This window comes from Mustela putorius, unplaced genomic scaffold, assembly GCF_011764305.1.
Source record: "Mustela putorius furo isolate JIRA1106 unplaced genomic scaffold, ASM1176430v1.1 tig00003836_pilon_pilon_pilon, whole genome shotgun sequence".
Classification (NCBI taxonomy): domain Eukaryota; kingdom Metazoa; phylum Chordata; class Mammalia; order Carnivora; family Mustelidae; genus Mustela; species Mustela putorius.
Window position 1 is genome coordinate 17,502,118 of NW_025421989.1, and position 288,358 is coordinate 17,790,475.

General features: G+C 41.9%; 1 protein-coding gene and 1 pseudogene across 2 annotated transcripts; both read left to right on the plus strand.

Moving 5' to 3' along the window:
• Positions 1–15,869: 15,869 nt before the first annotated feature.
• Positions 15,870–217,762, plus strand: PHEX (phosphate regulating endopeptidase homolog X-linked). 2 transcript variants are annotated; one of them, XM_013064900.2, is made up of 22 exons: positions 15,870–16,802; positions 22,079–22,147; positions 29,226–29,387; positions 54,210–54,296; positions 55,361–55,587; positions 63,897–63,965; positions 66,652–66,768; positions 69,462–69,545; positions 70,702–70,847; positions 79,395–79,488; positions 81,907–82,035; positions 114,368–114,469; positions 147,386–147,463; positions 156,397–156,500; positions 166,159–166,217; positions 190,290–190,344; positions 195,545–195,612; positions 199,217–199,347; positions 205,855–205,920; positions 206,920–207,024; positions 211,418–211,494; positions 211,634–211,749. In XM_013064900.2, exons 1-22 carry the CDS (start codon positions 16,685–16,687, stop codon positions 211,641–211,643), a joined length of 2,157 nt encoding a protein of 718 aa, XP_012920354.1. In that variant the 5' UTR covers positions 15,870–16,684; the 3' UTR covers positions 211,644–211,749. The 2 variants fall into 2 exon arrangements, with proteins under 2 accessions (XP_012920354.1, XP_004769240.1); XM_004769183.3 differs by lacking the exon at positions 211,634–211,749 and adding an exon at positions 214,412–217,762 and having other exon boundaries at positions 15,878–16,802.
• Positions 217,763–243,381: 25,619 nt separating this feature from the next.
• LOC106007475 lies at positions 243,382–245,568 on the plus strand (annotated as a pseudogene).
• Positions 245,569–288,358: the final 42,790 nt, after the last annotated feature.

Consider the following 288,358-nt stretch of genomic DNA (forward strand, 5'->3'; position numbering starts at 1 on the left):
ATTCTTCCAGGGAAATGAATACAGGTGGTCTTAGAGATAATTCGATGGCAAACAGAGGAGGCTTTATTATGTATCAGTCAGCTGTTCTTGCAGTAATACTGCCTAACAAGCAAACTTCAGATTCAACAGCTTCTAGGAGCAAGTGTTGGTTTCTCTCTCGCCCACCTGTGGGTTAGCTGGCGTTCAGCTGATCGGCGCTGGGCTCTGCTGAGCTCTGAGCTGTATGTTGGGTCTAGGTCTGCTCCACACGCCTCTCATCCTCCTTGGGCCAGTGGATGCCTGAAACATGTTCTCCTGGTGGAAGACAGGAGGGCAAGCACGGTGATGAGGTACGTCTCTAGCCTCTGTTTCCTGTCTGTTTCCAGTTAGTCAAAGCACATTGCACAGAGGCAAGGAAGTGCAGTCCGGTAGCATGAAGCCTGAGCAAATGCGTGGATGACAGGGGAGGGAGGAATTGAGAACAATTCAGATTTTTGAAGTCAAATGAAGACATTTGTCTTCAGAATTTAATGTAAAACCCAAGGAGTACCTAATACCCCTGTTTGCAATTCATGGTGCTTTTATTTTGTTTCTTGTTTTTTGTGGGTTTTTTTTTTTTGGTTGTTGTTGTTTGTTTGTTGTTTGTTTGTTTGCTTGTTTTAAAGTAGGTGCCAAGCCCACTGTGGAGCACAACGCGGGGCTTGAACTGACCATCCTTAGATCCAGACCTGAGCTGAGATCGAGTCAGGATGCCCAGGCCACTGAGTCACCCAGGTGCGCTAGAACCCATGGTGTTTAAAGAAATAGGAAAAATGTCTTTTTCAGAGATAGTAGCACAGACTGTCCATCTTAACTGACAAATATGTGATGACGGAATCTTAAAACCCTGTATTTCACGGAGTGAAGCAGTCAACAGATGACCTCTTAGTAGCAAAGAGATGGTAAAACCTTGGAGAAAAGCGAAGTGCTAACAGGTGCCTCATAAGGTAAAATAGTACTGTGGATTGTAAAGATCCACTTCATTGCTAAGAGAGGCCAAAGTCTGTGGCTCCCTGGAAGGAACGTCGTCCAGGAAACTCAGGAAAGGGGCCGTTTGGCAAACATACTCTTGGTAATTAGGGAGCGTGAAACACAAGCCTGAGTCCTTGCACATGGAAGTCAAGGCAGCGTTGTTACTTCCCTACTTGCTTTTAGTAGTAGGATCAAGACCTGGCTTGAGAAACCACTATAGATTTCCAGACCTAGAAGTCGGTAGTGCTTCATACATACTTAGTGATGTTCACTCATCACGTTCACACCAAGCAGAGCTGACTCCTGCAAATACAATTTACTTAAGGGGTATAGAATGTAAAGTTGATTTTGAGCAGAGGCTCCGGGCCCAGACCGCTGGCTTCAAATCCTGGCTGTGCCACTTCCTGGTTCTGGTATGTTGGCCCTCTTTAGGGCATCTGGAAAATAGGAATAATAATGGCGACTCTGGCTTGATCCATTAGAGCTGCTAGAAGAGAATACGGGAGATGGGTGGCTTATAAACAAGTTTATTTCTCACAGTTCTGACGCTGGAAAGTCCAAGATCAAGGTGCTGGCAGATTCAGTGCCTGGCGAAAGCCAGCTTCCTGGTTCATAGATAGCTCTCTTCTCTCTGTGTCCATGTGTGGGAAGGTCAAGGAACTCTCTGTGATCTGTTTTATAAGGGTACTAATCCTGTTCATGAGGGCTGCACCTCCCAAGGGCACCCTCTCCTAATACTATCACTTTGAGGGTTAGGATTTTAACATAGGAACTTGGAGGGACACAAAGCATTCAATCCATAGCAACTTTCTTGTGGGTCATTGTGAGGCTTAGATGGGTGCCTGGCACAGAGTAAGGGCTCAAATGTTAGCTTTTATTATTTACCAGGAAGAATCAAGTTTCAAAAAAGTTATGCAAAATCATAATTTATACCATTGCGGCCAAACTCAAGTATTTTGGACCACTGCTGCCTTTAACAGAAATTGTGTGGTGGAATCTTAAGGAATTCTAAGTGCCATGCCCTCTTCAGTCTTTATACTCACCAAGAAGAGTTACCCAGATTTGGTTTTACTTAATTTTTATTTATTTATTAGTTTATTATTATTATTATTATTATTATTATTTTATTTATTTGACAGAGAGAGACACAGGGAGAGAGGGAGCACAAGCAGGAGGAGTGGGAGAGGGAGAAGCAGGCTCCCCGCTGAGCAGGAAGCCTGACCTGGGGCTCCATCCCAGGACCCTGGGATCATGACCTGAGCCAGAGGCAGATGCTTAACGACTGAGCCACCCAGGTGCCCCTTAATTTTTAAAAACCTACAATAATTCTCCCACATGCTCATTCTTTTTCTCTCCCAATTTCTCCACATGTCTTCAAAATAACTGACTATATTAGATGATAATTAAGTGGGAGGCAGTACGGAGGTTGAGTATTTCTGATGGGGCCCAGAAAGACTCATTTAAGGCAGGTTTGGGTGATCTACGTGTGAGTTAAAATCGGTTAAGGTTAGATAGTTATTATACAAGTCCCTGGAGAGTAGGAACCGTGCACTAAGGAGCTTCACATCCCCAGAGTTGAGCAAGTGCACGGTACCCAATAAAGAGAATGAAAATGTAAATTATCAAAGAAGATTCTATCCAATGTAAATCATCAAAAAGATAGTGTATCTGGTAGTTTGGGTACAAAAGACCCAGTATACAAAACACTTAGCAAGTGAGTCAATGTAACAGGAAGATTAGTAACTGGTTTATGTTTTTTGGCACTGACATATAAAGAAATTAACAGCCAAAAAACTGAGATGACCAGCTTGCTCTTTCACAGAACAAATGCAAAATCTACAGGCCATCAAAATCTGGAGGGCTAATGTCAACATCCTCGTGGAAGGATCAGAATGCTACATTGATGTTACTAGGAAAAAAGCAATGGAGAAATTGGAAAATAACATTATTGGGGGTTTCTGTTATGCACCAAAGAGCTCCTTTAAAAACATCACCCCTTTAAAACAACACTGCGTTTGAAGGGCTAATAAAATCATCAAAGTTAGAAAAGTACTTGGCAACGTTTATCCCTTAGTTATCTGCTACCCCCTACTGCTTGGCTCCTAGCCTTGAAATTTACAATTCTTTTAGAAAATAGCACCTCATGGTAGACTTATTTAAAAACAAACAAACCACTCTTCCAGTACCTTCTCACATGTTTGCTTCTTCAGGCTTCAACTTATTAGATGTTGTTAAATTGCTTTCCAGAGTGGAAATTTACACAGAGTACCAATGTACACACTTAACAATCAGGACATCAGAGCTGAGGTTGCTCCATTGCCAATACCTGGTATTTTCGCCGGTCTGCAGCTGTGAGTAGTAATGGTACAGGTTTTTATTTGCCTGGTTACTAATGAAGTCAGGCCCATTTTTATAAGTTAATTGGCTAGCCAGTGTTCCTCCTTGGAAAAATGCCTTGTCTTCTGTCCATTTGGCTATTGGGCTTTTATTTTCTTGTTGATCTCTTATATTTATATCTTCAGGAAAATAATCCTGTGTTACTTGTATGGTTACGAGTATCTACTCCCAGTCTGCTCTTGTGAAATCATTTTAAACTGCACTTTGTTTTTAATTACATTTTGTAATCATCAGGAGACCAGCTTTGGCCATGCTTTATCTTTTCATTTATTCATGGTATTTTTTTTGATGAACATGAGTTTTTCATTGTAGTCTTATTTTTTGGTCTGTTTTCTTTATGGTTTATGTTTATTGGTCTTGTTTGAGAAACTTTTCCCTAGCCCGATCTTATGTATATATACATATTTTTTCCCTCCTCCAGTGTTTTAAATGTTTGCTTTTCATACTTAATTCTTTCATTTATATGGCATACTTGTCTTTTGGGGATTTTTTTGTTTTGTTATTGGTATGCCAGGAGTTGTGAGTGTGTTTTGTTCCATTGTGATGACTACTTGTCCCGATACCCTTGATTAAATTGTCCATTCATTCTCCAATGATTTGAAATGCCTTTGTTGTCCTACATTAAGTTATTCATTTATTCATGGGTCTGTTTCTGAGTCCAACAGTTTTTTTGGACTTTGAGAAAGTGATATTTGACGGGGGTTTGCCAAAAATGTACTTTAAAAAAGATATACAGATGGCCACAGAATGCCAATGAATTGTATTTTATTCTAGAGTATTAAAAAAAGGAAAAGATGTTGATCACAGTCTAGATGAAATTCTTTTCTCCGATGGCCCACTATATTATTTTTTAAAGATTTATTTCTTTATTTTAGTGAGAGAGAGAGTGCATGCGCAAGTCAGGTTGAGGGGCAGAGAGAGAAAATCCCAAGCTGACTCCCTGCTGAGCGCAGAGCCCAGAGGACTCGATCTCATGACCCATGAGATCATGACCTGAGCGTAACATTTAACTGACTGAGGCACCCAGGGGTCCCTATAATTTATTTTTAAACATCAAATTTAAACACCTAAGTTGTATGGCACCAGTTATCGTAGGCTAAACAACCACATTACGACACATTACTGAAGATGCTGTGCATAAAATATGTTCTCAAATGTGGTAGTTATATCTAAGTTTATTACATTTGTGGACAGAACAGTTCAGCATGTGAAATTGACCAAAAAAAAAAAAAAAAAACAACTGTATCTTGGGAAGAATTCAAAGTCTAGTAAATCTGTTCAGCCAGGCTCCCTGTACCACCTTAAAAAAGAAACATTACTTACTTGGGGTTTTTGATGGCCACAAAATTGTGCTTAGGTAAGCAGTGAAACCTATGTAGTTATCTGTCTTCATACTATTCCCAGGAGTGGTCAAAGGCAGCTCACAGGGTGAAAACACATTTAAAAGAGGAAAAAAGCTGGGGGTAACAGAAAGCCTGTGTATTTCTCACGTATTCCAACCACCTGCAGAATGATTCCCTCCTAAGCTTTTCCAGGATCTGATCTTTTTAATTTCACCTCTAAAAAACAACCTTGTATTAAGTACAGTGTTGTATGATTACTCAAAGCATGGTCAGACCTAGTCCCCTGATGATAATAAAATGTAATTAAAATGAAGCGTGTAGTGTGCCTGGGTGGCTCAGTGGGTTAAAGCCTCTGCCTTCAGCTCAGGTCATGATCCCAGGATCCTGGGATCGAGCCCCGCATCGGGCTCTCTGCTCAGCAGGGAGCCTGCTTCCTCCTCTCTCTCTCTGCCTGCCTCTCTGCCTACTTGTCATCTCTTTCTGTCAAATAAATAAATAAAATCTTTAAAAAAAAATGAAGTGTGTATTAGAAAAGATTTTGCAAGGGCATGCCTTGTCAGTCTCATCTTTGCCACCAAATTCTGGGAGTTCTCTGTCGGTCTCTGTCCAGTGAGATTTGAATGGAATCATCCAGGATCCTATGTCTAGACGTTCTAAGTCTCCGATTCTAACCCTTGTGGTAGTGGTAGTGCACTGGGTTAATTCGCTTCCACGGGGATCAGAGTCAGACATTCTTTATGCTGGGATAACTCTCAGTGCCGCGTACATAATCATTTGTGTCTTCAGTAACACTCTGCGTACTTGCACATGTCAGCCGCTGGTGGGGATGCCGAACATACCAAGATGACCCCGGCCCCCAGAAACATCCCCCAGTCTACTTGGGGAGACGAACTCACAGACATAAAATAGCAGGCTGGGGCCTCATGATGCTGCATGTGTGCCCCGTGGACATCTGAAACAGTGCAGGTAACAATCTAAAACAGCCAAAAATGGACAGAGGAAGGAGGGAGGGACTGTTTTTCAGTACTCGAACGGAAACGCTGATGGTTAGGTGGAAGATACAGGAAGGGATAGCCGTGTATTTTCCAGGTTTCTTTTTTCTTTTTTTATTCATCATCATTTCAGATAGAAATGTTTAAGGGAAACCAGGGAAGGGCTGCCAGGAACATAGCAATTTGGTTTTCCAAGATCATTATATTTAGTACTTTAATGTCTAGCTTTTGAGGTCGGGGTGAAGGGTGTTGAATTTAAGAAAAAGTAAACAGTTGTTCTTAATTATACCATACTATGGGACTTGCTATGCTAACTTCATACAAAAATAATCCAGCCTTTTCCCCATTACAGAAACATCAGTGATTAAGCAGCATCGATTGCCTGAGTGGTTTTGATTGGGGCTTACTATGGTTAAATAATGCTGAGCCTTTAAGATGCGCAGTATACTGTGGGTGGAATTCGTGGCTAATAATACCAGTGAGGCAGTGTGTTGTGTAATGTAATATTTAGCACCTCCTCAGGAAGACAAATGATCTTTCCTATTTGTGCAATGTGTTACACTTTTTGGATATTCATATATCACCTGATGAATTTCATACAGTACTAACACAATGAAATGTTCCTGGAATTGGACATGTTGAAAAACATTGTCTCCTTCAACAAATGAACTTGCATAAATGACTACATTTAAGAATGCCGAACTGAGATCTTTTCCTTTGTGCTTAAGCTGTCAAGGCCCTCAGTTGCCATCAGTAGCACCTCTATTTCTCTTTTAAAAAATTCTTGTAGTTTAGATCCGTCTGGGGCAGGCTGGATGTGAAAGCTTGGAAATGGTGAGCTGTGTGGTAAGGGCTACAGTTTTGTCCTTAGAACTGGGCAACAGGAGCCCTGCCCTGAGTCCTGGTTTCAAGAAGCCTTTCACGCAGGCTCTCTGAACAGTCCTGCCCCCTACCCCTGGGTGGGCGGTCGGCTGGACTAAGGGGATATGTGCCTGCATCTCCTTCTAGAACACAGTTGGTAGCCCCAAGACTGGAAATTTCCTGCCCAGACTGCACAGAGCACTTCCGGAGCCCCTGGGGGGTCTCTTTCTCTGTTTATTGTCCCATTATCCTGATGGAAGACTCTGCCCGGGCTCTGGTGGGTGGTCAGGGTGCTGCTGCTGGTGGGGGTATGAGTAGAGAGAAGAGGGCAGCAGAGGGTCCTGGCGTGCCAACGTGTTTTTGCCTGGAACTTCACAAAGTCTGAGCATTCTGAATGGGAACCTGGCCTGTGAGGTGGGTAAGTGAGACATTTACAAGTTAGGAGGATAGACTGTACTTAACAGTTTGTAGCCCGATTTATAGATTTAAGTAGTATGTGGATGGCCGCCTTCGTACTCTGATCTCAGATCCTGCAATGTAGGTCTGAGCCTAGGGAACTATGTAAAAAAAAAAAAAGTGTCTAAAAATATGGACAGGGAGTTCTCATTAAGCTGTGTTTAGAAGAATAATGGCAAATATTATATTGTGTCAAACAGGTTCTTTTTATTGTTATTTATTTAAAAAAAAAGATTTCTTTATTTTAGGCAGAGAGTGAGTACACGCATCAGTGTGGGGAGGGACAGAGCGGGAGAGAGAGAGAGAATCCCAAGCAGGCTGTGTGGAGCCCAACGTCAGGCTCCATCTCACGACCCTGAGATCAGGACCTGAACCACAGTCAAGAGTTGGACACTGAACCGGCTGAGCCACCCAGGTGCCCCAAACAAGCTCTCTTGGGAGTCAGAAACTTTCAAGAGCTTTATGAAACTGAAAACAACCGGTTGAAATTGGAAAATCTTATCTTTGTTCCCTTTCCCCATTTGTAGACGATGCCCTATGTAAAATGGGCATCCATCCTTTTTCTTTTCCACTGAGTGTTCTATTGGCAGAAAGTTCTACAGAACAAAAATGGGTGTTCGTTTGATGAAAACCTGGTTCAGTGCACCTAGAGAGCACTTGACATTAAAGAACCCAATGGTGAGTTCTTACGGCAGAGGAGACATGAACTAGAAACGATTTCCCTCTTGCCCTTGATGTCTAGTCACTTCAGAGAAGAGGTCGGTCACCGCTACTCTCTTTATCCCTTTCTTTTCATCCCAATGGCAAAATCACATCCCGAACCTCGCCTTTGCTGGCTGCCTTCTAGCATCTCTTGGGGATTTCAGGTACATTCATCCTGCAAAGTCACGTGCCTTCTCTGTAAGGTGCCAGGGGTGTAAAGATGTCCAGAGCATGAGGAAGCCCTCAGGTGGCTCAAAGACAGGAGGAAGCAGACGGTGTATGTTCTCACTTGGGCTATTCTTACTGCCAGTAGGAACACAACCAGCTAGGATTGGATGATGACCATGGTCTGAGCAAGAGAAAGGACCAGAGAAGAAGGCACATCGTGGTTTTAAGTTGCATTTCCTTCGCGACTAAGGAAGTTGAGCTGCTTTTCCAATGGTTTTTTTTTTTAAAGATTTTATTTATTTATTTGCAGACAGAGATCACAAGTAGGCAGAGAGGCAGGCAGAGAGAGAGGAGGAAGCAGGCTCCCTGCCAAGCACAGAGCCCGATGCGGGACTCGATCCCAGGACCCTGAGATCATGACCTGAGCCGAAGGCAGAGGCTTTAACCCACTGAGCCACCCAGGTGGCTGGTTGTGCTGATTCTTAATACTGAAATAATTTTATGCTTCATGGAAAGCATATTTTTAATTTAAGCATTATTATTATTATTATTACCTCTTCCCTCCTTCCTCCAGTAGATCGTCACTGAATACTTCCCATAGGCATAGGTAGCCCTAAATAAAAATTAAACACACACACACACACACACACACACACACACACACACAAGGGGTCCATCTGTAGGTATCTGTATGTGTGACAGAACATATGAACTATTAAGCACAGTAATAGTGATGCCTAACATTTCTTCAGACACCATTTTGAGGACTTTGTCTTATAATAACTCTGTAAGGTGAAGATTATTGTTATCCCCATCTGTTCGATGAGGAAACTGAGACCCTGAGAGATGAGTTTTCTCAAGGTCACATAGAAGTTAGTGGCAGTGACTGCTAGGAAGCCAACCCAGGAAGTTCAGTCACGGGTACCCCCTGGCAGCGTGGACCATGCATCAGCCTCAATGGCCATTTCCAGTCACAGAAGGCCAGGGAAGGGGACTGTAGCTGTCCGTGTTCAGCCGGGAAAGCACAAACAGCTCTACTTATCTTAAAGACAGTGTATTTAATGCAGAGAATTGGTTCTAAAGGCATTGAAACCAGTTGGCACAAGGAGTAAAGAGGGGATGATGGTGCTCAGAGTTCTGTACCTTCTGGAAGCTGCTACTGCTACCAAAAGAGGAAAGGTGTTGACTCCCAAGGCCACAAAAACACTCCCTCCTGTGGCTGCCGCTGACTGGGACTCCGGGGGCCATGGTGCCACAGAAGCTTCTGGAGTCTATACATACCAGCAGCCATACGGCCTCTGCTGCTGTCACCTCTGCTACCACTCTTGTAGGAGCCCACCGTCATCTGCTGGAGCCATGGGGAGAACCAGAAGCAGCAAACAAAAATCCAAAATAGACTTGTATGTGCCTCCTGCCCATGAAAGCCTCCCATTGACAGAATCCAGAACTTACCTGGTAAGGGAACCTGGAAAAGGTAGTTTGTGGGCTTGACACCGAACATGCTAGAAGGTCAAAGTGAGGCTGAGACCCAAAGCATATCCTACATGCTCAGTACTGCACAAGGAAATGTGGGGACAGGGAAGAAAAAATCCTTGTTTTGTTGAATCTAAGATACAATTGATTGTAAGATGTACCACAATTGAGGTACCATTAAGAAAGACAAATCCTGTCAAGTTAAGAAATACCTCCTAACCCCTTCTTCTAGAGATGTTAAAGCTTGGAAAAAAAAAAAAAGTCCCTCTTAGAACTGATGCAGTATGGTAAATCCCTGCCCTCAGCTTGCCTATAGTCTAATGGGGTAGAGTCCCACACAGATCATTGTCACACAACTGAAGTGATATGACAGGTCACCCCCTGACCTTGATAAGAAGAGGGCTTTAGTGCGCTTTCTAAAGGAGTCTGAACTGAGTTTCAAAAGATGAATCTGAGTTTCTAAGGAAATGGTTTTCCAGGCAAAAACATGTTTCTCCTGAGAACAAAAAGGCTGGGTGAAGTTCAGTGTGTCTGGGAGCTTTAAGAGGGTTTAGAATGGCTGGTGTGTAGTGTGTAAATTGAAGGCCAACCAGAATGAGCCTGGAGGAGTGCAGGGGTTCAGTCACCCAGGACGTCTGTGTGAAACATTTTGACATTTTCCCCAGAGGTGACAGCAGCTCTTAAAGGGTTTTAAGCACCATCATGGGTCCATTTGAAATTTGACTCAGGATTACAATTCAGTTGGCTCTCGGTGGTGTGGCTGTAGCTGTTGTTAACTACTGAAATACCTCCTTCCTTTCAGTGGCTGCTTCTCCAGGCCCTACTCACGGCCTCATCTGTCCCAACCCCTCTCCTGGGACCTTCCAGATCCAGCAGCTAAGAAGTCGTGCCTGTGTGGCGCTTTTAGCCAAGCCATTCCGTGGTGCCGCTGCCTTGACGTCCATGTTGTTTGGCCAAGGCACCTGAAACCGACCCTCGGCCTCATGCAGGTACGTGCCCTGGCTAACAGCGGGCAGAGTCACAGGAAAATGGAAGCCTCTGACAGGATTTTCCCAGCAGCCCTCAGGATCCAGGAGTCTCTCCCTTGCCTCCCAGCGTGCCCCTCAGCTAAGAGCTCCACGGAGCTTACCACGACTCTGCTGTTTTGGGTTTGAAGTGACCAATTTGGCCTTAGCCTGGGAACCCCAAAGCACTGCCCCCACTCCCGGGATGTAATGAAACCCCGAGCCCAGGTCCTGCCTCCTGCTCTGTGTGCTCCGCCTTGACCTCCCACGCTGTCCATTGAGGCCCGTTGTGCACCTGCTTCGGGACCCGCAAGGAGGAGCCTTCTCTCTTTCCATTTCTCCTGCAGTCTTTGGTTGAGCCACACAGCTTGCGCGCCCCCTGCTCCACTTCACAAATGTTATTTTAACCAAGTCGTAGCAGCCTGGTGCTTTCATTACTGAAATATTTTTAAATATTTTGAATGTCATCCCTGGGTTCTCTGTAGAAGTTTAACGTTTAGCTTTGTTAGTTCTTCGGTTTGCCTTACTGAAAGAGATCTGATGGTTTCTCTAAGCCAGCGGTCCTCCAGATGTGGTCTCCAGACCAGCAACATTAGCATCACCTGGGAGCACGTGAGAAAGAAATGTCTCAGACCATCCAAGAGCTACTGAGTCCCGCACTTGAAAACAGCGCCCAGTAATCGGTGTTTAAATCAGGTTTCTGGGAGATTCTGGTGCCTGACCACACCAACTTGAAAAATCACTCCTCTGAGCCTCTTGCCTTCATTAAACATCTGAGTAAGCCAGCCTTGAGCAGTTGGCTCTAATCATCACAGGCATAGAACCTTCTGTATGTTAGTCATCTAACTGAGGGGTCGAGGTGGATCTGATCGGTTTGAGACTATGGCTCGTAAGCACTGGTGGGATGAATAGTTATTACCTTTTAATAGAATGCTGTGCGGAGGGATGCTTTGGGGAAGGTCTGAAGGGTTTTGGAGCTGGGTTACTTATGTTTTTAATTTTCTGTATTTTATAACTCTTTGACATCTCTGGGCCTTGTGGACCCAGGGAGGGCCTGCCCCTCCCAGGGCTAGACAATTCCTAGAGATAGTAAATGACTTGCCTCGTAGCATACCTTTGAAATGCAACCCAACCAATCCCGAGTCCCTGTCTTCTCAGGCTCCTGCAGTCCAGGAACCCACTCACCCAGAACCCACAGCACCCCAAGGGCCAGATGGCGGACAACTAGAGAGCACTTCCATAGACCAGACCTGCTGAAATTATTCGCTCTCCCTTCCTCAGCGTGTCTCAGATGCTTAGCCTGCTTGCCCGTTTCTTTTCTGAAAACCATACTAAAAGGCTTTTGTGTGTACTTTTCCCTCGTTCTTCCTTTTTTTTTTTTAGCCCCCTTGCTCATCCTGCAGCCTGAACAGCCCCAATGCTTCCCCATGTGGCCCTGTGTGACATGGTGTGCCCCTTCCTCTTGAAAACTGTGAGTAATAAACCTTTCTATCAAAGCCCTTCTCTGGGTCTGTCAACTGCCTGTACCTGTGTTTAAAACAAATCTTGGGTACATTTCACAAGAGGTCGACAGATTTGAGTTCCATCTGTAAAACAGATGATTCCTCTACCACAGGACTGACAATAGCACACATGAAGCGAGTGCACACAGAAGAGATCGTAGCTGTATGGCCAGGAATGTGAGAAAGTCAAGAAATGAAATCCCCTTTTAGGCTCAGACGTGAACAAACAGCACAATACATGGTTGAGAGGCCTTTCAAAGGTGGCTATCTTTCCTTGTGTTCGATGATGAGCAGCAGTAAATCAGGAGATAGTCTTGTTGCCCAACCAAAAAAAGATTTTCCCCATATTTAATGATGGCTGCTGTTCCTGCGAAAGAAATGAAACCTGATAATTAGTCTTTTCGACCAGAGAATTAGAGGAGGCATAGTTTATCGCTTTCCCTAGGTCTCAAGTGTCATTTTGACACGATGTACCTCCCTTCACTAATTACCTGAGGAAGATAAGCAAATTTATCAAGTAGGGGCAGAGAGAAAAGAGGTTGGAATTTGAAACCTCTCAGGCTTGAAGACAAATGCCTGCTGTGTGACCTTGGGCAAATCGCTTAATGGCTCCAAACTTCAGTTTCCTCATCTGTAAAAGGAGACAGAACGTCCAGCTAAGAAAGATGTTAAAAAAGATCAGATATAATGTAAGTAATGAGTCTCATTAGTGGGAGGCCTGGGACTTGAACCCTCCCTAGTCTGAAGGGCCTGCCGACAAGTAATAGAGCGCCGGCACAGCCGGTTCGCGTCTGCGTCCTCGAGCTCTTCTTTCCCTTTCCTCCCTCCTCCTTCTTCCAGGGGATGGATGAATACATTTTTCAGGTTTTGAATCATTTCCTTCTTTCTCACTGAAATTGTAGCTCACATGGGATTTTGCTGCCTAAAACAGAAGGCCCGGCGCCTCCGAGTAATGACCAGATGCACTCGTGTAGCATAAAGACTCCACTTTGCTTGTCATCCTGGCCACTGAGGCTGGGCCACGGTTGCAGGATTCCATTAACTCTGGATAAATAATCTTACGTGGGAGTCCTACAGGGAGAGATGTCAATGTCCAGGGGAGTCCCAGGCCGGCTGGGGTTTGGCCTATGCCCTCAAGCTGTCCATTCTAGTAGGTCCCCCTGGAAGTCTGCCCAGTGGATCTGTCATTCAGGGATGTGTATTTCTCTGGACACATGTTGGACTTCAGTGCTCTGTAACTTGGTGGCCAAGGGCTTTGTCTGCTGTGATGACTGCCCAGTTTACCGAACCCCGGGCATGGCTTCTTCGTCTGCCACCTGAGAAATGCCCAAGAAATTTCTCTGGATGCCATTGACTGATTCCAGTTAAAGCTCAGGACAGTCCTGGAAGTTCTGAATGGAAACAATCAAGCGGGGGCAGACCAGATGATTAAGCAGACTTACCTGTGTAGTGACTTCTCAGTTAACTGATTTTATGGCTCGTGAGAAATTATAACATTATTTGACATCCCCCCTTTTCATCCCAGAATAACACTTCACCCCAAAACACACTAAATAATATGCCATAGTTTTAATATTACAGTTTCAAAGACGCATTGACCAATTTCCCTGACACAACAGTTGGCGTTCAGAGAACGTTTAATAGAAGAATTCTGTGAAGCTGGTCAAGTTCAGGTGAACATTTTGCTTTGTGTTAGTGCGCAGTGTAGGTGAGGATAAGAGGCAGCATCTTCTACTACCCTTTAGTTCAGGGTTTCTGTGAAGGGCCGGGGAGTAAATCCATTCCATGGGCCATATCTGGGTCACGGAACTACTCAACGCTGACCTTGTAGCATGAAAGCAATCATAGACAATATGTAAACGAATGGGGGTGACTTTGTTCCAATAACATTTATTTATAAAAATAGGTGGTGGCCCAGATTTGGCCCACATGCCCGAGTTTGCAGACCCTTGCTTTTGTCTCCTGTAAGCATTCATTATTTTTCTATACTTTGAACTTCTTTATTTTGCTCTATTTTTTTCCTGTGCTACAACCTTTTTCTCTTTTTCAAAGATTTCATTTTTAAGTAATTTCTACTCCCAGTGTAGGGCTGGAACCCATAACCCCAAGATCAAGAGTCACACCCTTCACCGACTGAGACAGCCAGGTGACCCTTCGGTGCTACAAGTTTATTTTTAAATGCAGTTTGAGTGCAAGATAATCAACATTTCCCAAAAGGTTGAAAACTTAATGCAGAAAATGGCACAGAACAAAGAATGCACCTTCTAATGAACAATTCACCAGCCCCCTTTCTCCTGCTCTCAAGTCCTCCTTTGGTGAGGAAAATAAAACTTCATTACTGGCATTACGTGAACAAACTGCATTTATTTTCAATACCTTGAAAGTTATTACTTTTCTAGGCTTGTTTTCATTGTTCAATTAATGTAGTTTCTTCTCTGCATTTGCGTATCTTTGTTTGGGATGGAATGCATTGTAGTTTTCCTATTAGGATTCATGGACGTCTTCTTTAGTTTACTGGCTTTTCACTTTGCAGTTGAGTGTTCCAGAACGAATTTACGTGTTTCAATGAGGAATAGCACGTCAGGATAAGTCCTAATCGCCAACCCGCAGCCACCATGGCCTGTCAGTTTGGTTCCGAAAAGTGTGGGGAGACTTGGAGAAGAAAGGGAAGCAGGAAGAAGTGGTGTAACACTTGTGTCGGTGGCCGGTCCCTCGTGCACAGGGAGCTCTGTCAAGCTGCAGACCGACGGTGTATGGCAGCGGTCCCTCAGCGACTTTCCCTTTCCCGAGTTGCTGTACTGCTTGAGGCTAGTCCTTGGGCCTCAGTGTTCTCATGGCAAACCAGACTTAAAAAGACGTTTGCTATCAAGCATATACTTTTACCATGAGGCTAAACTGGGAAATAAACGTGCTGTCCCTCTGTGATATATCATTATCCTTTGAGCATTTAGCAAAGGATTGGGAGGCTGCGAGACACCCAGACACCAGCATCTGAGCGTCCTAAAGCTGCTTTTTAAGAGTGAGTACCTGGGAGCTCACTTGCCTGATTTTCATTGTTCTTCTTACTGCCTTCACTGTTGTGGGCCATGAACTGTAGATGCTGGGGCTATAGCATTGAACTTGATGGATGTGATTCCTGACTTCACAGAGCTCACAGTCTAAGAAGTACTATGGATTCAAGTCTAAAATCTCTTGGGAGAATCCCGTCCTAAGAGCCAAAGGCCTGCTAAGATGTGTTATGGAATAACAACAACAAAATAACATCAATAGGTAATAAGCACATCTATAGCATACTATGGTGTCATAATTTGGACAAAGGCTTGTGCTCTTTTGCCTTTGGGGCAACATGAAACGAGCAGAAAGTGAGGTAGGATGTGTTTTGGAATAAGTCTAAAACCTTGAAAGAACCCCATGCCAGGGGTATAAGGCCTGACCCAGACCAGCCAGATAGGACCATGAACACGTGGCCATGTAATGCGGGGCTCAACAGCCTCTGCAGAGCTCCGGTGGGACCCACAAGGCCATGGGCACAAGTTCTGCATGAAAACTGTGCTCTACTGGTTTTCAGACGAATTCTCCACCCCCATGCCCGCTGTCCTATGAGCATCAGCAAAACAAAAACAGTTAAGTAGTAGCATTGGTTCACAACACTGTTATCTGTATCATTGGCTAATAAAACCCATAGCAATGGACTCTCAGTTGCCTTTCCCCACAAATAAAGCAGATTTTCATAATTTAAATCGTTCGCATAGTTGAACAAATCAAACACCCAGTCATTCACTCTGTCTTTCCAGTGAAACCAATCACCTTTGATTTTTATCCTGGAGAATCTGCTGAAATGGGCGTATCACAGAAACACAAAACTGTACTAACCAAAGGCTGCTTTGGTGGGCCTGGAGGGCAAAATACACGAGGGCACTTTCCATCAAAAGATGCAGGAGGGAAAAAAAAATCTTGTACCATTTCTTCTGTGGTTGTTAATAAGCTTAATTCGAATGCTCACCACAGAGAGGAAGTGCTTTTTCTTTCTCCTTAAAAAAAAAAAAAAAGTTCCCGTCCAAACCATCAGCCTCTGTAGGTTGCCTTAATTGCTGCTTTGCACTGCACTGGACTATGACTCTGATTTTTGGCACATGCCGTCATACACCAAGTTCCTAAAATAAAATGCTCCAGGATATCCCAGGAACTCTTAGAGGGCTTTAAAAAGGGACTTGCACACCGAAACAATAGCTTGGATGGAGACAGTTGAGGCGAGCAGAATGATGAGTGCACAAGACTTACGTGATTCACTGAGACCTTAGAGCAGGGCCGCAGAATCCTCGCCACCTAACTTATCACGGTTTGGGGGAGTTTGATGAGAATCCAGTTTTGATAAAGACAATTGTTTTTTCCTCCCTAAGTGACTATACATTTAAATAGCTAAAACATCTGTTCAGCCACATAGTAAAACATGTACACTCAGAACGCCTGAGAGAAGAGCCTGCCAAATCATCGGTTGCAAGCGACTTTGCTGGGGGGGTGGGGTGGGGAGAGCACCAAGATAAAGCAACCACTGTTTGTTTTGTCTGGTCAGGGGGAAAGCCAAGGCAACCAATATTTGGGGTTTCTTTTATTTCATTTGTGGAGAAATATTTGAGAAAGGGTGGCGAGGGAAGATTTCCTGGCGGGACTTCTTCAGCTGTCTATTAGTAGAAGAACAAGAGGACCTTGGATGTCAACGCCTAACAGACTCTTGAGACCAGCCACCAGACCACAAAAAGTGACTTTCTCTTTGCGTGGCCTCTGCGTCCCTCCTGATGGAGGCAGAAATGGGGAGCAGCACGGAGACTGGAAAGTCCGCCAACAGAGGCACTCGAATTGCTCTGGCTGTGTTCATTGGCGGCACCCTGGTGCTCGGTATGATCCTCTTTCTAGGTAAGTGGGGCGCTGGAGGCCAGGGAATGAGGCAAGTGCAGTTACGTTTCCTTGTGCTTTATTCTGGCAGACCTGGTCAGGAGGCAGGTGGAGGGCTGTTTGAATGTGTGAGTAGGTGGTGTATCCTTAGCTTCTGTTAAATATGCAGAAGGAAAAGGAGCCCTTTCTTTAGGAAGTCGAAGAAATAAATACGTGCCACCAGATGTATAGTCCAGAAATGCCAAGTGGGTTTCAAGTGGCTTCCAGCGGCTGGAGGACTCAGTTGCACTGTGCAAACGGTTTTTTTTTTCTTTACACATTGCATTTTACATTTAGCAAAATGAGGGTTTATGAATTCATAGTCAGATACCTTCATTTATTTTGCGAGGAAAGACTTTATGTTGTGATCAAAACCATGCTGGAATTTTTTTTTTTTTCCATTTGAGTTTTGCTAATGTTTGCCTGAATGAATCATGAACTTTAACTTAAAAAAAAAAAATACAGGGACGCTTCGGTGGCTCAGTGGGTTAAAGCCTCCACCTTTGGCTCAGGTCATGGTTCCAGGGTCCTGGGATCGAGCCCTGCATCCGGCTCTCTGCTCAGCAGGGAGCCTGCTTCTTCCTCTCTCTCTGTCTGCTTCTCTGCCTACTTGTGATCTCTCTCTGTTAAATACATTTAAAAAAAAATGCAAAGCAGTCTTTAAATGTGCCCCTTAGGGGCGCCTGAGTGGCTCAGTGGGTTAAGCCTCTGCCTTCGGCTCAGGTCACGATCTCAGGGTCCTGGGATCGAGCCCTGCATCGGACCCTCTGCTCAGCAGGGAGCCTGCTTCCTCCTCTCTGCCTGCCTCTCTGCCTACTTGTGATCTGTGTCAAATAAATAAAATCTTTAAAAAATAATAAATGTGCACCTTAAGGATATTCCTCAATGCCTTTCTAATCCAGTGACTCTGGTGGGATAAAATTTTAACTCTGTTTTTCTAGATTTAAAAATTAATATGAAGGAAAACAGAGGTTGTCCTTCCAACATTGGAAAGGTATTGTGATTCAATTATTTTAATGACCCTTGGTGACAATGATGTACCCAGAGAGTATGATGATGAAAGCATATTCCTATGAATAAGAATGAAATGTCATGAAAAGTGGAGATGGATTTTCTAAAATTGCCGGCATTCTGGACCCTTGATTATTAGCCTTTGTATTTTCCTCATACAGCCCATACTATTTCATGAGCTTGAAAGCTATATGGGAACAAGCCTCTATCCTTAGGGGATTTGAGGTGCAGTCTGAAATGCAGCGAGCCTGGAAATGTTCTTTGGCTCGCACAGGTTGTAGGAGGCCATGTTTATCCTGGCAAGGGAAAACCAGTGATTCGACTTGAAAAGAGTTAGGGTTGTGTTGCTGAAAACTCTGCTAAAACCAGCAAACCATCTTTCCATGTTCTCTGTGGCTGCAGACTTCGGAGATTAGATAGGTTTATTACTTTCTGCTACAGCTAAACCTCCTACTCCTGCAGCTGAATTTGTGGATCTCAAAAACTTTTCCGAGATTTCTCGGCACTTGGGGTTTAGACATGTGTCCTCTCCTGAAATTCAAAGGAGAGGAAAATGATATGGTCATGCCCATATGGGAACTGCATACAATGTGGGAAGTGAGTACAAAGTTAGACTATTTGTGTTTCACGAACGCTCCCAAACTTCAAAATCCAAAGGATGATCGTTTATGTAAAAATCCGCACTCTTCTCAATGTTCCTGCAGCTTGAAGCATTTGAAATTCCACGGTTTAAGAACGACTATGTATTCTGAGGCTGTTATGTATTAGTTGAAATATTCTCTCTCTCTCTTTTTTTATGATTTTATTTATTCATTTGGAAGAGAAACAGAGACAAGAGAGAGCACCAGCAGGGGGAGAGGCGGAGGCAGGAGAAGCAGACTCCACACTGCGCTGGGAGGTAGAAGCTGAGCTTGATCCCAGGACCTGGAGATCATGGCCTGAGCTGAAGGCAGATGCTTAACCATCTGAGTCCCCCAGGCACCGCTAGCTGGAATATTCTCAATGGGAGCAAATCTTTGTTCCTTGAGAGGAGATGATTATTCAGAAACAGCTCTAAAGTTTTTAGAGCACAGTAAAATTCATGAAACCAGGCAATGCTATGGGTAAGGAGGCCTGCCTAGAGCAGAAAAAAATAATTTGCAGTATGCCCAGTTACCTGGCTCTCACTGCAGATTTCTAAGAGGAGCTCTAATGATGTCAGAGAATAGAAATATAGCCTCTTTACACCTGCGCTACTACTCGGTGTTGCCCTTGGACTGGCAGCATGCGCCCCACTTGGAATCCCGAGGCGCACCCCCCCCCAGGAACTACTGATTCAGAATCTACATTTCCATAAGATCCCCAGGTGATTCATTTGCAAACTAAGTCTGAGAAGCCTTGCTCTAGCTGACAACATCCCCTTGGATGTCTATATTTGGGGATATTTGCTTTCAGATAAATGCACAGTCTTCAGGAGGTTTTTGTCAAACATCTCTGCACTATTTCAGACCTTTTCCCCCAGCCTTCTCCACTGCCTAGTCCCCCAGGCTTTGCCACCCACCTCCACCGTGCACTTAGTGAAAAGTCCTTGTCTGAAAATCTCCAGGGACCTGCAAGGCAATGCTCTTCGTGACAATCTTCTGGTTAAGTCCTCTTCTCTTCAAGGAGCTTCCTGGTTGGTATTTTTCTGTCTGTCCAAATTTAGGCACATGCCTGCAATTTCTAGCATCCCTCCTTACTTCTTTGTATTTTCGACTCTGGGCTAATCTCTTTCCTAAACCTTAGTCCTTCTACAGTAAGAGTGACTGCCACTGGCCTTGGGGTGGGTCTCAGAGAAGCTAGAAAACTAGAATTTAAAATGACAGGTAGAAGCATAACCAGTTTATTTTAAGGGGTCCTTTCTTCTCTACCTCCTCCCCCCCTTCTTCCTCCCCACAGTCTATTCCTCAAATGTAATGGTTGGCAAACTTTTTCTGTGCAGGACCAGAGTGTAAATATTTTCAGCTTTCTGGGCCATCCAGTGTCTGTGCTGCTACTCGACTCTCTTATAGCAAGAAGGCAACCACAGACGAATATGTCCACAAATAGGCGTGACTGTATTCTGATATAATTTGATTTCCGAACACTGAAATTTGAATTTCAGATCAGTTTTATGAAATATTATTCTTCTTGTGGTTTTTTCCAACCATTAAAAAATGTAAAAATCATTTTTAGCTCACGGGCTGTATAGAAACCGGCAGAAGACTGCATTTGGCTCATGAACCATAGTTTGCTGACCCCCCCACTTTATGGTCATTCTCACACTGTTGGTCTGAGGATGACTCCACTGCATTCTGCGTCATTTCTGCTAGTTAGAGAAAAATCTAAAATGAGAAACCAAACTGTTCCTTAAGTTCCTTAAGTGTTTTTTAAAGCACCTAATCAGTGAAAAGTTAACATTTTCTTTTTCTATATTAAAAATATTATTGTTTCTGGGGTGCCTGAGTGGCTCAGTGGGTTAAGCCTCTGCCTTTGGCTCAGGTCATGGTCTCAGGGTCCTGGGATCGAGCCCCGCATCGGGCTCCCTGCTCAGTGGGGAGCCAGCTTCTCCCTCGCCCTCTGCCACTCTCTCGTACTCGCTCACTCAAATAAATAAAATCTTTTTAAAAAGATTTATTTATTCCCTTTAGAGAGAGAAAGAGAGAGAGAGCGCGCAACCCGGGAGGGGAGGTCAGGGATGGAAACCACACTCCCCACTGAGTGTGGAGCCTGATGCAGGGCTTGATCCCAGGACCCAAGATCAGAACCCGAGCTAAAATCAAGAGTTGGACACCCAACCGACTGAGAAACCCAGGCACCCCTAAGATACTTCTTTTCTTAAAAATAGACCTGAGATGTTCCATAGGCAATTTTCTTTTTTTTAATTAAAAAAAAAATTTAATATATTTTTAATTTATTTTTTTATTATATGTATAATGTAACACAAGTAAAATGGCTGTTTGAGGATGGCAGCAGAGAAAAGAACAAAGAAAAAGCAGGCTCCTCTTAGAATGTGGGTTAATAACAAATACAAATCACGCACTGGCAAGAGATATACACAGGCCTTCCGTCTCTATCGGAAACACGGGTACCGCCATGCTTTCTTATCCTGCTTCTCAGCTGAGATGCCACAAAAGGCCTCGGCTCCCCTTCACCCCCCACCACTCATCTCCCCGCAGCCACATCTCCGAGGATTCCTTATTTCTGCTCACAGAGTACAGCAGTCATGAATTTCCATGAACTTCCTTGGCTACCAAAAATATTTTTGAAATCTAAACTCACATCTGCTAATGCCCAGGTGCTGCCTGGAGTTTACAAATAGGGCGCCCTTCTGTACTTCTGCAGAAATCCATTTAGATAATACTGTCAGCCAGATGGGGAAAATGAAGCCATTGGCGAAAAGCTAATTCTATCTCACAGGGTTTTTGTTTTGTTTTGTTCTGGTGGGAGTAGGTGGAAGCTTGGTCCACGAGCCGCAGGTCTGGTGGCTAGGCTGAGTTTGGTGGGAGGAGGGTGTGTGGGGTACATGGCATATCATGACTCTCTTGCTAGATGACTGAATAATATACGGTGTACCCCCCCCCCCCCGTAACACACACGCCATCAGAACTGATTCTGAATCTTATCTAAACATTAAATGCCACGCATACTCTTTTTCTCCTTCCAGTCTGGATTTGCTCCCAACGACATAGTTGTAAATTTCATTTTTTTCCCCCATCTCTAAAACAGGAATGTAGTTGTAAACAGAAAGAGTGAAATTATGAGACTTAAATCATAGATAACTTGAGATGGAAGACACTTGAGAGATCATCTAGCCCAGTGGCTCTCAAACTTGAGTGTGTATCAGAGTCACCTGGAGGGCTTTGCCAAAAAGCACATGGCTGGGCCCCACCCCCAGACTTGCTGATTCAGGTCAGCGGTAGGGCTCAGTAGGTCTTTGTAAAGAGCTGCCAGAGGATGCTGCTCCGGAGGCTTGGGGACCCCATTCTGAGAAGCACTGATCTGATTGTATCCACTCCTCTTATATTCTAGAGAACCCAATTTCAGAGCAGCCGAGTCTCACCAAGGTTACTTAGCTTGTGACCAGAATCTGGTTCGGTGATACCGAGCCCCCTGGATTTTTGAACTCCGGGTCAATGCTGAGAAAGACGAACTGATATCAGATGTCTAGCATATGTGCCTGACTGTGGGTTACCTGACGGGGGTCTGCTACAAGACAGTCATTTCTTTATTTTGGTCTGTTTTTCCAGTGAGTCAAGGTTTCTTAAGTCTCCAAGATAAACAGGAGTACTGCCTGAAGCCAGAATGCATCGAAGCTGGTAAGTCCGTTTTCCTTCCTGTGTCAAGTTATCATTATGGTACCTTGGGGAAAGGAAGAGGAAACAGGTGGTATTTTTAGTGTTCTGTTTGTTTGAGGTTTACCAAGTACAAAATGCAATTTTGATGAACCTTTCAGTTTACCTTCGATGGGAAACGCTCAGTGTGAAATTGTGGAGTATTGGTTTCCTGTTTTTCCCTTCCTTGCAAAAAAACAAATGTGTGGTATTCCAAGTCATTATAAGAAAATCTAGAAGGGGCTTGGAAGGCCAAATGGCTTTTCTTAAGACCCGAACAGAGAGACCATCAGCCTTCCTATGGTCTCAGCTGGATATAGGTCCCTGTTTACCCTAAGCAGTCTCTCTGTATCATTTGGTCAGTGGGTCTGACCTTTCTGCCTCTGAGCAGGGATCCTCCATCAATCATCACTTCCACTATCACCTGAAGTCACTTTGGGTCATTACAAGTCAAGCTTGTCTTGAGGTTAAAGGGCCATGCATCAGTGGGTACTCCACAGTGGATATGAGTGTTTAAACTCACCTCCGTTTTGGCATAGCTTATATTCCCTCTATAGGGAAGAGGGACTAGGGCTAGGGCCTAGATTTGCAGGACCCAGATTCCAGCGGCCCACCCCTCTTCTTTAAGTGGGCACGTGGGCACGAACACTAGTGCATTTTCCAAGGGGAGAGTCATAAGGATTAGTTAAGCACATGGCCCTTTCACTTTCCTCTTAATTTCATTAAGAGATTAATGAAATAATCTGCCAAATATTTATTTCAAGTCAGGCACTGAGTTAGCAGTGAACTTGAATGACCAGGTAGGGGAAGAAAGACCATCAATAAGCACAAGGTGATCAATGTGGAAGAAAAAGATTGGCTGGTGGTAATGTTGTGCAGAAAATTAAAATATTCAAGTACAGTAATGTGATAGCAAGGACAGGATGGCTAGATTGGGAAGTCTGAGGAAATGATGTTGAAATGACCCTGAATGATGAGAAGGGACATGTGTGAAGATCAAGGAAAGGGCTTTCCAGGTACAGAAGAGCTGAGGCAAAGGTCCCAGAGTGGAAGAACTTAAGTGCATAGGGGACAGAGTGCAGGTGATGAGAGGCTTAGTGGGGAACTGGGGTGTCAGCGAGTGTGGGTTTTTCCTAAGTGTGCTGAAAAGCCTCCAAAAGATTTCAGTAAAGACAGAGACATGATCTTATAAGCATTTAAACGATCTCTCCGTGCACACCTGGGCTCGGAGAGTCTTCTTGGGTGGGGAACAGACCACAGGGAGCAAGATGGAAGCAGGTCGTCAGGAGGGAGGTTATTTCGGTGAGCTGGAAGAGACTCGATGCTTTCTTGAATTCCAGAGATGGAAAGGCAGAGTGTAGAGGGTTTAGGAGCCAGAGGGCTGCCAAAGGATTTGAAGTGGGCTGTGAGAAAAAGCAGAGAATCAAGGTGATGCTTAGATTTTTGGCAGTGGCATTAGCTGAGTTAGAAAAGACTTGGGTAAAAGAGCTTTTAAATTCAGAGGCCTTATACAGAGGTAATGGATTAGACAGTATGTTATTTTTTGTCCCTTTTTAAAGTGATCTATCTATATATTTTTAACCAGTCATTGTGTTAAGTGACTTACATATGCTGCTATCTCATAAAATCTTCATAAGAACCCCATGATGTCCGTGCCTTCACCAGACCCAACTACAGATGAGGATATGGAGGCTTCTGGAAGCTAAATAATTTGCTCAGGATCACATCCTGAGTTTGGTGCTGCACTGGGCTTCAAGTTCATGTCTGTTTGCTCTCCATCAGTGCTTTTGTGCGATAAGGCCATACCTGGTAACTCTTCAGCCTTGGTCCTGTCTTGCCTTTTTCATAAGGATAGACCTACCAGAGTCTGGTGACTGGATAACAGTTTCAGCTTCTCGATCTCATCCCGGAAAGGGTGAGAATAATTTGGGAATTCCCATACCCTTTCCTGTTTGCAGCTTGAGCCGCTGACCTAGGGGATTTCAATGGAAAGGGATGACTTGAAGTAGAGTGGACCACCAGGCAGAACTGTCAGAGGTCACATTTTCGACTTCATGTCACCTTGTGATTTTGCTGTGGTTGGGTCCTTGCAGATGTATGAAAATGAGATTTTCTGAACTGAAAAATTTTCAATTTGAGAAGGCAACTTTTGGTACGGAGAGCCACATACCGTATGAGTTTTCTCTTGATTACAAATTGTAATAACGCAAGAGTAAACCTTACAGAATGCCGTTTGCTATGTCGTCTCCTGGCAGCTAGTCTGTTTTGCCTTGCTGTTCTGTTTTTAATTTTCACGTTGGTGAACAGCTTTCTAATACTGAAAAAAAATACTGATTTTTCTGTCTCTGTGACAAAAGGCTCACCAAGGATATATCCTCTTCAGTGTAACATGAACCTCACTGTGATTAGGGACCTGCAGAACAGCTGTTAGGTACACACTGCATAAATGGGCCCCTGGGAAGGTTTCAAATGAGAAGCAGCACAAAGGCATGCACGGGAGGTGGGGGAGGTGGAGGGGGTGGGGGTGCGCGTGCGTGGTGGGGGTGCGTGCGTGGTGGGGGTGCATGCGTGGTGGGGGCACGTGTGCATGCGTGTCTAGTCGTGCAGGATGAAAGCTCAGAAGTTGGAAGCGTTTGATGACCTCTGGACCATTTCTGAGCAGGTGCCACCCGTTTCTGAAAGTCTCTCCATAGCCTTTTTTCCTTCCTCTTGTCCATTTCCTCTTCTCCGAATCCCTCTTTCAAAATAAAGGTGGAAAAAATTACAAGGAAAGGGCGTGCCAAATACAGTTAAGGGCAGACAAGCTGATTTGGGTTTGAAGCATGATCTGGCCACTTAAAAGCCATATGATCCTGGGTTGATTAAATAACCATCCAGAGCCTCTTGTTTACCATCTATAAAATGGGAATGCTGTTTTAACTTAGCATATTAGGTGTGAGATTGGGAGAAAATAGTGCTGGTTGTAGTAGTAATCCAGGTCTACAGTGTGTGATTCTTAACCCCAGACCCAGAGAACATTGTAACCGTCAGTTGGCAAGACTGGACCTGATTTCAGTTCTTGTGGTGGCAAAACTAACTCTTAACTTCTGTGAGACTGTTGTAGACTTTGTTTATACCACCTAGGAAAATATCCGTATATTTCCTATGTAATTATTAAGGTGCTTGTTTCAGGAGTGCCACTCCAGACATTGCTAGAGGTAGTATATTAGCTGTGTTCTATTCACTATATTAGTTTTCTAAAACCTGAAAGCCTATAAGCTCTGAAAAGTAACTCAAGAGTTTCGAATGAGTGTTTATGGAATTATAATAGCAAAAATTTGTATGTAAGGTTGCCAGCTTTAGCTACGTGCATACGTGGATGCTCAGTTACATTTGGATTGCAGATAGACAACAAGGCTGCTATTTTTTTGTATATGTCCCCTACAATATTTGGTACATTCTTAAACTGTAAAAGCTATAATTGATAAGAAATTCAAATTTCATTAGGCATTCTCTATTTTATCTGGCAACCATATTTGTCGTGTGCCTGAGACTGTTCTGGACATTTCATGTGTATTGATTCATTTAATTCTCATGAAGATCCCGTGGGTTATGGTTATTATGTCTTTTTATAGATGAGGAAACTGAGAGGTTAAATAACCTGCGCAAGGTTACATACATAGCTTTGCACGGTGGTGTTGGCATTTAAACCCAGGCTGTCTGGCTCCAGATGATGCTGAACTTTCTGAAAAGGGCTTAGCATGGTTCCTGGTACACAGGAAATGCTCAGTATTAATGATTTTACTGTTAGCACCACCCTCTCCCTTGAGCCCTGATTAAACTTAAAGGCTCAGGCTGGTACATGGGGTGTGGTGCCTCTACCTCGGCATAAGCACTAGTAAGAGACCCAGTAATCCCTGACCTTATATGCAGTAACTTGAGAGAACACATAGTTGGGCCTTTCACAGGTTTCTTTGATCCTCATATTTCTTTATTAAAACAAGTCTCTTTGAGTTTTCTCCATGGAACTGAGCAGGGGAAAAGGAGTTGTGGTGTCTTGACAACTGTGGTCCCTTGAAATTTGAAGTCACCGTTCTCCTCCAGAAAGTGCAGCCCTGTGCCCAGCTGTGAATTATGAATGATGAATTGGGAGGTTGAAACTGGAGTTTTCCCACTTAGCGGGCTGACTTCCAAATTCTGTGTGAGTGATGTATTTCCCCGCTCTGTGTCAAGGCTGAGGTCAGAGCTGATCTTGCAGATTTTGTAGGTACCTACAAGAACACTGGATATGTTTTAGGCTGGGGGCAGGGGGAGGTTTGGGAAGGCTGCCAAAAAACAATGTGCTTATGTGAATAAAAATGTGTGTGAAGGTTCTTCTGTGTGACTGTAAATATTTTTCAAAAATATTTTATTTTATTTATTTGACAGAGAGATCACAAGCAGGCAGAGAGGCAGGCAAAGAGAAAGAGAGGGAAGCAGGCTCCCTGCTTAGCAGAGAGCCCGATGTGGGGCTCCATCCCAGGACTCTGAGATCATGACCCAGGCTGAAGGCAGAGGCTTAACCCTCTGAGCCACCCAAGCGCCCCTGTGTGACTGTAAATATTGTATGGCAGGGAAACTTGAATAATCTCTGCACCTGGGGTGTCACATAGTAGATTCATTCTGTGGTGGCACAGCCAGAATTATTATAAATACAAACTGAAATAAAGATTTGGTATGTCCTAGCTTATTTGCATAGTAATTAATAATAAAATAGTAGCAGTAAGTAAAAATATAATTGGAGACCATTGAACTAATTCTCAAAGATGAAAATATTAAGCCAATTTTAAATTTATCAAACTTCTAAAACCAGTTTTTTATTTTACTTTTTTTTTTTTTTTGAGAGAGCACAAGCAGAGGGGTTGGGGAGAGGGAGAGAGAGAATCTCAATACTCAGTGCAGAGCCTGACTCGGGGCTCCGTCTCACAATGCTGAGATCATGACCTGGCCAAAATCAAGAGTTGGATACTTAACTGACAGCCGTCCAGGTGCCCCTCTAAACCAGTTTTTTTTTTTTTTTTTTGCTTTGATTTTTTGGGGGAGGGGGAAAGTTCTGGGGATTTTGAAGTCCTGTAGAAACTGAGGATATGTCTATATCATTCACTGTATCAAGGACAAAAAGCTCTTGAAAATTTTCATAGCAAATCTAGGCTGGAAAAATAGCCTTAGTTTTAAACCTGGAGGTCACATGTAACCAAACTGATAACCAGCATATATACATATATGCTGATGATCCTTTTTTTTTGGCAATTCCTTCATATTTAGCTGACAACTCATTGGGTTTTCATTACTTCAAATAAATATATCCTGGCATTAATTAAAGTATGAAAATTACCCAGAATGTCATCTTTCCAATGTCATTAAAATACTGGCTGCCCTCTACTTTTTAAAAAATTGGTGCATATCTTTGCGTTAGAGAGGTAGCCAGCAGTTGTATGACAGTTGGCAGGGAGTTGGAGTTGAATATTAGGAATTTTGGAACCTTCTCATTTTTTTTTTTTAAAAGATGTTATGATTTGAGAGAAGGAGCATGTGCATGCGGGAGATAGATCATGAGTGAGCACAAGGCGGGGAGAGAGGCAGAGGGACAAGCAGACTCTCTGCTGAGCGTAGAGCCTGATGTGGGGCTCGAACTCAGGGTCCTGAGATCATGACCTGAGCTGAAGTCATACACTCAACCAATTGAGCCACCCAGATGCCATAAGAACCTTTTCATTTTTTAAAAAAGATTTTATTTATTTATTTGACAGACAGAGATCACAAGTAGGCAGAGAGGCAGGCAGAGAGACAGAGGGGGAAGCAGGCTCCCCGCTGAGCAGAGAGCCCGACGTGGGGCTCGATCCCAGGACCCTGAGATCGTGACCTGAGCCGAAGGCAGAGGCTTAAGCCACTGAGCCACCTAAGCGCCCCTACCTTCTCATTTTTTAGTGAAAGATTTTTTAAATGCTCATGGATACTTCCTCCCTGTTGACTGTGTTACATATGTAATTGTGTGTGGGCTTATGAAAGAGGAAGAAATGGTAAATCAGTCTGTTGTGTCTTTCTGTTAACTTACACACATACTCCCCTCCTCTGGCCAGGTCCAGGGGCCAGGTCAGCAGCTGTATCGTTTTATGGGGCTGGATTCCCTGCTAAATGGCCCTGAGCCTCCCTGCAGGGCCTGTGGGGGTTTCTTCCAGGGGTTCATTCCTCTGAGAGCTACACTGAACGTCCAGGGGCTCAGGAATTCATAGGTGGCTTTCCAGGTCTTTATGGAGGTATATTGTACATACCTCTTTTAAATGTTTCAATATGACTTATGGGCCTCGCTTTCACCTTCAGCTTATGCTGTGGAACAAACTACCTTTGAGGCTTGAAACACGAGTGATTGAGTATTTCTTCTGATTCTGTGGGTTAATTGGGGGTTCCTCTGCAGCTCTTGCCTAGCCTCATTCATACAGCTGCGTTCAGCTTGAGGGTCCTCTGGCCTGGAACGTCCATGATGGCTTCAGTCACAGGTCTGGCACTTGGTGCTGATGGGTTATTTTCCATGTTGCTTCACCTCCTCCGGGAGGCTTCTTCAAAGGGCCATAACAAGGCCCTTCTAAGGCCTAGTTTTGAAACTCCAGCAGTCACTCAGCTGTATACTGTTGGTCACAGCAAGTCACAAGGCCAACCCAGATTCAAGGCAGGGAAAATAGATCCTGTCGCTGGATGGGATGAGTTGCGAGTGACCCCGGAGAAGGTTGAGAGGGATGGAAGGAAACACTGCACACGTCCTTGCAAACAATTTACCGTAAACTCCATCTGCATTCCTATCCCATGCTGCGCAGATGTCCGGGGCGGTCCTGCAAAAACCATTAACACCAATACCACCAAGCTTTTACCCACTCAATCTGAATACAGTAATTTAATAGAGTGAAGTTGATTCAAGGAGTCATTTGAGAGGCAAAGTAAAAGCCAAGGCTGGGGAACTGGTTGATAGGAAACGGTTGTTTAATTTGGAAGGGAACAGTACACAGCGTTCACTGCTTCTCATTAATCCTATGATTTTCTTTTTAAATAGCTGCTGCCATCTTGAGCAAAGTAAATTTCTCTGTGGACCCCTGTGATAATTTCTTCCGGTTTGCTTGTGATGGCTGGATAAACAGTAATCCGATTCCTGAAGATATGCCAAGCTATGGGGTTTACCCTTGGCTGAGACATAACGTTGACCTCAAGTTGAAGGGTAAGTTTCTACGGGGGTTTGGTGACGCACTTTACAGAGAGCAGTACTTGACAGGAAAAACACAGTTTTGGATTTGAAGCATGCCTGCTTGCTTTTTAACTATATTAAATTTCATTTCTAAGATTTTTTAAAATGGAGGGTTAAAAGGAAAATTGTGGAATTTCAGTCTCCCAGATCTCAAATACAAGCCTAGCAGAGGCTTCATTTTGTTTGCATTCACTAATGTTAAATTCTGCTGAAGGATAACTAGCATTTCCTTGAGATTGGGAACAAAGGAATAGTTAATGAAAGTTGTTTTATATAATACACTTATTGGTTGTGTTCAGAGCAAACGGTCACATGTTTATTTATGTCCTGGATTTTCATGGCTACAAAATGTACTTAACACCTCATTGTCTTTTGAGAACTCAGGATGACCTTGTGTTTGTCATATTGTTCCTGTTAACTTCTGACTTGGCTCTGGGGGAACTTTCTTTTCTCCCGTGGCCTCTGTGGTAATGACAGGCTCACACACACATACTCACATATGCCTAAGGACACATATACATGTGTGCGTGCGTACACGCACACTTCAAAACTTGGAAAAGTCTTTCACTAGAGGCACTTCTGTTCGCATTACATTTATTTTTTTATGCTGAGCTATTGGAGGAAGGCACTTCAGGATGGAAGTAGGGAAATTTTAAGGCCAGATAAGGTAACTGTTTCAGGAAAACAATAATGTGTATATTTTAGGGTGCCCGAGTGGCTCAGTTGGTGACACGTCTGCCTTCAGCTCAGGTCCTAATCCCCGGGTCCTGGGATGGAGCCCTGCATTGGGGGGGGGGGTCCCCACTCAGTGGGGAGTCTGCTTCTCTCTCTCCTTCTGTTGCTCCTAGAATAACACCTAGAATTTTATTTATTTATTATTTCATTTATTTTTATTTTTTTACTTTTTGGTTGTCCACAACACAAGTTTATCATCCTAAAATTCTCGAGGTTGGAAGTCTGAATGAGTTGGCAGGGCTTCCGGAGGCTCGAGGGGTGACTGAATGCTGTGCCTTTTCTGGCTTGTGCAAGCCACCTTCGCTCCTTGGCTTGTGGCCCCTGCTGCATCTTTACAGCCAGCACTGTCGCATCTTCAGCTCTCTCTCCAAGCTGACCTCTGACTTCCTTCCTCACATCTCTTTCTCTCTCTCTGATGAAAAAAGTCTCTTCTATTTAGAGAGGTAAGGCCCCATCAGTGACCTGATCACTCTACCTCACGATCCTTAACTGAATCCCACCTGCAAGGTGCCTTTGCCATATAGGGTGGCACAGTCACAGGTCTGGGCACAGGGGTGAAGACATCCTTGAGCAGGGAGGGAGCGCCATTCTAGTGCCAGAAGCTTCCCGCGCTCTCTCTGGTAGCCTGAGGTAGTCCTGTGCTGTAGCCTGAGGTTTAGAGCATTGCATTTGATTAACTGGGCCCCCTAAAGCTTTTGTTTTTCATCCATTATGTAAAATAATAGGATCTAGAGCTTTTAGAAAAGATCTTTTGGAGAAACTTCCAGATCAAATGTGAAGTGAAAAGGTATGTTTTCTCTTTTCCATTATTGAAATTTTTTCCCTTGTTTTGGATATTTGAGACTTTAGAACTCCAGAAGGAATTTCTGAGAAGCTGGAAGAATCATCATTTTTCTTTCTACTCCATCTCCATTTCCCCAAGATTTTAAGTACATGAAAATTAAATGTCTCAATTTACATATGTTTTAATAACTGTAACTATTGGCATATAGTAATTAGATACCTATTGTCAATTGTAAGGAAAATGTACTTAAGCTTCACAGCTTATCCACAATATAAATTGTATGGACCTAAACTCTCGAGGAGGACTTAAAAGTTTCATAAGTTAGAATAAGTATGTGCTATAATGTCGGTTTCCCCCTAACCCAACAGGACAGGTTCCCATACTATAGAACGATAAGACATTGAGAAATGAATTTGCTAATAATGATTTCCCTGTATGATATTAACACACATTTATCCTTCACCTACCATTCTTGCCTATTTCCTGTTTACCTTCTTTGGCTTTTCTTCCTAGACAGAGAGAAGTGTACACAGGTGTCACTGAAGGATAAGAAAAAGATTTGCAGATAGATGCTCCTTACATGTTAGTTAGAGTCAGAAGATTTCTATCTTCAGGGCATCGAAGCAGAGCAGTTAGAATAATTTAAAGCTCTTCCTAGGGATGTCTTAATGTGAAAATGAAAATCAGTACCAATGTGCTTTTTCTTTGAGGACACTGTGTATGAGTTCCTTGAGCATTCATAGAACTATGACTTAATTGTTGAGAGGCACACAGAGGTTTTTTTGTTCACTTCCTTCTTTTAAAAATGGAAAACTTTACTTCTAAGCTAAGTTGGGAAAGTACAAAGAACCAAAAATTAAATGCAAAAAAAGTAACAAGAAAGTTGCTCATAAATCCACCCATGGGAATAACTGCTAATGGAGCAGTTGGGTATACATCTTTCTAGTTTTTCTTTTTTTTTTTCCATTTGTGGGTATATATGCAAACCTTCATGTGCACACCCATCTATTTAAAAACCTAGCTAAAATTAGGCGTACTACCCTGTCATGGACTTTAAAAATGGTGTCTTTCTCATAAACACAGTTAATGTCAATAGATATATTTTCTTATTCTATATAGCACTGTCATAAAGATCCATGTGTATTCCAGAAGTGGAGTTGTTGTATTGAAAGAGTTGTCACAGTTTAATTTTTGATGTGTACGTACAGCTGAATAGCCCTTCAGAAAGTTATTTCTAGGTCTTTATATATTTTCTTGCTGCTTTAAATGGTAAGTCGTCTCCATCAACTGGTTTTCTTTGGAGGGGGGTGGTTTGGTGTGTAAAGTAGGGGTCAGCAAAGCATGGCCTGTGGGCCCAATCTAGTTCACTGCCTATTCTTGGAACTAAAGTTTCATTGGGAGGCTCTACATCCGTTCAGGTAGGCATTGTCGATGGCTGCTTTTGTGTTACAGCAGCAGAAATGGGAAGTTGCTACGGAGACCACATGGCCCACAAGCCTACAGTATTGACCCTCTGACCTGTAAGGAAAAAATTTGCCAACTCCTGGTGCCCATTGTAAAGCTTTGATATATCTATATTGGATCACGTTAGAACTGTCTTTTTTTTTGTTTTTTTTTTTTTAAAGATTATCTTTATTTGAGAGAGCGAGTGAGAGGGAGAGAGCACAAGCAGGCAGAGGGAGAGGGAGAAGCAGGCTCCCCATTGAGCAGGGAGCCTGATGTGGGACTGGATCCCAGGACCCTGGGATCATGACCTGAGCCAAAGGCAGGTGCTTAACTGACTGAGCCACCCAGGCACCCATGGAATGGTCTTATTAAATAATAGCTTTTTGGTGGCTTCTTTAGAATTTTTTAGATAGGTAATCTTAAAGTTAAGAACTAGAGTTTTTGTCTCACCCTTTCTTTTTACTGTATTGGCTGGATCCTCCAGAACAGTGTTGAACAGTAGCAATAACCATGGATGTAATTTTTTTATGCCTATCTTGGTTGGTGATGCCTCCAGTATTTTCCCTTGGCCCCCAAACATATTTTTTTTGTTTTGAGTAAGTATTCTTTATTGTATTCTGTTACTCCTAGTTTGCAAAAAGAACTTCAATAATAAAAACACAAAAAAAGTAAAAACAAGTCACGAAGAACCTAATTTGGTCCTGCCATCCAGTGATAACCCCCCCTTTTTAAAAAAGATGTTATGTATTTGACAGAGAGAGGGAGATCACAAGTAGGCAGAGAGGCAGGAAGAGAGTTGGGGCGGGGGGAGAAGGCTTCCTACAAAGCAGAGAGCCCGACGCGGGGCGCGATCCCAGGACCCCAAGATCATGACCTGAGCCGAGGGCAGAGGTTTAACCCACTGAGTCACCCAGGCACCCCCAGTGATAACCTTTTAAATGCAAATATACATACAAAGTTATATGTATATGTCAAAAGGATCATATATTCTCTGTTTATAATCTTTTATTTGACATGATAACATATTTTTGTGTCAATAAAAGTAGATCTTTACTATCCGTTGCCATGACTGCTTTGTATGGATACACTCTAGCTGATTCAGTCAATTCCCATGTTGCCATTTAGATTATTTCCAGAATTTTTTTCCTCATTGTAAGCGCTCAGAGCATGAGTGTTGAAGCTGTAGACCTACATTTGAATCCTGGTTTCCTTACATTTCTCCTCTGTGCCACTTTTGACCACTCCTTTCCCCTAGCTCAGTTTTCTTACCTTTCAAAAGGGGTTAAGAGAACCCATTTCTTAGGGCTTGTGGGGCTAGAGGAGATGACGCTTATAAATGACACTTTCCTGGCATACAGCAGGCCCTCAGTAAATATTTGTTGTCTCTGCCTCTGTTTTGTCTCACAGCTAGTTCTGAGGCTCATGAAATAGTGTCTACCAAATGCCTGAGGTTTTATTCTGGTCTTATCGTTTGTAAATATCATGTGCTTTCAAAAATATTGAATACCGTCTAGATATTTTTCCTCACCCTTGATAAAAAGCGAGAACATCCAAAAATAAAACCCAATACCACCAATCAAAAGAATACCATTTTCTTATGGCTGATAGAGAACACACAGATACGGCTGTCCAATTTGTGAAATAAAATGGATTTGACAGATCGGGCTGATGAAAAATTGCCCTCTATTGAAGTCAGCAGCCTGGCTTCGTGAATTTTTTCTTTAAGTGGCATATAAGACTCAGATTCCCAGTTGGAAGATAAAATTATTTCTTAGTCTCTCCAAGAAGCAAGTTTTTTTTTTTTTTTAAAGCAGGACGAATATAGTCATGTGTTTGAATGTCTCAAAATTTCCTTCCTACAAAACCTCCCAAATTTGTCTTCATGTGACCGTGAAGATGACACAGCATGTGTTGCTTATGAACGAGCAGATGAAAATTTTGCAAATGAGCACTTATGAAACATGAGGCAATAAGTGAGATAGAACACTTGTGTCAAACAGAAGACAGATGACTCAAGGTAGGGCCAGCTCATCTCTATTATGAAGTAGCAATCTTTGCCAATATTTTGTAAAGAAATGCAGTGTATTATTATATTCAAGCACAGATAGCACCAGCAGAACAGTAAGAGGAAGTAGGATTTATACACTAATGAGCAAAGAAAGGTGGTTATGATTCATAGATGGGTTATTTATTTGTAAATATTTGCTGGCTAAGATTCAAATGGTTCTCATAATTAAATATCCCCCCCCCCAATCTTGTTTTTGCTCTAATGATCCTAGCCAAATCGTCTTTTGCAGATAGTGGAAAGCTGAAAATTTCAGATCTTGTAACGTCATTTGATAATTAAGAAGTTGAGACGATTGAAGACTGTGAATTGTGTCATTTTCCTCAAACCTTGAACATAGTATGATATACCACACTGAGCTTCGACATCATTAAATTCTTTGAAACAGACCTCAGATTAGAAAAAAAAAATGGGGACACAGTGGAGAAATGCTATGAAGCAGCCAGCCACTGGGGTGGGCTTTTTATTCTTGGTGAAACTCAGCCCCGGTAAATCTCAGTGAATCTGCTGTATAAATAGGGTAGAAGGGTTGCTATTAATAGATTCCTGTTTTTGTGACCATGGTGGCTCTTTTTCATGTGGCCACACATGGAGTAGTAAATTGCCAAATTATACATGTGTCATCATTAAGTCCCACATGCATAGAGAGGTGCCGTGTGAAGATTTGGGCCTGTATAGAAGACATTTCTTTATTTATTTACAAAGATTTTATTCATTTATTTGACAGCACAAGCAAAGGGTACAGCAGAGGGAGAGGGAGAAGCAGGCTCCCCGCTGAGCAGGGAGCCCAACATGGGGCTTGATCCCAGGACCCTGGGATCATTACCTGAGCGGAAGGCAGACACTTAACTGACCGAGCCACCCACGCGCCCCTAGAAGACATTCAGAATGTGAAATGAAATGATTTTACTTGAAAACTATTTTGTTGTTGTTTGCATTTTTCCTAATCTTGGGATACCATTTGAGCATGGGGTGTGTGTGTGTGTAGAGTGTAAGGAAAGGGAAAGAAGCTGTAAGATTTAAAAAGTTAAGCAATTTCTTGTTAGGAAACACCCCCTTGAAATATACACATGAATTTCTCCCTGAAGCCTCTTTGAAAAATCTATATGTAGATCCAGAATGTATTTTTCTAAATAGCCGAAGGACGTGAAGAGGCCATGAGAACAGCCATCCTGTGTGAAAGCTTGTGTTCCCGTAGTTCTGATCGTTAGAATTTCAGGTTTTCTTCTTGTGTCTTCTTTTCTACCCCTAGTGCATGTCCTTGTCTTTTTAACTCTTTTCTACTCCAAGCATTTGATTTTAAGATCTGATCTTTCTCCCTGTGGCTTTCACGTAGCTCTTCTTTCATAGGGGTTAATATTACAAGTAAGTTGGGTACACTTGACAAGAACCAGATATGTTCATTAGATTCATTCTGGGTTGTGTGCTCTTTAATTTGGGGAAAATATATTCACTTCAAAGAGATTGAAATGCATAGTGTTTTGACTGAATTAATCTGTGAACTCCAGACTGTTGACTTGGCGTTTATTTTTTTCTTGGTACCAGTTGCTTTCAGTCACAAGTAACAGAAATCCCAATTCCACCTGTCTTAAAAATAGAGAAAATTTTCTGGTCCATGTAACCAAAATGTTTAGTAATAATTCAGACTTCAGGTAAGGATTGATCCAGCAGCTGAATGTCATTAAAGATCATATTTCTTGATTTCCCTGTGCTTTGACATTCACTGTCTCATAATTTGTTTCTAAGTCTCTTTGGTCCTAAGATCCTTGTCAATAGCAACCAAAATTTATACTTCCTCATTCACATCTAGCAAGAGGCATTGTATTAGACATAGGAAGATACAGAAGTGCAGAGATTTAATAAGGCCCCCAAGACTACCCATGTGGAACTTAAAAATCTGCACATCACAAAGCGTTTCAGTAAGTACTGTAATCAGAAGTGTAGAGCTGCACTGTTCAATATGGTAGTCACTAGCCACTTGTGGCTTTTTTAAAAATAAGATTTATATATTTATTTGAGAGATAAAGAGCATGCAAGTGGTGGGGAGGGGCAGAGGCAGATGAAGAGGGAGAGAAAAATTCAAGCAGACTCTGTGCTGAGCTCAGAGCCTGATGTGGGACTCAGTCTCACAGCCCTGAGATCAGACCTGAGCCAAAGCCAAGAGTTCAATGCTTTACCCAACTATGCCATCCAGGTGCCCCCCACTTGGGGCTCTTGAGTACTTGAAGTATGGCTAGCTGGAATTGAAATGTGGTATAAATAAAAAATACCACCAAATTTCAAAGACTTCATTTTTAAAAACATATAAAATATCTCACCAAGAAATTATTTCCTCAATTACATATTGAAATGATAATATTTTAAGATCTATTTGGTTAAAGTATATTACTAAACAACTTCACCTCTTTCATTTTTCTAATTTTTAAATGTACAAGGAAATGAATAATGACCTGTATGGCTCAGATAATGTTTCTATCAGTGCTGTTCTAGAGCCCTGAATAGGCTGTTGGATAGGTGAGCTCTCTGAATCAGTTCAAGTTTACGTTAGTTTATAGAGTTGAGCAATAGAGAAGGGGCAGACAGCACCTTTAGTAAAAATAGTTCTCTACTCCCATCTCCAGTCCCTTTCTATCCTATTACTCTATTAGTGTTCTTTGTGGCACTTATAACCGTTAGAATTAGCTTGTGTATATTTTGCCTGCCATTTTGGGCTTCACTGTGACTCAGCACCCAGCATCGTGCCTGGCACGTAGTTGGTGCTTACTAACACTTGTTAAAGAGAAGAGAAAGACTGTGCCCTCTGTGAGTGGCTGGGGGCAGTGGTGAGGGTGGCTGGCTGACTCAGTGGAGAGGGGTGGCTTTCTCGTCTCTTCTTTCTCCCCTTCCACCTGTGCCGAGGGCCCAGCATGCTGTTCCAGAAGCGTCCCGAGATGCAGCCAGAGCTTGCCCCTGATGGAAGGGGAAGAATAATCATCAGTTATTCTTCAGGACAGGAGAATGGAAGTGAGACAGGCTAGAGCCCTTCCTGGGGCTCCAAGACTCTCTGGGGATGTGATCTTGTGTAAGATACAGTAAGGAAAAGGAAAACTCCCAAGACAGCATTTACATTTGGGCTCTGAAAAGCAGTTGGGATTCTGCCACTTATTGGCTCTGTGACTGCTGGCAAACCACTTTCCTCTGAGGCGGAGTTTCTTATCTGGTGATACTGTTGGATTAATTCAATGAGGTGCATCAAATGTCTTCTACACAGAATTCAATAAATAACATCTGCTGTTATTGTTAATTTCATGAGGATTAAATTAACATTTTGAAAGCACTTGGCATGTAGTAGATGCTTGAGAAATGTTAGATTCCTAGCCAAATAAAAATTACAAATTGATAAGAAAACCTTACCAGCATCATTAAAGTAAAACTGTAGGATGTAGTTTTTTTCTGAAAGTCTCACCATGCCTATAAATAAGGCAGCTGATCCTGAAAGGGACAAGTCTGGAGGTGGAAATAGTAGGTTAGGACATTTGTGTGTATTCCGAGCTTTTATTGGCAGACCTTGGTCATGACCTCAAACCTGGAAGGTTTTGATAATCTGTTTGTTGGACAACACATGGGTTGGGGGAAAAGCATTTTAAATCCCTCCTGCAGGAAAAGAGAGAAGAGGAAAGGAGAATTGGTGAAAACGAGGAGAAGTGTCATCTTAGGCTGTTCTAGATCTTCTAGATGCCACTTTTTGTTGCTTACACTGGTTTGCTTTTCTTCTCTCATTCTTTCACGTCTCCCTCCGGGATTCTTAACTCAAGAGGGCTGTCTATAGAATTCCAGGGACTTGAAGGGGAAAAGATGCACGTTTATTTTTGCTAACCTCGGATGGAACTTCAGCATTTTCTTTAATTATGAAAGTAGGCAAAACCCTGGTATTATGGGCTGTGACCCTGCTAGCAATGGAAAGCATTATTTTTCTGTCTTGTTATAAACGTTCCAAGTATCTTGAAATATTATCTACGTACGTCCCCACTTCGAAATCCTAGCAATGTTTAGACCTAATGCTAGATCTTCATATTTAATGACTTAATAAAGTAGCACACATATTATGGTGACAAACAGTAAAACAACTATTTGATTAATTGTATTTCAGAATAATTGGTTTCTTTGTAAACCCGTGTTTCTTATGCACTTGTAAACATTAGTTTGAGAGTGGTCCTTAGGTTTTAAGAGCCTGCCCAGGAAATGTATGGTGCAAAAAAGATGAAGAACCCCTGCCTGTGTGAAGGTTGCTGGGGCAGGCCTCAAGAAGGTACAGTTTCATTGAACTCCAGTCTTTTGATGCATCCTAATCTAGGTGTTTCAAGCAGAGTTGGCTATTACAGGACCCCATGGGTCCACTCAATGCCCAGGTCTTTGAACAGTCCATAGTCTTGAATCCCTGGGTAATGAACACATTACCAACAGTTCATGTATGTTTATAAGGATATTAGATGAAACCAGAGATTTGTGTTTGGAGATTTGTGCCAGTGCCAGACGTTGAACTGATTATGATGTGATTACCTATGCCATGGAATAAATATATTTATAGATGAAATGACTGAGTGTTGTCACAAGCCTCTTATGAGAGCAGAGAGTTAAAAGTCAGTGCCCAGCTGGAGATGATACAGCTTTTACTGTGGTACAGTTACAAATACTTAGAAGCAATGCCAAATGATTGAAGATAGTAACACAAAGTAGAGTCTTCTTTCACAGGTACACAATACGTGTTGCATGAAAGAGTTTGCTTGTCATCTGATCCTTGAAGACAGGGACTGTTGGTACAACTTGAAAGGGTAGAGGTAGAGGGGACCGTAGATCCGGAGGCTGTGAATGAAGTTCCAAGGAAAAGACCGAATCCATGAAACTTGGCGTTGTTGGGAGGATGACACGGACATGCCTAGGTGAGAGGTGACAGGAGTGAAATGGGCCAATGAAAGATGTGAGATTTTTGACCAACAGAGAACGCTGCGGTTTCTGAGCAGTGAAGCTATAGCTTGGGAATGCTGTGCCTAGGAATAACGACTGAAAAAAAGGAGCGGGGAAGCAGACGAGGGGGCATTTTTATAGTATAAATATTGCAACACGTTATAAAAAGTTTCCTGCTAGTTAGCTTGAATGTTGTAGGAAGAAACATTTTTACTTTAGAAGAGTGCTGACTAAATTTAGGTTCTTTTGACTAAATGCAAGTTCTTTGGCCTGACTGATGACACAGGATATGGGCATCCTGAGAGAGACACAAGAATACTTCTCAGCTTGCCCACACCCAGGCCCCGTTTTGCATGGTTGGTGCGTATAAGTGTATTTTGCTTGGCAGTTGTTCAGGAGGGTTGTATATTTTTGAAAAGCCACTTCCTGAAAGATGGTGACTGTTTGGACAGGAAAGAAAAATCCTAGCTGGTTTTGGTCGTAACAGTCCCGAGGTGTGCCCACGTGAGCTGCGGTCATGATTCCAGGAGCTCCTCCGGGTCCCCACGTGTTCTTGCTCTTGGTCGCCACAGGCTGGCATGATAACGGAGCTGAGAATGTGGGCGTTTGGCAGGAGCTTCCCAGGCTCATCCCGCTCTCACAACAGAAGCAGATGACTCAGATCTCCTGGACCGTGAAACCTGCATCTTCAGAGAAATGAGCCAGTCACTTACCTTTACTGTACTTCTGATTGGTCAGTGGCAAAACTTAGGCACCAGAAAACTGAAAAAGTTGCTTGCACATAAAAATATGTGGCCAAACAGGGTTGAAAATTCTACCCTTGGATTTCCAATCTCCCTGATGAGATGGCCTCAGCTGTACTCTCACTTTCAACTCTGGGAGTATTTCAACTGCAACTGCAATTCAATTTCAACTGCAACTTGACAGTGTGGAATGGGTTGAGCATCTTTAAGATGTGGCAAAATCCCCATTTCTCCCCCAGTGTATTACAAATGGGCAGGATTTCTACTCCTTACTGTGTAGTGAACTTTTAACGATTAAAAGAAAAAAATCCTAGGAATACACATGGAGAAGGGCCTAGCAAGCCTGGCACTGTGTAGGGATAACCTGCTTTATTTTTTTTAAACTTTTTTTAAAAGATTTTATTTATTTATTTGACAGACAGAGATCACAGTAGGCAGAGAGGCAGGCAGAGAGAGAGAGAGAGGGAAGCAGGCTCCCCGCTGAGCAGAGAGCCCGATGTGGGGCTCGATCCCAGGATCCTGAGATCATGACTTGAGCTGAAGGCAGAGGCTTTAACCTTCTGAGCCACCCAGAGCTAAGGTGGTGACGCTAAGATGAGCTAAGAAGGTGGCGCTGTTCCATTTTGCAGTCGAGAAAGCTGAGGCTTGGAGAGGTTAAGTATTTCATATTCACACAGCTAGTAACCTATAAAGTCACTGTTGTCCAGAAGAAATGTTACGTGAGTCAAACATGCAAGTCACATGTAATTTTCCATTTTTAAATAGCCATGTTAGGAAAAGAAAAAGGAAACAGGTAAAATCCCATGATTCTGTCTAACCTAACATACCCAAAGAATTGCCATTTCATGTAATCAATATAAAAACATATTCACAAGGCAGTTCACATTCTTTCTTTCCTAAGTCTTGGAATTGGTATGCTTCTTATACTTGTAACTCATCTCCATGTGGATGGGCCACATTTCCATTACTCAGTAGCCCCACGTGACTCCCGGTTCTGCAGTGGACAGGGCCGTTCTAGACCCGTGCTTCTCACTGATGGCAGCATGCTGAATTCACGAGGGAGCACAGATGCCCAGGGCCCAGCCTTAGAGGTTTTGATGTAATTGGTCTGGGATGGAGCCTGGCCTTCTGGATTTCTTAACCACTCCTCCCCCACCAGGTGACTTTATCATGGGGCCCAATTTGAGAACCTACTCAAGGGTGAAAAACCAAACCAACTGAGTCAAGAACTATAGGCACCGTCCGTTGGAGAAAGTTCTCTGAGTTTTATGAACTGAGACCCATTCAAAACTACTGCTCTGGCAATATGCTTTGCTAGTTGACATTAAAGAATGCCAGGCAATGCCCGAATTCATGAATTTCTTTCAATTTACATTTCCCAACCTTTTGGCCAAGTCCCAGAATAATGCAGGAAAAGACAAGGGAGTTCTTCCCCCCCCTTGATCTGCACACTGGTCTCGATACACACCAGTACAAGTAAATGAAGACCTGAAGGTCTATTATTTTAATTGAGGTCTGAGGTGTCACCGTCTGTCTGGAAACTTTAAGCTGTGGAAAAGAGGAAGTTAGGGTTTGCCGGCTTCAGGTCATTGCCAGAATGAAACAAGTCTGGTGGAGAACATGTGGGAAGTGCTGGGTGAGGAAAGCAGGCAATTGTGGCTCCAGCTGAGGTCTGAAGGCTGCACAGCCCATGGTGCGGCGGGACGTCCAAGGAACTGCTCTTGCCAGGGCCCGTGTGCCTGCCCGCGCCCTCAGCCAAAGCCGCCATGTGCCTGTGGCACCCGCCATGCGGGACTCAGAATGTCTCCCCTCGCCACAGCTTCAAGTGTCCTTCGAATGCTTTTGGAGTCATTTGGAAACATTTTTACATTGCCTTCTTTTATTTAAATTCCATACTGCCTTCCATCTCCGGACACACTGATTATTTTTCAGAAGGAAAAATGCTGGGTCTTCTGGGATGACAGTGCTCTAGTTATATGCAAATTTGTTATGTTCATTTGACTTGTAATTAAGCAGGAGAACTCGCACCCATGGCTGAGTCTTTCATAGCCTTAACTAAATCAATACCTTTCTAGTTCATTGAATTAGAAATACCGTCACCTGTAAGAGGCGCCATTACTTCATGTTCGCCAACAAAGATGGCGCTCCTACCCTGGGCCATCTTTTCCCCTGACATTTTTACTTTATGTTCATTGAAAGAGTTCTTGCAGACATTACTTTTTATCTTAGGACTCTTTTGCATGAAATGCAAGCAGGAGAGATTGGTTCGAGTCATCCTAAAACTTCCTCCCAGTTCTTTTGATTTCAAGTCATCAGCGCTTTTGTTTTCTCACAAGACATTGTCTTCTTTCTGTCCATAGCGGCCGTGATTCAGCATTCCTTAAAAAAGTGCTCCCCGATTGCCTCTTTGGAGATGCAATAAGTTTTCATTTCATGCCCAAATCATATTGAAATCTTTCTGAGGACCTTTTAAGTGACAGTTTACTGGCCATGCAGCCAACTCATTTCCAGGGCCTACTATGGGAACTGCTCAATCGCGTTCCCACACAGGCGGGCAGTGACTGTGCCCAGCTGACAGTTTTCAGATGGATTCCAGTTTCAGAGATGTGAAGACGTGGAAAGGAATGTGCTTCGTAGAACAGATGAATTATGCTATGTAAATTGTATTTCCACTAAACCAGGCTCCCCAACTGCTTAGTCCATCCACCTTGTTTATGTGCTTTATTTTTTAAAAATATTTTATTTATTTATTTGACAGACAGAGATCACAAGCAGACAGAGAGGCAGGCAGAGAGAGGGGGAAGCAGGCTCCCTGCTGAGCAGAGAGCCTGATGCAGGCCTCGATCCCAGGACCCTGAAATCATGACCTGAGCTGAAGGCAGAGGCTTAACCCACTGAGCCACCCAGGTGCCTCTGTTTATGTGCTTTAAACAATACTCAGTGAGATTTGCATGATGTTCCCTCCTCTGTATTCTAGGTTTTCATGTGCACTGGTGTATAAGCAAACTCCCCCACTTCCTTCTTCGCCTCTAATGAGTAGCTACAAAGCCAGACTGTAATGCTGGACTTTCCATCCTTGAGCATGTACATAAATCACCTGGGAATCTTGTTAAAGTGAAGATTCTGATTCAGTGGGTCTGAGAAAGGACCCAAGGGTCTGCATTTCTGACAGGCTCTCAGGTGATGCCCACACTGAGGGTCTAGGGACCACGTGATGAGTGACCAGGCTTTACTACAACTGAGGACCCAGTATGTCACTGAGGAAACTCACCTCTCCTGGGGGCATGAGTGGTTTTGTTTTTCCTCCATTCACAGTATGATTCTGATGAAAATCTGTGACTTACAAATGTCAAGTTGGGTAAAAACAAAGGTTTCTTAGGATAAAAAGAAAACAGGAAGTCTGTGTCTAATGTTTTATGATTCAGGGAGAGATATTTCTTCCCCTTAATTTGTTTTCTGAAAGATTTGTTCATTTTGTTTTCCCTTGCCTTCCTCCTCAAAAAACTTGGGCAACTTGAATTTATTAGGAAATCTGCATGTAATTGCAGATTAATAACCTACCCATTAATACCACATTAGTTCATTGTGATTAATAGCATCTCTTTGAATGCTTAATGAATTAGTAATGATGGACTATTTGCTTTAAATTGTCAAGAGAACATTCTGTGTAAAAAGGCACCACGCATAACAGGAAAATTAATTATATGCCGGTTGGAGAATAGCTTGTCACAAATAAGAAATGTTTGTTTGGAACAGCTCACTGGTGTTTATATTTATACAATGAGAGGTATTTTTAAAACATGGATGGACCTTTTAATTTAGAAAATGAGAAGGGGATTTTGTTTTCATCAATAGCTGAGTTCAGTGTGGGAACCGATATTTCGGAAACACACACGAGTACGTGCCGGTCGGTATGCTCATAGGTCTGCTTCCTCCAGTGGTCAGGTCGGTTACGTTCCAAATGGAGCAACTGCTACCTGCTGTCTGCTCTGAATTCTTAAGTTCATTTCCCCAAGGCCCAAACATTTCTTGTTACTAATTTTATTCCTTTGGCCTATCATTTGTTTTCTCTCTGGTTCCTCACTCTAATTTGGTGCTGTTGGCCATCATTGTTTATTTCTGTCTTTGCCCTACATCCGAGGAAGCGAAGGTCAAGGAAATTATGTGACTTGCCCAAACCAATCCAGCCATATAATTTGTCCCCCACAGATTATGGGTCTAACATTTCAAATGTCTCCAATTTTAACCCAGGCGGAAAGAGCTGCATGAGCAGAGGCTTTGTCTAGCTGGTGCCTTTGAGGAAACCCAAGAAGCCCAGTGTGATTGGAGCTCAGAGTCAGAAGGGAAAAGGGACAAAAGACAAGACTGAAGAGAAAGGAGGGGCCAGAGCCTTCAGGCCCTATAGGCGGTGTAAAGGTTTTCTCCTCTGTCCTCAGGCACTGGGAGCCCATTTGTAAATGTCACACTGAGGGGCATGATGGGTTTTGCCAGAGCACATTGGCCACTTGTAGAGAATGGCCTGGAGAGGCGAGCTGGTATATGGAGACCCGTTGTCAAGGCCCTGCCATGCTGTTCTGTTTTCTAGCTTGGGATCCAGATGAAGATAGAGTCGGTCTTCCTTGTTACAGAAAACCCCAAGCGTTACTGGATATTCTTTTCTCTGTGTTCTCCTCAGGGCAGCATAAAGGGTCATTGTTTCTTCTCTGTAGCCCCCAGTTTCTTTGACCCGAGGAGCGTACTTCTCCAAGCACGTCCTGTTCCCCAGAATCTGCTGGGGAAGCCCCGGCAGCAGGCAGCGGGCAGGGAAGTTTGCTGTCTCCCTGCCAGCCCTTTCGCTGCTTTGACTTATGCTGAAGGTGCTGTTGCTTCCCCTCTTTGGGATAAAGAAGGGAAGGAAGAGATCCCAGTTCCTAATCCCTCACTGTTAGAAACCCCAGTTAAAAAGGATAGCCTGGGTGGCTCAGTTAAGAGTCCAATTCAGCTCAGGTCACGATCTCAGGGTCTCGTGGGGTCGAGCCCTGCCTCGGGCTCTGAGCTCAGTGCAGAGTCTGCTTGTCTCTCTCCCTCTGCTCCTCCACCTCTCTCTCTCTCAAATAAATAAAGTCTTTTTTTTTTTTTTTTTTTTAAAGGACAGCCTTCCTTGACCACACACTGTAGTTTGAACAGCCAGGAATAGAACCACTGCTACTCTTACCTCCTCAAGGAAGGTGGGAGTGAAAACAGGGGTTAGTTGGGAAGTGGGTTTTTAAACCTATGTTTACAGTGTTTTGATGCCACTTTCACAGATGAGGGAGGAATTGTGAAGTCTAGAGCTCAGATTTTTTAGGATTTGTGGGATGCAGTATTTATCTCACTCTTCTTTGCCGTGGGGCGTGGTATTAGCTGGAGTTGAAAATAGCTGTCCTGTTTTGTTTTTTTTTTTTTCACTTTGGAAGTATTCCTGACATTGTGTAGTTTTTTGTTTTGTTTTGTTTTGTTTTCGCTCTTGAGCGAGTGAATCAACCCTTGCCTTAAACCCCCATCGCATTTCACCTTTGAGAAAGGAACTTTTTAAAGGTGGACTTTGCAGAACTGAGGAACTAACTTAGACTTAAATGGGCCAGTATGATGAGAGCTCTCCAGAACAAAACAAAGTAGTGCTTTCCTTGAAGAATGTTGACATTTAATGAAAACGAAGCTGTGGAGTGAGGAAATCAGCAATCAACCTTGACTTTGAGTGGGACGGGGAATGGGGGAGGAGGAAATCTGGGCTGGTGATGTTCTGGGATCACAGGCATCAAGAAGGACTGGAGAAAATTGTCAACTATACCTCGTTTAAAGTTGGGGGAGGTAAGGAGTGCGGGCGACTGCTGTTGGTTCTCAGAGTGTGTTCCCTCTACCTATAAGCATTGGCATTAGCTGGGAATTTGTTAGAAATGCAAATTTCTGGATCACACCCTAGACCCACTGAGGTAGATACTCTCGGGGAAGACCCAGAACTCGGTGTTTTATGATTCTGATACCTGTTCAAGTTTGGACACCACTGGTTTAGACTAGACATAACATGAAGAAAAGCCTTTGGGACCAGCTAACTATGTCCTGCCCTACCTAACCTCACCATGGCCTCCAATCCCTGGCTAGGTTCCTCAGGAGTGAGTCTCCCTGGTCATAATAGCATGACCGGGCTTTATGGGGGACTAATTGAGGTCGTGTACCATACACCTGGTACAGAGCAGATGTTTAATAAAGGAATGATATCACCTTGGATCCTTGGATGTTTAGGACTACTGAGGAAGGACCCCTGCAGGGGGAATATAACCACACATGGTCTTTCCTTTATAACAGTAAGATGGTAGAAATAGGTAGGACAAAGTAAATAATTAGGGTTTTTACTCAAGGAAAAAAAAATGTGAAGATGGATTATAGTGACTTTAAATTCACCACAGGCCTTTCATTGAATTATCTGCTAAGATCCAAATTATCTAACTAGGAAAGCTATTTTTATGAGTTAAAATATCATATTGGGGGGTGCCTGGGTGGCCCAGTGGGATAAGTTTCTGCCTTCAGCTCAGGTCCTGGTCTCAGGGTCCCGGGGTCGAGCCCCACATCAGGTTCTCTGCTCAGCGGGGAGCCTGCTTCCCCCTCTCTCTCTGCCTGCCTCTCTGCCTACTTGTGATCTCTATCTGTCAAATAAATAAGTAAAATCTTTTAAAAATATCATATTGGTAGATTCATTGCAATTCTATGCTGTCAAAGAGTAATATGAAAATTTAGTTTAAATTATTTTGAAGTGTAACCCTGATAAGTGTAATCCTTATAAATTTGCTTGCAAGTGGGCATAATAAAAGAGTTACCTTCTATTAGACTTTTGTAGTGTCTGGCAGTTTTATAAAATTGATTTCATTATGGGCAAAGAGGTCTTTTGTGTTAAATGGGGGGTATTTTTATGTTATTTGGTAACCCATGATTTAGATCGATGACATAGAGGATTTTTAGTGCCCCTAAAATAATCTCTGTCCCCTTTTCTGAAGCTGATGCCAGCCAACAACGATCATTTATAAGATGATCATAAAAAATGAACAAAGAAAAGGATTTTGACAGGGTCTCTCTCTGTATGGAGGTGGGAGTTTCCCAGAAGAATGAGAAATAGCAGTTTGTCCTGTCTTTTCTGTGTGTCAGAAAGACTCCAGTGACGCCATGCTTGCCCGGCTCTGGGCAGAGTTGAGCGCACCAGTCGTGTGAAAACACCAGGGCTATGGGATCCACAGACCGTGACTTAGTTAACTTGAATTTTATTTTTTAATGAGAATAACAACGGGCTTTGCAAGCTGATTTAGAGTCTCCAGGTCCAGCTGCCTAAGAGTTTAATACCCGTGCAGTGTGAGTTAGAAAAATGAAATTTTTTTGTATGGTAAATAAACTGAGGAGCCTGGAAACCAAATTGAAGTCTGTAGCCTGGAAAATCACCAAGGACTAAAAATAGCAAGATTAGAGGTGACAGTCTGCCATGGACCATCCGAAGATGGTTTTTAAGTACCACCAAAGGAGAAACCAGGCCATAAGATAGGCTAAAAAAAAAAATATATATATATATAAATTCTATGGGTGCCTGGGTAGCTCAGTCGTTAGGTGTCTGCCTTCGGCTCAGGTCATGATTCCAGGGTCCTGGGATCGAGCCCTGCATTGGGCTTCCTGCTCCGTGGGGAGTCCGCTTCTCCCTCTCCTTGTGCCCCTGCTTGTGTTCCCTCTCTCGCTGTCTTTCTCTCTGTGAAATAAATAAATAAAATTGTTTAAAAAAATATATATATATACATAATTTCTGGAGAACATTGTGCTTGTTACATAGGTATGGAAGGACATAACTTCCCTTAGAATGTGGATTCGACTTGTCAGTGTTTTGATTTTTCCTGTTTTTTTTTTCCTTGTATCTAGACTTAGAAGATACTCTCCCCCTTCCTTCTAAGGGAGAAGTGTTGGCATAATCTACGGTGAGGTCGAGAATTCACATTGATGACATGTGATGGGAAGGTTTTAGGATGCAGTTGCTGTTTGCATTAAGCACATCAGGTCCCCAGCTTCAGCATCCCTCGGCCTCCTAGTAGGTAGCCGGAGGATTCCCTGTAGCCCAGACACATAGCAGGGTTGCGGGGTGGGGAGAGAGAACACAAAGGAACAGGTTTTGATAGAGTCTCTGAGCTCTGAGGCCATCTCCTTCAAACGGCATCAGCTCAGCCCCGAGATTCTTGGGAGGTGTTTGCTCATTGGCCTCATTTGTGCACGTGAAATGTTTGAAAACGGTTTTAGGTGAAAAGGTCTTAAATATAGTAGAAACTTCAAATGACTGGCCTGAGCTGCGTTTGACTATTGTGAGCTCTTGACTTACTAGGGGCCTTCCGAGTCTTCAGGAGTCTGGCCTTTCTTTGGAACGCTCTTCTCCTGTTCCAGAGCCCCCAATAAAGGCCCTGTCTCAGCAGGAGAAGTGAAACGAATGAGAACGATTGGTGGTCCTGTCTCAGCTTCTGAACTTAAAGGAAGTTGAATGCCAACTAAGTATTTACCCCCAAATGGAAGACCAGGATGCAGATAGTTGAACTGAGACCACTGGTAAGATGAAACCTAGGAATCCCAAAACCTGGTGTTCATGAAAACCAATGAAGTCTTGGATTTCGTTGTATGATACAGAGACTAGGATGTGAGAAAAGCAGATTGTGGATGTTTGTGTAATCGGGACATTGCTGATTATAACAAGCAATAATAAAAGAAGTGCAACTTCTTACAGTTCCTTTTCTGTTGGGTGAAAAACTCTTAGACTTAACCTTTTCAGGAATTCAGCTCTGCAGTTGTGGACTGAGCACCAGCCACGCCAAGCAGTAGGCCGTGGGTGCTTAAGATGAATGGGCCCCAGCCCCTGCCCCTCAGACTACTCAGTTTAATGGAGACTAGTCATTGTGGATGCCAATTTTATGTACCGAGATTACTTTTTGTCTCACAGGACTTGACTCAATGACCAAAAGTACCTTCTTCATTAAAATTCTCCCTCTAGGTGTACCCTATAAAGCCAGGGTTGTGTTACAAAGGCATGACTGTCACACCATGGGCAGAAACTAATTCTATGTGGACTGTAGATCCAAATGTGAAACAATAAGGATTCTGTAAAAAACATAGATTATGAGTGGGACAGGCAAAGGTTTCTTAAATGGGACGCAAAATACACTAACCATACACAGAAAAATGGGGAACTTGGATTATATTGAAGAATTTGATGATTTTATTTGATTAAGATTAATGAGAAAAAAATACATAATATTTTTGTGCTCTGTTCGAATTTGATGATCAGAAGCACTTTGAATCCAGCTTTATAGTCTCAGGTTTGGTGCATGATACGTTTTTATGAACTGGAGTTTTCCTTTTCTGTTGTAATATGGTTAAGAATACCTGGAAGAGGGTGAAGATTGAGAAATGGTCCAAGAAACAACACAGAGGATGATGGGAATGCCCTTGTGTGGGTGACCCAGGAGCCCTTCTCGGTGCTTTAGGGACATTTTAATAACTTGCGTAATTGCCTTTGATAGGCAGCCTTTGTTTTCTGCTCATTAATTACTCTCCAGGCTTTATTGCTCTTACCACTAATTCAAATACAGAGATAAAGAAAACGGATGCCGCCAGCTGATTGCCAGGACACTGTCTGCATATCAATGCTCTCCCGCCTGCTTGGGCATGAGGAGGTGAGGAGAAGGGAAAGGGTACAGAAGACAGAATTTTGACATAGACAGGGGTTACCTCACTTTATGGGACTTCCCTTTCTTGGGGGTGGCAGGTACTGCATTTTTTTTACAAAGTAACGGTTTATGGTGACCCTGCATGGAGCAAATCTATGTGGTGCCATTTTCTCCAATAGCGTTTGCTCACATTATGCCTCCATGTCATGTTTTGGTAATTCTTAGAATATTTCAAACCTGTTCATTACTCTTATATTTGTTACGGTGATCTGCTATCAGTGAGCTTTGATGTTATCATTGTAATTGTTTTGGGGCCTCACGAATCACAGAAGATGTCAGACTTAATTGATAAATGTTGTGTGCGTTCTGGCTGCTCTTCCAACTGGCTCTTTGCCCATCTTGCTCCCTCTCCTCAGGCTTCCCTGTTCTGAGATGCAACAATATTGAAATCAGGCCAGTTAATAACCCTACAGTGGCCTGTAAGTGTTCAAGTGAAATGAAGATTCACACATCTCTTACTTTAAATCAAAGCTAGAAATGATTAAGCCTAGTGAGGAAGATAATGTTGAGACCTCGGACTCTGGCACTGAATGGTCACCAAGTTGTGAATGCAAAGGAAACATTGTTGAAGGAAATTAAAAGTGTTCCTCCAGTGAACACATGAATGATAAGAGAGCAAAACGGACTTCTTGCTGATCTGGAGGAAGTTGCAGTGGTCTGGACAGAAGATGACAAGCCAGCCATCGTATACATCCCCATAGGTCAGAGCCTAATGCAGAGCAAGGCCCTAACTCTCTTGGATTATGTGGAGGCTGAGAAAGGTGAGGAAGCTGCAGGAGCAAAGTTGGAAACTGGCAGAAGTGGATGCATGAAGTTTAAGGAAAGAAGCTCTCTCCCTGATATAAGGTGAAGCAGTGTTTCCCAGTTACCCAGGTATCCAAGTTCTCCAGAAGATCTAGCTGAGATGATTCACAAAGATGACTACACTCTACACAATGCATTTTTGGTGTAGATGGAACAGCCTTATATAGAGGAAGAAACCATGTAGGACTTTAATAGCTAGAGAGGAGAAGCCAGTGCCTGGCTTCAAGGCTTCAAAGGACAGGGTCTCTTGTTATTAGGGGGCTGAGGCAGCCCCGGTGACTTTTTAAGTTGAAGCCAGCACTTACTGACTATTCTGACCATTCACAGCCCTTAAGGTTTATGCTAAGTCTACCCTGCTTGTGCTCTCAATGAACAGCAGAGCCTGGATGATAGCACATCTGTTCACACGTAGTTTAGTGAGTATTTTAAGTGCACTATTGAGTTCTGGTAGCTCAGAAAAAACTTAGAACTGCTCAATGGCAGTGTACCTGATCACCCAGGGCTCTGATGGAAATGGGCAGTGAGATTCATGTTGCCTTCATGCCTGCTAACACAACATCCACTCTGCAGCCCGTGGATCAAGGCATCATTTTCACTTTCAAGTTTTATTATTTGAGAAATAGGTTTCACAAGACTATAGCTGCCAAAGGTAGTGATTTCTGTGATGGCTCTGGGGACAGCAAATAGAAAACCTCCTGGAAAGGATTCACTGTTCTAGATGACATTAAGAACATGTGTGATCCTTGTGAACAAGTCAAGATACCAACACTCACAGGAGTCTGGAAGAAGCTGATTCCATCCCTCATGAGTGCCTTCGAGGGGTTCAAGACTTGAGGAGAGGAAGTAATTTCAAATGTGGTAGAAATATCAAGAGAACTAGAACCAGAAGTAGAAACTGAAGGTGTGACTGAATTGACATAATGCCATGATCAAACTTGAATGGATGGGGAGTTTTTTCTTATAGATGAACAGAGAAAGTAGTTTTGTCTTTTTAAAAAATTAATTAATTGATTTGAGAGAGAGAGAGCATGAGTGGGAGAGGACGAGGGAGAGGGAGGAAAAATCTCAAGCAGACTCCCTGCTGAGTGCAGAGCTCAATGTGGGGCTCGATCTCATGACACTGAGATCATGTCCTGAGCTGAAAACAAGAGTCAGATGCTTAACTGACTGTGCCACCCATGCGCCCTGAGAAAGTGGCTTCTTGAGATGGAATCTACTCCTGGCAAAGACACTGTGAAGGTCTGAAATGACAACCAAGGATTTAGAAAATTACATAAACTTAGTTAATAATGTGGTGACAGGGTTTTAGAGGATTGACTTCTAGTTTTGAGAGAGCGCCAAATCCTAACCACTAGACCACCAGGGAGCATCTTGACTCTAGTTTTGAAAGAAGTTGTTCTGTGGATAAAATGCCATCAAGCAGCATCTCATACTACAGAGAAATAGTTTGTGAGAGGAAGTGCCAATCTATGTGGCAAACTTCACTGTTGTTTTATTTTAAGAAATTACCACAGCAACCGCAACCTTCAGCAAGCTCCAGTCTGATCGGTCATCAGCCATCCACATCTAGGCAAAACCCTCCACCAGCGAAAAAGAATGTAACGAGTTGAACACTCAGATGATGGTTAGCATTTTGTAGCAATGAAGTATTTTTTAAAATTAAGGTATTACATTGTTTCTTAGACACGGTGCTATTGCACATTTAATCATCTGCTGTTACAGTGTAAACATGACTTCTGTATGCACTGGGAAGCCAGAAAATTAATTTGACTCGCTTTATTGCAATATGCACTTTTTTGCAGTAATCTGAAACTGAACCCATGGTATCCCTGGGATGTGCCTTAACAAATTATTGATATTTGTGCGCTGTTAGGGTTTTGGGAGTGCCCTACTTAGTATTGCATGTCCTCTTTTTACCTTCTTGTCATACACAGAATGCCTTGGGTGCACACTCAGGTACATACGTACTACTTTGAGTTCTTTCGCTCCCAAGGCTTGTTTGGGTCCTCAGGGCATTGTTGTTTACAATCTGTGGAGTGTTTATAGCATCAGAAGAACATCACATCCCTAAATGGAATTTGGATTATTTACTTCCAAATGTGTCTCCCCAACAGTCCAGCGACTGTGGAAGTAATACAGTGGAAAGGCACCTGATCTGATTTGAATAGAAATGTATGTGAGTATGGTTTTAGAGCTTTGTGTTTATTAAAAAAAGAAAACAATCTTCCTTCTCGATCCTTGGGGCTAGTTATCCTGCTTTTATTGCTGTGATAATACATAAGAAACACCAAACAAGTCAAAACAATTGAAAACACCCACATCCAACTCAATTTATTTTATTTGAATCTGTGGAGTTCGTTGGACTTGTTTGATATACAAGTGTGGATAAAAAACTGGTCAGGAGCTCTGGATTGCCTTTTTTTTTGGTTTTGTTTTGAAAGGTAGAACTTCTAGTTTAGAAGTGGAGATTCCTCTTCAGGGAATATGTAATTATTAATTGGATCAGCACTCTCCGTTGTATGTATCTTGAAGCTCTTCAGAATACAATGGGGGCATCTGTTGTGCCGTCATTGGGAGGCAGCTGGGTTGTTTCAGAAATAAAATCCACATGCCTTGACAGCAGGAGGCTGCCACAGCTCCATGTCGGCTGTGGTACTGCTCGGGGATGCTTCCTCTTGGCTCCATGTAGGTAAATGAGCACTCGCCAGTACATCCAAGGTGTGTTTTGGCGGGGAGGGGGAGCAGTTTTTATTGAGTCTTGCCTTTCCCTCCTTCTCCCCTTAATCATGACAGCTGCCAGTTTCCACCTTCAAGCAAGAGCATCAGTGATGTTGCAAAGTGCACATCACTTTCTGGGTGGGCTCATGTCTACGCTGACAGCCATTTTATACACATGACCTCATTTCAATGGCCAGGACTCCGCATGGGGAATTGGACAAGTTTTCAGGCAATTTGGGTAGGCTTTCCAATCTCGCCTCTCCATTTCCTGTCTAAACAACTTCTCCCATGTCCACAGCATGTTTATGCAACATCGAATAAAACTTCTAATGGGCAATTTCCTCCAGGTGACCTCCTGGAGAGGCTGGGCGGTGAGGAAATCTTAAGAAACCCGACCCTGATGAAATTGCGTCCTTTGAGAATATTACTCCGTGCAGAAACAAAGAACAGAATTCAGTTATTTTTGGTTCTTGAATAAATGAATTCTGTTTCTTTTTATGTAGGTGGCAAAAACATTAACCCCTGCAGCAGGTCCAGTCTGAGTTGGAAATTGAACTTCAGGTTTCTCTGAATTAAGAGAACCTGGGAAAAGAGAAGGTTAATTTTTTTTTTTTAATTTGAACCTCAAGCAACTTGGACTTGGTCGTGCTGTCTGTATATCTTTTATAGATGTATCTTTTCCAGGGTTGTCTGTCTTTACATTTAATTATCCGGAGGCCGGGACTGTGGTTATGGAATGACCTCTAAGTTGCACCTTGTATGGGTGGATACTAATGAATCCTTTCTTAACCTTCCCAGCCCTTTTGGAGAAATCTATCAGTAGAAGGCGGGACACCGAAGCCATACAGAAAGCCAAAATCCTTTATTCATCTTGCATGAATGAGAGTGAGTAATAAAGGAAATAACTGAAATATTTAACACCCTATCCTTCAGAGAGTCTATTAATGTTTAAAGATGTTCTTTAAGGAAAACGAGAACTACTAAGATTCCGATTAATGTTTAAAAGTGTTGTTTGAGAAAGGGAACAATTCTCAAGGACTGAATCTTGACTCTCCCTGTCTTAATGTTCTGTTGCTGGCTTGATAGAGAAAATAAGAATATAATTTTATTTCTTTGGCTTGGATTCCTTACGTAGCAGTTCCTCCATGAGAAACTTGCGTAGGGTCAGGAGGGCAAACCCCACCATATGTGGTGTGGAAATGAGAATCCAGAGGCCCTGTCCGGTGTGAGAAGGAGCCTGGGAGAGGGGGCATTTGGGAGTGTTGCTGTATCCCACAGAAGCTCACCCAGGCCTAGGACAATCCTGATTCCCAGGTGGGCCAGGCTCCTTCTGCTTCTCCATCAGCCTAACAGATATCTTAGGTGGGTGTCTTGGGCCTGTCTTGGTGTCTTGGGTCTGATTGGAGTTAAGGTTAACACTTGCCATTTGATCTGGTGTGTTTCCTCAAGACCACTGTAGGAAGAGAAGCCAGTGCCTGTGGGAAGTGTGTTACCTTGTTTAGAATTTGGGGTATTATTTGGTGAGCTGGAAGAGTGTGATAATAGATGGTCAAGGAATCTGGAAGCATTAATTCACGTGTATTGGGGAGTGGTTGGTTTTACTGAATGGTTTCTTTTACTTAGGATTGTTCCTACATCTTGCAGGGTATGCTCAGCCTAATATCACTCATTGGGCTGTAACAAGCCCATCTTTTCTTGTCGGGAATATCCAGCAGCTTCTGTAGTCCACTCTCCTGACAAGAATACCTGGTTCAGGCAGTCACATTAAAGTGTGAGCCATAGCTAGTTCTGTCTCTGTGGTCCTGCTCAGTCCACTGCATCTCTCTCTAACAGGTGAAATGTGAAGTTGGGGTCTTATAGGGAATGTTCTTTAAGAAGATGTACTTGAATTCTAGTTTGGTGATCCGATCTGCAATTCTAACTCTTTCTTTGTATTTGCTCCCTTTCAGAAGCGATCGAAAAAGCAGATGCCAAACCATTGCTACACATCCTGCGACATTCCCCTTTCCGCTGGCCTGTGCTCGAATCTAACATTGGTCCTGAAGGTATTTGGTCGGAGAGGAAGTTCAGTCTCTTGCATACCCTTGCAACGTTTCGTGGTCAATACAGCAATTCTGTGTTCATCCGGTTGTATGTGTCCCCTGATGACAAGGTGTCCAACGAGCACATTTTGAAGGTATAGTGAGGATTTGTTCATTCTGTTTATTCAGTCCAAGGTCAGCCTTTTGGGTTGTCTTTCCAGGGAGAGAGACTCATCCTACCTTAGTGAAATAAGAGGATAAAAATTCTGTTGAACTTCGGGATCTAGAATATTCCTTCCTACCGATTTGCATAGTGTAAATCATGAACAAGCCAATTTTGTCAGCCTTTCAGGAAGCTGGTGGGTAAATTTAAGTCATCTCTGACCTGGTCCTCAAATATCTACTCTGAGCATGTGTGGGGTCCCTAAATTCCAGTGGGGAGCAAGCTACAAAGACTTTCTGAGCTCTGCTCTTCCCCACACCTCCTCATTCCCCTGACAGAGAAATAATACTGAAAGATTCATCAATGACACAGCTTGGCAAGGATTCAAATACATTTCTTAAAATTGTTTTGTGTCTTGATCCTACTCTTTTTTTTTTTTTTTTTGCTTCCATAGTTACTTTTTCCTCTTAAGATTTTTAAAAACTTAATTATTCGAGAGAATGAGTGAAAGAGAGCAGGAGTGAAGGGAGGGCCAGAGGCAGAGGGAGAATCAGACACCTTGTTGAGCAGGGAGCCTGATGTGGGTCTTGATCCTGGGACTCCAGGATCATGACCTTATCCAAAGGCAGATGCTCAACCAGCTGAGCCACCCAGGCACCTCACTTCCATAATTTCTTTGACTAATAATGAAAACTTTATTGAATCACTAATTTTTTCCTCCCAGTTCTGTCCTTTGACAAACCATCAAATATTAGTGATATATTGATGATCAAGTCGTAGAAGTAGAACAGCTATTAAGAGTATATTACTCTCTTCTGCTGTAAGTCAACTTTTTAAAATTTTTTAGTTGAGATCTACTTTGTGAGCCAGGATGTGATCTATTCTGGAGAATGTTCCATTTGCACTAGAGAGGAATGTGTATTTTGTTGCTTTGAGATAGAATGTTCTGAATGTATCTGTGATGTCCATCTGGTCCAATGTATCATTGAAAGCCTTTATTTTCTTGTTGATCTTCTGCTTAGATTATCTGTCCTTTGTTGTGAGTAGGGTGTTGAAGTCCCATACTATTATTGTATGATTGTCGATGTGTTTCTTTGATTTTGTTATTAATTGGTTTATAGATACTAGTATATATTATTATATATTAATATAATGAGGCTCCCATGTTAGGGGCATAGATATTTAAAATTGTTAGATCTTTTTGTTAGACAGACCCTTTAAGTGTGATATAGTGTCCTTCCTCACCTCTTATTATAGTCTTTGGCTTAAAATCTAATTTGTCTATTTTAAGGATTGCCACCCCAGCTTTCTTTTGATGTCCATTAGCATGGTAAATTGTTTTCCACCCCCTCACTTTAAATCTGGAGGTGTCTTCAGGTCTAAAATGAGTTTCTTGCAGAAGGATGTCAATGGGTCTTGTTTTTGTTTGTTTGTTTGTTTTTAGAGATTTTATTTATTTATTTGACAGACAGAGATCACAAGTAGAGAGGCGGGCAGAGAGAGAGGGGGAAGCAGGCTCCCTGCTGAGCAGAGAGCCTGATGCAGGGCTCGATCCCAGGACCCTGGGGTCAAGACCTGAGCAAAAGGCGGAGGCTTTAACCCACTGAGCCACCTAGGTGCTCTGGTCTAATTTTGTTTTTTGTTTTTTTGTTAATCCATTTTAATACCCTGTGTCTTTTGATTGGGGCATGTAGCCCATTTACATTCAGACTAACTATTGAAAGAGATGAATTTAGTGCCATTGTATTGCCTCTAAGGTGACTGTTCATTGTCTCTGCTCCTTTCTGGTCTGTTACTTTTAGGCTCCCTCTTTGCTTAGAGGACCCCTTTCAATATTTCCTGTAGGGCTGGTTTGGCGCTTGCAAAATTGTTTTAGTTTTTGTTTGTCCTGGAAGCTTTTTATTTCTCCTTCTATTTTCAGTGACAGCCTAGCTGGATATAGAACTCTTGGCTGCATATTTTTTTCCTCGTTTAGTGCTCTAAATATATGATTTCAGTCCTTTCTGGCCTGCCAGGTCTCTGTGGATAGATCTGCTGCCAATCAGTATTTCTACTTTTGTAGTTTATAGTCTTCTTGTCCTGAGCTGCTTTTAGGATTTTCTTTTTGACTCTGAGCCTTTAAGTTTTACTCTTAGATGATGGAGTATTGACCTATTTTTATTGATTTTGAGGGGGATTCTCTGTACCTCCTGGATTTTGATGCTTGTTCCCTTCACCAAATTAGGGAAATTCTCTACTATAATTTGCTCCAATATACCTTCTGTCCCCTTTCTCTTTCTTCTTCTGGGATACCAATTATTTAATATTATTTTATCTTATGGTATCACTTATCTCTTGAATTTTCTCCTCATGGTCCAGTAGTTGTTTGTCTCTCTTTTTCTCAGCTTCTTTATTGTCCATCATTTGGTCTTCTATATCACTAATTATCTCTTATGCCTCTTTTAGCCTAGCAGCAAGAGTCTCCATTTTTTATTGCATCTCATTAATAGCTTTTTTTTTTTAATTTCAACTTGGTTAGATTTTAGTTCTTTTATTTCTCCAGAAAGGAGTTTTTATTTTTCCAGAAAGGGATTCTCTAGTAACTTCTATACTTTTTTCAAGCCTGGCTTGCATCTTTACAGTCATCATTCTGAACTCTAGTTCTGACATCTTACTAATGTCCATATTGATTAGGTCCCCAGCAGTCTATACTGCTTTTTTTTTCTTTTTTTTTTTTTAGGTTTTTTTTCTGTCTTGTTATTTTGTCCAGAGAAGAACAGATGAATGACATAACAAAATGCTAAAAGGGTAACAACGACCCCAGAAAAATATACACTAACCAAATTGGAAGAAACCTGAAACCAGGGGGAGAAGAAAGGGGAAAAAATATATGATTAGGCTGGTGAATAGAACAGAGTCACACACTTGATTTTGGGTGTATTTTGGTCTGTTAGAAGAAACTGCCTCCTGGGGTGCCTGGGTGGCTTGGTGGGTTAAAGCCTCTGCCTTCAGTTCGGGTCGTGATCCCAGGGTCCTGGGATCGAGCCCCGCATTGGGCTCTTTGCTCATCAGGGAGCCTGCTTCATCCTCTCTCTCTGCCTGCCTCTCTGCCTACTTGTGATCTCTGTCTGTCAAATAAATAAATAAAATCTTAAAAAAAGAAACTGCCTCCCCAAATTTTAAAGAATAAAAAACATAAATGTTTATAAGTAAGGATAAACATGATGAAGGGATAGCATATGACTATAAGGATGAAAATTAGAAAAGATTTTAGCAAAGGAATTGATAAGATAAGCACTTGGTTGAAAAAAAAAAGGAGAAAGTATGATCTGGCTGGAGACTACAACAAAGCCATATGCTATATTTATGTTATATTTTAGTATGTTAGAGGAAATTGTATCCCAAAATTTTAAAGAAAGAAAAATTTACATGTCTATAAAAAATAGGGTTAAATACAATAAAGGGATAGGATATGACTATAAAAATGGAAATTAAAAAGGATTTTTTAAAAAAGGTATTGATAAGATAAAATAGTTAAGATAGGTTGAAATAGGAAAGAGGAAAAATTTCAAAATATAGAAAAAGAAAAAAACAAAAATTAAAAAAATTAAAAATTTAATTTTGAAAGACTAAAGAATCATGGGAAAAAAGGGCAAGAATTCTGTGTTGTTGTATTCCCCTGGCTCTTTGTTCCTCCCTCTTAAGAGAAAGGACTCTCTTTGGGAAGGCACAGCACTGTGGTGATTCCTTTGGGTGAGCAGGTGGTACTTTTGGGTAAAGAAAAAAGGCACCTCTCCAGTGGGCAGAAGCATCACCATGCCAAGGCCAGGCAGTTTGGTGAGCAGGGGTTGCCGAGACCCACCCAGGGTCTTCTGTCAAGCTGCCCTGTGGGGAGATGGCATAGGACTTGTCACAGGCTGAAATGGGAGAAAGGAAATTAAACAAATATAGGAAACAACAGAAGTGAAAGCCCCCAAACATACCTTGCCATGTGGGTTTGGGTTTATTTTATGTAAGGAGATAATAAGAATGAGGACTTTAGGGACAACAACGGACTTGAATATGTGGGATCCTGAAAAAACATTTGGAAGACCAGGTTGTCTAAGTATGTGTTACTGAAACTGACTTTAAGTCATCATTAGTGGCCTGCTTTTTGTCTGACTTTTTAGCAAAATCTGTAAGAATGACAAGGAGAGACCCTCTTGGAAATAAAGTTTCCAAGTTTGCTTTGCCTTTTTTCCCCCCTAAATCTTAATTTGGCAGATGTTTCTTTTTGCGTTAGTGCTTTGTTTCCTAACCTGAGGTTTGTTGTAGTTAGAGAAAAAAAAATCATCTTTGAGTTCAATATGTTGGATTTCCTAAACACATACTTTATTTTCTACTTGGGATGTTCAGATCATTTGTAAACACAAGGATTCAAAAACCTGCAATAACGCGGTGTCCTAATGTTGGTCTCTTGAGAAAGTCTTTTGCCTCAAGAGTTTGTATGTTTCTAAAGAGATTTAGTTGTCAGACCTTATTCTGTTTGGTGTATTTAAAATGTTTCCTGGAAACCATAATAATGTAGAGGTTGAAAAAAGGTCCAGTAACTTCTCTTGAGTCATCCAAACTTTTACAACAAGTGAATTTAACTTCATTTCTTCAGAGGGAAGCTTTGGCTTTCTTGATGTTGTCTATTTAGTTTCCTTTCCTATGAGACTGAATCTCCAAAGACTGCTCCAAGTTGTCCAGATCTAATTGAAATCCAAAGCATCTTAATCATAATATTGTGTTTCACGATTCTGGCTTACTTAATTTTTGGAAGAAATGGTGGTAGATTGGGAGTTTTAGTAGGATGAAGCCAGGCTGGCTTATGATGTGGTTGTGTGGGGCCAATTAGAGAAGATGGTTGAACACACAATTTAAAGATTTTAGTAATACATGCAGGCAAGATAGATGTTATGAAAATTTCTTTTTTTTTCTCTTTGAAAGAAGAGCAGTGTTTTTCTTTGAATTTTCATAACATCACTAACTCTTTTTTTAACCCTATTTATTTATTTATTTGGAATTTCTTTTCAGTGTTCCAGAATTCACTGTTTATGCACCACACCCAGTGCTCCATGCAATATGCCCTCCTTAATACCCACCACCAGGCTCACCCAACCCTCACCCCCCCCAAAACCCTCAGTTTGTTCCCCAGAGTCCACAGTTTCTCATGCTTCATCTCCCTCCTCCGATTTCTCCCAAATTCCTTCTACTTTCCATCTCCCCATGCCTTCCGTGTTCTTAACTTGGTCTTTGTAGTATTTGTTGCATATGAAGGAGTTCCTCATGGAAAACTGTGATCCTATACCAATCTTACGTATTAAAGAAAAAAAGAAAATAGTTGAGATACAGTAAAATAAAGAACTAGAATACATAGATAAAAATAATGTAGAGTTACATAAATTAATGATACAGGCATGTAGGATCCAGTTTCTATTCAGTTGCTACTAATTTTTGAGGTGTTACTTAGATTTTGTATGTTCTTAATTTGACTTAACTTTTTTCTGTGTGAATCAGATTTAAATTTAGAAAATCTGCTGTTGGGATTTGTTTTATTCAGTCTCTAGGCAGTTGCTGAAACTCAAGAAAGAACAGCCATAGATTTAGAGAAGATTCTGGAACTTAAAAAATAATACTTATTTTTAAATTTACGTACAATGAAATTAACTTTTTGTGATGCATGTGTCTATAAGGGTTTTTTTTTTAAAGAATTTTTATTCATTTGAGAAAGTGTGCATGCGTGTGTGTGAGAGCACAGTTTGGGGGAGGGGCCGAGGGAGAAGGAGAAGCAGCCTTCCCGCTTAGGAGGGAGCCCAAAGAGAGGGCTGTGTCCCAGGATGCCAGGATCATAACCCGAGCTGAAGGCAGACACTTCACCGACTGAGCCACCCAGGTGCCTCTAGAAGTTTAGACAAGTGCATAGAGTCACACAGCAGTTCCATCACCCCCCCACAAAATTCCCTCATGTTGCCCCTTTGTAGTTAACCACTTTCCCCATCCTTAAACACTGTTCTCTGTCCCTGTAGTTTTGCCTTTCTCAGAATGTGAGTAAAACTTGCCTGTGTTGTTCCATGTATCAGTAGTTCATTCCTTCTTGTGGCTGAAGACTGCTCCGGAGTGTGTCACAGTTTCTCCTTTCACCAGTTGAAGAGCTTTTGGATTGTTTCCAGTCTTTGGCGATGATGAGTAGAGTTACATGTGGGTTTTTGTGGGAGCATGAAGTTTTTATTTCTCTTAGATAACTCCCTGGGAGTGGGATTGCTAGGTCATATGTAAGTGTATGTTTAACTTTTTAAGAAACTGTCAAATTGGGACGCCTGGGTGGCTCAGTTGGTTAAGTGGCTGCCTTCGGCTCAGGTCATGATCCCAGAGTCCTGGGATCGAGTCCCACATTGGGCTCCTTGCTTGGCGGGGAGCCTGCTTCTCCCTCTGCCTCTGCCTGCCTCTCTGTCTGCCTGTGCTTGCTCTCACTTCTCTCTCTATGACCAAAAAAAAAAAAAAAAAAAAAAAAAACTGTCAAATTGGTTTCTCTCTCTCTCTCTCTCTCTCTCTTTTTAAAAGATTTTATTTATTTTGTTGACAGAGAGAGACACAGCGAGAGAGGGAACACAAGCAGGGGGAGTGGGAGAGGGAGAAGCAGGCTTCCCACTGAGCAGGGAGCCCGATGCAGAGCCTGATCCCAGGACCCCAGGATCATGACCTGAGCTGAAGGCAGATGCTTAATGACTGAGCCACCCAGGTGCCCCTCAAACTGGTTTCTGAAGTGGCTTTGCCCTTTTGCGTTCCCACCAGCAGTGTGCGACTGATGCAGTTTTTCTACCTCCTAGACAGCTTTTACATTGTCAGGTTTTGCTTGTTTGTTTGTTTTTGCCATTGTAATGACAGGTAGTGGTATTATCTTGTTTGTGACTTACATTTTCCCAATTATTAGTGCTGTGAACTTACTTTCCATCTTCATATCTTGGGTGAATTGTCTCTTCAGATCTTTTGCTTGCTTTTAAAAAGGGTTGTTTTCTTACTGTTGCATGTTGAGGGCTCTTTATATATAAATCCTTTTTCATATATGTAGTTTTTAAATATTTTGTCTCTGTCTATAACTCTTTTTATTTTGACAGTGTCATTCACAGAGCAAAATTTTTTTAATGATGATGCAGTCCAATTTCTCTTTTCTTCTATGGACTGTGATTTTGGTACTATGTCTAATAACTCTGTCTAGGGTCACCTGGGTGGCTCAGTTGGTTAAGTGTCTGGCCTTGGCTTCTTAGGTCGTGATTTCAGGGTCCTGAGAGCAAGTCCTGTATTGGGCTCCCTGCTAAGTGGGAAGTCATCTTCTTCTCCCTCTGTGTTCTCTCTCTCTCTCAAGTAAATAAATAAAATCTTTAAAAAAAATCTTTGTCTAACCCTAGGTCACAAGAGCTCCCCCTGTATTTTCTTCTAGATGTTTCATAGTTTTAAGTTTTACATTTAGGTCTATGATCCATTTTGAGTTATTTTTTGTGTAAGATGTGAGGTATGGGTCAAGGTCCATTTTTTCTTTTTTTCTGAAAATGGATGTCCAGTTGTTTTAACACATTCTTCAAAAAGACTGTCTTTTCCCCTTTGGTTGCCTTTAAGGTGTGAAATTGTTTAATTTGAGAAATTATGCTTTACTTTTCCATAATAACTCCAATTATTTTATTGTCTGATTATTATTTGTATTTTTATCACCTATCCTAAACTTTCCAGAGAGAGTTTTAAATTTTGCAGAGATTTCTCAAAGCGGAATTATTTGATTCCTTTAAAATTAAAAAAAAATCAATCAATGCAGAACAATATTTTAGGGGTATGGAGGTAGAAAATCTGGATAATCAACTCCTTCTGGATTGGCAATTTTGTAAAATACTGCAGTGTGGAGAATACTGGATCTGGTGACAGGAGACAGTGATTCTCCTCTGAGCTCTGCCCGGCCATGTTACCTTGGAAAAGTCACCTATTTCTTTGGCTTTTGTTTCTCCACAAGCAGGGGGAAAACCAAAGCATCTCTAAGACCTATTTCAGTTCAGATAACTTTGATGCTATTCAGTATTGGTAGAGCCTCAAAAGGGTTAGAATCCATGAAGTAGGGGCCAGTCTCTGATACTTTCTGATTTCTGTCTTTGCTGAACTATGTTTTGCCTGTCGCTCTGAGTGCAGGGAACTGTTTCTGTACTGGTGACAGAGACTCAGACTCTCCCTGGGATGCAGATTCCATGATTACTGTTAAAGTGGTTGGTAAGAATTTCTATTATAAGCAGAATGCTTTCTGCTTTGTTTCAACAGCTGGACCAAGCAACTCTCTCCCTAGCCGTGAGGGAAGACTACTTGGATAATACCACAGAAGCCAAGTCTGTAAGTTTTCCTCATATTCGACACTGTGCCCTGTCAGACTGTTGTTGGGTTCATAAATTGTTCTAAAATCCCTGACTCTTTATTGGAAATGAACAGCGTGACTGTTTAATGACCATGTTGCTAATGCAGGAAGCAGAGGCTTTTTATTCACTCAAACAAATGGCACTCCCTCTCTTTGGGAAGTCTGGACATCAAGGCTCCCTGCCCTCATGATGGAGCCGGGGAGACAGCACACCCAAAAGAAGCAACCAAGAAATGAGCCTGCAACCTTTCCTTAGAACTGTAGAGAGCTCACTGTACATTGCAGAAGTAAACTGTGGGATTTTCCTGGGTTCACATAGTCAGTGAGTGGCTCTCAAATCGTATGGCTTAAGAATCACTGGGAACATCCTGTTAAATGTCGATTCTTGGGCTGCAGCCCAGGAGAGGCCCATGTAGGAGCCTTGAAGTGGGACCCCGGAATCTGTTTTCTTAACAGATGCCATGGGTTAATCCAAGGTTAATGAGAGCCAGATGGGGGGCGCCTGGGTAGCTGGGAAACCTACTAGTTTCCTGGAGATTGGAGTAGAGCTGCTTCATTCCTGACACTTTAAATTCATTTTGGAAACATGGTTGAATTTCCAAAGGAGTCCCAGACCCAGGGGATCCTTGACTAGGGAGTTCACTGGTTTCTGGGCCAGCCTAAGAATATAAGAACTTAGACTGGGAAGTGTTGGATCCCAAGGAAAGTCCCTGCCCCTTTGCTGATACTAAACCTTGTAGCTAGAAGGTTCTAGAGGGCAGGAAGCTAGGTAAGATCTTAGGCAACTTCCTCGGTGAGGACACTCATCAAAGAAGATTGGCATGTTTGTATTGTTCAACAGTGGATAGAAGGAACTTTTGCCAGTCTGCGGGCACCTACCTTTTTTTTGGAGTCACCACTCTATCAGCAACCAGGCTTGAAACCGTGTAACCAATCAGTCAAGTCCTGTGGATTCTACTTCCAAAATCTCTGTTCCCTCTGGTCCCCGCTCTGTCTTTACTGCTCTAGGTACTCGATGTTAACTCTCGTCTTGACTACAAGTAGCTTTTAACCGTTACCTCCTCCCCTTTGTTTCACTGCCTCCTTAGCCCCAATGGACAAATTCTCTTCTTAGAGCGTAGCTCCCAGCATGCTTTTTGCTCACATGCTAGGCTCCGAATTCCTTAGAGGGAATCCAAGGCCTCTTCATGACGTGATCCCAGAGCATGTTTGCAGCCTCATTTACTTTGGTTTTTCTCCCAATAAAAGCAGCTTGTGCACCGCACAGGAGGGCTCCTCACTGCTCCTTCCAGTGCTCTGTGCTCATTTCTCCAGTCTGCAATTCTTCTCTACTCTTTGAGTTCCCAAACGCTTAGCAGCTTTGTTAAGGAACTGATTTTGGTGTCTCTAACGCTGCAGTTAGTAATTTCATGTTTATTGCCATCACTGGATTACACACTGAGAACCAGACACATGCAGTATGTAATTTTTTCATCTGTGCCCCCCATAAGCACAGAATGCCTAGCAAGACATCCTCTACATGTGTTAATAGAATAAATAATTTCTTAACTTGAGTTGAGAATTAGAAAGCATTGTTTCTGATTAAGATTATTTGAAGGGCACCTGGGTGGCTCAGTGGGTTAAGCTGCTGCCTTCGGCTCAGGTCATGATCTCAGGGTCCCGGGATCGAGTCCCGCATGGGCCTCTCTGCTCAGCAGGGAGCCTGCTTCTCTCTCTCTCTCTCTCTCTCTCTCTGCCTCTCCATCTACTTGTGATCTCTTTCAAAAAAATAAAATCTTAAAAAAAAAAAGATTATTTGCAAAGCTTGCTTACTGATTAGCAAATATTTATTAAGACCCTGCTATATGCCAAGGACTATATAAGTCTCGAGGTCATAAGCATAGCAAGAATAGCATATAGAATCAAGATGTAAGGAAATCGTAGTCCCATAGCACAACTGTGCAATAGTTTATGATGTGGTGTATTGAGTTCTCACAAATATGTCTGAAAGGAGAGGTTACCCTCAACAAGATTCTACAGTTTCCACAGAGAAAGTTGCCTCTCCAGTGCCATATGAATAGCCTGAAAATAGGTTTACAAACACTGTATTTGATATTTGCTGGGTTTCTCTTTATCATTCCTCTCTTCTTTCTTTTTTCCCTGAGTAGTGAGGAGAACTTTCTAAAATCCATACAAAACTGAAGAGACATAGGGCTGCAATCACTGGTCCTTTATTGCTTAGTGTGAAGTTGGATACATTGAGCTGGAAGAGAATCAATCAGTTTCCACTAGTCTTCATGGATAATTCCTCCTGCTTTTAGCACCTCTTCTTTCCCATTATTTTATTAAAACCTCATTGCCTGGAAAGAGGAGTCTGACCTTTAACTTTCCATTCTGGGCTTATTTGGAGATGTTTCATGTATCTATAATATCACTGGTTGCCAGAAAACTAGTTCCCTTGATCCTTGGTGGCTGGTGTCTTTGTCTCTCATGGAAGCAGCCCCCCCGTAGCTGCCACTCTTCTTTGTCCCAAAGTGGTTGGTGGATGGTTCGTTTTGCCTCATGCCTGAGTGTAGAGTGATATTGAAGAACATTTACTTCCACCTGCTGTTTTTGCTCTTCTCTGTCCCTGAAACATACTTTCTAATAGGCTGTCATGGTCACTTGCTTCTTTATCTCTTACAGTATCGGGATGCCCTTTACAAGTTCATGGTGGACACGGCTGTGCTTTTGGGAGCTAATAGCTCCCGAGCGGAGCATGACATGAAGTCAGTGCTTAGACTGGAAATTAAGATAGCCGAGGTAAGTCTTAAACTCTTTTTTTTCCTTCTCATTTTAAAAGAAGTATACCATAAGTGAAAATATATATAAAAATGACATTCTGTGGCATTGTCCTTTGGGTCCAATGTAGAGCTCATAGCATCCCCTCTGGAAAGGAACAGGAAGAAGAACCATGACAGAAAGAAGAGCTCTTCTTTCCTTCTGCCTCCCTGCTTTAAGTCCAAGGGCCATATACCCCCCAGCCATGGCCAAAGAACAGCATCTGGGAGATCCTCTGACTACCTTTTCCTGAAAGACTTCTGTGTGGTTCCTAGAGAAGAATAGTTAGTTCAGAAATTCATATTGATTTGGCCTGAGTGAAGGTTATTTTTCATTTACCTTTTATACCAGTTCCACTCAGGCTCAGTCTGACCTAAAATCGGGGCTTTGGGAAGTCTGTTCACCCTTCCTAATTCTGGATATACAGTTGGATGAAGAAAGTGTAGAGGACATGCTCATAAGCATTGTTTAGCGACCATTCTGGTGCTTCCTTGTACCTAACCCTGTTTTTTATTCTTTTCTTGCCCCACTTAAATGTCATTATGGCACATGCTCAGTTCTTTGTAAGTTGCCTTAAGTTCAGGCTCAGGGTAGAGACCCAAGAACAAACTTGAGGGCAAATAATGAGAAATTCTCACAGGTTTAACTTTGTTCAGAACGTAACTTCTTTGGTAGAAGAACCAAAGTGCAAAATCCCTGTCTATTCTTAGGACCAGAGGGAACAAATGAAACCCTTAGTTGGATGTGAGTCCAGGTGTTGCTTGGTTTTGTGCTTGATGAGGTGGTGGGAGGGTGTTGAGGTATGAAGTAGGGATGATTGATAAGGGTCAGGAGGAAGTAGTTTCTCTCAGCTGCAGTGATGTACATGCATACATTGCTCTAAACTCTTACTTGCGGAGCAGAAAGTTCGTTCATGCATGTCACCTTTGAAGGCTGTTTGAACACTGCTGCAGATGTTCTGGAGTCAAAGACCGGGCCTCTGAGCCATGTCTAGAGGCCATCTGGATTCCCTTCCCAGGCAAATAGGAGACCCAGAGCTCTAATTTGGACTGAAGCTCTGGTGTAGCGGGGGGAGGCCTTGCCCTGAGCCAGGGATTTGGACCAAAAAGGGAACTAAAAACAGCTGGGCTGAGGCAAGACTGGGAATTGTTGAGAGGCTAAATGAAGTGACAAATCCATGCGGTGGTGGTGGGGGGGAACGTAGTTGGCAGGGAACTGAAAACAGCTCTGAGGCCAAAGGGCTTCAATCTGGGGCTGTGAGCCCTAGTGGGGGAGGGAGGAGTATGGATATTCTCTGAGGCAATGATTCAGATAGAGCCAGGAAGCTTTTTGAAAGATTCATGAACTCTCTCCTGTGGAGGGTGAGGGGGGAGAAGCCGAGGGCACTGAAGCATAGAAAAGAGGGGGCAGATGTCCGTCACTCAGCCCTGTGGGACTTCTGTCTTCAAGAATCTGTGGTGCACGGATTTTTGGCCAGCCGGTAACTCCTACTTCCATGTTTTATACCCCTAGGCCATTCAAAATCAGTGGAACACGTAGTACTAGGGAAACTTCTGAAGCTAGAGAGACAGGACAGCCTAGCCAAGCACAAAAACGTCCTTGGAAATATAGCCATGTAAGTGTGCATTTAACCAATACCAGCTAGAGAGAAGTGTTCACAAAGGGAGGGCACACTGATCGAGTGGCCCTTGTGATTGGAGCCAAGTAGAGTTTAATTGGAAAGGCTTGACTGAGAAAATGAATTTGGGCCAAGTCTTGAATCTTAGTTCAAACTGTGGGAGTAGTGATGGTGGATGGGGGTGCCCGGGTAGGAGAGTCCTGTGTGAGGTGTGAGGTAGAAGGCGGCAAGTTTAATGCAAGGGAGCCAGAGGATGGAGGACCTTAAGAGCACGGTGTGGTTTAGGACTATGAGGAGCTCCTTCCTGTCCACAGAAGTGATTAAGATGGCCCTTGAGGAAGATAATCATTGCTACTTTTCTTTGATTCAACACAGCTTAGATTTGGTGTTGGCACAGTGGCCAGGAGCACGAGTATTAGGAATAGAAAGTGTCAAGAGTGAAGGTTGGAGATACAGACTTGCAAATATGTGTTTGAGTGGTAACTGAACTCATTCCTCGAGCAGTGGTGACAGGGGTGGGTCTCAAGGTCGGAGAAAGCAGAGGGAAGTGGGAAGGGGAGGTAATGTGATGAGCTGTTAACAGAATGATCACAGGTGGCGGCGGTATCCAGGTAGTCTAGTGCTCTTTAGTAAAAATGTGTCCCAAGGGATGAGGGATGGCCTGTGGTTCATGAGCGCTTTGGGTCCTTTTCTGGATCCCACAGGTGGAGGTGGAGTGTTTGTCTCAGTTGCGTAATCTCGGTTTGGCTGTCAGACCTGCGCCAGGAATAGACTTTTATCCATCCACATTAGAGGTGAGGAATGGATTTAGGAAGTTATTTTTGGATTGAGGGCAGTGTTTCACACTGAACGGGACAGGAAAGATTCTTTTTATTATCTTCATGTTAATTTTGCCTGAAGTGATGGCTTTTTTTTCCCTCTCTCTCCCAAGTGGAGCACTGCACCAAAATCTTGAAAAGCTTTATGATACTCGGCAGATGTTTTGGCACATGTAGAACGTGGTCATGCATCAAGAAATGGTTCATTTGAAAAAATAACCGAAGTCTCTTTCCAACAGATAATGATTCCACATGAAAACCGAACCAGCGAGGCCATGTACAACAAAATGAACATTTCCCAGCTGAGTGCTATGATTCCCCAGGTTGGTGAAAATGATCTAGGAAATGTTATCTTAACTGGTCATTTTACAAGCGATTGTACATCCTCTGTGTATGAGTTTTTGCCTTTGTGAAACCTACCATCAGTCTTAGTGGTTATCATCATGTTCGTGAGTCACCACCTAAAATATCCCCTGCCGGTGCATTAGGGTGCTTCCTCCTGTGGGGAACAGAAAACCTTTCCAAGAGTGGCTTAAAAACTTAAAGCCCATTTTCTTACATGACCGAGGTCTAGACGGAGGTGGTTGTTGGTGTTGCTTTTGCTGTTGCACAGTGTTGTCAAAGAACCACATTTGTTCTTTCCACTCCGCTCTCCTTAGTGTGCCGGCTTCTTGACCTCCCGTTTGATGACTCAGGCTTGCGAGGTGGCTACGGTAGCTCCGCATATCACGTCTGCCATCAGCCAGCAAGAAAGGGGAAGGGCCAGTGATAGGTTTCTCTGTTTTACCAGGAAAAAAATACCAAAGCCTTTCCAGCATATTCCCAGATGTCTTCCCTTTGTGTCTTAAGTAGGACTGGGGCCTGTGGCCATCCCTGCTTACAGGGGAGGCTGCGACTGAGTAACTGGTTTTCCAGTTCAGTAGTGGATGCAGGCAAGGGAGGTTAAAAAAAAAAAAAAAAAAGGCTGGAAATGACTTTTGGGGTAGCCAGCTACAAATGCCAAGAGAGTGATGCTCTGGAGGGGACACATATTGTTTTCCTAGTTCCCCCCTGCATAAGTAAAGCTGCCCCAGAGGGGAGACCAGTAGCGTAGCCTGGCCTGAAGCATCCGTGTGTATCCTTGAGTGAAGAGTGCTGTGGGCTGGCCTGGCGGGGTGTGAGGGCCAGCGCGAGAGGGAGAGGAGTGGGGGTGGGGAGCGTGGGGGGGGCGGGGAGGAGCGTGGGGGGAAGGGAAAGGGCGGGAATGTGCTGTCTTCGGGCGGATGGTACAGAACGCATGGGAAGTCTGTGATACAGGCGGTAGGTCTGGGTAGCCTGTGACCAGAAGTTTCTTTTCTAGAGCTGAGCAGTTACATCTCTAACTATTTGGTCAGAAATGACAGGCCGTGGAGCATGTTCAGTCAGCTGTCTTTGCCCTTCTCCTTGCTTACTGCCCGGCAGATGTCCCCTCACTCTGTGTTTTTCTGTCTCTCTCCTCAGTTTGACTGGCTGGGCTACATCAAGAAGGTCATCGATGTGAAACTCTACCCCGGCCTAAAAGACATTGGCCCCTCAGAGAACGTGGTCGTCCGTGTCCCGCAGTACTTTAAGGATTTGTTTAGGATATTGGGCTCTGAGAGGAAGAAGTAAGAGCTTTCTTGTGTATTTTACCATGACTTCTGTTTTTCCTTTTAAATTATCAGGCCGTCCGTCTCCCATCCTTGGAGTCCTGTTGTTAAAGAAAGTTACCTCAAAAGAGTTTTAGGGAAAATGGTGGTGCCCTTTGTGACAAATTGGCCCCAAACATTGTCTGGTGTCATTTATTTGCTATGATAGCAGCAGATACACAATGTTTCTGCCCCTTATTTTTGGCCTTTCTCCGTATTTTTCTCTCTGAAAGCCTCAATTGTTTCCTACTTTTAGGAACTACTTATGTAATGATGTTATTTTCTGAGATTTCTATACGAGCATCTCTTTTTTTCCCAGTTCATTCTTGGCCCTTGGCTGCTTTTTTTCCTGCTTTCTTTTCAGCAGTAAGTCACTTTGTTGCAATATAGGGAAGGACCTGTGTTGAATAAGAGTACTCTGAGAGCTGTAGAAAAATTGCACTGATGAAATAACTTCAGGAACTGTCTGGTTTTTCTTATTTCATATGTATTTTAAAGGTTTTATCTATTTATTTGAGAGAGAGAGAGCACGCGTGTGTGGCATGGGGGCGCGGTGGTGAGGAGCAGAGGGAGGGGGACAAGCAGACTCTGCGCAGAACATGACCACACGGCAGGGCTCAATCCCACGACCCTGAGATCAGGACCTGAGCCAGAATCAAGAGTGGGACACAGTGGACAATTAACTGCTTAACCTTAACTGGCTGAGCCACCCAGGCACCTTGGTTATTCTTATTTTACTTATTTATTATTATTTTGTAAAGATTTTATTTATTTATTTGATATATATAGAGAGAGAATGAGAGAGAGAAATAGAGCAGGAGCAGGGGGAGAGACAGAGGGAGAAGCAGACTCCCCGCTGAGCAGGGAGCCCCAGTGCAGGGCGCAATCCTGGGTCTCTGGGATCATGACCTGAGCCAAACAGCAGACGCTTAATTGACTGAGCCACCCAGGTGCCCCGTGGTTTTTCATATTTTAAAGAATGTTTTAGAATTGGTTGTTTTGCTACTTTAGCGCTATAGACAAGAAGATCCTTAACATGTCCATGAAAGAGAATTTTACATCTTCCTGAAGCTCTTCAGATTTGACTACAGAAGATGAAGCACAGCAAGGTCAAGTAGATTTGCAAAGGCAGTTTCCTAAGCTAGTTGCCAGACCACAATTAAAAATCGTATTTTCTTATTTGGACTTAGGGCTGTCTTACCAGGAATTATGTAAAAAGAAAAAAAAAAAGATGCCTGCAGAAGTCCTAGGAATAAAATTTAGCTTCCATCCCTACCTAAGGAAACACTTAAACACCTTTGAAGAGCTCCTTTTCCTTTTAAGATGATATTTTATGATAAAAGCAGTATGTGTTCATTGAGGAAAGCATACAGAAAAGGGAGAGAAGAAATGATAAATTTACTTAAAATTCTACCATTTAGAGATAAGCAGCGATTCGATACAAATTTTCTAAGTGAAAATTGAATCTAGAGGTAGGTTAGTGGATGTGTGGGGGAGAGCCTTGCCCTTCAAAGTGTGCTCTGTGCCAGTATTACACTATGTGGTAACTAACTAGAATTTAAATTAAAAAAAAAACACACACGAAAAAAACAAAGTGTGCTCTGTAGACCAGTAACGCCAGCAGCATCACCTCAGACCCTTGGTGGAAATATTGAATCCAAGGCCCCTCCTCCACAGAGGCGGGAACAGCAGTTCTGGGGTGAGGCCCTGGAATCTGAATTTTAACAAGCACCCCTGGAGAATCTTTCATTTAGTGCTTTCGGGGGGAATCACTGGGTTTGAAGACCGATTCATGTTAAACACCATTATGCCTAACAGTTTCCTTTGATCTTTTAAAAATATTGTTGTTCCCACTTTATAGATGAGGAAACTGAGGTAAAGTGACTTCTGCAGGACAGACTTTGAAGAGGGGGTAGAACTGAGAGTCTAAATTGGTCGCCCTCATTTCTACATCCTGCCTCTGGCACACAAGTCGCTGTATTGAAAAGAGACCCTTTGCAGACAGTTCGCTGCTAGTTTTGCCGATAGTCGGTTCCCCTAGCGTTGCCTGGGTTCCAGGGTTCCAACCCATCCAGGGTTGGTCTCAGTAGGTCACGGCCTGACTGTGGCTTCCCCTCTTGTGTCGCGCCCCCTGCTGACCTGGCCGTGTTAGGCTTTTCTTTCGGAAGGAGTGGCTGTGGGGGTGGTGATACTGCCCCCCCCCCCCCCCCCCCCCCCCGCAGGCTGTGGTGCCAGGCACACACACAAAAACGGGAGCAACAAGACCCCCCCCCCCCGCCCCGAGGTGGCGCCAGAGGCTGCACTGGCCCTTGCAGTTCAAGGGAGTAGGCGGTCGGGCCAGGGCCGTTTGGAGGGCTAAGCTGGAGGCTGCCTGTGGGGACAAGGAGTTGGTGTTCAAGGTGGAAAGGGCCTGAAGATGCTGTGATGTGCTGGGTCCTTCACGTTATGCCCGTCTCTTCCTAACTCTGTGTTGAGTGAGCTCATGTGAACAGTTGGAAATGGGAATATTCACACCACGGAAATTGGCAAATGCTACAAATCAAGTTTTGTTTTGTTTTTTTCTTGGAAAGCCATTTGTGAAACATTTACTAGCACATCACTGTTTGAGAGGTGCTGCAGAGGTCCCTTCCTTTCTGTCCTTCCCTCAGCTCTCCCCCGACTCCTGACTTGCAGATGCCTCAGACAGTTGACCATCTCATTCGGTCTGAGGAGCAAAGTGGGAGGAGGGGAGAGGCTGAGGAAGGATGGGGTTAGAGAGATTTTGCTTGGGGTCTTCCTCTGGGCAAGGCCTGGCCTCATGGAGATCGTCTGCATCAGTACTCTCTCTCTCTCTCTCTTTCTTTTCTTTCTTTCTTTTTTTCAGCAGGCTGGCTGAAAGCAAACCGTTGGAGATTTATCCAAGCCTCTGATCTTTTCTGTCTTCAGTTTTATTTTAATACAAAGCAAGCACAATGTACATTAAAGTGAGATGATTCTCGTTGGACATATGCTTGCAGAGGCTTGCGTGGAAAATGTGCTGTTATGTGGACCTCTTACAGGGCTCAGTGCTGCTGAGGGTCATCTGGGGCCTTGTTGTTCAAAGTAGGACCCATGGAGACCAGTACAGGCCTGGCCTGGCAGCTTGTTAGAAATGCAGAAATCAGGCTCCACTCCAGACCTACTGAATCATCATCTGTCATTTAGTCAGCTCCTCGGGGGGTTCATATACACACTAAAGTTTAAGAAGCACTGATCTGGGATTTAGAAATTCCTGGTTCAGCTGCGTGTGCAGAAAGAGGAGAAGATAGACTTTTCCTGGACCGGTGGTTCTCAAACCTGACAAGCATCAGCACTTCCTGAAGGGCTTGTTAACATAGACTGCTCGGTCCCATCCCGCAGCTGCGATTGATGAGATCTGGGGTGAAGCCTAGGGATTTTCTAGCAAGTTCTCGGCAATGCTGAAGCTGCTGGTCCGGGGACACACTTTGAGGACCTCTGCCTTAGGTGTACGTTTGAGCAGTCTCTAGGTTTTAAGAAGATCCCTTTGGCTTTTGAGAACCTTTAAGAAGAACCTGTTTGGCATTCCTCAGGTAGTTTGACTTAGAGGAGCATACGCCAGCTCTGGAATCTGAAGACCAGATATTAGTTCTGTGTTTGCCACAGACTTGCAAGTCCCTCGAACTCTGACCTTTGTTTTCTTCATCTGATAATGAGGATAATAATAACCGGCTCATCACAGTGCCATGAGGATCAGAAAAGGCACTTAATGAATGCAAACACAGGCAAGCTGTCACTAATTGACAAGGGGCAGCAAGAGCCTCTGTAAACAACAACAACAACAACAACAACAACAACAAAACAACAAAACTCTTCCCAGTCAGAGGCTTTGGGAAATGAATTCATGTTGCTCCTTTAATGGTGGGTTCTCTCCTGGGTTTTGCTTTCCTCCGCTTTATTTATTGCCATTTGGGGAAATTACCATACTGCTGAAAATGCTTTTTGGAAAAAAAAAAAAAGATATTATGTGTTATTTTCAAGGACTGTTGCTGAATATGATGTTTATTTATTTATTTATTTATTTATTTATTTTTGATATATCTGAGCATTAAGTGGCAGTGATTCAGTCATTACTGTTGGATCTGTTTCTGGCCTGGTGATATTAGCACTCTGAAGCATGGCTCCCCAGCGTTCTGTTGGCGTATTTATAACCCACCGGAGCAGCTCATCAGCGCCATTGTCTTGCTGTGCGAGCTTCCCTGCATTCCATCTTCCAGCTCTCAGAGGGCTTGTTTTGCTATCCTCTTAGCAATGCCTTGCCCATGAAGGCCTCACACACTGTTCTTTCTTCGGACAAAGCATTTGGGGTCTTTTGACTGGCCGGGAAATATGTGCTGAATTAGAGGCATTAATTTATCACCGTGTGGCCTGGGGAAAAGCACAGAGCCCTTGGGGTTAGACCCACTTCCGTCTGGTGTAGACTCCATCGCTTATTACGCCGGGTCTCCAACTTGTTTGCATACTGAACTTAGCTGGGAGAAATTTAAACACAGTGTTTATGCTGGATCCTACCCTAGAGATTCTGATGTTGTTGCTCTGGAGTGGCCTGGGCATTTATCTGGACTTCTTAAACACCTCATGTGATCCTAGCAAGTTGGAGGTGCACTGACTATGCGGTCACGAGGAGTTCCTTAATGGTTTGGGGCCTCGAGTTTCTTTGTGTGTGAGACGGGCCCAGTAACACCTCCCCTGTAGTGGGGGCGCCCACACTCCTCCAACCCCAGCATACGTGCCCCGCACTGCCTCTTCCGCCACCCACTGTCGGCCACTGCCGTCGGGCCCATCCTACCAGCATCCCCAGGGAGCCTGGCTTATCACTGTGCCCTTGAAGAAATAGCTTCTGAACCCCTGGAAGTGTGTCTCCTGGCCATAGACCGTTTTCTAATCTGCACCCGTGGTCCCACCACACCTTTCAAACCCGGGAGGCCATATTTTAAGGTGGAAGAACATACTGACCTTGTGTCCCAGGCTCGCCTCCTTTGGCACTCCAGACACTGGGCTCTGTTAGCTACCTGCATTGTCTTCTCTGGGGCAGAACTTTCTGCGTATCTCTGTGAGTGATGACCCTGCTCGCCATCTTCTCCAGTAAATAAGCTATTGCTGATTAGCTTGTCCGGAGTTCATATTCCTGCCTCACACTCCTAAACCTTCCATTCTTTAGGCCTGGCTCCAATCTTGTTCCTCTCATGAGGCTGAATCTTATACCTCAGTCTGGGGTATGCTTCTTCTGGTGAAGTGTCCGGCATGTGCGTCTGGGTGCTAGGGTCCGCCACGTCGTTAAGTATGCACTTAACCTTGTTTCTCCTGTTCAGCTCAAAGCTCCAAGGAGATCAAGGACTGTATCTTTCTCACCTTTCCATCTCCCCAGCACCTAGAACTAGTAGCACATATCTAGGTGGTCAAGATGTGCTGAATGAGTGAAAGAAAGTACTTATACTTCCTTTCGCGCACCTAAAATATATTTCTTCAAGTAAAAAACCCAATTATATGAGCAAATGGAAATCTGAAGTTCTGTGTGCCCCAGCGAGCCCCTTCACTCTCTGAATGTAGGTGCCGGATTCCTATTTCTTTATTGTATTCAGGGCATCTGGAATGATGGTTGGCCAACGGGAAGTGCTCAGCAAGCACTTCTTGCTCAAGAATACAAATGTGAACTGAGAAGATCCAGAGGAGTGAACTGCAACTACATATTTACCATAGTAGGCTGAAACGTAGTAGGCTGGATGTCGCTGCTGAGAGTGTTGTCTCTGAGGGGGAAGTATGCATACCTCAGCGTGGTCCACTGGGTCTGAGAAGAAAATTAGAGAATTTTTGTGTATCTTCATTTTTTTTTCCACTGAAAAGAGAATTAGGCTCAGTTGAGTCCTATATAGATGGTCATGGATCCTTCATTTGATCTGTATGGCGCACATGAGAGGGAGAACACCATCACCCTCACGGGTTTGTCTTCTGTTGGTACATTGAGAAAATAATCTCAAGCCTTTTACTTTATACCTGTATATTAATGAATTGTTTCAAGTGGTTTAACCCCCACAGAATGGACAATCAGCTTAAAAAATTCTTGTAGAGAATCAGGAATCAAAGCTATTACTCATAATGTAAGAACAAAGTGAACATCAGGAAAATGGCAGGAGTGAGCCTTCTGCCAGTCTAGTGCGCTATCTTGGTTAGCCAGATGACAAGGTAAGAAACAATGGTGGTTTGGGACGCTTGGGTGGCTCAGTTGGTTAAGCAGCTGCCTTCAGCTCAGGTCATGATCCCAGCGTCCTGGAATCGAGTCCCACATCGGCTCCTTGCTTGGCAGGGAGCCTGCTTCTCCCTCTGCCTCTACCTGCCACTCTGTCTGCCTGTGCTCACTCTTGCTCCTCTCTCTCTGACAAATAAATAAATAAAATATTTAAAAAAAAAAACAACAATGGTGGTCTAACCAGATCTGACCAGGATATGTTCAAAATGTTTTGAAATAATCAGGAACATTCTATGAAATAGGATTTGTATCCACTGTTACTGTTGTAGTAACCCAATCCTATGTGGATAATGTGTCTTGAAGAATTAACTAATAGTGTTTGGGCTTTTAAAAATATCTTTGTTTCATTTTATCTTTTGAAACTCCTATTTCCGTATTTGTTAAAAGCATTCCTGATATGTTAGTACATTAGTATATCTCTATATAAGTTAAAATAGCTGTACAAATACTGGGTGAATACACTGGAATGTATTTAATTGCCGAGAGTGTACATTCACTGGGTTAGAGTACCATGCAAACGAGAATTGGTTGTTCTGTCTTATTTGATTTTTTTTTTAAAGATTTTATTTATTCATTTGACACAGAGAGCGAGGGGACGCACAAGAGAGAGAGCAGAGTGAGAGGGAGAAGCAGGCTCCCCACCAAGCAGGGAGCCCAGTGTGGGACTCGATCCCAGGATCCTGGGACCATGACCCAAGCTGAAGGCAGCCAGCCGCCCAACCAATTGAGCCACCCAGGAGCCCCTCCCCCCTTTAAAAAATTAACATACAGTGTATTATTTGTTTCAGGGGTATAGGTCTATGAATCATCAGTCTTACACAGTTCACAGCACTCACCATAGCACACACCCTCCCGAATGTCCATCACCCAGCCACCCTATCCCCTTCCACGCCCCCAGCAGCCCTCAGTTCCTTTCATGAGATTAAGAGTCTTTTATGGTTTGTCTCCCTCCCCAGTCCCATCTTGTTTCATTTTTTTCCCATCCCTGCCCCGCCACGACCCACCTCCCTGCCTCTCAAATTTCTTATATCAGAGAGATCATATGATAATAGTCCTTTTCTGATTGACTTATTTTGCTTAGCATACCTTCTAGTTCCATCCATGTTGTTACAAAGGCAAGATTTCATTTCTTTTAATGGCTGCATAGTATTCCGTCACATATATATTTTATCACCTATCACATGTATCTTTATCCATTCATCTGTTGATGGACATCTAGATTCTTTCCATAGTTTAGAAATTGTGGACATTGGTGCTATAAACATTCGGGTGCCAATGCCCCTTTGGATCACTATATTTGTATCTTCAGGTTAAATACCCAGTAGTGCGATTGCTGGGTTTTAGGGTAAGAGAGTTGATTTTTCTTAATGGGCCAGATGCCATCTTCATGTCACATGGATCTAACATGGCTGGATGACCCAAGAGCCATCACAGGAATGTGTATTATTAGCCACCATGGTAATGGCGCAACTGTGAGGGGATGGGTCATTAAAAATTCATCGTTACTATTGGATTAGAAATTAGATCACACATCCTTCTGAGGTCAGGACATCTTTTGCTTATAGAAAAAGGCAACAGTTAACAAAAGTTAATGGGTTTTTAAAAATAACTGTTATGGGCACTACATGAGTATATGGGCTTGTTCATATGTTTGGAAATAATGACAATAAAAAATCTGGAGTTTACTCTTTATTAAGGGTTTTTTACTTACTTGAACCTCACAGTTAACCTATAAGTTAGTGATCATCCTCGTTGTATGATAAGAAACCGTAAAATCAGCAAGTTTAAGTGACAAACTCAAGCACATATAAGTATAGAATCAGGGTGCAAATCTAGATAATTGGTATTGGCCAATATATTAATGTTTGTTCCCAAAAGTAAGAATTCATCTGTATTTTTGAGGTCACCTAATAATTCCAGTGTATGGACAGTTTCTAGATAGAAAAGTCTAGGCTCAACAATGGATTCCATGCCCTGAGAGGGAAAGCAAAACGTTGACGCTTAAGGCCTCGGGCTGGAATCTTCATTTCATCTCCCTGTTTTAAGTGGTGAAAAGCAAGCCAGTTTTGGTTGAGCTTATTGACACTGTATCATCTTATATCATTTCTCAAGTGCAAGTTCTACAGTTTTCTATGAGCAGAGGTCCCTCCGTGGAGCTTGGCAAGCAGTTTTCCCCAGGGTGTTCTGTGGAGTATCAGGTATCAACCTAATTGTAATAAATGCACATTTCTCTCTGCTAACAGGACCATTGCCAACTATTTGGTGTGGAGGATGGTTTATTCCAGAATTCCAAACCTTAGCAGGCGCTTTCAGTATAGGTGGCTTGAATTCTCACGGGTAAGTTTGAAGAAGATTGCAATGTTACATCACTGGATAACTTTACATGCTGGAACAGTCTGTATATTGACTAATCCAATAAAAATCATCTTTAGGGATGGGACAGAGGGAATTTTGCAGCCCAAACTCTACTCTTTTTTTTTTTATTTATTTCTTTTTATTAAGTGAAACCTTATGTACTGTAAACTACACCCAAGCTGTACTTTGATGAGGCCATATAAAGATATTTGGGGCAATATTTGGGACTGACATCTTGTTTTCACTCTCTCTTATCGACCTATTCCCGTTTTTTCCCAGTGTTTTTAACTGGGTCACTGTAATTATAGTTCAAATGTATCTTAGTGATATATTTGTAACTATTTTTCATTTTCGGTATTATAAATATTCAAAATGAGCATAATACACATATTAGATAATAAAGTTTCATCTTAATTTAGGGGTAGAATTTTGTCTTTATCTTGACTTTCATTCAGTCTTTGAATTTATCCTAATTCTGCTAGGCCAAAGAGGCCTAAATCTAGTCTCCCCGGGGAACCCAGCTCAGCTGCCTCAAACACTTTGCTTCTTTCCCCCCTCACTTGGTTCTTTGATTTTCGCTTCACTCCCTCACTTACATAGGTATTATTTTGCCTTTGTTTCACAAACTTTTGTCTGAGTAATTTTCCCATTACTAAGGACCTAATGGTTTTCTGTTTGTTTGTTTGTTTTGCATTTTAAATATTGTGTGACTTTTAAAAGGTATTTTAAATTTATTTTTCTCTCAACTAGAAGTGAATGACATTTTATAACAGTGCTTTCATTTAACAGATGTTTCGGTTATTAGAGAAACAGGTAAATACAGGAATTTTTGGAGGGTCATTACTATTGAGCAGTAGCACAGTTATTTTGGACACATTTTGGCTCTCAAAGTCACTAGATTATTGAGTTTTATAGAGAACATCATAAAACAGCTATATTTATTGAGGTCATATCAAAAGGTCAAGTTACAAAACAAGTAGATTTTATTTAAATATATAAATATATATTTTTATATGTGCCTATATATACATGTTCTATATATATATTTGTGTATATATATATATATATATATTTATGTTTATATATATGCATGTGTATTTTTAACTCCTGTGGATCACGTAAAAGATAGTACCCACCTGCTTTTCAGCCCTACTGTGAAGCGAATAAGAGAGAAAGGTGTAAGAAGTAGTGTGTGAAAATGGGCGGGTTGGGTATGAGGAGGAGATGTTTCTTCAGTGTAAAGAGCTAAATATAACATGGAGTTGCCAAAGACAGTTGTAGGATCTCCCTCTCTAGAGATTTAAAGAATACATCGATTTCTTCTGTCTGTGAGGGGTTGTGTTGCCACAAAGCGGGGGGAAGGACGGAGCGATGGTTCTAAGCATTAAGCCCGCGTCAGCCGCAGCCTGGGGCTAGCGTGGTGCAGGCCACGCGGCCACCGTGCTCAGGGCCTCCCTGCCTTGCCGCTTGCCTTCAGTTTGCGTTTTGAGTGCTGAACTTCCATCCTCCAAGGTCATTTTAAACACTATTTATTTCTTTGCTTTCATCACCAAGAGTAAACCTTTGTGCCTTCCAAGTCCTGCTTTGGAACCCCCTCGCTTGTTTGTAAATGTTTTCCTATAATGACTTATTTGGGACAGATGGGAAGAACATTTTCATCCTTTTTTTTTTTTTGACTTTGTTACGGGTGTGTCCTTTGCTAAATAAGCCTCTTGGGTTGTTCACATGGGCCATGTTGTCCTTGGACTTGTGAGTGTACTACCCAGAGGAAAGAAACCCTTGCCGGGCAGGAACTTTGATCACCCATTGATAGTAGACCTTTCCTAGTGGAACTTCAGTTACCAATAGCTATTTTTTTAAAAAGATTTTATTTATTTGTTTGACAGACAGAGATCACAAGTAGGCAGAGAGGCAGGCCGCGAGGGGCAGGCTCCCTGCTGAGCAGAGAGCCCGATGCAGGGCTCCATCCCAGGACCCTGAGATCATGACCCGAGCTGAAGACAGAGGATCTAACCCACTGAGCCACCCAGGTGCCTCTACCAATAGCTTTTAAAGGCTGTCTAGACACTTGGATGGGCCAGCATCCACTCATTTCCCTGCTAACTGAAAAAAAACTGTGCCATTCTCCTAATCCTTCATTTAATGGGGAAAATTGAAAGGAAAGAATAAATACATTATTTTCTACCATCAAAATATTTTCATTCAGTTTTAAGTCTAACTAGGAACAAGCAGAATTTATTTCTTCGTCTGATTTCATTGTCTGCTCTACCATGAGACCATGTATATGGGTTGGGGTGTGTGATATTTTGTAGCCTGTTTTCTTCAGGTTGTGTGAATTTTTTTTTTCAGCCATAGGTTTTATCCAAGTGAACCTCAATCCGGATCAATTGTCTCCCACAGGTAATTCAGGGAACCACAACTCTATTGCCTCAATGGGACAAATGTGTAAACTTTATCGAAAGTGCCCTCCCTTATGTTGTTGGGAAAATGTTTGTGGATGTGCACTTCCAGGAAGACAAAAAGGAGATGGTAAGTTCTGCTCCCCCACTGGTAAGAGCCATGGCAGTCTGCCGGGTCCAACGTGGACATGGCCAGCAGGCCCATAGTAGCTCTGAGAGTGATGAACCTAGATAGAATAATAGTTCAACTTCAAACCTAGAATATAGTATTGAAAGTTCAGGCAACTTAGAAGTGAGAAAAGAAGCATGATGTTATGTCACCCAGTGTCTGAATTTCTCCTGTAGAAGTTAAATGTGTGAAGTCGATGCTTAGGAACAAAGAGGGCCTAGAAAATTTTATGAATAGATATTGGACTTTGTAATTACAGAAGGTAGAGCCTCTTTGTTTTAGAGATGAGGAAGCTGCAGACCCTGAGACAAAGAGATTTGTAATGTATTTAATAACTATTAAATGGTTTAGAAATAGAAATAAAATGCAAGTTTTTTTTTCTACTTATGCTGTGTTCTGGAATCTTCAGAGGTGTGACATTTATTTCAGAGACAATACTGTGTGTCTATTTTTTGTTGTTAACCTAAAAAGAAATCCTTTTATTTTGGGAATTCCTAAGCATATACAAAAAATGGAGTGAGCAATGTAATGAGCTTTTCTGTACCTATGATCTGTGGTAATTTGCAGTTGCCGTAATGGCATTAATGGTCCAACCAGATCTATCTGCTAATAAAACATGAGATTTAGTTTCATTAATTTACTCAACAAATACTTGTTGAACACCTGTTATATGCCATGCACTGTTCCAGGCACCTGGGAAACCGCCGAGAACAGGAAAAAAGGTCCCTGACCTCATTGAGTTGACATTCTGTTGGGTGGGGGGACAGAGAAGTGTGTTGCAAGATAGTAAGGACCCTGGAAAAAAAGAGAAAAGGAGATCAAGGTATGAAGGAATTGGGAATGCTGTAAGGTGAGGGCGTTTGGGGCAGGTTACAGGATTCATTAGGGTGGTCAAGGAACGCTTCACTGTGAGGCTGACGTTTGGCAAAGATTTGAAGGATGTGAGAGAATTAGATACGGCAGCTATCTGGGGGAAGAGTGTTCCAGACTGAAGGAAGAGCTAGTGCAAAAAGTCCTCTGGCTGGGTTGGGGCTGGAGCACTCAAACAATAGCAGGGAGGCCCATGTGGCTGGAACGGAGTGAGTAAGCTTAAGAAGTAGGCGCTGCAGTCAGAGCAATAATAGAGACGGTGGCATTTTGTAAGGTCTTACGGGCCATTGTGGATTTTTATCCTGAGCGCAGTGGGGAGCTAATATGGGCTTTTGAGAGGAGGCTTGATGTGACCTGACTTATGTTGAAAGGATCTCCTTGCTGCTGTGTTGAGAAGAGACTGAAGGGAGTCAAGAACAGAATCAGGGAGACTAATTAGAAGACTGTTGAAAGAAAGGGGCACCTGGGGCGTTTAGTCAGTTAAGTGTCCAACTCTTGATCTCAGCTCGGGTCTTAATCTCAGGGTTGTGAGTTCAAGCCCTGCACTGCACTCCATGCTGGGTGTGGAGCCTACCTAAAACAAAACAAAACAAAACAAAAGACCATTGGAGGGACCAGGTGAGAGATGATGGTAGCTTGGACCAGTTGGTAGCAGTCGAAGTTGGGAAAAGGGGTTGGATTCTGAAGTAGAACCAACATAATTTGCTGACAGATTGAGTGAGGGATCTGAGACTGAGAGCTTTGAGTCTGATTTCTTTGGAAGCATGAAGTTGCTGTTAACTGAGAAGAGGAATGCTGTAGAAACCAGATTTGGGTTTGGGAGAGATCAAGAAGTTAGTCGTGGCCATGTTGAACTTGACAGGTTATCAGACTTGCAGTTGTGAAGATGTCAAGGAGGCAGTAGGTATGAATCTTGGCTTGAGGACAGAGGTTGGGGTTCAAGGTTGGGAGAGAGAGGAGAGGGTGTGAAACAGTTGTCCAGGGGAGTGGGAGAGTGAGTGCACTGAGGAAACATGGTTACCCGGAGGCAGTAATGGTGTAGATGAGGTTGAAGGTCCTGAATGGAAAGACTCCTTACCCTCACAGTGTGTTCTTCTTCATTTGTTTCTGCTGCATGGGAGGAGAGAGTGTATTTTGAATTAGAAACTTGGATTTAGCCATGGTGGGGGTTTTTTGGTGTGTATTTTCTTTGTGATGAGTTATGGTTTATGAATGCCATGAAGCAAAATATCTAGACATAATTATAATATAGGGCAGGAAAAATCATCTCCCTCTAACCTTCCCGGTTCTTGAGATCCCACTGTGGTAAGAACACAGATTAACAAGAGAAAACCAAACAAGTTTAATAAGGCATATACCTCCTGTATACAAGGGAGAGACTCGGAAAAACCGAGGAACTCCCAGAAGTGGCCCAGGCCACCACCTTAATTACCATCCCCAGCTAAGGAAAAAGAAGATGACAATACGGCGGCACAGGGCTGGGCAGGCCAGTGTTGGGAGGTTACCAGGAAAAGCACAGTAGACAAAAGATAAGGTTATTATGCAGATTTAAGTCCATGCTCTTCTCCATTGATCAGAGCTTCTAGAGATGGGAGTCATCCTCCTTTTCCTGAGACAGGGAGGAAGATACCCTTGTAAGGGAGATTTCCCTCCTAAATGTTAATTTCTCTCACAAAAGGGTAGCTTTGACTCTGTTTTGAGAGGGTTCCCTGTGTCTGTAACTTCTCAAAAATAATCCGTCCCAAATAATCAGTATGCCCAAGAGATATATTCTAGGTATATTTCACTAATAATGATCTGTTGTAGTCATTCAGATGAGAATATATGAGCAGCTTGGATGCAGGTGCTCAACAATCACTGATTTTAAAGGCAAACACGTAAAGTCTGTTACATCACAATATTTCAAGTAATTGGTATTATGCGCTGCTACATAGTACGAACTGTTTGGTTTTATGTGTTAATACTGTGGGAGAGGAAGAATTTCCTATACCCTTCAAAGCCCCCCTTTTTTTTTTTTGAAGATTTTATTTATTTGGAAGAGAGAGCACATGTGTGTACATAAGCAGGGAAAGGGGCAGAGGGAGAAAGAATCTCAAGCAGACTCCACACCGAGCAGGGAGCCCGAAGCAGGGCTTGATCTCATGACCTGAGCCAAAATCAAGAGTCCTACGATTAACCAACTGAGCCACCCAGGCTCCCTCAGGGTCCTTTTAGCTGGACAAAGAATCAAATTGACATGAGATGGATCAACAGGACAAAACCAAATTTAGCTTTGTGCATATAGAGAATCCACACAGACAAGAAATTTTAAAGACCGGCACCATGAAGCTTCCATGAGCTCCTGAGCTCGGGAGAAAGGGGAGGGTGTGAAGATACAAAGGGGCAGAAGACCATTTGCAGGAAGGTGAGAGAAGAGGTTTGGAAAAACGAGCTGGCCCTGCTATGCCCATAGATTACTGAGGTACAGAGGAATCTCTGTTAATAGCTCTCTTCCTCAGGCACAGGCTCGGCCTACCGCTGTAAATGTAGGCAGCTGAAGGGGAGGTAAGGAACTTTTCCTGAATTTGCTGGATTTTGTTTGCTTTGGACTCAAATTAATCTTGCCAAGCTGGCCCCATCTTGGGGCAGTCAGGCCTTGGCCCCTACAGTAGGTAACACATAACTATGTATTTGCTGAAGTTTGCCTTGGAATACCTTAAATCGAAGTATATTTACCTGGACTTCTTCCTCCCCCCCCCCTTTTTTTTAATGCTTTGGGGAATTTTCTGCCAAGCTTGAGACTGTATTGGAACGTCCAATTCCCCTTCTTGCAAATAATTCCACTGGAGAATTAATGTCTTATTTCAGAATGCTCAATATTCCTATTGCGTGTTTTCTTTCACTCTTTGCTTAGAGTAAATGGATTGAGAATTTATCAGATAATCACAGTGGTAACATTATAAGCTTTGGGAAGGATATAAAAACAATTAAGGCATAGCAGAAGGTTTTTTTTTGTTTTTTGTGTGTGTGTGGTTTTTTTTGGCAGTAGAAGAATTTTAAGTAATATGAAAGGTATGTGGATTAATTTGTTTTTCTCAGTTTTGGTGTGAAAGTCCCCTTTTCATGTGTTAGGGTGTAATATTCTAAAATAAAGTTGATTTTGGCAGTCCCCCCCCTTATTTTGATATACATGGGACTTGGAAGTAGTGGGATAGTTACACAGATACTCATCTATTTTACATAAAATTGTTTTCCTCCCTTAAGCTGAAGCTATTTGCCTCAGGGAATACTTAAGTTGGAAACTTATAAGAGAAATATCTGACTTTTTATAGCCTTGCTACAGGGCTCTCATCCAAGAACCACCTGGAACCACTGATTTACTTGAAAAACCATTCTGTATTATTAACTACAGCCCAAAGAAAAAGAAAACCAGAAAGATCCCCAGTGGGACAAATTGCAGAGACTCTAACTCCGAAGGAAGGCTGCTGTTGTTCTATTTACAAAAAAATTGCTAAGCAGATGGGTACATTCAGAAGGTTAAATTTCAGGTGCTTGTCAGACTTGAATGTATACACAAATCAAACGAGGCTCTTCTTGTAAAAATGCAAAATCTCACTGCATTTTACGAAGGATCTTTTTAACTTAGATCTGGGTGAGAACCGAGAACTTGCATAACAAGTTCCCAAGTGGTGCTGATGCTGCCGATCCCCGGACCACACCTGGAGTAGCAAGGCCTTTGCAGCACTCATTTGCTTGCCAACAGTTTCCACCAGAAGCCCGACCCTGGCGATTCGTGTGAGTGGGGTAGGCTGTTGATTGGGATACCAGTACTTTGTTTACCAAAGCCTGTTGCTTTAGTGCAAGTAAGTGCTTCAGTTTTTTCAAACCATTGAAAAACTTCCTTGTCCAGATGATTGGTTTAAAAGGACTTTGTTTAGATTGGTTTAAAAGGACCCCTGGGTAGGGGTCTCCAGGCCTCTTGTTGTTTTTTCTCCCAGGAACTGATTAGTTTTCCTTTGACAGCTGGTATTTAGATTCTTCCAAAGGGCTTCCTGCTTCTCCTCAGTAACCCTTTGTATAGTCTCTCTCTCTCTTTTTTTTCTTTGTATAGTCTATTAATGGCAGATTTGGCCCAACTACCTCTGCTTGGCATTGTTTGTTATAGAGGGCAGGAGAGAGTAGTTCCCTTTGAGGTTTCCTTTGTAGAGGAGTAAGCCCCCCACCAACCAGGGATCTCTTCCTTTTCACTGGGGAAAACACGCAATTCAAAGTTGCTCTTTCTTTTCCACTTCCCATAGGCAAGTGTGCATGTGAGCACATGTGCACACATGAACACACACACACAGACACAAATATACGTTCATACTATTTTACTTACACAGAACTACAGGAGTTTTACAGATTTAATTAGAAATGGGAGGGAATAGCATGTCAAAAAGGAGAGTTCTTCAATGCAAAGCCCCCTAAAGATGCACAGGGAAGATTCTTGTGTTTTTTTTTTAAAGATTTTATTTATTTATTTGACAGACAGAGATCACAAGTAGGCAGAGAGGCAGGCAGAGAGAGAGAGGAGGAAGCAGACTCCCTGCTGAGCAGAGAGCCCGACTCAGGACTCAATCCTAGGACCCTGAGATCATGACCTGAGCCAAAGGCAGCGGCTTAACCCACTGAGCCACCCAGGCGCCCTCTTGTGGTTTTTGATACCGGGATAGGGCCTTAACGCAGGTGGGACTGGCTGTAGGCCAGGCCAGTGGAGTGAGAAGAGTGGCAGAACTCTTCGGGCAGTAGTTGTCTTTGTTACCTAGAGTGGCACTATCCAAAAGAACTTCAACATAAGCCATGCATGTAATTTTACATTTTCTAGCAGCCTCATTAAAAAAGGAAAAGGAAGGGGCACCTGGGTGCTTCAGTCGGTTAAGGGTCTGCCTTTGGCTCCGGTCGTGATCCCAGGGCCCTGGGACTGAGTTCCATATCGGGCTCCCCATGGAGCCCACTTCTCCTCTCCCTCTGCCTGCTGCTCTGCCTACTTGTGCTTGCTCGCTCACTCTCTGTTAAATAAATAAATAAAATCTTAAAAAAAAAGTAAAAGGAAACAGGTGAAATTAATTTTAATATATTTTGTTCAACTACATAGGTTCAAAATGTTATCATTTCAACAAGTAATAAATATAAAAATTATTAATGTGATAGTTTATATGCTTTATTTCAAGCTAAATCTTTGAAATTTCATGTCTATTTTATACTTACAGGATAGCTCACTTCAGATTAGCCACATTTCAAGTGTTCCTTTGCCACTGTGGCTACCATTTTGGACATGCAGTTACCATATTGGATAGTGCCCATTTAAAGACTTGAAGAAGGACCTGTTGAGTTCGGTGTGCTGGGGATTTAGTCCCTGATGAGAGCATGCTCATAGCCAGATTTGGGAGGGTAGGATCATCGGTCCCTGACCAGCTGGGTTTCACGGAGGGCTCTAATATCAGGGGAGAAGGACTCAAACAATACCAGGATTCATGGCTTGGGAACCAGGATTTGGAGTTGGAGTCAGGCTGCTACTTGGTGAGGGTGTTTCAGGTTCCCTGGTATACCAGCATAAAGGAGATAGATTCCAGATGCTTCCCCGCAGTTAGCACCTGGGAATCTTGCTTCTCATTGGCTCATAGGCTGGATGGAGAGAAGTCTACAATTTAAAGGCATTCAGTGCCTAGAAGTTGCAAAGGTCTTGGTCAAGCTGAAAGCCGGGGGTTCCAAGATCAGATACCCTTACAGGCAATAACATTAAATAACATACAGAAATAAAGCTGGCTAGGTATCAGCAAAAGCCAGGGCAAGTGCAATGATGAGAGGAAATTGCCTCTGGAACTTGGTGTCTGAGACACAGTAGTGGTGAATAAGAATGAGTATGTTATTCAGGAATCAGCTCAGACTATATTCATGCAGAATGCCTGCCTTGCTAGGTTTCTGATGTGTGTGTGTGTGTGAAGCCATGTTTCTTTTTTTTTTTTTTTGAGAGAATTCAGAAATAGGGATTTTTATGTGGAATCTCCCATATTTTAAATCTTGGTCAATACTTTGGAGGCTAAATGAAATATGTCCTGGGCATACCATTCTGTGTCTTTTACACTAACATTCTCTCTCTCCCCTCAGTCTTCAGAAACAAAAATCAGGACCTTGTTTAGTAGAGATCTTCTTTAATTTCTTAAATCTTATTTAGAAGACCATGTATAATTTTAAAATACAGTGTATTAGCTGAACATTAACAAGTTGCTTTTGTGGAAAGTTTTACACAGGAAAGTGGGACTCCTCAAAGAATACATGATGTATTGTTGCTATAAACAGAGATGATGCTCTTGTCCCATGGTAACAAACTCTGATCTAAATGCTCATGACCTAAATGACAGGGGAAGACTAGGGGTGTGTTTGTGGGTGGGGGGAGGAAGGATGTCTGGAGTATTACTTGGTATTTTGCTTTTCCATTTTCTTTTTTTTTTTAAGATTTTATGTGTTTTTTGACAGACAGAGATCACAAGTAGGCAGAGAGGCAGGCAGAGGTGTGAGGGAGCTGGCTCCCCGCTGAGCAGAGAGCCCGATGAGGGGCTCGATCCCAGGACCCCGGGGTCATGACCTGAGTGAAGGTAGAGGCTTTAACGAACTGAGCCACCCAGGTGCCCCTCCACTTTCTTTTTATAAAATTATTATTATTAATTTAAAAAAATTTTTGAATTTTTATTTGAGAGAGAGTGCACACGTGCATGTGGGAGCATGTGAGCAGGGGGAGGAGCAGAGAGAGAGGGGCAAGCAGACTCTCTGCTGAGCACAGAGCCTGATGTGAGGCTCGATCCCAGAACCCTGAGATCAGGACTTGAGCCGAAATCAAGAGTCAGATGCCCAACCAACTGAGCCACCCAGACACCTCTGTTACTAATTTTAAAGTAAACTCTACCTTTAACATAGGGCTCGAAAGCATGACCCTGAGATCAAGACTTGCACACTCTACTAACTGAGCCAGCCAGGTGCCCCTCCCTTTTAAAATTATTGATGATGATTTATATCTAAAATACATCATTAAATGCCCATAGAAGTATCTGCATCCATGGAGGGTAGGTGAAGATACCAACGATAGCCAGGAAGAGAAGGGATGGTCAGCATGGGCCTAATGTGACTAAAGTGGTAAGGGTTTTATGCTTTAATAATCTGGCAATAATAATAAAGTAGCTGATTTTACTGAGGTTTAACTGGATATCTGGTACTCTTCTAAGTGTGTTTAACTGTTAACTCATTTTGATACTCATAATGGTCCTATATCTGCTTCTACTGCCCCCCCATCTTCCAGATGAGCAAACCGAGACTCAAAGAGTTTAAGTAATCCAAAGATCAGACAGCTTAAAAATGGTTCAGGTGATGTTCATGCCTAGACAATCTAGCTTTAAACTCGTGCTTTGTTTCCCTGCTTCTCAGTGAAAAACAAAACAAAAGAAAATAAAACAACCCTCAGATCTTCACTGATCTTATATCTGGAATGAGGAAACCAGTCAAGATGAGGAGACTTCGTCATCTTTTTTTTTTTTTAAGGATTTATTTATTTTAGAGAGAAAGAGTGAACTTGTGAGTGGGCAGGGGCAAAGGGAGAGGCAGTGAGAATCTTCAGGCAGACTCCCTGCTGAGCATCGAGCCCAGCATGGGGCTCAATCTCAGGACCCATGAAATCATGACCTGAGCCGAAATCGTGAGTCAGTCATGAGTCAGACACTTAACTGACTGAGCCACCCAGGTGCCCCAGTGAGAGGAATTCTAAGCGGCTTGTTTTATAATTAATTTACCCTTATCAGGATATTATTTATTCTAATAATAAGATCTTATAAAAATAAAAGGCACATGTTTATTTCTTAGTGTTTTAGAGATAGGAAATAATTGGAATAGGTCTTGCTTCTAATACTTCAGTATTTTAAAGATAAATACAGTAAAAGCTTAATTCAAGTCCAGCCAGTTGACATCACATTTTCATGTTCATGTAATTTTCAGAAGAAAGAGGAAAATAATAAGAAATGAGCTGATTCAGATGCTATCAGAGACTTCATCCAAGAGCAACTTTTCTAGGTGTATCTTTGGTCCAGTCTACACAGTGAGCTCAATTTTAAGTATTTTCTACATATATCAGTCTGAGGAGTGTTCCCTGATGTTTGGAATGGTGACCCAGGGCTCTGTAAGCATTCTCATCAAAAAATGCTTTTTAAAAATGTTCGTAATTCTTTAGTTAACAAAACAGAAATGTGAGCATATACCTTAAAGAACAATTTTCTATTAAGTGTTAATGCAAAAAAAACAAAAAAAAGGGTCTTTCAGCTTTAACTGTAGTTTCTAGAAAATTCAGTGAAGTTAGTTTCACATTTGAACATTTTGGCTGTGCTAAGTTCTTCTGGTCTGAAACCATGTCACTTCATTTCATTTCAGTCACTGTGTCCCCAAACTACTTATCTTTATTCATGTATCTCAGCTCTACCAATACCAGTAGGCACGTTCTTGTTGGTACTGCGTATTTCTATGTTTTTGTTACAGAGTGAACCCTGTTAAAGAAAAAAATTGTTTTTTATACTTTTTTAAATGGTGAGGAAGAATTTATTCAGTACTGTTGTAGAAAATGCAAGGACTAATCACAGTAGGTGAGAGAGATTGGGCTCAACTCTGAATAGAGGAAAGACCAATGGGGACTTATGTCCAACAAAGAGAGCTGTGGAGTCAGTAGATGGAAAACTGCTAGGATGAGACCTCAGAGGTGAGGGGGCTTTTGCTGAAGGCGGGCAGGTGTGATCAGATAGCAAGGGTGGGGGAGGAGGGATTTGATTAGATACAGAGGATGCTCTGATACCAAGGGTAGGGGGTTCTCTCTAGACGAGTGACCGACTGACTGGGATTATTGCTAACATTGGGCTACACAGGCTTGGCAAGGACAGGATGGGGGCCAAGGTCAAGGCCTAGTCAAGAAGAGGGCTTAGAGGAACCCGACTATGATTTGGTCAAGAAAAGAGTCTTGGTCAATTCTCAAATCAAAGCTAAAGTCACTTACTAAATTTTGGGGGCACCTGAGTGGCTCAGTCGTTAAGCGTCTGCTTTCTGCTCAGGTCATGATCCCAGGATCCTGGGATCAAGCCCTGCATCAGGCTCCCTGGTTGGTGGGAACCCTGCTTCTCCCTCTCTCACTTCCCCTGCTTGTGTCTCCTCTCTCGCTATGTCTCTCTCTCTCTGTTAAACAAACAAATAAATAAATAAATGGTTCTAAAGAAAAAACCAACAACAAAAAACACAAAAAAATTACTAAATTTTAAAAACATTTAAAACATTACTACATTGTTAAAACATACATAATACTTATACATGAAAATATTCTGTATGCAGGTTAGTCTAGTTAAAGAGGAATGAATCTTTTATTATGCTTCGAGTTTAGACCTTATTAAGTGAGGAATTAAGACTTTATTTCCTGTGTAAAACAATTCAATAATTTCACCGGCACTCTAGGGACTTATTTCTTTTTCCCTTTCTGGTAAAGACATTGTTCATGTCCCCAAGTAATGCTGTAGATGACCTACAGTATCTTCCGATTTTCTGAGCTGCTCTGTGTGACCAATTCCGATAGTAATGTTTATCCCCAAAACAGGTTTCTCCTACCAGCCCATACTGCTGCAGCTGGTGCCAGAGGCTTAAGTACCCTCATGGGTCCAATTGCAGTGGTGGAATTTGAACTTGCAACTTCCATACACTAGGAGTTCACCTCATTAGTGAGCCAAGATAATTGAATTGATGTGCTGCCATTAATATTGAAGTTCTCCAGTTCCCCTGCTCACCGTTTCTCTCAGTGGTTGAATAAATGAGATGTAACTCTAATGTTGGGGGCAGAAGTCACATGAAAGTCAGTGTTGCGCATTGTAGCGACGCCCTTATACTGAGGGGTTCTTCGTCTGTGGCCGTTGCTGCTAACTCACGAGGGCCGCTCTCCGTCCCGCCGTTGCACAGATACAGATAAAGTTCCCTTCAACACAAGTCTTGGAAAGCGAGGCTGTCCTCTCTGACGACCATGTCCATTTCTGTTTGTCTGGTCAGGGCTCTTAGCCATCATGTCAAGATCAGTTTCTTTGGTTCTTTGCGGAAGACCTGTCTGAACGAAGGCAAACCAAAGTGATTTGAGTTTCCAATGGCTTTTTAATATAGTTCTAAAATATTGGCCCTGTATAGAAATTACATCCAGTTTCCTGCAAAGTTGCTTTAGCATCTCAGAGCCCAGCTATACTCTTACTAGTTGGGGTGAGTTAGTTGCCATCTTTGTGCCTCTGTCTTCCGGTTTATAAATGGTGCACCAGTTTCTGCTGCTACGGTGATGCTGTGCAACGATCAATCGCTAAACCTCAGGGGCCTTCCCCATGAGCAGTTATTGCAGATGCGTGCGGAGTCAGTCGGTGGGCCCCTGGGCAGCTCTGGTTACTTTGGCTGGGCTTCTCAAACGTCTGGGGTTTGGCGGGTCTAGGCTGGCTTTGGCAGTGGGGATCGGGATGGCTCACTTCCTTCAGCTGGCTCGCCTGGGTGTGTTCTCATAGCGATGGCAGGGGTGCAACTGTGGGCAGGCAGGACCACGTGAGGCCTCCTGCGGCCCAGGCGCAGAACTGGCATGATGTCAGGTCTGCATTCTGTTGGCCAAAGCAAGCCATAGGGCTGGTCCAGATTGACAGACTGGTGAAACAGAGCCTGCGTTTTTAGTGAGAAGAACGGCGCAGTCACACAGCAGAGGGCGCGGACAAAGGAAGGGTCTAGAATTAAAGCCACCATTACAGTGAGTCACAGATAAGGGAAACAAAGATTCCTTGAGGTTTGTGGGGAGGACGAGCGAGGTAATCCACATAGAAGACTTAGCACGATGCCTGGTGTGCAGGTAAGTGCCCGGTGGTTGTTAGCTACTGTTCCTGCTACGTGACATGCCGAAGATGAATCCTAATGAGAGAATTCATACCATCAAAGTGCTGGCATAGACCATGGCAGCTCTCCTGCCCTGAAATCTCTTCTTTCTAATTTCTCTTCAGAAGAGTGAGAGGGAGGGAGGTACCTGAAGGTTACTGCTGTTCCTTATCCTCCACACATACCCACTATAGTAGCCTTCACTTGGGAAAAGGTCCTTTTAATACTAGTGTCCTGGCCACACTCCGGAACCTGCCCTATCATTTAATGCTAAATCTGGCCCACAGGAGAGTCTCAGGAAACAGCTCAAGGAGCCAAATATAATTCCTAGAACAGATCCAGGTTTCACAACTCCCTGTGGGCTAACTCTTGTTACAACAAAGGTCATCATCTAACCCTAGTCCCGACAGTTTTTTTTAAGGAACCTTTGGCAAAATGAAATCCGGCAAAACAAGTAATTTAGATAGCTCATAGGGAATTCTTTTGAAAAAAGTGTGGACACTACCCTTGCTTCTGGCTTTGAGTGTGTTGCCACAACCATGACATGTTTGGCTCATCTTTCTTGTTGGTCTTGGATAACATCGGACCGTGTTGCCTTTGTCCCAAATTATGGGCCATAGTCTTGTTGATCAGATCTGATCAGGCCTGTGGACTGAGAAGACCCTGTACTAAAAATTCATTCACTGTAAAAAAAACATTTGCACCTTCCAACAGAGCTGAATTTTAGAAGTGACCAGGCAGTTACTTGCTCAGGGAAATTTACCCACAGCCAAGGGCTAGGCCTCACGAGACTGGTTGATTTCTAAATATTATTCTGGTCTCTGCTTCATTCCCTCTTAGAGCAGGAAGTAGAAAACTGGAAAAGACAAGTTACAAAATTTGAACACAGTCTTTCTGTTTATACCCAGTAAATAAGATCTTACTCCTTATTATCTCCACCCAAGTCTTAAGGTTTTTCATAAAAGGATGTGCAGAACTCTTACACCACCGGCCAACATGCTTTATAGCATATCTGTGACCCAAATAACTTAATAATGTTTTTTCTTTTGCCAGCATATTTAATAGCTATGCAAGTTTGTTAATCCCAACAAACTGGTATGATTTGTTTTATTAGCTTGCTTGGCTTCTAGAAATCTCAGCATTTTCTAGCTATCGTTCGTTTTTCTGGCTTAACCCCTTCTCCCATTTCAATATGGGTCTCTTCTTTACTTCTTACTTTCATGCCATTATTCTGTTTTTACCAGCCAATTCAGACTCCTTTTAATAAATAGTTAGGGTATAAATAACAAATATTTAATACTTATTAGTACATTGATTTATATAATGTGTCTGTTTTTAGTCAGGTGACAATTACCAGAAAGAGAAGTTTTAGAAACCTCCCTCAGCCAGTTTCTTATAGGGTTAACAACATAAATTATTGATAATGATTTCCATTTTTCACATTCACTAATCTAGTGATAACAGCTGAAGGGAACCTGTCCTGCTCTGCTCCAGTGGGGAGACCCGAGACTTTTGAATCTATCTTATTAAGTGAGATACTACTTACCATTTCTAAATCCACATTAAAACAGAAAGCCTATTCAACATTATGGCTTTAAGAATTTTCTTAAAATTATATCATTTTAAGATTAATGCCCACAATAAAAAAAAGAGATTAATGCGCACAATCAAACTTAAAGGTTTTTTTCTTTTTCTTTCTTTCTTTTTTTTTTTTAGAGCTCTAGCAGCCTATGATTATTTCTACCAGATACACAGTATGTATCTTTTAAGCCATTTTTAGCCATCTGTCCTGTACCATTTAGCATCATCCCTGTCAGAACGGACTGGGCTAACTTACCAAGTCATTTGACTTCCATTAGTCTGTTTTTGAATAACTGCTTGAAGAGCTGTTATACATTAGCATATATGAAAGATAGTTGATTCAATTTCTCAGATTCAATTTCGTTTCTTTGCTAGATGCCACCAGAGGCTTGAAAAGCACAAATCAACTTGTATTTATTGAACATCTGCTATATGTTTTATGAGATATGAAATCATGTCTGAAAAATCATATCACATGAGCTATGAAATCACAAAACTAACAATTTAAAATTGGTAGAACACTTAAGTTTACTTATATAAGGGAGCAAGAATTTCCTCTGCCCTTTAAGGCCTTTCTTGTTGGACTAAGAATCAAATTGATAGGAGATAGGTTCAAAGCAACAAATCAAATTTATTTTCATAAGTAGGGGGAATCCATAAAGCCATGAAAATCCAAAGACAGTCAAGTAATGTGAGGCTTGTATGAGCTCAGGAATGGGGGTGGGGGTCTGAGGGTATAAAGGAAAGGGAGACCATTTGGTGGCAGGTGAGAGATGTTTAGATAACAAAGGTTGCCCCATATGCAGGTAAGTTTCTTAGATAAAGGGGGATATCTGTAAACAACTGTCTTCTTGGTTTAAGCAGACAGTTGAGGGGGGAGATAAAGAGCTTTCCCTGTTTGTGCTAGGTTTTGATGGCTTGTGATTCAAAATAATGTCCTTGCCAGAGTGGGCCATCTTGGGGTAGCCTGCCTTGGGCCCTACAGTTTCCTCCTCTAAAACTTCCCTTAAGTTTCACACAGTAAAATTTGAGTTGGTAGGTTGTTCCATCTGTTGAACCGGTCTCCTATGCCTGACAACAGGTCAGTTAAATTAAACTCATTTTAGGAGACAGTGATACAGCTGTGTTCTCAAAGTTAGGCCCATGGTTCCAGCCATTCAGATATTAAACGAGAGGCATTTGTATGGATACAAAGACAATGATTAATGATTGGATCAAATTAAAAATCACTTTGAGTCTGAGGATAGGTAGTTGAGATGATTTCTACATGTCAAGCTTGAAGCATCTTTAGAGTGAGAGCAGGCAGTGAAAGTCTGATTTTTCTAGTCTGTAGCTTGAATATCTGTGGTGATCTTTTTGAAAGGCCCACAGAGCAACAGGTGCGTGCGAAGGTTGCCTATGTGTGAGATTTTGGAGGTTTCTCTGAAGTTTGCATCAAATCTTTCCTACTTGTTGGCAGGGTTTTAGGAGAAAGAGCAGTTTTAGTTTTCAAATGAATTCAACTCACAAAGATGGGAGAAGCATGGAAAACATTATTTTGGAGAGTTGTAGCCAGGCATTGGAGGAAACTAGGAAGAATTAGTATCTAGGTGAGTTTATAATGATTAGTATTAGGATTTAATATTTATTCAAAAGTATTATTGAAACATATTTTCTCTGTATAATTACCCTCATGTTTTTCAAAGATAGCCTAATTAATATTCATTTGTGAAAAACCTAGCTTCAAAAAACCTTAGCCTGATCATTTACATAAGTGCAGCAAGAATAGCAGTTGATCCTATGACTTTTTTTTTTTTAGGAGGGGAGGGGCCAAGGGGGGAGAGAGAGAAAATCTTAAGCAGATTCTAAGCCCCATGCAGAGCCCAGTGCAGGGCTGGATCCTGTGACCCTAAGATCATGACCTGAGATGATATCAAGAGTTGAATGTTTAAATGACAGAGCCACCCAGGTGCCCCAGGACTTTTAAATTTTATTATCATTTTTTCTTGTGAATTCGTTTTTATTGGGCTCTAAGAGATGGATTGGGTTGGGAAATGTCACCGTGGATTATGTCCCCACCAGGGAAGTGTTCATTCTGATCTTCCCAGGACAGCTTCTGGAACTTTCTTTTTTTTTTTTTTCTCGGAGCTGCTGCTCTTGCTGCCAGCAGCCTCATCAGATCTGCTGCTGAGCAACTCCTCTTTGAAAGAGAATCTTTTTTTCTGGGGACCCTCCTGCTTCCTGCCTCTTCAGGATCATTAACTGGTTCCTCTTCAGGGAAAGAGTTCTTCCTCTTGGGAAGACTTCCACTGCCAGCCTTCTCTTCAAGATCACCACTAACCATCTCCTCCTTGGGAACAGATTTCTTTTTCTTGGGTTTGGAGAAGGAGACAGAGGCAGCTGGGATTTCCGTTTCTTTGTCCTGAGGAGCCTTTCAGGCCTTTGGCCTTTGCTTTCTTTTGGGCCTTTCACCTGTCTCCTCGGCGGTACTGCTGCTGTTTTCTCCTCAGGGGTACTGCTGCTGTTTTCTCCTCAGGGGTACTGCTGCTGTTTTCTCCTCGGCGGTACTGCTGCTGTTTTCTCCTCAGGGGTACTGCTGCTGTTTTCTCCTCAGGGGTACTGCTGCTGTTTTCTCCTCAGGGGTACTGCTGCTGTTTTCTGAAGACAGGAGAGTGCTCGCTGCCAGCTGCTACTTGCTTTCTTCATGTAGAACTTCTCTTGTTTCTCCAGCTTCCCAGCAGTCTTAGCAGCCACTTCTTCTGCCTGAACCATTGCCTCCTTCCTGGCATCCAGATCCTTTCATGCAGTCTCTCCAGTCTCCTAGACGGACAGGTGCTTCTTGACTTGCTCTGGAAGCTTCTCCCCAAATGTACTTGTGGGCACTTCAGAGAAAGACTTACTTCTGGAGGCAGTATTGCATTTGTTTGCCAGGTATCGGGAGATGCAGCCCGTGTGCTTAGCAGCTGCTTGGCCAGTGCAGGTGGAGTAGAAAATGAGTCTGTATTTTGTGGTGTTACCCCTTGTCTTCAGGGCTCTGGATGTCTGGAATTACTCAGCCACCAGATATGGCCAAGGCTTATTTTCCTCTCCTTTTCTTTCTTTCTTTTTTTTTTTTTAACTTGCTTTGCTGCAACTTTTTATAAGGAGTCTCTACATTGAACTTTTAACAGCCTTTTGAGGCCAGAAGCCAAGCCAAATACTTGCCATAAGACTTTGCCTGTAGATTTGGGTTAATTCCTCTTTTCCTGAGGTTCCCCCCAATATCTTGAGGTTTTTGTAACTGCTGGAAAGTGACCTTCTTTATTCACCTAGTAAGCTAGATAGTAGGCTGTCATTTCCCAAGGGGCTTTATTGATTCAATAAAGTCAACCTTAGTTCCTTAAAGCTGTCTGGTCATATCTGAGTCTGTGCATGTCTCTCTCAAATATGACATTCCAGTCAAAGCCTGGATAATATAACCAGTGTTTCCAGTTATGTCATGTCATAAGGAGAAGGATTCTTTTTTTTTAAAAAGATTTTATATATTTATTTGACAGACAGAGATCACAAGTAGATGGAGAGGCAGGCAGAGAGAGAGGAGGAAGCAGGCTCCCCGCTGAGCAGAGAGCCCAATGCGGGGCTCCATCCCAGGACCCTGGGATCATGACCTGAGCCGAAGTCAGGGACTTAATCCACTGAGCCACCCAGGTGCCCCAAGGAGAAGAATTCTTATTGAACTTATGCATATATGTTGCCATGAAAATAGAATAATACTCCCTGAGCTTCTAAATTCTGGAGGGCTCAGATAAGGAGAAAAAGAGAAGTGTTTCATTTTGTTGACAAAATGCTCACAGACGAACTGTTCTAAGTTAGCTTAAGAGAAAAGTTTCCTTAAATCTATAGAAACAAAGCATTTAAAAAAATCAGCAATGTTTTATTTTTTATTTTACCTTTTTTAAGAAATGGTTTTATTTATTTATTTATTTATTTATTTATTTATTTAACAAATGCTTGTGTCAAGGGCTGACTTTAAACAGACCACAGTGAGGGAGTTGCTCTGCTTCGTGTGAAATCCCAACTGAGAAGCAGGTCGTCTATGAATGATTTGGCCCCAGGCTCCCCCCAAAAAGTCCGCAGTGTTTTAAACAAATGCATAAAAAACTAGTTACCCTCCTCATCCATTACGGTTCTGCTTGAGTCCAGTTTTTCCATTAGCTCTGGAAATTTTTACATAGGTAAGTTTTATGATTTTAAGCTTATCAGAAACTTGTCCTCAGACTTCTTTTTATGGGTCTCAGTGAAGATGAGGTACATTTGTGCATTTATTGTACATTTGCTACCTTGTAACAGCATTAGAATAAATCAGTAACTAAATGATAAGGTAGAAAAATGTCCGTGGTCCGAGATCTGGTTAGAGTTCATTACAATGCAGTTGACAAGGAAATTTGGTTACGTCTGTGACACACAACACTTTAAGATAATAACATACCAGGACATCGGATTTCTAGGAGTTTCCATACCATTTTTAGACCACTTAATAACACATCTACACAAATAAAATCCAAGAGGGTTTAGTACCACTTATTTGACAATGCTTCTCCTGTAATTTAACATGCCAGATAAGCCTGATCAGTTAAATGTCTCACAAAATCTTTGAAATGTTCCATGGGGTCTGTGTTACACCTCAGGTGGTGGCCAAAAGACTTTATTTTAGAATTTGATTTTGGAAAGCATGTCAAAAAATATTCAAGTGTGTATGTACATTTGATTAAATAGGATCACAGATTATTATGAAACAATATATAATTATCCATTTAACCAAAGTGACAATAAAAAGACTTCAAAGACAAATGCAGAATGTTATGCAGTTGTGGGCAAAATTTAGCTCTTTATACAATAAGACTCAGTTTTCTTAAGTAATCAAAGGCTTGATAAACAAGGGTAATTATTTTGACAAAACACATAATGCTAGTTCTCTAGGCAGATAACTTTTTTTTTTTAAATATTTTATTATTTGAGAGAGAGAGTGAGAGCGCGCATGAGACCAGAGAGGGTCAGAGGGAGAAGCCGACTTTCCACTGAGCAGGGAGCCTGATGGCGACTTGGCTGTAGAAATTCCAGGATCATGACCTGATCCGAAGGCAGTTGCTCAACAAGCTGAACCACCCAGGTGCTTCTAGGCAGATAACTTTAAAGGCAAAGAAAAAGTTTGGTTTATAGTTTCTTTTTAAGAGGAGACCAGTAGTTCAGGAGAACTTTGTCCTTTTAACAAAGACAAAATTTTAATTTTACACCAGTTTATTCTTGATATTAACCCATTTACTTACTTAAATTTATCCTAATCTTAGTCAGTACCAACCATGCGAAAAATGGTTTTCCAAAGATTTTTTTCCCCCCGTTAACCTTTTACAGTTTTCTTCTTTATATTCAGATTTTATCTTACTTTCCCTCTTTAAATAAGCAGCCTAAGGGCGCCTGGGTGGTTCAGGCTTTAAGCGTCTGCCTTTGGCTCAGGTCATGATCCCAGGGTCCTGGGATGGAGCCCCACATCAGGCTCCCTGCTTGGCAGGAGGCCTGCTTCTTCCTCTCCTACTCCCCCTGCTCGTGTTCTCTCTTCTGCTGTGTCTTTCCCTGTCAAATAAATGAATAAAAATATTTTAAAAAATAAATACATAACCAGCCTCACTTTAGGACAAAATTATTTTTTTCCCCTCAACAAAAATGTATTTCTGTTTCCTTATACTACTTCTTGCCAAAAACACATTTTATTTTCCTTGTATACAGAGTTGTGCCCCTTATTATCTCCAGTAGTAATATTTATTAGAATTCATACAAATTCTTAGAAGGCTTAATTTCTAGTGAAAACTAAGTAGTAAGCAATTGTGAACTGTTATACTGGTAGTCTTTAGATCGACAAATTTATGAATAAGTTTTATAATTTCTAGGAACATGCACTTCTTAATAGCATAGTCTTTCTTTTTTTTTTTTTTTAAAGATTTTATTTATTTATTTGACAGGCAGAGATCACAAGTAGGCAGAAAGGCAGGTAGAAAGGGAGAGAGGAGGAAGCAGGCTCTCCGCGGAGTGGACAGCCTGATGCGGGGCTCGATCCCAGGACACTGGGATCATGACCTGAGCCGAAGGCCCAGGCGCCCCAGCATAGTCTTTCAATAAGGCACAAAACATGTTTATTAACAAACCCAAATTTATCTTTAGTTTCTCTGTCATAAGACAAAAGTTAGATAAACCTAGGTTTAGTAGTTAAGGCTTCATTATTTTATATTATTTGAAAATGATTTAGATGTTAAATGAATTTAACTTATTACTTAAGTTGCCAAAACTTTAAAATTTCAGGTTGCCACAGCTTTTGGTAGCTTTTGGAAGCTATTTAAAAATAAGTCTACAAGTCTTTTTGTCTTATTTACATCAATTTAATTGAGTTGTTCTGAACAATTCTGTTTAGATTACCCAACAAACTTCATGAGGCATTAGTCAAAGTCAACCATTATATTAAGTTTTTTTTCCTGGTAAATGTTGTAAATGGGAAAACATGAAATTGTTCAACTTCTAGTAAACACGGGCAGGATAAGTTTTCTATTTTATGCTGGTAACTCTGAATATATGTCCATTTAATTAAACCAACAATCTTAAATAAGCTTTAATACTGAATATTTTCCCCCATCACATGAACTTGAAAAACATTTGGGTTAGTTTCTGTCTTTCTGAGTGTTAGATGCCCAGCCTTATAAACGCTTGCCTTCAAACCAACTACGTAGAGTTTTCTTACAAGTTAATTTTAGCAAAATCATCCAGAAGTAGAGAGACTGTCTTGCATTAACAACATATATAGACACACATACACAGACAAGATACAAACAAAAAATCTTCTTTTTTTTTTAAAGATTTTATTTATTTGACAGACAGAGATTACAAGTGGGCAGAGAAGCAGGCAGAGAGAGAGAGGAGGAAGCAGGCTCCCTGCTGAGCAGAGAGCCGAAGGCAGGGCTGGATCCCAGAACCCTGGGATCATGACCTGAGCCGAAGGCAGAGGCTTTAACTCACTGAGTCACCCAGGCACCCCTGCTTTTTGTTTTTACTGATACTTTTGTAGATGATGTGGTTTTGGAATATAGGTGAAGTTTGGAGGGGTGAGGTCTGGAACTGAGAACCAAGAAAGAATTCTTGATCGTTCTTTGTTGCAAAATGGTGGTTTTAGTAAAGCACGAGGACAGGGCCATGGCGGACAGAGCTGTGCTGGGGTCTTGAGGAATGGCTCCTTATATACCCAGTTTTGGGGGGATGTAAGGAAAAGAGAGGTTTCAAAAGAACTTTCATATGCTGAAGAGGCCCTACAAGATAATGGAGGCTTTGCCATTGTCAAGTTAAGGCTGTTTTCCCCTCTAGTAAGGCACTAATATTAAGATAGTTGCGAGATTCCTGGAAGAATGTCCCACGTGTCCCACCCAGGAGTGGGGGTGGGAGAGGTCGCAGGAGGTCAGCTTGGGCTTTTCCTTCAGTGAGCCTGCTGCTCCCTCAGCAGAGAGAACACTGAAAGCCCAATTTCCAGATATCTCCCTCTCTCTTTGTTTTTCTGATGAAGAACTCTTCCTAAAGTTCGTATTTCAAGGAATGGCTCTTACAGGTAGAGACAGTGGAGGTATAATTTACATCATAAAGGTACACAGAAAGTCTCCAAGTTTTCTCCAGGGTGGAGATTTGGAATGTGTCTGCTTGTTATCAGGGGCGCTAGAATCTGGCCACAAGAATCCTTCCAGCACTTTGTATTTTATTTATTTTATTTTATTTATTTTTTGCACTTTGTATTTTTTTTTAAGATTTTATTTATTTATTTGACAGAGAGAGATCACAAGCAGGCAGAGAGGCAGGCAGAGAGAGAGAGGGAAACAGGCTCCCCACTGAGCAGAGAGCCCGACGTGGGACTCGATCCCAGGACCCTGAGATCATGACCCGAGCCTAATCCACTGAGCCACCCAGGCGCCCTCCACTTTGTATTTTAAAAAGACTCCTTACCCATTTTTTTCTTAGTCTCAGGTGATTATGGGGTGTTTTTACATTTCAAAGACATGGTAAGTTTTATAATTTCAAGGGACAAAAAAAGAACACAATTTTTTTTTCTCTAGTTTTCAGAGTAACTGCTATTTAAAATTCGCCCTTAAAAAAAAAGTACAGGACAATTTTGTTCCAATATCCTGATCTTTTATAATATCTACAACTATTCTGAGAAGAATAGGGGAGTTTTGGGGAGTGGTAAAGCTGGGTGGGCCTTGACTTGTTTCTAGAGTTGCATTTCTGGTTTTGTAGAGATTTGTAAAACATGCAGTTCTTTCTAATCCCCCAAAGAATTGGATCATAGCCTGGAAATCAAGGGACGGGTCCATTTTTTAAAACTAAATTTACTTTTTTATATTAAGGAAATTTTTAACTAAAATGAGAATCAAGAGGGGCACCTGGGCGGCTCATTTGGTTAAGCTTCTGACTCTTGGTTTGGGCTCAGGTCATGATCTCAGGGGTGTGGGATCTAGCGAGCCCTGTGTTGGGGGGGCTCTGTGCTCAGCAGGGAGTCTCCTTGAGGATTCTTTCCCACTTCTTCTGCCCTCGCCCCTGCCATGCGCATTTTTTCCCCTCTCATTCTTTTTCAAATAAATAAATCTTTTTAAAAATGAGAATTGGGGGATTTATGTCTTTGTCAATCTGTATAAAACATTTTAACAAAAGCCTTCTTTCCAGGTACAGAGTTCAACCTCGGCCGATGAATATTGGTCTTTCTCAGACTGTTCGTAGGAGGGGTGGGTTGAAGTTTGGTCTTGTTTCCTCTGTGAAGAGTTGTGAATAGTCATTAGTCTTTCTAATTCCTTTCTAAATTTGGTAGCATCTTCTGAAAGCAGAGGTAAAAGGACTTTATAATTGAAAAGCTCTTCTGCTGTCCAGGGACATGAATTCTTTGGGGTTGGGGGGGCACGTCTAGGATACACCAGCAAAGGACCTTGCATAGAAATGCCTGAAGCTGGCAGAGCCTGACTGCAGAGCCCTGGAAGGTAGGAGCAAAGCCTTATTGCCAGTCTCAGAGGCTTTTGTTAAGTTCATTTCTTGGCTTTTAGCATTTACACCAGCAACCTGTGTACTTTGAGCCCAGAGATTAGGCTGGAATGCTTCCTGTAAATCTTGTAGGGAAAGGGAGGTTACAACAGGCAGATGAGGCTAGATTTTTAAGAAGGGGAACTTAGGTTGGATGTAGACATTTATTTTTAAATCTTAAGCTTGATTTCTGTTCTTTCATCTTTTCAAGGTCTCCCTTAAGGCTAGCCATTTTACTTAAAAGAGAATTGAGAGTTTTCTATAACGTTTATTTTTCTATTCGGTACAGCCAGTTTGGAGGAGCCATCATCTGGCCATTGGCCAGTAGGATCTGTGAATAGCACTCAAACCACAATAATCCTTTTAATGGCATAATGAAGATTTAAGAGGCATCCAAAGAGAGCAGTCCCCATGATCCAATAGTTGATTCCCAAAATTTATCTAAGAAAGCAAAAGTGTGCCTTGCATAGGCAGTAAGGATGGTGTAGTGGAAACAGTGTCTCCAGTCCTCATGAAACCGTGAGACGCCTCCTCCAAGTACAGACCTGCTCATCAGTGATACGGGACAGGTGCTCCTGGAATGGGACTTTCCTGCACGCACGAGCAACGAAGGTTGAGAGAGCAGAGGCTCCTCTGGGCTGGAACCTGTCATGACAGACTTCCCCGATAGAGGGCACAGCTGCACGGAGAGACATTGAGACTCAGATTCCTGGTCTATCTGGCCACCAAGGTGCACCCTGGTAAGTGCACTCTCTGAATGGCGGAGGCCAAAGAGAACATTCTCACTGGTCACAAAACCAAGCTCTTAGGACACAAAATACGACAAAAGGAAAAATCATAATCTGCAGCAAGGTTTGTCTTGAACGCACATTATAGTTTCAGCTGAGCCTCGGGTCTCTTGGAGCCACACTAATGCCCAGGAGGGATGCGTGTTGTTTTACAGGGTGCCTTGTTGCACAGAAGTTTTCTTGAGGTTGGCAGATCACATCGTGTCAGTCTGACCCATTCTGTGACCAATGTATCCTAATACGGGAGTCTTTGCGTTAGGTGGGGAGCACTCTAACGGCTTTTAAGGGCTCTACCTGTGCCTACCAGTGTTAGGGCTTCATCTTCCAAGATGTCCCTTAGCAGCAGCCTTTGCCTCATGTGCATATTAACCCACAACAAAGTTTGTGTGAAAAATGACATAAAAGACACAAAGGAAAACAAAGGCTATATTTGGGAGGAAATGGATCAGAAATCAGAGTACTCTACCAGAGTCTGTCAGACTCCACCCAGAGAGATTCTGGGAGACCAACATGGTACGAAATGCTGCCTTCCGCTAACTGTTTGATGTCGCGAGGATCTCTCTGCGGTAGCTGTGTCTGGTGCGAGCCGTGTCTAGCGAGTCCTTGTCTTGCTGACGACACCAGCCATTGGGGAGGAAGAATTTCCTTTCCCCTTCATGGTCCTTCTAGCTGGACTAAGAATCCACTTGACATGAAAGGATTAACAGGAGAAAGTCAAATTTAGTTTTTTACGAGTGGGGAATCCACACAGCCATGAAATTCTGAAGATCTTGAGGTACCAGGAGGCTTATCTGAGCTCAGGAGAGGGGAGGAGTCAGGATGTGAAGAGGACAAAGACTATTAGCACAAACCTAGAGAAGATGTTTGGAAGACATAGGTTGCTTTATTATGCAGTTAAGTTTATAGGAAAGAGGCATTTCTGTGAATAGCTATCTTCTCGGTATAATCAAGCAGTTAACCCGGAGGTAAAGAGCTATTCCTGAATCTGCTGGATTTTGATTGTTTTTGGCTCAAAATAATGTTTGTGCTAAATTGGCCTATTTGGTTTGGTTTGCCAGTGATCTCTGCGTTTACATATCCATCATCTCATTGAATCTAAATTGTGATTGCTATTTTCAAAGCTTATAGATTTTGTTGTGGAGACCAAATATATGCAAATGGCAGTTAAACACACACCTGTATTGCTCTGATCATAACCCTCATAGGAACTCTGAGAAGGGACTGAAAGTATGGGCTTAAATTTGGGGGATTCATGGGTATGAGGAAGGATCTGAGTTGGCCATGTAGGATTTTTTTTTTTTTTATTGCTAGAGACACAGCTTTGAAGGAAACTACAGCTGAGAGTGGGATGAGTTCACTCCTTCGTGGAGCAGTAGTGGCATACGTTTCCTCAAGTGCATTACTAGAACAATCTTGACTCATTTATATAAAACACTAAGTTTCTATGTCCGTGCAACAGGGGAAATGGTAAGGAGAGGTCAAAAGAGGGAGTAGGTGAGACAACTTGAATTTTACTAAGGTAGAAGACTCTTGTTAAAAGGAAAATCTTCCATGGAAGGGTAGCAGGTGCACACATACGCAAGTGTAACTCCCCAGTGTCTGGCCTAGAACATTATGGGCAAGATCCTGGAGTGCAAAGATTGAAATGCGGAACCTCTTTTAAACTTTTTTTTTTTTTTAAAGATTCCATTTATTTATTTGAGAGAGAGACCGTGAGAGAGAGCAGGAGAGGGAAGAGGGTCAGACAGAGAAGCAGACTCCCTGTGGAGCTGGGAGCCTGATGCAGGACTCGATCCCGGAACTCCAGGATCATGACCTGAGCTGAAGGCAGTTGCCTAACCAACTGAGCCACCCAGGCACCCGTGGAGCCACTCTTAAATAGTACTGGTTGAGGAAAAGAGCAAACAGCTGCCCATAGACTAACTGAATGAAGTATATTTTCTTTTATTTTTTAAAAAGATTTGGTTTATTTATTATAAAGAGAAAGCGTGCACATGTATGAGTGCTAAGGGAGGGGCAGAGGGAAAGAATGTCAAGTAGACAGAGTGCAGAAACCAGTGCAAAGGCTCAATCTCACGACCCCAAGATCATGACCTGAGCTGAAATCATGAGTCAGATGCTTAACCAACTGAGCCACCCAGGGGCCCCAAATGAACTGTATTTTCAGTGTGGATCCCTGAGATCTGAAATAAATAGATGCTTAGGAAAATGCTGTTTTGCCTAGAGGGCCCTTCTTCTCAATGTAGCATACTTTACCATAGAAACAATTGAGTTAATTTCAGTGTGTTTTTATTTTTATGTCTAAAAAAATTTTTTTTGCCTTGGGAAACTTCAATTTAGGATTTCTACCTTAAGTGATTTCTATTAACGTTAAATGTTGCCTGGTGGGGTCGTTAGGTCAAGGTTTGGTGAAGAATTACTCTTTCTCTTTTCTTATTTTGAAACTCTAGCAGGCCTTTGTGCTGCAGGGAACATGGCTTAACTGAAGGCAATGTTCTTATGTGATGCTGTAGAGAAGTCTAAAGATAAAAATCAGAAGTGCTGAGTGATTTCCTAGTTCCGACATGCTAAGCTCATTATTTCTTTTATTTGCATTGACATGACAACCAATGACATTAATCACTATAAAAGATTTCACTTGTTCTAGAACTCTGCTGGGGTGGCTCAGCACTGTTTCACAGAAAATGTTACACAATAAATCTGTAAAGTCTGTAAAAACAAAAACAAAAACAAAAACAAAACAACCCTGCAGTGGAGTCTGAGATGGGGGTGGGGGGGGATGGGGGAGGGAGTGCTGTTGTGTGGGGGAGGGGATGATGGCACCTGAGAGGTCTAGGGCTGGGCCAGATGAGGCTCACAGCAAAGCAAAGAGGGAGGTGATGGCTTGGGTTTTGACATCTGTGGGAGGGCCATAGAGAGAGTGAGTTACCAAGGTAGAGATTTAGGAAAGACTGTGGAGGTGGGGGGAGGGGAGAGGGGAGAGAAGGAAAGGAAGCTCCCTTAGTCAACAGTCGGCTGTTCGTCATTCTGCGTCTTGGCAATAGGCCGAAATCTTTATGCCCTTGAAAGGAAGGAAATTGTCTTTCTCTGTCCTTCAAGGTCTTCTAGCTGGACTAGGAATGAAATTTAAATGAGTCAGATTAACAGAAGAACAATCCCAAATTTTATTACATGTGCACCAAGGCTCTCTAAGGAAATTGGGATGTAAAGAAATCAACAGTGAGTTTTCATACTTTTTAGACAAGGAGACGATAGATCTGTGAGGAATTGACAGGACAAGGGAGACTTAACTTTGGGAGCTTCAACAGTAAGAAATTCTAGACAGAATTTGGGCTGGGGTAGTAAATTAGTAAAAAGTAACCAGCGTTGTTTATACAGCCTTCTTGGCTCTAAATTTCCCATCTCCGGTGATAAGGATGTCTCTTTACCTCCTGGAATAAGGGTGGTACTTTTCGCCTGGGAAATATATTTCCTGCCTTCAGGGGGATGGAGGAGGCTCTTTTGTAACTTTTTTAAAAAGGATTTTATTTATTTGACACAGAGAGGTTATGTGTGTGCACAAGCTGGGGAGAGGGGCAGAGAGAGAGGGGGAAGCGCAGCCCCTGCAGAGTAGGGAGCCCAATGCGGGACTTGATCCCAGGACCCTGGGATTCATCCAAGCTGAAGGCAAATGGTTAACTGACTGAACCACCCCAAGGCCCCATTGGAACTTTTATTTAAAATGTCAGTATGTTAAACTGGCACATTTTGGAGCAGCCTGTCTTTGGCCCCTACAGGTCTTAAGAGATTTCCACTTGAAATGCAAATCAACAGGGTAGAGACTGAGAGCTTTAAGCGTCCATGGAACATGTTTAAAATATTAGTGATTTCGAGAGCCATTTTAATGCCCAGGGATGGCAAGGGAGGGACCTACAAAACCAAGGTGCTTAGAGAGCAGTATCTGGAAGCACTCAGTGTCATTTAATTTAATTTAATTTAATTTAATTTTTTTAGGAATGGGGGGAGGGACAGAGGGAGAGAAAATCTTAAGCTGACTCTCGCGCTGAACCTGGGAGCCTGAAGCAGGGATTGATCTCATGACCCCGAGATCATGACCTGACCTGACCTGAAATCAAGAGTCAGCCACTTACTTAATGGACTGAGCCACCCAGGTGCCCTAGCCTCAGTTTAATAATAGGTACATACTTCATAAAAGTGCCCCGAAGCAAATAGGAGCAAAGCATGCCCCGAAGCAAATAGAGGTGAAACGAACTTAAGATACTCTGTAGAAGTCCAGAAATTCCAAAATACATGTATTTGCCAAAGATCTCTTTGGCTTGGGTAGTGTTTATTTTGTTCTATTTGATTAAGTCATTTATTTTAAACCATAGTGAAACAGACTAGTTCTCATACTCCTCACTCCAGGTATTTTCCTTGGACATGTTCAGCTTTTGATGTATTCTTTAGGTGCTTTCGGTATCACCACATGTTGGCCAGGGTGCTGAGAGCAACTCTTTCATTGCCCGCTTTGTTCTCATCTGTAAATACCTCTCTTCCTACCAGTATGTTCACCTTGCTAGGATGCACACAGCTGAATGTGAAGAAATTGATTTTTTTTTTTTTCCAAGAAACACCCTTTTAGCCGAAGATCTTGCTCTTATTTCATGGGGAAAAGACACCATTGCACGAAGACTGTCAGCCTTCCACCATCGAATCTAAAGATTCTTCTGCATTCCTGTCCATCATTTTAGCCTCCTCTCATAATCCTGCCTCATGTACTCTCCGGGTCCTGTCCCGCTTTGCCCTCTCCGGGCCCAGCTCCTGTGTGTTCAGTCTCTTCCTGTTCGCTGAATCCTTTCTGTCAGTACGTTTTTGGGTAATTTTTAAAAAGACTTAAATGATCTTACAGCAGTTTTATGATTATAACAAAACTGAGAGGAAGATGCGGACATTTCTCATGCACCCCCTGACCCCACACATACAGAATCTCCCCCGCTACCAACATTGTTCCCTGGAATGGTACATTTTTTTTTTTTTTTTAACCAATGGCAAATGTACGTTGACACATATCACTCAAAGTCCCACAGTTTAAGGTTCACTCTTGGTGTCACACGTTCTGTGGGTTTGGGAAAAAACAAAACAAAAACATAGTGACCTGTATCCATCATTATGCTGTCATAAAGTGTAGTTTCACTGCCTGAAAACTCCTCTGTGCTATGTGTGTTCATTGCTCTGCCTTCACCCCCTGGCAACCCAGTCTTTTCACTGCCTCCGTAGTTTGGCCTTTTTCACAGTGTTCTGTTGTTGGAAACATACAGTATATAGCCTTTTCAGGTTGGATTCTTTCCCGTAGTGATAGGTACTTAAGGTTCCTTCCTGTCTTCTCATGCCTTGCTAGCTCATTTCTTTTCAGGGCCGAATAATATTCCGCTGTCTGGAAGTACCACAGTTTGTTTATCTACTCACCTCCTGAAGCACATCTTGGGGTCTTCCAAGGTGCCATAATTATGAATAAAGCTTCTTTAAACATCCTTGGCCGGGTTTGTGTCGGTGTGAGTTCCTTTACTTAGGGTAAATAACCAAGAGCATGGTCGCTGGTTCCTGGGGCAAGATTATGTTTAGTTTTCTAAGAAACTGCCAGACTGCTTTCCAGGGGGACTCTGCTATTTCGCAATCCCACCAGCTGTGAATGGGAGTTCCTGTTGCTACACAGCCTCACCAGCATTTTGCGGTGTTAGAGTTGTGGGTTTGGGTCATTCTAATAGGTGGGCGGTGGTATCTCATGGTTTCAGTTGGCATTTTTCTGTGACCAATCATGGGAAGTACCATTTCCTATGCTTGCCATGTATATGTCTTCTTTTGGGAGGTGACTGTTAATGTCTTTGGCTCGTTTTAGGTTTATTCTTTATTTTTAAATTTAAATTCAGTTAGTCCACACAGTACATCATTAGTTTCAGATGTAGTGTTCAATAGTTCGTCAGTTGTGTACAACACCCAGTTGCACATCACGTGCCCTCCTTAATGCCCATCCCCCAGTTACCCCAACCCCCCACCTCCCCATCCACAGCCCTCAGTTTGTTTCCCATAATTAAGAGTCTCATGGTTTGTCTCCCTCTCTGATGACATCTCATTCCATTTTCCCTCCCTTCCCTTGTGATCCTCTGCCCTGTTTTTATAGTCCTCTATGAGTGAAACCCTATGATGGTTGTCTTTCTCTGATTGACTTATGTCTTTGGCTCATTTTAAAATCCCTTTGGTTGTTTTCTCATTGTAGGGTTTCCAGTGACGCTTAAACACGGATCTCTCACATGGTCAATAACACAACAGCAGCAGCGGCAGCAATAAACCCCAAACCCCAAACCCTCCGCCTCCTCTCTTAACCCTACATCTCCCTCTGCCTTATCTTTGCTTTCTGTCTTTCATAGTGTAGAAACCCAGGACAGGCTGCCCCAAGATGGGCTGCATCGGCATGGAGATTAGTCTGAGCTGAAGGCCATTGAGACCCTATGGGCTTTCGCCCTTCCCTTAACCAGAGAGAAGAATCTAAATGGGAGTCTTTCCCAGAGTCAGGGTTATTAGCAGAGATAGATTTTATTTGAATGACTCATCTGCATGGCAGGACAAACATCTAATTACCAAACACTTGCTCTTTTTATTGCCCTGTGAAGTGCCTCCCTTTCCTCTGAAGTCCCAGAACCCCGACCCTTTGTCCTTAGTTCAGAATGACGAGTGTACCTCATCTTGTCTGTCTTTGGAATTTCCACATCTATGGGGATTCCCCTTACATACTCTATTAAATTTGATTTTCTCCTATTAACCTGTCTCATGTCAGTTTGATTCTTAGTCCAGCTAGAAGGACCCTCGAAGGGGTCAGGGATTCTTGCCCTCTGAGAGTAGACAGACTCCTTGACCAGGTTGTCCAGACTTGCTGCCTCCATTGCCCGTGCACCCTTCATCCCACCGAGGTGGGGCTTTTGTCCCCAGCCCTCTTTCTCTTCCAGCATCCCTGGTCTTAGAAAATGACAGTAGCATTCACCTAGTTGCCCATGCCTCAAACCTGGGAAGTAATCTGACCTGTCCTTTGCTCACTTCCTCACATAAGGTTAATTACCTGCTTCCATTGATTTGGTCACTGAGTCTCTCTCAAATTAATTGCCCCACTTTTCCCCACCCTGGCTGCCCACTCCTTAGTTAACTTGGGAAGATACTGTTTCAGTTTTTATGGGAAGGTCATGGGCAGGCTGATGGGGGTTGCCGTGCCACGAGGTCACAAAGACTGAAGGGTGCTGATGACTGAACAGGCGAAAATTCTAGACACTGGAGATTTCCTTGTCGTTCTAACATCCTCCTTGTGCGGGCTTTGTTTGAAATTGTGACTTGTACATCTCTCAGTTGGTTCCCTTTTACTTCCCTGGTGTTTTCCCTCTCCTGTATGAGGCACAGCTCCGTTGGTCCCGGAAGTTCTGAGCTCACAGCTGTCATTCAGCTCCGTGGTTGAGTCTTGGCTCTGACCCTTCCTGGCTGCAAGAGCTGGAACAGATCACGGACTCTCTTGACTCTTTGTTTCTTTATCTGTAAAATAAGTGGCTTCCCTGGAGCAGTGAGGCCACACCCTGGCTATGCAGTAGAATCACCTGGGGTGTGTGTGTGTGTGGGGGGGGGCGTTTGGACCTCCCAGCCCAGGCTACACCCTGGAACCCTGACATCAGCCTCCCGCCTTGCCGCCTTCGGGATGGTTGAAAGCTCTGCTCAGAGATAGTGTGTCGCCAGGCTTGAGAACCATTGACTTCATGATTTTAAAGGGCCACAACTCTTCTATCATTGCGTGTTTTCAGTCATGCCCCAAACTGAAGTTGAGAGTTCCCTTAATGTTTTTACTAAGTTGGAAAAAAATAGCTGTGAAGTTCCCCGCACCCCCTTCCATCTGCTGTTTGTTCTTATTTACATACGATGGAACCCAGCCCACTGATTTACAGTTCTGGTTCCCTTACAACTGTTATTGAACTGAAAACATAGCTGAAAACTTATTAAACAGAAAAAAATTATTTTGAGCTTTGTGCCGACAATTCCTTATAGAACCAAGGAAACATCTAAACTTTCCTTCTAGAATTAAGGCTAAAAATGGATTTTCAACCCCCTAATCTTAAGGGAACAATTTAATTCTGGTGCCAAACCTAGTATTTATTCTTTCTTGAGTATCCTGTCAAGAAAATCAAAGCATCTCTGTGAGAGAATGACATTTTGGGGGATTTGTCCCTAGAAACAGGCAGGACCTCCCCAGACTCCTCTACGTGGGCCTCTGAAGGCAAGAGTTAGCATCTCTCTTCCCTAGTTCTCTCTGCTGGCCCATAAACATGGGAAGAAAAGCCAGGGCAAACATACCATCGCTGTGGGTATGTGGTCTCACTGTTGAAACACTTGGGAACAGGTCTCTCTGGAGACTGCTTTCCTGTAGAAGCCTCCTTCGGACCTACCATTTTAGGTCTGAAATAACCTAAGACTTTTTTGAAGCTGCAGGGGAATAGAGAGGAGAGCAAGAGGATTGCAGAGAACAGCAAAGCATTTGGCGTGACCACGGGCACTCAGTTTGGGGAAAACTAGGTCCTGACAGAAGCCTGACTTAGACTGGGAAGGAGTCCCTTGGAGTGCTGGCTCTTCCTGCCTGTTTGCCTGTTAACAGTATCGCCTTCAACTGTTCACTCACTTGCTTCTGGAATTCCCACCTGAAACACACAGCCCATGCCTTCGCATGTCTCTCCCAGAGCCTTAACTATTGAAATTAGTTGCCGCCTTGGTAAGGATGGCTTAATTTAGTAGATGGAGAAAGGTCAGTTATAACCTATGGTGGATTCCTTTCCACATACAATCCTTTTACAACTAGACCATCAAATTGTTCTCTGCAAAGGAAGGGTTAATTATCTTCTGGTGATGGGGAAAAAAACCCACATTTTCCTGGGGAAAGAAATATTGCCAGAGCTTGGAGTCAAGCTGAAAGGAAGCTGTTTCCCACCCCATTTGGCACTGAACTCTTTCTTGTGCCCTAGAAAACCCTGTCTGAATCTTCCTGGTTTTGACCTGTCTCTCTGGGTATTTCCTTGCAGATGGAGGAATTGATTGAGGGTATTCGCTGGGCCTTTATTGACATGCTGGAGACAGAAAATGAGTGGATGGATGCAGGGACAAAAAGGAAGGCCAAGGAAAAGGTAAGAGTTCTTTTGATGAAAAAAAAAAAATACGACTTTCCGTGTAATGGATTTTCATGCTCAGTATTGTGTACTTGATTTTTATATTGACTGAGCTCTTGACTCCGAATGACCCCAGAGTCAGGTGTCTGTTTTGGGATGAATATATAGATTTCATCACCGGGAGGTAAGAGAAAATAAGATCTGACTTTTTTCTTTCTCGAACTGCATTTCAAACACCTTGTAATTCAGCCTTTCCTTCTCTCTCCATTGCTGTTTCTAAGAGCCACATGGCCCACTGCCCAGCGGATTTTGCCACAAACAGTCATTGGCTGTGGCAGAATGCAGAGCAGTGGGGAACCATGGGCAGCAGCTGGCAGAAGAGCCCTCAAGGCCCAAAGAAGAAAACCCCATACTGGCTGTGTGTCCTCCTGCTCTGTGCACGATGTGTGCACATGTCCTCGGGAAAATCCTTTCCCGCAACCAAGCAGCTCTACTTTCCTAACCCATCATTTTGCTCTAAATGATCTAAATGGCACGCTTATGAACTTACAGATCAGTAGTAGACCATGGTGTAGGAATGCAAAAATGTTGCCTAATAGAAGTAGACGCTTGGTGGGCCTTGTACAATTTTCTGGTCCCATGTAACAAGACGAAGGAATGAGTGAGAGAAGTATTGGCAGCCGTGCTGCTTGAACAATGAAGACTCAGACCGATGGAGCTTGAGGGGGTAGGGAATCCCTCCTGCGTCCCCAGCAAGGTCTGATTTAGTGGACAGATGGTGCAGTTGAACGTTTGTGACTTCAGCCAGTCCCCCTGCTGATTGTTGTTGCTCGGGAGGGGGGCGCCTGGGGAACACTGCTTGGAGTCCTCCTGAGTCATGCTGAGTACAGATCTTTTTGCCCTATGGTCGAGAAATGGGGAGAGGGGAGAGCAGTGAACCTACCCTCCCTGATGCTATAGGGGTGGATACGTGGAGTCATCATGCATCCGGACCCACAAAATGTGCAGCACCAAGAGTGAATCCTAATATAAACTTTGAATTCCGGGTGGTGATGCTGTACCAGTGCAGGTTCATTGATTGTAGCAAATGCACCTCTCTGGTGGGGGAGTTTGTTAACGGGGAGGCTATGCACATGTGGGCTCAGGGTTTTTATGGGAGATCGCTGTGCTTTCACCTCAATTTTGCTGTGAACGTATGACTGCTCGAAAAAATCAAGTCTATTCGACAACAGCAACAGCAACAGCAACAAAAAACAAAGAGGGCACCATTCTGGGAGTGCTTAGCCTCACTGAAATGAGAATGTACAGAGGTTTAGCAAGGATATTTTCTAGAGCTTTAATACTCCTGAGATGGATGAACGTTGCCATAGATATTTTTGTCAATAGACATGAAAAGGCTGTTCACTGTTTGTAGTGAAGGAAGAACTTGGGTGGCCGGGGGTGGCAGGTGTTGGAAGAAGACAAAGGGAAAGTTGGATGTTTTTCCCCTCGAGAATCTGTCAAAGCCATCTTAAGTCATGGAAGGCGCAAGCTGATGAAGGCAGGAACACGCGGGCTGGGATGAGAAACTCTCCAGATGGTAGATGAAACTTTTGGCACCAACATATTGTTGTTTTTTTTGAAGGCTTCATTTATTTGCTGGGCTAGCTTGTGATATCTGGAACAGAACGTGTCTTGCACTGCACAGTCGAGAGTGCAGAGCACTGGGCCTCTTGATCCTAGCCTGACCCTTTGTGGCTGGGGTGGAGTGATGAAGCCTGTGTGAAAGTGCTGAACAGGACGGACACCAGAGGAATGTTCTGGGGACTGCAGTCAGTTTTTGGGAAGTAAGACTGGTTGCCTCAGGGGGAGATCGTCTGAGTTTGCATAAAGGGGTGGGCACCTTACAGTTGGGTCTTCTAGGCAAGTGGCGCATGGGTCTTTCTTGAAGGCACATTATTCTCAGTTCTTCTAATATTAGACATGTTCCTGTTTGCTCCCTGAGTTGCTCTCCGGTCTTATATTTTATTTCAGTGAGAGCTGTCACTTTTTCTTCTAAAAGAACTCTTTGAACACACTGCTTTCTTTGCGCTGAGTTCAACCTGCCAGGAACTCAACTAGTTCCTTGACAGGTACAAATATCAAAGAGAATTTTCCTCCTGGATCTCACCAGGCTCCCTGAATATCCTGTATTTCAGAGTTCAGGGACATTCCTTTAACAAAAGGCAAGAAAGAGGGGATGTTGTCTGAGAATTTTCACCAGTTTCCCAAAGCATGTCAGGCCCTGGACCCCAGAAGATGCAGATTTTCTTTTTCTGAATTAAATGAACACGCAGTTCTGGAAATGACCTCTGGGCGGAGCTCATAGACTCGCAAAGACAGAATTTAGGAAGCTGAAGGCATTTATGCAGCTTTCGGCTCTGGGGTTGTTTTTGAAAAAATTATTTTTTTTCTTGCCCTTTTTCTCTGCTGTCCTCAATTTGATTGCCTTTTAATAGTCAACAAGAAAGGACAGTTTCTGCCTACTAATTCCTTGAATCTCAGATGGAAATCTCTGACAATCTTAGGGGCTTTGTCTTTCTGATACTGAGTAGCTTCTGCATTAAGACAGGATTTGCCTGTGTTGAAAGTGGAGGTGAATAATTTGCCTGCTCTTCCTGGTATGACTTGGCACTGTTCTTTGGGCATGTGTTGTATGCAGTATATCACCGAGGCGGAAGATTTCTCATCAATAATAGTGCCCACACTGGGCCAGTGCTGAGTCACTTGGCAACCCCTTGGGAAAGCTGGGAAAATGTTCCGATTTGCGAGTGGGAGAGGCTTTTCTTTGCCTCACCACGAAGCTCTAGGCTGCAACAAATGACAGTGCCTCCTGTATTGGGTGCTGACCTAAGTGTTCTCTAGTGCCAGGCCTCCTGAATGTGGAAGGCCCAGATGCCGCAGTGACTTGAGGCCTAACACCTTGGGTTGTGTGTCAGTGACCCTGGTTTCAAGGTGGAACTGTGGGGATGTGATTCTGTCGTGTTATTCAGTAGGGGTGATCCCCATAAAAAGATCAACAGGGTTGCCTCTGCTCTGGGGAAGGGTAAATCTGTTGTCTCAGTCTCCTGGCCTTGCTCCTCTCATCTCCTAAGAGGTCACGAGTGGTTTAGAAACCACTAAACTGACAGCGTAGGTTTCAACTGGAAATTTAGTATTGTGAAATAAGCACCAATTTTTGTTCAGGATTCTGTTTCCTGCAAGCATATGCTTTTACTGTAAACTAGCAGCAAAGGACAGGGAGCCTGTTATTTTTTTGGTTATCACAGGTGGGGGATGAGTGTAAGGTGATGGAAATTATTTTGGGGGGGGTGTCTTCTGGAAGATTTGCCTTTTCCAGAACAGAGTAGGAGGATCTCAAGGTCACGACGTAGGGGATTCTGAGGCCTGGCAGGAAGGGATGCAGCCCTGCCTTTGGCTGCCCTAGTGGCAGGAGTTCTGCTGGAGAGCTCTGTTTGAGATCAGGAGGAACAGCTTCCTGAATTGGGCTAGTCCCCTGCTGGATTCAGTTCTGTATCCAAAAGCTGGGTCCTTCCTGAAATATTTGTTTGTTTGTCCTCTTTACTTCTGGGATCTATGTTTGCCTGGCCACCCCTAGAGAGAAAGACTTGGATGGAACTGCTAGGAAGGCAGCCTCCTCAGGATCTTGTGAGTGGCCTTAACCTTGGCCACAGCAGGTACACATGGTTCCTGGGAGTGTGCTACATGGTCCTATTGCCACAGGCATGCAACATAGGCTTTGAGCAAGGTGGGAAGAGTTTTCCTGCAGAGGACCAAACAAAATTGTATTTCACCTCTTTGGCTTTGTCTCTATTTGGGATGAAAAATAATCATTCCTTTTGCCCCTCTAAGTACTTGACTGGGCCCCGTGTGATGAAAGATAGGTTAACAAGAGAAAATCAACCAGAAGTTTATTTATTTATTTTTTCTCAAAGATTTTATTTATTTACTTGACAGACAGAGATCACAAGTAGGCAGAGAGGCAGGCAGAGAGAGAGAGAGAGAAGAGGAAGCAGGCTCCCCACCGAGCAGAGAGCCCGATGCGGGGCTCGATTCCAGGACCCTGAGATCATGACCTGAGCCAAAGGCAGAGGCTTTAACCCACTGAGCCACCTAGGCGCCCCAACCAGAAGTTTATTAATGTGTATATCTCATACATACATGAGAGAAACTCAGAAAAATGAATAACTCAAAGAGGTGGCTTCAAACCTCAGCTTGTATAGCATCCTTAACAAAGCAGACAAAATTTGCAGAAAAATGACAAAGGAAAGTGGTTTTGGACTTCTGAGAGCAGCAGATATGGAAAGGTAAATATACCGGAAACTAATGGTAGACACAGGCTAGTTAGTGAAGTCTGTTACATAGATTACTCCCGTGCTATCTCCAGGTGGATAGGGTCTAAAGTTGTCTTTGGTGATTCACCTTTGTCCTTCCAGGTAGAAAGGTGAGAGATGCATTAGAAATGCAAATTCCTGGGTCTCCCTAGACCTGCTGCGCTCTGGGGTGGTGGCGGGAGGCCCACCGCCTTGCTGTTACCATTTCATCGCACATCTGTCTGGCTTCCAGCTGCTGGCACCTGCACTTTGCCCAAGAGCTTTCTCTTCCCACTGGAACCTTCTATGCCACTCATACAGAGGGCCCATGAATGAACACACTGAATAACTGATGGGAGTTACTGTGTATGCCCCCTCCTCCCTCAGGGATGTGTTCAGCAGGGCTCCTGCAGTTTCCCCAGCCGGCTAAGCTCCACTAGCTCACGTGGTCAGCTGGCTCAAGAAGATGCCTTTTCCGGACAGCCAGCCTTCCGCAGTCCCTTCCTGGTGTTTGAGGTTTCTTTCACTTGCGAAGTGAACTGCTCATGCTCGAGTCCTTGTCTTGGGGTCTCCTCTTGGGGATCCTCAGACTAGGGCACAGACCCTGGGGTATGCATCCTCTCCATCCTTGCCGGCCTTAAGGTGACAACACATCTCACTGCATGTCTGTGTGCGCAGCACTTCAGCAAGTTCGCTTCCACAGACGTTTCCAGAACCAATGACATGCCAGGTGCTGGAGCAGGAGCTGTAGACTCAAAGATGATCCGTGGCTTCCTTTCTCTGCAAGGGCTTTCACTGTCCTGGGAGAGGATAGCAGGAACATGGGTGCTGCGCAGATGGGGAGAAATTTTCGTTAATGCAGTGGAGAGACAAAGTGCTCCTGCCTGTCGCTGTAGGGGAGGAAGATTCTAAGGAGCCCAAGCCCACATGTGGGGGCACCTGACTTGGGCACGGCCCACTCTGCGTCGCCCTTTTTATCAGTGCCTCTGCCCTTGTAGCCTGTGGGTAAGACTTCCTCTGGCTCCTCCTTGTGGATCTCAACAGCTCTGCGCCCGGCTATCACTTCCCTTGGCACCTTCACTCTTGCTTCGTTTCACATTTTCTCTTTAAATTGGTCTGTGGAAAAAAGACAAGACCTTTGTCAGAGTGTCTCCTGCCCTCCCCTGTTCCAGATTCAAGGCCGTTTGCATGTGCTCCAGAATGCTGGGTTCTTGCCTCTACTCCAGCGCTGCCCCAGAGACACGCAGGAACGGACAGAGCAGCAAGTAAACATCTCTCAGCATCCCTCCCACTTCCGGTAGAACCTTGGCTCACACGTGCTGCCCTGCTGCCGTCTTGAGCTAGCTGGCGCTCTCGGGCTCCATCTCTCTGCCCCCATGTTTCCCCATTTCTCTCACAGGTACATCCTGGCCAAGGGAGTAGCTTTCAGACTTGTGTCCCCTCTCTCTAAGTGGCCTCAACAGGAAGTACAGCATAGACGTCATTAAGCCTACAGACTGTGGAGAAAGACTCTTTAAGCCCAGAGCCAGTGTCTGCCCTTTTTAGCTGCGTGACCCCTTGGAAGTTACTTAACGTCTCTGACCCTCACTTTTTACACCTGTAAAATGGGGAGAGGAGTACCTGCCTCATTGTTTATGCAGGAGTTAATATACTTAAAGTACTTAGAAGAGGCCCTGCAGCCCGAGAACGTCTCAGTGTATTCAGCTGTTTCTTCTAAGCTGCTGTCCTGTGGCAGAGGCGAGGCTTCGGACGAGACTGGCTGGCGAGGAGAGAGAGATGGGAAGTCAGGGTCCCTGTGTGTGTTTCTGGGTCGGGCTCTTCGTCGGGGCTAGGAAGGTAGGGGACGTAAGACCACACGCCGCCAAGTGCCTCTCGCCCCCTCCGCGCCCTGCTGCTCCTGGTGCGAACGCTGCCCTTCTCCTCACCGCATCTGCCGAAAGGCAGTTGAGAGTGAACAGTCCCTCCTGTGCTCTGGTAGCCAGCAGTATATATATTTTATGTATTTTATTTTATTTATTTATTTTTAAAAGATTTTATTTATATTATTTGACAGAAAGAGATCACAAGTAGGCAGAGAGGTAGGCAGAGAGAGAGAGAGAGAGAGAGAGAGGAGGAAGCAGGCTCCCTGCTTAGCAGAGAGCCCGATGCGGGACTCGATCCCAGGACCCTGAGATCATGACCTGAGCTGAAGGCAGAGGCTTAACCCACTGAGCCACCCAGGTGCCCCTATTTTATGTATTTTAAACACAGAAGCAAATGTTTCATGTGAGGAGTTTGATGCATGTGTTTATCAAAGACATATTATGCCTGATACCTTATTAGAGTGAGTTTAATTGAGTTTTGGTCTTCTAGAGCCTCATGGAAGTATTGTTTTGTGTGATGCTCTAGGTGATTGGTTCTCACACGTAAGGGGCATCAGCGCCAGCTGAAGGTCTTGTTAAAATGCAGATTGCCAGGCCCCACCCCAGAGTTTCTGAGTCCAGAGCTCTGAGGTGGGGCCCCGGAATTTGCATTTCTGGTAAGTTCTCGGTGACACTGTTGGTCTTGCGCCAACACTTTGATAACTGTTGGTGATCACAGGTGACACTTGCCTTCTCCGAAGCCCGTGTAACTAGAACAAGCTAACACTCATCAAACGCCCGTCTTACCCTTACCCTAAACTGTCAGAACCCAGCCCAGCTGTCTGCACCACTGCTCTTGTGCCTGCTGAAAAGCCCTCATTGGCAGAGATCCAAAGCCTCCTTCTCCGTCAATTCTAACCCCCAAATCCCTGACTGTCCCCAGGAACTATGCAGAATGAGTCTTCCATGGGAAAGCCCTCCTGATATCTGAAGATGTTGAATGTGTTTCTATTTCAGAACTCTAGAGTTCATCAGGAATTACCAGATGTTATATGCCAGGCTGCGTGTTCTAAATGCTCCACAGGTATTAGCTGCTTCAACGCCCTAATATCTGTATGAGGTGGGCCAAAGTTTTTTCCTTCACAGGTTTTAGGAACCTAAAGCATGTTGAGTGCCAGCCGGCTTACCCAGGGTCATACAGCCGAAGGCCTGGAACTGTGTCCTTGGCAGGCCGCGCTGTGCTTTTAACTATACTTGCTGGGGGATCTCTCCGAGTGTGGGCCACAGACCAGCAGCATCAGCACCACCTAGGAAGTCTCTAGAAATGCAGATTCTTGGTCCTACTCCAGTTCTGTAGACTCAGGAGCCCTGGGAGGTGGCCCACGAATCTGCATTTGAGTAAGCCCTCCAGGTGATTCTGATGCAGCCAGTGTGGGAATCACTGCTCCGCGCTATGGTTCTCTTGCTTCGTCCTGCTGGCTGCTGTCCAGGTTTCAACATCTTTTTTTAAAACTCAGGTTCAAAGCCGAACACAATATTCTAGATACAGTCTAACTCACACAGCACAATGGGAATATTATTACTGCCTTTGTTTTGCATACAAATTATATTAAAAAATCCAAAGTTTATATTATGGCTATCTTTTCCCCTCAGCCATGTCACTGTGCGCTCATAACGAATTTGCAGTCAGTTAATTTCTAGGTCTTTTTTTATCCCCCCAGAAACTGTTGTTAGGCCCTGTTCTCCAGCCCTAAACTTGGCTTTTTTTTTCTTTTTTTAAACCCTTATCCTAGAACTTCATGTTTATTCTTACTTAAATCCATTTACCTTTGGTTCATGGCTCAGCTTTAAAAAATATATATACACATATATGTATATATATAAATATATACATACATATTTCTGGACCTTCTCTTTATTTATTTTTGTTACAAAAATCTGTGCTCATTGAAGAAAATCTTGGAAGTAAAGTGCAAAAGGAGAAAGAAAAAAATTATCGCTAGTTCCATCATCCAAACATAACCACCACAAACATCTTGATGTTACTACTTTCTTTGGCTTTTTCCCTGTCCGTAGATTTGAATAATGCCATATATAGGTATAGATATAGATATAGATATAGATATGAATTTGATTTTTTTCTCCTTTATATTGTAAATATTCTATTATTACATTGTCTTTATAAGAGTTTTCACTGTTATTGACTATTTTGTCCATTGGCTGTATATGAAATGACTTACAAGTTCTCCATAGTTGGGTAGTTAGGTTGTGCCGTTAATGATATTCTTATGATAAACATTTTGTGCATAAGTAAATCTTTCACCAAGTTCCAAACGAATTGCTTAGAATGGGATCTTAAAAAGCCATTATAAATCTCGGGTCTGTTAGTGTGTCAACTACTGTCTCCACTTGTAAATCATTCATAATGGGAGAAATCTGTTCTTTGATTTGGATTGTTTTTATGCATTGTCAATGAGGATGCTTATGAAATGGAGGTGGAATGGACATGTTTGCTTATCCCTTGGAGACTCCTTCTAGACTGATCTACAGATTCATGGAGAATCTGCTCTGTGGCAGGTCTTTTGCTGGGTGCTAAGTAATTCACTAACCAGTAGATTTTTAGTCCAGTTGTTCTCCTTTGACCAACTCCCTGGAACTCTCATCGACTTCCTCCTTTCTGCCTGCTCACATTTAGCGTGACTTGATAGAGCCCAGTTACATTGCATTTGGATATTCCTTGCTTTACTAGTGTCCTTTTAAAAAAAAAGATTATTTACTTACTAGAGAGAGAGAGAGGGAGAGAGATGGAGAGAGATGGAGAGAGGGAGAGAGAAAGAGTGCATGAGCAGGGGGAACAGCAGAGAGAGAGGGAGAGGGAGAAGGAGAAGCAGACTCCCCACTGACACACAGGGCTTGATCCCAGGATCCCGAGATCAGGACTGGAGCCAAAGTCAGATGCTCAACCAACTGAGCCATCCGGGTGCCCCTGTAGTGTTATTTGAAAAAAAAAAAAAAGAGAGAGAAAGAGAGAATCCTGATGATACTGAACATTCACTGGGCTCTCATTCTTTCTAAGATCCCGTGTTATCCTCAGTACACATTACATCATTCCGTGGGGGTACAGCCAACTCTTCAGACTCCCAAACCAGAAATCTCATATTCCCTCCCAGCCAACTGGAAACACTCAAATCCTGTTGAGTCTGTCTTCCAACAACTTTTAAATCTTTATCATTTCTGTTTCATAGTTCTTTCCTCCCCTAGCTTCTCATACTTCTTTTTCTTAATTTTTAAAACAAATTGAAGTAAAATTCACATAACATAAAAGTAACCATTTTAAAGTCTACAGTTCAGTGGCTTTTAGTACTCACATAGTGCTGTGCAACCGTCACTGCTCTCCAGTCCCCAAAGATTTCTGTCACCCCAAAAGAAAACTTCATACTATCAGCAGTCTCTCCTCACTCTTGCTTTTCCCCCAGCCCTAGACAGCCACCATTCTGCTTTCACTCTATGGATTCACCTGTTCTATATATTTCATATCCATGGAATCATAGAATATGTGACCTCTTATATCTGGCTTCTTGCACTCAATATAATGTTTATAGGTTCGCCCATGTTGTAAAGTTCATCCTTTTTAACCCATTTCCTCATTTTTAGTCTTGGAAAGAGAATTACAGAATAGGCTTCTTAAAAAACATTTCTGATAGTGAAGTCTTTCATGTCTTCTCCGAGCTTTTGAAATAGCGTCATAGTGTTTATTCATAACTAGAAAACTTTACCCCAGAATAGAGAATTATTGAGCAGAAGTGACCCCTGTAAGGGAAGAACTATGGCTGGCTGGTTGATTATTAGAAGCTTAGAACCTGACATGGTCTGGCACTCCCTTCTGTGGCCACTGGGCAGACCTTAGCAAGGATCTCGGCTCTGGCAAACACATAGACGAGATGCACATCTTTTGAGGACCTTGGTTTCTTCACCTGTGAAATGAGAACAAATATACTACCATTTTCACAGAGTGCTTGGGAGGATTCGATAAGTAAGGTATGCACAGTGCTGGCAGAGAACAAATGCTCAGTGTTAGTAAGATAAGGTTTTTGTTTTCTACCTCCAAGTTGCCTTTTATTCCCTCCTCACCAAATAATGCAATGTGCCATTACAGTCTCTTAAAGTTGGGAAAGAAAAGCTGATGCCAGTTCAATTGCTTTCTTTGGCACGGAGGTACAGAGTGGACTTTTAGTGACTTTGACTCAGTTCAAAAATTTTAAATGTTTTATTAAATTTTTTGATGTGCCCCAGAGTATACCTAACAAATCCCCGGGTCCTCCTCGGCCACCCCCACCAGTCTCACCAGTGTTTGCCATTCTGAAGTCATACACTCCACATCCCACCTGTTTTTATGCTTGAGAATTCAAAAGCTAATCCTTGACATTTTACTAAAAACATTTCATTATGTGTCTCCCCCAGGTGAGTATTTTTAACTAAGTGCAGAACTGTGAACATACCCAGCAATATTTATTAACAATACCTTGTTCATGGGTAGCCCGTGTATAGTTTTCTGTAATTATCTAAAAAATGTTTCTTTTTTTTTTTAAAATATCAATTCACATCACAATCCAAATGGAGTACACATATTGCAGTTCATAGGTCCGTCTTTCAAGGCTTCGAAAATGTTAAGAGCTCCCACTCCTGTTTTATCTGTGAATTATGTATTTCTTGAAAAAATTGTATCATTGGTCTGGTCGAGTTTTTAGCAGTCTTGATTTGGCTGATTGTATCCTAGTGTTTTCTTTTAACGCGTTCTTCTGTCCTTTCCATTTCCTGTTAGTGGAATCTAGAGGTTTGAGAAGATTCAGGTTCGATTTTCTTCTGGCAGGAAGCCGTGGTGGGGGGGAGCGGTGCTGTCAGCTTCCTGTTGCAGCCAACCAAGCTGCTCGCGAGAAGCCTGGTCCGTGGGTTTGGGGACTGTCAGCCCGATCCTCACCCATCAACCTTTCGCCTCAGGTGGGAATCCTTTTTTCTCCACTGTGTCTTAGGATCACCTAAGAAGCTTTTAAGAAAATCCTGACGCTGAGGTGGCTCCCCAGGCCAATGGCATCCAGACTACCCGGCGTGTCAGCAGTTTTTCAAGCTCCTCAGGAGATAAAAATATGCAGCCAGGGCTGAAAACCACTGTCCTAATTATTTTCACGGTCATTGATAATATTGCCTAGGTACGTGAGTTCAGTAAGTGTTGCAACGAGTGATTTTTAGATTCTGTCACATTTATTAGCTGGAATTCTATAAAAAAAAGATTTCTTCTCATCAGCAACTCAAATATGCCGATGCATAGTTTATACTGACATAAACTGATGAAAGACACCAAAAACATCTGTCTTTATTAATTTGTATAATGAGTCGGTCCCTTAATATCTCCAAAGGTGCCAAAGCAGTTTTTTTTTTTTTTTTTAAATTGCGGTATAGTTAGCATATGGTGTTCTATTAGTCTTAGGTGTGCATTGCAGTGGTTCATAGAATTCTAATACAGTGCTCACTGCTTATTGCTGTAAGTGAACTCTTAATTCCCTTCACCTGTTTTACCCATACCCTCACCTACCTCCCCTCTGGTGACCACCAGAGCTCTCTATAGTTCAGAGTCTGTTTTTTGTCTTTTTTTGTTTTGTTTCTTACATTCCACATATAAGTGAAATGATATGGTATTTCCCTCTCTCTGACTGACCTATTTTACTTAACATACTACTCTTTAGATCCATTGTGTTGTTGCAAATGGCAAGATTTTATTCTTTTTAATGACTGAGTAATATTCCACTGTGTGTGTGTGTCTGTATATGTGTACCACCTCGTCTTTATTCATCTGTTGATGTACACTTGTACTGCTTCCATAATTTGACTATTGTGAATAATAATAATAATGCAGTAAATATAGGGGTGCATATATCCTTTCAAATTAGTATTTTTGTATTTTTTTGGGTAAATGAACAGTAGTAGAATTACTGGATCATACTGTAGTGATTCTTTTTTGAGTTTTTAAAAAAGATACATTCATTCACTCACTCATTCATTCATTCATTTATGAATAAGAGAGATTGTGTGCAAATTGTGGGAGAGGCAGAGGGGGAGAGAGAGACTCCTGAAGCAGACTCAGTACTGAGTGAGGAGCCTGACACGGGGCTTAGTTCCAAGACCCTGAGATCATGATCATGACCCAAGCTGAAATCAAGAGTCTGTGGCCTAACTGACTGAGCCACCCGTGTGCCCGTATTTTGAATTTTTTGAGGAACCTCTGTACAATTTTCCACGGTCACTGCACCAGTTTGCATTCCCACAAGCCAAGCATGAATATTCCTTTTTCTCCACATCTTCACCAACACCTGTTGTTTCTTACGTTGTTGTTTTTAGCTATTCTGACAGGTGTGAGGTGATATCTTACTGTAGATTTGATTTACATTTCCGTGATGATGAGTGATGTTGAACATCTTTTCATGTGTCTGTCAGCCACCTGGATGTCTTCTTCGGAGAAATGCCTGTTTGTGTCCTCTGCCTATTTTTGAATTAGATTATTTTGGTTTTTTTTGCTGTTGAGTTGTACAGGTTCTTTATATATTTTGGATACTAACCTTTTATTGAACATGTCATTTGCAAATATCTTCTCCCATTCAGTAGATTATCTTTTAGTTTTGTTGATTGTTTCCTTCACTGTGCAGAAGCTTTTTATTTTGATGTAATCCCAATACTTTATTTTTTCTCTTGTTTACCTTGCCTGAGGGGATATGCCCAAAAAATGTTGCTATGGCCAATGTCAGAGAAGTTACTGTCTGTGCTGTGTTCTAGGATCTTTATGGTTTTGGATCTTAAATTTAGGTCCTTAATCCATTTTGAGTTTATTTTTGTGTGTGGTGTAAGAAAGTGGTCCAGTTCCATTCTTCTCCAAGTAGGTGTCCAGACATATTTCCCAACACCATTTCCAACCATTTGTTGAAGAGACCATCTTTTTCCCATTGCATATTCTTGCCTTCTTTGTCAAAGATTAGTTGACCACATAAATGTGGGTTTATTTCTGGGTGTTCTATACTGTTCCATCAATCTTTGTATCTTTTTCTGTGTCAATACCATACTGTATTGATTACTACAACTTCGTAGTATATATTGAAATCTGGGATTGTGATACCTTCAGCTTTGTTCTTCTTTTTCAAGATTGCTTTAGCTATTCAGGGTCTTTCATGGTTCCTTACCAATTTTAGGATGGTTCTGTGAAAAATGCCATTGACATTTTAATAAGGAGTGCATTAAATCTGTAGATTGCTTTGAATGGTATGGACATTTTGACAATATTTGGTCTTCCAATCCATGAGCATGAAATATCTTTCCATTTGTTGTGTTGTCTTCTATTTTTTTCATCGGTGTTTTATAGTTTTCAGAGTAAAAGTCTTTCACTTCTTTGGTTAAGTTTATTTTTGGTGCAGTTGTAAATGGACTCTCTTAATTTCTGTTTCTGCTGCTTCATTATTAGTTTATAGAAATGCAGCAGATTTCTGTATATTGATTTTGCACCCTACAAACTTACTGAATTCATTTATCAGTTGCAGTAGTTTTTTGGTGGAGTCTCCAGGGTTTTCTTTATGTAGTTTCATGTCATTTGTAAATAGTGAAAGTTCCACTTCTTCATTACCAATTTGGATGCCTTTTATTTTTCTTGTCTGATTGCTATGGCTAGGACTTCTGGTACTGTTTTGAATAAAAGTGTACATCCTTGTCTTTTTCCTGATATTAGAAGAAAAGTGCTCAGTTTTTCACCATTTCTCATGATATTAGCTGTTGGTTTTTCATATATGGCCTTTATTATATTGAGGTATGTTCCCTCTAAGCCTACTTTTTTGAGGTTTTATTTTTTTTTTTACGATTTTATCTATCTACTTGAGATAGAATGGGAGTAAGCAAGAGAGATAGAGAGTTGAGAGAGCATGAGTAGGGGGAATGGGCAGGAAGAGAGGGCAAATCAGACTCTCCACTGAGCAGGGAGACCAACACAGGGCTTGAAGCCAGGACCCTGGGATCATGACCTGAACCAAAGGCAGATGCTTAACCTACTGAGCCCCCCAGGTGCCCTTTGTTGATGGTTTTTAAAATCATGAATGGGTGTTGTACTTTGTCACATGCTTTTTCTGTATCTACTGAAATGATCATATGGTTTTTATCCTTTCCCTGGTTGATGCAATGTATCACGTTGATTGATTTGTGAATATTGAACCACCCTTGCACCCAGGACTAAATCCCACTTTCTTGTGGTGAATCATTTTTTAAATATATTGTAGGATTCAGTTTACTCATATCTTGTTCAGGATTTTTACATCTATGTTCATCAGAGATATTGGCCTGTAATTCTCTTTTTTTGCAGTGTTTTTATTTATTTGTTTATTTTTAGAGAAGAGGAAGGACACAGGGAGAGAGGGAATCCCAAACAGGCTCCACCCCACAACCCTGAGATCATGACATGAACCCAAACCACGAATCAGATGCTCAACTGACTGAGCCACCCAGGCACCACTTTCTTGTAGTGTTTTTACCTGGTTTTGGTGTCAGGGTAGTAATGGCCTTAGAATGAATTTGGAAGCTTTTCTTCCTTTTCTCTTTTTTGGAATAGTTTTGAGGATAGGTGTTAAAAATTCTTTAAATGTTGGGTGGAATAAATAGGTGAAGCTCCTCTGGTCCTAGAATTTTGTTTGTTGGAATTTTTTGATTACTGCTTTAATTTTATTGCTGGTAATTGGTCTGTCCAAATTTTCTGTTTCTTCCTGATTCAGTTTTGGGGGGTTATAGGTTTCTAGGAATTTAACCATTTCTTCTAGGTCGGCTTCAGTTGTTTTTTTTTTTTTTTAATATAATATTCTCTTACAATCCTTTATATTTCTGTGTTGCTGGTTGTTATTTATCCTTTTTCATTTCTTACTTTGTTGGAATTCTCTCTCTCTCTTTCTCTCTCCCCTCCTCTCTCTCCCCTCCCCCCACCTTTGATGAGTCTGGCCCTGAGAAGGTTTTGTTGGTGGGTGGGGCCTGCAGTCAGACCAAATGTCTGCTTCCCGCCCAGTGTTGGGGCTGCAGTTGGGATGCTGTGTGTGTGGTTATCGTCCCCTCTCTGTGGGGAAGAGTCACTTTGGATAGGTAGGGGTACCTGTTGGAGCTGCTTTCACCCTGCCAGGCCTGTGACATCTCATTGGATGGGCTGTGGTCAAGGGCATACTGGATAGGGTCTGTCATCAGTAGAAAGTAGGGAAGAAGCACATGGTGTTAGCAAGGATCGTGAGCCGGTCTGCTGTGGGAGGGGACATGGCGCTGAGACCTGGCTGGACGGGGCATGTCTGCAGCAGAATGAGGAGGCAGAGTGTGCTGTTAGCAAGTTAGGGAGCACTTACTGGTTCTCTGCTGGTTCCCACAGGTTTCTGTGCATCTAGCCTGGAGGGCAGGGGTGGAAATGACACTTGCCAGGTCCTTTGTTCATGGAGAAGTCTCTCAAGGATCCCTGCCCCTCTAGCATATGCTCTGAGTTTAGGAAGCTAATTTCCTTCCTGGACATCCCATGTGTTTTCCAAACTGTTGCTTCTCTGCTGTATCCCTGTGGACTGTTGTGCTGTCTCTTTAAGGGTGGGGACTTAGTTTCCTCTTGCTGGCCTAGCTCTCCCAGAGCTGAGCCCACTGATTTTTCAAGTTCTAGGTGGTAAGCCTTTCTGATTGGAAGAACTTGAAAGATTATGCATCTCAGGTTTTCAAAGCCAAATGTTTTGGGGATTCCTCTTCCCAATGTGGGTTTCCCTTACTTGGGGTTTCTTGTGTGAGGGTGTGGTTTTCTCCCCTCTGTGTGCTACATTATCCCTGCAGACATTCCCACGGGTCCACTTAGTTTCCAATGGTGTCTCCACCCCTCCTCCCTCTGCAGTGTGGCCTTTTCTTTATATTTAGCTGTGGAGAGTCTGTTCTGCTAGTCTTCTGGCCATCTTCAGAGTTATTTACACTGATGTGGGTGTTATCTAGTTCTCTCAGTGGGAGGAGTAAACTTAGGCTCCTCCTACCCTGCCATCTTCTCAGGAAGTACAAAGCAATTTTTTTTTTAAAGTGTCTAGATAAATTCAGGGAATTTTATGTATTTGACTTGTTTGATTGTTTGCCTTATTTATTTATTTATTTTTTTAGCACAGTTGCCCCATACTGGCCAACCCGAAGCTTTCCCTTTAGGGAATTCTGATGTGACTCCAGTTGATTCTGATAGTGTCTTTGTGTCCTGGCATGACAAGATATCCTCTTTAATGCTTGAGCTCTGTTTAATCACAGACTGGTTTGAACAATTACAAATCAGTGCCTTAATTAGTTTCTCCACCTATGAGCAATGTATTGATTTTTTTTTTCTTGATGGAGGAGAGACTCCTTACCAACTTGAAATACAGAGTTTCAATAATAAATCTGCATAAATTGGAGTTAGAAATTTATGTGAATTTTTATTTGTGATGAGCACTAGCTCATGTCAGTGGACATACATGTAATACTCACTGTATGGTTTTTGGTGATTTCTTAAGCGTCGTGTTCCCTGTTGATCATCAAGAATATAAATGAGTCTTGATAACTAGTGTATGACCGTGCCATATATGAAAAAAATTATGCTAGTGTCCAGAAATAGAACTGACTTGAACAATGTGGAACAATGGAACTATATTAAAAGATGAAAGTTGGAATAGTAAGTATTTAAAAAATCTAACAATATCAGCAACCCTTAATGGTTTGAATACAGAACTGTAAAAATGTTTAGTTCTTAAGAGTCTATTAGTTATTATTTTTGGCTGAGGAATTGGTTGGTTGTAGGACTTTGAAAGCAGTTGGGAAAATGCCATGAGAGCTTTGGAATGAAATTCCAGAGGCCCAAAGCAGAGAGCTGCATTTTAAATATTACGGGAAATATTTGTTACTTTTATTCTTGGGATGAGTGGGAGAGATTTAATGTCTCTGTTTATCCTTTTTTGGTCCAAATACAAATTGGGTATGTTAGAAATTTAGTTTGATTTGATAGAAAAAGAATCACTTAAGAAACTTTTTTAAAACTGGTATTTTGAATTGAAGTATATTTGACACGCAGTATTATGTTAGTTTCAGGTGTACAACATAGTGAAAAGGAATCCGTTTTATATATTGATTTTTACTTTAATGGGAAAAGAGTTCATTAGGAATGTTCAAGTTCTTTGTGTACATTTTGTGATGCTCTTCTCTGGCCCAAGATGAGACTAAGAGCCCTGCCGCATCTGCTTATCTGCTGTCTCTGGGGCCGCGTCTGCTGCTGTCAGCGGCTCCCTTCTTATCTGGCTACGGGTCCCGCTCATTCAGTTGTACGGGAATGTCAGTTCCATTAATAACCCAAGGACCGGACAGGCAGATAGTGGAAAATGGGTAAAGAGAAAGAAATTGTATTTAGCTCGGCTTTTTGAGGTGTCATTTTTCTCGACCCTAGCATAGCTGGGCAAAGGCAGTCCGAGGGCATGACAGCAAAACCACCTCTGAGAGAATCTTATTTATGAGCCAGAGAAACAACCCAACACCAAGAGAAAAAAGAGTGAGTGAAACTGGGGAAAAAAGGTAATGATTGGGGCTTGGAGAAGTCTGGGGAAGTGGTGCTAGAAAAAAAAAAAGACATTACCCAATTATTTGGATAGAAGCTCTGGCAACTTGGCAGATTAAATTTTGTCTTTATTTTAAATATTATCTTTCTTGGTGTTTTGGATAAACAAAATTCCTTTAAAAGAAAAAGAATTTATGGAACGATTGATTCCTCATAGGAGATTTTGGAGTTATTTACTGTTCCTTTTGGCTCTGCGTCAGCCAGTTGCCAGAGGGAAGAGAGCGGGTTTTATTTTTCCTCGTGCAGATAGAATGGCTCACCCACGGCAGTGCTCTGTGTAACACATCACCCCAAAACTTCCTGGCTTTGAGTAGAAGATATCTTATTATTTCTCATGATTCTGTGGGGCTCCTGGGGCCGAGGTGGATGGCTCTTCTAGAGGGGTCGCCTGGAGTGTCTCGTGCAGTTGCATTCATAGATTGGTCATGGCTGGGCATCTGAGTTGGCTCCTTCACTCTTATCTGGTGCCTCACTGTTCCTCATATGGCTGCTTTCTCCAGCAGGGTGGCATGGAAACTAAGGGTTCCAAGAGGGAGGGAGCCAAAGTTTCTAAGGTCTAGGTTCAGAAGTCCCAGCTTTCTTTTGCTACATGCTTTTGGTCAAAGTTGGGGACCAGGGCAATCCCTAGAAGGGACTTCATCTCTTGGGTTGAAGAGCAGTGTGAGCATACAAAGACAGGAGCTGTTGTTGGCAGCCATGTTTGGAAGCTGCCTACCTTTGCTTCTCTTTTCTGTGTTCAGTTTTTCATTGTTTATATTAGAGAATTTAGAATTATTTTTATTCTCTGTCTTTAACACCTGACCACCGAGTGTCATTAAATTTTTTTTCCTATTTTCTTGTTTGGTTGGTTAGGTTGTTTCTTATTATTGACTGATTTCTTTTTCTTAGCTCAAGACCAGTATATATGTGTGTGTGTATACACACACACACACACACACACACACATACACACACACACTCTCTCTCTCACAGAATTATTTGAGTAATCTAATTATTGAGCTGTGCTGGGGAAATGACTGAAGCTCATTCTGTTCAGACCTTCCTCCACAGGTGTAAGAAATTCCTACTAGGTTTTGGAGGCCAGAGTTGGACTAAATTACCAGGAACCCAGCCCCGTTCTAATAGACAAATTATTTTTTTCAGTTTTACATTGACTTCCTTAGTAAATAAAATTAACTTTCAGCATAGACACTCCTTACACTGACTTCCTGTATTCCATAACCAAAGACTCTTGGCATTGGCAAAGGCTGTGCCTCACTCCATGTCCTTGGTGGCCTAAGGTAAAGGGGGCTGATCATCTGCCTTTGATATATTATGGTGTTCCCAGCACTGATGGTGACTAATGGAGTTTCTGACCAGGGGTTTGTTAAGGATTAAACTAATGAGCTGAATGTCCCAGAACAGAGTCAAGTGGAGGATGGTGCGGAAGTTGCGTCCTTTAGGGCCACAGAAACAGAGACTTTGCTTAATTTTGATGTTTAGTTATAAAAATGAATTTATGAGTTTATGGACGAATTTGACTAGTTCTTCTAGGCTTTTGAAAATGTAAGCTATGGTTTGGCAAAGCAGTTTGTATACATCTGTAGTAAGTCATGTTCTAATGAAGTCCTGTCATTGGTTCCAAGCAATTGCTGATTTCCATTAAAAATTACTCGAAAGTACAGAGAGAATATTTTTGAAATGAGGAAGATATAGAAGAGAAACATAGTTCTTCCTCTCCTCCTCTTTCCCTCTTCCCAAGCCTCCTCCCCCAACAATTGCTTGCTTATTTGAGTGTCCAATCTTAGTGTCTAATGACAGTGAGAGCTCTGTGGGTGACCTTGGGAGGAGTTGGAAGCTCCTGCAAACTTTTCATCCTGGGGTCACCTCAGACCTAGGCCATCAGTAGTTAAAAATCAACTCCCAAGGTGAATGTCATAAGCAGCCAAGGTTTGTTTGTTTTTGGTCCAGCTTTATTGAGCTATAATTGACAGACATTACTATACATGGTGAAGCTGTGTAGCATAATGGTTTGACTTACACATACTGGGACATGATGAACACAATAAGTTTAGTTAGCATCCATGATCTCATATAGGTACAATAAAAAAAAAGAGTAAAAATTTTTTGCTTGTGATGAGAACTCTCAGGATTTACTCTTTTAACAGCTTTCCTATATAGTGTACAGCAGTTTTAGCTGTGCTCATAATGCTGTACGTCACATTCCTAGTATTTATCTTACAACTGGAAGTTTGTACCTTTCGGAAACCTTCCTCCCAATTCCTCCTTCCCCCTGTCCCCTGCCTCTGGTAACTACAAGTTTGATCTCTTTTGCTATGAGTTTGGGTTTTTGTTTGTTTGTCCTTTTTATGGCTAAATCATACTCCCCTATATGTACGTATATCACAACGTCTTTATCCATTGATCCACCGATGAACAGTTAGGTTGTTTCCATATCTTGGCTATTTATTACCAATAATGAGACAGTCAAGTTTGAGAAGCAGAGCCTTATTAGAGTTGTACTGCTCAAACTTGAATGTGCACACCAGTCTCCTAGGGACCTTGTTAAAATGCAGATTTTTAGTAAGTTTGGAGTGGAGCCTGGGATCCTGCATTTCTAATAAGCTCCCAGGTGAGGCTGACGGCCCTGGACCATGAACCGCACTCTGAGGACTGAGAGTATAGAGCAGGAGTTGGCAAACTTTTCAGGTAAAAGGCCAGATAGGAAATATTTTGGGCTTTGCAGGCCATGTCAAGTTCTCTCTTGTGGCGTGAATGCTACCGTGGATAACATGTGGAAATGGCTGTGGCTGTGTCTACACAACTTCACTGACAAAACCGGGCAGCAGCCAGAATGGGGCATGCAGGCCAAGGAGTGGCGACCTGGTCTAGAGCTTTCTTAGTCTCAAGTTTTTGACCAACACCTGCTGCTTTCCTCTCGTTGGGCCAGATCTCGAGTAAGAATTAAGTGGTTTCATAAGAGGTTACTCATTCGCTTTGTTGAATGATGAATAATTGATGATGACATTTAGGCTGCTGTTTACAAACAGTGCACACGGTCCCTTGGCTGTGGCTCATTGCTTTCCTTGAGTATAGGTGGCCTTTCTGGTTTCCTTCCCTAGACTGCCTTTTCAGAGGTAGATCAAAACAAAGCTAAAATTTGTTCCAAAATGTGACCCATGGGCATCCAGAATAAATAACCACGGCCGAACTCTGGAGGCAGAGTCACTGTGGGGGATTTCAGTCCCTTTATCTGTCTTCCGCCACTCACCCCTGGAGTTTACTCTCAAGGGACAGAGGCTGGTACTCTGGCTTTCAGAGAGGTGGAGAGCAACAAGGGACCTGGACCCACGCAGTTTACATTGACGTATGTCCTACTCATAGGTCTGGCTATTCTGGCAGCAGAAAGTTACACGCTGCTGATGATATATTCTTCCAGACAGACAGTGCAGGACCAAGTTGTGAGTTTTGGAGGACCCAAATGTGGAACAGAATGTTCCATCTCATGAGCTTTTGGGGTAAGGTCCAAATGGTGCATATGGTGCATTTTTTTTCATTTCTAACTCCAAAGCTAGTTAGGGTTGAGCTTTAGGAAAGTGTTTTTCGTTTGTTTGTTTGTTTGTTTTTGTTGTTGTTGTTTTTAAGCTGGTCCAAATGTGGGGCTTGAACTCATGACCCTGAGATCCAGACCTGAGCTGAGATCATTGCCCTTTTATAGGAAAGTTTTCAATTTAATTGGTTCATGGGGCACCAGAGTGGCTCAGTGGGTTAAAGCCTCTGCCTTTAGCTCAGATCATGATCCCGGGGTCCTGGGATGGAGCTCTCTGCTCTGTGGGGAGCCTGCTTCCCCCCCCCGCCCCCACCTGCCTCTCTGCCTACTTGTGATCTCTCTCTGTCAAATAAATAAATAAAATCTTTTAAAAAAATTAATTGGTTCAAAATTGAAACAGGCTCTCATTTGTCTTTATGACAGCGCTTAAATCCCGAAGGGAGAGATGTTACTCCTCTTTCAAAACAGGAGGAAAAAGGCCAGGATTCTTTAGGCCAGGGATGCTCGTGATAGACCATTATTCATGGTGGTTCTTTGCCGATGGATCTCCTCCAGGAGATTGATAACCTTCTCTTGCTGGGTCCCCGTTGCCTAGAACCTTCCTTCTACTGGTGAAATCTCTTTAGTCTCATTACCTTGACTAGTCTGAAGAATAGATGCTCTGATTTTCTTGAGTACAAATGCTTTCTTTTTTTTTTTTTTCAAAGATTTTATATTTATTTATTTGACAGAGATCACAAGTAGGCAGAGAGGCAGGCAGAGAGAGGGGGTGAGGCAGGCTCCCTGCTGAGCAGAGAGCCCGATGCGGGTCTTGATCCCAGGGTCCTGGGATCACGACCTGAGCTGAAGGCAGAGGCTTTAACCCACTGAGCCACCCAGGCACCCCTAGAAATACTTTCTTGCCTTTCCTTTTCTGTTTTGACCTCCCCTCTTGGCCAACTCTTGGTCTGCTAGGGGCTCTTGGTGAAACTTTAGTTCTATTGGTGTCCAGAACCAAAAGTTCATTACTCTGATTTTTAGGGATGGATGGAAATTTCTTAAAGGTATTCTTGAACCCTGTTTACATGCGTCTTGTCTTTCTTGTAGCTGAAAAGATTATTTGTCTGGGCGTGCTGAATATGGTTACAGCTGAATATGGTGCAGAGGTGTGTACATTACATGTTTTTCAATTCATTTGGATTTTTTTAAAGTGAGTCATATCCATATAATAGAATACTATTTTTCACTCCTCAGAAGATGGTGTATGTTGGGAAAACATGGGCTTTTTGAAGTCAGATTAAAGCTAAATGTATCTGGGTTAAGAGGCTGGTTTTGGCTCTCAAATGTCAGGACATGGGGAGGTTAATTACCCTTTCTGAGTCTCAGCTCCCTGAGCTGTGACATGGACTGACCTATACCTACCTGGTGGAGTTGAGGTAAAATTTAGATCTGATGAAGAAATGAAGCCTTTAACCCAGTACCTGGCCCATAGTAGGGGTTCAATAAAGAGCATTACTTTTGTTATCATGAAAAATGTTATTTCTGCTGTTACTAATTCATTTTGGGCTCTGAGATCTCCTCTTTGAAGGTGACCTTTTCACAAAGTTGTTCTCTTCCCATCCCTTCACACCCCATCCTCGTCATTCTTGTAGTGTTTTTTCCTTCCTTTCCTTCCCTTCTCTCCTTCTCTTCCTTCTGCATTTTGTTCTCCATATATGATCTACTGTGAACTCCCTGAGGACAGGAATGCAATCTGTTAAACTCTCTGTCTCAGCTCCTGCTAGACACAACAACATGGATGATTTTCACAGATGTACTGTTGAGTGAAGGAAGACAGACACCAAGAGTACACACTTTGTTTGAAGTTCAAGAACAGACAAAACTCATTTGTGGAGGTGGAGGTCAGAATAGTGCTTGTCTTGGGGCGAAGGAGTTATTGACTGGCAGAACACCCAAAGGAGACTTCTGGGTGCTTATAAATGTATTAAATCTTGTCTTGGAGGTACGAACACAGGCCTGTGTGTGCATTAAAAACTTTTTTTGATTTGTGCACTTAATATTTATGTACTTTGTGTATGTTACAGCTCACTAAAAATTTAGAAAGGTGTTTTCCAGTCTACAGTACTTACTTGGCAATCGTTCGTCATTCCATAAAAGGTTGACTTTTGAATGGGTGATATGATGAAGTGGTCAGTCTTAATCACCATGGGACTATGGCCAAATTTTAAGGCAGTTATAACATACATTTTGAAAAACACAGGGGGTGTCATAATTAGATTTCACACTAGTTGTTCACAACACTGCTTCAATCTTTACCTGGCTCTTGCAAAAAACCTAGAAAATAGGGTTTGTTATTTGGGACCATTTGTGCAGGTGGAACCAAAGAGTCCCATCCACTTGGTGAAAAACCTCATTTTTTCATCGAGTTTCTACTGCTTCCACTTCCCTCTTCTCCTTCCCTCCCTTGTCCTTTTATCAATACTTGGAAATGAAATCCACGACTCTAATAGATGCCACTGACAAGTGTGTGGCAATTCTGCCAGATGGCATTTGAATCTTGGGTGTTCTTTGAAAAATGAAAAGACCAAGCACACGCACAAATAAGTGAAGGTTAAATTAATCTTTATAATTAAATGGAATATCACCCCGCTATGAGTGATTTTAGCTTTCAAACTGGATTGCATGCTAATTTTTCAGTGAACTGTAATTGTATTAACGTGGTTTTTAGATGCTTCAAAGTGCTTAAAATAGATTTTGCCAAGTTCCTGAGAGAAAAGTTGTTAGAACTTTTGATCTAAACATCTCTGAGATCTTGGGGGTATAATTGTATCCTGACTTGTAGTTGCAAAGCATTTTCCAGTTGTTGATTAATTGTTTGCCCCTGTCACCCTGGGATTTGAGTGGCACTGACCAGAAATTATGTGGAGTTGCAAGTGTCTGAGGCATGTTCAGAAATTGTTGGGAAAGATCATGTTATTCTCTTCATAAAGTACTCCTGCTGGCGTAATAGTGGTGACTACTAGTGAGATGCCTAAGGAATATTGAAGAAGTGGATGGATAATATATATCAGGGGCTCTCAAAAGGGAGTCTGGAAGCCTTGGTAAGCATCACAGTCTAAAGCATCTAGCAATGTAGCAAAAACTTGAGCATGCAGGAGAATCCACTCCCACACTGGTTCTTAACCCAGGGTGCTATTGTACCCCCAGGGAACATTTGTCAAGGCCTGGAGACATTTTTGGTCACAGCTGTGACATGCGGAGGGGGAACGTTACTGGCATCTAGTAGGTTGAGATGAGGGATGCTGCTAGACACCCCCCGGGGCACAGGACAGAACCCCACAAATAAGAATAGTTTGGCCCAAATGTTATTGGTGCCAGGGCTGAGAGACCCTGCCTCACAGTGATGCAGATTCTTGGACTGCAACCCAGAGGCACTGTGCCTTAGTAGGTCTGAGGTGGGTCCACGAATTTGCATTTTTCACGAGCTGCCAAGGACTGCTACTGCTGCCACCGGTCCAGGGACAAAGCTTTGTGAGAAGCCCTGAACTAGAGGCCTAGAGTGTCAAAGGCACGCACAATCTGACTGGGTAGTGGCCTTACAGCACCCCTCTCTTGTAGGAAAGCTACATGACAGTTCATGTTGGCCTGATTTCATAATTCTTCAAAGTGACCTCATTTGACCTTTGCCCCACATTATGAGGGAGGTGGTTGAGATGTTTTTCACATTGGCGGAGAATTGTTCATGTCCAAGGTAAACCTTAATGGAAGGAATGACCGCGATACCCTCTCAGTTGAAGTGTTGATGGGAGAGTGGGATGTGTTTATTTAAGTTCATCTCCAGTTTGCTTGCCATTTCAATATGTGATTTAACAATTGAAGGAAGATTAAATAGCTGATTAAATTTACCCGAGAAATGTTAGGTGTTAGGGACTAGCTGTTGTTTGTGCATTTCTAAGCCCTTTGAATCTTGACATTTGAAAATGATTTTTAATAATTTATTTGCATTTTTTCTTTGATTTTTCCATGGTATTAATTCCTGCTTTGGGTTAATATTCCTATGTTGGCTCTGTTTTAAAATTCAGGTATTTACGTCAACAAAAGATGAAGTATGACAGTTGAGTCACATGTTTATATCTTGACAAAATTGTCCAAAGACTTATGCTTTGTCCCTTATTTTACCCTTGCTGTCTTTACTATTAGTTCTGAAAAAGTCTGGGAACCTTTATCTTGAAGAGGTAAACTACTTCTGCAAAGAGCCAAATAGTAAATATTTCAGGCTTTGCAGGCCCCATGGTGTCTTTTGTGGTTACTCAACTCTGCAGCTGGAGTATGACAGTGGACAGAGACAAGTAAACAAAGAAGCTTGGCTATTGTAGAGGATTTTCCTCTACCCTTCGAGGTCTGGTCTTTGGGGGCCTGTGAACTCAACTGACAAGAGACAGGTTACCAAGAGAAAAAGACAAAGTTTATTCCTTAAGTAGGTGGGAGCTTACAGAAAATGTAGCTCAAATGTAGCTCAAACCCCCATTGAAAGTTTAGGGCTTATATACCATTGGAACAAGGGGCGTGGGTTAGGATTTCAAGGGACAGTGAAAGGTAGGAAATGACTGAGAAATATATGGGGGAAACTAATGGAAGGTAAAGTTTGTTTTAGTAAGTTCTCACTTCTGGTTGTAGGAGTCTTTCCCTGTGGTATTAGGAAGCCTCCCTTGAAAGGGATTTATGACAGTGGAATTCTTCTAGAAGGCTCTGCTTTTAGGCACATAACGGCGGTGCAGAGAAAGCCTCTTCCTGCATTGGATGATTCTCAAATGCCTTCAGTTCAAAATAATTCTTAGGCCATGATGACATATTCTGGACCCCTTCGTTGTGTTCCAGTAAAACTATTTTCAAAAAGAGGTGGTGAGCTGGTTTTGGCCTGTAGGCTATAGTTTGCTGACCTGATGTAAAGCCCTGTATGGGGGAGACAGAGAAAAACAACATTTACTTTGGCCCATATAGAAGCCTAACTACAATATAAGATTGTTCTAGCTCTTGGGCTTTTATCATCTTGGCTATGTCTGGACAAATGAATTTAGCTAATTGAGGCTTAGGATCTTCATTTGAGAAGGTCTGGCAGCTGTTCTATTTACAAAAATTTGTAAGCAGTTTACTATATGTGATTGAAAGTACAGAAAGACATTGATTTTTTTTTAAGTGTATGATCTAGTTACTCTCCTATCCAGTTTTAAAGGGAGTATATGAGACCTACCTCTATTTTTAAGGTAATAATGCCCTTACCCACCCCGAGGGGGATATTGTTGTTTTATGGATTAATCATAAGATGGTTTCAGGTTCTTACCTCTGTTACTGTTCCCTGCTCCATTTATTTACAAAGAAAACCTGAGTGTTCGTTTCTTTCTTTCACTCCGTTGGTGCAGCGCTCACCAAGTGAGACCAGGGGACCGACGCAGACACCCTGGGGAAAGGTTTAGTGTCATTCAGGCGAAATTATAGCTTACCCACGCCTGCGTAGTTTCCTTTTTCCAGACTGAAAAGACTGCCCACCTCCAAGATGCATGGAGTTGGTGTTGTCAAGAAAGGAGAGGCTAGATGGAGCTGGTTCGTGATTTGGAATGCTTCCGAGAACATTGTCTGTGTTTGGCAAGAAATGGGGATTGTCTGCTCTACCAGGGCGTTACTCAGGCAGGATTTAAGATGGAAGAGCTGAAATCCGAGCATTCCTGTCTTCCAGCTCTTGTAAAATCCCTACTGAGATGTGCACTTATAAAGCCTTCTGATTCATAGGGGCTCTTAACTGGTCCTCCGCACACCGTGATGCAGGAGCCTCTGAGCCACACCCAAAAGCAATTTGCAAAGTTCAAGTTTCCCACGACTCCTAATAAATCAGTGCCATCCTTACTGAGTAGATAAAATATGATCTTTTAGATAAATGCATTGTTATTATTTGTGGGATCCAGATAGCCCCAGTGGATATGAAAGCCTGCTCCCCAGGGCTAATTTTCATCCATACCATCAGCTCTGCTTAGGATAGTATCTCCAGCCAAGCCATCTACTCTAGTCGATCATTTGTTTGATATGAAAACTGCCATTGTTTTGAAGGATAGTGTAACTCACCTACGGTCTCCTGAACCTTCGGATATGCTTAAAGCTCAGAGTTTTGATTGATGGTTAAGAGTTATTATAGAACTCATCAGAGAAAATGAGGCCTCGCTGTGGTTAAGCCTGGCAGAAGCTTTCAGAGCTGTTGCAGAGCCTTTGGAAGCCGAGCTGTAAGTTGCATGTAGAAGGGCAGCTGATCATCAGTTTCCTTTTTTTCTTATGTTGGTTAAATTAATAAAAAAGAAAAAAAATAAGAGACTAAGAGATTTAACTAGGTAGCGGAAACACAAAGCTGTTTAATGAAGTGATTAAAGTGATCCCTTTGATGTAACACATGCAAGACATTTGAGAATTTACCTGACTCTCCTCAGCAGCCAAGTCAGTGGGGATTAAAACAAATGAGTTTTCGGGGGCGCCTGGGTGGCTCAGTGGGTTAAAGCCTCTGCCTTCTGCTCAGGTCATGATCCCGGGGTCCTGGGATCGAGCCCCGCATCCGGCTCTCTGCTCAGCAGGAAGCCTGCTTCCCTTCCTCTCTCTCTGCCTGCCTCTCTGTCTTGTGATCTCTGTCAAATAAATAAATGAAAATCTTTAAAAAAAAATGAGTTTTCCATCTTGCTTTTCGCCAATCAGCTTAATACTAAGTGGCTTTGAAAATTCTGGAGTAAAGCCATCATCATAACCAGTCTTTAAATCACTTTGGTCATCTGTGTAAAAATTAGACACGGTTTCATCGTTGCAGCCAAATAAAGCAGAATTATGTTCTGTTCTGTGCTTGCCACTGGCTCTGTCAAGTTGTAGTGTACCTTGTAGAAAGTTCTGGGGAGGAGGGGTGACCTGAGTGTTTAAATCACATTGTGTTTTACACTCCCAATGTTCCTTGCTTTTCAGAGTTCGTTTGTGGCGATTATTCTCTCTCTCTCTGTCAATGTAATAATCCTCACTTTATGAACTCTCTGTTGTCTCCATAGAATTAATTGTAATTTTTTAGAGCTCTAGCCCTAAGACTTTAGAGCAAGGAATAAACTCTTAAGTGATTAAGACTAGTTGTATGTACATGTTAGTAATAGCAAGGAGCAAGATGGAAACACAAACTAGCTAAAAATGCAAGCACATGCACATACAGGCCCACTGCCCTCCACTGTTCCGCATGAATCAGTTTGGCAAGCATCGTTGAGCACTTACTGTGTACTAGGCCCTGTGCTACCTTTGAGGCAACTCAATGAACAGTCTACTTTCACCGAATAATGTATATCAACGCAGCCAACTATGACTCTTGGGCCGTATTTGGCATGCTGTTTACTTTTGTTTGGCCCACGGCTAAGAATGGATTTTTAAATGGTTTAAAGAAATCAAAAGAAGAATGTATCATGGTACATAAAAGACATTTGAGATTCAAATGTTAGTGTCCACAAATAAAGTTTTATTGGAACACAGACAGAGCTGTTCATTTATGTGTTATCTACAGCTGCTTTCCTAGGTACAACAGCAGAATTAGATAGTTGGATTAAAGACCATATATATGGCTGGCAAAACTGAGAATATTTACTAAGTAGTCATTTATAGAAAATGTTTGCTCACCCTTGATTTAGGTGGTTCAACTTTTCCTTTCCGAGTTCTTTATTATTCCAGTATTTCTTTCAACTCTCTTTCATTATATTTGTATTAGAACTAAATTAAAAAAATTATTTATTTTACAGAGAGAGAGAGAGAGAGAGAGAATATATCAGCAGGCGGGAGAGGGAAAAAAGCAGGCCCCCAGCTGAGCAGGGAGCCCAACCTGGGGACTCCATCCCAGGACCCCGAGATCATGTCTGGAGCCGAAGGCAGATGCTTAACTGACCAAGCCAACCCAGGTGCTCCCCAAATCTGTCCTTTTGAGAAAATGGATTTCTGTAAGGGGAACAGGGAATTTGTTATGTGCCATTGGCCAGAATCTCCTTCCATAGCCAGTCCTAGCTGGAAAGGATGCTGGGTGACGTGGCTGTTTTTTGTTTGCTCCATTGTCACCCTGAGCAGAATAGGGGTCTGCTACCAAGAGAAGGAAAGGAGAATGGATATTGGGCAGACAGTAGGCCATATTTGCCTCAGAAAATAAGTACTTTGCCCAAGGTCACAGAGTTACTGAAGATTAGCAGTGGCTCGAGCCTCTGGAGGAAGGAGGCTTGGTTGTGATGTGCAGTGCCTTTTCAGAAGTTTGTGTGAATAAGGGATGAAATGCCTGCAGTGGTTACAGAAAACTGGGGAGCTTTTGATCAGCCACAAGCAGCCCCGGAAATACTGCTTGCAGAACACGATATGCGGTCCCTTCTCTGTTTATTCCACTCTTCTCTCAGTATTTGCCCTGGTTCTTGCCTTTCCTTCTTGTCCATGTAACCAGCCCAGGGGGTGATTAATTGCAGACCTCCCACCAATACTTTAGCCATTCAACAAGCCATCAGACTGTTGGAGCTTTGTTCATCTTGTTCTTGAGAGGTTAAGAAGTGAAGTAATCGCTCTTTGCCTTAAAGGGTGTATCAGAGTTCATGCAGGAGTGTGAATGCCCATCTGAGTGTATCAACAGGAATCTGTGTAATACAGGCACCGGAGCTCATGCGGTCCCTGGGAGGGCCGGAGGGGGAAGGGCCCGATCTCCCAGTGAGCAGCTTCCCACTCGCAGAAGGGGTCTCCTCAGGAGACTGCCTGGAAGCTGCTGGCACAGCGGCCTCTGTGTCTGCGTCTGCCCATCGCTGCCAATGGCAGGTGAGAAAATGGTGTCTCCTTGTCTGCCTTTCCAGGCTTCTGTGAGTGCTTCTCACTGGCAGATGCTGACCTGGAGCCGTGCCCTGTGGGATGGGTTGAAGATGGAATTCTGAAGCTTCTCGGGGAACAATGTAGAACGGCCTGGGGAGGGATGACGTGGGGCTGACCCCGGACTGTCTGACAGAAGGACGTTTGAGTTTGAATGGAGGCACATGTTTGGGGAAGAAGAGCGCTGTGTCCAGATGTTGGCCGTGTTTTACTAGTATCATCACCTTATTCTCTCTGCGTGTCCTTGGGAGATGAATTTAGAGATTCTTTGCATCTCTCTGCCGGCTCTGTTCGAGTCATGGTATTGCTAAATAAATAATAAAGAGGATTCAGTGACCCGCATGCACAGTGTAGAAGGTAATATATTCTGTGAAGCTGCACCGTGCAGTGGGGGTCCCAGAGCGTGAGGTCTGCAAAACAATGCATAATTCATCAGCATGCTCCAGAAAGACCAGTGTTCAGAAAACAGTTGCGGATGACTCAGCTTCTCTCTCTTTCTTCATTTGGGGTAACTATCGGGAGCTCTTTATTTGCTCTAGGTTATGCTTGTGACTTGTGGTGAGCTCATAAAAGACACTGAGGAACTAAGTGCAATGAGGGAAATGAAACAGTGGGCTTGAAACCAGGTGACTTACAGACATAGGAGGTATTGTTTGGTGTTGGGGGAGAGTCCTAATGGCTAGCTATCGGCTCTCGGGGTCACCTCAGGCTTTCAGTGTCACTCACAGGGTTGGTTTTTTTTTGTTGTTTTTTGTTTGTTTGTTTGTTTGTTTGTTTTACTCACAGGGTTTCGAAGGCAGGATTGGATCTGTGCTGTATTTGAGTCTGCAACAGCAAAACCCATTATGACTGGGTTGTGCGGCACTTGTAAAATCTTCGAGTCTTGAGTTTCAGGTTTCTGGTGATATTTAATGTTTGAATTATCTCAAGGAAGATAAGAAAAACATACTATGTTGTTCCATTTCTTTGATGGGTGAGGAAAATGGAAAGGGACTGAAGGAAAGAACTTGTTGCGAGAGCGATGTGCAGAGGTCCCTGGTTTGCTGCGCTGGAATGAAACCGACGTGTTTGCGGTTGCCTGGTGTCTTCCGCTGGGTCTTCTGGAGGCCAAGCTGGAGATGAAGCTGCGCGTGCAGGTGGCTTGGGAGTCGTGCAGCAAGTGTTCCCGAGAGAGCAGCAAGGCGATGGGGGAGGCCAGCCAGGGTGTGACTTCAGGGGAAGTCTCAGACAGCCTGATCGTTCAGGGGACCTCTGGAGGGCAAGTTAGACCTCACGGTTTGTCCTTCATGGAGGCGAAGGAGCAGAACTTCGGGTCTCCTGCCTCAGTCGGTCTTTGGCTGAAGGCCGCTGGGGTGGGTTGGGGTGGGGGTGGGTTCCCAAGGCAGATCAACTCCCTGGAACCGTTTTGTGCGGTCTCGGGTACCAGTAGCCCTAGGGCAGGCCTGCTAGGAGTCTGAAGTGCTGGCCATTTGAGAAGAAAAGAACATTAGATACTGGAGAGGTCTGTACAGAAGCAATACGAGGGATCCCTGGCACGGGGGGCAGGAGTGGAGGTCTGGGCAGGTTCTCCTTACCAGGTACTTACTCTTGGAGTAAACCACTCTTCTGCTTTTGTGCAATGCAGCATCCAGGGAGAGAAAAAAGAGACACATTTTCATGCGGAACTGTAAAGTTTCTCCAGAGCCAGAGTTGGCAAACCTTTTCTCTAAGGGCCAGGTAGTAAATGTTGGAGGTTTTGTGGGCTGCGGGGTTTCTGTTCCGACTTCTCAACTCGCCACTGGTGGTGTGAAAGCCGCCGCAGATTACACGTGAAGGAGGGGTTTGGGCTGTGTTCGGATACAAGTGTATAGAGCCGGAGGCGGGGGGCGGGGTAGAGGGGACGGTAGATGGGGCCGGGGCATCTATCTAATTCCTTGCATGTGCCTCAGGTAAGTTTTCCTTCATCCATTCCCTGTATGCTACAGAGCACAGGGAGTCAGTCCTCTGTCTATCAAAAGGATGGTTATGGCAGATCTTAAGTTAGTCGGGACCCCCTACTTGCAATCTTTTCTGGTATTCCAGCCAGCATTCTCAGTGTGGCGGGATAATCTGGCTGAAAGGTGACTCATCGCATTTTACTCCTGCTAAAAACATTTCCTTCTCTCCTATCTGTGAAAGAAAATAACAGACTCTTTGCCCGGCATTCGGGAAGCCCTGTGAGCTGGCCCCAACCAGTTTTCCTACGTGTGTCTCCCTACCTCTCCCCTCCTGGTGCTTTCTAGCCTAGCTACAGCGCATCTCCTGCCCCTCTCTGTGCAGCGACCTTCCTTTCCAGCTCCCTGTCTTTGTCCTTGTGTCCTCCAGCAGTGTCCTTCCTCTCACCTCTGCGGTTTGAAATCCCACCCATTCTCGAAGTCTCAGTTTGATCATCTCCGTTAAGCATTTTCCTCATGAGGAATTAGTCTCTCTGCAGGAATTTGATAACAATACTGTGTTTCTTGTGAAACTTTTACTTTGTTTATTTTTTCTATGTGTTTGTGCATTCACTGTATTGTCAGTGTATTGAGGGCAGGGACTAAGTTACTTTTTTTTTTTTTTTTGCATTTCATAGTGGGTTGCATTTACTAGACACTCGGTAACGAGAGTTTTCAGATGAACATCGCGTCCTACATTGTGTGATTATTAATGATTTAAGTGCTGAAACTCTGACCTCATTTTTCTTTTTCCTTCTTATAGGCAAGAGCTGTTTTGGCGAAAGTTGGCTATCCTGAGTTTATAATGAATGACACTTATGTTAATGAAGACCTGAAGGCAGTAAGTGCTAAATATACTGTATTTTTGTTTTTTGGCAACTTTTACTGGCCTCATGCCTTTCAGCTAACCCAAGCCCAAGCACTTAGACTGGGTAGTGCCAGAAAGCACCAACTTTTGATTCATCCCTTGGCTATATATGAGCTTTGATATGCCAGGCGAATCACAAGATTTAGCACAGATTCAAAATAAAGAAAGTGTCAGAAAGAATGCATAGCTGAGTGGGTACCGTAAAGCACACGGACTTGGATTGGTCTGATTTGATCATAAAGGAAAGAATTAAGCAAACTGAATATTTTATAATTAGTGGGCATGTTCTAATGCAAAACGCATGATGTTTGTTGTCAAACATTCTTCATGTGCTTCATTCATACTAAATGACTAGTAGCAAATCTGCCTGCTGGGAGTTAACTTCATTAAACTTTATGAGTGTTTTGGCAGATTAAGTGCATATACATATGACCCTCTAATTTATTGTGAGTTGGACTGTATATTTGCAGTACCCTACTTATGGAGGAATAGTAATAATTCTTTTGTATTCTGATATTTTGGGACATGTATCTTCCAGTAGATTCATTCATTATAGGCCTTTCTAATCACAACCACTGTTTATTTCCTTTCCTACAAATAGTCCTGATAAGGAACTTCTCTTCCTCACAAACCCCCTGTTTTTACCATTCACTACGTTTTCTTGAAAAAGTAGTTTTTTAGAGTTTAATAAGTAAGGTTCTGAGATGTAGGTCTTTCCTGAAATTGTGGTTTGACAAGTCACATAACTAAAAGCAGTCCTGGATTTGTAGATGAACATCAGAATTTTATAAGATTATTCAAAAGTGAGAGAAGTTTTCATTATAAAGTTTCTCCATTGGTCCAAGATATGGCCTTTGAAGGATTACTCCAGCTGCCCTGGAGGAGGATAATACACTTCAGCCCATCTCATACATTGTTTTGTTGCTGAAAAATCTCAGTATTATTATGATAATTAAAAATACTGGGGCGCCTGGGTGGCTCAGTGGGTTGGAGCCTCTGCCTTCGGATCGGGTCGTGATCCCAGGGTCCTGGGATCTAGCCCCGCATCGTGCTCTCTGCTCGGCGGAGAGCCTGCTTCCCTTCCTCTCTCTCTGCCTGCCTCTCAGCCTACTTGTAATCTCTGCCTGTCAAATAAATAAATAAAATTAAAAAAAAATACTGACGCACTTGACACATACGCACATTATATTGTGACCTCCACAGTAATCCTGTGAAGTGGATGGTGTTTATCTCCATTTTGCCGAAAAGGGCGTAGAAACGCAAAGATGTTAAGTGGTTTCCTCAGTGTCCTACATAGTGTCAGAGCCAGGACTGAAATCCGGGCCCAGAAAGCTCTGCCTCTCATCAGAGCAGGGGTTCTGCAAGGTCCTTCTCAGGCCCCTGCCCCGGAGGAAGAGTAGTGGGTTTGAGGAATTGGTGGGAGCTGCCTTTCCAGAGCTGGTTGGAAGGCAAGAAAAGAGGGGAGGTCAAATCGTTAAGTGGTTAAGAGCACAGACCTCAGAGTGCTTCTGCCTTTTCCATTTACTAGTTGTTTGTGCTTGCGCAGGTTCAGTTAGCTTGCCTTCCTGGGGGTATCCCAAAACCAGCCCCTGAAGAGGCAGGCCCTTCCAGGTTGGTAGGTGGTGGGTTTCACAAGCCAAGGCAGCGTACATACAAGGGCAGCAAGACGAGTGGATCCCCGCACCTGCCTGCCAGATTTTAAAAGTTTCTATAGAGACCCTAACTAGGTTCAGTCATGTACAGTGTGCAGATGTTCCCCACACTGCATCCCGTTCTCAAGGCTGTGTCCCCTGAGCGGCCCCTGGGAGCGGGAAAGGCAAGTAGAAGCCACATTCCTGGGAATAGGGGGTGGGAAGCCTCTGACTGCCCAGGTCCATCTCACAGGTCAAGTTGTAGTCAAATTTTCGATGACTTTCTCCAACCCTTGGTACAGGAAAGAATAATAACCAAGTCTTGGTATTGTCCAGAGGATGAAATGAGGGTATATAATTATGAAAGTGCCTAACATAATGCTTTGGTGCATAAGTAGTTTCCTTTTAAGTGCTCACTGGTACTTTGGAGATCAGTATCTGAACCATTGCTGCTGAGAAGTCCATCACTGGGGCACAAAATGCCTTTGAAGGAAAGCCTGGATGAGACTGGCAATCATCCTAAGTTAAGGATGCGGATGAGAAGGTGTGAGAGGCATTTCGGTGACATGGACTCTGGGATCAGGGTGCCTGAAGTTGTCTGCCATTTGCTAGCTATGTGACCCAGGGTAGATTATATAGCGTCTTTGTGTCTCAGATTTCTCATATCAGAATGGAATTGAGAATAATAACCTCTCCGTTATAGGGCTGTTGAGATCAGAGAAGTTAACATATTTAGCATTTTGGAAAACTGACCCAGGCACGCAGTAAGCATAGTCTAAGTGTTAGTTGTAACATCTTCAATTTGTATGTGAGACATTATTTTGGTGAGGAAAAGTCATTACGAATTGACCCGTGCAGAATCCAGGTGCCTCAAATTGATTTAAAAAGCTATACGGATGGAACAGTCTCAAGCTTTAATCAAGTAAGATAGCATTCAGGGCTCACTCACAATGCTCAGCTGATCAGGTTTTGTTGGCAGTCTGTTCCTGTCTGAAGCGAGTGCCCAAAAGTGTGAGTACTCGCCGAATGCGGCATCTTTTGTGAAAAGAAACCAGATGCCAGACAGGCTGCAGTACTAGGTAGGTTTCCTTCTTTCTCCAGGGTCTGAGCTGAAGCCATTGCACACCAAGATTTTTAAGCACTTTAGTCAAGAAACAGCTTTTGTCTGACTCATACCCAGAGTAGACACAGTTGTACCCAGGAGTTTCTGACAGTTTAAAAAAAAAAAAAAACAAAAACAGACGGCGAAAAAACATCCATATACTGAAGTCGAAATACATTTGTGTTCAGAAATGGATAGAAAAAAATGAATAAAACCCAACCTGAATATAGGTAAAGGATGCTTGATGTGACAGACAGTAATAGTGTCGCCAAGGTGAATAGCAGTAGGGCTAGAGTATTACTGGGGTATAATAAGGCTGTGTTTTCAGTTTTGAGAAACACGTAGATAAGGACTACTATAGGGTCTGTGAGAAATTTCTGGTAATACAAGCTCTGAGCACAAGAGGCTGTTAGAAATGAGAAACAGCTTACTTTATTTGACGCAAGCGAAGATATGCTTCATCAGGCAGAAAGGCGAAAGAGGATAGAGATTAAGTAATGGATCAGATGAAGGTCAAGGAGAAAGGCGGAAGACTGAACTTGGGCTCATGTGGAGATAAGAGCAAATGGAAAAGAACTTGGAGGCAAATGTAAAGAATTCAGAAAAAACATTTCCTCTCTCTGAGATTGACAGGGTAAACCGAGATACCCAGCCGAGTATTTCTGAACAACAATCTTACTTTAGTCTTTGAAAAGAGCAAGAAGAGAGGAGATACCCTTTGTGCGAACCCCTGGTAGCATGCAGGGAAAACCTACTGGTTAGCTTTAAATACGTAGGCATCAGTCCATTTTCAAATTAGCCTTACAAAGGGTTCCTTCACTGATCCTTCATGAAAATGGACTCAAGAGCAAGTTGAGACCAGTTGGGGAAAGTTGCTGTATTAGTCAGGAAAACCAGAACCATACTAGGTATTTCAAAGAGAGGAGATTTCATAGGAAGAGGGGCTGAAGATTCTTCTAGAATCATTGTCAGAAGAAAGAGGAGAGAGAATGAAAGATGACAGACACAGCATTCTTTCCCTTCCTGCCACCTGCTGACTTCACCCAGTGCCTGCTGTTGGCAGGAAGCCAACTGGCACTCGGTAAATAAAGTTTTCAGATTCCCTGCCCCATCGTTCTAGAACAGAGTAAAAGGCTAGGCATGTAGCTGAGAAAGACAGTAGGTAAGTAACTAGCCCTGCTGGGTATTTCACTCATTCTTGTGAAAGCCAGTGGAGAACTGGACTAAGGGCTAAAGTCAGAGTCCCAGCTGGCCTCTATTTACTTAGGAGCATTGGATCTGGGTACTTCTTTAGAGAAGATCAGTGTTTCTGGTGTGTGATTCTCACACACATACGTAAGCATATCAGTATGCGTATAGAGATATACAGATGTGTGAACCTGCATAATGTTCTCTGGGGTGGGTCCTGGTCTGCTGTAGCCAGTAGAATGTGTGTGTGTGTGTGTGTGCGCGCGCGCGCACGCGTGCTTATGTACCAGTGACAGAGAGTGCTACTGCCACTGTCCAAGTGTGAGGTGAGATTTAGGTGACATGCTCCAGAGAAACAGGTTGCTAAAATATTGAAGTAATTCTGTACAATAAGTAAGGAAACAAAATCAAACATGGTCCTAAGTTTGACCAAGTCATCTCTGGCCATGGCCCAGAAGAGCCAAGAGTGGGCACTGGAGGGGAGTGCCCTGGTGCTTACCAGCCTTCCAGCCAGTCTCCGGTAACTCCCACATGCTGGCCTCCATCTTGTTTGTTCCCTCCCCAAGAGCAGACCAAGTCGTCCCCTGTCCCCCAGTGGTGGTTACGGGGTACCTGGTTCCTTGGTAGTGTGCTAGCTGGCACTCCTCAGAGTTACCCTTAGGTGGCTGCTTGTGGGAACTGCGTCATCCACAGTGTAGCATCTATGTAAGTTGTTAAACAGTTTGGATATCGTCTCTGTGTAGGTATGTATGTATGTACACACACAGAGTACTTAAGGACAAAGCTGTCTAAATGCAGCAATTCTGAATATTACATTGCTATAAATTAGGGAAAACATAAGTACAAAATCTGAATTCCATCAAGTTTTTAGAAAATTCTGTGAGTGCCTAACAAAATCCTTCTTATGGACACTCAGATATATCTCTTGAGTATCTTTAAATGGTTTTAACTTAAAAAGTATTCTAGAATCTCTTTCTCCTGTTGGCTCACGTAGTATCTTATCAACATGTACTTATTCTACTGAGAAGCTACAAGCATTTTCTTGTTCTGCCCTTACTACACGTTCCTCACCTTTGAGGGGTCGTAAAAGCTTTATCCCTTTATACCTTTAGTCTGTGACACTTGGTACTTCATATGCTGGATAGGATTTCCAGGAGGAGAAATTCAGATTCCCCTGAATTTTAGGATCTTGACAACTATTCCTAGGATATGACAACAAGAGCCCCAATGAGTTTCCCAGAGATCACCCAGTTGATAAGTCAGGAGATGTAAGTGATTGAAAGTCATTATCAACTTGACCTACATTTTCACCAGTAATGGGTAGGACAAGAGGCTTTCAAGCCAATTATGGTCTGTTTCAGGGTTTAAGCATTTTTTTTTTGAAGATTACAGGTGGTTTTCAAATATTCATGTGCATTTGTTCTTGTTGCTGTCTCCACAAGTGGAATTTTCCCAGTGGTAGCTGGGTTTCATGGTTGTTTCTCCTTTTGTTCAAGGGCCTGTTGAAATATTTACACTTATCAAAGTATTATCACATGGTGGAAAATTTGGGAAATAGAGAAAAGGCATGAAAAAGCACCCATAATGGTACTAGAACATAATAATACATACTTCTATTTCACCATGGTTATCTTGCCTTTCTGTTTTTATATTGCTGAAATTGACACATACATAATTTTGTCTATTGACCTTTACCATTAACCCGTTGTTTTGGTCTTGACTTCCCTAGACAAATTAGCATTATTTTAACAGCTGTATGATAAGTAAACTGCCATCACTTATTTAGTCACTGCTTCTTCTCCCACCCTTAAACCCATTGAGCCACCCACCCTGTACTGTTTTTGTCTAATCACGGTTTTCCTTATAAGGATTAATGAAAGGAACACTGCAGTTAGGAAACTCATGATTTGAACTGTATGGCTTTGCCAAGTTCCATAATCTCCTCAGCTCTTTTCCCCATCTATTATTTGGGAATAACAGGGGCTAGTCCTTCCCTACCCACAAACACTTAACCGGTATCACAGGAAGAAGTAAAATTTTGTCCCCTATTACCCATGATTTCCACTAAATAAATGGAATAGATCAATTAAATTAGGCTGAGAAATAGCATATATTCTGTTTAATAATTAAAATAACCTTAAAATTGCCCTTCTAAACATAGATATGCCATTGGCTAATTGTAATTACTTGCCTCTGAGTTTTGCTCCCCATGATTATTTTAAAGGCAATGGTAGGATCTTATTTATTTTAAAGTATATTTTTACTTGGTACTCTTCTTTTTAAGGAAATTTTTGGATGGTATTCCATTTAATACCAATAGAACTACCTGCATATCAAGGTTTCTGGTTTTTTTTTTTTTTCAAATTGAACAGGAAAGTATCACAATTAGCAAACTCTTCCAAAAGTAACAACTGACCCCACTGATATTACCAAAAAGAAAAGTTAATATTTATAAAGGTAATTCCTTTGAGAGAATTTCCCAGAAAGTGTTGTGAACCCAAGAGTGAATCTGAATTTTTCATCAGTTGCACTCATATTCTGAAGGATCTGTCAGAGCTGTCTTGGGAACAAAAGCTAAAAAAAAATGCTAAGGGTTGAACAGTGGACACATCTTTTAACTATATGACCCAGGAATGCATTAGGATGTTGGTTAAGGCTGCTTGCTAAAACAAGGAGCTTACTCTCTTTCTTCTGAGGTTGACTATAAACTTCTATTTTTTTTAAAAGATTTTATTTATTTATTTGACAGAGAGAGATCACAAGTAGGCAGAGAGGCAGGCAGAGAGAGAGAGAGGAGGAAGTAGGCTCCCTGCGGAGCAGAGAGCCCAATGCGGGACTCAATCCCAGGACCCTGAGATCATGACCTGAGCCGAAGGCAGCGGCTTAACCCACTGAGCCACCCAGGCGCCCCTAAACTTCTATTTTTAAATACAGTCAATTATAGGATTTTATTTTGAAGCATTTCAAACATTGGAAGAGTTTGTAAAGTCCTATTTGGAACACCTCTAACAAATACTAAACATTGTTGTATTAGCTTTATAATGCACATAGACATTTGAAATGAGCAAGATACATCGGATATTCTTTTTGTAATCCACCTTGGTCTAGTAATGTCCTTTCTTCCTGCCTACCTCCTTCCCTAAATATAAATGTTATCTGGAATTCAGTGTTTATTATTTCCATGTATTTCCTTATGCTTTTGCTATATGGGTATGTGTCCATAAACAACATACAGTATCATTTTACATGATTTAAAACTTTAAATTCTCTCATACATACAGTTTGCCTTATTCACTCAGCATTGCTTTTGAGATTATCTCATATTCATGCATATATACCATTCTTTAAACTGCTGTATTATTTTCCACTATGAAACTATACCTCAAATTATTTATTAGCCACTCCGCTAAGAGGCTTGAAGGAGGGACAACTTAAAGTCCTGTCTTTATAGCTGGTTGGTCAGGTAGAACACCAAAGATGCCAGGAATCGATATTTGCATTCTTGCCTTTCTCCCTGTGCCTTTAGTTATTTTGCTCCTTCCTTTACATTTTGGCCTGACCTCTGGAAAGAGCAAGATGAATCATTAACAAAAGTTACTCCACAGATATAATGAGTATCCTTCGTATGTTAGGGAAGAGATGAACGTGAGCCAGATGTTGGCCAGCATATAGATGACTGTCAAATCTATAGCCATCAAGTTGCTATGCATGTATTCATATTTATAATGTAATGCTTGTGGATTTCACATACATGTATTTGCTATATTTTAATTTTTTCCTTATAGAAGAGTATGGTTTAAATTTATTAAAAACTTACAACTAGTAAGACTTTGGTTACTCTTGGTTATTTGCTTATTCAAACATGTATTTTAATTTTATTTGCCACAGTAGTATATATTTTTAGAGATTTCTATTTATTTATTTATTTATTTGAGAGAGAGATAGCACAGAGGGAGAGTGAGAGGGGGAAGCAGACTCTGTGCTGAGCAGAGAGCCCTGATGTGGGGCTCGATCCCAGGACCCTGAGATCATGACTTGAGCCCAAGGTAGATGCTTAATTGACTGAGCCACCCAGGTATATTCAAACCAAATAATTAGCCATCACTACATCCCATTGCTTTTACTGTTATGCAGATACTATTTGCAATATTTAGGTTAAGTACTGCTTGTTTTGTAGATAGAATGCCTAGAGAATTCCAGCTGTTTACCATTCTCCTTCCAAAAAAAGAAAAGTAACTCAGGAGTCATTTATGTCTGTCTCCCTATTTTAATACACAAATTGTTGTGATGCATCAAGTTTCTGTTTTTCTATGCAAGCTGTAATCTATGATTTGCCTCTGTAGTTTCATTAATTTTTAGAGACCAGAGAATTTTTTGAGTGGTAAGAGACAAATTCTGTTAATAATGAAATGATTCCATTGACTCCATTGTGCTTAGTGGGAGAAATAAATCTCCGAACCACTTGCATTGTTTCCCTTCATGAACAAATGCTGATTACAGTAAATTGGATCTTAACATTTGACTAAATCATCATCTATAAGCTAAATGAGGTTTCAGCTGACTAAATTGAATGTTATTAGAAGAACCTATGTGACAAATAAATAAAGAACACATTTCAGAAAAGATCAAGGACTTGTGTGAGCCAAGAAATTTTAAACCTAAGAGGATATGTCCTATAAAGGTTAAAGTAGATTTTTCAATTATAAAGCAAATGAAATGCATCATAAATTACTGCAACATCTCTTGTTGTTTACCATGATCCAGAAATAATCATATCAATTTGGGGACTTTTTCTTGTAAAAGAAAATCACGGAGATTAAATTCCATGGCACTGTGGATACTGGGTTAACTGGTGATGGCTGAGAGGTGTCCGGAGGAGTGTAGCTTCTCTGTTGGTTGCTCGTTTGTGTGCTGAAGACTTTGTTCAGACTTTGTTTCTTTTATCTGCACTTAGAACAATGATGGTTGTGGTTTGTTTTATTCAGATCAAGTTTTCAGAATTCGACTATTTTGGCAATGTCCTGCAAACCCGCAAGTACTTAGCACAGTCTGATTTCTTCTGGCTGCGAAAAGCGGTTCCAAAAACAGAGTGAGTAAAAACAAACAAACAAACAAAAAAACCAAACCAAAACAAAACAAAAAGAACAAACCAAGGGGTGCCTGGGTGGCTCAGTGGGTTAAAGCCTCTGTCTTTGGCTCGGGTCACGATCCCAGCATCCTGGGATCGAGCCCTGCATCGGGCTCTCTGCTCAGCAGGGAGTCTGCTTCCTCCTCTCTTTCTGCCGGCTTCTCTGCCTACTTGTGATCTCTGTCTGTCAAATAAATAAAATCTTTAAAAAAACAAAACAAATAAACAACAACAACAACAAACAAACCAAGCCAAACCAAACCAAACCAACCAACCAAACAAACAAAAAAAAACATAAAAACCCGAAAAGGAAAGAAATAAGTATGCTGGTGGGTCAACCTGGGTAATCCCCCCTGGTCAAAGTAGCCGGCTGGCAGGTTACCTTGGTTCGGCCAAAGCATGTTAGGTTTTGATAACTCTTATTTCTGATATGATATGAATCACTTCTCCGTTCTGATGATGGTTGCCCCACTCCTAGTACCAAAACGATGTAAGAGGGCTTATTAGGATACAGATGTTTAAGTCATTTCTCGATGTAGGTATGAATATATGTATATAGAAAACAAGTTTGCCTAGAATTTCACACTCAAGTAGAAACTTGCAAAGATCTTAAAAAAGAACAAATGCTTAAAAAATACAGTATAGTTACAAATGTAGAAGTAGTTATATAATTACGAAGTAACTAGGAGATTTTTATCAAAGTAATAAGTGTCAGAGAATGGCTGGCTGTATTATTTTTCTCCAGTATAAGTTAGGATTTACCCTCTTTCTTCCCAGCTGCCTGTCAGGGACTGTCTCCCTAGGTAAGACATCTTCCCGAGGAACTTTCTGGAACGGGGGCAGTCATGATGTCCTTCCCTAGCAAAATATGTATGATGAAGATAACTGATAGCAGCTAAAATTATTATGTTCACAGTGTGCTAGGAAGTACTTTACCTGTTCTAACTAATTGTATCCTCTCTTCATTTCTGTGAGGCATGGGTACTATTAATAAATAACACCATCCCCACTTAACAAATGAATAAGAGGCTTACAGTTGAGAAATCCTTCAGCTCAGGTTTAGATTACTTTTTCAAAAATTTGATTACTTGACAATATACTTGACAGAGTGTTACGTGTGAGGTTTAGATTTCTGTTTGTTCATTTTGGGTATTGTACTTTGCAATTTCAGAATTTCCCTTTGATTGTTTTTTAGTTTCTGTTTCTCTTCCCCTCTCTTCTTTCTATTCCTTCCTTCCTTCCCTTCATCCTTTCCTTTCCTTCCGCTCTTTCTCTTCCTCTTTCTCCCCTTCGCTCCCCTCCTCAGCCCTCCCCTCCTCTTCTCTTCTCTTTCTGGAGGCTCCATACTCAGCATGGAGCCCAACATGGTGCTTGAACTCACGACCCTGCCGATGCTTAACTGATTCAGCCACCCACGTGCCCCATGATTTTCTACTGGTTGAGTCATTTTCGTTCTATTTACCATTGATTCTTGGAATATAGTTTAATTCTTTGGACTTATTTATAATGGCTGCTTTCAGATCTTTGCTAAATCTAATACCTGGCTTTGCTCTGTCAGTTTTTATTGACTTTTTTTTTTCCTAACACTTTTCTCTCTTTGCATAGCATAATTTTTTTGTTGTTGAAAATGACATTTCAGATAATATATGGTAACAACTGTGGATTCTGATTTATTTTTCTGGGGCTTTTTAAAAAGTAACTTTTAGGAGTGCCTGGGTGGCTCAGGTCATGGTCCCGGGGTCCTGGGATCGAGCCCCACATTGGGCTCCCTGCTTAGTGGAGAGTCTGCTTCTCCCTCTTCCTCTGCCTGCCACTGTGTCTACCTGTGCTCTCTCTCTCTGTCAAATAAATAAATAGAATCTTAAAAAAAAGTAACTTTTAGACGGCAGAATCTATCTCCCCCATAGTATGCAGCCGTGGATGTCTCTGCTCATTTTTAAAATTCTTATTTTTTTTTATTTTTTAGTTTCTCTTACTTGAGGTTTCCCTGTGCATAGCTTAGCGCTCAGCCAGGGATTGGGGCAGACCTTGTGCTCAGACACCTTGAGTCTGTAGGGCTTCTGCTCTCTGCCTGTTGATCTGTTCGGGGGCTGCAACTACCTTTCTCCATCAGCCTCAAAGTCTGCTTGCCACTGGGCTCTCTCGTCTCCCCTGTGTACGTGCCTAGTGTCCCAGTCAGCCGTGGGTACAGAGTGAGCTGATCTCACCTTCTGTGACTCTTTCATTTTCAAGATCTCCCTTTTAAATTTTTGGCTTGTCTGACCATCTTCCCAGTGGGAACTGTAATTTCAGGCTCGTGGAGCTGTGGGTATTCCTTTTTGTTTTCCACCAAGGTTGCCACTTTTAGCTGACAAAGCTGAAGGTTTTCACCTCCACTCCCAATCAAGTCCACCCCCTGTGGCAGCGAAGCTGCTGGTTTTCCAGCCAGCCCCACCTTTTATTTTTTTAAGATTTAATTAATTTCTTTGGCAGAGAAGGCATGGGGAGAGAGAACACAAGCAGGGACAGAGGGAGAGGGGGAAGCAAGCTCCCTGCTGAGCAGGGAGCCCGATGTGGGGTTCAATCCCAGGACTCCAGGGTCATGACCTGAGCCAAGGCAGACACTTAACCGACTGAGCCACCCAGGTGCCACTACCTTACCTCTCCTGATAGAAATAAGTTCTCACTGGCCAAGCTGGGAAGGGTGGGAGCAGCCCCTGGCAAGAAGGCCACAGACTTCTATTATATTTACTCCTAAGTTCTAGCAATTTTTCAAAATAAACATTTTTCAGTGTGTTGTTGGCTTTGATGATCAATTCCCAGAGCCCTAAAGTGGTTGTTTGTTGTGATTTTGTCCAGTTTTATTCTTGATTTTTATGGAAAGTATTTGCTGACTTTTTAATATCCTTCTAGCTGGAAACCTGGATCCCATGGCCCACTTTTTTTTTTCTTTTTTTTTAATGGACCACTTTTTAACCTTGGCTGATATTCTGGTCTCCAGACCTTTTATACTCTGGGTCTCTTGTTACTCTCCCTTCCAACTCTCTGCTCTCTTCTAGACTGTAGAAACTCTAGGAAGTGTACCAACCCTTGGTTTAAGCCGTGATTACTGCCTGTTCTTCTTCCCCATGGCTGCCACCTACCAATCCCTGCCCTTTGCCCTTCTAGCCTTCCTACAACACATACCCACAAAGTTAGTTACAATTGTTGGACTTGAAGGAGGGGGCCTACAGCTGAACTATTCCCCTGCCCATCCCTGACTCCAATCAAAGGAACAGAGGAGGCTAGAAGGCTTTCATACATCTCTGGAAATGACAGAAGCTGCATTAAAGCTCTGTGTTCCACTGTCCTTGGTTCTCTCCTGTCATCCCAACATCTCTCCGTCCATCTCTCCTGCTTCATTCCTAACCTCAGTTATTCAATAGACATTTTAGATGTAGGCTTCTAAAAGTAGCGTCTTGAATCTGACAAGTTCAGCAAATGTTTTCCAGTATCCTGATGAGCCATCTACATGTAGTATGGTCGTCACAGATCTCTGTGAATCATCCTGGTTCCTTTTCAGATCTACTTCAGATCAGTTCAAACTCTTCTTGGAATTTGTGGAAAATTCAAGGTATTTTTGTCACCAGTATTTTTCTGAATTTTCAGGCTTTGGGCTTCTCAATATTAGAGATGCTGTCAAAGTAATTCTTTAATTTCAAAATGCGTTTTTCATTTGGCTGTGTAGCAAGGCCCAGGTTGCTAATTGAAAAATCCCTAAATGTGTCCTCTTTAACATCATCCTAAAATACTGATGGACTGTCAGATTCTAATCTAATGGCCTTGACTACTTCTAATATTTTATTTATGCTTTAGAAAAATGCTGGCTGACTTTGTGGACTTAGGTGAACTGTGTGATCTTGGGTAGTTTTCTTCTCTGTTGCAATACCTCTTTCACAAGGACATTAAATTGGTTAATGTTTCTGGAAAATCTATCTAGCAATGAAAATCAGTGCGATAGCACTAACAGTTTTTTTTAAAAAAAAATTTTATTTATTTTAGAGAAAGAGTGAGTGCACGTGCAAGCAGAGGGGAGGGGCAGAGGGAGAGGCAGAGAGAGAGAAATCTCAGGCAGACTCTGCGCAGAGTGAAGTGGCTGATCCAGGGCTCTGTCTCGTGACTCAGAGATCAGGACCTGTTTGGAAACCAAGTCAGATGCTTCACTGACTGCACTACCCAGGCGCCTCTCAGTAGTACTAATTCTTCTTTCCTCAGACCATACGTGTATTTCAGGGAAAGCAACATTAAGAAATTGGAGATCCTCTTTGTGTAGTAAAGTGATAGGAGAGTTAGTTTTTTAAAAGAACTTTTGGGCTGCTCCTTTTCAGGCATCGTAGGAAATTTTAGCTTTGTGATACACATTGGCTTTAATTGACATCTTTTAGTTTTGAAAATTGATGGGTTAATCTAGTGGGGATGATTTGGGAGTAGCTCCACTACACGAGTTTACTTTGAACAGCACGTCATGATTTTATTTCCACAAAGCCCTGAAATACCGTTTTGCTTCTTTGTGGGTATAGGAGATAAATACCCTTTATCTTTCATTCTTGTGGAATTCATTTCAGCTGAACTAATGTGTATTAAGAAGTTTCTAGCACAGTGGGAAATGTCAGCAAGAATGGAATTAATTGGGTGGTCATCCCTGAAGGTGCATATTTAGGGGCTGATTCTCAGAATTGTCACTTCATCAGATTGCTTAAAAATAGAGGATTTAGTCTACTGCTTGGCTTGAATCAGAAGTAATTCTTTCCCTCTAGCGTCCCCTCTCATTGACAGAAATGACTTTAAGTCAGCTTCCCTATTAACTCACTCTCATTTGGCTGTGACCAAACATGTCTGGGTCTTTTTTCTCTATCTTTTCAAACATATGTTAAAAATATGGGGTGCCTGGGTGGCTCAGTCAGCTGAGTGGCTGACTCTTGATTTTGGCTCAGGTCATTGATTTCAGGGTCCTGGGATTGAGCCCTGCATTGGGCTCAGTGCTTAGTAGGGAGCCTGCTTCAAGATTCCGTCTCCCTCTGTCCGACCCCCTGCTCTCTCTCTCTAAAATAAGTAAAAATAAATAACTTTTAAAAATACGTAAAAATACACGAAATGTCTATACAAATTATGGTTTTGCCCATAATTTTTGTTTGCAAAAGCATTATCTATGAAATGGGAAGGATATATTCTATAGGATATTAGAAATAAGGCAATAAATATTCTGTGGTTTTGCCATTCCTGCAACTATCTCTAAGAGTTGATGGGTAAAATGTCAAACTTTAGCCTGATGTGTACATCTCTTTTATATGGTCCGTAGAAATTAGGGTACCAATGTCTTTGTCTTTAGACAATTGTATTTCATTATTATTATTATACCCCTTTTGTGTATTCCATTGTCCAGGATCTTTTCATCCCCATATAGTTTCCCTTTGAAATTTATATGAGGCTTCTTCATACCTTTTCTATCAAATCCTTCCCCAAACACAGAACATCCCAAAGTAGTGGTAAGAAGAATTTGAAGCACTTGAATTTAAAGCTATTTTTTATTCAAGCAGATGTATATATAGCAATACAGTCATTTAAATAGATGTACTGATCTTCTGTTCAGTGCATGCCACTAGACAATAGTCTTAGCCCATAAGGAGCTTAAAATCTTGTTGGGAGATAATTTGCATGAACTCATACACTTTCCAGGCTCAGTCAGTTAGCAAATGGTGACCTTCCCGAGTATAAATGCTAGGGGGTGGTGGGGACTGTGGAGAACCTCATTTAAATTAATTCCAATTCAGTTCTTTAAAAGACGGTCATGTTGGGCAAATTAAACATCTTTATGGGAAAATTCAACCCAGTGGCTACAATGTAATCTATGGACAACCAACTTTTCAATGTTTCATTTATTTACTGCTGTGTAACAAACCACTCTAAGATTTAGAGGCTTAAAACAACAAGATTTCCCTCTCTCTCTCTCTCTCTCTCATCCCGTCTTGTGGCTCTGGCCAGCACTGGGCTCAGCTGGGTGGCTGTTGCTTCCAGTCTTTCATGTAACTGCAGTCAGAGAGTGGCTGGTACTGGTGTCGTGGGGAGGCTGCTTCTCTCACATCTAGTGGCTGATGATGGCTGTTGGCTGGAGCGCCTCCTGTGGCTTCGCGAACTGGGCTTCTTCACAGCATGCTGATTGGGCAAGAAGCATCAAAGGGCAAGTTCCTGAGAAAGAGAAGCGGAAGGGAGCGTGTTTGTACACCAGGGGGGAGGTTGTACTGCCTTTAAATTGCCTAGTTTGGGAAGTCCTGTGGTGTCATTTCCATTGCATTTTATGTTGTAGAACCGAGTCACCAAGGCTAGCCCATAATCCAGAGGAGAGGAATTTAGGCTCCACTTCTTAATGGGAGGAATGTGAAAAAAATTATAAACACATATTAAAACCAGGGTTGGTAGCCTTATATTAGAGAATAGTAAAACTGAATGTATAATAAACTTGGCTATAATGAGGCAGATAGACGCCATATTTAATGGCTGGTTTGGCGTGGGCACTGACCAATGAGAAGAAATACTAGTGCCTGCAAGTGCTAGGATGTACTGGTGCAGCAACTTAATATCAGCTCTGGGTATAATCAAGACTCCAGACATAGCACAGAGATAGCAAGAGCAATGGGAAGTCAGGAGAGGTGAGATCATGTGTATGAAATAGGATGTTTCAGCCACTCCTGCTGAAGCTTTAGAGGCCCCATCGGGCCCCACCTGATCATTTGATTTCTTTGTTTTGTCCACCTTTGTCCATCAGCAGTTAAAAACATTTTTCGTGCAGGGACCCTTATCTTCATGTTTTGCAAGTTGATTGTTGGCTAAAGGAAAGGGGGGGTTGGGAGGGGGAGAAGAGAAGGGATGAGCTCTAGGAATACACATCATCTTTGGTGCATAGTATGCTTCGGACCAGTGTCATCTAGAGGCCAAGTTCAGAGGCACCTGGATTCTCCTGTCTTGACTCAAACTTCAGGCATAGAAATGCTGGGTTCTTTGGGTAATGTGTTAATTTTCTGTTGCTGCTGTAACAAACTAATGCAACATTAGCAGCTCAAAACACACAATAACTCAAAACACAGTTCTGGAGGTCAGAAGTACAGGATGGCTTCGCTGCTTTCTTAGATCCAGGTTTCATGAGGCTGGAATTGAAGTGTCAGTGGGCTGGGCTTGTAGCTGGAGACTCTGGGAAGAATTCAGTTCTGAGCCGAGATGTTGGCACCTCCTCCACCTGGTACTTCTAGAACTGCCATCCCTACTTCCTTGCTGGCTGTCAGTTGGGAGCTGCTGTTCCTTTCTCGAGACTTCTCTCTGGTCCTTGCATGATGGCCCCTACATCTCAGCCAACGACAGCATGTCGGATCCTTTTGACTCTTGGAATCTGATTTCCTCAATTGCATCTCTGGATTCCAGCCAAGGAATAGTCTCAGTTTTTAAGGACTAGTGAGAGATTGGGCCCACCTGGATATCCAGTTCAAAATCTCTCTGTTTTGAACTTTACCCTTAATTATATTTGCAGTGTCCTTTTTGGGATGTAATGTATCCTATTCATAGGATCCAGGGATTAGGACATGAACATCTTTTGGGGAGCCCTAATTCTACCTACTATAGGGAGTGACGTTAGGGCACTGAAGGGGCTTTTGCCTTCACTTACTTCCTCAAGAAAGTAGACCAGTCAGTAGGGTTGTTTGCTAAACACTAGTGCTTATTGAAATACTATTCTTAAACCTGAAGGCAAAGAGTACGCATTTTATGGAAAGGAGTATAGGTTTCAGTTTTGACTAGAGGAGGCACTCGTTTTCTTGATATCCAGGAATGTGTCCAGTAGGATACAATGTTTAAGAGAACTGGTTTGGGGGGGAAAAAAAAACTGGCTTGAACTCAGACCGGACCTTATGCAGTTATGTAATGCTTAAGTCTCACTGTCCTCATCTGTGAGATAGGCCAATAATTTCTATAGTTGCTGTGGGGAAGAAAACCTGAGGAATAGGGCATGCTTAGGGCATTGTGAGTGCTCAGTGAAGGTTTGCTGCCGCTGCTACTACCACTAATAAGAATAACACCATGACCTATTTGTAGACTTCTTTATATGGAGAAGGTATGTGTGGATCAACAAGAATCAACACTTGGATTTCCTACCAGTTTCATATTAGTCTGACATAAATTATTAGCTTGTTGTAATTCTCCTATTAAATATAAACTACTAAAATGATTGTTCCACAAAGGGATTTATATGAGTTTATTTTGAACAATTTAGCTTCAGATAGCTTGGTTTTTATCCTAAAGGAAAGAAACTCACTGGCATCTAAATTAGGGGTCCGCACACTGCAACTTGGAGGCTAAATCTTGCCTGACGCCTGTTTTTGTATGGCCCGTGAACGCAGAGTGATTCTGAGAGATAAATATTTGCAGTCGATTGAAGATAGGAAGCACTAACCTTGAATCCCAATTAAGCAAAAATGTTATTCTGCCCCAGAAGAATTCTATTCTTCTCATAATGGCCTGTCTTTAAAAAAAATTGTACTCAGTTATTACATTTTTAATTTCATCAATATCATTTTGTGGAAGCTTTGCTCCTACGCTAGAGGTACCTATATAACATCTTGGATTCTTGCCTCTTTGCCTGCAAAATGCCTAAATGTTTACCATCTGACTCTTGACAGAAAAAAAACTTGCCAAGCCCTACTAAGTAATGTATGCATTTCAAATGGAATGTAGGCTCTTTATAGCCGGAAAATACTCCCAAGACCTCTTAATGCAGTACCTAAATTTTATAGTTAAAACCACACCCCAGGAAGGTGGGCAGCTATTGCAACACAACCCGGCGACTTAGCGAGAGAGGCAGGATGAGCCCTTAGATCTGGAGCTTACATCTGTGAACTCAGAGGCACCTGGGTGGCTCAGACAGTTGAACATCTGCCTTCAGCTCAGGTCATGATCTCAGGATCCTGGGATCGAGCCCCTCCTCGGGCTCTCCTCTCGGTCAGTGGCAAGTCTGCTTCTCCCTCTCCCTCTGTGATTTCTTTCACTTTCTCTCTCTTTGAAAGAAATAACTAAAAATCTTAAAAAAAAAATCCATGAACTCGCGCCTGGAGCCCACAGACCCTCTGGGCAACATGGTCATGCTTTAGTCATGTCTCTCTATGTGGGTCTCTATGCTGTCATCAGTCTAAAACCTCTAAAGGACAATTCAGAGGTGATGCCTTGTAGAAACTTAGCTGTCCCATGGACCCACTGAGCAGGTCTTACCGAACATCAGCTTGTTGCTCTTTCCATTTCTGGGGAAAGCCTCCTAGATTCTAGAATTTCTCCTGAAAGCTATTTCAGAAGCACCGGTGCTGATGTTTTCCATTACATTAGGAGGAGTGAATAACCAGGCATATGATCATATATTCTCATTGAGCCCTGTTCAATTCAGGACGACATTGTTCACTGCACAGAGCAATAACCCTAAACTGAGGTGAGAAGTTGCCCATACACCCCACTTCCCCAGTGTTCCCTGGTTGTTTGCTAATAAGTCCTGCCACGTCGTGTTCATTCTTGCTGCCCTTCTGCATGGATCATGGTGATTGCCTGGTGGTATTTGCTTCTCTTTCTACAGGTGGTTCACAAATCCAACAACCGTCAACGCCTTCTACAGTGCGTCCACCAACCAGATCCGTGAGTACCCAGCTTCTTGTCTCCTTGTTAACCTGGCACGGAGTGGAAGGAACCCTTCCCTCCCTATGATTTCTTTATTGCCCTCCCCACGTGCCAGATTTTCCCCTCTCCCTTCACCTTATTGAGTCAACAAACAAACAAAAGGCAATAAGTAAAACACAGTGCAGTTGGCCATGAAAAGGAGCAAGCTTCCACTTTCCTTTCAACAGGATCTTAATGATTTTGTCCAAACCATGTGTCTTTTTCTAGGATTTATGGGAAAAACAAGCGGTAGCTGGGTGGATGACAGAACCTGAGGGGATTAGCTATAAAGAAAATTTATAAATAAATTTGTTAGAAATGCAAATTCTTGGGCCCCATCTTAAGTCTATTTAAAAAAAAAAAAAAAACCCTGTGGGGCTCAGAAATCTGTTTTATTTAGGCTTCTAGGTGACTCTGCATAGTTTGAGAACTATTGCCAAGAGGTCTTCCCTGAGGAGGCCCATGTGAGAATGCTCATACCGGTGTCGTTCGTAATAGCAGAAAAAGGGGAGTGACCTCTGTGTCCCTCTGCAGGAACATGGCTCAAGTGTGGCATGTTCACCCAAAGGAATTCCAGGTATCAGTGAATAATGAAGAGCCTAGAGCAACCGGTATTAATGAGAATAAAGTTCATAAATATTGGTTGTATGGGGAAAAGGACAACTGGGGAAAATATATCGAGTATGATACCATATAAAAAAGTTGAAGAGCGTGCAAAAACACTTCTGTATATTGTCTGGAGGTATAGCCTTTTGAGTGAAAGTATGAAGACATTCCTGAGAGCGACAGACATTTGAGTTGAGGTTGGCAGTGACCTGTTGTTGTTGCTCAGGCCCTGGTGCTCTCTCCTCCCTCCTGCCTTTCTCCTGGTCTTCGTCTTTACTCCCTCGTGTGGTGATAACATCTAATCTCACACTTTTAATCTCAGTGCACTTTGTTGAATGTGGGGAATGGACCTTATAAAGACTTGCCGCCCTTGGCCACAGGGCCATCTCCTCCTCACTACGTACCCGCCATAGCCTCCTCACTGGTCTCCCTGCTTCCGTCTGTATTCCCCTTCAAGCTGTTCTAAATCGAATATTGCAGACATTTAAAGATGTTTTACAGTCATCTCAGGTCTCTCCTTTGCTCAGAACCGGTTATCAGCTTCCCTTTGCATTTAGAATAAAAGCCTAACTACCTGTAATGGCCCTCAAGCCTCTTACTGCTGTCTTATGTCACCTTGGTTCCTGCCACGCTGGCCTCCCTCCTGTTTCTAGAACATGAGACTCTTCTCTCATAGCATTTACACAAGAGGCTGTCTGCTTTGGAAAATTCCCCAGGTGATCTGCATGGTTCATGCTCCCATTTCCTTTAAATCTTTGCTTGAATGCCACCTTCTCGGTGAGGGGCCCTGCCTGCCCTCTGTAGGTCCGCCCTGCTGGCCCTCATCCCAACAGGGCTCCCTGGCCAGACAGGACAGCTCTGGTGCTCTGAATGCCAACTCCCAGCAGGCACAGCTCGTTAGAGTCGCCCTTGTGTGGCCACTTTTGGGAATGGCAGTCTCTGAAGGACTGGTCTGAGAACATAATAAATAGAAGGAAACAAGCAGATGGTGGTAATTTTGGATTTCTATGTTAATTTGTATAATCAAATAAGTTGTTAAATATTTTGAATATTTTGAATGTCACTCCTTCCTATAGAAATACTGATTATTATGAAGACTTGCTTTCTTCTCCCTACAGTGTCATTGCCGTCTAATTGACAGTGTGTGTCTGTATATGTGCACCGTGATGATTTCATATAGCTCCAAACTGAGAACTGAGACCCATATGTTACATAGGAGCTAAAGATATTTGAGATTTTACTTTTTTAATTTTATATTATTTTATTTTATTTATTTTTTTTGGAGCGAGAATGAGTGGGGGAGGGAGGGGTAGAGGCAGAGGGAGAGAATCTTAAGCAGGTTCCATGCTTGGCATGGAGCCTGGAGCCTGATGTGGGGTTTGATCTCACAATCCTGAGATCATGACCTGAGCTGAGATCAAGAGTTGGACGCTTAACTGACTGAGCCACCCAGGTGCCCCAGGATATTTAAGATTTTAACTTTTAGCTACTATTTATAATAATAATTATATATTAATTATAATAGTTGGAATAACCTATTATGCAATGTACAATTCTTTAGAGTATCCTTTGCTCTAACCCCCCCTTTTTATTTTATTTGTTTATTTATTTTAAAGATTTTACTTATTTGAGAGTAAGAGAGCTTGAGCAGGGGGTGAGGGCAGAATGGCAGCGAAAAGCAGACTCCCTGCTAAGTAGGGAGCCTAACGCGGGACTCAGTCCCAGGACTGTGAGATCATGACATGAGCCGAAGGCAGATGCTTAACCCACTGAGCCACCCAGCTCCACCCCCAACCCCGCCTTTTTATTTTGAGCTACTTCTAAACTTACTAAAAAGTTACAAAGCCAGAACACAGAGTTTCCGTTTATCTTTTAGTCAACCACCCAAATGTTAACATGTAACTATAGTGCAATGATCAGAACCAGAAAATTAACATTGCTGTAACACCATTAAACTGAAGGCCTTAGTGAAATGTCACTAGTTTTGCCAATTACGTTCTTTTTCTGTTTCAGAATCCTGTCAAGATCCCACATTGCCTTTAGTCATTATTTCTTCTTAGTCTCCTACAGAGTATAATAGTTCTTTAGTCTTTGTCTTTTAGGACTTTGAAACCTTTGAAGAGTACTGGTCAGTTAGTTTGTGGAAGAGCCCTCAGTTTGTGTTTGTCTAGTGTTTTTACATGATCAGAGTGAAGCTAACGCATTTGGGGCACGAATGTTACAGAAGTGATGTTGTGTCATCCTTAGTGAGTCATATTATCAAGTTTATGCTATCTGTGCGTCTTCTTACTGTTGATGCGACGTGACCCTCGATCACCTGGGGAAGGTGGATTCTGCTGGGTTACTCCACCATAAAGCTGCTGTTCCCCCTGATGAAGAGGTGGCAATATGTTGGGAACTATATCTCTGAGACTGCATGTATCCTCTTTCTCACCAATCTTTCCCTCACTGATTTTAGCATCCATTATTAAAACCTGTAAGCAACGAGTGTCCCTGCACTGTTCGCCTAATGGAAATTTCCATTTCTTCCCTTCCGCATTTGTATTGCTGTGAATTCTCTTTTAAGGAAGGGACTGTCCATTCACCCATGGGTATTTATTTTATTCTATGGGTTCTAATCCAATACTCTGAATCTCTGTGTCATTGCTCAAGAGTGTTCAGTTCTGGCCACGAGGAGCTCTCTGGGGTTGCTGCGAGGATCTTGCTTCACAGTGCTCCTCAACTTGCTTATTGGTAATTGAAGCAGATGCCTTCCTAGCTCCTTGAGCTAGTGCGTTCTTTCTGTTTCTGGAGCAGGTGGATAAGTCCTTCTCTTAGCCTGGATCCCAGCTGCCCAGCTTTTCTGTTAGGAGCTTTCAGACTTGACTCAGAACATTTCTTCCAGATGGGGTCCAGAAACCAGCAGGAATCAGACTGGGTCCAGCGGAGAATAAAACCTGACCAGTCAGGGTTCATCTGGGTCCAGAAACTGCCCAAATTTGGACTAGATTATCCATTTTAAAAGATGTTTTATTATGTGATATTTGGTACATGCCAAAGAATATATGTAACATGTTAAAACATATAAATTATATTCCTATGAATCTCCCACCCAACCAAGAACTAGAACATTCCTGATCTCATTGCATCTGTCCATGCTTCTCCCCATCCCATTCATCTTGTTCACTGTAGAGGTAACTACTTTTCTGATATTCATGGTTATCATTTTCTTTTTTTAATGAAATTTAAGCCATTCGTTTATTTTTATAGCATGATAAAATAGTATCATACTGCATGAAGTGTCAAGCCGGTTTGCTTTTTTTAATCTACATGTTATTAAGATTCATCCATGTAGCATGTGGTAGTGGGGTTTTCATTTTCCCTGCTGTATAATATTTCATTGCATGACTGTATCTCAGATTGCTTACTTGTACTACAGACTTTATCTGTTGACAGACCAATATGTTCCCCCACCCCAGGGTTTGGCGCTTGTAAACAGTGTCTCTACTGTGAACATTCTTGTTCATGTCCCCTGAGACGAGTGTTTAGGGTGTATACTAGGAATGAAATTACTGGCCTGTAAAGTGTGCAAATACTCAACTCTACCAGATAACACCAAATGGGTGGCAAAGAGAGTATTTCAAAGTCCAGAAGTGTTTTCATCAACTCTTGTTTTTACCACCTCTTGGCATTGGTAGACTTCATTTTCCCCAATCTAGCGGCATTGAGATAGATTGTTAACAGATTCTTCTCACGCTTATTTTCCAATGTCAGTGAATGCTTACGGCTGCTTTGGGGATTTAAGTATGCCTAATAATATTCTGCCTCTGGGATTCACTCCTGCTCAGCCTTTTTCTTGTCTGGAAGAGCTGATCCTATCACAGGTTTACTGAAGAAACAGCCCTTTCGGGGTAACCCATTGGTTTCTGGAAAGCTCAGGAACAGAGGGCTTTGAAATGAACAATTTGAAGCAGTGTTTTAATTAAGAGATTCAAGCTGTTTCTATTTTCCTAATGACCAGTGCTTGCTCTCATTGTAAATTACATTCCCAGGCAAGATGACAAGGAATCCTTTGGGTGACTTTCTCTCTCTCTCTCTTCTGATTTTCTGGACTACAAATTAAGACAGGTGGAGCTCCTTTTGAGACATTTCCCCACTGGGTTTGTTAGGACTCCCCCCACGACCCCTGCCCAAACCCCCAACTGTCTTCTTTTTCCTTCACTGAAGAAGTGAAAAATTAAGGTGATTTTCTGAAATGAACATCTTTATTGATTAGGAGCTGATTCTGACAGCATGTGGCCATCTGTTTAATTGGGTTTCACATCTAAGACGTAACTATACTTAGTAACATGATTTATGAGAATTTTATTCGGTCTCCGTTATCATTTTCTGATTTATGCCACTTAAGTCCACTTCTGCTCGCTATAGAGACTCAAGTAGAAAACACAAAAGCCTATAGGTTTTTGGTTTGTTCTGCTTTTGTTTGTTCTTTGTTTGCAAATTCCTGCCTTTGTCTGAAACCCTATGACTTGTGGCCATATTTCAGTGTTAGAATTTTGCAGCATGGGCATGCTTCTTATTTTTCTACCCTCGTCAAGCTGGGGAGCAGTGTCTTCAGACAGAGTGCCGTGTAACATAATAATGAGTACAGTCTGCTATAGGAGGAGTTACGAGAAGAGCTGTCGCAGAATTTAATTATATTTGAACTGATATGGTGGTTAAAGAGGACAACCAGGAGGCTGGGTTAGTGTTGCCTGAACTTGGCCTTTCCTAACTTTGTGATACCTGCACAACTGGTCTTCCTGTTGGTATCTCCTATTACCCAGAAATTCCATCTTCATAAAATAAGTCCGTTGTTATGCCCATCAAAACACACGAACATTGACTGTTCATAGGAGCTTTATTCATAACAGCAAAAACCTGGAGAGAACCTCATATCCACAAGTAGAATTGGTAGATAAATCATGGTATATTCGTATAAGTGACTATTACACAGCAATGAAGAACAAACCGCTCCATGCTGCAGTATGGGAGAAGGCCACTGCCTCAGTGCTCAGTGACACACTGCATGCTTCCGGCCATCTAAGGTTCAGGAGGAGGCAAAAGGATCTAAGTGATGGAATTGGAAACAATGGCTACCTTTGCTGGGGGTATTGACTGTGAGGGGCCACAGGGATCATTTTCCCAATATGGGAGGTGGTTGCACTGGGTATAAAGTCTCATCGTGTTCCACCATTAAAATTTGTGCCATTACTATGTGCATATCATACATCAACAATAACACTGTCTCACACACCCCCCATAAAATGTTTTATAACAGCATATAACATGCATACACATTTTTGGGCTTGTAACAGTTTACGTTAGGCCAGGCATCCAGAGGAAGAGATCAGGGATTGTCAAACTTTTCCTGTAAAGGGCCAAATAGTAAATGTTTTTGGCTTTGCAGGCCATCCATTCTCTGCTGTCAGTTCTCACCTCTGCTGCTGCAACCATAGAGTGTTCATAAACAAATGGTCACGGCTGTGTTTTTAGTAAAACTACATGGGCTCTAGTTGGCCAACCCCTGGTAGAGAGCACTGCAAGTGGATGGGACCCAGGGAGACTTGAAGAGTACTCTGACGCAGCTTACACACTAATTCGGATCCAATCATGTCGTGGCACCAAGGGCAGTAGAGAGCACAGCTCATATTTGGCTTTCATTTCTGCTGACATGGACTGGTCTTTAGAATAAAGTTCATTTCATGTATTCAGTCTCAATGTGTATCTATAAAATGCTTCATTTCAGTATTGGTTTTTCTCATCCTATGTCTTAAATCATATTAAAGAATTATTGCAAGCAAATAAAACCTTGGCTTGAAAATAAGTACGGGCTGAGGGCTAAAACCAAAGATACTATTATTTTTGTTGTAATACACAAGGAATTTGGTTACCTGGGTTTAATCACAGATATTCTGCTAAAGAAGATAAGCCTTTGACCAGAGGCTGGGCTTACACTGGCATCAAACTACAGTGTCAATCCTGAAATCAAACATAGATTTGTTTTGCTGTTAAGGAAACGATTATATTTCAAACTGAGAGAATTTCTTATACTTTGTTGACTCTGCCTAAAACCATAAAGTAGAAGCCAAGTTAGCAAATACTCACCTGTAGCCTCTAGCAGAATTTAATGGAAGTAAAGCCTCGAATGCATTTGATACTCTGTTTGGGGACAATTTGGGAAGAGTCTTCTAATGGTTTTGGAGGTAAAAGGGAGGAAACTTAAGTGGTTAACTTATCCAAATTTCTCATTATCTAGAAGAGATTCTGACGCTCGTAGCAGTTGTTAGGATTTTTTCCCACTTACTCACTTAGCGTTTATGGATCTCCCATTGATTATTCTTGATGTTCACCCTGGTGTGTAGTGCCCTCCGACACTGAATAAAGCTGACCTCTGTAACTAGTAGGATACCGTGGAAATGATGGAGTATGACGTCCGAGGCTGGGTCACAAAAGACGTTGTTTTCTCTGCCTTGCTGTCTTGGATGGGTCACTCTGGGAGGAAGCCAGTAAGGATGACTTAAGGGCACTCAAGAAGCTGGCAGAGAGGTCTGCAGGCGAAGGGCCGGAAGCGTCCTGTCCATAACCATTAGCACGTGTGCACGCCGTCTGGGAAACAGATTCCCCAGTCTGGCCAAGCCTTCAGACGATGGCAGCCAAAGCTGGCATCTTGACAGAAACTTCCTGAGCAACCCTGAGACAGATCACCCATAGAAAATGTTTCTGAATTCTTGAGTTTCAGAAACGGTGGGATAGTAACTGCTTACTGTTTGGAGCTACTGTGTTTCGAAACACTTCTTTACACAGCAAGAGAAATAATAGAGACATTACGGCTTGCTAGATACTGAGTTTGCTGCTAGGTCTTATACTGTAATATATTATGCTAGTTACTGAGCGTGGGCTTTGATGTCGAATCCTGGCTTGGCCACTAGTAACTTGCAACCTCGAGCAAGTGCCTTAACATCTTTAAGCCTCAGTATAATGTTCTGTAAAGTAGAGGTAATAGTAGTAAGTGAAAGAGAGACTGGTTTTTAGCAGGTGTTCAATAAATTTTAGCTCTTAAGGTCCTTGCTTTCGAGGAGTTGAGAGAGACAAAGATGACCAGTTGTTTATACGGCACAGTGAGTGTGCAGCGGAAGGGCATTCAGTGTTTCGTGGGAGCCACGGAGCAGGGGTAGCTGATCAGGGGTAGGGGGTGGGGGGAATCAAGAGCAGCTTCACAGTGATGGCCATGTTTGAGTTGCCAGTGAAAGGAAAAAGACATTTTCTAGGCCAATAAGGGAGCGTGAGCCCTGCAGGAAGAGGGGGCGACAAGAGGTTCTTCCTTTGTCTTAAAGCTTGTGGCATCCTTTGGAGAGAAAGAGTGAGGTCACTTAGACCAGTTAGGATTTTGGCAAGTGGTTTAAGAGAAGGATGGAGAGGCCTAAATTCAGGCAGTGACAGTGATTGGAGTAGGGAGTGGCTAAGTCAGATCCCGAAAGCTGGCTCCCAGGTAGGCATGCGGTGGGAATACGTGTGCCAGGTTTGTAACTTGTCCGGCGATGCCGCAAAGGACTCCCATAAAAATGGAGGTTCTCGGTGTTCTCTGCAGCTCCTCCTCACTAAGAGCCCAGCCTTGTGACCGTTACTTTAACATCTTCCCAGTAGCTCTGTGATCTTGGCCTGGTGGGCCCATTTTACAGAAGAGGAAGTTGAGGTTCGGAAGGCTAAAGTCACTTCCCACAAACCACACAGCGAGCAAATGGCAGAGTTGGGAGTCGTAGCCTCGCTTCTCTGATAGCATGCACCCCATGCTGTTCGTTGCTGCATTGGAAAAGTGGGAATTACATGAACTGAGACATGTGAGCCCACATGAAAAGGTGAAGAATGTAATGGTTGCTAGAGGATCTGTCAGCATTATGTCATACCCTCACCTGTGTGGTGGGAAGATTGTTTCCATCTGGTATGGGAAGAAGATGCTACAAGATCTGGGGACACCCAGGAGGTGAGGGTCAGAAGGTCAGATGGCTCCCAGGTCCCGCCGATGTCAGATCCCAATGGGCTGTGGCCAGGAGCAGTAGTTTATTACTGCAGGCCCTTTAGCCAGGCCCACTGTCTCTGTGCAGACTTGGGTTTGGGCAGAGTGGAACAGGTGTTACCTGAAAGATCCCTTCAGCCACCTCAAAAAGAATGTTCCGATGTACTCTCCAAAAATGTTTCCCTTCATAAAATTTCCTATGAGATTTAAGAAGTTTTGTTCAATGAGCTGAAGTTGTCATAAACAGACTTAGAATAGCTTGCACAATGGCCAGGTCATGCACTTAGGAGGTTGTGGGACGCCTGCTACAATTGCTTCAAGATGTTCTTGCCCTGGCCTAGTCAAGGACTCTGGAGTTCCTAATACAGTCCATTCCAAACTTCCAACCCTGCTCCATCCCTGGCTCTGAGGCCTATCCAAGGAGGCAGCGGAGAAGGACATTCTAGGTACTGCCCCTAGAGGACAAAGGTACCCTCAGCCGGGAAGCCCTGCAGTCAGTCGCATTGGCCTTCCCTTTGCTGTGGCGACTCCCAGGGCCAGTGCCTGGGGGGAGACACATTTGCCACCTGCAGGGAACTTCTGAAAACATACTCGTGGGGCAGGACAGATGCGGCTTCCAGACACAGGACTGTACAGCATTGCTGCAGGGCTGGTGGCAGGAAGCGTGGCATGGTTTTGGGTGCAGTCTAATGAACGAGGCAGAGTGCGAGTGGGACACTCCGTGGGGGTGACCCGGATGTGAGCCGGAGTGAGGCAAGCATCAGGAAGCTGGCGCAAAGCTGTGGTGGTGGGAGATGGGAAGTCAGGGCGAAAGCTCACTCGTTTATCTTGGTGGTCACAATCTCACTTGTGCCCCCTTGAAAGAATCCGTAGTCTTCCACCCTCATTACAAAAGTAGTTAATATTTATTATAGAAAATCTAGAAAGTGTTAAGCTAAACTGAAAAAAGTTTTTTTCCAGCAAAAATACTCTTTATGTTTTGATTCTAATTTCAGTTAGTTAACATACAGTATTACTTTAGTTTCAAGCGTACAAAATAGTGATCGGACACTTCTGTACCTCACCCGGTGCTCATCAGGACAAGGGCCCTCCTCAATCCCCTTCACCTGTTTCACCCACCCCCCCTAACCAGCAGTGTGTTCTCTAGCATTAAGAGTCTGTTTCTTGGCTTTTCTCTCTCTCTTTTGTTTTTCCCCCACTTTGTTTTGTTTCTTGAATTCCACATAGGAGTGAAATCATATGGTATTTGTCTTTCTCTGACTGACTCATTTTGTTTAGCATTATAGACTCTGGCTCTATCCATGTCATTGCAAGTGGCAAGATTTTGTTCCTTTCTATGGCTGAGTAATATTCCACTGCAGGCACATGTGTGCATGCGTGCACATGTACACACACACACACACACCCCTCTTGTTTATCATTTCATCAGTCAGTGGACATTTGGGCTGTTCCCATAATTTGGCTATGGTAGGTAATGCTGCTATAAACATTGGGGTGCATGTACCCCTTCAAATCAGTATTTTTGAATCCTTTGGATAAATACCCAATAGTGCAATTGCTGAGTCATAGGGTAGTTCTATTTCTAACTGTTTAAAAGATTTTATTTACTTATTTGACAGAGATCACAAGTAGGCAGAGCAGCAGGCAGAGGGAGAGGGGGAAGCAGACTCCCTGCTAAGCAGGGAGCCCGATGCGGGGCTCGATCCCAGGACCCTGAGATCATGACCTGGGCTGAAGGCAGCGGCTTAACCCACTGAGCCACCCAGGCGCCCCTATTTTTAACTTTTTGAGGACCCTCCATACTGTCTTCCACAGAGGCTGCACCAGTCTGCATTTCCACCAACAGTACAAGAGGGTTCCTTTTTCTCCACATCCTCACCAACACCCGTTGTTTCTTGTCCTTTTAATTTTAGCCATTCTAACAGGTGTGAGCTGATATCTCATTGTGGTTTTGATTTGCATTTCCCTGATGATTAGTGATGTTAAGCATTTTTTCATGTATCAATTGGCCATCTATATGTCCTCTTTGGAGAAATGTCTCTTCATGTATTCTGCCCATTTTTTAAAAAGATTTTATTTATTTTGCCCATTTTTTAATTGAATGATTTGTTTTTTGGGGGTGTTGAGTTGTATAAAGTTCTTTGTAGATTTTGTTTATTAATCCTTTGTCAGATATGTCATTTGCAAATATCTTCTCTCCTATTCCACAGGTTGTCTTTTAGCTTTGTTGATTGTTTTCTTTCCTGTGCAGAAGCTTTTTATTTTGATGTCCCAGTGTTTTATTTTTGCTTTGATATCATTTGCCTTAGGAAACATATCTAGAAAGAAGCTGCTACAGCTGATGTCAAAGAGGTTACTGCCTGTGTTTTCTTCTAGGATTTTTAAAAAGGATTTTATTTATTTATTTGGCAGAGAGAAAGAGAGAGATCACAAGCAGGCAGAGAGGCAGGCAGAAGGAGAGGGGGAAGCAGGCTCTCTGCTGAGCAGAGAGCCCGCTGTGGGGCTTGATCCCAAGACCTCCTGAGATCATGACCTGGGCCGAAGGCAGAGGCATATCCCACTGAGCCACCCAGGCACTCCTCTTCTAGGATTTTTATGGTTACAGGTCTCACCTTAAAGTCTTTCATTCATTTTGAATTTATTTTTGTGTGTGACATAAGAAAGTGGTCCAGTTTCTTTCTTCTGCATGTTGCTGTCTAGTTTTCCCAATACCATTTGTTGAACAGATTGCCCTTTATCCATTGGATATTCTTTCCTGTTTTGTTAAGGATTAATTATGATATAGTTGTGGATTTATTCCTGGATTTTTCTATTCTGTTCCACTGATCTACATTTCTTTTTTTTTAAGATTTTATTTATTTATTTGACAGAGAGAGATCACAAGTAGACGGAGAGGCAGGCAGAGAGAGAGAGAGGGAAGCAGGCTCCCTGCTGAGCTGAGAGCCCGATGCGGGACTCGATCCCAGGACCCTGAGATCATGACCTGAGCCGAAGGCAGCGGCTTAACTCACTGAGCCACCCAGGCGCCCCTACATTTCTATTTTTGTGCCAGTATACTGTTTTGATGGCTACAGCTTTGTAATATCACTTGAGGTCTGGAATTGTGTGTGATGTCTCTAGTTTTGTTTTTCTTTTTCAAGATTGTGGCTATTTAGGGTCTTTTGTGGTTTCATACAAACATTAGGATTGTTGGTTCTACCTCTGTGAAAAATGTTGGTGGTATTTTATTAGGGGTGTCATTAAATATATAGATTGCTTTGGGTAGTATGGACATTTTAACAATATTTGTTCTTCTGTTCCATGAGTGTGGAATGTCTCTATATCATCTTCATTTCTTTCATCAGCATTTTATAGTTTTCAGGTTACAAGTCTTTCACCTCTTTGGTTAGGTTTATTCCTAGGTATCTTACTATTTTGGGTGCAATTGTAAATGGGATTGCTTTCTTAATTTCTCTTTCACTGGTTCATTATTGGCATAGTGAAATGCAACATATTTCTTTTTTTTTAAAGATTTTATTTGTTTATTTGACAGACAGAGATCACAAGTAGGCAGAGAGGCAGGCAGAGAGAGAGAGAGGAAAGCAGGCTCCCCTGAGCAGAGAGCCCGATGTGGAACTCGATCCCAGGACCCTGGGACCATGCCCTGAGCCGAAGGCAGCAGCTTAACCCACTGAGACCCCAGGCGCCCCGTGACAGATTTCTATACATTGATTTTGTATTCTGTCACTTTACCAAATTCATTTATCAGTTCTGTTAGTTTTCCCCTACTATTATTGTATTATTATTGATGGGTTCCTTTACACTTTTTATTAACTGTTTTATGTATTTAGGTGCTCCTGTGTTGGGTGCATATTTACAATAGTTATATCTTCTTGTTGGGTTGTCCTCTTTATTATTATGTAACGCTCTTCTTTGTCTTTTGTTACAGTCTTGGTTTTAAAGTCTGTTCTGTCCAATATAAGTATTGCTCCCCTTGCTTTCTTTTGACATCCATTTGTATGATGGATGTTTCCACATCCCCTCACTTTCGATTTTCAGGTGTCTTTAGGTCTAAAATGAGTCTCTTGTAGGCAGCATATAGATGAGAGGGGTCTTGTATTTTTTTAATTCATTCTGACACCCTATGCCTTTTGATTGGAGCATTTAGTCCATTTATATTCAAAATGATTATCGGTAGAATGTATTTACTGCCATTTTATTCCTTGTTTTGTGGTTGTTTCTGAAGATTTTCTCTGATCCTTTCTTGTCTTTCTTTCATGTTTTTAAGCTAAAAAATATTAAAGTTTTGCCCTTATTTAAAGATTTTTTGAACACCTCTCAAACTTATGTTTATCTACACATTTAAAATGGAAACTAGGGGTGCCTGAGCAGCGCAGTTGGTAAATGTCCGACTCTTGGTTTCAGCTGAGGTCATGATCTCAGAGTCATGAGATCAAGCCCTGTGTTGGGCTCCATGCTCGGCGTGGAGTCTGCTGAGGGTCTCTCTCCTTCTTCCCCTCCTGCTCGTACTCTTTCTCTGTCTGTGAAGTAAATAAATATTTTTAAAAAATTAAAACTAAATATGGACTCATCCAATAATGCTGCCCCCCAAACATTGTAACATGAATATTGTTTCCATTTATAACATATAATCCTAAGTTATCATGTATAGTATTCTACCAAATAAAAACACATTGATTTCTTTAGTTAATTTCTTTTTTTGAAAAAGATTATTTATTTACTTATTTGACAGAGAGGGACACAGTGAGAGAGAGAACACAAGCAAGGGTATTGGGAAAGCGAGAAGCAGGCTCCTCGCCAAGCAGGGAGGCTGATCCGGGGCTCGATCCCAAGACCCTGGGATCATGACCTGAGCTGAAGGCAGATGCCTAATGACTGAGCCACCCAGATGCCCCTCTTCAGTTGATTTCCTACCAATAGATGCTTAGGCTGTTTGCTTTTCTGTTAAAAAAAAAAAAAAAACAAACTCTGTGGTAGGTTTTGTGTCTATGTTTTTATGCAAATATGAGTATATTTCTTTAGAGTAAATTCCTAGATGTGGAGGAATTGCTAAGTCTAATGGTATGTCCCTTTTAGGGTTTTTTTTTTTTTAAATACATCTTATGCAACTTCTCTTGAGAAAAGCTGTACCAGTTCACATTTCCATTAACAACAGATGAGATGGTTTTCTTTTCTTGAGTTAAGCATTGTACAGATGCTGTTGGAGGAGATGAAAGAGATTTTTGTTGTTGTTGAATTGACATAAGAGAAAATATTAGTCATATTTTGATTCTTAAGACCATTATCTCAAACCCAGATATGGCTCAGGGAACTCAGACAGGTGTTTGCTGAATATCTATTATAATCCCAGGCCTGGGCTAAACATCACAGCCTTTGGTGTCAGTTTTGAATACCTAGTACAGCAGTTGTGTGTATGAAACAACCTGTTGGCATAATAGTAGAATAGGAGATACTGAGCTTTATAGCGGGAGGTAATTTGTGTTTTCTCTGCCAGATGGTGAACTGTAGCAGTGGTTCTTAAAAGCGTTGTCCCTGGATCATCTGTGTCAGCATCACTTGGGATAAATGAACATTACCTGGTCCCACCCCTAAGCTGTGGAATCAAACACTGGGTATAGGCCCAGCAATTTATATTTTAAGAAGATTTTAACCATCAAATGTCTGCTAGCTGCTGAAGTTTGAGAACCCCTGAGGTATAAAAATGCAGCAAATTCAAAAGAGGTCAACTTGGTTGGGTAAAGGTAGGGGACTAACTTGTCTTGGTTGCCTGGGATTGTCCTAATTTTAACACTGAAAATTCTGTATCTCAGGAGCTTCCTCAGACTTGGGCAAATAGGTGGTTCATCACACTGGTAAAAGAGAGGAGGTTCTCTTTGTTGCAGCCTGAAGGTGGTTATGGCAGAAAAAGAACAGAAAGGCCAGAAGAGGAAGTTTCAAGATGGAGGGCAGATTTTAGAAGCTGTTTTCTGCTTGTCAGTTCTAGGCTGATAGATACAGTGGCAGGAGGTTACCTGTAGGAAGCCAGCAGATGGCTAAGGCATCTTGCTGAATCCCTTGACATGAGTCACAGCTGTTAGTATTGGATACTTTCTGGAAGGGGGAAGGTTGGCATTCACCAAACTACGGCAAGATGCCAAATTGAAAAAAAAAAAAAGAGCCACTATTAATCTTAGCAGTGATGACAATGAAATTCTTTACAGCAGAAAATATAACCAGAAGTGCTTTGTAATTACAGCAATTTCCATGTCCCAACTGATGGTCTTCTAGATTCTGAAAGAATGCTATCCAGCTTACCTGATTATGAGAACGAAGCCTAAAGAAGACGTAACGTTCATTCCCGCTTAGTGTGAGCATTCATTCTGGATTTTCCAGAGCAGTTGAAATTAAAACTGGTTTTGTCCTTGTATAGTGATAATTTGTTAACCATGTAAAGTTTCAGTTTTTAAAGTATATCTGCAAAATTATAAGAAAAATATCTGATTGGATGTTACACAGTCTTGAGAAGCGGTGAGGAGAGGAGAATGAGACGGGAGGGCTGGTTTAAACCCATGAGTTCAGTATAAGCAGTGACTTATTTTTCCTAACCCGAGAGTTCTGAATTTCTTGGCATAATGGAATCACCTGAGGCGCTTTTAAAACATACATACATTCAAGGCTCCATCCCAGAGATTATGGCTTGGTAGGTCTGGGCAGGGCCTTTGACGTGGGTCTACTTTTTCAAAGCTTCCCAAGGGATTCTGAGGTACAGTTGGGATTGAGAATCTTTACCCTGACCTAAACCAGTAGGTCTCAACTAGCATGCACCAGAATAACCTGGGGCACCTGCTGAAAACTCTGCACCCCATCCCCCCAGAGTTCCTGACTCAGCAGGTCTGGTGTGGCGCCCAATAATTTGTGTCTCTAACAAGCATCCAGGTGATGTTGATGCTGCTGGGCCATGACCACATACCAAGTGTCATTCTCTTAAACCATTTCTACCTCAAACCTCAACTGATGTCACTGATCATATATTTAGTCATTAGTGTAGACATGTGTATAGCTCCCCCTCTCCCAAAACACCTCTATGCGTCTTTACTGAATTTAAAACAAATGTCACTGAAAACATACACTTTAGAGAGCTTTGGTATCAGTTCACCTTTTTAGATATTACAATACAGAATTTTTTTGTTACATCTCTTTTCCTTCACTAGATAGTAGGTTCTTTGAGGACATTTGTATGTTCACAGCTTCCCTGTGTGGCTTGGAACATCACAGGTGCTTCGTAAATGTCAGCGACCAATGATTATGTGTACAAGTAGCATCATCATAAGCAAACTCAGCTCTTCCTGGTAGTTTTTATAATGGCATTTTAATTATATTAACATCTCCAAAAATTGGGTCCTAAAATACATTCATTTAGTGAGCTGTAGAACTAGGAGCTATTATTGCGTAGGACAAGTAAAATAATCAAGCCAGCAGAAGTAACTACAAGTGAATCTCACCAAGAAGTATAATAATGTTGCTAAGATGATACATCAGCAGTAAGTCCCGAAATGTAGATTGATACAAGGATTAGCTCAGTAATGCAAGTATATACTTAAGACTTTTGAAAATAACAGTCATAACATGCACTAGAATAAAGCCATGTTAATACATTAGTGAATCCATGCGAAAGACTAAACATCCTGTTATTTGACAAAATTAATAATACATTGCATTGATACAGTCAGCCCCTTAGCAAAAATACCACAAACACCCATAGTGAAAAGAAAACAGACACAGGTACACACTCAGTGGAAAATCCAAGTACATCTCCGGAGAAAGCAGCTATAGCAAATATGAAAATGAATTGAATAATAAAGAGGTCAGTATGTACTTTGGCTTGCACATTCTCTGGCCCATTGGATTTTTCTTTAGAATCCTGTACTCCCCCCCACACACACACCCCTGCCCATCCACATCACCTTCTTTTGAACTGAACCTTTATCATTTGGCCCTGGATGTGCCTCTTCTGCCCTAGAGGCTGCTGGAGGGATCCTAACTGAACAAATTAACTAATGCTAGTTTCTTTAAAGAAGTCAAAAGATAGATTGAATTTAAGAATGAACTGCTCCCAATTTAGTTGAGTCTGAGTTGTCTTCCATTGTGTTAGTATATTTACAAAAGTTTGCTGTAGAAAAAGGGAAGAAGCTGATAATCCAGTCTGGGTTTTAACGCCTGGCAAGTAAAGTTGGAGGCCTCCCAATTTTGTTAAATCTGACCAAACATGGAAACAACAGGAAAAGATGGTTGAATCTGAGCACAGTTTTCTTAAAAGAATCACCATTTTTAAGTGTCAATATAAAGAAAAAAAAATCCCTCAGGCTTCCACATAACATAATACCTTGGAAAGTCACACTTTCAAAATATTGCTGTATGATAACTTTACTGTATTATAGGCTTTTATGGGTATGAAATTTAATGTGGCAGTTACATGAAAGCATGCAAAGGATGTAGGGAAAAGAGAATATAGTCATCCAGTACTGTTGGGACCAAAGGACTCTGATCTAAACCAGCATTTTGTTTGATTTCTCTTTTCAGCACATGTCACAACCATAGAAAGGGAGCATACCCTACTTTATTCCTTGGCCATAGGGGGGCTAAGAGTACACAGGGGTGATGGAACTTTCAGGGAGCTGGACAGGGCTTTTCATCTTGTTAAAATCTGCATTTTGAAATGAGAGTCTATTTGGGGAAAAAGTGCCAACCTCAGAACTATACTAGTTCTGCTATAAATGCAAGAGAATGGAATCAACCAAGTCCTTAATCTAGAAGGAAAAACAACTTGAATAATGGAACATATCTCTGTTCTGGTATTGCATATGGAAAGTTCAGGAAGTAGCACATTGATGATACCAATAGTACCATGTAATGTTTTCCACTTTGGCTAATGATATATACTCATAATCATAGGTAATGCTTAACCCCGATTATACCTTCAAGTTTCACACGGTGCAGATTCCATTCACTCAACAGATATTTACTGAGTGCTTATCACATGCCAGCTCATGTTCTGGCTCTACAGATAATGCAGTGAAAGCGTAGTGAAAATAAAAATCCCTTTTGTTATGGAGCTTACTTTCTAGTTGGGAGAAAGACAGTAATTTATACAAAGGAAACGCAATGTAGAGTGTTATAGATGATGGCATTATGGTGAAACATAAAGAAAGAAAGGGGTAGGATAACACCCCTTTCCTTTAAAAAGCACTAGGGAAGGCCTGAATGAGAAGTTGACATTTGAATGAATATCTGAAGCAAGCTCTTCAGATAGTAGTGGAAAGAAAGCTCCAGCATTGGGAAAGAGGAGTGGAGAGAAGGGAAATTAGTGATTTTGTTCATGTCTCTTCATACAGCATGAATTTGCTATCCCTGAGTACGTATGTATTTTTGCTTTCTTGCATCTGAGCTATGGGATTATGGACTCATTTTGTTTTCCTCTCCTCATTTGTCTATACTAAAGAACCTAACCGGTGGGATTTTCCTGTAACAAAATAGATACTGAAACTGAAATGTGCTGAGGCATTTAAGTTTCCTTGGAAAGCTGTTGCTACAGTTAAGATGTAACTCTGTGAGTTCAAAGGCCAGAAAGTTGAACCTGCCTGAGTTAATTGCACAGTGAATATGGTTGGTTCTTTGGCAGTCATGTCTGTCCTAAACAAAAGCCCTCAAGGTTAGTCCGTTATTCACTGGTGTGGGAGTTGTAGGGAAACTCCAGCAAAAAAGGAAGGTTTGACTCTAGTAGAAAGCCAAAAGCAGGCCTTAGTAGTGTTGCTGGGTGCAGATCTGAGAAAGAGAAATTTTTAGTAACAAACAATGAGGTTATTACAACATATAGATAATATTTTCCTTTGTCAGAATTTTAGTCTTTTGACTTACATACCAACAACTTGTATTTTTGCTTGAAATGGGAATGGAATTTGCTGGTGTTGACAAATGTCAGAGGAAAATGCTATTATGTAAGCTTAGTGAACTGTTAAGTTTTTGTATAACCTTTAGAAGAATTTTCTACAATGTGTACACATGTCTATAAGAGTTAATTTTCATTACACAAGTTGATTACCTGTGACTGGTTAAAATTTACAATATTACATCTGTGTCCCAAATCCCTTTAACCAGTCATCACCTTCTAGTCCCCCTTAGCTCCAGGAAGCAGTCCCTATGATCCTTTTGATATGTATTTTACAGACCTTTTCTGTGCATTTGCATTCATGTACTACGTGGATATGGTACTTATTTTAAAAATAGAAATGGTATTTATATATCTATATCTGTGCTTTGCTTTATTTTAACAACATGTCTTGGGAGATTTTTTTCTGTGCTGGAACATTAAGACCTACCTCTTACTTTTCGTTTGCTGCAGAGCAGTCCATAGTACAGTTATGCCATAATTAAGTCATTTTTTCCTGTTGGATATCTGGCTTGCGGCACACTTTTCTCCATTACAGCGATGCAGCAATGAACATATTTAGCCATGACTCCACAGTACACATGAACCAGTGATTGGGCAGCAGCTCTTGAAGTGTGGCTCCTAGATCAGCAGCTTCAGCATCACAAGGGAACTTGTTAAAGGCGCAAATTCTTAGCCTCTTCTCTAGACTTACTAACTCAGAAACTCTGAGAGTGGGGCTCATCAGTCTGTTGCATTAAGCCCTGTAGGTCATTCTGATGCCTGATAAAATTTGAGGGCCACTGGCAGGAATGTATATGTATCCATACACACATAGATGCCCACATGTACCTACACAGTGAGCTCTGCTATAACGCGACACACAAGTTCCTAAATGTCACTACGTTATGCAGAATTGTGCAATAAAAGCCACAGGTTTATGAGAAAAATGGAGTTAGGAACACAGCAGTCAAAAACATGATCAATGATGCATGAAAACAAAAGCCGGGAGCCTAATAAAAATGATAGTACAGGGGCGCCTGGGTGGCCCAGTTGGTTAAGCCTCCTACTCTTGATTTCAGCTCAGGTCCTGATCTCAGGGCCCTGAGATTGAGCCGCACAGCAGGCGCTGGGCTCAGCAGGAAGTCTGCATCTCTCCCTCTGTCCCTCCCCCCGCTTGCACCATCGTCCGCGCATGCTTGCGTCTCTCTCTCTCTCTCTCTCTCTCTCTCTCTCTCCAAAAGTAGATCTTGAAAAAAATGATAGCACAGTCTTACAGGTGTTAAATGAGTAAATACATGAATACTACAGTAAATATGGCATTTTCCCCTGGAAAGACTTGAAGTTGGCCTGTGGAAGTGGGTGCTGGAGGAGCTCGTGAGTTAGTGTGTCGCCGTTGAAGGAGGGTGAGCTGAAGTTGGAAGGACGTTTGAGCACCAGGCGGGGGTGGCTGGGGCTTCTCACACACGCAGTGAGCTGAGGTGACTAAGTGGCCCGCGTTGGGATGTGTGAGTTCTGTGTATTCCTGTGTGGCTCAGTTCATTTGGTGCATTTCTTGCTTTCATCTAGCATTTCTGGAGGACAAAATCACACATAAGCAAATGTGAAATTGGGAGTTAGGCCCCAGTTTTTTCCCCAGTGTATCAGTCACCTTTGAGCAAATTTGCCTCTTCCAGGAAAGCGTTACAGCAGACCTGACTCAATGTACCTATGCATATGTTTATACATATGCTTTGCAGAAAAGGACCACATACACGACTGAATGCAGCTTTTTTGCTTAATATTTTTTTCCACTTAATATCTTTTGGGTTTTTTTTTTTTCTGTGTCAGCTCATAGTTATTTATTTTATAGAAGTGGCATTTAAAGCATTAAGAGGGGGTGCCTGGGTGGCTCAGTGGGTTGAGCCTCTGCCTTTGGCTCAGGTGATGATCTCAGAGTTCTGGGATTGGGTCCTGCATCGGCTCTCTGCTCAGCGGGGAGCCTGCTTCCTCCCTCTCTCTGCCTGCCGCTCTGTCTACTTGTGATCTCTGTCTGTCAAATAAATAAATGAAATCTTTAAATAAAAAAAGCATTAAGAGATGACTAAATTGGGGCGCCTGGGTGGCTCAGTGGGTTAGGCCGCTGCCTTCGGCTCAGGTCATGATCTCAGGGTCCTGGAATCGAGTCCCGCATCGGGCTCTCTGCTCAGCGGGGAGCCTGCTTCCTCTTCTCTCTCTCTCTGCCTGCCTCTCTGCCTACTTGTGATCTCTCTCTGTCAAATAAATAAATAAAATCTTAAAAAAAAAAGAGATGACTAAATTGCTCATAAAAATGCTTGCAACAGTTTACGCTCACACCAGCATCCTTCCTACATCCTGGCCAGTATTACCCATTAGCAACTGACTAATTTTTGCCAGTCTAATAGTTACATTTTTTTCCTTCCTCTCCCTCCCTCTCTCTTCTCATGTGGATATCTCCATGTTTGCAGGCATCATGTGTCTGTATGTAATATGGATGCAAGCACATGGATGTGTGTACATACATACATTTACATTATGAGGATGCCTCCCATAAATATACTAATAGGAAAAGGAGCTTTAAGAAAAAGGCTTTAAAACTGTGAAACTTGGGCTACCTGGTGGGTCAGTGGGTTAAAGCCTCTGCCTTGGGCTCAGGTCATGATCCCAGGGTCCTGGGATCGAGCCCCACATGGGGCTCTCTCCTCAGTGGGGAGCCTGCTTCTCCCCTCTCTCTTCCTGCCTCTGCCTTCGTGTGATCTCTGTCTGTCAAATGAATAAATAAAATCTTTAAAAAAAAGTGTGAAACTGGTGACACAGTGCTGAAATGGGGGGAGAAAAGAAATAAAATGGATTTGCAAAAAAAAAAAAAAAAAAAACAAAAAACCCCCACAAAAAAGCCTGTCTGTTATTCTCTAAATAAACAGAGAATTTCCTGTTTATTTAATTATTTTTTTACTTCTACCTTTGTGAAATACAGCTTACCCACTTCCTGAGATAAGATACCGAGTTGGTGCTGTTGGGCTTTGATCTATCACTCTGTCGGCGAGGGGGGGGTGCGGCGGACACCTCCACACCTGCAGCTTATGCTGTGAAGCCATTCAGTTCAGCAACACAGCCGTAAGGGCGTCAGATTCTTGTGTTGATCAGTGGAGGGTTCCCTGGCCCCGACAGACTGAGCAGATCCAGCTGCCCCGAGGCATGCGATGGCCAACGCCTCCAAGTCGGGGGACCCCTGACAGCAAAAGCCACAGAAACGGAAGAGTGTGCAGGTGTCAGATGTCTTCCTGTAAATAGGTTGGCAGTGGACAGAAGTGCTTCCAGCTGGGCACCACACCAAGCAGGAACGCCGTAATGACTTCATAATTAGATCCCATTGGTTCATGATCATTGTTCTTATTAGGAAATATCATTGCTTTTTGATGATGTATTATGTGAGATGAGACTTTCATATAAACACTGTGATTTGCATATATATGTAATATATATTTGCATATATTTCTCCAAGTTTGAATGACTTGCTACAAGTAATCACCAAAAAAGGATGGAATATTGATGTAAAGATGCAAAAAAAAAAAATCTAAGGCAATTTTAAAATGATGAAGATAAATATGATGTTGCCCCTTCAAAGTCATGTGTTTTCCTCTATATGAAAGTAACAGGAAGAGAGAACTCCAGCTGGACCCACCTCTGTTTTTGCCATGAGCCTTTTGTCCCTTGAAATTTCAAACTGATATAAAGAAAATATAAAGAATGGGTATACGGAATTAACATTTCACTTCTAAACTAAGAACTTGCTTTCCCACCCTCGCTTCTTCTCCCAGTGTTGTGGTATCATCTCGTGGCTGGGGTGTAGACAGAATGTGGAGAGGAAGAGAGGGAAGAGAAAATATTTGAATCCTAAAAGAGTTTTCAGTCTCACTGGGGCTGGAGCAGTGGAGCAGGCGAGGACATTGAAGAACACGCTGCTCACTTGTCCTCATCCTGGCTCGCTCTCTCGGGCTGTTGTGGCTTCTGTTACTATTTGCCTTCCTGATTGCTAAGACTTGGGAATGCAGCTCTCAGGATCAGCCCAGGGTTAAAAAAACATTTCTCGGGGCGCCTGGGTGGCTCAGTTGGTTGGACGACTGCCTTCGGCTCAGGTCATGATCCCGGAGTCCCGGGATCGAGTCCCGCATCGGGCTCCCAGCATCATGGGGATTCTGCTTCTCCCTCTGACCTTCTCCTCGCTCATGTTCTCTCTCACTGTCTCTCTCTCAAATAAATAAATAAAAATCTTTAAAAAAAAAAAAAAACATTTCTCCTGCTCATCTGCACCAAGCCTGCTACTTAATTTGCAGGGCCCAGTGCTGGATGAAAATATGGGAGCCCCCTGTTCAGAGAGCCAGAAGGAGTGCAGTTGAAGGTGCTCAAGGATGCAGCTTTGTCCTGCCTTCCGTGGCCTCTCTTTCTCTAGACTTGTCAGGTTTTTTTTATTTGTTCTTTAATGTCATTGTTGAGTTGTAAGAAAAATCAACATTTTCAGCCATCAGCATAAGTTTACGGTTCATCTATATATTGTGCAATGTCAGTTTTAAATGAAAACATAAGAGCTTTTAACTTGTGTGTGGAATCACCAAAATTTTACAGTTTGTATTTTGTAACCTATACATGCATAGGAATTTTGTTCTTACCAGGCCAGTGGGAACGCTGCCCAAAACTAACCCAGCGGCTTTGATGTTATTTCTTAATACGTGTACATTCTACTCACGTTCTCTGCCTCTGGTTTACTGATGAGTAATGGAGTAAGGGAGGACCGAAAGGAGAAGGAGCTGGGGGTTGTCCTGTCTTTCCTTTCCTTCTATGTAATTTTCAGTGTATGTGGTTGGCTAATACAGAGAAGTAGTAACTGAAGTAAGAAAGGATATGATAGGGTTCCTTGGTCATTCATGTTTCTTAGAATGCCACTGTCTCTTTTTTGGGTAATCAAATCCTGGTTCCAATGGAAATGGCCTCCAAGAGGCGCCATCTACTCAGTCCTAAATGTCACACGCTTTGCCTGTACTCACTTTGCCTCTCACTGGATTCCCACACATTGTGGGTCTAGTGGAGTTCTGTGTTCATAGGAAGTCTGAAGAATGCTGCATGCAAGTGGGGCACCTGGGGGGGAGCCCCTTTGGCCACATAGGTTGTGTATCCATGTAGCTGGCCCTTTCTATATGAGGGAAAGCTGCTGGACAGCCAGAAGCCTCTTGCACACACTGTATGAAGGAGTCCGGTTCACCGCAGGCTGGACAGTGTCAAGAGAGTATTCACGCAAAGTGGTTTCCTTGAAACTAATGTGATGCCCTTATTTCAAACGTTGAATTCATATCATTTTAGAAACAGTTGACTCTCTTACAGTGCTCCTAGCTCCATGAGGAGGACCTTTCAGATGGACATTTGAAACTTCCAGGCTAAAGCTTGAACCAAGTCCTCGTCGTCGAATCAATCTCTGTATCCCTTACGATTTTGCCTATCTTTCTCCCAGGGTTTCCAGCGGGAGAGCTCCAGAAGCCTTTTTTTTGGGGAACAGAATATCCTCGGTAAGTAAATGAGTGAAGAATCCAGTTTTTGACAAATAGGGGAGAACGTGCTGCTTTGGCAGAGAATAGAATATAAAGTCACAAAAAACAAAGCCAGTGATTGTTCATGCCCAAGAGGGGCATGGAACCCAGTGTGGGTCAGTCCCCCTTTTCATCATTTTAGGTACTTGTCTTCCTGGTCTTTCTCCGAGGGTGTATCTCTGGATAGGAGAGACAACTTCTACACATGGAGCTTTCATTTTTATGCATTTATTCACTTGTGCATGGACTCGTAGTGCAAATATTTAGACCTTAAAGGGTTGTTGGGATTTGAGTTGATGATAATGGGTCAAACACCATAGAAGAAATAATGTGAGAAGAGGAAAGGGAAGTGTGCATAGAATAGCAAAGATTTTAGTTTGGCTGGTCCAAGTAGTATATGAAGGGAAGTAGTGGAAAAGACATCTGGAAAATAAGTTTAATATTTGATATTGGAGGGCTCTGGGTGCCAGGTAAGGAGCCTGGACATTAACAAGCAATAGAAAATACTGACGTTTTTGAACAAGTAAAGAGAATCAGATTTGTCTTTTAAAATAAAACTTGGGTAGTGATGCAATAGGTCAAAAATGGACAGTCTCTGGAGTTTGAGATATTAAAGGTCATTAATACCAACAGATTGTAGACTTAAGTAATGCTGAATTTACATATATAGTGGGAATTCTGATAATATTCGTTGTTGGTAATAGCACCACTTTTATTATGCGTCTTTATTTGCTCTGGTGCTTTAGTACACAGAAAATTTAGTCTTGCTTTTAGACGTTTAGTGTCTTTTGTTTTGGTTTGGATAAGTGACAATTTAAATATTTTGTAGGTTAAAAAAACATATGGGATCACGTACCTATAAAAGTAAGAGAAATATGGTAGCAATATTTTGATTTGGACTCAAAAACAGACCCTATGCAAGGACTTGAGTTTGAGGAGTTCTTATGGGAGATGACAGCACAAAACATCAGCAGGAGAGTGGAGACAGGAGGGAAGGAAGCCAATAAATTGTGTTGTGTGAGTTTTCCGTGGCTGCCATAATCACCACAAATTTAGTGGCTCAAAAAACAGGAATTTATTAGCTTATGGTTCTATAGGTCAGAAGTCCAACCTGTGTCTCACTGGGGTAAACACAAGATACCGGCACAGCTGCATTCCTTTCTGGAAGCTCTAGGGAAGAATCTGTTTCCTTGCCTTTTCTAGCTTCTAACGTTGGCCCACATTCCTTGGCTCTTTGTCCCTTCCTCCATCTTCCAAACTAGCAAAGTTGCATTTCTCTGACCATAGATCCATAGTCAGATTTCCTTCTGACTCTCCTTTTCTGTCTTCTCCTCCACTTGGAAGAACCCTCGTGATTATATTGGGTGCACCCAGATAATCCGGGATAATCTCCCTGTTTTAAGCCCAGCTGATTAGCAACTGTAATTCCCCTTTGCTATGTGATAACATCACAGATCATGGCTTCTGGGTATTAGCATGCAGACATCTTTTGGAGCCATTATTCTATCTACCACATCTGTGTTTCAGATCCAGTTATCACTGTGAGCAACTGGGGCTCAGTCTTGCTGGGGAACTGTAGAGCATGCTTTGGCATAATCCCACTTTAGGGGCAAGGTTGCTGGGGTGTTGATCATCCAGTTCCCCTTCCCTCATTGATCGGAGGGCTGTCACCTGCTGTATTAATTCTCTGGCATTCCCCATTCTCAGCCACAAGGGCTCTGGTAGCCAGAAAAAGTCCTCAGGCAACTAGTTTCAGGTGTTGGCAGTTGGAAGATGTGGGATTGGTGTGCTCAAAAATGCTGAGTACCAAGGGGACCAGGAGCAGGCATTAGTAAAGCTTACTTTAGGGAAGCACTCCATTAGCATAAATGAAAATTCTTGGTTTGCTTTAACCAAATCCCTTACTATCATCCCAGGCCTCAGCTTTATAGTTTCTTATTAGTGGTCAGGTATTTGGAATTGATTTTCCCCTATTATTCAAATTAAAAGCTTGCATTTATTTTTATAAAAATGAAGATCTAGGCTAAATATTCTCTAAGTTTCCTTCAAACTAAAAATGTCCTAGAACTCTTCGATTCTGCTTATCTTTAGCAATTCAACTGAGCTTCTGTGATTATGGTTATATACCTAGAGACTTGGAAAAACAGTCTGGTTAGGTTTTGAAGTTACTGATTCAGTGAATTTGTTTATTGGGTCCATGAGCACGATTTTCTAGTCTAAAAGTCAAAATCATAGAAACCTAGGAAATAACATTAGTGTCTCTGGGTTCAGCCTTATGCTGAGCCATATTTGATACTTTAGTGGGAGAGAGATTTGTGTTTTTTTCCTAAAGAGTTCTAGGTCCTCACTGAAGCCTTCCGTCCTCTATTATGATATCTGCTCAATGAATAATTATTAAGCATATTTTGGGTACTTGGCATTGGAAAGATGGAGATGCTGGAGATGTGGGAACCCTAGTCCAATCAGCTGGATTCCCATACATCTCTTTTGGATGGATAGCCTCCAGACCAGGAAGTGGGTATCCATTATGTTCACACTAGTCAGCTTAGTCCTTCCCTGAATTTGGGGTCTAATTCTGGGGACGTTAAAAAGCAAAATTGTTCCTAGAGTAAAGAATCAGGATTGTAAGTGGTCTAAGACAACATCCCAAAGTGTTTGTTCCCCGAAGTAGTAATAGAGGTAAGTCACCCTCCCTTTTGTTTTGAAGCATAAGAATTTCCAAGAAGACCTGTAAGAAAGAAACCTATTTAAGTGTGTTTAACTCAGAGGTTCCTAAGCTCCCTCTTTACCTTTGTTTTGGGAAATGCTTCTCTAGAACTCAGGGCTGAAGAAAAAACAATTGAAAGAACTTGAGGACACTTGAAGGGGAGCCTTCTAAGTGTCTTCACATTTTTGAAGGAGAGTTAAGTCGGCAGACGATTTACTGTGTTCAGAGGGGCCAGGGGATATTCGGCTAGAGACTGTCCGAGACCAACAGATCGAAGACTTAGAAAAGAGATTTTGGATCAGTGCTAGGGAGAGCTGTTTTATTTAGAACCCCCCTGAAGAGGGACCGGTCCCCATAGGAGCTCCCGGTTATTAGAAATCCCAGGAGAAGTCCCAAGACTACGGAAACGGGCTTTTGTGGAGGAGGTCCGTGCCTCTGCTGAGGAGTCAAAGTAGATAACCTGAACGCCACTTTTGAATCAGAGATTTTGATTGAGTTTTTGATTCAGGCACAGAGTAGCCCTCACTTGGTGACAGTGTGAGATCACAGCTGCTGCAGACAGTGGCCTGGCTGTCCTCTGGTTGAGAGTAGAATCCAGGGCACATGTTAAACCCGTGGGGGTAGTAAGAACACGAGAGAAATCGAGGAGGTGGAAAAATGGTCATTTTTTTCTATTTCGTTTTTGGAAGGCTCAATTTTTCTCTGCAGCAGTCTTCTTGTTTCTGGCCAGCCAGTCCCATTTTAAAAGGCTTTTGAGTTTATTTATTTATTTTTATGGCATGCTCATCTAATAATGTCCATTGATGAAATGGAAGATGGGCCTTCAGCATTATGAAACATTATCATTGGAAGGCTCAGTCATATAAAATTACTCTTCCTTGTCTCCCCTCCAAAGGATCACGATTATGTGACTGAGAGTTGGAACTTACAGTGATTCAGTTATTTTCTGAATTCTTTATTACCCTCTGCAAATAGGATGTTCATCAGAGCAGCCCCTCTTACGGGACATTTATTGCAGTGCAGTTCCTATAAACTTCCAGTGTTCATCCCTTCAGCTCGCCGGTCACCAACATTGACCAGTGGTCATAGAGGCTGAGAGGCATGAAAAAAAACCACAGTGTTACAGGCTGCATAGCGATAGCTCCTGCTGCAGAAACTAGCACTATGTAAAATTATAAGTTTGTCCCACACTGTCATGGGAGCTCCATGATTGAAATGCATAATTTTACTCTTACTTCCTTAATGAAGGTTTGCAATGATGTAAAAACAGTAGGAAGCGTTTTTTCAAATGCAAATTACCTTGCAGGGAAGAAATAACAAAGGAAAGAATTGCCACCGAGGGGAAAAATTAAATCTTAGAGCACTTCCTTGGGTATAGTTGAGACAAACAATTAGCATGTTAAGGATCATTATGTCCTGTAATAACATGTTGCTTCAAAAATTTTTGTTCTTTCCACTTATGGGTCCTTTCCATTTGCCGGGTGACTTTGATTTAGCTTGTCAGGAGCCAACTGCGAAATATTTTTAGCATAATTGCAAATCTCAGGAAGAATCCTCATAACGAGGATTTTAAATCGTCTTTAATCCTCATGCACATGTTAAATAACTAAAATAAGTTACATGTGGACCTGTCACTTGCGTGAAATGGTAAAGTTAATTAACCAATGAGTTAAATCACTGCTAGTTTCTTAGTGTGTACTAGTTAGAGAATTTAGCAGTGATCAAGCACATAAGGGTATGGCCTTCTCGGAACTTGTAGTTGAGAGAGAACATTCCAGACCCCCACACACATCCAGAAGCCTCTTTGTGGATTTCTTCTTCTATCATTAATATGCGCTGTTTGAGTTACGTATTGCTACCTAATAAGCAAGTGCTACCACACAACCACTATTGGCTCATGATTCTGCAGTGTCCAAATCTGTTTAAGGCTTCAAGATCCTTGCCATTCACTCGTGACCTTGTCTGTCTGTCACCGAAGAAGGGAACGTGACTCCCTTCTGAAAGCAGTGATCCCTTTTAATCTCTGCTCTGTTCCTTTTTTATGATTACATTTGGGAAACAACTTACCTTTTAAGTCTAGAGTGATTTTTCAACAAGTTCTCAGATTAAAAAAAATAAATGGTATGTTTACTGCTGCCACTTTGGATGTTTATAGATATCAGCTAACTAGAGCAGAGATGCAGAATCATAGAAATCTTAGGGCTGGAAGGGACTTTAGAAATGATCTCTTTCATATCCCTAATATCATATAGGTCATAGCGACAGTGTTAGAATTTATTTTCTTTGCCCATTTCAGTGAGAAGGGTGTGTTTAGATTTTTTTTTTTACAGTTTTGTGGGTATGGTTATGAAGTTGTTATTGTGGTTACTAGAAAACCGAGTATCTTGGCTTTCATTGAAAAAAAAAAATCAAAGGATTATGCTCTGAGATTAATGCTTGCAATTTTCTTCAAATTATACATTTGTACTGCAGATCTCTGAGTTATGGAGCTATAGGAGTAATTGTTGGACATGAGTTTACACATGGATTTGATAATAATGGTAAGTGCTGGTTCATCATATGAGCTGCTGCTTTTATGATAATGTTGATCGTAAGGATGTTAATTGTTGCTATTATCTTTGCATAGTGGCATCATCATAGTCTGAAGATTATCCAAAGCAGTACGATTGCTGATTGAAAACTTTCCCCCATGTCTTGCTGTGATAGCTTGCCATAAATAAATAATTGTTCCCGTTGGTGACGGGATAACATGAAAGAAAGACCTTGTAATTTCAATGAAATTAGCTTTGCATTTAGATCAGGCTTGCTGTAGCTGCCATGATAGTTACAGGAATTGCTTCATAGCTTCTCCCCTTTGTCATTTCTTTATTAACCATCATGAGATGCTCTCTCTGGAGGTGTGAGCTCTGCTCCCAAGATGATTATATGTGCTGCCAAGTTAGGACTCTGGAGCTCAGCTGCCTGATCCCTTTATACTGTTGCAAGGATTATGCAAGGCTTAAGCTCTGTTTTTCTCTATGCTGGCATATATTCAGAATTTTGTTAGGAGGCTGTGCTTTCCTAATAATGTATAGTATAGAATAATGTGCTTTGTATCCTGATGATATTTAAGCACAAGAGCAGAGTGGGACATAAACTACCAACACCAGTGCCCTTTGGGAGTCCTCATCATTTTTGATGGGCACCCCTTTCTCCTTTACCATTGAGCATTGTTGGAAAGCCACAAGATATCTCTAAAATTTATGAATTAGCAGCAAATTACAATCAGGTGCATATCTGCACAATGATCTGCAGGCAGTTTCAAGGAGCTGGCTGGCACAAGGCAACATTGCATAGGCGGCCCTCTTTCTTCCGTGACTGTGGTGTCTGCAGCATCCTTTCCTGGATGCCTACCCCAGGGCCAGAGACTCCTGGTTCTTCTCCCTCTGGACAGTTCTTCTTGGGCTCCCACAAGCCCTTCCTGAATTACCTAGGGTCTCTGCACCTCTAATCTCGGCCTTCCCTATTAAAAATGTAACTTCCTTATTGTCATCTCAATCTCCAGAGCTACGCTTTCTGTCTTTGCGTGTTCACGTTATCTAAGAGGAGTGTCTTAGCTAAGAAACTTAATCGAGTAGTGATCTCTTGGTTCTGGGCCTTTCTTCCTGGGAAATTTATGTACAGTTGTCCCTCTGAATCTTTTGCAGGCCTTCTGGAGCCATTCTCAGAGGACATAATCTAATGACAGCAATTTCGCTCCGTAGCCAATACTTAGAACAGGTAGTTACATAGTTAATTCCGTGCCCAGTAACTGTTCAATGATTGATTGGATAGTGCATGGAGGACAGTGACTCCATATTCTCCCAGGGGTGGTGGTAGTAGCATCCATCCTTGACAAAGAGCTTTGGGTTATTCCAGTTAACACCTTTTCTTTGGGGCTGTCTTACAAGTCCAACGAAGAGTTCTTTCCATAATTAAATTTAAACCAGTAGTAATCTTGAGTATGGACAATAGTTCAGATCTACTCAAAACTTTTTTTGAAGGGTGTAGACAAATGAAGAGTGAGGCTATAACAAACAAACAAACAAAAAACCAAAAAAAAAAAAAAACCCACAACCAAACCAGAAACCAAAAACCAAAACAAACAAATAAGCAAACAACCATGTATAGTTAATCATTTTTTCATTATGTTTTGGAGATTTCCATTCTTGTTCCAAGTTCTCTTTTTAGAGCAACCTGCCTTGTCAAAGCAGGACAGATGGGCCTTCCATGCACACTGATGGCTGTGGAATGATTCATAATAGAGGTTTTATGTGTCTCTCAGCTCCTGGCAACTTGGAGGAAACACGTTCCTATAGGGCTGAGTCAGGAGCTGTGGTCTCACGGTGTGAATGACTCACAAGGCTGTGCCTATGGATCTGTGTGAATGACTCACTGGGCTCTTCCTCTGGATCATTTGGAATTTCACTGGTAGTGACGCTCCAGCTCCCATCATGGGCTTTCTGAATGAAGCCATTTCATTTCATAATCCAGAGAACATTATGGGTCACATCAGGTGAAAACAAAGAATTCAAGACTGTTTCACGGTGTGCATGCCATAAATTGATGAATTTTATTTTTAAAATGTTCTTTGTTGCTCAGGAGGAAAGAACTTCCTCAAACCTCTTTATCAACCCCTCTTTTTACAATTAACATGTGACATTGGAGAGAAGGTGGGAGCTGCTCCCAGGCATGACCCTTGCTCCTGGGGACTGCTTTTTCAAGGCTTTTTGAGTTGAGGGAAAGGGAAAATGAATAAATTAGTTTCCACAAATATTACACATTTCTTTAAGTTCTTATTTAAATTCTAGTTAGTTAACATACAGTATATTATTGATTTCTGATGTACACTGTAGGGATTCTACACTTCCGTACATCACCCGGCACTCATCAGGAGCAGTGCGCTCCTTCATCCCCATCACCCATCTTCTCCCCCACCTCCCCTCTGGTAGCCAGCAGCGTGTTCCCTAGAGTTAAGAGTCTGTTTCCTAGTTTGTCTCTTTTTTTTTCCCTTTGCTCATTTGTTTTGTTTCTTAAATTCCACAAATGAGTGAAATCATATTTTTTTCTTTCTCTGACTTGTTTCACTTAGCATTATATTCTCTAGTTCCATCCCTGTTGTTGCAAATGGCAAGATTTCATTCTTTTTTATGGCTGAGTAATATTCCACTTTCTCTATAAACACCACTTTTTCTTTATCCATTCATCTGTTGATGGACATTTGGGCTGTTTCCATAATTTGGCTATTGTAGGTAATGCTGCTATAAACATTGGGGTGCATGTACCCCTTCAAATCAGTATTTTTGTATCCTTTGGATAAATACCCAGTAGTGTAATTGCTGGGTCATAGGGTAGTTCTACTTTTAGCTTTTTGAATACCCTCCATATTGTCTTCTACGGTGGCTGCACCAGTTTGCATTGCCACCAACAGTGCAGGAGGGCTCCTTTTTCTCCATATCCTCGCCAACACTTGTCATCTCTTATCTTTTTGGTACTAGCCATTCTGACAGATGTGAGGTGATACCTCATTGTAGTTTTGATTTGCATTTCCCTGATGAATGATATGGAGCATCTTTTCATATCTGTGTTGCCCATCTGTATGTTTTCTTTGGAAAAATAATGCAATCTCTATCAAAATACCACCAGCATTTTTCACAGAGCTAGAGCAGACAATCCTAAAATTCATATAGAACCACAAAAGACCCCAGATAGCCAAAGCAACCTTGAAAAAGAAAAACAAAGCACAAGGGCATCACAATTCCAGACTTCAAGCTATATTACAAAACTTTAGTCATCAAGACGGTATGGTTCTGACACTAACATAGATACATAGATCATTGGAACAGACTAGAAAACCCAGAAATGAGCCCACAAATACATGATCAATTAATCTTTGACAAAGCAGGCAAAAAAATAATCCAATGGAAAAAAGACAGTCTCTTCAACAAATGCTTCTGGGAAACTGGACAGCAACATGCAAGAGGATGAAAGTGTTCTTATACCACACACACAAATAAGTTGTTGAAAATGGATGAATGAATGACCTAAATGTGAGGCCTAAAACCATAAAAACCCTAGAAGAGAACATAGGTGGTACAAATATCTTTTAACTTTCCTTTTTGTTAGGTAGAAAATATGATAAAAATGGAAACCTGGATCCTTGGTGGTCTACTGACTCAGAAGAAAAGTTTAAAGAAAAAACAAAGTGCATGGTTAACCAATATAGCAACTACTATTGGAAGAAAGCTGGCTTAAATGTAAGTACAACTATGGTGTTTTGAGGTTATTTTTTCTCTTTTGGACATTACTGGCTTTAGACCATTGGTTCTCAGTGTGTGGTTCCCAGGACAACAGCATCAGCCTCTTCTGGAAACTTGTTAGAGATGCAAATTGAGTCTTAGTTCAGACCTCTTGACCCAGAATTCTGGAGGGAGGTGGGCACTGGTCTTCTGGTGTTTGTCTTTTCCCAAGCCCTCAGGTGACTCTGAATAAACCTCAAGTTTGAGACTCACAGGCCTAAACATGAGTTTGTTTTCCTAGATTTAGATAAATGTAGAAAATCTTGTAGCAAACATACACCATACAATTCTTATGAATCTACACTCCATATCATTTTTAAAAATTTCCTTCCAAATTACTATTTAATTCATTGAAATAAATCTCATTATTTTGAATTAATGACTCTGAATTGGTTAAGAGATCTTAGTTATAGAATTTTGAACAAAAGAAATGTACTTCTAAAGCATTTATTGTCTATTATACGTACATAATACATGTCCATGAAGGCAAGAAAGAAGTCTTATAGTTGTCGTTCATGTGCGTCAGATTTTCTTTCTTTCTTGTCTTCACCCCTTCTGCTCTCATCACTCTTCTCTTCCCTGCCTGTCATTCATCTTAATCACCCTGGTACACTATTTCACATACTCGCGAAGAGATGGACACACACCACAGGCCCCTTTATTGCATGGTTTTCATGCAATAGAAGTCCATAGTGGGAACGTAATCTAACATATTCACCTAACCTCTTATTGAGATAGGTCACACTTTGTCTCCAGCTCTTTTCCCACAGTAAATGCTGCTGTAACAAAACCTCTCATTGTGTACATATCCTTTTTATCCATCTAGGGTAGATTCCTACTGTCACCAAGAAGTTATAATATTCATAGTCCCACCAGTGGTATATGAAAGAGCATTTCTCTCTTCAGTTATTTTCTCACCAATGTATCAGAACTTTTTAAAGATATTACAGGTGTTAGAAATTTGTCATTCCCATTACAGAATTTTCTCCCAAATATATTACGCATCCATTAGATGGGTGGCATCTTTTGACATACAAAAATTAAACATTGCTATAGATCCAAAGATACCTATTTCTCTTAAAAAATAGGGGTGCCTAGGTGGCTCAGTGGGTTAAGCGTCTGTCTTTGGCTCAGCTTACGATCCTGGAACTCCAGGATTGAGCCCCACATCCCCATATCAGGCTTTGTGCTCAACAGAGAGTCTGCTTCTCCGCTTCTTTCCCTCACCCTGCTCAAGCTCTTTCTCTCTCACTCTCTCACATCAATAAATTAAAAAAACTTTAAAAAATAGTTTCTGCATTTCCACCCTATAACATATATATAATCTCTTGGCTTTTCTGGGAAGGATTCTTTGTTTTTTTAATTTTATATTTAAATCTTCATGCATGTGAAACTTAACTTTTTTGTGGAGTTTTCTTTTATATAGATTTTATTTATTTATTTGAAACAGAGAAAGAGAACACCAGCCGGGAGGAGAGGCAGAGGGAGAAGGAGAAGCAGAATCCTCACTGAGCGGGGAGTGTGACCTGGGGCTTGATCCCAGAACCCTGGGATCATGTCCAGAGCTAAAGGCAGATACTTATGACTGAGCCACCCAGGCGCTCCCTTTTTATGGAGTTTAATATGAGAATTCTTTTCTTCTAAAAGGATAGTCAGTTGATCCAGTATCATTGATTAAAAGATATTTTTTTCTCACTGAATTGAGTATTTGTCAAATTTTAGATTCTCCTATATATTGACATCAATTTTTGGATTAGCTATTCTGTTCTGCTGGTATGCATGTTCAGTTCTACACCAAGGTCTTATTACCATGGCTATATGGATTATTCTGGTATCTGTCAATACAAGGTCTCCCTCACTGCTCTTTTATGTGCTTGGCCATTCTCAGGCAAATATACTTCTGTATATGTTCCAAGATCATGTTACCCATTCTCACCCTGTTCCCCAAAGAAAATCCCATTGGGATTCTAAGTTAAATCATACTCAGAGGATGGAATTGATATTTTTTGTAATATAGTCTTCTCGTTCAAGAACATGGTATGCCTTTCTATCTGCTTCATACCTGTTTTAAGTTTTCCAATACAACTCTACAGTTTTCTGTATATACTTTATCTCCTCCACATTGTTCTTACTTCTTTTTCGTTTTCCTTATTTTGCTGGTTTGGTCAGGTTTTCATGCCCTCTCCGTACTATTAACTTTTTCATGTACTTTTTCATTGCATTTTCTGCTCCTGCTTTCATAATTATAAAAATGGGTTTCTCTCGTTGTATTTGACAGTAAGAGACTAGTAATGAAGAATTGTTGGTAGGGTATGGATCTGTAGGAAACCCTTACTAATCTAGAATATAGATGCACACACTGTATGCTCCTACACTGTACAGTCAAGGGGACAGCCCATAACAGAAGCAAGAGAACACACAAAACTGTCTTGGTCCTCCTGGTTCTTCAGCCATGTTCAGCACCAGGAATGCCATTCCTTGTCCAGGCAATGGAACCAGAGGCTGTATCCTTGAATAGTATCTCTAGCTCTTTCATCACTGTTCTGGGAAGCCATTTATTTCTCTGCCCATTTATTTCTTTAATATCTACAATTAAGTCATGAGAAGATATGAAATGGGTGCCCCGTTTATCTATATTCAATGTAGAGGTTGTCACATTATGAAAATCCATCTAGATTATATGTTGCTTCAGGAAGAGCTTAGGGGAGGGGTTCTAGAGTCAGATAGAGGTTCAAATCTTGACTCAACCAGTTACAAGTTTTGTGAACATGGGAAAGTTCCTAGACATTCCTGACTCTGAGAGTCTTCATCTCTGAAATGGGTCAGTGTTTTGGAACTCACTCATTTGTAAGAAGTAAATGACAGAGACTATGTAAAACACCAGCATCATGCCTGACGTGCAGTAAGTGCTAAGTAAATTGTAGCTGATATTACTACTACTTTGCAACATACTCATAGGTACTCCATCCTAGGAGAAAACAAAGGCAAAGATTTGGGGGCTAAAACCAAACAAAGAAGAATAGAAGAGCAGTTTCTTTCGATGAAGGGAATACATATTTCCTGATGATTGTTACCGCAGGCTTGGGTGCTATACTTTTTGCCTACCTAAAACAAAGTTAATCCTCATACTGGTCCCAAGAGGTATACATATTGCTAGCCTGTTTGACATGTAAGAAAACCGAGACTCAAAGAGATAAAAACCCACAGTAGAACCTAGATTAGAATTTAGATTGGTGTGATTTCAAGATCCATATTCTGGGGGCGCCTGGGTGGCTCAGTGGGTTAAAGCCTCTGCCTTCGGCTCAGGTCATGATCCCAGGGTCCTGGGATCGAGCCCCGCATCGGGCTCTCTGCTCAGCGAGGAGCCTGCTTCCTCCTCTCTCTCTCTGCCGCCTGCCTTCCTTGCCTACTTGTGATCACTGTCTGTCAAATAAATAAATAAAATCTTTTAAAAAATCCATGTTCTGTTTTTTTTTAAAGATTTTATTTATTTATTTGCCAGAGAGAGAGAAAGAGGGAAAGCAAGCACAGGCAGGGGGAGTGGCAGGCAGAGGGAGAAGCAGGCTCCCCTCTGAGCAGGGAGCCCGATGGGGGGCTTGATCCCAGGACCCTGGGATCATGACCTGAGCTGAAGGCAGATACTTAACTGACTGAGCTACCCCCGCACCCCCGAAGATCCATATTCTTGCCCCCTATATCATGCTATCGTTCTCTTCTTTTACGTTTATTTTAGTCCTGGTTGGTGTATTGGTGGGAGGACTATTCTACAGCATCCATATGGGCTAAAATGTCAGATACTGAGAGTGAATTCTGGCAAATGTGTACCTCTGTCACAAGGACCATAGAAAGGGGACGCCTGTGTCAGCATCCATCCATTCAGCCATCAGGAAACAGTTTCAGTTTCATTCGCAGAGAAGAAAGGTTGACTTTCTTTGTGGATATAAGATTCTGTGCTTTATTTTCTGGCTCCATTCATGGACGCCGGTCCCCTGTGCCTGAATCCTTGGCAGTGAACTGGAGAGGGCTCCAGCAGAGTGCCACAGAAGAAGACCATGAGCAGCTCATGGGGCTTGGAGGCAAACCTATGACCATATGGTCTACTGAGGTGGTCTAGAGTGGGAGGAGCCAAAGGGGGAGGGCTACTCCCCAGACCTCCGATTTTGATAAAGCTTAGAGGAAGGAGATTAAATTCCAGTGTGAGTAGATGTGTAAACAGAAGCGCCGGAATCAAGAGCAGTTGCGACATGACAAGAGAGCATATTATGAAGCAAAGACTCTGGAAACAAACTGCTTGGGTTTAAATCTGTGTGAAATGTGGGCAGTTCCTTTAATCCCTGGAGTTCACTGGAAGCAAAGCCCAGGAAGGGATTTCGTAGGTAAGTGACTTATTTAGGAGGTAGTTTCAGGATAAACCTGTAAGATGGTGGTTGATTTCAAGAGAAACCTATAAGAGAAAACATGTTGGTTTCAGGAGTTTAGCCTCAGCCTGATCCCATAGAAGGTTCTGGAGCCTGAATCGCACCACAGAAATTGTTCAGCCTGGGGTAAGGGGCTAGGCAGTTCTCAGTGCACATCAGTTAGTTCTTGAGAAGTAGGGGATCACCTGCCAGGAATCTTCACGTGAGACGACTCTGCTAAGCTAAGGTTAACCTTCTTGAGCTAGGAGCAGTTGTAGGAATGGGTGTGTAGTCCTGGTGGAAATGGGGATCTGCTGCGACACCAAAGACTTGTGCTACACGCTCTGAGCTCTTCTTTCCCCTTGTGTTAAGCAAGGTGGTGGTAACAGCACTTACGATGGAGGATTGTCGTAAAAGAAAGAATGTATGTCAGAGCAGGAGGGGAACTTCGGGGGACCGAAGCTAGGAGGGTCCTGGGTGATTACAGAAATAAATGTTATCTGAAGAGTTGTTTTTATCCATTGTGACTGCTTGATACCTGGGTGACTGGCCTAGCTTAAAAGTAAAGAGTGCGTAGGATTCACAGCTTTAAAGTTGAGAGCGGGGTGTGTACATTTCCTGTTGCTGCCATCACAGATCACCACACACTTAATGGCCTGAAAGAACACAAACCCTGTCCCGCAGCTCTGTATGTCCCACTCGGGTCTCAGTGGGCTTAAGCTGAGGTGTAAGCAGAGCTGCTTTTCTTTCTAGCTGCTCTGGGAAGAATCTGTCGCCTTGTGGTTTCTCACTCTTAGAGGCTGGCCACATTCCTTGGCTCCTGGCCCCTTCTTTCCTCAAAGCCAGCAGTGGCTGGTCACAGCTCACATTGGATCACTCTGACACACTCTCCTGACCCCCTTTTCCTCTGCTTACATGGACCCTTCTAGTTACACTGCTCTCGCCTGGGTAATGCAGGCTAATGTCTCAGGATCCTTTATATAATCATAGTCTAAAAGTTCTTTTGCCACGTAAGGTAACATTTGCACAGGTTCCAGGAATTTAGGACATAGACACCTTGGGTGGATGGGTGGGAGGTATTATTTTGCCCCTTAGACAGGGATTGACAGGCTTTGTCTGCAAAGAGTAATTATGGTAAATAAGCATGGTTTTGCAGACCACAGGTCTCGGTGGCTACTTAGCTCTGCTGCTGTAGCAGGAGCATGGTTGCGACGGTACGTCCACGACTGGGCATGGCTGTACGCCAATAAACTTTGAATTATGCACACTGAATTTGAACTTGGTGTCATTTTCACATGCCACAAAATATTCTCCTTCTTTCGCATTCTCCCCACACCCCACCCATTGAGCCACGTGAAGTCTGATTTCACTTTGTAGCCTACATAGAAGAAAGGGGCAGGTTGGATTCTGGCTTGTGGGCTGTATTGGTTTAGAACGCTTTTTTGTCCTGTCCTGCGTAGGGATTTCAGAAACTGTCTTCAAAGGTGTGGAGGAAGTTTTTCGCCACGCTTGGCCGGTTATCCTGCACATTGCAAACCTTGACCTTGTGGCCTGGGCTACTTCTGTTTGATCCCCGCCCCCTCCCCCACCCATGAGAACTACCTTCCTTTTAATTTTTCATGGACGTAGCTGAGGTAAAATGGTGATGGTTCATGAAGTTTTGTTCCTGTGTGGATCGTAAATGTTTGGAAACACAAAGCACACCGAAAAGAATACTCAAATGATATGAATGAATCAGAGAAAGTCGTCTGTATTGACATTTCTACTTTTACTCCATTAAGCCAGAGCCACTCAGAATATTGTTAACATTTTATTGGAGTTGGCTCAATTGGTGAGAATACAGAGGTGGGTGAGAAAGAAACGTGTAGCATAATAAAATAGAAATTATTGTATTCAGAAGCACCTTGCTGGAGTTAGTTTGCCATCTCACAATATATTATGACTACCTGTGATTTAGTCCATGTAATTTTCTCTTTAAAATATGGTACTCTCCCTAGCTATCACATTTATGCCTCTTGCTGAATGATAGTTGGCTGAGAAACACTCTTTTTTTCTTTTTCTTTGTTAGGTGAAGGGGAAGAGGACCCTGGGAGAAAATATTGCTGATAATGGAGGTCTGCGGGAAGCTTTTAGGGTACGCACTGCAACATTTGCTGTGATTTTTAAAATTAAACTATTGAGTGCCATGTGAGTGTCCCTCAATTTACACTACAGACATATTCTTGAGGAATTAGATTTCTGTCAATTCTGTGAATTTCTGTAAATAGAATTATATTTCCACATCAATGCTGTCCTGCTTTATTATGTGAATAGAGCTGCATTTCTTTTTTTTTTCCTTTTTAGGGTTTAAAGTCACCCTAAAGAATAATAAATGTTAAGAATCATGTATTTAAAAGATAGCTTTCAGTAGATGCATTCACAATAATATCAAAACATGCTACAGAAATCTCCTCAGGGCTATGTTCATATGAGTTTTCCCCGAGTATACTGTCTCTATAGCCCTTCTTGCGATTTTCTCTTAAAATACCAAACTTCTGAATTGTGGCCAGAGGCTAGTAGTTCTCATATAGTGGGGGGAGGGCAGGTGAGAGTCCCTAATAATGTTTCCATCATCCACTGGTCCTTGGTTAAACAAGAAATATAAGGATGATGTGGGAAGATTTTCAAAAAGGTAAATGCATTTGACGTCAAGACCAGAGTATTATTCTGAGGTTACACCCTTCCTGTATTCTGGTTAACATATATTTTCTAAAATGACGGTGAGTTTTCCCTTTTATTTGGAAAAAGAAAAATTTGGCCCCATAGGTTAACCCCCAAATTTATTTCCACAGCCCTTGCCATTGCGTTAGGAAAAGAATAGCTTCTTGGTCCGGGAGGAATTATTTAACACGTGACTGCTTTGGCCCAGGGGCTCTGGTATCTAGTGAGGGTGAGGTCTTCTCACAGGTGCAGCTGCCCCACTGTTAAGCTACACAACATTGATTTGCATTTCCAGGGGTTGGTTTGTTAAAGGAAAACTCTGACAGGCTGCACTTTGTTCCTGGTGGGGGATCTATTTAGGATCTCAGGCCCTGGATGAGAAAAGAGGAGGGCCAGCATTGCAGGGCATCAGCCTTTCTGCTTCCCTCCCCAGGCTTACAGGCGGTGGATAAACGACCAGAGGCAGGGAGTCGAAGAGCCTCTGCTCCCAGGCATCGTCTTCACCAACAACCAGCTCTTCTTCCTGAGTTACGCGCACGTGAGTAGGCCCAGAAAGGGGCTGCCAAGGTGAAATGCGGGATTTTGGCTTCTCCCGTGGTCAGAAGTTCAGTGGTATAGCTTTGATTTTAGCTGAAATGTGATCTTGCTGTTTATTTTCAGGATAAATTTCACCTTCTTCATGTTCTGTGAGACATAATTAATGAACCAGTCAAGTCAGGGTTTATCGGTGTTGTTTGTCAAGTGGGTGACCAGTCCTATCATAACCCACTTGGTATTTCTTTAATATATGCTGACTTCTTAATGTATGCACTACACTTTATAACCATTTCTAGTGATTCCTTCTTTGGCTTCTGGCACTCTGCCTTCTGCTGCATTTCTCTTTTTTCTTCTCTCTCTCTCTCTCTCTCTTTTTTTTTTTTTTTTGCGTCACTGGCCGACTGTATTCCACCACTTTCAACCCGTGGAGGGCCCCCAAAGCTGCGTTTCCCACAGCCAGGTGGACTGGTGAAGACGGCCTGAGCTGAAAACAACATCAAAACCAAGGAGAGTCTCATTTATTCTTCTCCTACCCCCTTGGGAGGGAGACAAACCATAAGTGACTCTTAATCTCACAAAAACAAACTGAGGGTTGCTGGGGGGAGGGGGTTTGGGAGAAGGGGGTGGGATTATGGACATTGGGGAGGGTATGTGCTTTGGTGAGTGCTGTGAAGTGTGTAAACCTGGTGATTCACAGACCTGTACCCCTGGGGATAAAAATGCATTATATGTTTATAAAAAAAAAAATTTTAAATGTTAAAAAAAAAAAAACAAGGAGAGTCATCTCACCCATTTGTGACTTTGATGGGCTTTCCGAACAGAAAGCGAAAGAAGATGTGTACTAAAAAACACACAATTCTGAGTTGAAGTCTCTGGCTAATGAGATAAGCGCCAGTTCTTGGTTGCTATTGGTTATCGCCCGGGCTTATGTCACAAACGTGTAGGCCTCATTTTCAAAGCAGGCAGGGAGGAGCCAATGAAGGTTCTAACACATGGCTTCACAGTGGGCAAACGTGCAGCCCTAAGACCACAGTTGTTACCAGCACAGCCTTCTTTTGCTCAGTCTTCACTGTCTCCTCAGAAAGCTGATTCCTTCCCACATCTTCTCTGGTTGAGCCCGGCTAAAGGAGTCCCATTTTTCTGCTATCTTTTATTTCTTAAAGTTGACATGACAACACTACATAAATGTTGCTTTATCAACATGACAGCAGCGTACCTGGAGTCACTGAAATGACCTTCCTTTTTAGTTTTCCTGTTGCTCTCAACACAGCCTGGTCTTTGGGTCTTCCCGGTTAGAAAATCTAGATTCTTCTCTCTTACTTGATTTGTCTGTCCTTGTTTTCATGACATGGGTTCCCAAAGCTGGATGTTTCATCCTTCTATCTCCTCTTTAGATCTTTAGATTCATCCTCTCTTTCTCGCCGTTACCCTGTATCTCATCCTCTGTAGAAGGCCCTTGAGCTCTCCTATTCTGCATTATCCCAACAGCCTTAAGACATGTTTTTCTGCCTTTGGGGTCTTTCCACCACTATCTTACATGCCCCTGAAATACTACTTTTTATTTCATTACTGGCCTGCTCAGGGAACTGCAGTGACTCCCACATCGAGGCCAAGCACGTGCCGCTGGCTCTCATCATCGTGTCCAGTCTTACCCCACTCTACACAACCAGCTCTGAGTTCTTGGCGGCTCCGCCACACTCACCCTTAGCCAGGCAGGCGTCCTCCTGGCCACCCAGCAGTGTTAGGCCTCTTACTGTCTCTGGGGCGTTGCTTGTGATTTTCCTTCTGTAATGTGACCTCCTTCGTACTCCACCCCCTCAGATGATTTAATCCTGTCGTTATCTTTCGGGCTCCAGGTTGAGTTCCACCTCCTCCACATTTCCCACAAACTTCCCCAAGGACTCCAGCTCTCTCCTTCTCTCTCTTGTCTTTTGAATCTCCAGCTCCTTTACACTTCTCTTCATTGCTATGCAGTTTAGTCCTTAAATGTTCTCAAAATGTTGAGGACTTTTAGTTTTATCTCCATAGTTAATCTTCTGGATCCCTGTATTTCTTATGTATCCCCATAGCACCCAGCAAAGATGCTGGGTATCTTGAAAATCTTGACATTTTTAGATGAATTGCTTAAAAATGGTAAGAGTAAGTAACAGTTCAGTTAAGGAGGGTTTTTTTTTTTTTTTGGTGTGTGGGGGGGAGTCAGTACTGGGTCAGATATCTCAAAAAACACACACAATATAGTTAGAATTTTTTAGAGCAGGGGTCGGCAAACTAGGACCCATGGGCCAAATATGGCCTGCTGCCCATTTTTGGTAAAACTCTTTTATTGGAAAAGAGCCATGCTCTTTCCTTTGTGTTGTGGGTAGCTGGTTTTGTGTGACGGTGGCAGAACTGAGTTGAAACAGAGACCTTCTCGTCTGCAAAACCTGAAATACTTAATGTCTTCCCTTTTACCGAAAAAATGTGCTGACCCTTAGTCGAGAGGACAAAGCACAATGTCCATTGGTTCTTCCTTCAGATGTTAACTTACTTAATTAAAGCCCATCTTAGTTATATCCTAGTTATATCTTTTCATGTGTAAACTAATTGGTAGCAACATTACCTTCGTAATTTTTGAAATGTCTTCAAATAAAATTCCGAAGCATATCTGATTTATTTTAAACTAAAGAGATTTAGGGAAAAAATGTAAAGCTATTTTATGTTACTAATGAGAAATTTATCTTGGAGGTTTTCCTACTGACAGAAGGAGGAGATTTTCAGTCTTTTGCACTTTGGAAGAAGTCTGCTTATAGGGAGTGAAGTTATTTTCCCTCCTGAGAGGATTCTAGGAAAACAGTGACAACCATAGTGTGTTTTCAGAAGTCTCTTAAATGGTTTGTGAAGCAAAGACAGCGCTAAAACAATACCATACAATGATGTAAGAATATAAGAAGAAATAACACAAGAAAAAGTGAGGTAATGGCGAATGTGGGAAACAACTTCAACTTAGCTAGCCTCTGAGGAACTGAAGGCATCATATTACAAAAGCGTCTTCACAGTCACATGCAGACTGTTTCTCTTCATCAAAAGCAATAGCAGCACATCACCTTTTCCACTTCCTGTGTTCCTGTAGTTTGTGTTACCTGCTAATTTTTTTCCCTCAGATAATCTTATCCTTCTACTTCTCTCCATTCCTGTTGATCCTTATTTAGTGGCCATTCATCGAGAACCTTCCCATAAATTTATACTCTTCAAACTGATCTCTAATTTCCTCTGCCTGATAAGTCTTTTAAAAACATGGTTTTATCATTTTCTTGCTCACAGACAATGTTTAAATATAGTTTAAATTCTTTAGCTTGGGGCTCAAGACTTCAGAAATCTGGCAACATCCTCTCTCTACCCTGGTCTCCCATCACTGCCCATTATGTACCACGCAGTCCAGCTACAGGGAATGTCTCGCTTTTTTTCCCTCTCGGGTAGGTCTTTGCTTCTATTTTCTTCTGCCCTTGGAATGTACCCCATCATTGCCTGTCTCCCCGTTCTTTTCATACTTCAAGATTATATCATGTTTCCAGACACATTGCAAGTCAGGATCGAGTAAGTTACAGTGCAGGAGCAAGCAATACAAAGACAGTTTCTTTTGTGTTCATGCCCCCCATCGAATGCGGGTTGAGAGAGGGGCTCTGCTTGTAGTTTTTACTCAAGGACCTGGGTTTTGGAGTCTTGATTTCAACACATGCTTAACATGTTCACCATTGGAGTAGGAAATTGGTATGAGGAAGTGTACAGTGAACCTTCATGTGGCTTCTTAAATTGTTCTTAAGATGCTTAGAACTTCTGCTAGGTTTTTAAAGCTTCCACAAGGATGTGCTGTCTATACTTCTGCTCACATTTCATGGATCAGAGCAAGTCTTAGAGCTTTGCCTCACTTCTGTGTCTATGGAGAAGTGTTTTCGTATCCAACGCCCTGACTAGGGGTGACACAAGCGAGGCACCTAGGGTGCAAAACACTCACTTCCCATGACCATACTCTGTAATAGATGATGGATTCATTTTTTTTTTTCCTGTTGGACTGAATATGGTTGAATTTGGTAAGTCCTCTTCCAAGCATTATATTATTTGAATTAATACATTGGTCGATTCCTGGACATATACAGTGTTTTCTTGATTTAAGAATTGTGTCTGGAACCTGTCGTAATTTACTCAAATTGTGGAATTATGCACAACAATAAAACCTTCTACACTGGGGATTAGAATAATAGATGCTGTTACTGGTGAAGGTTTTACCTGATCTACTAAAACTGTTTGTCATCCACTGAGTCCAAAATTACTCTTCAGTATAATTTGGAGCAGTTAAGGAGGTAGAAAGTGTGTAATTGGAAAGGAAACATAATTATTGGCATGCTTTTCTCTTCTAGGTGAGGTGTAATTCCTACAGACCAGAAGCTGCCCGAGAACAAATCCAAATTGGTGCTCACAGCCCCCCTCAGTTTAGGTAAATGGGCAAATCAGTGACCCTCTTTTTAAACTGTGCATGTCCTACCTCTTCCCTGACTCAACTGTCCGAGTGTTATACCAAACAGGAGATCGGAACAAGAGCCTGTGTTGTGAACAGCAGTCTCTCCATTTTGCAGACAGAAATAAATACTTGGCCTCATGCTTAGTGAAATAAGTCAAGCAGAGAAAGACAACTATCATATGGTCTCCCTGATATGAGGAAGTGGTGATGCAACATGGCGGCTTAAGTGGGTAGGAGAAGAATCAATGAAACAAGATGGGATTGGGGGGGAGACAAACCATAAGTGACTCTTAATCTCACAAAACAAACTGAGGGTTGCTGGGGGGGAGGGGGTTTGGGAGAAGGGGGTGGGATTATGGACATTGGGGAGGGTATGTGCTTTGGTGAGTGCTGTGAAGTGTGTAAACCTGGTGATTCACAGACCTGTACCCCTGGGGATAAAAATATATGTTTATAAAAAATAAAAAATTAAAAAAAAAAAAGAAATACTTGGCCAAAGAGAAGCTGAGCACCTTTTCTTTCACTAGCAGGAAGCTAGTCTAGTCCGCATTCTCTTAAAAAAAAATGTCCATGGTAGGCATTTGTGCATGCCTCTAGCCCATTGCTATAGCAGGAGATCCATGAGCTAGTACAAGACTCCAAAGGTAATTTAGAATCCAAATCACAACTTTAGTATTATTTCTCATTTATTATCTTCCAGTTTTTGCAAGGCCCCAGTCCAGGGGTGCCATGAGCACCATGGCTGCTTAGTAAATGGGAATATTTGGTTGATCCAACCACCTACGTTTTTTGTGTGTGGGGGAGGGGCACGAATGTCTCTTTCCTTAGACAAGGATGAGAGCTCACATACTATACCTTAAAGCACACAGAGCTCTGGTGAATTTTGTGTTCTAGAGTATCCTGTTTCATGAAAGCCTCTTGTTCTTCCACGCAGCCGGCTGGCAGAATGAATGAATGCCCGCTTTCCGAATAGCTCGGAACACAAAACGGGATGTATGGGGATATTTAGCTATTAGAATTCATATCTGAAGTCAGAGCGCTATGTTTTGGTTTTTAGTTTGAATCATTTTTTGAAACAGTTGCTTCAAATGAAGGGAAAAGGATGATGACCTGCAATCTTAATTGTCAGAATGATGAAATAATAAGTGAAAATAAAATTAAGGTTAGGGTATTTACCCAGTGCTAGGTTTCTAGCCCCTTTTGAGATTTTCTGTAGTTGGGGTCAGAGAAGTATAATGGGGGCTATATAAGAAACCGTAGTAATTTTTTATTGCCCAATTCTTTCCTTAGAGCTTGTCATACCTGGATATCCTTATGTTTAATGTTTAAATGAATCCATCAGCACAGTGTAGGAAAATCATCTAAATTTTCTCCTATATTTAAAAATCTTACTCCTAAAACCTTGCTTTAGAAATGTTCCAGAAATTGACTCTAAATTACCCAGGAGCATAAAAATCTAATCACAGTGTTAGAAAATTCTACCCACTGGTCTAAACTGTCAAAAAATGCTGACAGTCTCTAATGAACTAAAGTATGCTCCCACTGATGAGTGGTGCAGATAGAAAGCACACAGTAGATTAATTACTTAACAGGTAAGATTTTTAGAAACTAATTTCCTTTTACTAACTAGTTGCCTGTAATATTGGATTTTAGCTGATAATTTACAGAGTATACTTACTAATTACCAGCTAAATTCTCTTTAGCATTTGCCCAGGGTGTATCACACTATGATATATATGCATCCCTACTCATATATCCCAGTTAAAACACAGGAGGTTTGAATATAGGCCACTATATTCCTTCACATGCCCATAGGTCACATAGTCATTAGGGAAGAAATAGTAACTAAGAATGCTGAGTCTCTCTAGTCAACACTCTGAGCATGCAGTTGAGTAAGAAATAGATGAGGGGGCAGTTTTTGCTGGCTTGTTAGTGATGTCTGCAGTAACTATAGATTTTGAGTACAGCAGAAATCACACAATGGAAATAGCACTGCCAACCAAAGTGCTGAGTAGGAATCCACAGTCTTTACTGCAGTCAGGGAACTTGTAAGGACACCAGATTTTGGAACCAACTCCGGTAAAACATTGCTCATCAATAACGAGTAGATATCATTCATTAGTTTGTTGCCTGGACTGAACTTGAGGTAAATACGAACCTTCAAATGTAATAGGAATGAAGCAAAAGTGTTTTTGTAGATTGGGTGAGGTCGTAGGTAGCAATGACATGAATGAATCTTACAGACATAATATTGAGTGAAAGAAGGCAGGAACAACAGAGTGTGTACTGTGGAGTCCATTCATACGAAGTTCAAAAACAGGCAAAACTAATCAGTGGTGATAGAGGTCAGACTGTAGTTCTCCTTGGAAGCTCCACTGGTAGGGCACACCGTGGAGCCTTCTAGGTGCTAGAAATATCCCATATCTTGTTCTGGGAGGTAGTAACATGAGTATACACACATGAACAAAATCAGTGAACTTTACCTTTCAGGTGTGTGCACTTTATATCAGTTATACCTTCCATAAATGTTAAAAAAATTGAAAGCCCAGGTATTGGTAAATCTAACAGTTTATAGGAATCTGTAGATTTATAGGACTATACAATCACATACATGATTTATAGGAATTGTAAATCCTACAGTTGATAGGAATTTGAGGGTATTGGGAAGATTAATCAGAGCATTTGTCTGACTTTCAGGAGGTGTTGGTTCTAGTCTCAGCTCTGTGAATTTCTTTGGAAATTTACTTCTCCCTTTTGGGCTTCAGTTGTCTCCCCTCTAAACAGATGAAATGAATGCAACATCCCTGTGAGCAGTACACTGTTAAAGTTTTTTTTCCAGAACCTCTTGCGATGGAAGAATTAAATGACATGAGCTGTGACATATCTTTTCCAGGGTCAATGGTGCAGTTAGCAACTTCGAAGAATTCCAGAAAGCCTTTAACTGTCCATCGAATTCCACGATGAACAGAGGCCCGGACTCCTGCCGACTCTGGTAGCTGGACCGCTGGTTTCTGCCATCCCAAGAGCCACGCAGTACCAGTAGAGGCCACACGGAGCGCTCGTCGCCACTGCTGTCAGCCTGTATTCCCCGCCCCACCCCGCTGAACTCCAGTTTTTAGTGCATCTTCCGTATTTGGGTGTTGGTTGGATCGAAAGAGTATATTCAAATTGTAGGGCTCGGAATCTAAGAAGGGATCTCAGTATGTTTCTTGACAAAACCAGACTAACAGAAATAAATCTCTAGGCTACTTTTGTTAAAACATTATCTGCTGAATTGTTGCTCTTGCCCATTTTTAGTGTGAAAACAGCTAGGTGGTATACACCGTCTTAAGCCACAGCTTCGCAGGGACCTAAGCATAATTTATCCAGAAAAAAATTCGGTCTATTGAATGTGTAACCCTCAATGACGAAGACATGTTCCTGGAACACCTGGTAGTTCTTGTTGCTCTACGGAATGCGCTGCTGCTAGGTTTTACGTATCGCCATCCACCACGTTTATTAACTCAATGGTGGTTAAGTTAGAAATGTGTTGGAGCTTCATTTTACAATTTTTGCTGATATTTTTGCCTTCAGTTCAGAAGTTTGTTGGGATGAAAATGCATCTTGCAGCTTCGGTCTGACGTAGCTGATGGCCCTGTTTAAGTCAGCATGAGCAAAGCTGGCCGAGAGGCTACTTGAAAAAGGGTTTCAGTTCTTCAAATAGAAAAAAGAAAAAAGGATGTGTCTTTAAGGCCCAGAAGAAGTCAAAACTCCTCATCACGCAACAGTAGAGACACGAGGAGATGAAATCTCCACCATTTGATCTCTTTTGCCCAAGCCTCAATGATTATGTCTCTCTGACAGACACTTTTCCTTTGTCCAATTCTTACTTGTCTCGTTACCCTCATGTATGTGCATTTTTCTGTTTCTGAAATGAGAAGACATTGAGAAAATGATTTTCTGATTCTCTGTTAGGAACTAACGGCTTTTATTCCCCCTTTAGCTTAAAGGCACAGATACTACATTGAAGTGGGTGCGAAGTAACCTTGTGTTTTGGCTTGGTTAATGTTACTGCTCTTTGAAAAAAAGCTTTTTGAAAAATTTGTTGAAGACATTTTAGAATTTATTGATTAAATTTAGAATTCCCTGCATAGTCCAAAGAAACATAATTTTCACCGTCTAAGCCTTCTAAAGAGTCTGTTAGAAAGAGCAGGACTAAGTTTTTGATCCTCAGGACTTGATGCTTTCATGTGAACTTGTCCATCTCTTATTAGTGTGTATCTGTAGGATAAAATTGTGATGGCCTTAATCTGGCATTTCAAGTTTTTAAAAATAACTTTCCTCCCGGTGCATTATTCATTGTATATGCAGTTTTGGCCGATAGGAAAATCTCAAAAGCAAAAGGACAAGTTCAGACTAACTGTGGGGCCATTTTGCACCCCTGTGATTTGTTGTCCTTTTTTATTTTTTAAATGTTAAGTTCGTGCCATGTCTTTTTGTCACTGTGGGAACTTCTGAAGGGGGAAAATTGCAGGGGCAGCATCACGAGGAAAACAGTTACACTGCTTTAGGGGAGAGTGATTTTCCCCTTGACCTCCTCCTCTCTGAATGAATCAACTTTTGAAGTGCAGCTAGTTTTTCTTCCTTTTAACCAAGGCTTAATGTAACCTTTGTTCATATTCTTAAAAGCAAGGGCAGTTAGGGTGGGTCTGCTGGGAGTGGACAAGTGTTTTCTCTGGAGGAATCATTCTGATTTGTTTCTAGTACAAGATGCTCCTTGTTTTACGCCAGTACTTGGACATTTAAAATCAGTTGTGGTTTCTTGTGCTTTTATGAATAGCACTTTCCTTCTAGATTTCTCTTTTTAGACTCCAAATAAACACATTCCTGCAGGTCAGAGAAAGTGTTTGATTTCTGAAAGCACAGGCTGAGGATTGTAGAAATGCGCATCAGTCACTTGCTGGTTGAGGACAGCTGGTTGGTGATCAGCTGGGGTCCTACACTTTCTAAATGATGTGGCTGCCTTGTCCTGATTAACTTGACTTGACATAAGTCCGCTATCCAGAAAGTTGCGGATACGACGGCCGTGATTAAAACAAAATAAACCCAAAGCAGCGATACCAAATCCTCAGTACTAGCTAGAACAATAATTGCGGTAGGATTGGATTTCCAAATACATGCTCATGTTTACATTTTCAGACGACACTCTCGTTGTTCCTTTTCTTTAATACGGATCGCTACAGGAAGCAGACTTTGAGTAAGTGGTAGAGGGAAGAAGGTAAAACACGAGTGGAAGGAAAGGTAAAAAAGTAGGGAGAAGAATATGTTGCTGACAAGAAGACAGGATTTGGGCAATCCTTGCTAAGCTCATCCACTGGAGTACAGCCATAAAGTTTTACAAAAATAATCGTGGTAAGTCAAAAGGAAATTAGATATTGGATCACAGACTAGAACTGCCGTCACATACTTTTCTGATTCATATACCAGATGTTCTGCCAATGGACTATTGTCTGCGTGTTGGAAGGAGTTAGGTTTTTTTTTTTTTTTTTTGAAAATTCTCCCAGATTAGTCAAGGATTTTATGTATATAAAGTGGTATTATTTGAGCTTATCTTCACTGCCCAAAGTTTGTTCAGCTTTTCACCAGCCACACAGCACTGGCCTCCTATTTCCATTTTTGCCTTTTATGAGATGGACTTGGACATGACAGATGCAAGCTCAGGATTCGTAAATTATCCTGAAGTTTATTCAGTGCCTTTCCTCAATGGAGCTTAAAACATAGCACATAAATTTTATCTTTTTTAGCCCTGGAGCATCACTAAAAAGCAACAAGGAATGATGGCTTGCCACACAGGTTATGCTCATGCCAGAGAAGTGGAGAGAGGTTTGAAATTGCTTTGTTGAGTATCCCAGAATCAGGAAAGGCAGAGTCTTTGTTCTGTGGGCTACTGACCTCTGCATTAACCTTCATCCCTAGATCACCCCATTTCTAGATACATTTATTCTCTTAGTATTTCCATAATCACTTAGCATTTGATAGGCTTCTTCCTTGAGATTTTTAACGTAATGTCTCAGTGGCATATTAAGGTAAGGAAGAATATGCTTGCTACATGCAGCTACACTCTCGTTACTGGTGGCTGTACTCCCACTGGTCTGAAGAAAGGTGTACCTGCATGATGCGTTTTATATCTAAATGGTCATTGTATTTTCTTCTCTTGTAGAACAATGTGAACAGTCATTTTAAGGACAATAAAAAGTTGAAGATTTTCTGTTTCCTCTCTCTTTATTTTTATGTATGTGTGTATATGTGTGTTTTACTCTCTTTTAAAAAATATAATTGATTGTATCTGTTAACACATTCAGTTCTGTTTTAGACAGTCCTGTTTGCCCCCCAAAGAAACGTAGTCTTGGTCTAGGAAAGTGGGATTTGAATGCCTTAACTTGGCAGACAGTGAGAGATTTGCAAGATGGTCATTGTATTTTTTTCCAGAATGTAAGTCAGCAGAGGTGGCTTATTGCTTATGCAGTAATATTCCTATTGAGGAAAAGGGAGGCTTCTGAGGGAATTATGAGCCACAATAGGGCTGGTCTTAACAAAATGACGGTGAACATTACAGTTAGTATCAGACCAAAGAATCTCTTTGGGCTCTCACTTTTCTTTAACGATCTAGTCCATTTATAGTCACTCAGCACACCATAACTGAACACCTGTTCTGTTTATCTCATGGAACTAGCTGTATTAGGCAGATTAGATGCTGTCCCTGGGCCTCAGTGAATAGTCTTGTCTTACGTGGGAGACAGGCCCGTAAGCTGTTAGAATTACCCTGCTTTGTGGCGAATGTGGTGATATTCAAGGACATCAGGTTATGCTTCGGTGCACAGAAAAGGAATTACTCAACTCCCCTCTGGTGGCTGCTGTCGGTGCTCTCTCTCTGCCCAAATCACAGCAACTCCCCTTCCCTGGGCACTCTAACCTCACCTGGGTGCTTTTCTTTCTAAGTGGCCCAGGCTCTCTAGGGGAGCTGCACTCATGCTACTGGAGCCTCTTTGCCTGACACACACTTAGAGAACTGGAAGTGCTTGGGATTTTTGTTTCCCCCGGTGACCTTTGGACAATGAGTGATGCTGGACAACACAAGCCTGTCTGTCTTGCCTGAGTCCAGACAAATCTAGAGGTGTACCATAGAACCCATACGGCTCTATGGGGACATTTTGAGGTTAGGCCTGTAGGACAAGTAGAGTCCCTTATTGATTATCTTAAACACTTTTCTGGCACTGATAATGTTCTAAGATCTGAAAAAGCACTGGTTTTTCATAGGCGTGCCATAGGGACCGTGTGCGGGAGACAGGTATCAGACGGGTGACAGAACTGGTGGGGAATAAGTGGCTGAGTGTAGCCTGTTAGTGCCTCTCTTAGAGAGTTTGTTCTAGTTTCTGAGCTGATCCTCGAAATAAGAATTCTTGTGTATGGGGTAGTGGCAGAAGGAAAGATGCATAGAAATGATAGTTGATGAGTGGTCTCTGGGGGCATGGGCAGGAAGGAGGAGCTTTGGGGGAATGGAGGCGAGGAGTCTAGAATTTCTCATGCTGTGGTCTCTATGAGAAATTTTTATGAGACCCAAGACGTATTGAGTCTGATTCAATTGGTAGATAAATATCTAAGTGGACCTGATCAAAATTTGAAGGAGGCAAATGTTTTCAGTTAGTTCTAAGGTATTTGCATGTCCCTCAAGTTTTTTTTTTTTTAATTAAGATCACACTAGCTGTTGAAACATTAACTTAATGGCTTAATCCAATTTAGGTTTATTTCTTGTTTTCATTGCATACAAGATGGCTATTAATGGTCAGTGAGCCTCTCTCTTCCAGTTGGTGATTTAGGGACCCAGGTTCCTTCCACATTGTGAGTCAGCCATTTTCAACATGATTGAATACATGCTCATCTTACAAGAAGCTGGTGGGTAGAGGGGAAGAGGCCATGGAAGATACTGAGTGGAAGGTTTGGTCTGGTTCCAGGAACTATCTGTCACTTCTGCTCCTGTGCCATTGGCTAAAGCTCAGTCATGGTGGCTAAGCCTAACCACAGGAAAGACTGGGATGTATAGTCCAGCTATGTGCCCAGAAAGAAGAGGAAATGGGTTTGGCCATCAGCTGGGAATCCCAGCCACACCTTCAAAGGTGAAATACAGGACAGTAACTTGGAGTTGTCTAAATTCTGGGAGATTGCTTTTGGACACAGCACAATGGAAATTTTAAAATGCCATTGGTAGCCTGCAGTTTATTCTCTAGGAGTCTTTTTAATTAACAGCTTAATTGGATAATTTAATCCCCTTTAGAATTGGAGATATGAAAATGAAAATGAGATACTCCCTGTGATCTGACAATACCGAGCTTTAATAAACACACCAAAGTGAGCCCGGAAATGAGTACCGCAAAAGCATTACTATAATTTGTGATCAGTGAAAGAAACCTGATCTATAATTTTAATAATTTCTAAATGGTTTAGATACATGTTTCGTTTGAATGTGCATTTTGTTTTGTTAATTGCCTCAATTAGATAATGGAATATAAGATTCTGTGGCTATGCCATATATGTATAATATATTCTAAGCTTTTAAAATATATTCCATTGAGACAGTAAATAAAACAACTTATGAAATAAAGTCTTGTGCTATATCTTCTAATATTTTTAGAGAATTCGGTGAAAATTGTTTTTACTTCTCCATTATGAGATGAGAAATTACTCCTCATATTCTTATTTTGAGCTTTCTCCACTTGAAAGACAAACTGAGAATTAAGAGTCCAAGAAAGAAAGATGAGTATTCGTCTACAAACCATAGAAGTACTGTTTGTGTTCATTCTGGCTTGAGATCCATTTTATAGAGAATGAAGAACCAAGTGATTAAATTACGATCCCCCATATAAAAGCTACCTAAAATATTGAGCATCATTTCTGCTGGCAGGTGGGCTGAAACGTCTGCAGATGTTCTAGGCAAGAAGAGACATATAGTTTACCATCTAGAAGTACACTCTGGCAATTTTCAAACTGACTTAGTAGTCAGTGGAATCAGTATCTTGCTTATAGTTGCACAATCCTTCCACCCCATTGACATTTGATGAACGAAAAAAATAAGACTACAGCAAACTTATTTTAAAATTAACCAGATTTTTAATTGACATTTGTAATGAATTTTTTTTCCCCTAATAACAGTCTTGATGAAAATGGCTTCCATTTCTGGAGACCCACCCCGTGTAGGCCCTCTGCCAGGGTCTTCCATGCTTTACAGCCAATCCTCACAACAATCTTGTAAAGAATTGTTGCTGTTTTTTCACAGGTGAGGAATCCTTACTTGATTGACCACATTAGTGATTAGAGGAGCCAGGAATAAAGTTAATTTTGTCTGACTTCGAAGTCCATTCTCCAGTGGTCTACGGGGCATATGGAACAATGTTCACCAACCCGATTTTAAACCCGATTTTCACATTGTGTTCCAGAGTCATCTGTTAGAAAATAACATGAAGAAAGGAGTCCATTTACAGGTATTTGTACTTGATGGTAGTTCTGTCCTGAGTCCTCCAGAAACCTCTCTACTACCTGCTCTTCACTGATGAGGCCAGCTACTATTCAGTGATCTTGTCCCATGTGCCAGGTGTGCACCAAATACTCTATTTTCATTTTCTAATCATTCCAATCATTCAGAAACCTACTATCCCCATTTTATAGATAAGGGAACTGAAGTTAATGACTTGCCCTTGATTATATTTAGCTAGAAAGTAGCAGGGCCAAACTTGTGTCCCAATTTTATGCATGTGTTCCCTTGGGCAGACATAGAGCTTTGATGACCTTAAGCCCAGGATTTCTGGGCTGAGCTATCCCCCCATTTCAGTTAATGGATTCCCCCAAATGTACCTGTGTTCAGTCCTGTGACTGCCTGTGCACTCTCTGTTCAGTCTTCTAACACCAGAATGTCTGCCAGTCACTTCTCCACAGAATAAAACCTTTGTGACCCTGCCTCTGGGCAGTTGAGGGCATGTGGCTACAGTTACTGACTTTAAAGCAATAACCTTGTATTTAACCCTATTGTGCCTACTGACATTCACTGGGATTTGGAGTGTCCAAGTCTTGAGACCTATGGTATTCTACAAGCAGCTTTAGCTTTTTTTTTTTTTTTTTTAGTTAACATATAATGCATTATTTGCTTCAGAGGTACAGGTCTATGAATCATCAGTCTTACACAATTCACAGTATTCACCACAGCACATACCTTCCCGAATGTCCATAACCCAGCCACCCTATCCCTCCCCTCCCACCTCCCAGAAACCCTCAGTTTGTTTCCTGGATTTAGAGCGTCTTATGGTTTGTTTCCCTCCCCGGTCCCATCTTGTTTCATTTTTTCCCTCCCTACCCCCGAAAAGCCCCCACACCGCCTCTCAAATTTCCTTATATCTGAAATAACACCTGATAATTGTCTTTCTCTGATTGACTTATTTCGCTTAGCATATTACCCTCTAGTTCTATCCACATCATTGCAAATGGTAGGATTTCATCTTTTTGATGGCGGCATAGTATTCCATTGTATGTATGTAAATAAATATTTATACACTGCATCTTCCTTATCCATTCATCTGTTGATGGACATCTAGGTTCTTTCCATAGTTTGGCTATTGTGGACATTGCTGCTATAAATATTCAGGTGTATGTGCCTCTTCAGATGATCACATTTGTATCTTTAGGGTAAATATCCAGTAGTGCGATTGCTGGTCATAGAGTAGCTCTATTTTCAACTTTTTGAGGAACCTCCATGCTGTTTTCCAGAGTGGCTACACCAGTTTGCATCCCACCAACAGTGTAGGAGGTTCCCCTTTCTCTGCATCTTTGCCAACATCTGTCATTTCCTGATTTGTTAATTCTAGCCAATTTGACTGATGTGAGGTGGTATCTCACTGTGGTTTTATCTATATTTCCCTGATGGTGAGTGATGTTGAGTACTTTTTCATGTGTCTGTAGGCCATTTGGATGTCTTCTTTGCAGAAATGTCTGTTCATGTCTTCTACCCATTTCATGATTGGATTATTTGTTCTTTGGGTGTTGAGCTGGATAAGTTCTTTATAGATTTTGGATACTAGCCCTTTTTTTGATATGTCATTTGCAAATATCTTCTCCCATTCTGTCGATTGTCTTCTGGTTTTGTTGACCATTTCCTTTGCTGTGCAAAAGCTTTTGATTTTGATGAAGTCCCAGTAGTTCATTTTGTCCTTGCTTCCCTTTCCTTTGGTGATGTTTCTTGGAAGAGGTTGCTGTGTCTGATGTTGAAGAGGTTGCTGCCTGTCTTTTCCTCAAGGATTTTTGATGGATTCCTGTCTCATATCGAGGTCTTTCATCCATTTCGAGTCTGTTTTTGTGTGTGGTGTAAGGAAATGGCCCAGTTTCATTTTTCTGCATGTCCAATTTGCCGAACAACATTTGTTGAAAAGACTGTCTTCTTTTCCATTGGATATTCTTTCCTGCTTTGTCAAAGATTAGTTGACCATAGAGTTGAGGGTCTATTTCTGGGCTTTCTATTCTGTTACATTGATCTATGTGTCTGTTTTTGTGACAGTACCATACTGTCTTGATGATTATAGCTTTGTAATAGAGGTTGAAGTCTGGAATTGTGATGTTACCAACTTTGGTTTTCTTTTACAATATTCCTCTGGCTATTCGGGGTCTCTTCTGGTTCTGTATAAATTTTAGGATTATTTGTTCCATTTCTTTGAAAAAAAAAAGGATGGTATTTTGATAAGGATTGCATTAAATGTGTATATTGCTTTAGGTAGCAAAGACATTTCCACAATATTTATTCTTCCAATCCATAAGCATGGAACACATTTCCATTTCTTTGTGTCTTCCTCACTTTCTTTCATGAGTACTTTATAGTTTTCTGAGTACAGATTCCTTGCCTCTTTGTTTAGGTTTATTCCTAGGTATCTTATGGCTTTGAGTGCAATTATAAATGAAATTGATTCCTTAATTTCTCTTTCTTCTGTCTTGCTGTTGGTGTATAGGAATGCAACTGATTTCTGTGCATTGATTTTATATCCTGACACTTTGCTGAATTCCTGTATGAGTTCTAGCAATTTTGGGATGGAGTCTTTTGGACTTTCCACATAAAGTATCATATCATCTGCAAAGAGTAAGAGTTTGAGTTCTTTGCCAATTTAGATGACTTTTACTTCTTTTGTTGTTTGATTACTGAGGCTAGGACATCTATTTGTATGTTGAATAGCAGTGATCATAGTGTACAGCCCTGCCATGTTCCTGACCTTAGGGGAAAAGCTCTCAGTTTTTCCCCATTGAGAATGTTATTCACTGTGGGTTTTTCATATATGGCTTTGATGATATTGATGTGTGTACTCTCTATCTCTATAGAAGGGTTTTGATCAAGAAAGGATGCTGTACTTTATCCAATGCTTTTTCAGCATCTATTGAGAGTATCATATGGTTCTTGTTCTTTCTTTTATTAATATATTGTTCACAGTGATTGATTTCTGGATGTTGAACCACCCTTGCAGCCCAGGAATAAATTCTACTTGGTCATGGTGAATAATCTTGTTAATGTACTGTTGGAACCTACTGGCTAGTATTTTGTTGAGAATTTTTGCATCCATGTTCATCAAGGATATTGGTCTGTAATTCTCCTTTTTGGTGGGGGTCTTTAGTTTTGGGATCAAAGAAGTGCTGTCATCATAAAATTAGGGAGTTTTTCTTCCATTTCTATTTTTTGGAACAGTTTCAGGTTCTTCTTCTTTTTTTTTTTTAAGATTTTATTTATTTGTCAGAGAGAGAGAGGGAGAGAGAGAGCGAGCACAGGCAGAGAGAATGGCAGGCAGAGGCAGAGGAAGAAGCAGGCTCCCTGCCAAGCAAGGAGCCCGATGTGGGACTCGATCCCAGGACACTGGGATCATGACCTGAGCCGAAGGCAGCTGCTTAACCAACTGAGCCACCCAGGTGTCCCTCAGGTTCTTCTTTAAATGTTTGGTAGAATTTCCCTGGGAAGAAGTCTGGCCCTGGGCTCTTATTTGTTGGGAGATTTTTTAAAAAAGATTTTCTTTTTTAATTTATTTAATGGGGGTGGGGGGAGGGAGAAAGAGAGAGAGAGAGCTCCCAAGTAGGCAGAAAGGCAGACAGAGGGTGAGGGGAAAGCAGGCTCCCCGCTGAGCAGAGATTCCCGATGTGGAGCTCAATCCCCGGACACTGAGACCATGACCTGAGCTGAAAGCAGAGGCTTAACCCATTGAGCCACCCAGGTGCCCCTTGTTGGGAGATTTTTGATGACTGCTTCAATCTCCTTACTAGTTATGGGTCTGTTTAGGTTTTCTATTTCTTTCTGGTTTGGTTTGGTAGTTTATATGTCTCTAGCAATGCATCTATGTCTTCCAGATTGTCAAATTTGCTGATGTATAGTTGGTCATAATATGTTGTTATAATTGTTTGCATTTCTTTGGTGTTGGTTATGATCTCCCCTCTTCCATTCATGATTTTATTAATTTGGGTCCTATCTCTTTTCTTTTTGATCAGTCTGGCCAGGGGGTTATCAATCTTATTAATTCTTTCAAAGAACCAACTCCTAGTTTTGTTGCTCTGTTCTACTGTTCTTTTGGTTTCTATTTCATTGATTTCTGCTCTAATCTTTATAATTTCTCTTCCCCTGCTGGGTTTAGGCTTTCTTTGCTGTTCTTTCTCTAGCTCCTTTAGGTGCAGGGTTAGGTTGTGTACTTGAGACCTTTCTTGTTTCTTGAGAAAGATTTGTATTGTTATATAATTTCCTCTCAGGACCGCCTTTGCTGTGTCCCAAAGATTTTGAACAGTTTTGCTTTCATTTTCATTTGTTTCCATGAGTTTTTAAAATTCTTTAACTTTTTGGTTGACCCATTCATTGTTTATTAGGATGCTCTTTAGCCTCTGTATTTTTGAGTTCTTTCCAACTTTCCTCTTGCGGTTGAGTTCTAGTTTCAAAGCCCTGTGGTCTGGAAATATTCAGGCAATGATCCCAGTCTTTTGGTACTGGTTAAGACCTGATTTGTGACCCAAGATGTGATCTATTCTGGAGAATGTTTCATGTGCACTAGAGAAGAATGTGTATTCTGTTGCTTTGGGATAGACTGTTCTGAATATATCTGTGATGTACATCTGATCCAGTGTGTCATTTAAAGCCTTTATTTCCTTGTGGAGCTTTTGCTTAGATGATCTGTCCCTTTCAGTGAGGGGGGGTATTAAAGTCCCCTACAACTATTATTGTATTATTGTCAACGTGTTTCTTTGATTTTGTTATTAATTGGTTTATATAATTGGCTGCTCCCATGTTAGGGGCATAGCTATTTAAAGTTGTTAGATCTTCTTGTGGAATAGACCCTTTAAGTATGATTTAGTGTCCTTCCTCATCTCTTATAGTCTTTGGCTTAAAATCTAATTTATCTGATATAAGGATTGCCACCACTCCTTTCTTTTGATGTCCATTAGCATGGTAAATTATTTTCCACACCCTCACTTTAAATCTGGAGGTGTCTTTAGGTCTAAAATGAGTTTCTTGCAGACAGCATATTGATGGGTCTTCTTTTTTAATCCATTCTGACACCCTGTGTCTTTTGATTGGGGGCATTTAGCCCATTCATATTCAGGGTAACTATTGAAAGATATGAATTTAGTGCCACTGTATTGCCTCTAAGGTGACTGTTACTGTACATTGTCTCTGTACCTTTCTGGTTTGTTACTTTTAGGCTTCCCCTTTGCTTAGAGGACCCCTTTCAATATTTCCTGTAGGGCTGGTTTGGTGTTTGCAAATTCTTTTAGTTTCTGTTAGTCCTGGAAGCTTTTTATCTCTCCTTCTATTTTCAGTGACAGCCTAGCTGGATATAATATTCTTGGCTGCATATTTTTCTCATTTAGTGCTCTAAATATATCATTCCAGTCCGTTCTGGCCTGCCAGGTCTCTGTGGATAGGTCTGCTGCCAATCAATATTTCTAATGTTGTAGTTTACAGTCTTCTTGTCCTGAGCTGCTTTCAGGATTTTCTCTTTGACTCTGAGACTTGTAAGTTTTACTCTTAGATGATGGGGTGTTGACCTGTTTTTATTGATTTTCAGGCGGGTTCTCTCTGCCTCCTGGATTTTGATGCTTGTTCCCTTTACCAAATTAGGGAAATTCTCTACTATAATTTTCTCCAATTTTCTGTCCCTCTCTCTGTTTCTTCTTCTGGGATCCCAATTGTCCTAATATTGTTTTGTCTTTTGATATCACTTACCTCTTGAATTCTCCCCTCGTGGTCCAGTAGTTGTTTATCTCTCTTTTTATCAGCTTCTTTATGGTCCATCATTTGGTCTTCTATATCACTAATTCTCTTTTCCACCTTATTTATCCTAGCAGTAAGAGCCTCCATTTTTATTGCATCTCATTAACAGCTTTTTAAATTTCAACTTGGTTAGATTTTAGTTCTTTTATTCTCAAGAAAGTGATTTTATTGCTACAGAAATGGATTCTCCATGTATCTTTCATGCTTTTTTTTTTGAGTGCAGTTAGCACCTTGATAATCATCATTCTGAACTCTAGATCTGACATCTTCCTAATGTCCATATTGATTAGGTCCCTAGCCATCAATACCGCCTCCTGTTCTTTTGTTCTTTTTTTTTTTTTTTTTTTGGAGATGAGTTTTTCTGCCTTGTCATTTTATCCAGATAAGAACAGATGAATTAGAGAACAAAATATCAAAAGGGTAGCACCAACCCCAGAAAAAGATACACTAACCAAATTGGAAAAGACCTGAAACTGGAAGAAGAAAGGAAAAAATATATATATATATACACATACATACATATGTGTGTGTGTGTGTATATATATATATATACACACACACACTGGTGAATAGAACAGAGCCACACACATGATTTTGGGTATATTTTGGTCTGTTAGAAGAAACTGTGCCCCAAAATTTTAAGGAAAGAAGAAAAAATACACACACACACACACACACACACACACACACAAATAAGGGTAAGCACGATGAAGGGATGGAGTATGACTGTAAAGATGAAAATTTAAAAAGATTCTAGAAAGGGAATTGATAAGATAAGAAGTTGGTAGAAAAAAGAAAAAAAGAGGAACGAATGTGATCAGGCTAGAGACTAGAACAAAGCCATGTTCTAGATTTACGATATATTTTGATCTGTTAGAAGAAACTGTATCCCAAAATTTTAAAGAAAGAAAAACCTATATGTTTACAAAAAGTAAGACTAAATACAATGAAGGGATAGAATATGACTATAACAATGAAAATTTAAAAAGATTTTTAAAAGGGTATTAATAAGATAAAATAGTTAAGAATGTTAAAATAGGAAAGTGGAAAAAAATTTAAAAAATAGAATAAGAAAAAATAAAATTAAAAAAATTTAACTTTGAAAGACTAAACAGTCATGGGAAAAAAGCCATGAATTCCATTTTTTGTATTCCCATATATCTGAGGTTTTACAGTTCTCATTGATGGGTAAACTTGGTCTTGGCTGGATGTTCTTATTGATCTGGCAGAGGGGCCTGTTGCAGTGATTCTCAAATGTCTTTGCCTGAGGCGGAATTGCACCATGCTTGCCAGGGGCCAGCCTAAGTAATCCGCACGGTTTTGCTTTCGGAGCTTTTTTCCCTGAAGGCTTTCCGTAGAGCTCTGGAGGACGGGAATGAAAAGGTGGCCTCCCAATATCCAGCCTGGAGGAGCTGAGAGCTCAGGGCCCCACTCCTCAGCGTGAACTCAGAGAAAAGCAGTCAATCCCTCCCATCTCTCTGGTCTCCATCCGCACTCCGAGGTCACCCGGCCTGTGACTGAGCGTTTCTATCTCTGGCGCACAGCCCCGTTTGGAGTCTCCAAACCCAGCAGATTCCTGTGGCGCACTGCTGTGCCACTCCCCCCCAGGGAAGGAAGGTGAGTCTCCCCGTATTTGCTGCTTGCTGGATCCCTGCTTCAAGAGCAGTGGTCTGACTGCACCTTGTATCACAGTTCAAGGTAACTCCAAGTTGAGAGCTCATTCTTCAGCTCTGTCTCTGCAGCCAGCTTCCCTGCTCTGATACCTGGCATCTCTGCCACACTCAGTCACCCCGGTCTTTTAGTTACACTGCAGGTCCCGAGACCATACTGTCCCCACGAGGGCTCCAAACCACCCCACCACACCCTACCCCCCTGCTTAGGCTTGGAGCAACATCCCTCAGCGGAGCTGACTTCTAAAAGTTCTGATTTTGTGTTCTGCTGCTCTACCGCTTGCCGGGAGCTGCCCAGCCCCCCATGCTCTATCTTCCTGTATATCACCTCAGAGTCACTCCTCTGAACATCCTACTTTCTAGAAAGTGGTCACTTTTCTGTTCCTAGAATTGCTGCTCTTCTTTTCTATTTCCTATTGATACTGCAGGTGTTCAGAATGGTTTGATAACTAGCTGAACTCCTGGGGACCTGATGATATTAGATCTTCTACTCCCCCACCATCTTGCTCCTCCTCCCTAGCTTGCTTTTAGGAGCTGGGGTGGTCTATTATTTTGGCCCCTTTGGGCTTATACCTTTTTTTTACACTTTTGTCTTTTCTTGTGAGAGAGAGTGTAGATCAGGGTCTGAGTCACTGGAAGTCTACATTTTGTTTTCTAATGGGAAAAAGAACAAAAATCTATTTTGAAAGAAATGCTGCTATATAGTTCTATACTGAATTTATTATCTCTACCCAGCAATATCTATAACTAAAGAGCCTACAGCTTCCTTTAAACTGCTAAATATTGGGAGGTTTCATTTTATTGCAGAAGCCAATTCCACTTTTTCATAGTTGTTTTAATAAAACAAGAATCATTAACATTTGGTATTTTCCATTTCTCCCAAAGACATATAACTTAGTCTTGGGAGAATTCATTTGAGATGAGAGGACTGGATCTCTGTCGACCTTCCAGAGTTGCCTAGGAATACGTCTAAGAGAATGCTAGAGTGGATTTGTCACGAATGCTCCAGAGGAAATTTTTACTTATCAACAGGGGCCAAGCTCGGTCCTTGGAGATTCACATTTCAACTCTCCTTTGCACACACATACACAGGCTTGGTGCAGACTGAGTCTGAGTTAATACACATAGCTTGTTGGGAAGAAATCAATCAAAAGCTTTTTAAAGCATAAATGGTTCTTTAGGAACTGAAGGCTCAGTGCCTCCATTTTATTGTAAGCATCGACTAAAACCATTTTCAAGCATTCAGCCTATTAAACCCACTCTGCAAATACTAGCAAAAATAAAGTTGCTCCCTCCCCCAGTCCCACCAGTGATATGTACAAAATAATGTTTACTGTAGAATAAGAAAGAAAAACCGACTATTATTTAACTTCTGCCTACAACACGTGAGGCACAGTGCTAGCTGTCATACTGTATTTTGATTAATCTGGTGCTTTGGTGACCTCAAGCCCAAACTTCACAAACAATAAAGCAAGAGCAGCATTGTCATTCCTATGTTTTAAAACCCTTCAGTGATCTCTCCATAGCATTTACAATAAAGTCCAAACAACTTACGCTGACCTAAAGGCACTGCATGACCTGGCTCTCCATTTTTCCCTTGTCCTGTCTCTGTTGCTGTTTTCCTAGTTACACTTGTCTTTTTTCCATTTCTCAAACTTACTAAGCTTTCTCCTAACTTCTCAGTCTCGGTCCTCACTGCTTTGCTTGAAATGGTCTTCGCATGTCTTTCCTATGACTCCAGCACAGACAGAGCCCCTCACCTTACCTTCCATCACCTCACCTAGCTTACACCATCCTAGATCTAACTGCACTTTCCAGTTTCCTTCCTTCCTTCTTCCCCCTCCCACTATCCCCTCCCTACCCACACACTCATTTTTCTTTCTTTCTTTCTTAGCCCTTGTTGATAAGTAAAAATTTCCTCTGGAGCATTCGTGACAAATCCACTCTAGCATTCTTCTAGACGTATTCCTAGGCAACTCCGGAAGGTCAACAGAGATCCAGTCCTCTCATCTCAAATGAATTCTCCCAAGACTAAGTTATATGTCTTCTGGAGAAATGGAAAATACCAAATGTTCATGATGCTTGTTTTATTAACATAACTGGGAACAAATAGGATTGGCTTCTGTATAAAATAAAACTTCAGAATGAAAGCAGGCGTTCAGATTATTGATGGTCCTGTGGGCCTTTGTAAGAACTCTTGTCTTCACTCTGTGTGAGATGGGAAGCCAGTGGAGGCTTTGGAGCAGAAAAGTGACAAGATCTGACTTGTGATTTCTAGGGTGACTCTGGCCATGCTGAGAATGAACCGTGATGGACAAGGGAAGAAGAAGGAAGACCAGTCGGGATGATGTTGCAGTCATCCAGGTGAGAGACCATGGCGGCCATGTCCAAGAGAGTCGCAGGGGAAGTAGTGACCAAAGGATCAATAATAAAATATAAGAAAAACTCTTTGTAATCTTGCTACCTTAATATTTCCAATTATTTCTTTTGTATGTGTCCTCTTCCATGTTGCTCTCTGGCTCCATGCATGGTGTAATTTTAGAGCATAATGATTTTGCATGGTTTTTCATTTAAGAGTATTGGCAGGTGTCCATGATGCTTCATGATCTTCCATTTTGAAGGCATTATAACGTTTTTAGAGTTTCTGTGGCATATTTTATTCAGTCATTTCTTTATTGTTAGAAATTTATTATTTCATTTTAAACTATTATAAGTAATAGAGATAAATAACATGTAGAGTTTTTTCCTTTCCTCTTGATTTTTCCTTAAAATTCATACTTGAGCGTGAATTCACGTCATCAAAGGGGGCGCATATATAAGCTTTAAAAATATAATGACAAACTGCTTGTTAACAAGGTTGTATGTATGGGGGTACATACATCATTCCACAACAGGACTAGATCAGAAAAGGGTCCTGCCCTTTTCTGGTAGATGTTTAAACCAACAATTCTAATATCAAACACGAGGAAGCATAATATGAGAAGGTGCTCCATTTACTAATGTGATTAGCTCCAGGTGTTACTAATTTCAACTAAACTAATATTTTGCACCTCTCAAATATATAAAAGTGTGACTAGTTGTTTTACTAATTAGCTTTTTGGTTTTTTACTTCTCTTGATGTAAATTACCCACATATCAATGTCCTTTGTCTATCAAGCTCTTAAGATCTTGATTTTCTTTTCTTTTCAATTATAAGAGATTTTTATTGCTTATTATTTGTACTTATTTATTTAAATAGAAAAAAATCTACTGCTATGCTTTCATTCTTATCTTTGTTTTTTGGCAATTCGCAGTGTTGTTCTGTAAGGTAGCAGAGACTAGCAGAATGCTCTACTTCATATGATTTGCCTTGCTGGAATAAACTTTATACAAGGGAGTATTTTAAAAAGCACAAATTTAGAATGAATACACTGTTAAATGCATATCAGTTAGCTGAATAAATATTTCTTGAACTATTGAACTGCTTGCTAGATACTGTTCTAGGGCTAGGAATACAATGATGAATAAGAGTTCTAGCTCCTAATTATTTAACAATTTTAAAAAATACAATTCATAAGGAAAAGTAGATATGTAAGTAACAATTTCAACAGTGTAATATATCATAGAATAGAGGTGAACGCAGGGTTCTTTGGAAACAGGACTGGATAAAACTATTTATAGAACTCAGCAATGAAATAATTACAATGCCCTCAGCTGTGAAATCAAAATAATAATAAGAAATGAATAAGGCAGACAACTCAATAGGAAATTGGGCAGATGACAAACTTGTTCACGAAAGAGGATATGCAAGTTGCCAACAAATATATGAAAAGGTGTTTAACTTCACTAGTCATTAAGGAAATGCAAATTAAAACCACAATGGGATTCATTTATATACCCCTCTCTGTAGGGTGGCTAAAATAAAAAAGGATTTAGGCAAGCAGAACTCTCAAATGCTGCTGGTGAGATTATAAATTGACACGACCACTTTGGGAAACTATTAGGCCATATCTTCCAAGGCTAAATAGACGTACATCCTGTGACCCAGCAAGTCCGCCTCTAGGTATTAAGCTGACATCTTAGTAGATGGAAAATGGCCAAATATTGACAATTTTATATTGCTTAACCTAATGTAAATCCAGTAGAAGGGCACACATATGTTCACCAAAAACCATGTAGGAGAATGTTCATAGAAGTACTCTTTGTAATAACCCTAAACTGAAAGCTATGCAGATGTCCATCAACAGTGCAGCCAGTAAGTAACTGAATGTTTGTCTATAATAACAGGAATGAACAAACAACTATGTACAAAGGAGTGGTATCAGAAACATAATATTGAACAAAAGAAGCTAAACGCAAAGGAAAACATACTTTATGATTCCATTTATTTGAAATATAAAAATATGTAAAACTAGACTGTGCTAAGTCAAAGGAATGGTTGCCCTTTGAGGGTTAGTGACTGGAAGTTCCGAGAAAGGGGGCTTTTGAGGTATTGGTAATATTAGGATGCTATTTAATTAAACGACTTGTGTACTTTTATATATGTATATTTCACTATAAAATTAAAAATAACAGTAAAAGTACACCTGGGTGGCTCAGTCTGTTAAGTATCTGTCTTTAGCTTAGGTCATGATCTCAGAGTCCTGGAATGGAGCCTGTGTTAGGCTCCCCGTTCAGTAGGGGTCCGCTTCTCCCTCTACCTGCTGCTCCCCCTGCTTGTGTGCTCTCTCACCCTCTCTTTCTCTCAAATAAACAAATAAAATCTTTTTAAAAAATAACAGTAAAATAAATACAGGGAGGTCCGCACAAGTTTGGAGTTCTTCCTCACGATAACTACTTTGATTTTTTTGAGGGAAATAATATCAAACTCCAAGAATCTTTTCTCTGCCCATTTTTGAGCTCTTCTTTTGCTGGTACTCCTGGGGAATTCTGGATTTGTTATAGGAATATAGGCAAGACACGAGACCAGATATGGGTTCTGTCTGGGAAGACTTCTTTTTTTTTTTTCTTAAAGATTTTATTTATTTAACAGAGTGATAGAGAGATATCACAAGTAGGCAGAGCGACAGGCAAAGGGAAAGGAAGAAGCAGGCTTCTTGCTAAGCAGGGAACCCGATATGGAACTTGATCCCAGGACCCTGGGATCATCACCCGAGCTGAAGGCAGCTGCTTAAGCTGAACCTGAACCACTCAGGTGCCCCTCTGGGAGGCCTTCTTGGAAGAGATAAAGCTGGACTTGATTTTTTGTAGTGTCCACCAGAGACAGGGAACAAGCAAAGAGCAGAGAGTTCCAGGCAGAAAGGCCAGGCTGCTAGAAAGCATGAAGATGTGATGGGGAAAAATAGAACCCATTGGGAGGGGCTGGAAATGGCTTGCCAGAGCTGGATCTTGAAGAGTGGCCAAGGAGGGGTTAGTGATAAACAAAATAGCTTGGCAGACGCCAGATGGAGAAGGGCCTTGGAGGGTTACGCTGCTGAGTTTGGACTTGATCGGGTAGGCATTTGGAAGCCACTTAATTTAGATCAAACCAGTGACACAAATGGATTTCTGTTTAATGAAGAGTAAGCTGGTGGCGGTGTGGAGAGCCCTTGGCGAGGGATAAGACTAAAACCTGGGACACCAGTTAAGAGGCCATTGCAGTAATCTGCGGGCGATAGTACATGCTGGTGGCTTGAGATGAAGGGGTGTGGGCAAGGAGGAGACTTCTTCTGATGCCTTGGTAATGGATGGGTTCAGAATCTACATGTAGGTATGGTGCTTTATTTTTTTATTAAAAAATATGGTATCCTTTAATTTGATAAATAATGAAACACATCTAGCCTTCTTCCTGTCTTTCTTTTTTTCCCCCTTAACACCATTCTACAGTTTCATAGGCCAAAGACACCACCGTGACAAATGAGAAAGTTTGTCAACTACTTCCCATTGCTTCTTAGAATGAAAACTCATTGGGTTTCCTGGGTGGCTCAGTTGGTTAAGCGTCTGCCTTCGGCTCAGGTCATGATCCTTGGGGTCCTGGGGTTGAGCCCCAAGTGGGCTCTGTGCTCAGCAGGGAGTCTTCTGAAGATTCTCTCCTCTCCCTCTACGCACTTGTGCACTCTCTTTCTCTCTCAAATAAATAAATAAAATCTTGAAATAAATGAACACTCAGTGACACGTTTTGTATGTTTTCATCGGAGGAGCATGTAGGTCATCTGTACTAGCGTGCGCACTTCATTTGGCCAAATGAGTCAGTTGAGGGGGAAAAGGTAATTGGCTTGAGAAGCCCTCTGTTAATGCTGTTGTAGAACTAGAAAACATGTGGTACTTATATACACTGTCATGTACCATTGTAGAAACAATCGATGCATGCATTTGTATGATTATAGAGGTGCAAAAAAAAAGTATGAATCAACATACACACATATATAAATGTACACGCACACACGTATATACAGACAGACTGGAAATATATGTAAGTATGGGATACTCCTGAGATTTTAGATACAGAGATTATCTAGGTATAGAAAGAACAACATACATTTTTAATTTCCCCCTCGTTTTTTTAAGGGTGATGTTTGGGTGGAAGAGGATCTGGGTGATATTTTCCTTACTTTAATTACCTCATTGCACTTCCTTCCTTTCAATTTTGGTTTTTATAAACGGGAACACTATATTAATCCATTCTAATTAAAACTCAGCCATGCAATCCTTCAGTTAAAGAAACAATTTTTTGTCTGCCTAGGATATCATTTAGTCCGAAATTGCCTCTATCACTTTTGGAATTATCACCACTGCAGTGTTCTGATGACCACTGGGGCGACAGCTTTACTCGCTGATTTTATTCTAAAAATATCAGAAATTGGCCAAGAGCCTTTGCTCTGGGGAAGGGTTCAGAGATTTTCCACAGGGGCCTAGACAGAGTGTGAGAAATTTCTATTCCCCTTAAAAGAAGAGGGGAGTTACAGAAGGGACAACAAGCTAAGGCCCCTTCACCTTCTGGCTGCTGGAAGAAACTTGCTATTCTCAGCCATCTCCTGCAAAGGTAATTACACAAAAGCCCTCTGAAACCCATTTCTGCATTTGTCCAAGAAATTCTTCTACCTTCTGTAAATCCCTCATGCTGTAACTGAGCCCTTGGTCTGCCCTTGCCAGATGGGAGGACAGCCAGACTTCCTCTCTCCAGCAGAGCCCTTCCTGTACTAGCTCGTCGTGCCACCTCCTTCCCTTTCTCCACCCTCAAAGTGTTCATCTCGAGCTTCTTCCTTGTCATTCTTCTTCTTGTCATTTCTTTGATCCTCTCTCTTTTAACTCTTGCCCAACACCATTTAGAACCAGACCTAGTACTATTCAAACCCCTCCAGCTATCTTGCTCACTGAGCCATCGCTAGGGGGCAATGTAGAGTTAGGGAGAGTCTGGGAAATTTTGAGAGGGAGTTGAGACACGTGCCTCTCACCCACAGCTGTGGAGTAAAGTCAAGCACAATTGAGTCATGGGCCAGAAGCCCAAGATGTCTGTTCAAAAGCAAGGCCCCTAATCCCAGGTAGCATCCTCACAAAACCAAAACCAACTCCAAAGGCCTTGATAGTCCAGCAGTCCAGGAAGAATCCAGCAGAATTGCTCAGTGAAGAGAGCAGTCTGGACATGGGCCTGGGTACTGAGTGGGCAGATACAGCCTGTAAGATAAATTCATCTCACTGTCGGGATGACAATGGCAGATGACTTGATCAGTAATGAGTTCAGGATGTTGTCTTTGTTACCTTTTCCGACTAAGGCAGAATTCTTCCATGTCATTAAACATAGACCTCAGACCTTCTAGGGGACCAGCACCAGACTTGCGAGGATGTTGAGTAAGCTTGCGTGTTTCAGGCTAATTTGGTCTTGACTAGAGCATGTGATAGTCTTTTGGACTTGAAAACTTCAAGTCCTCTGTTTCCCTTCTTTCTGGAGGCTGCTCCCATTAAATTAGTCACCAAACTGTGGCCTTCCAATGTCTCCCTTGTATTTGTTCCTTTTGCCTTCTATTGCCCTACTCTGACTTGAAAAATCTCGCTTCTGAACTGTAACTTGCTTCCTAATAAGATCTTCTGATGCCTCTTCCAGTTTGCCAAACTACATAGCACTCCGCTTTCTTTCTTTTAGATCTTTACTCGATGATTCTGAATTGCCTGTTGAGGTAAGTTTATACCCCTCCTTCGTCCATCCAAACCCTCTACCATTTGGTGCTAAACTCCTTTTCCAACTGTATCTCCCACTGCTTCCTTGTATGAGCCCTCTATTGAGTTGAACATCTTGCCCTTGAACACAAGGGCTTTCCACATCTGTCTTTGTCTATTCTGGTGCCTTGACTTGGAAGGCCAGTTAAATTTTATCTTTAAAGATGCAGATCCAATCTTAGTTCATCCCATATTCTCTTTACTAGAAGTTTTCTATATACCCACAACTCTTAGAGCACTTTCTGTCCATTTCCCTAGTTTTAAAAAAGTGTCACCTTTAATGAGTCAGCATGGGAATTTCCTGGTCAGCACTAGGGACTTTACTGATAGACCCTTTCATTTCCCTTTAGGAGAGCAACTTTGCCAAAACAATGGATTCGTTGCTAATAATTTCTTTTTCCACTCCCTCTCTACCTTTAAAAACCTTTCTTTTTCTGTAGTCCTTTGGAGCTTCCCCTACAGGCTAGGTAGCTTCCCCTACAGGGATGCTGCCCAATTCAGGAATCAATGCATAAAGCCACTTAGATCTTTAAAATTGACTTGGTTGAATTTTTGTTTTTTTACCACCTTCATCCAACCCTGTACTGTACTGGGCTTCTGGTTTCATATTTGTGTATTGACTTCATTGTCTACAGTCTTAAATACTTTGATGGCAAAAAGTAGGCTTTTAGTGGTAAGGATGCCACTCTAAATAGTCTAGTGTTGTCCCAAAGGTACGGACTCTGCTGGTTTGGATTTGGATCCAGTGTGGTTACAATGCTGCATTGCAGTGATTCTCAATATTTGTCAAACATGAGCATCTCTTTGGTTTCCTGTTCATTGTCAACAGTTTTTTTTTTTTTTTTGATCTCCTGCACGTGTCATGATTCATTGACTGAAGTTGTAAAAAACCAAATGACCAGAAGGTTTTATGAATTTGATAATGCTTTACAATGAAATTTCATTTAAGTATGTACTGCCCACCGGTATTTGAAAATTGGTAGTGTGGGATTTGTAAGATGTTCTTATTTATTTGGTCTACACATCATTCTTAGTGAGATTGTGATTTTGCTGACCCTTGAAATAATTTTGGCTTCACCCTGTGTCTTGCTGCCCCATTATTTGGACATATCATTACTACTTTCACCTCTTAGGGCTCTCGTGAGGATTCAGTGAAAGACCATATATTAGGGGGGCGCCTGGGTGGCTCAGTGGGTTAGGCCTCTGCCTTCTGCCTGGGTCTGGTCTCAGGGTCTTGGGATCGAGCCCCACATCGGGCTCTCTGCTCAGTGGGGAGCCTGTTTCTTCCTCTCTCTCTCTGCCTACATGCGATCTCTCTCTCTCTGTCAAATAAATAAAAAATCTTAAAAAAAATAAAAAAAAAAAGAAATACCATACATTAGGTGCATGACATAGTGCTTGGCATTTAAGTGATCTCCATCTTGCTTTCCCTTTCCCGTGTTACCATCAGCCAGTTTTGAACATGGGGATGTTCTGGGGTCTTCTGGTTAGTTTGGTTTGGATGGGACAGAGTTTAGGGGAGTGAATGAGGAGGGTGGGAAGATTTCGTCTCTGAGAGGACAGGTGAAAAGGCATGAAATACCATCTAGAACAAGAGTTCTCCAATGTTCTTTTACTCTCAAGATTCCTTTCCCTTCTTAAATATTATGGAGGACCCCAAAGAACTTTTATGTGCGGTGTATCTATTGAGAAACTTTAAAATCTTTATTATTTCAGTTTAAAATAACAGTAATAAACCATTACATACGAGCATAAACAACACATTTTTGTGAAAAATCTATTTTCCAAAAGAAAAAACATTAGTGAGAAGAGCAGCATTGTTTTAAATGTTTGTAAATCTCTTCAGTGTCTAGAAGATAGCTGGATTTTCATACCTGTATCTGCCTATGATCTATTTTTTTGAAGTATTTATTTATTTGTTTGAGAGAGAGAAAGAGAGGGAGAGAGAGAGTGAGCAGGGGGAGCGGCCCAGGGAGAAGTGGACTTCCCACTGATTGAGAAGCCTGATGTGGGGGCTGGATCCCAGGACCCTAAGATTGGGACCTGGGCCAAAATCAAGAGTTGGACCCTTACCTTACCTTAACTCACTGAGCTACCCAGGTACCCTGGCATTTAATTTTTTGTGGTATTTGGTTTGGTTAAATACAGGGAGAAAATCCCAGGCTCATACAGATATAGTGCTGGAAAGCGGGGGAGTATTAAAACAGACTTTTAGATCATTGTAGATACACTTTGAAACTAAAACAAAACTCAACAAGTGGTACTTTCCTCCAGGTTAGTTGCAATGAGGAATTTAAAACATATCAGTGAGTTTTCATACTCTGTTATATTGAAATCCTCTACTGTCTTGATTTTAAATGGGTCTTTTAATCATGCATGATTTTATAACATCAACCATTGATCATTTGGAAAATATTGGTTCACTGAGTTATGCAGAACTTCCAAATTTTGACACGTTTCATTATGCAATTCCAAAAAATTAACTTCAGTATAGTCACCACTGATCTTATCAGGTGAGTCTTCATTTAGTACAAGGAAGCTATTAGGATCGTGGTGGCAGATAGAAGTTTAGAAACCCTAATTTTCATTCCAAAGATTGAATTTTATAATTGGCAACAAGTTGTCAGTTGTTTTTCTCGAAGTGACAAGCTAATTTTGCTCATTTTTGAAAAAAAAAAATGCCTGCCTAATACTCAAGTTTGAATGGCCATAGTTTTTCAGTTGTTCTTTCAAGTGAAAACAGTGTTCCAGAAAAAAAAGCAGATAATTTGAAGTAAGTGCAGTTCACCTTCCAACTCAGATGATGGCATAAATACTTTCCCTTGAGCCAGCCGTTATACTTAACCGTGCAGCATAAGTGCTTTGTGTGTACTTTCCATTTGGTCACACCAAATAGGAAGAAGACAGGTACTCAAGCGTTGTGATTTATTACCATTAATAATTTTTTGAACTTAATCAGGGACGTTCTCAAGTAAAACTGGCATTTTCTTTTTACCAAGTCACAGTAGAAAATAACAGAGGTGATTCGTTTAATTTGGGGCCGTTGTCTTGCTTCATGCCCACATGCCAACTCTTCCATCCACCATCACTTTTTGCATCATCATTGCCAATGTCAAATGGTTGAAGAGCTAGACAATGCTTTCATATTATTATGGAAAGAGTTTTGACCTCAAGGACCCTCAGAAAGGGCCTTGGCAATCCCTAGAGGTCTGTGGACCACATTTTGAAAACCACTGCTCTCAACTTTTGCAGAGGGCCAGCCCTCCCTTGCCAGGATGTAAAATAGACACATTTGGGACGGGAGCTGAGGTCTTTTTCACACAGGGCAATTTGCCTTCCTTTTTGGAACCCAAGATGGACTTTTTATTTCTTCGTAGAACTGAAGGCATCTGGCTTGGGAGCAAGATTATTCTCCACTCACCTTTAAACTGCCTCAGCTGTTACTAAGTCTCTGGCAGTGATATGTTGATTATGTGAATTTAAAGCCCACAGGAGCCAGAGGAATGACAGATCAGATTCCCTTAAATGAGAAATAGAATCCAGGAGCCTGGCAGCGGGACATCGGGCTCTCACTCCCGCCGACCTTTGGTGTCACTCTGGTAGAATGACTGCTTCTGGGCCAGATGGCATGTGGCTTCCACGGAGATGTCTCAACCTGTTTCCTAGCATTAATTGTGCACATCGATACTCTTGCTTTGCGCGGTCCATAATTCTTCGTTGTCAGCCTCATTCAGATTTCTTTTGAGGCAGCTGAATTGTAACAGGTCTCCATGAGTCAAAACAATTCTGAAAGGTCCACTTTCTTTTAAATCTCCAAGCCCAAACCATTTTATATCCAATCACTGTTACAGGCTGACAGACACTGAATTTCTCTTTTGTCAATCGAATGGAAGTCTAGCAACTTTTAAGAGCACTGAGATTGAAGGACAGAGTCTCTGTGCCCTAAAGGAGACTGCTGAATGGAAGCCCATTTAACTTTTCATTTAAAGGCACTAAATACGGATCAGTTTGTAAGGCAACTTTTCAAGTGTAGCAAGATAGCTTCTTAAATCTGATGGGCATAAACGGAAGGTCAATACCCTTTCATCAAATAATATTTATTAAGGGCTTTCAGATCCAGCTTCTCAGCTATAAACAAACAGATACTCAAAGCCAAGCTCTTGTAAGTGTTGAACCAGAGCAGCTCTGGGTGTGAAATGTCTAGATTAGAAGTTAACGCCACCCGTCTGCGGTAAAGCATGCTTCCGTGACTCAAAGGCTGAACTCGGAGAATGTATTTCTAAAATAATTTGAAGTAGGCGCAATGAACAACAAAAGCAAATTGAGCCAAGTAGGAAAGAAAACTGGCTTTTTTCACTCAAGGTTAAAGTGTCAGGACAGAATTGTGTCATCTGAGAAATGTCTCAGTTTAGTCAGAGAAATGTTGGTTCTAGGAAAGAAGAGGAAATAAGTTATGGACATTCTGACAGATTTTTTTTCTCTTTGTATTCACGGTATTTGGATTATGTGCACATTACTAAAAAAAAAGAAAGAAAGAAAGAATACCGAACCCTCATAAAGGGCCTGGCCAGCAAGTAGTTGTACTTGGAAAGCAGGAACATGTGCATAGATCTGAATGCTGTCCTATTTCGTTTGGGCTCAGAATTCTGGTTCATTGTTTACCATAGGGGCAGAATATCCATACTGTTCCAAGAACTACTCTGACTTATGAAAAAGTGCATCTTTTTTTTAAGCCCCCCAAATTTCAAGCTCTCTAAAAACAAAATCAGCCTGTAATGGGAGGCCTGGTTTGAGAGAATGAAGTGCCTTGGCCTTAGTGTTTGGGGAGGTGGAGGTGTGTTTGGAGACTCCATGAGGTAGGCCCATGAAGAAGTTACTTGCATGAAGTAGCATATTGCCTCTTGTAAGTGAACGAATCCTTAGAGAGACCCCATTGCTGGAATACGAGAAAGCTGAAAAACTAGGGGAAAGTGTGAGAGGCGAGTGACACCGTATATTCAGATTTAAACCAACTACAGTGAGCTTGCTTGCACTGCCAGAGTCCTTGCAGTGCAGAGTATGGTGGCGGGGGTGAGGGGGCGCACATAACTGAGAGCAAGTGAAAAAGATGGTTTCTTTTTAAAAAATTTTTTTTTATTTTTTTGATTACTTTTCAGTGCACTAGAATTCATTGTTTATGCACCACCCCCAGTGCTCCATGCGATATGTGCCCTTCACAATACCCACCACCAGACTGGCTCAACTTCCCACCCCCTGACCCTTCAAAACCCTCAGATCGCTTTTCAGAGTCCATAGTCTCTCATGGTTCATCTCCCCCTCCAATTTCCCTCAACTCCCTTCTCCTTTCCAAAAAGATTTTTTCTGAAAAATCTTTTTATGTCTTCAGGGAGAAAAAGTCTGAAGTACTTTGTAGCCCATGGAACAGAGTGGAAGAAAGAAGGGCAATGAAGCCCATTTATCTTCTTGCACTTAGCAGCACCTTCAATGAGTATCGCTTTTTTGCTGAGGAAGCAGTGACTTTGGGCATAGGTTGGTGCTGGTGCCCTTGGTGGCTCTCTGGGCATTGCTGTGTTTCCAACATTGGTTTAACCAAGAATCTGAACAAACCAGAGCCAGAGAAAAGAGGTTGGTGGCTGAGTACTGAAACCAATGGGATCATGTGTCATTGTGTTAAACAATAATGGGACTGTGGATAGTTTTCTGGTCTTATGTTAAACAATTCTGAGAATAAGCAAATTTAACTATTTGTTCCAGGAAATACTTCTTCCTGGAAGATAAATTTGTGAGCCAACTCAAAGAGTTCACTTATAGCATACTGCTTCACTCTTCACAACTCCTTATACTTATTGATCTATAGCTGTCATATTATTAAATCTGCCCAATCCAGCCTACAAGACCTATCTTAATATTACCCAGCCTGATCCCCAAGATCACACCCTGCTATCCCACTTTCAAGATGATAGATTCTGTTAAGGAAGTGTTCTCCAGTACTGTAGTAAGTCTTAAAATCCTGACTTCGGTTGATTAATTTTAGGGGGTATTTTTTGGGGAGACTTGATAGTCAACAAAGCCAAAAGGTTGAATGTATGAAACTTCAGGAGAGACCCTCTGAGGTGCAGAGGAGCCACAGTTTTGGGTGAGGGTAGAGCCAAGTAAATATGGTCTGTTATTCTTTTGGTAGTCCAGTTCCTACTTGCAGGAAGGTGAGACCTGGGGAAATTTGGCCTGTACACCCATAAACATTTTTAAAGAAAGAATAGCAAATGTCTAGCCCTGTGAAATTACCATGTTCACTACTTCCACATAATTTTTCCTTGAGAAGATAAATACCGTGCTCCCTTCCTCTGGACAAAGATGATTTTTTTTAAATTTTATTTATTTATTTGACATAGAGTGAGAGAGAGCACAAGCAGGCAGAGCAGCAGGCAGTGGGAGAGGGAGAAGCAGGCACCCCGCCAAGCAAGGAGCCCAACATGGGGTTTGATCCCAGGACCCCGGGATCATGACCTGAGCCGAAGGCAGTTGCCTACCCAACTGAGCCACCCAGGCACCCCCAAAGATGATTTTAAATTCATAGTATCATAACAAAATCTTAGAGGTGTATATATACATAGATATATCTATCTATCTGTCTATCTATATAGATATGTATCTATCTGTATATATATCTGTGTATGCTTGTGTATGCTTGTACAGATAGAAGTACACAAACACACACACACACCATCAAGGGATTTAAGGCAGTTTACAGAAATGCATTTGTATAAAAATAAGTAAGTCTAGAAGGCAATGGTCTATGAGTTACTACTGTGTTCCCCTTCCCCATTCCCATCAGTCTATTTCCACAGTTAGAGGTCATTTTCTCTTGTGGCTCATGAAGAATCACTTAGCAATCTCAACAGCTCAACTAAAGCTCGTTCTTCCCCTGTCCAACCTGTGCCTGAATCCTTCACCAGAGTAGTAAGATAGGGCAGGAGAGAGAAGAAGACAGACCCTGGAGGTCCAAGCTATGTGGGCCAGAGGAAGGTGAGTCTTCGGCTCCTATTCCCCGCTACAGTTTGAGCTGAAATGTGCCTTCCACTGCCTCTAATGATGGGTTACTGGGCACAGAGAATTCTGGATCAGGAGGTTGCCTTGATGTTCGCAGACAAATGTCTTTAAAGCTCATTTTCAAGCATGTGAGCAAAGCCAAATTGGTGTCTCAAATTGCAACAACTATGAAGGGGATGCCTGTTGGTGAAGAAGAGTTTGAATATAACAAAGATGGGCAGTATGACTGTAAAGGAGGGGAACTGTTGGGAAAAAAGAAAAAACATTCCCAAATGCCTTTGGGAGGACTATAAGATGAACATCACAGGGGAAAAGGATGATTCGCCAGTGCATTTCTGTGACAAATGTGATTTGCCTATTCAAATTTATGGGCCAGTGATTCTGCACAAATATGCCTTTTGCTATGACTGTGCTAATTTATATGATGACAATGAAGATAAGATGTATTTAGGCTGTAGTATTCTTGTACCACTCATCAGGGAGCATATGCGAAGTTCTGTCCTCATGGGCAGCACTGTCCAAGGATGCAAGCAAACATATATGTCTGAAAAAGACTTATGAGTTCTTATCAAGCACCACCATAAGAAAGCGAAAAACTTAACTGTGCTCCACTGGGGAAGGTTCATCATCATATTGCTTCACCGACAGCTGATATTCATGCAACACTGCTAAGACAAGGACCCTATAAGCTGTATCCCATCAGAGCAGCACATCATGACGTCACCACCTACTGTGCATCCTGTGCCATGGGAGGATCTATGTGCTCCTTCAGCAGTTGTCTCCTCACTTCCTTCAGTCCATCAAGAAACCCTTAGTATTTCAATAAGGGAACACAGCAATTTGCTCATCATCCCTATTCAGAATGACTCAAATCCTGGTGCTAAAGAACCCTCTCTACCTGTTCCAGCTCCCGCTTATCATCATCCTGAATATTGAAATCAATCAGTGGAATGGTACCCTCATCCTATTATGCCTCTAGAGCTTGGGCACCCCTCTCCCCCATCTTCTCCACCACCACTAAGCCAGCCAATGTCGTATCTCCCTAGGATTCAGGTACTCCTTACTTGGTTTGTAGTCAAGTGCCACCTCCACCCATGACTTCTGGTCTATCACCATTAACTTCTTCTCCTGGATATATTATTGCTCATGTGCTACCTTAGATGAATTCTCCTCTTCCAGGATGTCCTCCTCTCAAAATTGTGGCCCACCTGTAAGTGGATTCCCTTTTAACCATCATAATCATTAACTCTTTACCCTAGTTCACTGAAGAGCAAGAAACTCTGAGCCTTCCATTTACACAACCATGTGGAACAAATTCTGGAATATGGCCTATGTCAAAAGTATTTTTACCTCCTTCACCAATGCAAGGTTCACTTTCTCCAGCCCTACTTCCTCAATCTCATTATTCAGATCAGACAGAAGATGTACATCATATTAACAATGATAATAATATTTCGAACTGAAGAGCTGAAGAAAAAACCTTAAATATAGTTAACTTTTTAATTAAACATTATTTGGGGAAGGAAAATTACTCTTAAACACTTACAGGGCACCTGGCTGGCTCAGTTGGTATAGCACTTGACTCTTGATCTTGGGGTCCTGAGTTCAAACCCTACACTGGGTGTAAAGCTCACTGACAAACAAAGAACTCTTAGGATCTTGTCTCTTAAATTGGTTTTAAACCTTGATTTTAGGATTTATTTCAAGTTCTATACTGTGGTATGGATAAATGACTCAGTCGAGCATACCTTTTTTTTACAACTTTGTTCCCTTAGCATTATTAATGGACCCAGAGGTGATTTTTTGTAGTGTGTGTTCCTGAAATAAATTTGCATTGTTTGACTTCTAAAACTGTTGTTTTTGTTTATTTTTTTTTTGTGATGTATTTTGTGAACCTGTGTGAAAGGATGGAATTTCAGTATGGTTGTAAAAATGCTATATTTTTGTGAATTTAAGCATAATCATATACTAGTTTTTTGAAAACCATGTTTTAACACTAATTTCCGAAAGAATAGTAAAATTCCTGTAAGTACAAATCAAGAATATACATAAGACAGATTGCTAAATGGTAGGGAATTATTTCCCATGTTAGACACTGAAATGTTGAGGTATAATAAGTATATAATGCATTTCACTCGCATGCTTTTCCATTTTTAGGCAGCTCCAAAAGCACCAAAATACATTGGAATTGCAGTTCTTTGATGGATTTATTTCTGTAATATTAAAAGGTATTACTAAATCATTTGGAAAGATATGGGCAAAGTAATTGACTTTGTAGGCTCCAAGTTGATGGGGATGCTGTTACTTGTTAATACTTTTTTTTCAGAATGGTTGGACTCACATAATGCATCACACTTATTAGTCTTAAGTAACATTATGTCCTAGCACTGTTTAAATGGCATTATTTAGATGACGTGTGTGCTACTCTTATCATTGTCTTAAACTAAATATTTAGGCATAAATAGATTTTTTTAGTTTTGTGTATTTTAAAAGGTTTATTTATTTGAGAGATGTAGAGCATGAGTGAGCAGGGGGAACATCAGAGGGAGAAGGAGAAGCAGAGAATCTCAAGCAAGCTCTGCACTGAGCACAGAGCAGGGTTGATCCCACATCTCTGGGATCGTGACCTGAGCCGAAACCAAGAGTCAGATGCTCAACCAACTAAGCCACCCAGACACCCCTAGGGATAAATGGATTTTATTATGATTCTCCATTTCATGGTAGAGTTTGGGCCTGTTTTTATGGTTTTTGTTTATTGGGCTTTAAATTACAATTTAGGTGCCATGGAGGAATTCAAATAATGTATTAATGATACCTGTTCGTTCGTATAGTCACAAACTCACATTTGCTTGGGTTTTTTTATCATGTGTGATAAATGTTTTCCTTTAACTTGAGATAAAAAAATACTTTCCTATTTCTTTTATTGGTGAAGTATTCTAAACTTGGAACATTTTAGCATGAAATTACCAGTGAAGACTGCCAGAGGACTTTGTACTGTACTGGAAAAGATAAAAGTGATTACTAAACTGCTTGAATTTCACTTTAATCATTTTTTTTTTTTGCATTACAAGGACTTGTTATCTTCCTGGTAAGGTAACCACTTACATGTTATACAGAATACATATGTCTTAGGATGTTATTATATGTCATTTGAATAAACATCTGTGGGTTTTTTCTCCCTTAAATGGTATATAATAGAAACATGAAATGTGTAGTATGTGGATATAATTTATTAGGCAGTTTATAGTATATAAATTTAGAACATATTTCTTTTTGGCAAAGGATAAACTGATGGCTAATTTATCATTTTATTCTGTTGGATGCAGGCAAAGCAAGTTCTTTTTTTTTTTGGCTGATCAGATGCAAACACATATCTGAGCTTAAAGCTGAAGTAAGAAATCATATAAACAGCCATTTTAACCTTGGTCAGCCTAAAATAACTAATATATATAATTTTAAGTAAGCGATGTATCACAGCTAGCAGTTTGAGAGTCCAACGTTAATGCAGTATTTCTAGTGAGAAAGCCTTGTTACTAAAAGCACAGAGTGCAATACTGTGAACTGTTGGTGATAAATGCTTCTTTTTTTAAAGGTTTTTAAAATTTACTTTTGAGAGAGAATGTGAGCGGGGAGAGGGCCAGAGTGAAAGGGAGAGAGAGACTTTTTGAGCAGACTCCCAGCTGAGCGTCAAAGCCTCACATGGGGCTCAAAACCAAGACCCTGAGATCATGACCTGTGCTGAAATCAAGAGTCAACGGGTTAATCAACTGAGCCACCCAGGTGCCCCAGGGCTAAATGTTTCTATTATATTATTGTAGGTACGTGGACTGATACAAACTTGTTTCCCTAGTTTGCCCAAGTTCAGGAGCAGCTAAAACTCTACTCTTAAGATACAATCCCATTATTTGTTTCTTGTAATAAGAAGATAAGTCAAATTCACCTTACATCTTCTTAACTGTTAATGAAGAACTCTCCTGCTTTTATCTAAATTCACAGGGGTTCAATGTGATAGGAAACCACTTAGATGATGTACTGGATGAAACAGCAGTATCGTGATAAAATTTCACAGGCTACAAGAGGTAGAATTTTAAGAGATGATTTATTTTCAGTTAGGTTTAGGAAATACGATGTTATGCAGCAAAGCAGATCAGATGAATGTGTTTACAGCAGACAAAACCTTTAAATGGCTTTAGGTGTCAACTCATTCAGGGATTGTTCAAATGACTGGTGGACAGAAAGATACAATTAAGGTGAACGCTCCTTTCTTTAAGGAAAACAATAATGTGAGTTCTGCCTTATATTGGAGGTTTTAAAGCTGTAATAGTCTAAATGAAATGTTTGTACAGTGGATTTTATTGTTCTGAAAACAGCTTAGGTAGCAATTTAATTCTTTTTTTAAAAAAAGATTTTATTTATTTATTTGACAGAGAGAGAGAGAGAGAGAGAGATCACAAGTAGGCAGAGAGGCAGGCAGAGGGAGAAAGGGGAAGCAGGCTCCCCGCTGAGCAGAGAGCCTCAGATCATGACCTGAGCTGAAGGCAGACTCTTAACCAACCGACCCACCCAGGTGCCCCAGTTTAATTCTTAAAAACGACAAAATGGATGCATAAATACAAAAAAATAGCATGTATAAAAAATCAGGGAAAGAGAATATAAAGGTAGAATAAGTAGTAAAATTAAGCCCAAGTTAAATTTGGAACCAAAAATATTTGAGCCAGAAAATCCTGCACATTGTTAATGATGGATGAAATGTGGTTGAAGCAAAGAAGCAGGTTTAAAAACATGCACATTTCACAGAGATCATAAATCTAACAGTGAGCAAAAGATCTTTTGTGGGTGCCCATAGAATGGCCAGTGTGTGACAGAGGGGGGTGATTCTCGATACTGACCGCATTAGAGAATCTCTTGGAGAGTCAGCTGAGAATAGCAGCCTTTGCCTTGTTCCTACAAAATTCTGATTCGGTAGGTTTGTGGCGTGGATGGGTTTAGGAATGTGACCTTTCAGTAAGTATTCGAGGTGATTTGGGAGCAGCTGCCTAACAAATTCAGCCACTGGTCCCCATTCTCGGCTGCCCGCCCTCCTTTCTGTACACAGTAACCAAGGCAATCCTTTGAGAATGGAAATTGGTCCTCGGTGATTTCGTATTGTACTTCATGTCTGATTTCTTCTCCGTGGCCATACAATTCGGCTCCTCTGAATTTCTAAGCTCTTGACCTGCGGTTCTTTCCTTACTCCTGCTCATCTAGCCACAGGACTTTCCTTCAAAACACAGACTACCAAGTGTGTTCCTGCCTTTGCATGCTGCACTTGGAGTGAAAACTGGGGCCATCTGAAAACTATGTCTACGCTCTTAGAGGATGGAAAGCCCGCAGATCTGTGAGTAAAATGTCCAGTCCAACGTGATGGTCAGACTTTGGAATTGATGGAAGGGTGAGGTCTTTCTCTACTTTTCCAGCTGAGGCTGGTGTAAAACTAACAGTTAGGGGAGGATGTTGTGGTCAACTCCCTGCCTTACCCATATTTGTTTTATGTCTCTTCCTCTGCTTCCTTAAGTGGATGTCTTTGCCCTCCAGAATTGATGTGCAAGGGATTGAAGGGGGAGAGGTGAGAGACTGGGAAAGGTCTCACTTGACCGGCACTATATGAAACCGGGTTACTGCTTTCCGGGCCTGACCACAGGTTTTAAGAATTGATTCTGTCTTCTATGGGCACTTTTGTGATTGATACGAATTGCTTTCATTGCTCTACACCTTTCCCTGAAGTTTCCTTGAGGAAGATGAATGACTCTCTCTTCCAGTTAGTTCTTTATTTCTTCTTCGGCCTCTGAGAACTTGGCGATCCTTACAGTTTCTGTGCACTGAGATGTGTTTACCCCCCCCCCCCAGGTGGCTCTCTGGTACCAGGGCCCAAGATCACTTCCATACTGGCTGCCTTTAGTGAAGGACAGTGTCTGGCCCACGAGAAACACACTTCCTTTTTCCTAATCAACTCTGGCTCTGCCAGCTGATCCCAGTGTTGCATATTCCGCCCTCTCAGCGGTCTCATCAAAGTGCCCTTCTCCCAGGAGTTGGAGGGGGAGGCATCTTTCATCCCTTCTTCTGAGTGGGGTGGTGGTGTTGGGACTCAGAGCATAGCAGAATCGTGCCAGGCTAGGTTCTGACTGACCACGCCATACCGTTGGCTAAATATCCCTTATTACTACTTTGTCGATCTGCCGATGGATTTTCAGGTGTTTGCAATCTTTAGATAAGCTATCTAGCTGATCTCCGGCTAGCTGAAGTAGTCTCGGCCTGCTACTTCTCCGCCATCTTGACTCCTGCCCCTTATTACTACTTTGGATCCAACTATTCTTGATTTACAAGTAGCTCGGGAACCCAAGACACTAAAAGGCAATTCTGCTTGGATTGAGTCTGCAAAAATTAAGGAAGGGGAGGAAGTAGTGACTAAATGGATAATTCAGAAAAAAAAAAAGTATTGGATTTCTCTTGGCAAAGTTTTATTATCTGAAATCATTCTGAAAAGTGTCAAAATTCAGGACACCTCATTACAGTTTCAACAATATGATGCCGAATAAAATCATGCCATTTTTTCTTGACAATATAGTCAAGAGATAGATTTCATTTCCAGTAGGGGGAACTCAGTTGTGTTTTAAGCATCTTTCAAGGTCAGAACCAAGTAAAAATGTGCTACAGATGGTGTTCATATTTGGGTGGCATAAGTGGGGTTATAGAACGCTTTTTCCTCTGCTGAATGAAACTAGTTTTGTTTTGTTTTTTTAATCACATGTTGTCTCAGCATAGGAAAGAGTTGGGCAGTCTGTTTACCTCACAAACCGTCACTCACTGAGCTTTAACTTCTCCCCTCATATCTGACTCGGATATTCTCTTTGGTCTATGACGTGGTAGACTGATGGCCACATTGGCTTCAGTTCTCCACTCCTTCCTAAATCAATCCTTTTCAGCACGCCTTCACCATTCTTCTTATAAAGAAGTGGAGTCTCTTTTCCCAGTCCCTTGAATGTGGCTGGATGATTTGCTTTGGCCAGCAGAATGGTGTAGAAGTGTCAGTGTTCCAGCTCTGAGCCTAGCGTCCTTGTGTCCTTCCACTGTCTCTCAGAGCCCTGCCACCTTCAGAACAAACCTGGCCTCCAGTGCTGGTACACGAGAGAACACTTTGAGGAGAGCTCATTTTTCCCCCTTCACAGCCATCTTAGACAAACCTAAAGTCTGCCAACCTCAAAACATGTGAGTGCCAGCCAAAATGGGCAGGGCTACCAACCCGACCCACACCTGACCGCAGACATAGGCAAGCGCTCATCTGAGACCAGAAGAACCACCCAGACTACCTGTTATGTTATGAGCAATCATAAAAATGCTTAGAGCTTTAAGTCACTGAGTTTTGGGATGATTTGTTACACAGCAGTAGCTAACTAATATGAGCCATTTTTGCCCTCACTTTCTCTTTTTCATCAGAGAATTGCATACTATCCAGTTTTACGATTAAAGTTTGCTTTAACGTAAGGTGTTTGAAAACACGAATTACAAACATTTGTTGTTATGACATGGAGAAAGTTCACCTTTGGAATGCGTTAATATACTAAATATTTTCTTCAGGTTTTGTCCTCTTTGCTTATTCATTTTTCAGTGTTCTCATTACTATCCAAGTTGTAAGAATGATTGACCTGCAATAAACTGACCGGAACCGTGAACAAACTGAAATTTAGCTTAAGCAGACATTACATATAGGCCTGGTGTTTCCTAGAGTCTTGGTGATCAGATTACTGAAGGCTGTATGTAAAGTCTTGTGCTTATCCGCATAAATCCTTATTCCAGACTTTTTCTTCTGAATTGGTATCTTGAGAGACATTTGTGCAGTAGATGAACTATGGAGGGTAGCCTATTCTTACATGAAAGATTTAGCTGTGTGCTTTATGACTGACAGATCTATATTCAGGAGTATATTGACTTACGGTCAGTCTGGTACATGTTCTTTATCTTTGCCTCTAAGGAGGCTCATCCTTTCATGGCTCCCAGTATTTCAGTAATCCGAAATAGCTTTCTAAGTTGATGTCCTCGAATTTTTTTAAAACAAATTTATTTATTTTTCTTTTCTTTAGATTTATTTATTTGAGAGAGAGGGTGGGAGAGTGTGCATGCACCCACGTTGGGAGGGGAAGGGCAGAAGGAGAGGGAAAGAGCATGGATCCTGACTCAGGGCTCAGTCTCACGACCCTGAGATCATGACCTGAGCCAATATCAAGAGTTGGAGGCTTAACCGACTAAGCCACCCAGGTGCCCCTCAAATTTCCTTTTCTCTTTTTAGTCCAGCCTTCCCACCTCTCTCTGTTACATCTCAGTTATATATGAGTAGGCTATTAGCTCCGAGCTCTGCATCAGCCCAGATGTCTGCCACCAAGACCGACATCACTTTGGATACCACTTGGCTACATTTTAACAGTGAGGAGCAGTTGGGCAAACATGTTTTAGGGACAGATGTCTGCATAATCTTAGGTTTTCAGTTTAGAATACACTTTAAAATATAATTTGAAATACTTCTATTCTTTATTAGGGAAAATACCTTAAAATAATATTGCCTTAGTTTATAAAAGCAGAACATGTTTATCGTTAAACATTTATACAGCATAGGAAAAGATAAATAAAATGAAAATTATCTGTAATTCTAAATTCTATTCTTTGTATATATTTCTGTATGCATATATATAGTACTCTGAAAAAAAAGAATTTCTAAGTTTTGGGTTCTTGGATGGCTCAGTAGGTTAAGTGTCAGACTCTGGATTTCTGCTCAGGTCATGATCTCAGGGTTGTGGAATTGAGCCCAGCATTGGGCTCTGTGATGGGCGTGGATTAAGATTCTCTCTCCACCTCTCCCTCTGCCCCTCCCACCACCCCTCTCTCTCCCTTTCTAAAAAATTTTTCCAGGTTTCTAGAATGGACCTTTTCTACAATCTTTGTCTTTTATTAATAATTAATTATTTAAATTAAAGTTGTTAGAAGGTCAACTTTCACTTTTTATCTTTAAAAACTACATGGCTTATTGGATTTTAACATATAATAATAGCATTTGCTATGTTTTGGTTAGGGGTCAATATACATAAATTATTTAGGTTCTTTTTTTAAGAAAGATTTTATTTGACAGAGAGAGCGAGAGAGCACAAGCAGGGGGAAGAGTAGAAGGAGAGGGAGAAGCAGGTTCCCTGCCAAGCACAGAGCCCAATGTGGTACACGTCCCAGGTCACTGGGACCATGACCTGAGCTGAAAGCAGAAGCTTAACCATCTGAGCCACCCAGGCATCCAAAATTATTTAGGTTCTTAATGTAATATCTATATGGTCACTTAAAATTGAAAACAATAGGGACACCTGGGTGACTCAGTCAGTTAAACATCTGTCTTTAGCTCAGGTCATGATCCTCGAGTCCTAGGATTGAGTCCCACATTGGGCACCCTGATCAGTGGGAAGCCCTCTCCCCACTTCCCATCTCATGCTTGCTCACTCTCTCTCTCTTTCAAATAAATAAATAAAATCTTTAAAAAAAAAAAAACCCTGAAAACATTAACTCTAATTTACCCCTCACTCCACCTGTGTTTCATTGCAATCAGTATACCTTTCTTTAGGGCAAAGATAGAACATATCCACAAGCCCATGTGTATTTATAGGGGACTAAGAGCAAAGTAGCAGCCTCCAAAACAGGTGCTTTGAGAAAGAGCACCTACCTCAGTCAGTATGATTACCATTAAGTGTATTTTATCACAGGGGCACTGGGTGTCTCATTCACTTGAATGTTGGACTCTTGATTTTAGCTCAGGTCACGATCTCAGGGTCATGAGATTGAGGCTCTAGTCGTGTTCTGTACTCAGCACAGGATTCTCCTCCTGCTTGAGGATTCTCTCTCTCCTTCTCCCTCTGCCCCTCTCCTTGCTCACTCTCTCTCTCTCAAATAAATAAATAAAATCTTTTAAAAGTATATTTTATCACAAATGAATTGTTATTAAATCCTTTCCTAGTCTCTTTTCTTTCCCAATGCCAATGAATCTGAAAGGGGCTGGCCATTCATTAAGCCAGGGAAGAATGGGAGGACACTGCACACTGTTCTACAAAAGGTATCTGATGAAAATAAAACTACTTTTGTTCTTTTCACAAGTGTATAAGTGAATATTTGTATTATATTTGAACATTAAATTCATTTTGTGCTTTGGTAATACTAGCAACTCAGAGTTGTTTACAGTTATCATCTGGCCTTCTTCCCTTGGCTATAATCCAGACACTGCAGCCCCTATGAAGCCATTACTACAACATCATCTCCCAGACAAGGGACTTCTCCTCTAGTGCTTCCTCTCTTGGTGAATGGTTCCCTTAGGCAACCAGATGTACTGGTGGTCATTCTTTAGTCCTCCACACTCCTTCCTCATTCCCCATATTTAATTGGTAACCAAGCCTTGTAGGTTCCACCTTCACTATAGTAGGCATTCATTGCTTCTCTGGGTACTGCTGGAAGACACTCCTTATCTCTTTCCTTGCTTCTGATCTCAACACCAGCCTCATTCCTCCACCAACACTGCCAAGGAAGCCCGGTGATGTATAAGTCTGTTTATAGACATCAATGCACAGCTCTAGCATTTGAGATAAAGTCCAATTCCTTTGCTTAGTCTCTAATACCAGGAAAAGTCTCTATACCAAGCCTGTATCCCCTCTCACCCCTTTGGCCCCATTTCCCACCACTTACCCATGGGCAGCCCTTTCTTTAGTCAGTGTCCTCTTGAAAAAAGAAAGAAAGAAAGAAAGAAAGAAAGAAAGAAAGAAAGAAAGATAGTTTCTCTCTTTGTATCTGTCCATACAGGTTTCCCTCTGGCAAATACCTCTTTTCTTGTTTTTCCCTCCACTTTTCTTTTCCTTCCTTCCTTCGAGGTCATACTTTTCAAGTATCCACAGAAATAGCTCTTCTTTATAAAACTTTCTCCACCCAAGTGCATGATTTTCATGCCTCTGCACTGTGGTAAAGGTACCATTTATATCTGTTTACATCACGACAATTATCACAGGGTATTTTAATTGTTTATATGCCTTTCTATTCTAGACTAGTGGGTCCAAACTGTGGTTCTCTGACCAGTAGCATCAGCTTCACCTGTGAGTTTGTTAGAAATGCATTCTTAGACCTCCCCATCCAACCCAACCATCAGTCAGGAACTCTGGGGATGGAATACAGCAGTTTGTGTTGGAAGCAAATCATTTAATATCTTACGATAGGGGAAGGCTGACTGGCCCTATTGACATGCTAAGAAATATGGGGATTGTTTGGAAGAAGATGCATGAATATTGCATGAATACTGTCTTCCATGACAAATTTCTTAAAAAGAATAGCAACAGCAAGGAAGTCCAAAATGCCCCAAAGCATTTTAACACTTGTATTTGCTGCTGCAATGAATTCACACAGACTTAGTGGCTTAAAACAGTTAAAATTTATTATCTTACAGTTTTGGAGGTCACAAGGCTGAAGTGGGTCTCGCTTGGCTAAAATCAGTGTTGGTTAGTCTGAGCTCTTTCTGGACATTGTAGGGAAGAAACAATTTGCTCAGTTTTTCTAGATTCTAGAGGCTTCTTGCATACCTTCCTTCGTGACCTCTTCCTCCATCTTTGAAGCTAGCAATGGCCAGTTGACTCTTTCTCATGGTTGCCGTCTTTATGGTTCCAGTCTTCTGCCTCTCTCTGTCCCATTTGGGAATTGAGAATTACTCTGCTTACCATGACATTTACTGTTGTCTTTTAGAGATTTAGGTAAAACTGATATTGCCTTTTGCCTTAATAGATGGGTTCTTTGGAAAGATTTAGGTTTCCCTTTCCACATTGTAAATTCTTGTGAAGACGGTAGTTTGAAATTTTTGAGTTGATTTAGAACATTTTACTGAAAAGAAGACTTCCCCCTCGCCCCCTACCAAGGCTTTATAGCTGTGAATGTAAAATGTGAATTTCACTCAAGGTTACCCAAGGAAACATCCCAGGTGACAACTAGAGACCATGAGGTCCATGAAAATAAGTGTGTCTGTATGTTAAAAATAAATCAGAACAAGTCAGCTTTAAATATTTAAAAAAGGGAAATAATGTGTTATTAAATAACATATCTTTGAAGAAGGAGCAGGTAAATGCTTTTTTAAAACTTTTCTCAAGAGACCGGTTTTACATCAAACTCACCTAGTGTTTTATTCTTGGCATCCCTTTTCATTCACAGTGAAGACCACAAGTTTTTTTTTTTTTTTTTTTTTTTTTTTTTTTTTTTTTTTTTTAAAGTCCCTTGTATTTATGAACCACATTTACCTCTCGTCTGCCTTCTGAACCATAGTGTCCAAAGCACTGTGGTCAGTGGCTGCCTTATCACCCTACCAGGTTTTCCTTTGCCGTGCGCCTTAGGTTTGGGGGCTCTCTTGAGTTGTCTGTGTCTTCTTTGGTCTGCCTTCCCCCATGACCCTGTCCTGCCAGACAGCTGCAGTTCCACGCATCCTAGTTGAGAGGGATCCCCATCCCATTTTTGTGCCCAGCCCTGGCTTCCACAGTCTTGACTATATCAGAAGTGTGGGATCCCAGTTGCTAAAGTGTGGGTCCCCAGTTACACTTACATGTAAGTGTAAGTGTAAGAGATACAAAACTTTTCAATATCTCCATCTTAACGGCCGGCCCTTAACTTTAGCTGCTGCCCTGCAGGGAGCTCTCTGACAGGGAGACACCAGAAGCAATATTACAGAGAAGAGTGTTATGAGTAATGGGGAATCTCTGGCAGGCAACCTTCAAACCATAACTTGTTCTTTTCCTGCTGGAAGATGGAAAGGGCTGCAGGATCACTGCAGACACCCTGCAGGAGGCTTTGCCTTGTAGGGCTCTGACAGAAGGTATTCAAGAACCCACTTACACCACAGAAGAGTTAGCACCTTCGTGTCTGTCATTCATACAGATCTGTGCACTAGCAAATAATGATGGAAATGGAACCAAAGTAATGCATTTGATGAAGGTTGTGAACTTTAAGTAGCGACTTTGATAAGCTAGCATTTAGAAACTGAGAATACTGTTTGAATGCAATATATGTCACCTCATATGAGGCAGGCCCAGTCCAACATGGACCAGTTTGGACCAGCATTGGGCAGTACAGAAATGTATTTGTGGACAGTATACCAGTAACATCAGAGAGGAAATGAATTACAAATGGAAAATATGATTATTCTTCTTTTTAAAAAAATTAATTAATTATTAATTAATTAATTTTTAAATGAACATATAATGTATTTTTATCCCCAGGGGTACAGGTCTGTGAATCGCCAGGTTTACATATTCACAGCACTCACCATAGCACATACCCTCCCCAATGTCCATAACCTAACCACCCTCTCCCAACCCCCCTCCCCCCAGGAACCCTCAGTTTGTTTGGTGAGATTATGAGTCACTTATGGTTTGTCTCCCTCCCAGTCCCATATTGTTTCATTTATTCTTCTCCTACACACTTAGCCCCCCCCCCATGTTGCATCTCCACTTCCTCATATCAGGGAGATCATATGATAGTTGTCTTTCTCCAATTAACTTATTTCGCTAAGCATGTTACCCTCTAGTTCCATCCACGTCATCGCAAATGGCAAGATTTCATTTCTTTTGATGGCTGCATAGTATTCCATTGTGTATATATACCACATCTTCTTGATCCATTCATCTGTTGATGGACATCTAGGTTCTTTCCATAGTTTGGCTATTGTGGACATTGCCGCTATAAACATTCAGGTGCACGTGCCCCTTTGGATCACTACGTTTGTATCTTTAGGGTAAATACCCAGTAGTGCAATTGCTGAATCATAGGGTAGTTCTATTTTCAACATTTTGAGGAACCTCCATGCTGTTTTCCAGAGTGGCTGCACCAGCTTGCATTTCCACCAACAGTGTAGGAGGGTTCCTCTTTCTCCACATCCTCGCCAGCATCTGTCATTTCCTGACTTGTTGATTTTAGCCATTCTGACTGGTGTAAGGTGATATCTCATTGTGGTTTTGATTTGTATTTCCCTGATGCCAAGTGATATGGAGCACTTTTTCATGTGTCTTTTGGCCATCTGGATGTCTTCTTTGCAGAAATGTCTGTTCATGTCTTCTGCCCATTTCATGATAGGATTATTTGTTCTTTGGGTGTTGAGTTTGATTAGTTCTTTATAGATTTTGGATACTAGCCCTTTATCTGATATGTCATTTGCAAATATCTTCTCCCATTCTGTCAGTTGTCTTTTGGTTTTGCTAACTGTTTCCTTTGCTGTGCAAAAGCTTTTGATCTTGATGAAATCCCAATAGTTCATTTTTGCCCTTGCTTCCCTTGCCTTTGGCGATGTTCCTAGGAAGAAGTTGCTGCGACTGAGGTCAAAGAGGTTGCTGCCTGTGTTCTCCTCAAATATTTTGATGGATTCCTTTCTCACATTGAGGTCCTTCATCCATTTTGAGTCAATGGAAAATATGATTATCCTTAATCAATGTTTTTATCCATTTCCTAGTGAGAAAGGATGGGTAGTTAAATCAGAATCCTTTTCAACCTTCTATGAATGTGCATGCCCAGTATCTATAGTTGTTTTCTTTATAGAATATGATTAAATTAACTATGAACCAAACTGAGTTTATCCTGTACTTTGAATTCAATGCTTAATTGTAAAAATCTTTACAGATCCTGAATCGAAACCCCCTTCCCCAACATATAGTTAAGGAGAGCAATGTGTACTAGGTTCGGCCCACCTAACATTCCTTGTCACCGTCACCTTACATCAGAATGTAAAGACCTTGCAAACAGTACCCTGAGCCATTGAGTTTGGCTGGAACAAATTTCCTTCAGTTTAAGGGAGTTGATGCTAGCTAGGATTGGGATTTTTTAACTGAAGGTAGAGAAGTGGGGAGAAAATCTCGTGGCCAATCCAGGCACAGAACCTCTGATTCATTGCCTGGATATGTCTTTTCTTTTAGGACAATCCATTGTTTTGTTCTCATCTTAGGTAACTTTTTGGCTTTACTTTGCATGCACTGTTAGAACAGGGAACTGTTCTAAACTTGCAGAAGTTTAAAGGCTATGGTTACAGATTCACTCTGGAAGTGTAATGCCTCTCTCATCACCCACGCAGCAACTGCCTGGCCACCTGGGAGAGGTTACCTGAGTCAGACCCTGGCCTACCTGCTCTATGGGAACATAGATTAGGAGAGGGAAATAAGAAAACATTGATTTTCCACATTCTTACAATGCTTTAATAAAGGGGATTCGTAGGATGTGTTTTCTTTGAACAGACCAGCTTTCATTCCCTTTGTTCATGAATCAGCCTTAAAGAAGTTTATGCTTCTAAGAAATGACTTTGTTCCCTCCTATATGCCAAGTGGAAACTTTTCAAGGCCATATTTGCTATGAGAGATATTTATCATGGAAGTTAAGTAACTTATGCTTTAATTCAAGCATCTGCTCAGCAACGAGAACAGGTTATTTTCTCCAGAAGGCCCAAACAGATTCCTGTTTTAAAGAAATTGAAAAGCAATATATTGCTTTCAACAGCCCCCAAATCAATACAGTTTCAAACATAAATGGGACCAAGTTTTCTGTGCTTCATATGTGGGCTGAGGAATGGACTGACCTGAAGGCCTGTGTGATCATAGTACTTACACTGAAGCCATTGTGCTCTGGGGCATGAATGATTGTGGCTCTTTTCTCAACATTTTAGATTAAGGTGACCAGCCCTTGTACACATCCCACAGCAGTGATGCCTTTACATCTATTCAACTTTAGCAGCTTCCACAGGGAATAGATTTAGGACCAAGCCATTTGAACATCAAAACATACTCCTTTTCCTTCCCCCTTCAATAACAACCTAGAGGGAACCTTAGGGCATCACCAATCAGTGCTTTTGTTTTTTGTTTTTAAAGAATAATGTGCGATAAATATGGCTGTAAGCTATAAAGTCCTTGATAGCAGAGTACCATGTTTTATTTATCTGCCTATCTCCCTCAGTACCTAATTGTGGCTTAGACAGAAAACAAGCTCACTCTATGCCTGGTAAAGAAGTGAATATATAATTTCATGTACTAATGCTACAAAAAAAAATACCCATTTGTGTTATAGATTTTATGTTTTTTTTACTTGACATGTAGATTTTTGGTGCTGGGAGAAGGACTTTGATCGTTTCGTATAGTTTCCATTTCTGTGCTACAATTCTCAAAATTGCTTTTTATCTCTTGAATTCGGTGAGCGCATTTATTTTAAAGCGTTTGTCTGGTAACTCCAATATCCTCCCTTGCATTTCTATTTTCCGCCCCCCGCTGGTCTTAATTCGTGTTGTCATATCTCCAGCCTATCTGCTTTTGTTTGCATGTTGGACATTGTATTAGAAAAATGGTTTGTAGAAATAATTTGAGGCCCAAGATTATGCTCTTTTCCTGCAGAGAGGATTCCCATTTGCTTCTAATAGAGGCCTAGAGGCATGAGCATTCTTGATCACCTCTGTCCAATTTCAGGGATGGGGAGGACTTGAAGATGGCCCGCAGTTCCGGCATTCATCTATGTATTTTCTTTTTTTTTTTTTAAAGATTTTATTTATTTATTTGACAGAGAGAGGTCACAAGTAGGCAGAGAGGCAGGCAGAGAGAGAGGAAGGGAAGCAGGCCCCCTGCTGAGCAGAGAGCCCGATGCGGGACTCGATCCCAGGACCCTGAGATCATGACCTGAGCCGAAGGCAGCGGCTTAACCCACTGAGCCACCCAGGTGCCCCATCTATGTACTTTCAGTGCATGCTGATTTTTAGGGCGCAGACCTTTGGAGATCTGATCCAAAGTGAGGAAGGTTGATCAGGACTCCCCGCCCCTGGATTCTTTGGTGGCTCCGAGACACCACTGTCTGTTCCTTTAGTGCCACCACATTGATTGAACTATTCCTTAGCCTGTCAGCCATCCCTTCCTGGACTATGTAATACTTTCAGGAGTAGAGACTCTAAAGAAGGGTTCATTTCTCAGGGCATCCGTTCTCCCCTGGATCTTGTCCAGGTAGTGCTTCCCTATCCTATTAATATTGTGAGGTCCTTAGGCAGAGTAAAAAAGTATTTTGTCATACCTTTCTAGTGGTTTTTGGTGGGAGAGTTTATCACAGTGACCTAATTTGTCATTAGTGGAAGCAAAAGTCCACTCACCTTTTTCTTTTTTTTCTTTTGGTTACAGTTGCTTGGTGTTATATCTTTAAAATGTCCTTTTTGGCTTGGTTAGTTTTATTTCTTATTTTTTTGTGAGTCTATTCTGATAATTAGAAATATACATATATTTGACATTGTAGTAAGCTTTATAATTATAACTTTATATATTAATTTTTCTATTTTTTAAAATTTAAATTCAGTTAGTTGCCATTTAGTGTATTATTAGGTTCAGGGGTAGAATGGATGGATTCATCAGTTGCATACAACACCCAGTGCTCATTCCATCATGTGCCCTCATTATGCCCATCACCCAGTTACCCCATCCCCTCCACCCACCTTCCCTCCAGCAACCTTCAGTTTATTCCCCAGAGTTAAGAGTCCCTTATGGTTTGTTTCCCTCTCTGTTTTTAACTTATTTTACTTTTTCTTCCCTTCCCCTATATTCATCTATTTTGTCTCTATTTTTTAGAAAGTATCTACTGATTTTTTATTTTGAGAAATGATACAATTAGTATCCTTTTTTCTTACCCCACTCTACCATTTGATTTGAGTTGATTGCATCATGTTTTTTGTGTTTACCATGACTGTTAAATACATATTTTTTATAGATTTTTATCAATTTATTTGAGAGAGAGAGACAGCATAAGCAGGGGGTGCTGCAGGCAGAGGGAGAAGCAGGCGCCCCGCTGAGCAGAGAGCTCGACGTGGGGCTTGATTCCAGGACTCTGGGATCATGACCCAAGCCGAAGGCAGAGGCCTAACGGAGTGAGCCACCCAGGTGCCCCTGTTAAATACATTTATATTATTTAATTTTTTAGTTTAAAATAGTAGCATTAAAAAATAAAATAGCATCTGACATACAGCCATTAAAAAGGGCAGGATATGAATGATACATATGTGAAGTAAAAGAAAAGGAATAGTTTGGGAAAAAGCTTTAAAGTGAGATAATACTTTTGAAGGTTTAATTTTCCAATTACATGAATGGCTAATGAAATTTAATCCTCTTTATGTGACTATGGATCTGGGCACATAGGTGGCTCAGTCCACGGAACCTCTGACTCTTGATTTTGGCTTGGGTCGTGATCACATTGTGATCCTGGGGTTGTTGGATTGTAGAATTGGGCCTTGGTTGGGCTCCACACTCAGCATGGAGTCTGCTTGGGTTTCTCTCTTCTTCTCCCCCTCCCCCACAGCTCACTCACTTTCTCTCTCCCTCTAAAACAAATAAATAAATGAATAAATAAAGTCTTTTAAAAACTGTAGCTATGGATCTGTTTCTCCTTTTAGTTCTGTCAGCTTTTACTTTACATATTTTCAAGCTATGTTTTTAGGTTTTTATTGCTCTTGACTTATCATATTTTTTGCCTTAGAATTGACTCTTTTTTTTTTTCTTTTTAGGTCATAAATTATTTTTAACTTTAATTCCAATGTAGTTAACCTACAGTGTTATATTAGTTTCAGGTGTATATACAATATAGCGATTCAGCAATTCTGTACATTACTCAAGGTTCATCAAAATAAGTGCACCTGTAATCCCCATCTCCTATTTGCTCCCATCTCACCCACGTCCCCTTTGGTAACCATCAGTGTGTTTTCTCTAGCACTTTTTCTGCTTATTAGCATAGCCATGCTAACTTTCTCTTGGTTATTGTTTACATGATGTTTCATTTTTACATAATTTTATTTCAACATTTTTGTGTTTTTACATTCAAGATGTTTCTCTTATAGGCACTATATACTTGGGATTTGATTTTTTTAATTCACTAAGACATATTGCATTTAATTCAATTACTGGTATATTTGAGTTTCTATTCTTCCAAATTACTTTGTTTTCTAACTGACCTACCTGTTTTGTGATCCTTTTTCTTTCCTTACCTTCCCTTGGATAATCAGCATTTGGTTTTTAACTTAATGTCCCACCTCAGTTAGCTTGTTAGTTACATACCTTTTTACTGTTCATTTAATGGTCACCTTAAGGATTATGGCCTGCTTCCTTAACTTGTCATTTTACTATAAATAATGTAAGTTTTACTTTCCTACTAGATCTTAGTAGAGTTGAATTTTATTTCTTCCCTTTCTGCCTTGTGTGATACTGTCATGCAATTTCTACATAGATCTTAAACACAAGACTTTTAAAAATATTTTATGTATTCAGTACTCAGCGTTACCTTTATATTTACCTTGTCATTGTTCTGCATTCCTTCCTGTATTTCCATGTTTCCCTCTGAGATGATTTTCTTCCTCCCTGAGAAACTGTTTTTACTATTTCTTGTATTGTAGGCCTGCTGGTGATGAATTCTCTCAGTTTTTGCCATGAGACATCTTTATTTCACTTACATGGTTGAGGAGTATTTTACAGCATATCGAATTCTAGGTTGGCACTTATTTTCATTTCCGTGCCTTCCGCCTTCTATCACTTTAGAGATCGTAGTGTTTTCCCTTCATGTATCTTTTCACTGCTGCTTTAAAGTTCTCTCTTTATCTTTGCTTTTTACAAGTTTTGCTCTGGGATGCCTAGCTTTGGTTTTCTTTGAGTTCATCTTGCCTGGAGTATGCTAAGCTTCTTGAATCTGTGGGCTGGTGCTTTTCATCTATTGAGAAAATTCTTACACTATTTATTATCTTTTCACATATCGTTTCTGCCATGTTCTATCTTTCCTTTTATCTGCAACTGTGTTTTAGATATTTCACTGTTCCCTTCTTTCTGTGCTTCAGTCTGTATATATATATATATATTTTTATTAACCTGTCTTCTGATTTATGAATTCTATTTTTTGTTATGTCTTACCTCTTGCTAAACATAACAATTTAGTTCTTAATTTCAAATATTGTGGTTTTTTGGTTCTAGAATTTCAATTTGATTGCTTTTTTATAGATACTATTTCTCTGAGAATATTTCCCATCTTTTCATCCATTTGCCCTCTTTTCTGCTGTTTTTATTGAAAACATTAATCTTAGGTATTTCAAAGTTCTTGCTAATTCTAAAATCCAGATCATTTGTGGGGGTCTATGAGTAGTATCTCTTTTCCCCTTGGCTTGGGAACTCTTTACTTCTGGTAGTATTCAATTCCATGTCAGATGTTGTGTATAAAAAGTTTTAGAGGTGTAGGATGATGTGATTTTTCCCCAGAGAGGTTTCATCTTTCCTCTTCTAGACAAATGGAGGGAGATATTAGTTCCCTTCCATCAGGGAAATGGACTCAAGGTTGGGTTGTGTTTTCTCTGGTGTCTGTCTACCAGTTGTTTGCTTCATGCTCCTAGGGGATGGACTAGCCCTTGCCCAGTTCCAAGTGAGAATCTGAGGTATTCTGGGAGGCTCCTCTACTGTGGTTGGTCCCAAGCTCCTAATGTCCTCAGCATGGAAAAACTGCTAAGTACAACCGTTTGCTCTTTAGAGGCTTTCTGCCTAGCATCCTGCCTCCTGTCTTAGGCAGCTTCAGAGCTCCGTAGAGGTTTTGAGGGGAAAACTGGGCAGGAGCAAAACTCAGATCTCTGTTTCTCCCTTTTCACTGGAATCCTAGGCAGCCAATGCTCTGATTGTCTCCCTGCCTCTTAGCAGCATCCCCTCCCTGGGAAAAGCCTGTCTTCTCAGCTTATGGCTCCATGACTAGAATCTCCTCAGTTCCCTCTGGAAAATGCAGAAGCAGAATGCCAGAGGACTTCCCTGTCAATTCCCCCTTTTTAGTGTTTGTTTGCCCTAGCAGCTCTCTCATACTTCCAAACAGACTTTCCTTCCTTCCTTCCTTCTTAATAGCTTATCTGTGATTATAATGATTAAAATGTGAATATCTTGGGCATGACTCAGTCAGTTATGCCTTTGGCTCAGGTCATAATCCCAGGATCCTGGGATCAAGCCCTCCATCTCCCTCTTCCCACCCCACTCCCCCCTTGCTTGCTCTCTTTTTCTCAAATAAATAAAATATTTTTAAAAAACATGAGTATATTGTATTTATGCCCTGCATTATTTTAAATTTTTGTTTTACTTTTAAAAAATAGATATGCTAATTTCCCCAAGAACCAAGCCTTTTTTCCAGTCTTGAGATTTAGTTGACATTAAGTCTGTGTAAGTTTAGGGTGTTACGACATGGTGATTTGATATATCATATACATCGTGAAATGTTTGCCCCAGTAAGGTTAGTTAACACACCCATCACATCACATAATTACCTGGGTTTTGTTTTATTTTATTTTATTTTTCTTGGTGGGAACATCAAGATCTACTCTCAGCAGCTTTCAGGTATATAATACAGTGTTGTTAATGATAATCACCTTGCTGTGAACTAGATCCCCAGATCCTTTTCATCTCCTAACTAGAACTTTGTACCCTTTGACCAATACCTCCCCATTTCCCCCACCCACTACCCTGTGTCAACCACCATTCAACTCTCTGTTTTTAGGAGTTCAGCTTTTTAAAATTCTACATGTAAGTGAAATCATGTAGCATTTGTCCTTGTTGTGTGACTTATTTCCCTCAGCATATTGTCTTCAAGATTTATCCATGTTGTCACAAAAGACAGTTCTTCTTCTTTGGATGTGTGTGTGTGTATCACATTTTTTAATCTATTCATCTGTTAATGGACACTGACTTTGTTTCCATGTCTTGGCTATTGCAAATAATGCTGCAGTGAACATGGGATACAGATTATCTCTTTAAGATAGGGGTTTCATTTCCTGAGAAATGAGATTACTGGGTCATATGTTAGTTCTATTTTTAATTTTTTGAGGAGCCTCCATATTGTTTTCCGGAGTGGCTGTACCAACTTACATCCCCACCAACAATGCACAGGCACTCTCTTTTTTCCATATCCTTGCCAACACTTTTATTCAAAGAACTAAGTCTTGAATTGATCAGTTCAGTTATGATGTTTTCAGGTTGTTTTCCATATGTCTGTTTTATTTCTACATTTTCTTCCCCTTAATTTTTCTTGGAGTTATTTTTGCCTTTTGTTTAAAAATGAAACCCATCTGGCACTGTGGACCTCCTGTATTACAATCACTTTCATCTCTGTTATATGGTGAAAACTCACATACAGAATTATAATAGCTAATACTACCTACTATGGACTATTCTAAGTACTTTATATATAGTAATTCGATTACTATAACATAATTTATGAGATATGACTATTATCCCATTTTATTAGAGGAGGGAACTGAGGCACAGAAATATTAAATAACTTATTCAAAGTCACAGTTAGTAAGTGGCAGGGTTGGGTTTCAAACTGCAATAGTCCAGCTTCACAGGTGGAACAAGTAATCCCCTTGATACCACTTTATCTCTTCCAGTGAGTGATACTCTCAAATTCATCTCTCTGACTCCAATATCCTAACTGTATACATCCTCACACCAAGATTTTGCATTCAGTCCCTTCCTCAGGTACAAGTCTAATAACTTCCCTCAAGACCCTCTCCTCTCCCAATCCAGCCTGAATCTTAGGTTATTTTGTCTTATGAGTTAGTTTCTGAATTCTTTGATCACTTGACTTTCTCAAAGTTCAACCCTTTGCCCAAACTGTTTTATGTGTGTTTTCTCCGAATCCCAAGCCTCTGAGCCCCATTGGAGATAATTGTGAGCCTAATGAGATGAGCCTCATTACTATTATGCTTGTCAACCTCAGGTAGGGCCTTCATATTCTAATAGTTCTTTATGTTTTCCACTGTATACTCACTTCCTCATTTCCCCACTGTGACATTCTTTTTTTTTAAGCTATTTATTTATTTATTTTCGATTATTTAAAAATTTCTTTTCAGTGTTCCACAATTCATTGTTTAAGTTTTTATTTAAATTCCAGTTAGTTGGGGCACCTGGGTGGCTCAGTAATTTAAGCAACTGCCTTTGGCTCAGGTCATGATCTCAGGGTTCGGGGATCGAGCCCCGCATCAGGCTCTCCACTCAGCCGGGAGTCTGCTTCTCCCTCACTCTCCCTCTGTGCTCTCTCTCAAATAAATAAAAATCTTAAAAAAGTAAATTCCAATTAGTTAATGTTCAGTGTTGTATTACTTTCGGGTGTACAATTTAGTGATTCGGAACTTCCATACATCACCCAGTGCTCACCACAACAAGCCTTCATCCCCATCCCCAACTCCCCTCTGGTGACCATCAGTGTGTTCTCTAGAGTTAAGAGTCTGTTTCTTGATTTGTCTCTCACTCTCTTTTTCACCCCTCCATTTGTTTTGTTTCTTAAATTCCACCTATGAGTTAAATCATATGGTATTTCTCTTTTTCCAACTGACTTATTTTGCTTAACATTTTACTCTCTAGCTCTATCCATGTTGTTACAAATGGCAAGAGTTCATTCTTTTTTATGGCAGACTAATATTATTGTATAAATATACACTACTTCTTCTTTATCCATTCATCAGTCGATGGACACTTGGGCTGCTTCCATGTTGTGGTTATTGTAAATAATGCTGCTATAAACATAAGGGTGCACATATCCCCTTGAATTAGTGTTCTTATATTCTTTGGGTAAATACCCAGTAGTACAATTGTTGGATCGTAGGGTAGTTCTATTTCTAACTCTTTGAGGGAACTCCATGCTGTTTATCACAGTGGCTGCATCCGTTTGCATTCCCACTAACAGTATACAAGTGTTCCTTTTTCTTCACATACTTGCCAACACCTGTTGTTTCTTGACCTTTTGGTTTTAACCATTCTGACAGGTGTGAGGTGGTGATATATCATTGTAGTTTTGATTTGTATTTCCCAATGTTGAGTGATGTTGAGCATCTTTTCATGTGTCTGTTGGCTGTTTGGGTATCTTCTTTGGAGAAATGTCTGTTCATATTTTCTGCCTATTTTTAATTATATTGTTCATTTTTGGGGTATTGAGTTTCATAAATTCTTAATGTATTTTGGAGACTAACTCTTTATTGGATCTGTCATTTGTAAATATCTTTTTCCATTCCATAGGTTGTCTTTTAGTTTTGTTGATTGTTTCCTTTGCCATGCAGAAGCTTTTTATTTTGACATGGTCCCAATATTTGTGCTTTTGTTTTGCTTGCCTCAGGAGACCTGTCTTAAAAACATTCCTATGGCCAATGTCAAGGTCAGAGAAGTAAACTGCCTGTGTTCTCTTCTAAGAGTTTTATGTTTTCAGGTCTCACATTTAGATCCTTAATCCATTTTGAATTTATTTTTTTGTATGGTATAAGAAGGTGGTCTATCCTTTTGCATGTAGCTGTCCATTCTCCCCAATAGCATTTGTTGAAGAGGCTCTTTTTCATTGGATAGTCTTTCCTGCTTTGTCAAAGATTAATTGACCCTATAATTGTGCTTTTAGTTCTGGGTTTTCTATTTTGTTCCCCTGATCTATGCATTTATTTCTGTGCCAGTACCCTCTGTTTTAATGACTACAGCTTTGTAATATAGCTTGAAGTACAGAACTGTGATGCCAGCAGCTTTGCTTTTCAAGACTGCTTCAGCTATTCGGGGTCTTTTGTGGTTCCACACCAATTTTAGGATGGTTTGTTGTAGCTCTGTGAAAAAATGCTGGTGGTGTTTTGGTAGAGAGTCCATTAAGTGTGTAGATTGGTTTGGGTAGTATAGACATTTTAACAATATTCTGTTCCATGAGCGTGGAATGTCTTTCCATTTCTTTTTTTTTTTCTTAAGATTATTTATTTAATTATAGGGTGCCTGGGTGGCTCAGTTAGTTGAGTGCCTGTCTTTGTCTCAGGTCATGATTCCAGGGTCCTGGCGTCGAGCCCCACACTGGGCTCCCCTCTAAGTGGGAGCCTGCTTCTCCCCCTCCTCCTGCTTGCCACTCTCCCTGCTTATGCATGTTCTCACTCTCTCTCAAATAAAGAAATAAATAAAATCTTTAAAAAATCATTTCTTTATTTGAGTGAGAGAAAGCAAGAAAGAGAGAGAGAGCATGAGCAGGGGGCTGGGACAGAGGGTGAGGGAAAAGTGGACTCCCTGCTGAGGAGGGAGCCTGATGAAGTGCTCAATCCCAGGACCCCGGGATCATGACCTGTGCCCAAGGCAGACGCTGAGCTTAACCGACTGAGATGCCACGGAGCCCCTGTCTTTCCATTTCTTTGTGTCATCTTCCATTTCTTTCACCAGAGTTTTAAGTTTTCAGAGTACAGGTCCTTCACTTCTTTGGTTAGGTTTATTCCTAAGTATTGTATCTTAGTATTTTAGGTGCACTTGTAAATGGGGTTATTTTCTTAATTCTCTCTCTCTTGCTTCATTACTGGCATATAGAAATGCAACTGATTTCTGTACATTGATTTTGTATCCTGTGACCTTATCAGTTCTAGCAGTTTTATGGTTGAGTCTTTCAAGTTTTCCCTAGAGAGTCATGTCATTTGCAAATAGTGAAAGTTTGACTATTTCCTTGCCATTTTGGATGCCTTTTACTTCTTTTTGTTGTCTGATTGCTGAAGCCAGGACTTCCGATGCTATGTTAAATAATGGTGGTGATAGGCACCTGGGTGGCTCAGTTGGTTAAGCATCTGCCTTCGGCTCCAGTTATGGTCCTGGGGTCCTGGGGTCCTGGGACCGAGTCCCACATTGGGCTCCTCCTGCTCTGTGGGGAGCCTGCTTCTCCCTCTGCCTGCCACTACCCCTGCCTGCTTGTGCTCTCTGTGTCAAAAAAAATAAATCTTTAAAAAAGAATAAGTGGTGAGAATGGACATCCTTGTCTTGTTCATGACCTTAAGGGAAATGCTCTAAGTTTTGCTCCACTGAGGGTGATGTTAGCTGTGGGTTTTTCATATATGCCTTTATTATGTTGAGGCATGTTCCCTCTAAACTCACTTTTTTGAAGGGTTTTTCTTTTAAATCATGAATGGATGGGGTACTTTGTCAAATGTTTTTCCTGCATCTATTGAAATGATCCTACACTTCTTATCTTTTCACTTATTGATGTGATTACCCACTGTGACTTTATAAACATTTGTCTCTCTTATTGAATTTTCTACCCAACTCTGTCTACCTCAGTTTCAGCAGATAACCTCAATTCCTGTGCCCTGAGGTGGGGGGGGGGAGCCAAAACTGAGCTTTCTAAACTCCCCTTTTTCCTCCAGAAAACTTAGCTATAGTTTCATCCATTCTTTTCTTCCTAATCTACATATATTCATTTTTTCTTCCCTCCTAGCTTTGCTCCCTCTCTTCCTTTTTCCCAGCCTTTCTCTTCCCTTCTATGAGGATCCGTTGAGAATCTACTATATGCTAGACACTGTTCTATGCTCTGTGGATACCACAGTGATGATAACAGAGTTCCTGTTCTGTGCTCACCTCTAGTTGGGGAGACAAGTGAGAAGGAAATCCATGTATATCATGTCAGATAATGATCAGAAGTTTGCAAATAAGTAAAGTGGGTTAAAAGAACTAGAGAATCCTGGAGGGACAGTACTTCATGTTCATGTTTGCCAGTCAGGGAAAGCTTCCTCTGTGTAAGTCCTTAAAGTGGGGTTGCCAGATTTAGCAATAAAAATGCAGGGTGTCTAGTTAAATTTGAATATCCAGTAAACAACTAATACTTTTGAAGTGTATGTCTCATGATATACGGCAAATTATTCATTGTTTATCCACAATTAACATTACCTAGACATCTTGAATTTTATCTGCAACTCTCTGAAGAAATTATGTGACAAACCATGCACCTATCTGGAGAAAGCTTTCAGGCAGAGGAATTGTCTTTCGGATATTAATTTTAAGTCTGCAGTTATCCTAGACCCAGGGGATATGGAAAGTAAGACAGTGTTTTGCCTCCTAACTGCTCTAGCTTTGTCATTCCCATCTCTGCTCGAGTCTGTTCTATGTACAACAACCAAGGTGAGCCTTTTAAAATCTACCAATCAGGTCCCTTCTCTGCTGAAAACCCTCAACGGGTTCCTTTCTCAGAGTAAAAGCCCGAGTTTTTGTTTTGTTTTGTTTTTTGTTTTTTTTTTTTACGTTTTATTCAAGTAATCTGTACACCCACACACTCATATATATATATATATATATATATATATATATATATGTGTGTGTGTGTATATATATATATGTATTTCAGTAAAAGCCAGAGCTTTTTTTTTACGTTTTATTTAAGTAATCTGTACACACATACACACACACACACATACATTCTCATATATATATATATATAGATATAGATGGATAGATATCTATATCTATCTATCTATATCTATATATATCTTCAGTAAACCCTGTTTTCACTTCCTGCTGGTTCATATTTGATTTCCATCCATCACGAAGCCAAGGACACCCCTGGCTAGTCCTGTGGGACCCCCCTCTCTGGGTCCCCAAACCCGGCCTGCCTTTATCGCTCAAATGTCAATGTATCATCAAAGTCTTCCCTGAGCTTCCTCGCTCTTGTGTCCTCATTTTTTTTCTTCTGCTGTCATGACTACTTTCCTGTCATATATTTGTTTATGTCTTTACTTAGGTCTGTCTCTCCTCACCCCGGCCATTCACTACTCTAGTGCCCATAGCAGGGCCCGACACATAGGTTGAGCTGAGGAAGTAGAGGTTTATGGAGGAGTTGAGTCGAGTGGGGAATGTAGACCCATAAACAACTAATTATAATACATCAGGATAAATCATTATCTGAGAGTTTTAAACAGAATTCCCTAGGGAATATAAAGCTTTCAATTCCCAATTCCATTCTTTCTCTCCCTCTAGGATGTTGTTTTCCAACTTTTTCATTAAATAAATCACTTTACGCAGCGTCCATACCCTCAGTCTCCAAACCTGCTCAAGCCCCCTCTTCCCCACTGCCATTTAGTGAGTGCTGAGGCATTACATAAGCATAGCACAAAGATGAACCCTTGCAGCAATCCCGGGGTTAGGTGTTAGTATTATCCACATTTTACGGATGTGGAACCGGAGAAGTTAGAGAAATTACTGAAAGTGCCTGGGGGTTCATAAAGTCATGGAAACATTTGTTTTTCACATGTGGATATTGGTGCTGGGAGAAGGATTTGATTGTTTTGTATAGTTTACAACTATAATTGTAATTATAGTCTTTACAATTATTATTTTCCCCTCTCCCAGGAATGTGACCTTGTATCAGTCAGCCTAAAATTTCCTGAGCAGCACTCCTGAGGTCTTCTGCCTGGGAAAAACCCTGTAGGTTTCTTTCCCTGCAAAAAAGAAGAGGTCTTATCCTCAAACAGTCTTTCTTTTGCTAGTAACTTCCTTGGTCCCCCCCCCCCATCTCCCAGTTTATACAGCTCCTCAGATCATCTCAGTGCTTGCTAGATGGGATGCTGCCCAATCCGTGAATCACTTAATAAAGCCAATTAGATCTTCAGATTGACTCTGTTGAATTTTTTTGTTCTTTGACAGTCCCAATTGCCTATAGCAATAACCAGCTCATTAATGCATTATTGGCTTCTTTCCCCTTTCTGCCTGCCTGGAACCCCCTCCCAAATAGACTACTCAACCCAGATCTTTGACTCTGGATCTGCTTCTGGGAGATCCCAAACATACAGTAACACACGTTTCCTCTAAGGAACAGAAAAAAAAAAAAAATCCCCCAAACCACCAGCATCTTCTCAGCTTCTAATTGGGGAGATGAAGCCATTCTGCGGAAACCTTCTTATGCCTTGACAACAGCCTAACACCTCCCTGTAGAAATCAACCTTCCTTTTGACCACTGACACCCTAGCTATTTTTACAAATTTCTTTTTATAGCTGCTTGAAAGTTAATTTTGGTATATTTGATCATATTAGCCACCCATTTGATTCACAAAGATAGATGGAAATTTGGGGTTGACCAATCTGCGATCTGAGGATGTCGTTGCCTAGGTAACAGCCTGCGTGGGCGTGGAATTAAGGATAATAGGCCTAATGCTACATATGAAAAGAGAACAGATTGCCTGGTAGGAGGAGGTGCATTAGATTCCTCAAGCAACTTGAGATGCCATTTAGTTCCCTGGAAGAGGCCATTTTCTAGGCAGTTAGAGGAGTAAATGACTCAGTAAGAGATGCTGTTTGACAGTAGGGATTTCTGTAAGGGGATTTTCCATCACCTTATTCCAGCTTCTTTCGGTTCAGTGTAGTCATGGGGGAAGCTGTGGTGTCTATGCGCGCGCGTGCGCACACACACACATAGAGAAAACACAAATATGTGAGAAAGAAAGGTAAACATAGCAGTCCCTGTTTGTGTAGGTCATTCCTCCATGCCCCATTGGATGGAAAGGATTTCTGTACAAAGGCAAATAGATGAAATCTGAATTCTGTCTCTCTGCCCAGGGATAGCAGTCAAATCAATAGTCCGCGCCTCTAGGAGGAAATAAAGAGCATTTATATTGTGGACTCAGCTCCATGTGTATGTACAGCAGATGTGTTGAGCTTCCTGGCCCCGGTGGCACAAGACAGGCACCGTATTGCTTAGCGCTTCACATCCAGCTTGAAGTATGAAGTACAGAAGATTTTTGGGGCCACCTTCTACCCCCGCATCTCTTCCCGCTGCTTCACGTGCTCGCCTCCCTTTAAAGGTGCCGGCACAGCAGCAAGTGGCCCACGTGGGATCTGTTTCCCCGCACCAGTACAGCAGCGCACTGGGAGGCTGCTGTCTTCCAGACATCTCTAAGCATCCCTTTCAAACCTAGGTGTTGGTGCTTCCGTCTCAAGAAATGGTGAGCGAACAGGGCCAGGGATCGAACTTTCAGAGATAGTGTCTTTTTGCCCATGATAAGGATTTTGATTAGGATTTGGGGGCTTGGATCATGTTATCACTACTTCAGGGTTTTTATATCTGACACGATCATGTCTTTCCAGTGGTACGTACTCTTCCCTTGCCTGTCTCATCATCTGTGACCTTCTTCATCCTGTTCAGCTTTTCCATCAACCTTGCCCGGTGAGGAAATCTTAAACACTGCTTCTGTATTTTCTCCTACCGTCTTCACGTACACACGGTCAGTCAGTTCAAGTTCTTAGCGTGGCCCATTGCAAAGATTCCACAAGATAATCGCTGCTCAATACATTGACACGATGAGGAAATAATATGGACCAGTTAAAGAAATTTTCCCATTAGAGGATGATCGTAATGTCAACATTTATTTTAATTGTTTGATGCAAATTTATAGTGTATTTCTATCTTCTGTGATTCTTTCCCTTGAAAATTCTGAACATGGTCTAAATGCTTTGGATGATTTACAATCATCAGGAAGAGCACCATTATGCTGGGTCTTCAGGCCCTACTGGTGTAATCAAGAGGTGTTAGTTACTTTAATGGGCTGTCATTACTGAATACTACTCGGGTTTCCCATTTTAAGTTGCCATTTCTTTGCTCTCCCCATCTATTACCCCAGTCAGTGTGTGCGTTTTTACTCATCTCCTCTTCAGACTTAACAATTCTTGCTCTTTTTTTCCAATATGGCAATCAAGTAACAGCACGTGAAATTAGCACACATAAATTCCTAATAAGGAGTGGAGGCTCTGTTCTACAAGGAAAGTTGATGAGAGCTGAACATGAACTTTTCACCATCTGTTTCAGTTGTCTCCCCCCTCTTTTTCCTTCTTGCAATTTCCTATTTTCTGTGTTGTCAGATTAGCTAGGTAGGTGATCACAGACAAGAGAACTCTGGCCATATTCTTTGTGTGTGCACATGTGTGCTTTTCCTTCCCCAGAAATGATTTCCTCTGACTGCAGGGACCAAACCTTCCATGTCGGGCTTGCTATATGGGTGGCTTCTGTGCTTCTGATTGGCACTGGGGAGGGGGTCGCTGGCAGAGGGTTGTGTGTGCAGGCAGGTGGGTGCTTCAGGTTGCTGACGTTTTCTGTTGAACTGCCGGACCCACCTGAAACTAGGCAATGACTGTCACAGACTTTCTGCTTAGATTTGAGGGCCCTATTCAGTTGCAGGGTCTAAGCCTTGCTGGGGATTTCTCTTGGGCAAGAAGCTCGCAGATGCTGGGGCCCTAGAGGCAAACAGCCCTCTAAAACCCAACCAGAAAGCCCATTACAATTACCCAGAGTTGTGGGTATCGTGGTTAAACACCCACACCGGAGGGTGGGACTTGGTGAGTTGGGGTCTCTCCATGCTGCTCAGAGACTAACAGACCTTGAGAAAGTACCTTTTAACCTCTCAGTGGCTCAGTTCACCCCATTCCCCCCAAGTGGAGACAATAATAGTACCTACTCAGAGAGCTGTTAGGAAGATTAAAATGGGTATTTTAAAGTACTTAGAAGGGTGCAGAACAGGCGCTTGGTGTGATGTAAGGACAATCTGAGTGTTAGCTGTTACTATCGTGTTTCCTTCTTTTCCGGCATCTCATTTCCCTATAGGCTCTACTTAGGGAAGATGCTCATATTTGAATGAGTAATTCACCTTGGGAATGGATGTGTAAATAAAAGCACAAGATATGAATTTGATAAATGATTTTTTTCCATTGTGGATATATTTGCAATTTTGTTCCTGTACAAATGCATAAATTAAGTACCACAAATCTGTATATCTCAAGAACAGTTATTGAAAGGGTTATGCTGATAAATTTCATATTCTACTAGACTTAGAGCATCAAAAACAAACCTGAACAATTTTATAGAGAGCACTGGATGCTTATAGCACTTGACTATGATATTGTTATTAGCCCCATTTTATAGGTGAGGATTTTTGAGGCTTGGAAAAGTTTGAATGAATTCTCCCGAAGTGCATTGCCAACGGGTCTGGACTCAAACCCAGGTTGTGAGTCCCGGAAGCTCATGGAAAATTCCTTTCATCTATCTACAGATAAACACTGCTTGGAGAATCTTAGTATATTTCCTTCAAACCAGAAAACTGTCTTTCTCTCGTAATTCAAAAGAAACTTCAGAATATTGTAACGCTTCAGCCACCATTGGGAGCATTTGTTATTGTGGAACATCACTGCAAAATAGCTCTGGCCATTAGAATTCTCTGGCACTGTGCATGCTGGATAAACACTGCTTAACCGTCCTAGTATATTATGGGGAAGACGTGCTTTTGTGATATGTGTGGGTGTGCGTGTGTAGTTCTGTTTGTAAACTTGCCGTTAGAACCGATAACAGAGTTGAACAATGAAGGTCAGAAAAGGAAAGCGTGTGTCTATTTAATGGAAAACTTCAAAGTCAATAAATCTTGTTTTTACTCGAGAAGTTGTCACCACACACCCGGTTGCTGACCCCCACATAAAAACAGTCTGCGAGCAGTGGCTTCAGGTTGATGCTTTCAGAAATCCTCCTTCTAAGATTACCAGATAAACATTAATATGATTTTTGTTTCTATCACAAGGTAATTTGAGTCATCCTCTTCCTGACTGCAACAACAGAGCTTGCGTTATCTTATTTGGGGCTCTTAAAAATGCTTCCCATACCTGTATCCCTTCCTATATTATTCCAGAAAGAGATGAATTTAATTTTTATTAGCTGAACTCTATGAGTCATTCTGCTAACTGACACCACCAACCACCTCCCCACCAGACTGGCCTTTGCTGAGGGCTCTAAATTTAGGAACAGAATGAGATTGCCTCCGGGTTACATAAGGAGGCAAGGCGGTTATTTTTAGAGCGCCGTGATACCTAGAGAGCCCTGTGCTGTTGTCTGATTTGTGAACCGTGGGCTGAGGAAAACGTGATGACTGGTTCCTTCCCTGGGCTGCTCGGGTGCTGCACCCCTCAGGACCAAATGACATTTGCAGTGCTGTTTATTTGCAGTTCCTCCTGTTTATTTTGTCTGTGTTATAAACACCCTGGAAATCAATTGTGTTCAAACACGGTGGCCATATTTTTTTACTACCTCCTCTATTGGAAGAAGTCTCCCCACTATGCAGTATGATTTTATCTTTCCTTTCTTTCTTTCTCTCTCTCTCTCTCTTTTTAAAGAACTAAAGGAAAGAATTTTGGCTTCTCCTTTGCTGAGGCTGCTGTCAGAGCTCCTGATGGCACACGTCTGTCCAGACCGATGAAAGTTTTGTGTTTTCCGTAGCAGGCACTTGTTTTTACTTTCTGTGGAGAGGGGATTGCTGTGGCTGACCAGGAACAATAAAGGTGGCAAGGGAAACATTAGGGAGCATGCTGTCATCAGGGCAGAAAATTAATGGCTGCCGTAGTAGCTAGAGAGAGAATCTGGACAGAAGCAATGTTTTGCTTGTCACTGGAACTGCATTGTTTCACAGCCTGATATTAAAGTCAGCATTAGTCCCCCTGCCTCTTCCAGCTTGTGTTTGAGCAATCACATACGTCTAGGGCTTTGGAATGTGAACATAAACTGAATCTCTCTTATATATTTAATTTTGATTTTTTTGGTTATTTTTGAAGGGATTGGATGGTCATATGGGCAGTTGCTTGGGAAATCTGTCTACTTAGAGTCCCGTTCCTTTCCGTAATCAGTGTCACTGACATTTCTAGCTGGTGTATATGTGTGGAGCAACGGAAGTGTAAAGAAGAGAAATGAATGGTGCACATGCATGCGAGGGCACTGTTGGCAATAGCATCAGAGCTGCTAGCTGGAATTGTTCACAGGGACATTGCTAAGATGTTCGTATTTTGCAGCGGTCCTGGGATGCAAGGAGCTGGATTGTACCACAGTGACCCAGGTGGCTCACTCTGGGTGGTGCAGTCAATGACCTGGCTGGGATCGGGCTCCTCTTTCTCCCAGCGGGAGTGTCCGGGTCCCGAATATTTACTTGCTAATCCTTTCTCCGTCCTTGCTTGTAAAATTATTTTCTAAAAGATTGAACTGGTCATGCCGTCTCATTTATTAATGAGCAAATGGATGAAAATAGTCCCTAAATAATGAAGGTAGGGGTGCCTGGGTAGCTCAGCTGGGTAAGCATCCAACTTGTGATCTCAGTTCAGGTACTGATCTCAGGATCGCGAGTTCAAGCCCCATGCCCAGCATGGAGCCTACTTAAAAAATAATGAAGATAGCTAAGAAGCAACCAAATGAAAAACGATATATCTGTTTCTTAATTATATGATTTGCATAAATCTGGGAAAAGGTTGTATATTTTATGAAATAAGTCATTACATTTTTCAGAAATGGGGAGAGAGATTTCTGACAGAATGTGACATTGTTAAATATAATTCTTGATTCAGCCTAGTTGGCATCATTTCTTTGAGAGGGACTAGCTGCTCCCAATAGCTCCCATATGTGGACAAAATGACAGTAACTTCCTTTGGGCCCCAGTAGGCCCCAGACTCCTGCTAGTTGGTGGTCCTGGACAACTTTTGCCAAATCTAGGCAGCTTGGTGCCCAGGAGTATGTCCATGGCCTCTCTGACAAGGCCACTTTCCCTCATATTCATGCTAATAGTGAAGGTGAAAGGGCCAGAGTCTTTTTTCCTGGAATGTAGACCCATGCCCTGACTCTGGGCTGCCTCTCCATGTGGCTCACGGGAGGAAGGAACATTTGGAACATTTATGTCCTCACTTGTCTTATGATCCTAGCCTGGTAAATTTCCATTTTCTCTGTAATGTGTGACATTGTGGAATTTGTTCTGAGCCTTTTGACACAAGAGGTCATAACCACAAATGGACCCACCTGATACATTGGGTGAAGAGAATTTCTGTTGTCCAGCAGGAAGAGATCAAGTGGGTCACCCCGGAAGTAGAAGATGTCCCGCCCAGGGGTACAGACAAGGTATCTGTGGAACCGGTGGGCAGAGTCATTTGGGATGAGGGAAGGCCACTGGATGACTGTGGTAGTCTTGCGTCACCAAAACCCACGAGACGGCAGGCCAGGCCACACAGCCTGGTAAGGGCCAGTAGTCCAGTGAGTGGCCTTATGGTCATCTGAAGATCACTAGGACTGAGAGCAGCTGGTCATTTGGAAATCCTAGAGTCGTAGATTCACTGTGAGAGCAGAATCGTGGATGCCAAAGAGTGACATCAGGTGGCTGAAGCAGCCCATCCTCTTCCCTCAAGAGTCTGAAAGCCCTTAGCCCTGAGGACAGAAGGTGGAGAGAAAGCCCTGACGACAAAGGGTGCCCAGAATGCTATTTGAGCAGCTGGGTCATCCTAAGCATACCACCTACGAGTTGTTTGGGAAAAATTCAGTACAGATAGAAATGGAATATTACCAGGAAAGAAAATCAGGCTCCCTCCAGGCTAGTGCCTCACTCTCAGCTAGAAAAATTGCCAGAAGCTTGGTTGCTTGTTTCTATCTGTAAAGCTGAAGAACGGGCCGCAGGGAGGGTTTAACACAGGGCCCCCTGCTGCAAAACAAATTACTAAACTGAGTGTATTGGACATATCTTGTGCCCAACTTCGTATCCTCTTGGCCCATATATATTCCTGTGGGGACAACCAGCTCTATGCCGATGGCCTCTGACAACGACTTACCTTAACTGTGCTGAGGAGCGGACCCAGCCCTTCCCTGCAGCCTCTGTGTTCTGAGGGGACGTACAGACCTGAAGGCAGTTAGCCCCCATGGAAGAATCCTTGACCGCTGGGGAATGGCAGTCAGTAGATAAATTTTAGTCCCTCGGGCAGACAGTTCTGAGGTGCGTTCTACATGGCTCCCCAGGGAATCTCCAGAAACACTGAGATGTGACTGCTCGCAGTGGTGACAGTTTAATAATGTGCCCTTAGATTGGCTTTCCATCCCTGCTTCACCCTTACCTGTACCCCCGTTTCTCTTTTTTAGGGGTCACGTTCCAAAATAAGCTACCCATTGGCAAGCCAGACCACAGGTGCCTTATCTTGGGCGTTTTGTCACCTTCTGATTTTACTTATCCGAAAAAGCAGAGCCTCACCTAGTGTAGGGTGCAGGGGTAGCAGAGCAGATGTTTTGAAATTCTGAATCTACTTGGATCGAGATCACCATATTGGCCAAATACCTCTGTCATAAGGTTTCTTAACCTCAGCACTATTGACTTATGGACCCGATACTTGTTTCCTGTGAGGGGCTGACCTGTCCATTGTGGGGTGTTTGGCAGCATCTCTGGTCTGTCCACTAGGTGCTAACAGTACCCCCATTGTTGGTTTTTTTTTTATAGATTTTATTTGTTTATTTGACAGACTGAGATCACAAGCAGACAGAGAGGCAGGCAGAGAGAGAGAGAGGGAAGCAGGCTCCCCGCTGAGCAGAGAGCCCGATGCGGGACTCGATCACAGGACCCTGGGATCATGACCTGAGCCGAAGGCAGTGGCTTAACCCACTGAACCACCCAGGCGCCCCAATACCCCCATTGTTGTAACAATCAAAACTGTCTCCAGACACTGGTAAATGACCCCAAGGGGCAATCTGTTCTCAGCCAAACACCACTGCTTTAGGGGTCACAAACCTATGCTGCATGACCAGCTAATCATCCATGTCTCATCATATCCCTCTGTGGGAATTTGGGGGGATGGAGGCTTGTAGCATCCCTCTTTCCCAACCCTGGCTTCCACTAAATGAAGTTCTTAAAACATGTCACACACTAAGTTTTTTATGTGCACTATTTGCTTAAATTCTCACTGAGTCCCTATTTCATATATGTGTATATACACATATATTTACATCTAGGACACTAGGAGAGGCTCTGTAGGTTTCCTAAAGTCATACAGGAAGAAAATGGCAGCACTTGGATTCAGACTCAGTGTTTGCATCTCCAGATCTTTTTTCTTTTCTTTTCTTTTATTACATTAGTCACCATACAGTACGTCATTAGTTTTTGGTGTAATGTCCCATGATTCATTGTTTATGCACCACACCCAGTGCAATACCCATCACCGGGCTCACCCATCCCCCAACCCCCTCCCCTCTGAAACCCTCGGTTTGCAAGCACACTGTCATGATGTCCCAGGAGACGTTCAACTGTTCAACTGCCACTTACGTTTCGGAACTTGTTAAGGTGAATTCACATGTCATACGCTTTTGTATTCCAACCAGTTTTACTTCTTCCCCTGGCTGAGATGTTGAAATGATATTGTGAGGGTTTTATTTTGTGACACCCAACGGGGGGGGAGATTGCTATGTGACAGGGGCGTATCTGCTTTCATCCTCCATAAGACGATGCTGGTTTGTGCTTTTTTGTAGAATATACAGATACACATTAACAAAACCATCTCCCAATTCAAATGAGTATGATGAAAACTTAATTTCTTTTAAAAATTAAAAAAAATAATTTGTAATATATTTTATTGTTTTTTTATAGGTGACAAAAATTGTATATATTTAAGGTGTACATGTGATAATTTCATATGCCTGTACATTGTGAAATGATTACCACAATCAAGCTAATGTGGTTAGCTTGGGGTGTGTGTGTGTGTGTGTGTGTGTGTGCGCGTGGTGAGAACATTTAAGATCTACTCTCTTAGCAAATTTCAAGTATCCAGTACAGTATTATTAATTATAGTCACCATGCTGTACATTAGATCTCCAGACCTTATTCATCTTATAACTAGAAGTGTATACCCTTTGAGTAACAACTTTCCATTTCCTTACCCCCAGCCACTGGCAACCACCATTCCACTCTCTGCTTCTGTGACTTAGACATTTTTAGATTCCATAGGTAAATGAGATCATACAGTATTTGGAAGGCTTAGTTTCTGAGTGAAACTTTAAAAGGTGGAAAATTTTAGGAAATGGAATGGATTATGTTCCAACTTGACTAAGTTAAGTACAGTTACAAATTATTTGATATTTTTTCTATCAGGAGGTTAGCTCTTTGTTCCCCTCTCCTTGAATATAGACATACTCTGTGACTGATTTGACCAAAAGAGTATCATGGGAATGCTCCTATGGTAGTTCTTGGGCTTAGGCCAGATGAGACTGGCAAGTTCCACATCCCATCCCTTGGAACATCCTTAGAGTCTTGAGCTGCCAAATAAGAAGTCTGGTCAACCCTTAGACTGCCATGCTGTAAGAAGCAAAGGCCATGTGGGAAGGCTTGGAGGAATATATGTGACAAGAGACAGACAGACAGATACCATGAAGCTCCAGACATGTGACTAAAGAAATCTTAGAAGGGGAGCCTCCAGCCCTCCTCTCTTGTAGATACGATGTTGATCAGAGTTGAAGTGCCCTCCCAAGCCTTTCCTGAATTCCTAAAAAGTCCTAAGGAAAATGCAAGTTTTGTATCGAGCCCCTCCCTTTGGGGGAAGCTTGTTATATAGCAGTTGATAATTAAAACACCTGTTGTTGGGGGCGCCTGGGTGACTCAGTGGGTTAAGCTTCTCCCTTCGGCTCAGGTCATGACCCTAGGGTTCTGGGATCGAGCCCCACATTGAGCTCCCTGCTCAGAGAGGAGGCTGCTTCCTCCTCTCTCTGTGCCTGCCTCTCTGCCTACTTGTGATCTCCCTCTCTATGTTAAATAAATAAATAAAATCTTTAAAACACCTGTGGTGGGGGCACTTGGATGGCTCAGTTGGTTAAGGGTCCAGCTCTTGGTTTCAGCTCAGGTCATGATCTCAGGGTCATGAGATTGAGCCCCATGTTGGGCTCCATGCTAGACATGGAGTCTGCTTGAGATTCTCTCTCCTTTCTCCTTCTGCCCCTTCCTCTTGTGTCCCCCACCTCTAAAAACAAATAAATAAATTGTAAAAAAAGAAAAAACACCTATCATGATGGCTATAATTTATTTAAGACCAAATTAGGCTCAGGATTTAATCAGTAAAAGGAAGAAGATATTTATATAAGATTTTTAAAACTCCAGCTCTTTGAAAAGTGAAGAATTTGATTTTATAAAAGTTGGAGTTTAAACAGACATTAAATCCAAACCCAGATGGGGTCCTGGGAGAGAATAGAAACGAGAAAACATGGCCCCCAAAGGCATGTGAAAACAATAGCCAAATTCCCAGAATTCTTTTTTTTTAAGTATTTATTTATTTATTTGACAGAAAGAGAGGCAGCGAGAGAGGGAACACGAGCAGGGGGAGCAGGAGAAGGAGAAGCAGGCTTCCTGCTGAGCAGGGAGCCCAATGCAGGGCTTGACCCCAGGACCGTGAGATCATGACCTGACCCAAAGGCAGATGCTTAACAACTGAGCCACCCAGGCATCTGAATTCCCAGAATTCTAACAGAAAGCAAAAGACAAGTGTTTGTTTTGCCCAATTTAATTTGCTCCCAGGTGAATATTTAAAACATGAATACGTGGGGCATTTGGGTGGCTCAGTCATTAAGCCTCAGACTTCGGCTCAGGTGATGATCCCAGGGTCTTGGGATCGAGCCCCGCTTCGGGCTCTCTGCTCAGCAGGGAGCCTGCTTCTTCCCCTTTCATGCCTCTCCCTCTCTCACGCTTCTCCCTCTCTCACTCCCCCTGCTTGTGTTCCCTCTCTTGCTGTGTCTTTCTGTCAAATAAATAAAATCTTAAAAAAATAAATAAAACATGAATACCTAAGGACAAGATCTCTTAGCTCACATCTTGTTGGCATTTCATTAATGTGGGTCCGCTCTTTAATTCTGTAAGGATGGCTCCGCCGGAGGAGTTTCTTACTCCTAAATGCCTATTTTCTGCTAAGAAGTCTTAGGGATTCTTCAGATTTTTTTTATTAAGGTTCCCGACATCTCTGAGATTGTTTTCAGACACTGCAAACCTCATCCTGTAATTACCACATTTTCAGTTTGAATAATTATTATCCCATTTATAACAAATGTAGTGATAAACCACTTATCTGTAAGAAATGTAAAACTTGAAATCATTCAAGCAATAGCACAGTCTTATTAGAAGTTATAACAATAACAATCAAGGAATGGAATATTATGTGGCTATTAAAAAAAAAAAAGAATGAGGAAATTCTTTGTGTCCCAAAATGGAAAGAGCTCCAGGATATATTATGAAGTAAAAAAAAAAAAAAAAAAAAAAAAGTATCGAACAGAATGGGTATAGAGCTTTCCTTTGTGTTAAAAATGAGAAAATTATAATGCTGTATTTCTATTGCCTAAAGAAATTCCAGAAATATATTTGAGAAATTAACAAAAGTAACCACTTAGGAGTTTGAGGGGGGTAGGGCAGTAGACTGATGTGGGCAGGCGAGTTTTCACATATATACGTAAATACATAAATATATATGTAAATATATATACATATGTAAATGTTCAGTTACATGAATTTAATATCTTTTGAAAATGTAAATATATATGTATACATGTGTATAGTGTGTGTGTGTGTGTGTGTGTGTGTATAGTGTATGTGTATAAGATATTGTGGTATATTATTGAACAGAGATATCAAGGTCCTGAATCCTTTACTTTTAATCTTTACCTTCTCATTTTCTTTCTCTGTTGTTGTTCCTGTGAATTTTAGCTTTTTTCAACCCCCCAAATAGACTATTGTTTGTTCAGTACCTTGTTCTAGTATCAGATGAGTCTTACTCAGACCTGTTAATTAACCAGTGTTCCTTCAGCCTACGCTCCATAAAATGGTACAAATGTTAATATATTAACATCCTTCTGTCCTTCCCTGGGGTCACATGGAGGGCAAACACATGGCACTGCAGATCGCGTAAGGGCTCTCTGGCATCTCCCCTTTAACTGCTACTGGCCAGCTCCCAGCTCTGACACGGAGGAGAGTTCACATTTCTCAAGTAAGTGTTATACAAACAGAGATCTCAGCTCTCTGCATCGGCCACCTCTTCCAGCTTATTAGCTCCTCAAACCTCCTTTTACGTGGAAAATCTGGAGCTACTGTTAAAGATGCTTGCGTGAGCATGAGGATATTTTCTCCCTCCTGGTCCTTTTGTTTTTAGCTGGCTCCAGCTTCGAGAGCCAGGAGCCATGTGAGCTATAAAACTAGGTGTGAGAGACTCAGACAATGAATTTATCTGAGTTATTCCTTTTCAATACATTCAACCCAACGTTTCCCTTCAGGCTGTGGAAGGTGTATTATCCAGCTGCTGCTGGAGAAATGCCGCATAACAAACAACCCTCAGACTTCGAGGCTTATAAAGGAGTATCTATTTGCCTGTTCACAGGCCTCTATACATCCTGATTGTGGTTGTGCAGGGTCAGGCTGGGTGGCTGTTTTTCAGGCTGCAGGTTGGCTGGAGTGGGCTCCAAGTTCTAGGCTGGATTCAGGTGTGCTCAGTGTACCATTTTATGGAGCTTAGGCTGAAGGAACACTGGCTAGTGTGGTCCTCTCACGAATGAATTTTGGGATGAAAGAGCCAAGCCCAATTACACAGGCACATTTAAGGCCTTATTTGTATCACAGTGGCTGGGGGAGGAGAAAAAAGATTTGTTGAACAATAATCTAAACTATTGTAGAAGGTACAGTGACTTTCCCTCTGGATTTCAAAGGAAAGAAAGCATTTCCTCTAGTCTCCTTGTAAATTTTCTATGGAATCGAGAATGAGGGTTTTAAGGGGTCATCTTGCATTCTATGTTTTTCTCCAGGAGGCCGACTTTCACTCTGGAGTAGAGGTTTTGATTGTTTCCATGTTTCTTTCTTCCTTGTTATATTAGTTCCTCCTCAGTCTATTCTTATGTTTTTCTACTTACTAAGGTTTTTTTTAAATCTCTAGCTAATCTGTAATGTTTTTCCTTCATTATCCCGACCCAGGACCACCCCTTTCAGAAGAAATAGATCCCAAATAAAGCATACCAGAAGTGTTTATCAAGAATCTAATATGTGCTCAGCTATATTCTTGTATTATTATATTAGATACAGAACACTGTTCCTGCAATTCCTTGCCCTTAGGAGCTCATAATTGAGTTTCTAAATCAGATTAAATATTGACTGTGTGATATTGACTCTGTGTGAAGAGAAATTTTTCAAGGTGGAGCTAGTTTGGACAAAGGTGAAGCTCAATAAATGGGTATAATTTTGCAGAGACAGGAAGGAGGAGAAGAGAGGGCACAGCTGGAGGGTGAAGCAGCAGACTCAAGGCCTGGAGGCAGGACTGGGCCTATACCTGTGCTGGGGGGAGGCTACTGTCCAACCGAATTTGTGGGGTTTAAAGTTTTAGATTTCATATTTAGACATCCATCGTCCGGAATGAAGAGAAATAGAAGTAGGCAAAGGCATGGTCTAGATATTGAACAGGCTCTGTTTCATGTCCATCTCCTCACTCCAGGATTGTTCCAGGTCACCTATGCCTTTGGCAGCAACATCCCAAGCACCTGTGCATCACCGGCCAGGACCCTAGAATTTTCTTTGGATCCCAGATCCCATATCCCAGAACTCTTAGGTTCCCTACACCAAGAACTGTGCTGCCCCTCGTGGGTGACCTATCAGTGAAGGACTGGCCATCTTCTTTTCTAAAGCCCCCTTACATGTCAAAAATACATACTTTAGATAATAAGTAGTGTCTTGTAAAGCAGAATTTGACTAAGGAAACACTTTAGGGTTATAAACAAGGGGCAGGGATACCAATATTGGGGTTGAGGCTTAGACATGCTGACAAAATCTTTGCTTGATGGAACTCTAGTCAGGCTCCTGAATCTTCTCCTAGGCCCATCTGGGCACTTCCTTGTAAAACCCAATTTTAGCAAAAACCCTGCTAAGTCAGTTTAGCAGGAGCCCTCCTCTTCCATATCTGATGCCTCTTGATATCAAATCAAGTTTTTCAACCTCCTTCCCCCATCTTCCAGCCAGTGCCTGATCTCTCTGTCCTGTCTTTAGCAAGGAATCTCCTTAGCTGGGTTGAGCCCAAATCCTCCTTACCTGTGACGTCTCCTCTTACTAATTTTCTATCCAGTAGCTCCCGCTCTGCTCCTTGGCCATAAATTCCCGCTGGTCCATGCTGTATTCAGAGATGAGCCTAGATCCATGCTGAGGTCTCTCTCTCCTAGAGCAATAGTCCTGAATAAAATCTGGCTTTACCCTTTTGATTATTGTCCAGCTCTACACGCTCTTTGACAATACCAAATAGCTAGTGCCTTGAGGAGGTCAAGTGAGTTTTTGAACCTCAGTCTCATTATTTGTAAAGTGGGGTGGGGGCAGTTGCGGTATGTCAGCTGTTTTAAACTCTTTTTGCACATTGGGATCACTGGGAGAGATTAAAATATATCCTGATGCCCCACTAGATCACTCTAGTCACAGTCTTCGGGGGTAGGGCCTGAAAGATGAGTGCTAAAAATCAAACCAAACCATGATAACAGTGGATTTTAATGGGGGTCATTATTTTTAATACTCTCCAAACCTCCACTACCTCTAAGGTGTGACGATTCCATAGGATAACTCTAATTATAATACTAGATAGCCACTGGTAGTACTGCTGAGCCTCTCGTGAGTGTGTATTACATGGTGCTCTGCTGAACATTTTACGTGTGTTATCCCAAACCTTATGGCAACCCCTTGAAAGTGGTACAAGTCTCATCCCATTTGACAAATGAAGAAACTGAGTCGTGGGGAGCTTGAAGTTATTTCTTCCAAGGTTACATTGCTGGAAAGGGAAGGTGTCAGGTTCAAATCCAGAAGCCACCTGATTCAAGGTCTTTGATTATTTGACCAAGACTAAATAATAATTACAAAATTATATCAGAGGAGACCAAGAGGAGCCTCTGGATATTTTGTGGTGGAGGGGGCCCATGTGGAGAGGGAAGTGCTAAGTCAGGTTGGCAGGATGTGGTAAGGCCAGTCCTGCTTGTTCCCCAGTCATATCTAACCGTTCCACTGCTTTCTAGACAGAGCCATTCATTTATTCTTGAAGTCATGTCCTTTGGGTGGTCAGTTGCTGCTGTGCCCTATTTTGTTGCTTAAAAGAACAGGTAGAAGACTCCACATAGAATATGAGACAGATGGCCTCTGCTAAGGGACATTTCTACTTAGGAAGTGGGCTTGCCAATTTGTAAGACTCCGATGTGCTTATAATTCACACTCTCCCCTCTTGGCTTGGCTCCCCAGCCCATCTTCCAGGGCCTGCGTATCTAAAGCAGGACCTATCAGGGAAAAACTGCGGGTAAAAGAACTCCACTGCCTGGTGATCTGGTGGTCATTAAAACATGGTCATCAACCAAATCTCTTAATGCACAGAGCTCTTCAGTTGGCTTAAGAACACACTTTTGAGAGGATTAACTGCAAAGCATGTTTAATGGAGGGCAAATCACTCAGTCTCAAGGACCACAAATGGGATGCCAGTTTTACATCTTGGAAAGCTTTCCTGGGAGGAAATGCCTGTCGTGCTCAGCCACAGAGCTTGTCCGTTGTCACTTAATGTCGGAAATGCCGCACTGCAAACATTTGGGCACTTAATTCTTGCTTAGCAGATTTCTAAAGAAACAAAGCGGTGAGGAGAAACCACGGTGAATTAAGCTGTCTAACCCGTGTGTTTAGATCAACATAAATATGCCCGTACTCTCTCATTGAAAACGGAGTGATGCTCTCGACCCCCCGGAGGAGGCATTTTCTGTTAGTTTAGAACTTCAGTTTTCTCTTCTCCAGAGTGTGCTCTCAGGATACCCTTTTCGTGAAAATGCAGGGATCCGGGGACTAGCTGGCTTGCACTGTCTATTCATTTATGCATGCGTCTAGTCATTTAGTTAAAAACTGGACAGTGGGCCCCAAATGGAGTTGCATATGCTAAGTCCTACCTCCCCACATGGTGACTTCACTGGTCAGCACTCGTTAGGTCATCTGCCTGATAGACCCCTGCCCTCCCTTGAAGGAAAGTGA

Bases quoted from the DNA above. Each gene is read 5' to 3' on its own strand.
- PHEX (XM_004769183.3), top strand. From the start codon at position 16,685: ATGGAGGCAGAAATGGGGAGCAGCACGGAGACTGGAAAGTCCGCCAAC. The intron at 66,769-69,461 runs GTAAGTCTTAAA...TCTTTCCAACAG, and splicing joins TGGAAATTAAGATAGCCGAG to ATAATGATTCCACATGAAAA. The intron at 166,218-190,289 runs GTGAGTACCCAG...TCTTTCTCCCAG, and splicing joins TGCGTCCACCAACCAGATCC to GGTTTCCAGCGGGAGAGCTC.